At 43.6% G+C, this 268,103-nt stretch overlaps 2 protein-coding genes across 3 annotated transcripts in view; one reads left to right on the top strand and one right to left on the bottom strand.

Moving 5' to 3' along the window:
* LOC140064054 (sulfotransferase 2B1-like) overlaps window positions 1–26,884 on the bottom strand; it is a 158,810-nt gene extending 131,926 nt beyond the window's left edge. Inside the window, exon 1 of the mRNA XM_072110496.1 lies at window positions 26,799–26,884. The gene's annotated coding sequence lies outside the window, so the exon portion shown is untranslated. The remainder of the gene's footprint in view (window positions 1–26,798) is intronic.
* A 56,866-nt stretch (window positions 26,885–83,750) lies between these two features.
* Window positions 83,751–235,652, top strand: LOC140064053 (sulfotransferase 2B1-like). 2 transcript variants are annotated; one of them, XM_072110494.1, is made up of 8 exons: window positions 83,751–83,946; window positions 120,478–120,617; window positions 132,836–133,047; window positions 143,683–143,736; window positions 179,618–179,744; window positions 182,625–182,719; window positions 192,336–192,516; window positions 235,386–235,652. In XM_072110494.1, exons 2-8 carry the CDS (start codon window positions 120,482–120,484, stop codon window positions 235,508–235,510), a joined length of 930 nt encoding a protein of 309 aa, XP_071966595.1. In that variant the 5' UTR covers window positions 83,751–83,946; window positions 120,478–120,481; the 3' UTR covers window positions 235,511–235,652. The 2 variants fall into 2 exon arrangements, with proteins under 2 accessions (XP_071966595.1, XP_071966596.1); XM_072110495.1 differs by lacking the exon at window positions 143,683–143,736.
* Window positions 235,653–268,103: the final 32,451 nt, after the last annotated feature.

Here is a 268,103-nt window from a genome sequence, read left to right as displayed (position 1 = left end):
GGGACAGGGTAAGAAGGAAGGGAATGGGGGAAGTATGTGTGTGCGTGTGTGTCTATATGTGAGCTGAATGTGTATAGCTGAGCTGAGTGTGTATAGTATAGATGAGTGTGTATAGGTGAGCTGAGTGTGTATGCGGATGGATGATGTAGTGCTGAGTGTGTATGTGGATGGATGATGCAGAGCTGAGTGTGTATGTAGATGGATGATGCAGAGCTGAGTGTGGATGTGGATGGATGATGCAGAGCTGAGTGTGTATGTGGATGGATGATGCAGAGCTGAGTGTGTATGTGGATGGATGATGCAGTGCTGAGTGTGTATGTGGATGGATGATGCAGAGCTGAGTGTGTATGTGGATGGATGATGCAGAGCTGAGTGTCTATGAGATGCAGAGATGAGTGTGTAACTATGGATGATGCAGAGATGAGTGTGTAAATGTATGTCTGTGTGTGCTTTACTTTAGTGCGACCAATAGGGATATTTTAATTGGTGTAAAATATACTTTTCCTTTTTTTTTTTTTTAAAGAATTTTATTAGTTTTTACACGTTATAACCATAGTAACAATCCATACAATTTTTTTTTCTTTCTTTTTTCCTAAAATGACAATATTATTACATAGCCATCATTTATCATGGATGAAATAACATTTCCGTAACCCCCCCCCTTCCCTAACCCCAAAAAAACAAAAAAAACTAAGATTAATTTGTCTCCTCCCCTCTCCCTCCCCCTACCTTGATCCCCCTTTAACATCTATCTCATCTTAGTATTGCACTTTCCTCCCTGCTAAAGTTTTTATTAGTCCAAAAATACCAGGTGAATTTAAACTTTTCATATCCTCTTTTACTTACCTTCAATTTCACTAGGGCCTCTGCCAAGATCGTATTATTAACAACTCTTTTCCATAGCGTAAGATTAGGGGGGGTCTTTTGACATCCATTTTTTAATTATGCAGAATCTTGCCAAAGATAGCAATTTCTTTATAACGTATCCCTTGTTGTGTAGTTTTACACTTTCCAAAAGACCCAAGATACACCCGTGGAAAGAAAACGGTAGATCTACCTCTGCATACTTATTAATTTTTTTATTCAATAACAGAACCCCAGAACTTATATGTATATGCATACCATACTTATTGCAACTATACACCTTTGGACCAAACTTGAATAGTATTTTAGGGGTGAGGTAGAGTCTATGTAGTATAAATATGTGGGATAACCGTTGGGTGGGTATCTTGAGTAACTTGTTTGCATCCCCTATAATTACATTCCACTGAAATTCACTCAGTACCCCCACCACTGCTGTCCACTTATTCATAATTCTCTTTTTATTGTCTTTTTTTTCCGGTATTGGCCAAAACCGTAGTAGATTTTTACTCTTAAACTTAGTCCCCATCATTGGCTTCATCGCTATTAGTAGTAGTGGTGGAAGTGGCTGCATAGCTTTTTGCGACTTCTCCACTGTTTGCCACCAATAGAAAATTTGTAAATACGTATAAAGGCATGATTCATCTAACCCATATTGCTCCTGTATACTGATAAATGATTTTAATAAACCACTATCCAAAATCTGGTGCATATATTTAATACCTTTGTCTATCCATTTTGCGTAATTAACCACCGGAACCCGCCATTTCCTATTTTCCCACAAAGGAGTATACTGGTTATACCCCTTCATGTTTGTTATCTTCTGGAGCTCCCTCCAGACTTGAAGCATTAATTGAAAAGTTTACTTGGCAGGGCCCCTTTTAGGTAGTTCCCAATATTCCGCCTCTAGAATTTCCAAGATATCATAATTAAGGCAAGAATGGATCTTTTTACCCACTAAACTATGCGGGTTGGAATACCAGATAGAGAGATATTTGGCTTGAGCAATTATATAATGAGCCCGCATATCCGGAACTCCAAATCCCCCTTTTCCTATCGGTGTCATCATTCTTTCCATCTTTAAGCGTGGTTGCTTCCCCCTCCAAACCAGCTCTGCAAACAGACTTTCGGAAGTAATATCATGTTGATGAGAGCCATTCTCACCAGCATGTTAAACTGGACTTTTTTCCTCATCTCGCCTATAATCGGGATGATATTTTTATCTATAAATTCAGTAATGTCCTCTGAAATATTAATCCCGAGATACCTAGTACTTTCCCCCTTACTGATAACTACCAAATTCTTTGGAGCAAAAGAGCCTGGATGGTTAATAGGAAGCCAAGCGGATTTATGCCAGTTTATGCGCAGGACAGAAAATTGTTCAAACTCCTCAAATATCCTAAATACTCTATCAATTGAACGTTGAGGTAAAGAAGAACGTCATCTGCATACAAGGAAATTTTTTCTTGGATATCCCCCAACCTAAAGCCTATAATATTCTGATTCTGTCTGATCTTACAAGCTAACGGTTCCATAGCGATAGCAAATAAAAGGGGGGATAACGGGTACCCCTGCCTGGAACCTCTTCCAAGCTTAAATGTCCTGGAGATTTCCCCATTCACTAAAACCCGTGCCAATGGCTCCTCATGCAGAAGTTTTACCCATGAAATGAATTGGGCCCCACAGCCCATTTTCTCCAATGTGTACCAGAAAAAGGACCATTCAAGGGTATCAAAAGCACGGGAAGCATCTAAGAGCAACAGGGACCTATTACCAGGGTTGGATGGTTCCATCTGCATGTTTAGGAATAACCTCCGTATATTATCGAATGTTGAACCCCCGGGCATAAAGCCTTTTTGGTCCGGGTGAATAATCTTATTATTAATTATTTTTTTAAGTCTTTCTGCCAACACCTTAGCAAGCAGTTTGTTATCTACATTAATTAACGAGATGGGACAATATGAGTCCACTTTCTGCTTATCTTTATCTGTTTTTTTTAATTAAAACTATCAATGCCTCTTTCATAGATGGAAGAAGAGATCCACTTTGAAGAGAATGATTCCAAATCTCAATCAAGTGATCTAACAATTCGTCCTTGTACAACATGTAGAACTCAAACGGTATCCCATCCAACCCTGGTACATTGCCCCCTGCCGCTCGGGATAATACCTTCAATACCTCTGACCGCGATATTTCCTGGTTCAATAGGTCTTTACCTGTCTCTGAGATCTTGGGAATTATAGTATCCCCAAAATAACTCTCCAATTCCACTCTTGAATTACTGTTTTTTGAGGCGTGCAATTCTTCATAATATTTAGTAAAATTTTCCAGGATCTGTGCTGGGTCATCCATCATACTCCCATCAGATCTTTCAATGATGGTAGTAAGTTCTTTTTTCTTATCCGCTTTGACTAATTTAGCCAACATTTTACCCGAGACATTAGCTTCCAAGTACCCTCTTCTGACCTGGGCAGAAACCCTTCAATCCGCCTGTAGCCTAGTCAGGTCCACATAGCACATCTGGGCTTATTCCCAAGCCCGCCTATTCTCATCAGAGGGGTTACTAATAAATGAATTTTCCAATCTTTCAACCTGGGCTTCCAACTCCCGCATCCCTTTGTTCTCCTTCATTTTATAGTAGCACACATGGGATTTATATTCTCCTCTTAAAAAAGCTTAGCCGAATCCCATATCATTTCCTCCGCAGCTGTACCCTTGTTAGAGCTAAAAAACCTATTTATTTTGTTCACAAACTGGTCCTGTTTCCCTAGTAAATTTAACCAAAAGGGTGATATCCTAATAGCCCTAGAACTTTGTGGTTTATTTCTCTCTAGTGTAATAACTAGGGGTGAATGGTCTGAGACCCCACTTTTCCCATACGCCACCTTCTTAACTAGCTGTGCAGCCTTACTATTTAAAAAAGCCATATCCAATCGTGAATAAACCATGTGTGATCCCGAGAAACAAGAATATACACGTTTCTTAGGATTATGTGCCCTCCAAACCTCAATCCATTTGAAATGATCTACCATCCCAGCCAGTGTTGAATTCCTATGTGAAGACTTGGGTCCTTGTGTGACCTGAAATGTATCTAAGTGATAATCCAAAACAGTATTGAAATCAAAATAAGTGGATCCTCCCATGCAGTGCAAAAAGTGTAAAATGTGGTTATTATATTTGACGAATATGGTGGGGGGGGGATATATATATTTGCTATAGTCTATTTTCTCCATTCCAAATTCCCATAAATAAAAATATATCTACCTTCTGTGTCTATTATAACCTTTTCTTCTTCAAAGTGACAATCCCTGTGAAATAAAAGTGATACCCCTCTAGTGTTAACAGAGCAAAAGGAATGGTAACCTTTCCCTATGCAACTTATATCGGGGCGATGACAATTTATTAAGTCCCAGACTGCTACCCGTTTTTCTGGGGATCCCAGTCCCCTAACATTCCAAGACAAGATTTTCATAAACTTATGCGTTTCCTCGTCCGTGGATCATACCAGATTAAAGCAGGAGAATTAGGTAAATGGCTAGCCAGGTTATACCGGCAATAAAAGCCCTAAAGAAAAATATGGCCATCCCGCACAGGAGAATGAATGAGGACTCGCCAGCGAGAGGGAGGAGAGAGAGACAACAACAAAAAAAAAAGAAAATAACCCCTTAATACACCTACCCCCACCCCCCATACCCTACAATCCGTCTCCCCTACCTTCTGTTCCCTAAGGACCAGGGCAAAGCTGAGACTCTCAACCTAAGCATCCCTTAGCCCCTCCCCACCCCATCGCCAAAGAACAACGTCTTCTCTTTCCATATGATTCGGAGTCTAGCTGGAAATAACACTGAGTATACTATGTTCTTCTGTCTTAGTTTGTTTTTTTACCTCCATGAAGCCCTTTCTCATTTTTTGGGTCTCACTAGTGTAATCCGGAAAGATTTTTACCAGGTGAACCTTAAACTCCAATTTCTCTATCTTCCTTAATTTTCGCAAAATGAGGTCCCTGTCTTTTGAGACTATCAACTTCAATAGTATTGGACGGGGGTAACCCCCCATCCCTGGGACTTTCCCGGGTACCCTGTGGGCCCTTTCAATAAAGGAGGGGAAGGTGGCAAAACCCTCTCCTAATACCTCGTTAAACCAATGTTGCATAAATTTAATAGGGTCTTCCCCTTCTACCCCTTCCGTGAATCCCAGACATCTAAGATTTGCTCGACGAGAGCAATACTCCAAATCAATAATTTTCTTTTTTTGCTCTTCGCACCTAGTTTTTAATGTTCGCATTACCGTTTCTACCTGGTCAAATCTTGCCTCATGCTTACGTAAGTCCGAACCAATCCGGACCAGCTCTTCTTGGAACTAGCCCACATCCTTTGTTAGGACCCTTATTGCCCTATTGCATTGCATAATTGCCTCATAAATTTCAGTCTGAGATGGGGGTAGTGGATCCCCACTGACCCCCACAATTTCTCGACCCCCCGGCTGTTGCCCCGTAATCTTCTCCTCTAGTACTTTCTGAGTATGGGGTTTTTCCTTTCCCGGGGTGTCTTCCTCCACCAAAACTGGAGCTTTCTCCTGTAAGGTGGTCTCTGTTAAGACAATATTATCTGTGTCACACCTCTCTTCGCCGCTCCCTTCCCCCTCCTTATTGCTCTTTTTTGAAGCTGACAACGCACTCCCAGCACTTTTTGGGGATAGAGCGAATTTATCTAGTTTCCTTAAGGCATTTTCCCTTACTTTTTCTACTCTGTTCTGTGCTTTGGGGGTTTTTATTGGGGAGAACACCGGCGTAATGCCCGCACCCTTTTTTTGCATTCGGTCGCGTCATCTTAGCTAGAAAGGTACACTAATCTTACAAGAGAGGGTGTATTTCTCTGGTCAGTGACTTAAAGCATATTCCCCAAGCAATATAACATATATTTCCACAAAACCCTATTTATAAACCCAAAACTCTTATATGTCCCGAAAAAAAAGAAATGAAATAAAGAGACCTGGGTTAGTAAGTGTTAACCCACAATAGGGCTTAAATGATTACACAGGAGGGTATTTCCACACGAACAAGGATTAGGAAGGGTCTCAACCACAGTTATTCAATAACTGAACCATTAAAAACTGGTATTCACCCCAGGCAGACCTAGTTAACACAAGATCATAATACTGAACAATATTTTAACAGAAAAATAGTAATCTACACTAGACAGTTAGTCAGGAAAAATACAGTAAACAATCAAATAGTTACTATGACTTTCTTCTTAGGCGATAGTGAAAATGCGAAGCAGTCAGTACATTGCTATGTTAGTAGGTACAGAAGCAGGTTGTTAGACACTGTTTCAGTTCTAATAAGTCTTCAAATAGATGCACAAAAATATTTTTTCCACACGTGCGAGGGTTGAAAACAATATCAATTAAAGATCAGCTAGCCAATGTCTGAATTATTCAGCCTGAGCAGATGAGAAAATCAGCAATATGCTGACATACGGATTTTTATCAACCTGGCTTAATAATATACAACAGGGTCTTCACTTCCACCTCCCTGTTCCCTACCCGAAAATAGCAGTCCCAGCCATCACGATCTAGAATTCGCTACAGGCAACAGGCTGTGTCACAGATAATAAGTCCAGAAAAATACAGTGAATTGAGAGGCGAACACTTTCTTCTTAAGCGATAGTGCAAATACAAAGCAGTTTCCCCCGAAGCAGTTTTTGGTTAGTACATTGCTATGTTAGTAAGCGCAAAAGCAGACTAGCAAGCTACCACAATTCCAGTAAATCGTATGCCACAGAGGTGAGGGAGTCTTCACTTTAACCTCCTCACTCTCTGCCCAAAAGAGGAGCTTGCACCCTCCCCAAAGACCAAAGGTCGCCACAGGCAAATCCGTGCAAACACAGAGCGGTGTATTTCAAAAGAGCGATAGCTTGCAGGGAATGCTTAATCAAAGAAAATGCTGTAAACAATTAGACAGTTGCTGTGGCTTTCTCCTTGAACATAAATGCAGCCGCGTGGCAAGTTGGAATTAGAGCGATGTTATATTAGTAGAGCCAGGAGCAAGTTAGTAACTGCAATTATAATCCCGGTAGATAGCATGCCATAGAAGCAAGAAAGTAAGGGTTCAAACGACCTGTTTAGGAGCGATGATAACCCCCAGTAAGCCTCAATGACCCCAACGGATCGGGTACAACCCTCGGGATGAAGCCCTCGAACCTCCTCTTCAGGAAGATGACGGCTGACCTGCCAGGTATCCACCGTTCCCCCGGAGCCTCCCTGTGGTAACTTGCATGAGGGACAATCCTCTCAAAGCTTCTTCTCTGCTAAGTTTGCAGATGTTCCATCCAGGTCGTTTGCTCCCTCTGGCTCCCAAAGCTCCTGCCGCCACAGTGTTCCACTTTTTCCTGCGCTGCTTAGCATTGTAGCTCCTCTCTCCTAGTGCGACCTTGGGACCACATCACTAGCACTTTAGTTTCCGGACCTCCATCAGCGGAGGGTGTTTAACCAAGCCGGAATGCCGGCATCGGCGCGCTCTGGATGCAGCGGGAGCAGCGGGGCGGCGTGAGATCACTCCTCCTCCTTACTTTTCCTTTTTTTTAGAAGCCTAAATCTGTGGTGCGTCCTTTAGTAAGAAGCGTCTTATAGTTCGAAAAATACGGGTATGTTTATACTATTCATGTATTAGGTCTCTAAAATATCCATATTAATTTTCTATGAAATATCCATATTAATTTTCTATGTCTATATGGATTTTTTAAAATAAATTTTATGTATTTTATGAAATATTTGCTAATCCCATATGAATGTATGCATCATTTATATATTTATAGACTTTTAATGCATTCTCTTATACATTTTATATGTTTGAATAAAATTATAAATATTATTTTATTTGGACCTGATGAAGGAAGCGGTACGCTCCATCCATCATTTTACACTATTGTGAATGCAGAGCAGCGCAATGTCAGCCTATTTTTTATTCTCCTCCTGCACGTCCTCTTTAAGGTGGCCATTAACCCCTTCACGCTCCGTGGCGGATATATCCGCCACGGAGCGCAGTGACTTAGCGCTCAGTGGCGGATATATCCGCCACGGCGCTTATTCCGGCTCGGCTCTGTATCAGAGCCGAACCGGCATCGGGAAACATGGGGTGCCGGCTATTAGTTGTCTCCGATCGCGGGTGCTTAACCCGTTAAATGCCGCGGTCAGCGCGACCGCGGCATCTAACATGCATCTGGGGGGTCTTTCCCCCACGATCGCCCCCCCCCGAACCGTTTTCGTGGGGCGCCGATCGTTGCTATAGCAACTCTGGGGTCCGATCTGGACCCCAGAGTTACTTGCAAGAATTGCCGGTAAGATGGCGTCTGTGACGTCATCTTACTGGCACAGTGCCAGCCTATGCAAGTGTATAGGCTGACACTGATAATACTCTGCAATACATCAGTATTGCAGAATATTATCATGAAGAAGCAATCAGAAGATTGCTTGTTCATGTCCCATGGTATAAAAGTGAAAAAGTTAAAAAAAAAAAAAAGTTATTCAATAAAAAAATAAAGTCATAAATCACTAAAAATGCCCCAAACTCCCAAAACATATAAAGAGACATATAACTCAAACAAAGTCTAAATCATAACACAAACCCCACATATATATAGTATCACCGCGTCCGTAACAACCCGTAGAATAAAAGTAATTCATTATTGAACCCCCACGATAAACGCCGTAAAAAAAAACTGTTAGAAACCCTCCAAAAATTATGATTTTTACCTTTTCAATCCCACAAAAAATCCGTAGCCAAAAAAGTAACAATGTTATGCCACTTGGAAGACGGCAATACATAAATGATAGATTTTTCCCCACATTAGGGTTTTGTTTGACAAATTTAGTAAAATGTAAGAAAATATATTCATGTCTGGTATCCCCGTAATCGCATCAACCCATAGAATAAAGATAACATGATTTTTAGTCTATACGGTGAACACCAAAAAAAAAAAAAGTAAAAAATCCAGTACAGAATTGATGCTTCTCTACTCCTGCCCTCAAAAAAAGTTCCTAAATTTTCAACAATAGGTGATACCAACCCCAAAATGGTAACAATTAGAGATGAGCGAGCACTAAAATGCTCGGGTACTTGTTATTCGAGACGAACTTTTCCCGATGCTTGAGTGCTCGTCTCGAATAACGAGCCCCATTGAAGTCAACGGGAGACTCGAGCATTTTTCAAGGGGACCAAGGCTCTGCACAGGGAAGCTTGGCCAAACACCTGGGAACCTCAGAAAAGGATGGAAACACCACGGAAATGGACAGGAAACAGCATGCATGGATGCCTCTGAGGCTGCTTAAATGCACCATTATGCCAAAATTATGGGCAACAGCATGGCCATGACAGAGTGACAGAATGAAGCTAGATAGCATCTAAAACATCCAATAATTGACCCTGACACTATAGGGGACGGCATGCAGAGGCAGCGGCAGCAGCGGCAGGCTAGAGAGTGGCATGGCGACATACCGTAAATGGACTCAGGCTTCAAACCAATGGGTGGCAGAGAGGAACCAAAGGTGAGCAAGAAGCGCTCAAATAATATCGGTACATGATAAAAGTTTGCCAGTATATTTTGTGGATTACACAGCAGGGTGGCGACAAAGTTAACAAGTTTGTTGTGGAAGCCATGAAAACAACCCAAAATTCTGCCTGACACAGCTCGTTTGATAAGGGGACCATGTATGCCTACAGTTCATGCCAGTCGCTGCACTGGCTGCCAGTCTCCTTTCGAATACAGTTTAAAATAATAACCCTCATCCATAAAGCTCTGTATAATGCTGCACCCCCCTACCTCTCCTCTCTTATCTCAGTCTATCGCCCAACCCGTGCTCTTAGATTCGCCAGTGATCTTAGATTAACCTCTACCCTAGTGCGGACCTCCCACTCGCGTCTCCAAGACTTCTCTAGAGCTGCACCAATTCTATGGAATGCTCTGCCCCGGACTATCAGACTAATACCTAACCTCCAAAGTTTCAAACGTGCTCTTAAAACCCATTTCTTTAGGCAAGCCTATAACACTCATTCACTGCATGAAGTTTTAACTCTTCTACTAACCCGTCCTGTGTCGTCCTCCCATCTGTTATCCAGCAACCAACAGGCACCAGACTTCTCTGCAGTCCCATTCACCCTGGACCTGGTATATAAGATGACGGCTGAGTGGTTCAAGCGACAGCAATTCCATTTATTATATTTTGTTCTATTCCCTAAGAAGAATGGCTTGACCATTAAATATTCTTTTACCTCGTGTTACCCCATCATCTTCATAAACCGTAAGCTCTGGCGAGCAGGGACCTCACTCCTGTTGTTCCATACAAATGTTGTGCTCTGTTACATTACATTTTGTATTTGTTTCCTATGATTTGTAAAGCGCTACGGAATATGATGGCGCTATATAAATAAAGATTATTATTATTATTATTATGGAGGCAGTGAACTAGTAGTAGATTAAAGGTGCTGCAGTTAAAACTATGTTAGTTGGATCTTGGGATGGAGCTGGCGCTCCGCTTCCAGGCGAGCTTTCGCCAATCCAAGCCCCTGTCTCTAGGCTACTCCCCAAACAGCACTTCTAAGAACCTTTTGTACAAGATCAAGTGTAGTAGCGTTCTTATAAGTTTGGGATATGGCGGGTGAGGGGAATGTAAACAGATGCGCAAGAAGCGCTGAAATAATATCCGTAAATGATAAGAGTTTGCCAGTATATTTTGTGGATTACACAGCAGGGTGGCGACAAAGTTAACAAGTTTGATGTGGAATGCCCTGTAATAGCTCTTGGGCGGTGTGCCTTTTATCGCCTAGGCTCAGCAGTTTGAGCACCGCCTGCTGTTGCTTAGCGACGGCACTGCTGCTGTGCCTAGAGCTACCGACTGATGGCGCCATGCCCACGGATGGTAATTCGGAGGAGGAGGTGGAGGAGGGGTGGGAGGAGGAGGAGGTATAGTAGGCCTTTGAGACCTGGACCGAGGTAGGCCCCGCAATCCTCTGCGTCGGCAGTATATGACCAGCCCCAGGGTCAGACTCGGTCCCAGCCTGCACCAAGTTAAGTGTAGTAGCGTTCTTATAAGTTTGGGATATGGCGGGTGAGGGGAATGTAAACAGATGCGCAAGAAGCGCTGAAATAATATCCGTAAATGGTAAAAGTTTGCCAGTATATTTTGTGGATAACACAGCAGGGTGGCGACAAAGTTAACAACTTTGATGTGGAGTCCATGAAAACAACCCAAATTTCTGCCTGACACACCTCGTTTGATAAGGGGACGATGTATGGAGGCAGCTATATGGACGACTTTTGGAGGTAGCAATGGAGACAACGTGTGGAGGCTGCTATGGAGACAATTTAATTTGGATAGTGCCTGTATGTGGCAGTCCAAAAAAGTTTTCAAACCAGAGGAGCAGGTAGGTGGCCCTCCAGAAAAATGAAATAGATTGAGTGCCTGTATGTGGCAGTCCAAAAAAGTTTTCAAACCAGAGGAGCAGGTAGGTGGCCCTCCAGAAAAATGAAATAGATTGAGTGCCTGTATGTGGCAGTCCAAAAAAGTTTTCAAACCAGAGGAGCAGGTAGGTGGCCCTCCAGAAAAATGAAATAGATTGAGTGCCTGTATGTGGCAGTCCAAAAAAGTTTTCAAACCAGAGGAGCAGGTAGGTGGCCCTCCAGAAAAATTGAATAGATTGAGTGCCTGTATGTGGCAGTCCAAAAAAGTTTTCAAACCAGAGGAGCAGGTAGGTGGCCCTCCAGAAAAATGAAATAGATTGAGTGCCTGTATGTGGCAGTCCAAAAAAGTTTTCAAACCAGAGGAGCAGGTAGGTGGCCCTCCAGAAAAATGAAATAGATTGAGTGCCTGTATGTGGCAGTCCAAAAAAGTTTTCAAACCAGAGGAGCAGGTAGGTGGCCCTCCAGAAAAATGAAATAGATTGAGTGCCTGTATGTGGCAGTCCAAAAAAGTTTTCAAACCAGAGGAGCAGGTAGGTGGCCCTCCAGAAAAATTGAATAGATTGAGTGCCTGTATGTGGCACTCCCAAAAATTGTTTAAAACAGAGGACCGGGTAGGTGGCCCTCCAGAAAAATTAAATGCATAAAGTACTATAGCTAGAGCCAGTGGGCCCTGTCAAAAAATAGCCAGTTTCCTCTGCTTTAGTGTACAAAGAGGAGGAGAAGGAGGAAAATGAGGAGGAGGAGGATTGCATAAATTATTCAGGTTGAGCTTCCTTCACCTGGTGGAGATTGGAAATTATGAGAAATCCAGGCTTTATTCATCTTAATAAGCGTCAGCCTGTCAGCGCTGTCAGTCGACAGGCGTGTACGCTTATCGGTGATGATGCCACCAGCTGCACTGAAAACCCGCTCGGACAACACGCTAGCGGCAGGGCAGGCAAGAACCTCCAAGGCGTACAGCGCCAGTTCGTGCCACATGTCCAGCTTTGAAACCCAGTAGTTGTAGGGAGCTGTGTGATCATTTAGGACGATGGTATGGTCAGCTACGTACTCCCTCACCATCTTTCTGTAAAGATCAGCCCTACTCTGCCGAGACTGGGGACAGGTGACAGTGTCTTGCTGGGGTGACATAAAGCTGGCAAAAGCCTTGTAAAGCGTACCCTTGCCAGTGCTGGACAAGCTGCCTGCTCGCCTACTCTCCCTCGCTACTTGTCCCGCAGAACTACGCACTCTGCCGCTAGCGCTGTCAGAAGGGAAATACTGTTTCAGCTTATGCACCAGGGCCTGCTGGTATTCATGCATTCTCACACTCCTTTCCTCTCCAGGGATGAGAGTGGAAAGATTTTGCTTGTACCGTGGGTCCAGGAGAGTGAATACCCAGTAATCGGTGCTGGAATAAATTCTTTGAACGCGAGGGTCACGGGATAGGCAGCCTAGCATGAAATCTGCCATATGCGCCAGAGTACCAACGCGTAAGAATTCACTCCCCTCACTGGCCTGACTGTCCATTTCTTCCTCCTCCAACTCCTCCAACTCCTCTTCTTCTGCCCATACACGCTGAACAGTGAAGGACTCAACAATGGTCCCCTCTTGTGTCTCGCCAACATTCTCCTCCTCTTCCTCCTCATCCTCCTCCACCTCCACCTTCTCCGATATGCGCTGAGAAACAGACCTAAGGGTGCTTTGGCTATCAACAAGGGAATCTTCTTCCCCCGTCTCTTGTGACGAGCGCAAAGCTTCCGACTTCATGCTGATCAGAGAGTTTTTCAACAGGCCAAGCAGCGGGATGGTGAGGCTGATGATGGCGGCATCGCCACTGACCATCTGTGTTGACTCCTCGAAGTTACTCAGCACCTGACAGATATCAGACATCCACGTCCACTCCTCATTGTAGACTTGAGGAAGCTGACTGACCTGACTACCAGTTCTGGTGGAAGTTGACATCTGGCAGTCTACAATCACTCTGCGCTGCTGGTAAACTCTGGATAACATGGTTAATGTTGAATTCCACCTCGTGGGCACGTCGCACAACAGTCGGTGAGCGGGCAGTTGGAGGCGGCGCTGCGCTGCCCTGAGAGTGGCAGCATCTGTGCTGGACTTCCTGAAATGCGCACAGATGCGGCGCACCTTCGTGAGCAAATCAGACAGATTGGGGTATGTCTTGAGGAAACGCTGAACTATCAGATTTAACACATGGGCCAGGCATGGCACATGTGTCAGTCTGCCGAGTTGCAGAGCCGCCACCAGGTTACGGCCGTTGTCACACACAACCATGCCTGGCTTCAGGTTCAGCGGTGCCAGCCACAGATCAGTCTGCGCCGTGATGCCCTGTAATAGTTCTTGGGCGGTGTGCCTTTTATCGCCTAGGCTCAGCAGTTTGAGCACCGCCTGCTGTCGCTTAGCGACGGCACTGCAGCTGTGCCTAGAGCTACCGACTGATGGCGCCATGCCCACGGATGGTAGTTCGGAGGAGGAGGTGGGGTGGGAGGAGGCATAGTATGCCTGAAAGACCTGGACCGAGGTAGGCCCTGCAATCCTCGGCGTCGGCAGTATATGACCAGCCGCAGGGTCAGACTCGGTCCCAGCCTCCACCAAGTTAACCCAATGTGCCGTCAGCGATATATAGTGGCCCTGCCCGGCAGCACTCGTCCACGTGTCCGTGGTCAGGTGGACCTTGTCAGAAATGGCGTTGGTCAGGGCACGGATGATGTTGTCTGACACGTGCTGGTGCAGGGCTGGGACGGCACATCGGGAAAAGTAGTGGCGGCTGGGGACCGAATACCGAGGGGCGGCCGCCGCCATGAGGTTGCGAAAGGACTCGGTCTCTACTAGCCTATAGGGCAGCATCTCCAGGCTAAGCAATCTGGAGATGTGGACATTAAGGGCTTGGGCGTGCGGGTGGGTTGCACTATATTTCCGTTTCCGCTCCAGCGTCTGGGGTATGGATAGCTGAACGCTGGTGGATGCTGTGGAGGATCGTGGAGGCGACGATGGGGTGTTTGTGCCAGGGTCCTGGGCAGGGGGCTGAGTATCAGCTGACACAGGGGAAGGAGCAGTGGTGTGCACGGCCGGAGGTGAACGGGCTTGGTGCCACTCAGTGGGGTGTTTAGCATTCATATGCCTGCGCATACTGGTGGTAGTTAAGCTAGTAGTGGTGGAACCCCTGCTGATCCTGGTTTGGCAAAGGTTGCACACCACAGTCCGTCGGTCATCCGGTGTTTCTTTAAAGAACCTCCAGACTTCTGAAAATCTAGCCCTCGCCACGGGAGCTTGACTACGGGCAACATTTGGCGCTGATGCACCTGCTCTGGCCCTGCCTCTCCGTCTGGCCCCACCACTGCCTCTTCCAACCTGTTCTGGTCGAGGACTCTCCTCCGTCTCAGAAGCACTGTGTTCACCCGGCCTCTCAACCCAGCTTGGGTCTGTCACCTCATCATCCTCCGATCCCTCAGTCTGCTCCCCCCTCGGACTTCCTGCCCTGACAACAACTTCACCACTGTCTGACAACCGTGTCTCCTCATCGTCGGACACCTCTTTACACACTTCTTCCACTACGTCAAGAAGGTCATCATCACCCACAGACTGCGACTGGTGGAAAACCTGGGCATCGGAAAATTGCTCAGCAGCAACCGGACAAGTGGTTTGTGACTGTGGGAAGGGTCGAGAAAACAGTTCCTCAGAGTATGCCGGTTCAAATGCCAAATTTTCCTGGGAGGGGGCAGACTGGGGGGGGGGGAGGCTGAGGTGCAGGAGCTGGAGGAGTGCCGATTTCGGTGACATGGGTGGACTGCGTGGAAGACTGACTGGTGAACAAATTGCTCGAAGCATTGTCGGCTATCCACGACATCACCTGTTCGCACTGTTCTGGCCTCAACAGTGCTCTACCACGAGTCCTAGTAACTTCAGACATGAACCTAGGGAGTGTAGCTCTGCGGCGTTCCCCTGCTCCCTCATCAGCAGGTGGTGTCTCACCCCGCCCAGGACCACGGCCTCTGACCCCTGCAGTAGTTGGACGCCCACGTCCCCGCCCTCGTTCTCTACCCCTAGCCCTCGGGTTAAACATTTTGAAAATGAAAGTTATAACTTTAATTATTTTTTTTTTTTGTGTTTTTTAGTTTTTAAAACCAAACGATGCTATCCTATTGCTATGGCTATTTTCTAGCCAAGTATGAAAGCACACTGCTATGCCAGATGAGATGACGCTGAGTTATCAAAAAATAAACGTAAAATAAAAAGGAAATGGCAGACTGTGCCTAATTGAAATCCAACCCCTAATAAATTTTCCCACTTCGGTCTTTGCGATGGATATGTGCGTCACTAAGCGCTAAACACAACGGTCGCAAGTCTCACTACAAATTCCTCACAATATGGTAGTAGATGCACTGCAGCAAGGACAGCCACCAGCAGATCAACCAGAAATAAAATATATATAACGCTATTGTAGGCGTAAGTAAGCCGTTTGGATTCTCCTATGGCTATTTTCTAGCCAAGTATGAAAGCACACTGCTATGCCAGATGAGATGACGCTGAGTTATGAAAAAATAAACGTAAAATAAAAAGTAAATGGCAGACTGTGCCTAATTGAAATCAAACCCCTAATAAATTTTCCCACTTTGGTGTTTGAGGTGGATATGTGTGTCACTAAGAGCTAAACACAACGGTAGCAAGTCCCCCTGCAAATTCTTCACAATATGGTACTAGCTGCAAATAAAAAAAAAAAAAAGTATAACGTTATTGTAGCCCTAAGAAGGGCTGTTGGGTTCTTGTAGAATCACTCCTGCCTAACACTATTCTAATTGAACAGCCTAACGCTTTCCCTGACCAGCAGCAGCTCTCTCCCTAGCGGCATCCAGACACAGAATGATCCGAGCAGCGCAGGCAGGGGCTAGTCTATTCCAGGGTCACCTGATCTGGCCAGCCAACCACTGCTATCGACGTGTAAGGGTACCACGTCATGCTGGGTGGAGTGCAGAGTCTCCTGGCTTGTGATTGGCTCTGTTTCTGGCCGCCAAAAAGCAAAACGGCGGGAGCTGCCATTTTCTCGAGCGGGCGAAGTATTCGTCCGAGCAACGAGCAGTTTCGAGTACGCTAATGCTCGAACGAGCATCAAGCTCGGACGAGTATGTTCGCTCATCTCTAGTAACAATGGAAAAAGCATCTCATCCCGCAAAAAAAATGCCATCACATGGCCCCAAAAACGAAAAAGCGAAAATTTTATAGCCTTCAAAAGGGGCCAATGAGGAAACTAAAATCCTGGCAGCTGCAGCGCCCTCCTTCCCTTCTGCACCTCGCTGTGCCCCCATAAAACAAGTAACGGCCACATGTGGGGGGTCTTTGTACTCAGGAGAAATTGCAGAACAAATTGTATGGTGGGTTTTCTCTTTTTATATTTTGGAAATGTGTAAATTTTAGTGCTAAATGAACGTATAAGGGAACAATATGACCATTCTAAATTTCACCTCCATTTTGATTCAATTACTATGAAGATCTCAAGGGGTTAACAATCTTCGTAAAAGCTGTTTCTGATAGCTTGAGGGGTGCAGATTTGAAAATGGGTAGATTATATAGGGGGTTTTGATGCTAAATATGTAAAATTTCATTCAAAACTGTATTTATCCCCAAAATAGTCAGTTCTGAAAATCCGGAAAAGCGATATTCTATTTGTAAGCCGCGTGACATCAAAATAAATTATCCAGACATTTCAGAAATTATGAAAATGTAAAGTAGACAAATGGGAAATGTTATTCAGCAACTTATTTAGGTGGTAAATCTATCTGCCTGAAAACGCAATGATTTAGAATTTCGAAAATGGCACATTTTTCAAAAAATTTATCATATTTTCTTTTTTTTTGTAAATAAACGCAAAACTTATCAGTCAAAGTTTACCACTAAAATGAAGTACAATATGTGGGGAAAAAACAATCTCAGAATCGTTTTGATAAGTAACAGTGTTCAAAAGTTATAACCATATAAAGCGAAGCAAGTCCGAATCCAAAAAATCGGGCTGAGCCTTAAAGGAAACCTACCACTTGAAGTGGCAGGTTTCCGATGGCAATACCGAGCTTATTTTAGTTAGTGTTTTAAACTGCGGTATCGCGGTTTAAAACACTTTTTAAACTGTATAGCCGGCGCAGGGAGGTACGCGCTCGGCGCTTACCATGCGCGCGGCTCTCATTCACTTCCTATGTAGCCGCGCGCACGGTAAGCGCCGAGCGCGTACCTGCCTGCGCCGGCTCTAAAGTTTAAAAAGTGTTTTAAACCGCGATACCGCGGTTTAAAACACTAACTAAAATAAGCTCCGGCACCAGCTCACCCTGAGCTGGTGCTCGGTATTGCCATCGGAAACCTGCCACTACAAGTGGTAGGTTTCCTTTAAGCTACAAAATGGCTGCGTCCTTATGGGGTTAAGTGGGCCCTAGATTCTTTCCAGTACTAGCTCTTGGGTCGGAAATTCAGATTCAGATCATGCCCCTCTGAAATGGCCCAGGAAAGAAAAGTTGTCTAGGGTTTATTACATGTTGGCTGAAGGTGCCCACACCCCCTGTGTTTGGCATCGGGGGGGGGGAGGGGGCGGGGTAATGATGATGATATTTGTTATTTTAGCATAGCTGCATTTCAGCTTTTCTGGGAAAGGTTTATCTGGAGCAGTCAAAGTACTGGGTGGGATGGCTACTCCCATGTTCCAGGCCAGAGCTTACAAGCCCTATGTGAAGCCAGCAGTGTTAGGTGAGGGGCTGTGGTTCCCTAAGTGAGAGTGTAGCTCAGTGAATATAATAATGATATATAATAAGTAATAAGCCTACAACAAATAGAAAATGATCATTCCCTTTTCACAATTAATTATGAAAATCCCAAAAATAATTCTTAAACCTTTAATATATTATTCAACCTATCAGTGCAGAGCATCAGCACAACCCTTAAAAATAGTTCAAAAGAATACTGTGATATCTTTTCATCTTTATTTATCTTCAAAAAGGTACATTATTATCCAAAATATGATTATAAAATCATATACACACTTTAAAGGCACTGGACAAAATTATTAAAGATGTAGGTGACTGATCTATGTCCCCTCCCCTTGCAGACTCCAAAGTGCATTTGAGAGGGATATTTGATGTATATATGTTTTTTATATGCATTTTGGACAGTTATTTACCATTAACAAAAGAGTAACAAAAGATTAGAATTGCTTTATTGACTCCATGGGGCACATTTACTAAGGGCTTTGCCCTGCACTTCTGTTGGACTTTTCATGTTCTTGTAGGGGAAATCGGCTAGCACAGGTATTTAAAGGAAACCTTGAAGTGGCAGGTTTCCGATGGCAATACCGGGCACCAGCTCAGGGTGAGCTGGTGCCGGAGCTTATTTTAGTTAGTGTTTTAAACCGCGGTATGGAGGTACGCGCTCGGCGCTTACCATGCGCGCGGCTCTCATTCACTTCCTATGTAGCCGCGCGCACGGTAAGCGCCGAGCGCGTACCTCCATGCGCCGGCTATAAAGTTTAAAAAGTGTTTTAAACCGCGATACCGCGGTTTAAAACACTAACTAAAATAAGCTCCGGCACCAGCTCAACCTGAGCCCTATGTTAAAGCTCTGTCGGGCCAATGTAGGGAGGCGCCAAAAGTCCTGATTTCTTCCCCTGATGAAGCCCATCTAATGGACGATACGCGTGGGGCTTCCTCACTCCCAGACCCAGACTACTTCTGGTAATGTAACCCATTTGTCTTTGTATATTGTACGCATACTATTTGGGACTGTATATATGACCTTGTGTTATTGGATGCATATATAGGGCAGTGCCCGTGTAACCATTTCTTCAGTCCTTTTATACCTTGTTGCAATACCGTACCTCTACCATTCCTCACTGGAAGTGCATGGACACATTTGGGAATTCATCATATTCATGATATTCATATCCTCTATGGGAGTTTTTGTTGTGCACCTAAATGAACTTCGTTCTTTGGGTTTTTAAATGATTTTAATTGTTCTTTTTGTTTATTTTCAATAAAGATTGTTACCCCTTTACATCTGCTTTCTTCTCTTTACAGTTAAAAGTCCTGATTTCTGGCGCACGTTCTTCATGAATCAGTCACACCCAGCATTATACACAGAGCACTTTTAGTGAAGTTTCCTTCTTTCATAGTAAATGTTCGCCTATATATTATATAGTAGTACATTTTGATAGTTTGTATACAAAAGAGATGAATCTCAATACCTTGCCCATATTGAGGTATATTAACAAGCCTTGTATGTAGAGTAATACAACTGGCAGGAGGTTCAGTGCTATACTGGAATCTTTGTACATGTTGTTGATTTTAACCCTTAATGGCTGCCATACAGATCTATATATCATATTTGCACATTCCCCATGCAGAAAGTATGTTTATAAACATAATGACAGGGGCCAACTTCAAACAGCTACATGTCCTAAAACCTGGAACCTAAAAACACAATTCTGGTGTCATATCAAACAGAAGAATATGATATCTGTAATGTACATGGATGCTTCAAAGAACCAGAAATATCCACTCTTAAAGTTGTAGTAAAAAATGTTTATATAGATTTTTATATACAGCGTTCTATTTCTGTAACTTTAACCCCTTAAGGACGCAGCTTGTTTGCAGGTTAAGGCTCGCAACTTTTTTTTGAAATTTGACCAGTGTCTCTTCCTGTGGTAATAACTTTTCAACGCTTTAAGATATCTCTGTGATTTTCAGAATGTTTTCTCGTAAGACATTGTAGTTTATGTTAGTAGTGTCATTTCGGTGATCCGTTCCTTTTTTGGGGGGTAAAAATTAAAAAATTTAGGAAAAATTTGAAAAAAATGACTATTTTCAAAGTTTCAAATGTTATACTTTTTAGACAAAAAGTGATACCACAAATTTTTTTTGATAGAAACCTTTTGCCATTGGTCTTCTTTTTATATCCATTATTTGTTTTAAGTTTCCATTTTTTTTATGGATGTGAGAAGGTTTGAAGTTTTAGTAGCAACTTCTCAGATTTTCTTGAAATTTGAAAAATGCGAACTTTTTGGTGATCAATTCAGTTTGGAAGTCCCCTATAAAGGCTTCTGTACTATATACCCCCACAAGTAACACCATTTTATGAACCTAACATCTCAACCTATTCAAATCAGCATTTAAGAAGTCTGTTAACCCTTTAGTTATTTTTCCGGAAGCATATGAAAATGGAGTGGAAATTTTGAAATTTCAATTTTTGATTTCAATCTTTCCAATTGAGCCCTAAAATGGATACATTCAGAAGGAATTTGAGGTAAATATATATTCCTAATTTCTTGCCCTGCTTCTTCCGAGTACGGTAATACCAGACATGTGGATGTCAGCTGCTGTTTCCCCGCACAGTGATGTCCAGAACAGAGTTAGCGATACTGGTAATTTGGAAGGCCAATTTGGCTGCAAATATTTTGTGGTGCCACAGTGTAATTGAAGAGCCCCTGAAGTAAAAGTACAATAGAAAACCCCCCAAAATGTCACCATTTCGGAAACTAGACCCCTCAAAGAATTTATCGGTGGTTGTGGTGAGCATTTTAACCCCCAACACGCTGGTCAAAATTGAATGCAAAGTAAATGGTGCAGAGTAAAAATTGCGTTTTTATCTCAAAAATGTCATTTTAGTGCCTCATATACTGTGCCCAACCCATGCTACTTTAGACAAACACCCCAAAAATCATTCTGCTGGTTGTCCCGAGTACAGCAATACCACACATGTGCCAATAATTTACAGACTGGGCACACAGTAGGGATGAGAACGGAAGGAGTGAAATTTTGATTTTCCAGCTCCGTTTTCACACGTTTGGATTTGGAGTGCCATGTCATGTTGGCAGGGCCCGTGAGGTGCCAGTGCAATAGAAACCCCCAATAAATGACACCATTACGGAAACTAGACCCCTCAAAGAATTTATCGGTGGTTGTGGTGAGCATTTTATCCCCCGACACGCTGGTCAAAATTGAATGCAGAGTAAATGGTGCAGAGTAAAAATTGCGTTTTTATCTCAAAAATGTCATTTTAGTGCCTCATATACTGTGCCCAACCCATGCCACTTTAGACAAACACCCCAAAAATCATTCTGCGGGTTGTCCCGAGTACGGCAATACCACACATGTGCCAATAATCTACAGGCTGGGCACACGGCAGGGGTCAGGAAGAAAGAAGCACAATTTAGGTTTTCAAGCTTCGTTTTCACTAGATTGGTAATGGGGGGTACCCCCGAGGTACCAGTACAATAGAAACCCCCAAGTAGTGAACCCATTTTGGAAAAGGCACCCCTAAAAGAATGTATGTAGGCTTGTATGAGCATTTTAACCCCCAACACGCTGGCCAAAATTGAATGCAAAGTAAAGGGTGCAGAGTAAAAATTGTGTTTTTATCTCAAAAATGTCATTTTAGTGCCTCGTGTACTGTGCCCAACCCATGCCACTTTAGACAAACACCCCAAAAATCATTCTGCGGGTTGTCCCAAATACAGCAATACCACACATGTGCCAATAATTTACAGGCTGGGCACACGGCAGGGGTCAGGAAGAAAGAAGCACAATTTAGGTTTTCAAGCTTCGTTTTCACTAGATTGGTAATGGGGGGTACCCCCGAGGTACCAGTACAATAGAAACCCCCAAGTAGTGAACCCATTTTGGAAAGGGCACCCCTCAAAGAATGTATGTAGGCTTGTATGAGCATTTTAACCCCCAACACGCTGGCCAAAATTGAATGCAAAGTAAAGGGTGCAGAGTAAAAATTGTGTTTTTATCTCAAAAATGTCATTTTAGTGCCTCGTGTACTGTGCCCAACCCATGCCACTTTAGAAAAACACCCCAAAAATCATTCTACGGGTTGTCCCAAATACAGCAATACCACACATGTGCCAATAATTTACAGGCTGGGCACACGGCAGGGGTCAGGAAGAAAGAAGCACAATTTAGGTTTTCAAGCTTCGTTTTCACTAGATTGGTAATGGGGGGTACCCCCGAGGTACCAGTACAATAGAAACCCCCAAGTAGTGAACTCATTTTGGAAAGAGCACCCCTCAAAGAATGTATGTAGGCTTGTATGAGCATTTTAACCCCTAAGGTGCTGGCTAAAATTTAATACAAAGTGAGTAGTGCAGAGAAACAATTGTATTGCAATTTATCAAATATGCCATTGACGTGACAAAAGTATTTTGCCCAACTCATGCCACTGGGGAAAAACACATCAAAAATCATTCTGCGGGTTACCCCGGTTAGGGCAATACCCCATAGGAGGCAATAATCTGTAGGATGGAGACACGACAGGGCTCAAAAGGGAATAACTTGTTGGAGCACAGACATTGTACATTTTTTTTTTCTTTTTGGCATCATGAAAGATTTGTAGATGCCAATAGGGGCCAGTACAGTAGAAACCCCTAAGAACTGACCCTATTTTGGAAACTAAACCCCTCCATGAATTAATCTAGGGGTATAGTTAGCATTTTAACCCCACAGGTGGACCCATGAAAAAGTGCAAAATGGATAGTGCATAGTAAAAAATATCTATTATGTCATTTTGTGCCCAGCTGCTGCCATGGGAGACAAACACCCTAAAAATCATGATGCATGTTTTCCCGGGTAAAGCATACGGGACAGTAATCTACAGGCTGGGCACATGGCAGGGCTTAGAAGGGAAGGTGCGGCATGCGGCATAATGTATAAGCTGTGCGTCAGGGTAACAACAGGGTACTCTAAAAATCCAGGGATGTATGATAAATTCGGAAGCAATCTTTCATACATAACCCTGGTTTTTCTGGGCATGTCTCACAGTGATGAATGGTGTCCTTCCGAATGCCATTTTTGGAGCACACCCTGCACCTCTTCTGTGTCCTTCCCTTGCTGGCTGTTTGGGGAACTACTCCTGGAAAGTGCTGCCCTGGTACAATACGTGATGGGGCCTCACTTCCAGATGTGCTAGCACTCCCCCCTTCCTGGTCTCCAAAAAGAAAGTACTTTATTACCACCTCTTGAAATTCCAGGAAAGTTCCCCTCTGGCCGGCATATCGATGCAGCACATAAGCATTATACAATGCCCTCTGCATCATGTGCACGGCCAGCTTCTTGTACCACACCCTCGACTTCCGCATGGCATTGTACGGCTGAAGCACCTGGTCAGACAAGTCCACCCCTCCCATGTATTTGTTATAATCTAAAATACAGTCTGGCTTGGGGGTTTCTGTACTGGCACCTCGTACTGGTACAGGGGTGGTGGTGTGCTCATGTATTGTGGTTAATACAAGGACTTCTCTCTTGTCTTTGTACTTAACACACAATACAGAGTCGCTGCATAGTGCCCTGCTTTCGTGCCTTTTAAGTTTTTGCCCAAGCAGCGACTTAGGGAGACCTCTCTGATTTCTGCGTACAGTGCCGCATGCCGCAGTATTTCTGGAAGTGAGGCACTTGAACAGGGTGGTGCTGGTGTAGAAATTGTCCAGGTAGAGGTGGTAGCCCTGGTCCAGCAGTGGGTGCACTAAATCCCACACTATCTTCCCTGTAACACCCAGGAAGGGGGGGCATTCTGGGGGCACTATAGTGGAGTCCTTCCCTTCATATATCCTGAACTTGTATGTGTACCCTGATGAACTTTCGCACAGCTTATACATCTTCACACCATACCTTGCCCTCTTATTGGGCAGGTACTGGCGGAAGTGAAGTCTCCCTTTGAATTGTACTAGGGACTCGTCTATGCTCACATGTTTGGCGGGGGTATATGCCTGGGCAAACTTGGCACTAAAATGATCTAATATGGGCCTGACCTTAAATAACCGATCATAACTGGGGTCACCTCTGGGTGGGCACTGTGTGTTGTCAGTGTAGTGCAAAAACTTATGGATGGCTTCAAAGCGCATCCTGCTCATTGCCATGCGGAACATGGGGGTGTGGTACAGTATGTCTGTGCTCCAGTAGTCCCTGATTGAAGGCTTCTTTACTATCCCCATAAGGAGTATTATGCCCCAATACTTGTGCATCTCTGCTGCAGTGACAGGGGTCCACCTGTAGGATTGTGCATAAAAGGACGTGGGGTTTTGGGCAATATGTTGTGCAGCGTAGAGATTTGTCTGAAATATAATAATATTCAGCAGCGCCTCATCAAAAAAAAACTTAAAAAAGTCCACAGCTCTGAGCCCTGTCGTGTCAAAGTTAATTCCAGGATGGCCCGAAAAGTCAGGGACCTGAGGGGTATAATTATCTGGGGCTACCCATGTGGGGTCAGTGGAAGCCCCAGAAACTTCTCCTGCAGAAGTCCCAGAAACTTCTCCTGCAGAAGTCCCAGAAACTTCTCCTGCAGAAGTCCCAGGCACTTCTCCTGCAGAAGTCCCAGGCACTTCTCCTGCAGAAGTCCCAGGCACTTCTCCTGCAGAAGTCCCTGGAACCCTACGGCGCCTTCTTGGGGGTCCTTCCAGGTCACTGGAAGATGAGCAGGAGGATGATGATAGGTAAAAGGGACCATCATCCCCACTAGCTGACTCGGTGTCAGAGGCAAGCATGTTATATGCCTCCAACACGGTGTACGTCTTCTGAGACATTGCACACAAAAAAAATAGAGAACTAGAAAAATTAGATAATGTGCACCAAACTACACGGATAAACCGTCTAGCAGGCACACAAAAAAAAAATATAATGCACACCAAACTACACGGACAAGCCGCACAGATGGCACACACAAAAAATAATGTGCACTAAACTACACGGACAAGCCGCACAGATAGCACACAAAAAAAAAAAGATAATGCGCACCAAACTACACGGACAAGCCGCACAGATGGCACACACAAAAAATAATGTGCACTAAACTACACGGACAAGCCGCACAGATAGCACACAAAAAAAAAAAGATAATGCGCACCAAACTACACGGACAAGCCGCACAGATGGCACACACAAAAAATAATGTGCACTAAACTACACGGACAAGCCGCACAGATAGCACACAAAAAAAAAAAAGATAATGCGCACCAAACTACACGGACAAGCCGCACAGATGGCACACACCAAAAATAATGCGCACTAAACTACACGGACAAGCCGCACAGATAGCACACAAAAAAAAAGATAATGCACACCAAACCACACGGACCAGCCGCACAAATGGCACACACAAAAAGTAGCTACGTATGGGTACATCTACGGCGCTCTGGAAAAAAATATTACCAGGCACCGAAAAAAACCTATGTGCACCGCGCAAAAAGGCGCTACAAATGCACCTAGCTTGCCCTAAGACAAACTAACTACCGCTAAGACTGCTAAAGATTCTGTGCAGCGCTATTCCCACGGCGCACTGAAAAGTGCGTCCAGTGCAGAACAACGCTAACACAGCGCACTGAAAAGTGCGTTTGGGTTCAGAAGGGACAGACAGGGAAAAACGGAAGACACGTGGGATCACACAAGGCGATCACACAGGGAACACACAGGACACAGGAAAAAACAGATAGGGATGGGAATTTGTAGGGAACAATAGGGATCAGATAAGGATCAGAACACTATTTATAGTGTAAAAGTGTATTTTGGTGCACACAGTAACGCTCTCTCCTCTCTCCAGCGATACCAAACCAAAATGGTGCCGCTGGAGGAAGAGGAAGGGGCTAAAACCCAAGTTTTTTAGCCCAAAATCGCTGTAATTGGCCAGTCAGGTTTGACTGGCCAATCACGGCGATCGGCGGGCGGGACCGATTTGATTGGTCGGGTGACGGAGACAGGAACTCCTCCTGCCTCTGTCACCCAAGTCTCGTCCCGATGTCACCACGTCGCGAGACGTGGTGACAATTCTAAAATCCTATGCGCTCGCGCCGTAGTTGTACTGCGCTGAGCGCTAATCGTCGTAAGCTGCGCAGTACAGCTACGGCGCGGAGCGCTAAGGGGTTAAGAGTGGTTATCTCTGGTTCTGTGAAGCACCCATACACAATCCATATATCATATTAAGATATTCCTGTTTAAAATGACACCAAATTGTGTTTCTGTGTGTTTCTAGGTGCAGGAGATATAGCGTTTTGAAATGTGCCCCCCTCCAGCCTGTCAGCTAAAGGCAGAATGTAGGAAAAGCTGCTGGAAGGGATTAGCTTACAGTTTGCAGACAAATTACTAAAAAGCTTTTTTTACATTTGTAATCATTTATGAGCTAATTTAATAAAGAAAAAAATATGTAATCAGTAAAACCATCATATGACGTTAAAGTCTCACATGTCATTTAAAGAAGCGTATAGCAGAACTGCAAAAATGGACCTAGACAATCAGACATTAAAGACCCTGAGTCATGAAGGGGTTCATGTAATGTATAAATGAAGTTTTTAAATCTTTTTAACTTCAGAGGAACAGTTGACTCTAATTCTCCTATGGTTTTGATACCCAGTGAGATAAAATAGCTTTTAGTTGCTAGATTAATTATTTCAATATAAATCTGAGCACAATTGTATTGCACTTTGTAATTTCATTGAAAAGATTTAAAGGTTCCTTTAAATACCTTTATATCCAGACTCTCCTCCTGGTACCAGATCCTGGAAAAGCTGCAGGTTTGGCAGTGTAAGACCTTAAGCCTTGTGAACTTAGATTTATTATTAACAGAGTTGCATTGCACAATACAGCTAATAAAGTACTTAAACTCCACCCCATTCTGAAACTAAAGGCAGTATTATTTGGCAGATAAACTTTGGAATTAATATGGAAGAATAATGTAAAAAAGTGAGTTTTCTAATTTTCTATTTGGTTTAGACAATTGGCTTTCGCTAGATGTTGAATGTGGTGCAGATTTATTGTAGACTATGTTGATAAACATCTATTGGCTCTTTTGCTATGTGTGCCTGCTCCAACATTTGAAAACATTTCTAATAGACTTGATGTCAGTGTATTGTATGAATGATCATGGTATCACAGTTATAAGTATCCTATTGGGGAAACTTTTCCCCATAAGTATTCATATATTATTTAAATCAAATATATAAAATTGAGTGTGTGTGGGTGTGTCCCCGCTTTAGTAATCTCCACCTTTGCCTTTACAGTCACCAAATTTTGCACAGCTACTCCCTGTGAGTCAAACTTATAAACCATCATATACAGGAACTGTTGCCTGCTGGCTGCCGGGGCAGTTAGCAAACAATCACAGCTCAGCATCTATATTGCCACAGGTCATTAATATGAGCTCTGGGGTTTGATTGTTTACTATAGGCAAAGAGTCTAAGACAGCTTACGTGTGAGGTAATATGAATATAAAGGCAAGAAACAAAAAGTATACGTTAATTCAAAACTTCTTTGATTTTCTAACTATAAGTCAGCTACATCTGAATTTAAACTAATGGAATATTTATTCATCATCACATCATATTATCACAACACCATGATACCATGACAAGGGAGCAGAAGAAGCTCTTAAGGGTTGTGACCCAGGAATGCTGTGACCCAAAAGGAGTCAGTGCCTATCCCAGTTTGTAGTTTGTATTCAGAGTGAAAGGACAAAAATGAGATGTTAATAACCCTTATGCTAGAAGACCTCAAACACAAATGACTGCCGTAAGTTATAACACACAGGGAGAAATGGGACAGTATGAGCGAGATGAGTCTCCTAGAACTACATGGATACCATTTAATGTGATCAAACATGAAAAGGATAAACTGTGGAAATAGTTGCATAAATTAAAAAATGAAAGAGATTAATTGCAGGAAGAGTTAAATATACTATAGAGGGAGCTGAATCTAACAGTGGAAGAGACTCCTTTCTTATTAAATTGTTTTCTTTCATTTCATTCCATTGTTATGCTTTGTAAGGTACTTGCAACTTTCTATTGCAAGTCACTCAAGTTTGTCTACATGGAGTGGAAATGAAAGGAGTGGAATAAAGTGTGAATAATACTTTTACTTAGTGCAAACAATGAAAGTTGATGTTTATGAATTTCGGCTAAAATATTCTGCAATTGTTGTTTTTCAGCGTGTGTGTGTGTGTGGGGGGGGGGTTATGAAGTTGTGAATTAATGTCAACTTTTTAACCACATATGAACTTAACTTAATGAATATTTATTGCTTTTCTCATTATATTATAACTATTGCCAATTTACATAATTGTTAATTTTGTTTGTCAATTTATGGGTATTAACTATAATCTGCCCAGAGACACCGATCATTAAGTTTAAATATGTTTATGTATCTGAATCTGTTTTGTTTGCTACACAAGGGCTCAAATTTGGAAAGCTATCAAAAAGGGATCTGGGAACTGACATATCAGGTCTCAATTTTGGGTAAATACTATATTTAGTAGGTCTGACTACTAGAGGTAAGTGGATTGGAGCAGGTATTGCTTAACGGAAACCTACCACTACGGATCTACATATTAAGGTAGATCTGATGGTAGGTGTATCTAACGAATGTAAGGATAGCCCTTTTTAGGGCTAATCCTTTACTCCCCTCTAACTTTTTTAATCTTTAATCAGGTTAATATGCACATTTTCTAAAATGGCTACTAGGATGTGGAGTAGCCGGAGCTGAGGCTACATGGCACGGCTACTCCACGCCCCAGTAGTCTCCTTGATCCTCCTACCCAGACATCTTCAGAGCGCTGCTACAAGGAGCTGTGCACACTCGTCTATGACGCTGGAGTTCTGCAGAACTCCAGCTTCACGGATGAGTGCACGCAGCTCCTCGAAGCTGTGAGCTGAAGTTGTCTGGGAAGGAGGATCAAAGAGGCTACTGGGGCGTGGAGTAGCCGTGCCATGTAGATCTGTGTGATTCCTGCGGGAGCTCAGCTATATGTGAAAACCGGGCTCCTGCAGTAACAGCTGGAATCGGGATACTCACGATCACAGCTGTTTTAATCATGGTAAAAGCTGTGTCTATGGGGCAGTTCTGTGTACTTTCCCGGTGAGAGGTGCCGACCACTTCCATGGCAACCCTGAGGTCCTATGAAGTGACTATAAATCATTTATAAAATGACTTTTTTTGTCATTTTTCCAATTTAAGTTTTTAGATGTATAGTCATTTTTACCGAAATCTAATACCTGGAATATGCTGTCCAGTTCTGGGCACCGGTCTATAAAAAGGATGCTCTGGAGCTCAAGATGGTTCAACGTAGAGCCACAAATATGATAAGGGGTATGGAGGGTCTTAGTTATGAGGAAAGATTAAAACAACTAGATTTATTTATTCTGGAAAAGAGACGACTTCGAGGGGACAGGATTAATTTATTTAAATATATGAATGGTCCATACAAAAAATATGGTGGTAAGTTGTTTCAGATTACCGTATATGCCGGCGTATAAGATGACTGGGCGTATAAGACGACCCCCAACTTCTGCCCTAAAAATATAGAATTTGGTATATACTCACTGTATAAGACTACCCCTCTCCCAAATGAAAAAAAGTCTGCTTAAAACTTTGCAAAACAAACAAGAGAGCAAGTGCCTGGTGATCATAACTGTAAGCTGCGATATTAATGAAGATCCGACATGCTTCTGTAAGTGCCGCCTGTGACCCCCAGCTCTGTGACGCCGACCGCTGTGACAGGGCGGCTGCATTAGCATACAGCGCGCCGCCCCGTCAGCACGTACTAAGCCTCTTCTAATGACTGTGAGAGGTGGACTGCCGCGCATGCGCGGCGGTCCCAGGAAGCGGCTCTCTGCGTGCTGACGGGGAAAAAAAACACCTCACACAGTGCGGCCCCCGTATATCCGGTGTATAAGACGACCCCCCACTGTAGCCATTATTTTAAGGGGTTAAAAAGTAGTCTTATATGCCAGTATATACAGTAAATCAAATCAAAGGGGGCACTGTCTCCGTTTGGGGAAATCGAGGTCTAATCACCGGAGGCGACAGCGCTTTTTTACTATGAGAACTGTCAATCTGTGGTATAGCTTGCCTAAGGCGCTGGTCACAGCAGGGACAGCAGAGAGCTTCAAGAAGGGTCTAGATTAGAGATGAGCAAGCACTAAAATGCTCGGGTACTCGTTATTCGAGACGAACTTTTCCCGATGCTCGAGTGCTCGTCTCGAATAACGAGCCCCATTGAAGTCAATGGGAGACTCGAGCATTTTTCAAGGGGACCAAGGCTCTGCACAGGGAAGCTTGGCCAAACACCTGGAAACCTCAGAAAAGGATGGAAACACCACGGAAATGGACAGGAAACAGCAGGGGCAGCATGCATGGATGCCTCTGAGGCTGCTTAAACGCACCATTATGCCAAAATTATGGGCAACAGCATGGCCATGACAGAGTGACAGAATGAAGCTAGATAGCATCTAAAACATCCAATAATTGACCCAGACACTATAGGGGACGGCATGCAGAGGCAGCGGCAGCAGCGGCAGGCTAGAGAGTGTCTTGGCAACATACCCCAAATGGACTCAGGCTTAAAACCAATGGGTGGCAGAGAGGAACCAAAGGAGGTGAGCAAGAAGCGCTCAAATAATATCGGTAAATGATAAAAGTTTTCCAGTATATTTTGTGGATTACACAGCAGGGTGGCGACAAAGTTAACAAGTTTGATGTGGAAGCCATGAAAACAACCCAAAATTCTGCCTGACACAGCTCGTTTGATAAGGGGACCATGTATGGAGGCAGTGAACTAGATTAAAGGTGCTGCAGTTAAAACTATGTTAGTTGGATCTTGGGATGGAGCTGGCGCTCCGCTGCCAGGCGAGCTTTCGCCAATCCAAGCCCCTGTCTCTAGGCTACTCCCCAAACAGCACTTCTAAGAACCTTTTGTATAAGATCAAGTGTAGTAGCGTTCTTATAAGTTTAGGATATGGCGGGTGAGGGGAATGTAAACAGATGCGCAAGAAGCGCTGAAATAATATTGGTAAATGATAAAAGTTTGCCAGTATATTTTGTGGATTACACGGCAGGGTGGCGACAAAGTTAACAAGTTTGTTGTGGAAGCCATGAAAACAACCCAAAATTCTGCCTGACACAGCTCGTTTGATAAGGGGACCATGTATGCCTACAGTTCATGCCAGTCGCTGCACTGGCTGCCAGTCTCCTTTCGAATACAGTTTAAAATAATAACCCTCATCCATAAACCTCTGTATAATGCTGCACCCCCCTACCTCTCCTCTCTTATCTCAGTCTATCGCCCAACCCGTGCTCTTAGATTCGCCAGTGATCTTAGATTAACCTCTACCCTAGTGTGGACCTCCCACTCGCGTCTCCAAGACTTCTCTAGAGCTGCACCAATTCTATGGAATGCTCTGCCACGGACTATCAGACTAATACCTAACCTCCAAAGTTTCAAACGTGCTCTTAAAACCCATTTCTTTAGGCAAGCCTATAACACTCATTAACTGCATGAAGTTTTAACTCTTCTACTAACCCGTCCTGTGTCGTCCTCCCATCTGTTATCCAGCAACCAACAGGCACCAGACTTCTCTGCAGTCCCATTCACCCTGGACCTGGTATATAAGATGATGGCTGAGTGGTTCAAGCGACAGCAATTCCATTTATTATATTTTGTTCTATTCCCTAAGAAGAATGGCTTGACCATTAAATATTCTTTTACCTCGTGTTACCCCATCATTTTCATAAACCGTAAGCTCTGGCGAGCAGGGACCTCACACCTGTTGTTCCATACAAATGTTGTGCTCTGTTACATTACATTTGTATTTGTTTCCTATGAATTGTAAAGCGCTCCGGAATATGATGGCGCTATATAAATAAAGATTAATATTATTATTATTATGGAGGCAGTGAACTAGTAGTAGATTAAAGGTGCTGCAGTTAAAACTATGTTAGTTGGATCTTGGGATGGAGCTGGCGCTCCGCTTCCAGGCGAGCTTTCGCCAATCCAAGCCCCTGTCTCTAGGCTACTCCCCAAACAGCACTTCTGAGAACCTTTTGTATAAGATCAAGTGTAGTAGCGTTCTTATAAGTTTGGGATATGGCGGGTGAGGGGAATGTAAACAGATGCGCAAGAAGCGCTGAAATAATATCCGTAAATGGTAAAAGTTTGCCAGTATATTTTGTGGATAACATAGCAGGGTGGCGACAAAGTTAACAACTTTGATGTGGAATCCATGAAAACAACCCAAATTTCTGCCTGACACACCTCGTTTGATAAGGGGACGATGTATGGAGGCAGCTATATGGACGACTTTTGGAGGTAGCAATGGAGACAACGTGTGGAGGCTGCTATGGAGACAATTTAATTTGGATAGTGCCTGTATGTGGCAGTCCAAAAAAGTTTTCAAACCAGAGGAGCAGGTAGGTGGCCCTCCAGAAAAATGAAATAGATTGAGTGCCTGTATGTGGCAGTCCAAAAAAGTTTTCAAACCAGAGGAGCAGGTAGGTGGCCCTCCAGAAAAATTGAATAGATTGAGTGCCTGTAAGTGGCAGTCCAAAAAAGTTTTCAAACCAGAGGAGCAGGTAGGTGGCCCTCCAGAAAAATGAAATAGATTGAGTGCCTGTATGTGGCAGTCCAAAAAAGTTTTCAAACCAGAGGAGCAGGTAGGTGGCCCTCCAGAAAAATTGAATAGATTGAGTGCCTGTATGTGGCACTCCCAAAAATTGTTTAAAACAGAGGACCGGGTAGGTGGCCCTCCAGAAAAATTAAATGCATAAAGTACTATAGCTAGAGCCAGTGGGCCCTGTCAAAAAATAGCCAGTTTCCTCTGCTTTAGTGTACAAAGAGGAGGAGAAGGAGGAAAATGAGGAGGAGGAGTGCATAAATTATTCAGGTTGAGCTTCCTTCACCTGGTGGAGATTGGAAATTATGAGAAATCCAGGCTTTATTCATCTTAATAAGCGTCAGCCTGTCAGCGCTGTCAGTCGACAGGCGTGTACGCTTATCGGTGATGATGCCACCAGCTGCACTGAAAACCCGCTCGGACAACACGCTAGCGGCAGGGCAGGCAAGAACCTCCAAGGCGTACAGCGCCAGTTCGTGCCACATGTCCAGCTTTGAAACCCAGTAGTTGTAGGGAGCTGTGTGATCATTTAGGACGATGGTATGGTCAGCTACGTACTCCCTCACCATCTTTCTGTAAAGATCAGCCCTACTCTGCCGAGACTGGGGACAGGTGACAGTGTCTTGCTGGGGTGACATAAAGCTGGCAAAAGCCTTGTAAAGCATACCCTTCCAGTGCTGGACAAGCTGCCTGCTCGCCTACTCTCCCTCGCTACTTGTCCCGCAGAACTACGCACTCTGCCGCTGGCGCTGTCAGAAGGGAAATAGTGTTTCAGCTTGTGCACCAGGGCCTGCTGGTATTCATGCATTCTCACACTCCTTTCCTCTCCAGGGATGAGAGTGGAAAGATTTTGCTTGTACCGTGGGTCCAGGAGAGTGAATACCCAGTAATCGGTGCTGGAATAAATTCTTTGAACGCGAGGGTCATGGGATAGGCAGCCTAGCATGAAATCTGCCATATGCGCCAGAGTACCAACGCGCAAGAATTCACTCCCCTCACTGGCCTGACTGTCCATTTCCTCCTCCTCCAACTCCTCCAACTCCTCTTCTTCTGCCCATACACGCTGAACAGTGAAGGACTTAACAATGGTCCCTTCTTGTGTCTCGCCAACATTCTCCTCCTCTTCCTCCTCATCCTCCTCCACCTCCACCTCCTCCGATATGCGCTGAGAAACAGACCTAAGGGTGCTTTGGCTATCAACAAGGGAATCTTCTTCCCCCGTCTCTTGTGACGAGCGCAGAGCTTCCGACTTCATGCTGATCAGAGAGTTTTTCAACAGGCCAAGCAGCGGGATGGTGAGGCTGATGATGGCGGCATCGCCACTGACCATCTGTGTTGACTCCTCGAAGTTACTCAGCACCTGACAGATATCAGACATCCACGTCCACTCCTCATTGTAGACTTGAGGAAGCTGACTGACCTGACTACCAGTTCTGGTGGAAGTTGACATCTGGCAGTCTACAATCGCTCTGCGCTGCTGGTAAACTCTGGATAACATGGTTAATGTTGAATTCCACCTCGTGGGCACGTCGCACAACAGTCGGTGAGCAGGCAGTTGGAGGCGGCGCTGCGCTGCCCTGAGAGTGGCAGCATCTGTGCTGGACTTCCTGAAATGCGCACAGATGCGGTGCACCTTCGTGAGCAAATCAGACAGATTGGGGTATGTCTTGAGGAAAAGCTGAACTATGAGATTTAACACATGGGCCAGGCATGGCACATTTGTCAGTCTGCCGAGTTGCAGAGCCGCCACCAGGTTACGGCCGTTGTCACACACAACCATGCCTGGCTTCAGGTTCAGCGGTGCCAGCCACAGATCAGTCTGCGCCATGATGCCCTGTAATAGTTCTTGGGCGGTGTGCCTTTTATCGCCTAGGCTCAGCAGTTTGAGCACCGCCTGCTGTCGCTTAGCGACGACACTGCTGCTGTGCCTAGAGCTAGCGACTGATGGCGCCATGCCCACGGATGGTAGTTCGGAGGAGGAGGTGGAGGAGGGGTGGGAGGAGGAGGAGGCATAGTAGGCCTGAAAGACCTGGACCGAGGTAGGCCCCGCAATCCTCGGCGTCGGCAGTATATGACCAGCCGCAGGGTCAGACTCGGTCCCAGCCTCCACCAAGTTAACCCAATGTGCCGTCAGCGATATATAGTGGCCCTGCCCGGCAGCACTCGTCCACGTGTCCGTGGTCAGGTGGACCTTGTCAGAAACGGCGTTGGTCAGGGCACGGATGATGTTGTCTGACACGTGCTGGTGCAGGGCTGGGACGGCACATCGGGAAAAGTAGTGGCTGCTGGGGACCGAATACCGAGGGGCGGCCGCCGCCATGAGGTTGCGAAAGGCCTCGGTCTCTACTAGCCTATAGGGCAGCATCTCCAGGCTAAGCAATCTGGAGATGTGGACATTAAGGGCTTGGGCGTGCGGGTGGGTTGCACTATATTTCCGTTTCCGCTCCAGCGTCTGGGGTATGGAGAGCTGAACGCTGGTGGATGCTGTGGAGGATCGTGGAGGCGACGATGGGGTTTTTGTGCCAGGGTCCTGGGCAGGGGGCTGACTATTAGCTGACACAGGGGAAGGAGCAGTGGTGTGCACGGCCGGAGGTGAACGGGCTTGGTGCCACTGAGTGGGGTGTTTAGCATTCATATGCCTGCGCATACTGGTGGTAGTTAAGCTAGTAGTGGTGGAACCCCTGCTGATCCTGGTTTGGCAAAGGTTGCACACCACAGTCCGTCGGTCATCCGGTGTTTCCTTAAAGAACCTCCAGACTTCTGAAAATCTAGCCCTCGCCGCGGGAGCCCTCGCCACGGGAGCTTCACTACGTGACACATTTGGCGCTGATGCACCAGCTCTGGCCCTGCCTCTCCGTCTGGCCCCACCACTGCCTCTTCCAACCTGTTCTGGTCGAGGACTCTCCTCCGTCTCAGAAGCACTGTGTTCACCCGGCCTCTCAACCCAGCTTGGGTCTGTCACCTCATCATCCTCCGATACCTCAGTCTGCTCCCCCCTCGGACTTCCTGCCCTGACAACAACTTCACCACTGTCTGACAACCGTGTCTCCTCATCGTCGGACACCTCTTTACACACTTCTTCCACTACGTCAAGAAGGTCATCATCACCCACAGACTGCGACTGGTGGAAAACCTGGGCATCGGAAAATTGCTCAGCAGCAACCGGACAAGTGGTTTGTGACTGTGGGAAGGGTCCAGAAAACAGTTCCTCAGAGTATGCCGGTTCAAATGCCAAATTTTCCTGGGAGGGGGCAGACTGGGGGGGAGGAGGCTGAGGTGCAGGAGCTGGAGGAGTGCCGATTTCGGTGACATGGGTGGACTGCGTGGAAGACTGGTGGACAAATTGCTCGAAGCATTGTCGGCAATCCACGACATCACCTGTTCGCACTGTTCTGGCCTCAACAGTGCTCTACCACGAGTCCCAGTAACTTCAGACATGAACCTAGGGAGTGTAGCTCTGCGGCGTTCCCCTGCTCCCTCATCAGCAGGTGGTGTCTCACCCCGCCCAGGACCACGGCCTCTGACCCCTGCAGTAGTTGGACGCCCACGTCCCCGCCCTCGTCCTCTACCCCTAGCCCTCGGGTTAAACATTTTGAAAATGAAAGTTATAACTTTAATTTTTTTTTAACTTTTTTTTGTGTTTTTTTGTGTTTTTTTTTTTGTGTTTTTTAGCTTTTAAAACCAAACGATGCTATCCTATTGCTTTGGCTATTTTCTAGCCAAGTATGAAAGCACACTGCTATGCCAGATGAGATGACGCTGAGTTATCAAAAAATAAACGTAAAATAAAAAGGAAATGGCAGACTGTGCCTAATTGAAATCCAACCCTTAATAAATTTTCCCACTTCGGTCTTTGCGATGGATATGCGCGTCACTAAGCGCTAAACACAACGGTCGCAAGTCTCACTACAAATTCCTCACAATATGGTAGTAGATGCACTACAGCAAGGACAGCCACCAGCAGATCAACCAGAAATAAAATATATAACGCTATTGTAGGCCTAAGTAAGCCGTTTGGATTCTCCTATGGCTATTTTCTAGCCAAGTATGAAAGCACACTGCTATGCCAGATGAGATGACGCTGAGTTATGAAAAAATAAACGTAAAATAAAAAGTAAATGGCAGACTGTGCCTAATTGAAATCAAACCCCTAATAAATTTTCCCACTTCGGTCTTTGCGATGGATATGTGCGTCACTAAGCGCTAAACACAACGGTCGCAAGTCTCACTACAAATTCCTCACAATATGGTAGTAGATGCACTACAGCAAGGACAGCCACCAGCAGATCAACCAGAAATAAAATATGTAACGCTATTGTAGGCCTAAGTAAGCCGTTTGGATTCTCCTATGGCTATTTTCTAGCCAAGTATGAAAGCACACTGCTATGCCAGATGAGATGACGCTGAGTTATGAAAAAATAAACGTAAAATAAAAAGTAAATGGCAGACTGTGCCTAATTGAAATCAAACCCCTAATAAATTTTCCCACTTCGGTCTTTGCGATGGATATGTGCGTCACTAAGCGCTAAACACAACGGTCGCAAGTCTCACTACAAATTCCTCACAATATGGTAGTAGATGCACTACAGCAAGGACAGCCACCAGCAGATCAACCAGAAATAAAATATATATAACGCTATTGTAGGCCTAAGTAAGCCGTTTGGATTCTCCTATGGCTATTTTCTAGCCAAGTATGAAAGCACACTGCTATGCCAGATGAGATGACGCTGAGTTATTAAAAAAATAAACGTAAAATAAAAAGAAACTGGCAGACTGTGCCTAATTGAAATCAAACCCCTAATAAATTTTCCCACTTCGGTCTTTGCGATGGATATGTGCGTCACTAAGCGCTAAACACAACGGTCACAAGTCTCACTACAAATTCCTCACAATATGGTAGTAGATGCACTACAGCAAGGACAGCCACCAGCAGATCAACCAGAAATAAAATATATAACGCTATTGTAGGCCTAAGAAAGCCGTTTGGATTCTCCTATGGCTATTTTCTAGCCAAGTATGAAAGCACACTGCTATGCCAGATGAGATGACGCTGAGTTATGAAAAAATAAACGTAAAATAAAAAGTAAATGGCAGACTGTGCCTAATTGAAATCAAACCCCTAATAAATTTTCCCACTTTGGTGTTTGAGGTGGATATGTGTGTCACTAAGAGCTAAACACAACGGTAGCAAGTCCCCCTGCAAATTCCTCACAATATGGTACTAGCTGCAAATAAAAAAAAAAAATGTATAACGTTATTGTAGCCCTAAGAAGGGCTGTTGGGTTCTTGTAGAATCACTCCTGCCTAACACTATTCTAATAGAACAGCCTAACGCTTTCCCTGACCAGCAGCAGCTCTCTCCCTAGCGGCATCCAGACACAGAATGATCCGAGCAGCGCAGGCAGGGGCTAGTCTATTCCAGGGTCACCTGATCTGGCCAGCCAACCACTACTATCGACGTGTAAGGGTACCACGTCATGCTGGGTGGAGTGCAGAGTCTCCTGGCTTGTGATTGGCTCTGTTTCTGGCTGCCAAAAAGCAAAACGGCGGGAGATGCCATTTTCTCGAGCGGGCGAAGTATTCGTCCGAGCAACGCGCAGTTTCGAGTACGCTAATGCTCGAACGAGCATCAAGCTCGGACGAGTATGTTCGCTCATCTCTAATTAGCTCCCAACAAGCACACACACTTTTGACACTGTTTGTCTAACCAGCTTAGTCCCAGACTGCTGCTTATAGCTGTCTATATGAAATATAGGTAAATGGTCCCTTTTACTTTCAACCCTGACTCCTCTCTGATTTGATTGGATTTCCTAGTGCTATATATCGCTGCAGTCAGATATATGCCTAGGTCGAGTATCCCTACTCCTTATCACCACTATTTAAATTTTTTTTAAACGCTCAAACAGCCCCCCTAACATGTTTCGCCATATTTATGGCATCCTCAGGGGGTATCGGGGCTGAACTAGTGCGTTCGGTGTGTTCCCATCACCTTTTAAAACCTTTGTACAATGACATCATCATGGGTGGGTGTGCGTGACGAGGACCAATCCGCCACAAGGGGCCCCCTCCAAGAGTCAGCTGTTCGCCAGGACTTTTGGATTCCGCTTCTGATTGAACTAGATGTAAGGAGGTTCGTCACTGTTGTGGGGCCGCTTGCAATTGGTTCGTCTGAATGTTTACTGATATGTCATCATTATGGGACCTTCATTGCTATGGTTGCATATATCTTTGATAATACTTCGCGCTTCCTACTTAGTGTGCCCGGCTTCAAGACACTCGATCGCTGAAGTGTCAAAAGATGGTAAGTATGTGCTTTTTTATTTTGTTTGCCTGTGCCATTGACTGACTTTTGGGAAGTGTGTATCTTCATTTTGTTCTTCCTTGTCTTTGGCCACTTTTTATCTGATCCATATGGTGATGGAATTGCTTGGTCACTAGAATTTTTTATTATTAGTATGCTAATGTTAGACCCAATATGTCTTTACTATAGTAAGACGCAAATTTTAATGCAAGAAGTAAAATCGGTGATGAGAAAAGAAGTGATTTGGTCTTGTACACTGTTTTACTTCTCCGATCAGGGGTAAGTACATTAAAGTACTATCTTGGACTCTCTACTTGGATTCTCTGATAGTGTAGAAAAAACGAAAGTTGCATGTTTTAGCCTTAAATGAAAGGTGTGAAGGTGAAACCTTCATTAAGTTCATGTGGACTTAGACTTTTCAAACAGTAAATCCATTTAGCTTCTAACTGCATAAGCTGATGGTCAATATTGCCCTTTCTGGGGCCCATTTTGAGAGTGTCGATCCCCCAGAATCTGAGCTGCTCCATATCACCATTGTGTTTAAGACGTATATGTCTTGCCAATGTTGTGTCCTAACCAGTACGAGTAGCACTAAGATGTGAGGAGATCCGTCTTCTAAATTCTTGAATTGTCTTACCTATATATAGTTTGGGACAATTGCATTTGGCCACATAAACTACATTTGTGGTTTTGCAGTTGATAAATTTGCGAATCGTATGTTTTGTTGTCCACAGGATTCGTGAAGGTTTTAGTTTTGTGAATGTTTTTACAGAACACACATGTGCCACATGAGAAAGATCCCTTCAGAGAGCTTTGTAACCAATCATTTCCTTTTGACACTTTATCAGTTAAATGACTATGTACCAACAAGTCTCTTAAAGTCTTGCCTCTACAATAGTTAATCATCGGACGAGATGGTAGAATGTCTTTTAAGTCTTTATCATTACTGAGAATGGGCCAAAGTGATCTCATAATATCCATTACTTCATGTGAGTAGGCATCATATGTACCAATGCATCTCACTTGGTGCCCCTCCTTCTGTTCTATTAGACAGGAGATCCTCTCTCTTTATGGATTTGGCTACATGATAGGCTTTGTGTAGTGTCTTATTCGAGTAGCCTCTTTCTCTAAATCTGTTATATAGATTTTAGTATTCACTTTCAAAATCCTCTACCGTGGAACAATTACGCCTTGCTCTAATATACTGGTGAACCAATATTCCTCTTTTGAGGGGTTGTGGGTGCCAGCTATCCCAGTTCAAAAGGTTATTTGTGGCGGTATCTTTCCGATAGATCCTCGTATGTAAGTGACCTGTGTGATCCTTAGTGATGGTGAGGTCAAGAAAATGAATTTTATTTTGATCAATTTCTGAGGTGAATTTCATGGAGATAGTGTTTTGATTTAATTTGTGAACAAATCTTTGGAAGGTGGGGATGTCTCCCTCCAAGAGGACCAGCACGTCATCTATGTATCTACCCCAGAACAATACATGCTTTGTATAGGGGCAAGTTGTTCTTCAGGTATTCTGTGCCATTATTATGGTCAGCTTGAAATGAACAACAACACATCTGTGATTAAATAACTCCTGCAGAATAAATTTCTCATCGGGAGGACAAAGTAAGGAATTCTAGTGACCCCAAGTGACCCCAAGTGGGGTCTTTTATATATGTGCTTGCATATGAATAAAGGGGGAGATATTTACAGTCAATAAGAGACTGATGTGTCTTAGGTTTTGTGCTCTCGTTCCCGGTACTGGGCAGCCATGAAAGAGTTAATTTGAGAGTCACCTTTACAACTGAAGTAAGGGCGGTTTAAGCCCTAGATAAAAATCTCTATCAATTTGCGTCCCTGGGTGGCCATACTATAATGGACATTTGATCATCAAGGTGACCTCCGCAGGAGTCCAGGCGGCTAGTGACCAGAACTGACAATGAGCACTCGGGTTAAGTCTACTTTATTGTCTGCCTTGACTGTCACTTCTGTTTCACTGGCTGAAAGGACTGGGTAATGTCACCTCCTCTCGTGATATTATGTACTTTGCCTTTAAAGGACACCTGTCATCAGGTCTCTGTCACTAGTCCTGTCACTACTACCTGTTGGAGCAGCTCACAAGGATCCCATCACAGCCTTTATCTAGTTATTTCATACATTAATCATTATAAAATCTATTTTTTATTATGTAAATGTGGCGGGTCACATGGTCAGAGGCAGTGATGTCACCACTGTTACCCCTCCCATCTCCTCCCCCTGCTCATGTCTGTGTGTAATGTATAATAAAACGTTGCTAGTGTGTGTGCTGCATCTGATGACATGCTGCATCCTCCTAATACACATGTGAGAGACACAGACATCAGCTACACTAGTACCTGAAATGTTCTGCTGTAACATGGCTGCCTGGAACTGTTGTATCTCTCCTATACACATACACACACAGGCTGCAGGGGGTGTGGCCACCAGCAAGCACATGGAGCAGCCATCACATCATTATACAGCCTCACATCATTAAACAGGCTGTCAGTCAAGCACATGGGGTGTGGCTGTGCCTCCCACTCATGAATAAGCTGGAAAGCTTGAATATGCTAATGACTCATTGGACATTTCACAGGTCATTTGCATACAGCTTTAGGATCTCATTAGGTTTACAGGCATGTAGAGGGACAATGAAGGGATAGAGGCAATGTACTCTAATGGCAGTTTATAAAATATATTTAGATTAGGGGGGTTATTTTGCATGACGGGTTCTCTTTAAATGTCCATTATGCTCACTGTAATTATGGCAAAGAACCACTTGTAAGGTGACTGACAGTGACTGGACAATGACAGACTGTCAGACAGTCTGTGATGTTAGCTGAAGCTGTGAGATAGGAAGGAGTAACCCTTAGATGTCCGCATTGCTAGAGTGGGAGTTATTCTGTTGTGATTGTCAGATTATCATAGTGTCTGGGATTCTGTTTGTTTAGGACTGTTTTTTTCCATTGATTGTGACAGAGTTCAGATTGCGAAGACCTGCCCTGGCCAAGTGTGCCTGCCACTCCCTTCGGGGAGTCTGAGCGGTCTTGTGTGACTGTGAGAACTAGTGAAGGACTGGCAACATGTATTAGTCAGTCTAGTCAGGTAGTGGCTTGCTGTAGCATCCTTTGTGAGAAATTCTCTGGTATCTAACTTCTTTGTTTGTCAATAAATCGAGTTGTCGGCATCCGCTGAATCTTTGGGGATGTGTCCCTGTAACGGTATTGCAGTTGTAGACACAGGTATTGAGCAGAGTGAATTGGAATTGAGCCAAGTGCATTGCGGACAAGAGACTCAGATTGTTTTTTTATATGAGGGGAAAGATGCACAGACAGAAGGTTGGTTGTTGAGAGGATCTGATGATTGTACAAGTGAGAAAACTTGATCAGATTTGCAAACAAACACTTAGAGCCTCTGGCTTTTACAGATGGACCAGGACAGAGTTACAGGAATCCTTTGAAGAAAGAGACAGGCGATAAGGGATATTTCAAAGCTTTGACGTGGAAAGAATTTGAGAAAAAAAAAAGATTTTATTATACTGTCCTTCCTGGAAAAAAGAATAAGACATCTGGAATGCAGAAGATGACACGCCCTGTCATCTATCAGTGGCTGCCATCTTAGAACAGTTTATTTTTCAGTAGCGGCCATCTTAGGACAGTTTATATTCCCTGAAAGTTAATTGTCTATGACTGTACTCTGTTGACAGCCATAAAGGCTTGTTGAGGATAATAGTTGTAGAAAACTGTTTTTTGTTGTAGTTTAGCAGCTGAGCACCATTGGAGTCTCTTGACAGATGTCTGGATTAAAGGCCGGCTGAAGTGAATATTTTCACTAATTCCAGATCTCTGCTTGGATTATTTTTGGCGTGGGAAGTTAGTTGGATTATTATGGTCCAGTTCAAACTTATTTGATCCTGATCATTAGAGAAAAATTACTAAAAAATAGTCTTGCAATGTCTTTGGTACCTGCTTTCTGGAGTTTGTAGCGTTAACAAGGGAGATCAAGGGGGCTTTTTAGCTGCGTTTTCTGTGTCTGTGTTATTCTTAGACCTGACAGGCTACTGACCTTGAAGTGCACAGAAAGCAGAATTTCCACACTGAGCAGCTTGGATTGATGGTTTTTTTTATCACGTAGCTCACAAGCAGTGGTAATACAGTATGGCCATGTAATGTGCTGGTGATGTCCCCCTGTGTACTCCACGAACAGACTAAGTGAGGACAAGCCAACCCAGTAATATGACAGAAACTTTGACATATGTCTTGATGAGCGACAGCCGTTTTCTGGCCAAACACGTGTCGGGATTTCTGTACAGTACCGACGGTCTGTTTGTTATTTATATGCATTTAATGTGGTTTCCCTTCACTTATTATAGTATTCTCTGCATACTAATGCTATAGTAATGCTCTGAACATTTTCAGTGTCATTAGCTAGATGCCTTACCTTGGGCTGCCTACTATTTTTGCTCTTTCATATATATAACTTGTTATATCTTTTCTGGCATTAGTTCGCTACTCTAGGGAACCCCTGCTGCTATACTTTTGAGTTTACATTGGGTACTGTGCAATTTGTTCTGTGTGTTGCTCCATTTTGTTTGTCATTTAATATGTATAAAATAAAAAAATGAAATAGATTTTTTAACCACAAGGTTGTTTACATCAATTATTGGCCTTTTTCTGTTTGTTGTAGGTGTAGTAATATGTCTTGATGAGATAAAGCGGAGACGTAAACAGTAATGGAAGAGTTCAACGGGAACTGTTTACAGCTATTGGACACATGGGTGTGGACGGGATAACAGCCAGACCTAAGTGGGTGTGCTTCAACTTGCGGGGAGGAGACATGACTGAAGTGACTTAAGTGAGTGGCCACATTCTAGGAAACTGAGACGCCCCTGAAAGGACGGGACTAGGGGGATGGTAACGGACGAGGGCGTCAGTGAGTACATTTCCCCCCAGACAAAGTTAGCTCCTTTCATTTTCTCCCCTGCTAGCCCGATGATGATTTAACCCATTCCTGGTTAAGAAAAAGACACAGAAAGAACAGCCAGATACATGTAGAATGGTCCATGACCTCCAAGCTGCCAATGAGTGTACTGAAGTCCAGTGGGGGAGGGACAAGGGGTAGAACTCACCCAGCCAGTACTCCACGGCCCTACAGGGAGTAGACTGGCAGACTAGCCCCTAATTGGATGGTCTCTTGTTTTTATGCCTCCATTTTTCAGGTTTGCCAGGATGCATCTATTGTGTTTTCTGTTCCAGAAGGGTTGCAAAGCTTCCAGAGACAAACTCCAATACTGTCAGGAAAAGGTGGTCTTCCCAGGTCACTGCTTCTCAGCCACAGGAAGATACCTGACAGAGGAAAGAAAGTTGGCAGTCCAGAATATGCCCCTGTCCCGAGCCTCTTCACATGTTTCTATGACTGGCCAGCTACTGCAGGCCTAGGATAAGGTCTGATTCCTCCAGCCTGATGCTGCCCCTTTGATGACTGAATTGCCTCTTCAAAAAAAGAGAGAAGAATACAGCATCCAATATGATGAAAAAGGTTATACCTTTATTCACACAGGCATAGCAAAAACTGCAACGTTTCGATTCACCATGAATCTTTGTCAAGCATAATTGCATGGGTTGCTGTCTTTTTTTTTTTTTTGGGAAGAATTGCCTCTCCCCTTTTGCTATTAGTTAGGAGGCAATTGATACATTCCACAGCCTTAAGCTGGCAAATTCTGTCTGCCCCAGTCCTAGGGACACCCCACTGAACGGCCCCCTCTTTTGTATAGCCTGCCTGCTCTCCCCCCAGTATGTAGCCAGCACCCCCTCTCCCCAATAAAATTACTCTAGGAAAAAAACAAAAAGTGTACTCACCTTCCAACGCCTCCCCGGCAGGTCTTCTTCTATCCATCGGCTCCGTGTCCCCACTTGGTCCGCTCGCTGACATCATAATGTGTGCCGATGCTGGCGCACACATTAGAATGTCAGCGTGGGGCTGATGTCATGATGCCTGCGATGGACTGCGCAGTGACACGGAGCTGATGGATAGAAAAGGACCTACCGGAGCCGATGCCGGAAATACTTTTAACTGGATGTGTAAATACCCAATAATTACTATAGACGGGCTTGCCGCTCTCGGTCCAAGTGTGAATTCAGGCCGAGAAGCAAGTGCCCTAGGTGTCACCACTTTGTCAGATATAACCTAAGGTGTGATCTGACAAAGTGGTGACACCTAGGGCACTTGCTTCTCGGCCTGAATTCACACTTGGACCGAGAGCGGCAAGCCCGTCTATAGTAATTATTGGGTATTTACACATCCAGTTAAAAGTATTTCCATTGGAATCTTGTGTCAGCAATTAAAGGGATAGGCCAGGACATCAAACAGTCTAACGTTGCCTTCCCGATTGACACTTGATATCCATACATCCTGGAGTGAACGATGCCCAGCCTATATCTGAGCTTAATCATTGTTCAATAAGCTCATGTACCCCGCATTTTTAATAAATACCTTAATAAAAATTGGTTTTAAATGTCCTATTATACAGGCAAAAACTTGGCTTATACTCAAGTATATACGGTAATTCTTTTGGTTTTACAGGTTTTCCCTTGTAACTGAGGCATCTATAAGAGCCCGAATTACAGAGGAAAACCACCACCTGTGACTAGGGATTTTGATCAGAACTGTACTGGGTCTAAATACACCCGGCAATTACGGTACTGCCGAGTATATGGAGCCAGCAGCAGCGCCAGCTCTGCTCCTCCATACTAACGGTGTTAAAGAACCGCATCTTGCTTCCCCTTGGATCTACGGGTGTCTCCGACTCCGGACATGTGCCTGCTGACGTCTAAAGTCAGCGGAAGGTCCTATAGGAGTTAATGTTGTGCAACATCCCTCATCAGGCCTAGCCTTTTCTTGGGACCTGGAGGCAGCCAGGGCCTAGAATACCGGAGTGGCTGGCGGTTGCGGCCTAGGCACGCTAGTGTCGCGGTGCTTGGTATGAGGACCGGAGGACTGTCCTTCAGCCTGGCAGGTCTCCAGCAGGTGGTGTATGCAAGAAATGATATGGAGGGAGAGGCTGTTGTACTGATTCACCCCGGGGCAGCCCGTAGAGTCTGTAGTATGTGTCCCTGGTAGATGGATGGGGCGCCTTTGGTGTTACAGCCATAGCAGGGACCAGACGGAGGCAACGTTGTGCAAAAATAACTTACAGTTCTTTATTCGAACCAACAGCAACAGCAGGCAACGAGCCCAACGATTCTTTACAGAGGTAGGATACTGGGAGTGCTCTTTGAGAGGGAACCACAGGAGTTGGATCACCAGCCTGGATGCAGGGGCAGGCTGGGATGGAGCTGTGTCCAATGTAGGAAGCTTCAGCTTTTATCCTGGAATGGTTCAGTGTTAGTCCTGAAGGTGGACTGACACTCTGTAGAGCTGCTGAGGCCTAGGAGGCCTGTGGTCAGAGCACGAGCTCTGAGGTCTCTCTGGTAAGAGAGCTTACTGGGAAGACCTCTGCTCACTAGCATAGCTGGGCCTGAAGACCCAAACTCCTCTGCTGACTAAGGGTTTAGTTAATCCCTGGTCATGTGATCTCCTTCTCCAATCACACTCCAGTTAACATTGTCATGTATCAGAACATGTAATTGCCTGATCACACTAAATACGTTTTAACCCTTGCCTATCCAGGCAGTATCTAGCGCTGCGCAATTACCTCTATATGTACTGGGTGGTAAAAGGGGCTTATTCGCAACTACTCCTCTGCCATGCGCATTGGCAGGGACGTTGCAGTTGCATTATGTTGCAATGTTTTGTTTTTATTGTTGTTGAAGAAAATAGATCAGAAGGATATAGTAACAAGAGAAGCATACATCGTAAAACCGTAAAGTGTAAACCGTATGAGTGTATTGTGTTTTGAATCGACTCTGATTAGAACGGATACAAGTGGGGGAGTGTAGGCATATATTTTATATTATTTTTATATGTGCACATTTACATGCATTGATCTAACATGGAAGGATGTTTTAGCATTATTACAAACACCTTAACTGGTGTAACATCCTTGATTTGGTTTACAAGGCAAAGTTATTTATGACACCTTACAAGTAGTGTTTGATGTTGATGGGAACAGGAAAAGACAACATCTTCTGGAGGGGATGAGGTGGCAGATGAATTCTGCCATTAAATTTTGCAAGGAAGTGACCCTATCTAGGTGGCCAGCTTATTGCTATCTCTTGTGTTGTTTCCATTTGCCAACTAACTAGTCAACTGCAGCTGTAGGAACCTGAGATTGAAACTTTGTTTCAACAAGTAAGATATCTTCCACATGCTAATCAAAGGGAAATAATCTGTATAAGAAGAGTTGGAAGGATATAGATGAGTGAAAGAGATCCAGGACTGAAGTGGCGCTGAATAGACAATATATACACTCACCGGCCACTTTATTAGGTACACCTGTCCAACTGCTCGTTAACACTTAATTTCTAATCAGCCAATCACATGGCGGCAACTCAGTGCATTTAGGCATGTAGACATGGTCAAGACAATCTCCTGCAGTTCAAACCGAGCATCAGTATGGGGAAGAAAGGGGATTTGAGTGCCTTTGAACGTGGCATGGTTGTTGGTGCCAGAAGGGCTGGTCTGAGTATTTCAGAAACTGCTGATCTACTGGGATTTTCATGCACAACCATCTCTAGGGTTTACAGAGAATGGTCCTAAAAAGAAAAAACATCCAGTGAGCGGCAGTTCTGTGGGCAGAAATGCCTTGTTGATGCCAGAGGTCAGAGGAGAATGGGCAGACTGGTTCGAGCTGATAGAAAGGCAACAGTTACTCAAATCGCCACCCGTTACAACCAAGGTAGGCAGAAGAGCATCTCTGAACGTACAGTACGTCGAACTTTGAGGCAGATGGGCTACAGCAGCAGAAGACCACACCGGGTGCCACTCCTTTCAGCTAAGAACAGGAAACTGAGGCTACAATTTGCACAAGCTCATCGAAATTGGACAGTAGAAGATTGGAAAAACATTGCCTGGTCTGATGCATCTCGATTTCTGCTGCAACATTCGGATGGAAGGGTCAGAATTTGGCGTCAACAACATGAAAGCATGGATCCATCCTGCCTTGTATCAACGGTTCAGGCTGGTGGTGGTGGTGTCATGGTGTGGGGAATATTTTCTTGGCACTCTTTGGGCCCCTTGGTACCAATTGAGCATTGTTGCAACGCCACAGCCTACCTGAGTATTGTTGCTGACCATGTCCATCCCTTTATGACCACAATGTACCCAACATCTGATGGCTACTTTCAGCAGGATAATGCGCCATGTCATAAAGCTGGAATCATCTCAGACTGGTTTCTTGAACATGACAATGAGTTCACTGTACTCAAATGGCCTCCACAGTCACCAGATCTCAATCCAATAGAGCATCTTTGGATGTGGTGGAACGGGAGATTCGCATCATGGATGTGCAGCCGACAAATCTGCGGCAACTGTGTGATGCCATCATGTCAATATGGACCAAAATCTCTGAGGAATGCTTCCAGCACCTTGTTGAATCTATGCCACAAAGAATTGAGGCAGTTCTGAAGGCAAAAGGGGGTCCAACCCATTACTAGCATGGTGTACCTAATAAAGTGGCCGGTGAGTGTAGATCAGTGATGGCGAACCTTTTAGCGGCCGAGTACCCAAACTTCAACCCAAAACCCCCCTTATTTATCGTGAGGTGCCAACCAAAGATTAAAGCAGTAACTTATTGCTCCCTGTTCAACAACTTTTAATCGTACTGGCCTCCTGAGGACAGCAACACAGTAGAAAGATGGAACATTTTCATCATTTTAGCTTCTTTCCAGTTTCCCTCTGTACACAGAGAATCGTGGAGCCAGCAGGAGGTCCTCTATAGATATTTTAGCCCTGTCTACTCATTCTCCCTCTTACTACAGTCCCAAGTAGCGAAGTAAGTATCAAAATATGACTGAAAGCAGAAACTTTTAAGTTGCTTGGAGCTGCAGGAAGATTCTTTGAGTTCTGTCTGGTGTGCTGGGGCGATGGCCCGGGTGCCCACAGAAAGGGTTCTGAGTGCCACCTCGGGCACCCGTGCCATAGGTTCGCCGCCACTGATATAGATGAATGGAGTTATGACATCTGGATTGCAAGCCAGAGCTATTACCATTGCTTCTTTCATCACTGTTATTGTCTTGTTTCTGGGCCTGAAATCCAATAAAGTACACTGTCTCTGGGGAAACAAGGTTGTCTATCGTGGATTATTACCTGGCTGAATGGTATAAAGTGGACTGGAAATTCATTGACATAAGTCATATCCTATCAAAACATGATAGGGAAGGAGAGAAAAAGACACAGAGAGTTACAGTCAAAGAAAGAGACAGATAATGAGAGAGAAAGACAGAGAGAGATAGGGAGAGAGTGAGATAAACAGAGAGACAAACAGAAAGAGACAAACTAACAGGGAGAGAGAGAGATGGAGAGAGATATAGAAAGAGAGATAGACAAGCAGAGACAGATAGAGACAAAAATAGAGACAGAGAGACATAGTAATAAAGACAGAGAGACAGAAAAAAAACAAAGAGTCAGAGACAGACAGCGATCTCTGGCACGTGCTCCGGGCAGCTGCTGCTAAGACCTTGCGCTGTTTAGGGCTTGTGTTCTGGACTGCTGGGACTTGTTGGGCTTTGTTGTTCTGCAAGGGTTAATTCTCAGAAGTTGTCTAGCTCCAATCAGTTTCTGGAGGTGGAGTTCTGGCTGCATAAATTGCATCTTCACTAGTCATCTGTGCCAGTGTTTGAAATCCCTTTCATCGCTTGCTCTCTGCATTAGGTTTCACTTGCTCTGTGTCAGAATTGTTGTGATCTCTGCTCGTTTTTGACGTTGACTCTTTGCTTACTGATTTTTCTCTTGACGTACCCTCTCGTTGTGACTCCGGTTAGTTTAATACTCTTTTGTGTCAGTCTGTTTGTGTTTTCCCTTCCCACAATTATCCAGTGTATTTCGAGTCTTCAAGTAGTCGCCCCACAGTTTAGCGTGGGGGGGCTATAGGAAGGGACAGAGGTTGGGGCAAGCTCAGGGCACACTATCCCCTGTCTGTGTTACCCAACCCTAACACGAATACTCATAAATAATATAAAGTTCTAATAAGTTCTAAATATAGAAAGAAAATATTATACGTAAAAATATCTCAAGTTTATATGTTGTTTGATTTTAAAGCATTCATCTGTTGAATACGTTTCTCCCACAAAAATCTTTTTCTCATTTGCAACAGATGAATGCTTTAAAATCCAAATATATATAAACTGCAATACTCCTTATGTAGTCTATTTAATTTATGTAATACATGTAGAGTCCAATATGTAGGATGTACTATGAATTCCTTGAAGGTGAGAATTAGGTGCCACATATCAGAGGTGGGTCATTTCAGATCAGCTAGTTGTGATACACACCAAGCCATGATGAAGATATTTCTATTGAAACACATAGGCTAGCAGTGGCCTTGCATACCTGTTTCCTCATTTTTTTTTCATATTTCTGTTATACAATGTATGCATTTAACTAAAGAATAAAGCTGGAAGATTTGTATTTTTACCCATTGTGAGAGCCAGAGTTTACTTCTTTTCCTGTTATATGCCTGAAACCCAGGTTATCCTTTGCAAACTGCAAAAGAGGTTTTGATTAAGCCAATATTTTCAGGTGAGCTGACTCTCTGTAGTTGTTGTGTGTCTTTAAAAACATAAGTATATCACCCCCAAATGTACAAGCACAACAGGCTTCCAATGTAATAATCCTAGCTATTGTAAGGTTTGTCCATTAGGGGGGACCCAAGGACTGCAATAAGTTTGTATTTCAAATTCTGTACAGCTTTTAATTCCGTTCTGAATACTATTAGGCAGCTGCTTCACCCCATTCGAGGACACACCACTGCCGCCAGGTAACTTTGGATTTAATAATTCTCCTAGTTTTTATCTCTTTATCTCTTGTTAGCTGAAGATTTTACTTGTTTAATAAATACCAGATATTGCAAGTCTTCTGGCTCATAACTCTTTCCTAGAGCTGGAGTGTTGGTACTTCATAAACACTAACGTGTTTCATCCTTTTTATCACAGATTACAAAATTTGGGATTATTCAGTTTAGGGAAAAAAAAGACATCTGAGGGGAGACCTCATTACAATATACAAATACCTGAACGGGCAGTACACGGATCTCTCCAAAGATCTTTTTATACCTAGGCCTGTGACCAGGACAAGGGGCCATTCTAAATGAGAGGTGTTTCTACCATTGTCATAGACAGGGATTCTTTTACTGTAAGAGCAGTGAGAACATGGAACTCTCTGTCACAGGAGGTTGTTATGGCGGATTCTTTGTACATGTTCAAGAGAGACCTGAATCCCGTTCTGGAGAGCAAAAATATCACAGCTTATGGGGAAAAACATGTGTTTCTTAACCCCTTCAAGTCAAAGTATTTTTTTTTTGTTCTCCATGTTTCAAAATATATATACTCCAGTATAAGCCTAGTTTTTTAGCACAAAATTTGTGCTCAAAAACCCTAACTCACCTTTCTGACGTCACCCGTAGGTCCTCTTCTGTCTGAGACAGAAGAGGACCTACGGGGGATGTCGGAAAGGTGAGTACAGTGTTATTTTTTTTCCTACTACAGGGACTGGCAGACTATATACTGGAAGGCTGTGACCAATGCATTTCCCACCCTCGTCTTATACTCGAGTCAATAGGTTTTCCCAGTTTTTTGTGTTGAAAATAGGGGGTCTCGGCTTATACACAACAGACTGACAAACATAAAACACAAAAGAGTATTAAACTAGCCGGAGTCACAACGAGTATATATAACTTTTAATTTTCTAGGGCTTATTTCCTTTGTAACAGTGACATTATTTATTAGCCCAAGGCCTTGGAAGCTGTAAAAAATGTGGTGAAATCAGCGAAAAAACATATTTCTGTCACTTTCTTGTGGGCTCAGTTTTTTCGACTTTCACTGTGCGCTCCTCTGCTTTATTTTTTGGTTCGTTATTATCACAGTAAAACCAAATTTATACAGGTTTCATTGTGTTTTAATACATTTTCAAAAATTAAGACAATGGGACACATTTACTTACCCGGTCCTGTCGCGATCCCCAAGGTGTGTTGTCCGACGATGAAGTCCGGTGCGATTCACTGAGATCGTGTGCCTGATATCCTGCATGTGTTGCTTCCCCGCTGAGGTCCGTCGAAATTCACCTTCTTCTTCCCGGTGTATGTGAGTGCATGTCTTGAGACACAATTAGAATTTTAAATCCCGCACTTACCGTATATACTCGTGTATAAGCCAAGTTTTTCAGCACAAAAAATGTGCTGAAAAACCTCATCTCGGCTTATACACGAGTCAATAATAATAAAAAAAAAAAATTAATACTCACCCTCCGGCTCCCGGTCCTCGGCGGCGGCTCCCGGTCCTCGGCGGCAGCTCCCGATCCTCTGCGGCGGCTTCTCTCTTCTATCTTCACGCGCTGGCAGTCGCGTCCATGCTACTTTCCGGCGGGCGCACAATATGATGTAGCAGTGTCGCCGCTGATGACATCATCAGCGGCGACACCGCCGCATCGCACTGTGCGCCCGCCCGGCACGTGAAGATAGAAGAGAGAAGCCGCCGCAGAGGATCGGGAGCTGCCGCCAAGGACCGGGAGCCTGCGCCGAGGACCGGGAGCCTGCGCCGAGGACCGGGAGCCCCCACTAAGCATCAAAGGTGAGTATCGTCAGAGGGTGAGTATTAAGTTTATTTTTTTATTATTCGCTAGGCATACTGAGGGCAGGCTGTATACTTTTTGGGGCAGGCTGTATACTTTTTGGGGGCAGGCTGTATACTTTTTGGGGGCAGGCTGTATACTTTTTGGGGGCAGGCTGTATACTTCATGGGGGCAGGCTGATTGTATACTACTTGGGACAGGCTGTATACTACAGGGGCTGGCTGGTTGTATACTACAGAGGGCTAGCTGGCTGTATACTACACCCTCGGCACATAATTTTGTCAGAGCGCTATTTCTGCTTGTCCGTACCCACTGTCCAGGGCCGGTTCTAGACAAAGTGGGACCCTGGGCAAAACTAAAAGTGGGGCCCTAAAATAAAACTATTTTATGACCAGTCACACTCAGTAAGAGGCTCCCTTTAATATAGCAAAACTAACTGTTATATGGGAGAATTTTATAGAAGATAGATGATAGGAAGATTAATGGGCAGAACGGTGGCTCAGGGGTTAGCACTACAGCCTTGCAGCGCTAGTCAACATCTGCAAAGAGTTTGTATGTTCTCTCTGTGTTTTGCGTGGGTTTCCTCCGGTTTCCTCCCACACAAAAAATTACTGCTAGGTTGAATAGATTATGAGCCCCATGGGGACAGGGGCTGATCTGGCAAGCTCTGTGCAGCACTGCGTAATCTGTGTGCGGTATATAAATAAAGAATTATGAATTATAATGATTATTATAGAAGATAAATATGAAAGATGATAGAGATTTCTAGATGCAGAACTATAAAGTAGTTGATATATACAGATGGATATGAGAGATAAATACAGTAAGATTGATTAACCCCTTAATGCCCAGACGTTGTGTGGAGGAGGAGGCGTTGTGTGGAGGAGAAGCCGTTGTGTGGAGGAGAAGCCATTGTGTGGAGGAGTAGGCGTTGTGTGGAAGAGCAGTCGTTGTTTGGAGGAGAAGGTGTGGGGTGGAGTGGAGTAGTGGAGTGGAGTAGGCGTAGTGTAGTGTAGTGAAGTAGGAGTTGTTCTGTGTTGTTCTGCAGAGGAGTAGGCGTTGTTATGTTGTTCTGCAGAGGAGTAGGCGTTGTTCTATGTAGTTCTGTGTTGTTCTGCGGAGGAGTAAGTGTAGTGTAGGTTCTGTACTATCCCCCCCCATCATGTCACAGAAATCATACACTGACTTAGAGGTGTATAAATATACTGTATGGCCTCCGATACGGAGTCAGCTAGTGGGGACGAGTGTCCATTTTATTTGTCCACCTCGTCCTCTGAGGAACCCCCGAGAAGGCACTTACGTAGTAGTGCCGAACTGCCCAGGACTTCTGCTGTAGTGCCCTGGACTTCTCCTGAAGTGCCTGGGACTTCTGACCCCACATGGGTGACCCCCAGTTGTTATGCCCCTGAGGCAGTGGACTACTTTAAGTGTTTTTTTTAGTGAGGAGCTAATTGGTTTGATGGTGTCCCAGGCCAATCTATACACTGCACAATATTGCCCAAAACCCCACTTCTTTTTATTCGCAACCCCACAGGTGGACCCCGGTTAGTGCAGAAGAGATGGAGAAGTATTGGGGCATAGTACTTCTTATGGGACTCGTCAAAAAGCCCTCTATTGGAGCACAGACATTCTGTACCACACCCCGATGTTCCGTGATGAGTAGGATGCGCTTTAAAGCCATCAATAGGTTTTTGCATTTTGCCGACAATTCTCAGTGCCCACCCAGAGATTACCCCAGTTATGATAGGTTATATAAGGTCTGGCCCATATTAGACTATCTGAGTGTCTGAGTTATGGAAGTGTATACTCCAAAGAGGCACTGGTGAATTTCAAATGGAGACTTCAATTCCGCCAGTACCTGCCCAATAAGAGGGCAAGGTATTGCGTAAAGATAAATAAGCTGTGTGAGAGTGCATCAGGGTACACTTTTAGGTTCAGAGTATATGAAGGGAAGGACTCTAGGATAATGCAGCTGAATGCTCCCCCTTCCTGGGAATAGCTGGAAAGATAATTTGGGATTTGGTGCACCCACTATTGGACCAGGGCTACCACCTCTACCTGGATAATTTTTATACTAGTACTACCCTGTTCAAGTGCCTCGCTTCCAGACAAACTGCGGCATGCGGCACTGTTAGGAAAAATCAGAGAGGTCTCCCGAAGTCGCTGCTAAGGGAAAAGCTCAGAATGCACGAGAGCCGAGCACTAAGCAGCAACTCAGTATTTTCAGATATTGTTAGGTACAAGGACAAGAGGGACGTCCTTGTACTAACAACAATACATGGGCACACCACCACCCCTCCCACTGTACGAGATACGAGTGCAGAAGCCCCCAAGCCGGACTGTATTTTGGATTATAATAGGTACATGGGAGGGGTAGATTTGTTGGACCAGGTACTTCAGCCATACAATGCCATGCGGAAGTCGAGGGTGTGGTACAAGAAGCTGGCCGTGCACATCATGCAGATGGCATTGTATAATGCTTACGTGCTACATCAATGTCCTGGCCAGAGGGGAACTTTCCTGGAATTTCAAGAGGTGGTAGTAAAGAAGATGATTTTTAGAGACCGAGAAGCGAAGGGCACAGAAGAGATGCAGGGTGTGCTCCAAAAGGGGCATAAAAAACAAACCATCTACCAGTGTTTCACGTGCCCCGAGAAACCAGGGTTATGCATGAAGGAGTGTTTCCGGAAATATCACTCATCCCTGGATATATAATTGTACCCCGATGCACACAGCTCACACAGCTTATACATCATGCCACATGCCGCACCCTCCCTGCTGAACTCTGCTGTGTGCCCAGCCTGCAGATTATTGCCACATATGGGGTATTGCCGTACCCGGTAGAATCTGCATCATGATTTTTGGGGTGTTTATCTCCTGTGGCAGCAGTTGGGCACAAGATGACATAATGGATAATTTGTACTATGCGTTATCCATTATGCATCATCCTTGGGGTCCACCTGTGGGGTTAAAATGCTCATTAAACCCCTAGATTTATTCATGGAGGGGTGTATTTTTCAAATAGAATCAGTTCTCAGTGGTTTCTACTGTACTGATCCCTATGGGCATCTACAAATGTTTTATGATGCCAAAATAAATTTAAATGGCTGTGCTCCACATACCATTCTCTTCCAAGCCCTGCCGTGTCCCCAGCCTGTAGACTATTGCCACAAATGGGGTATTGCCATACCCGTAATCACCCAGAGAATGATTTTTGAGGTGTTTATCCACAGTGGCATGAGTTGGGCTGATTTCATTTGTCGCTACAATGACACATTTGAGAAAACAATTCAATTTTTACACTGACCCATTCACTTTGTATTACATTTGGGCCAGCATCTCAGGTTAAAATGCTCATACAACCCTATATCAATTTTTTGAGGTGTGCCCTTTCCAAATATGGGGTCACTGCTTGGGGGTTTCTATTGCACTGGTACCTCAGGGGCACCCCAACATCCGTCTAGTGCTCCAAAAGCAAAATCTTACTCCATCGCTTCACAGCCCTGCTGTGTGCCCAGCCTGAAAATTATTGACACATGTGTGGTATTGCCGTACTCGGGACAACCCGCAGAATGATTTTTGGGGTGCTTGTCTAAAGTGGCATGGGTTGGGCACAGTATATTAGGCACTAAAATGACATTTTTCAGATAAAAACACATTTTTTCTCTGCACCATTTGCTTTACATTAGATTTTGGCCAGCATGTTCGGGGTTAAAATGCTCACCACAACCTCAGATAAATTCTTTGAGGGGTCTGGTTTCCAAATTGCTGACATCTTTGGAAGTTTTCTATTGTAATGTTACTTCAGGGGCTCCTCAATTACACTGTGGCACCACAAAACATTGGCAGCCAAATTGGCCTTCTAAAAACGCAATAGCACAAACTCTAGTATTGCCGTACTCAGAAGAAGCAGGGCATACATTTTGGGATGTATATTTACCATTTTAGAGATAAATGAAAAAAAAAATTGCAATAAAAAATTGAAATTTCAGAATTTCAAATCCATTTTTCTTTGCTTCTGGAAAAATAATAAAACGGTTAACAGACTTCTTAAGTGGCACAGAAACCAGTTGTTCGTGGTGCAGAATTTGCCCCTTATGGAGCTACTCACGGTATAAGAACAGTCCACACAGTCTTAAATGTTGATTTGAATAGTTTGAGATGTGAGGTTCATAAAATGGTGTTACTTGTGGGGGTATATAGTATATAAGCCTTTATAGGGCACTTCCAAATTGAATTGATCACCAAAAATTTCGCATTTTTTAAATTTCAAGAAAATCTGAGAAGTTGATACTAAAACTTTGAACCTTTTCACATCCGTAAAAAAAATGGAAACGTAAAACAAATAATAGAAATAAAAAGAAGACCAATGGCAAAAGGTTTCTACCAAAAAAAAAAATTGTGGTGTGACTTTTTAAGTATAACATTTAAAAAGTGAAACTTTGAAAATTGTCATTCTTTTTCTAATTTTTCCTAAATTTGTGAATTTTTACACCCTGAAAAAGGAACAGATCACGGAAATGACACTACTAATATAAACTACAATGTCTCACGAGAAAACAGTCTCAAAATCACAGGAATATCTTAAAGCGTTGAAAAGTTATTACCACAGGAAGAGACACTGTTCAAATTTCTAAAAAAAGGAATGGCCTTAACCTACAAACAGGCTGCGTCCTTAAGGGGTTAAAAAAGTGAGATATATAAATGGTTAGATTATAGGAAATAGATAACTAGACAGATGATATAAAATAAAATCAAAATTACAGCAAAAAGAATTAAAGTAAACCTAACAAACCATATATTTTCTGAAAACAGACACTTGCCCCATTTTCAAAATTGCTTTAAAGAGTTTATAGCCACAGGCACCTTCATGCAATTTTGATTCAAACCAAACACATTTTATAAAAAATACTTAAAATTTGACTTTGATGCCAAAAAATGTGTTCCAAACAGAAAATATTTACCTTCACATCTCCTAAATGTAATAGATGCACATGTGTAGAGTTCACAAATGTGCATAATATCACTAAAACTGTAATAACTAGATATCTGCTTTTCAGCTAGAAATTTTAAGACAGTCACGACCTGCAAAATATAGAAATAAAACAGAATAAAAAGTAAAGGCGCCACAAAACCTATGTAATTTTGAAAGCAGACAACCAGGCAGACAACATTAAAAATTTCCTTTAAAATATGTACAAATCCAGAATACTCACATGAAGAAAATATACTTTCCTAAAACAGCAGGATGTGAGGAGATCATACAGACCCCACACCAATATATTCACCAAAATATGCAGCAAAAGGAACGTTAAATCCACATGGGACACCAAACAATTTTTGCAGAAAATTGCACTGAGCTTCACACAGATCTATCATTGTATACTCCATTACACAATGGTAATCCAAATAACATACGTATAGTACAAATAATAGAGGATGGTGTGAAATAAAAACTTTATTCCAGAACGTGTGTGTTTTTGGTGTTACATATAGCTTTATGGACATGTTCTGGGTTGCGGTGTTAATATATAATAGTGACATTAGGCAAAGAGGATCGAATGTTCATAGTATCAGTCAATTTATCACAAAATAAAAGGCAATAAGAGAGAAAGTGTGTTCTTAGTGTGACAGGACCAGGGGAAAAGTGTTAAATGGTGTGTATGTTTCCCCTAGGTTTCTGTCCTACACTATCTAGGGCGCCAAAACCTGGTCTGAAAGACCTGGCTGCTGCAGTTCGGATTGTAGGGCTTGGTCCCTACTCTGCTCAGCCACTCCAGGTGTTTGAGGTGATTGGGGCTAATCACCAGCAGCTCTGAGATGTTGCTTTAAAAAGTCAGAAGCTGCACAAGAGGAGCGCTCTCTCTGCAACCTGGGAAAAACCTTATGTGAGTTGCCAATTGCTGTATGCTGTGGTTGGGAAGCTGTATGCGCAGAGGCCCTGAAATAATTGCAAATGCTAGCTTATTGCTAGCTTTTGCAATTATTTCCCCCAATCCGCCACTTTGAAGGGGCGTGAAGGGGGGGCGCGGCCGGACGGGAGTGGGCCGGCGCGTTACTGCGCACTTGCTGCTGCCGGCGACTTTTCATACTTGAAAAGTCGCCGGCCTGGCATAGCATGAACGCTGCGCTGCTTGCAGCCCGATACATCAAGAGGCAGAAGCCTCTTGATTAGAGATGTAGCGAACATACTCGTCCGAGCTTGATGCTCGTTCGAGCATTAGCGTACTCGAAACTGCTCGTTGCTCGGACGAATACTTCGCCCGCTCGAGAAAATGGCATCTCCCGCCGTTTTGCTTTTTGGCGGCCAGAAACAGAGCCAATCACAAGCCAGGAGACTCTGCACTCCACCCAGCATGACGTGGTACCCTTACACGTCGATAGCAGTGGTTGGCTGGCCAGATCAGGTGACCCTGGAATAGACTAGCCCCTGCCTGCGCTGCTCAGATCATTCTCTGTCTGGATGCCGCTAGGGAGAGAGCTGCTGCTGGTCAGGGAAAGCGTTAGGCTGTTCTATTAGAATAGTGTTAGGCAGGAGTGATTCTACAAAAACCCAACAGCCCTTCTTAGGGCTACAATAACGTTATACATTTTTTTTTTTTATTTGCAGCTAGTACCATATTGTGAGGAATTTGCAGGGGGACTTGCTACCGTTGTGTTTAGCTCTTAGTGACACACATATCCACCTCAAACACCAAAGAGGGAAAATTTATTAGGGGTTTGATTTCAATTAGGCACAGTCTGCCATTTACTTTTTATTTTACGTTTATTTTTTCATAACTCGGCGTCATCTCATCTGGCATAGCAGTGTGCTTTCATATTTGGCTAGAAAATAGCCATAGGAGAATCCAAACGGCTTACTTAGGCCTACAATAGCGTTATATATTTTATTTCTGGTTGATCTGCTGGTGGCTGTCCTTGCTGTAGTGCATCTACTACCATATTGTGAGGAATTTGTAGTGAGACTTGCGACCGTTGTGTTTAGCGCTTAGTGACGCACATATCCATCGCAAAGACCGAAGTGGGAAAATTTATTAGGGGTTTGATTTCAATTAGGCACAGTATGCCATTTACTTTTTATTTTACGTTTATTTTTTCATAACTCAGCGTCATCTCATCTGGCATAGCAGTGTGCTTTCATACTTGGCTAGAAAATAGCCATAGGAGAATCCAAACGGCTTACTTAGGCCTACAATAGCGTTATATATTTTATTTCTGGTTGATCTGCTGGTGGCTGTCCTTGCTGTAGTGCATCTACTACCATATTGTGAGGAATTTGTAGTGAGACTTGCGACCGTTGTGTTTAGCGCTTAGTGACGCACATATCCATCGCAAAGACCGAAGTGGGAAAATTTATTAGGGGTTTGATTTCAATTAGGCACAGTCTGCCATTTACTTTTTATTTTACGTTTATTTTTTCATAACTCAGCGTCATCTCATCTGGCATAGCAGTGTGCTTTCATACTTGGCTAGAAAATAGCCATAGCAATAAGATAGCATCGTTTGGTTTTAAAAACTAAAAAACACAAAAAAAAGTTAAAAAAAAATTAAAGTTATAACTTTCATTTTCAAAATGTTTAACCCGAGGGCTAGGGGTAGAGGACGAGGGCGGGGACGTGGGCGTCCAACTACTGCAGGGGTCAGAGGCCGTGGTCCTGGGCGGGGTGAGACACCACCTGCTGATGAGGGAGCAGGGGAACGCCGCAGAGCTACACTCCCTAGGTTCATGTTTGAAGTTACTGGGACTCGTGGTAGAGCACTGTTGAGGCCAGAACAGTGCGAACAGGTGATGTCGTGGATTGCCGACAATGCTTCAAGCAATTTGTCCACCAGTCAGTCTTCCACGCAGTCCACCCATGTCACCGAAATCGGCACTCCTCCAGCTCCTGCACCTCAGCCTCCTCCCCCCCAGTCTGCCCCCTCCCAGGAAAATTTGGCATTTGAACCGGCATACTCTGAGGAACTGTTTTCTGGACCCTTCCCACAGTCACAAACCACTTGTCCGGTTGCTGCTGAGCAATTTTCCGATGCCCAGGTTTTCCACCAGTCGCAGTCTGTGGGTGATGATGACCTTCTTGACGTAGTGGAAGAAGTGTGTAAAGAGGTGTCCGACGATGAGGAGACACGGTTGTCAGACAGTGGTGAAGTTGTTGTCAGGGCAGGAAGTCCGAGGGGGGAGCAGACTGAGGGATCGGAGGATGATGAGGTGACAGACCCAAGCTGGGTTGAGAGGCCGGGTGAACAAAGTGCTTCTGAGACGGAGGAGAGTCCTCGACCAGAACAGGTTGGAAGAGGCAGTGGTGGGGCCAGACGGAGAGGCAGGGCCAGAGCAGGTGCATCAGCGCCAAATGTGTCACGTAGTGAAGCTCCCGTGGCGAGGGCTCCCGCGGCGAGGGCTAGATTTTCAGAAGTCTGGAGGTTCTTTAAGGAAACACCGGATGACCGACGGACTGTGGTGTGCAACCTTTGCCAAACCAGGATCAGCAGGGGTTCCACCACTACTAGCTTAACTACCACCAGTATGCGCAGGCATATGAATGCTAAACACCCCACTCAGTGGCACCAAGCCCGTTCACCTCCGGCCGTGCACACCACTGCTCCTTCCCCTGTGTCAGCTGATAGTCAGCCCCCTGCCCAGGACCCTGGCACAAAAACCCCATCGTCGCCTCCACGATCCTCCACAGCATTCACCAGCGTTCAGCTCTCCATACCCCAGACGCTGGAGCGGAAAAGGAAATATAGTGCAACCCACCCGCACACCCAAGCCCTTAATGTCCACATCTCTAGATTGCTAAGCCTGGAGATGCTGCGCTATAGGCTAGTAGAGACCGAGGCCTTTCGCAACCTCATGGCGGCGGCCGCCCCTCGGTATTCGGTCCCCAGCAGCCACTACTTTTCCCGATGTGCCGTCCCAGCCCTGCACCAGCACGTGTCAGACAACATCATCCGTGCCCTGACCAACGCCGTTTCTGACAAGGTCCACCTGACCACGGACACGTGGACGAGTGCTGCTGGGCAGGGCCACTATATATCGCTGACGGCACATTGGGTTAACTTGGTGGAGGCTGGGACCGAGTCTGACCCTGCGGCTGGTCATATACTGCCGACGCCGAGGATTGCGGGGCCTACCTCGGTCCAGATCTTTCAGGCCTACTATGCCTCCTCCTCCTCCCACCCCTCCTCCACCTCCTCCTCCGAACTACCATCCGTGGGCATGGCACCATCAGTCGCTAGCTCTAGGCACAGCAGCAGTGCCGTCGCTAAGCGACAGCAGGCGGTGCTCAAACTGCTGAGCCTAGGCGATAAAAGGCACACCGCCCAAGAGCTATTACAGGGCATCACGGCGCAGACTAATCTGTGGCTGGCACCGCTGAACCTGAAGCCAGGCATGGTTGTGTGTGACAACGGCCGTAACCTGGTGGCGGCTCTGCAACTCGGCAGACTGACACATGTGCCATGCCTGGCCCATGTGTTAAATCTGATAGTTCAGCGTTTCCTCAAGACATACCCCAATCTGTCTGATTTGCTCACGAAGGTGCGCCGCATCTGTGCGCATTTCAGGAAGTCCAGCACAGATGCTGCCACTCTCAGGGCAGCGCAGCGCCGCCTCCAACTGCCCGCTCACCGACTGTTGTGCGACGTGCCCACGAGGTGGAATTCAACATTAACTATGTTATCCAGAGTTTACCAGCAGCGCAGAGCGATTGTAGACTGCCAGATGTCAACTTCTACCAGAACTGGTAGTCAGGTCAGTCAGCTTCCTCAAGTCTACAATGAGGAGTGGACGTGGATGTCTGATATCTGTCAGGTGCTGAGTAACTTCGAGGAGTCAACACAGATGGTCAGTGGCGATGCCGCCATCATCAGCCTCACCATCCCGCTGCTTGGCCTGTTGAAAAACTCTCTGATCAGCATGAAGTCGGAAGCTTTGCGCTCGTCACAAGAGACGGGGGAAGAAGATTCCCTTGTTGATAGCCAAAGCACCCTCAGGTCTGTTTCTCAGCGCATATCGGAGGAGGTGGAGGAGGATGAGGAGAATGTTGGCGAGACACAAGAGGGGACCATTGTTCAGTCCTTCACTGTTCAGCGTGTATGGGCAGAACTAGAGGAGTTGGAGGAGGAGGAAATGGGCAGTCAGGCCAGTGAGGGGAGTGAATTCTTGCGCGTTGGGACTCTGGCGCATATTGCAGATTTCATGCTAGGCTGCCTATCCCGTGACCCTCGCGTTCAAAGAATTTATTCCAGCACTGAAAGCAAAATCTTTCCACTCTCATCCCTGGAGAGGAAAGGAGTGTGAGAATGCATGAATACCAGCAGGCCCTGGTGCACAAGCTGAAACACTATTTCCCTTCTGACAGCGCTAGCGGCAGAGTGCGTAGTTCTGCGGGACAAGTAGCGAGGGAGAGTAGGCGAGCAGGCAGCTTGTCCAGCACTGGCAAGGGTACGCTTTACAAGGCTTTTGCCAGCTTTATGTCACCCCAGCAAGACACTGTCACCTGTCCCCAGTCTCGGCAGAGTAGGGCTGATCTTTACAGAAAGATGGTGAGGGAGTACGTAGTTGACCATACCATCGTCCTAAATGATCACACAGCTCCCTACAACTACTGGGTTTCAAAGCTGGACATGTGGCACGAACTGGCGCTGTACCCCTTGGAGGTTCTTGCCTGCCCTGCCGCTAGCGTGTTGTCCGAGCGGGTTTTCAGTGCAGCTGGTGGCATAATCACCGATAAGCGTACACGCCTGTCGACTGACAGCGCTGACAGGCTGACGCTTGTTAAGATGAATAAAGCCTGGATTTCTCATAATTTCCAATCTCCACCAAGTGAAGGAAGCTCAACCTGAATAATTTATGCACTCCTCCTCCTCATTTTCCTCCTTCTCCTCCTCCTCTTTGTACACTAAAGCAGAGGAAACTGGCTATTTTTTGACAGGGCCCACTGGCTCTAGCTATAGTACTTTATGCATTTAATTTTTCTGGAGGGCCACCTACCCGGTCCTTTGTTTTAAACAATTTTTGGGAGTGCCACATACAGGCACTCAATCTATTCAATTTTTCTGGAGGGCCACCTACCTGCTCCTCTGGTTTGAAAACTTTTTTGGACTGCCACATACAGGCACTCAATCTATTTCATTTTTCTGGAGGGCCACCTACCTGCTCCTCTGGTTTGAAAACTTTTTTGGACTGCCACATACAGGCACTCAATCTATTTCATTTTTCTGGAGGGCCACCTACCTGCTCCTCTGGTTTGAAAACTTTTTTGGACTGCCACATACAGGCACTCAATCTATTTCATTTTTCTGGAGGGCCACCTACCTGCTCCTCTGGTTTGAAAACTTTTTTGGACTGTCACATACAGGCACTCAATCTATTCAATTTTTCTGGAGGGCCACCTACCTGCTCCTCTGGTTTGAAAACTTTTTTGAACTGCCACATACAGGCACTCAATCTATTTCATTTTTCTGGAGGGCCACCTACCTGCTCCTCTGGTTTGAAAACTTTTTTGGACTGCCACATACAGGCACTATCCAAATTAAATTGTCTCCATAGCAGCCTCCACACGTTATCTCCATTGCTACCTCCAAAAGTCGTCCATATAGCTGCCTCCATACATCGTCCCCTTATCAAACGAGGTGTGTCAGGCAGAAATTTGGGTTGTTTTCATGGATTCCACATCAAAGTTGTTAACTTTGTCGCCACCCTGCTGTGTTATCCACAAAATATACTGGCAAACTTTTACCATTTACGGATATTATTTCAGCGCTTCTTGCGCATCTGTTTACATTCCCCTCACCCGCCATATCCCAAACTTATAAGAACGCTACTACACTTAACTTGGTGGAGGCTGGGACTGAGTCTGACCCTGGGGCTGGTCATATACTGCCGACGCAGAGGATTGCGGGGCCTACCTCGGTCCAGGTCTCAAAGGCCTACTATACCTCCTCCTCCTCCCACCCCTCCTCCACCTCCTCCGAATTACCATCCGTGGGCATGGTGCCATCAGTCGCTAGCTCTAGGCACAGCAGCAGTGCCGTCGCTAAGCGACAGCAGGCGGTGCTCAAACTGCTGAGCCTAGGCGATAAAAGGCACACCGCCCAAGAGCTATTACAGGGCATTCCACATCAAACTTGTTAACTTTGTCGCCACCCTGCTGTGTAATCCACAAAATATACTGGCAAACTTTTATCATTTACCGATATTATTTCAGCGCTTCTTGCGCTACTACACTTGATCTTATACAAAAGGTTCTTAGAAGTGCTGTTTGGGGAGTAGCCTAGAGACAGGGGCTTGGATTGGCGAAAGCTCGCCTGGAAGCGGAGCGCCAGCTCCATCCCAAGATCCAACTAACATAGTTTTAACTGCAGCACCTTTAATCTACTACTAGTTCACTGCCTCCATAATAATAATAATCATAATCTTTATTTATATAGCGCCATCATATTCCGTAGCGCTTTACAAATCATAGGAAACAAATACAAATGTAATGTAACAGAGCACAACATTTGTATGGAACAACAGGAGTGAGGTCCCTGCTTGCCAGAGCTTACGGTTTATGAAGATGATGGGGTAACACGAGGTAAAAGAATATTTAATGGTCAAGCCATTCTTCTTAGGGAATAGAACAAAATATAATAAATGGAATTGCTGTCGCTTGAACCACTCAGCCGTCATATTATATACCAGGTCCAGGGTGAATGGGACTGCAGAGAAGTCTGGTGCCTGGATAACAGATGGGAGGACGACACAGGACGGGTTAGTAGAAGAGTTAAAACTTCATGCAGTTAATGAGTGTTATAGGCTTGCCTAAAGAAATGGGTTTTAGGAGCACGTTTGAAACTTTGGAGGGCAGAGCATTCCATAGAATTGGTGCAGCTCTAGAGAAGTCTTGGAGACGCGAGTGGGAGGTCCGCACTAGGGTAGAGGTTAATCTAAGATCACTGGCGGATCTAAGAGCACGGGTTGGGCGATAGACTGAGATAAGAGAGGAGAGGTAGGGGGGTGCAGCATTATACAGAGCTTTATGGATGAGGGTTATTATTTTAAACTGTATTCGAAAGGAGACTGGCAGCCAGTGCAGCGACTGGCATGAACTGTAGGCATACATGGTCCCCTTATCAAACGAGCTGTGTCAGGCAGAATTTTGGGTTGTTTTCATGGCTTCCACCAAACTTGTTAACTTTGTCGCCACCCTGCTGTGTAATCCACAAAATATACTGGCAAACTTTTATCATTTACCGATATTATTTGAGCGCTTCTTGCTCACCTCCTTTGGTTCCTCTCTGCCACCCATTGGTTTTAAGCCTGAGTCCATTTGGGGTATGTTGCCAAGACACTCTCTAGCCTGCCGCTGCTGCCGCTGCCTCTGCATGCCGTCCCCTATAGTGTCAGGGTTAATTATTGGATGTTTTAGATGCTATCTAGCTTCATTCTGTCACTCTGTCATGGCCATGCTGTTGCCCATAATTTTGGCATAATGGTGCGTTTAAGCAGCCTCAGAGGCATCCATGCATGCTGCCCCTGCTGTTTCCTGTCCATTTCCGTGGTGTTTCCATCCTTTTCTGAGGTTTCCAGGTGTTTGGCCAAGCTTCCCTGTGCAGAGCCTTGGTCCCCTTGAAAAATGCTCGAGTCTCCCATTGACTTCAATGGGGCTCGTTATTCGAGACGAGCACTCGAGCATCGGGAAAAGTTCGTCTCGAATAACGAGTACCCGAGCATTTTAGTGCTCGCTCATCTCTACTCTTGATGTATCGGGCTGCGAATTTGCAGCTGCGGGGCTATCATACGCTGGCGCACGAGCGCCAGCGTATGATAAATATCCCCCAATGTTTCCATTATCTGTGAGGTGCAGCAGCTCCTGTGTGCAGCATTCTCAGAATTCTCCCTGCAGCCTGATGCTAAGAATCTCGAAGGGGGTGCGACCTTCAGGGGGCTATATCTCTGACTCTGTGACACATAGAACCTCACTTCTTTTTTTAAATGAATGAAGAGTGTCTCTTCTTTTATATCAATCTGTGTTTCTAAGTGTCAGGAAAATGGAGATATTAACTGTTAATCTGCTGTCGGGAGTGATTTTTATGTATAAAAATCGCACCTGATATTCTCACTTTAAACCTGAATATCTTTGGATCCATGACACCTAGAAACACAATTCAAGATTCAAGAATGAATTACCCACTTTGCTTACCCATAGCGCCGGCCCTGCCACTGGCATACACCTCATTGTTCTAGCTAGCACATACTTACTAGTCTCAAGCATTTAATCGTTAGCTATCTGACTATCTGCCATAGTCTTACAACGGTAGTGTAACATCCGTGCATAATGCTTCCAGGTGCCAGATTTTTATGCCCAGATCTTCCAATCAGCATTAGTTTCAAACCTGGACACTCCCCACTTGCAATGGTAGGGGGATCACCACCAAAATGGTCATCAACTCCTACTCAATGACTCCGACTCCCAGTGCTTTATTCCTCTAACCTATAGCAGAGAAGTACAACACACATTCTTCTCATCTAAAACTAAGTATGAATACCACCGAAAAATCATTTAAGGAGAAAGAGTAAACACCGAAGGTCTTTTTACGTAAGCGAGTCAAACCTCCTCTGTGTACTAGAAGTTACCCATAGATAAAGGGTCATCTATTCTATATGTTTCCCTGATTATGTGGCCTAATAATGGTACTAGACTGCTGGGCATAAGTGGAGAGGGGCTGTCAAGTAGTAGAGGGGTGCCTTTCGGAGATTGTATTGTCTGGAAGACGCCCTCAGTAAGTCATATGTTACACGTACTCACATTATCAAGCATCTAAAGTTTGTCTCTGTCATTTATACTGAGAGGCTATTTCTATTTTAGACCCTAGATGTGATATTTTAGGATTATTCAATTGAACCCTACGTTACAACTGAATAGCCTTGTACTAGGAGTGAGCGTCAGGTAAACCAAATCCTCCTTTTTCCTTTTTCTTGATTAAAGTAGTGTATGCTAATCTAGCTCTTGCCACTCCATATAAAGGAGATAAAAAGATATTTAACTCCAGGGCGCCCAAGAAGGACCAGCAGGCACCAGGACCATCTCTTAAAAGTTTTTCAGCTTCGGGATCGGGCTACCAGCAGTGCAGAGCTTGCTCAGGAATGGCAGCAGGTAGGTGTGAGTGCATCTGCACGCACTGTGAGGTGGAGACTCTTGGAGCAAGGCCTGGTGTCAAGGAGGGCAGCAAAGAAGCCACTTCTCTCCAGAAAAAAACATCAGGGACAGACTGACATTCTGCAAAAGGTACAGGGAGTGGACTGCTGAGGACTGGGGTAAAGTAATTTTCTCTGATGAATCCCCTTTCCGATTGTTTGGAACATCTGGAAAACAGCTTGTTCGGAGAAGACAAGGTGACCACCAGTCTTGTCTCATGCCAACTGTAAAGCATCCTGCAATCATTCATGTGTGGGGTTGCTTCTCAGCCAAGGGAATCGGCTCTCTCACAGTCTTGCCTAAAACACATCCATGAATAAAGAATGGTACCAGAATGACGTCCAAGAGCAACTTATACTAACTGCCCAAGAGCAGTTTGGTGATCAACAATGCCTTTTCCAGCATGATGGCGCACCTTGCCTTAAAGCAAAGGTGATAAGGTCCATGGCCTGGAAACTCCCCAGATCTTAATCCCATTGAGAACTTGTGGTCAATCATCAAGAGACGGGTAGACAAACAAAAACCAACAAATTGTGACAAAATACAAGCACTGATTGTGCAAGAATGGACATCTAACAGTCAGGATTTGGTCCAGAAGTTGATTGAGAGCATACAAGGGAGAAATGCAGAGGTCCTGAAGAAGGGTCAACATTGCAAATATTGACTTGGTGCATTTACTCATTGTAACTGTCAATAAAAGCTTTTGTTACTCATAATATGATTCCACTTGTATTTCTGTATGTGATAAAAACATCTGACATTGTTTTTGTTTTGCCATTTTTCCTGCTTGAAGTTAATAAAACTGTTTGAGGCCAGTTGCACCCAACACACATAAAAACCAGAGGGCAACAGATCATGAGAAAATATCGTATTTGTGTCATTCTCAAAACTTATGGCCATGACTGTACAACTTCCATTGGAATATGGGTAGTTTTTTTAGGTGGTGATTGTGGTATGTGGTAATGATATTTTCATAGCCTCATATTTTATGTAATTAATGTTAAAATTTGATAGCCTTACAAAGGTATCAAATAGTTGAATTAGTTGTTGGAATGTTTGTACAGGGTTAGATGAAAGAAGTTATAAGACGTCTGCGAAAACAGCACAAGTATGAGTCTCTCCTGCCACTTTGAAGCCTTGAATAAATGGATGCTGCTGGATCATTTGCAACAGGAATTCCATCACTAAAATGAACAATGCAGGGGACAGTAGGCAGCCTTGTCTGCTGTCCTTTTGAATGCCCAATGACCCAGATAGCACTTCATTTACCTCTACCCTGGCGCTAGGTGTACTGTATAGTGTCATACTGGCATCTTTAAACCTAGAACGCATGACGTTAAAAATCTACATATTAACGTAATGCGGGCCTTTTAGGCCCCCGTGCACATAATGTAAAAAAACACACTTAAATAACTTTCACAAGTTATCACAAGTGCATAGAAATCTATAGCAAACTAGCTGCAGCTACATTTTTATTCTACCTTTCTTTTCTATTATATTAGTCTTCCAAACAATTCTGACATGTTCTTTTTTCAGAAGAGTGTTCTTTGCAACCGCTTTTGTTTTCTTTCTCCTGGCTCTGGAATAATCTGAAACTGTTTCATTGCTTCTTTAGTTTGCTTTGGCAAGCATTTCAAGCCGCCTTGCTCTATCATGTGAGGCATTACAGTACCACCAAGTGTAATAGCTTTTGCAAGTAGAAAATTGCCTAGTTAAACATTGGTGAAATAATTGTCCATGGTGATGTTTCTACATGAATTGAATATTGGAACAGCAAGAGTTTTGACTATTTCAGACCCCAGATCCTTCTGTGTATACTGTGTATTCAGTGTATACTGTCAGTGTATACTATATATTCAATGTATACTGTCCTCAGTACTCTATACATAGCTCATTGCTGTGTTCAGAGGACCTGAGGTGATCTCATGGCCTTATCACTCCCTCCAAAAATTACATGACATCTTCACATGTTATTATCCACACCCTGGCCCCTCCACCAGCATTACTGGTATCAGCAATTCGTACAGATGTAGTTTTCAATAAACAAGAATTGTTACACCATAATGCCTGTGAAAAAAAATTATATGAACAACTGGATATTATCAACAATGACATACTTGAGGAATACTTGGAGTTTCAAAATTCTAACTAAAGTAATTTTGCAGATAATAGCAAAAATGTAAGCATGGGGGCCTAAAAGGCCCCCAATATGCATTCTAGGGTTAAATTGCGCCAGCAACTTGAATTTTTGGGGACTGCTGTCAAGAATCTACACTCACCAGCCACTTTATTAGGTACACCTGTCCAACTGCTCGTTAACTCAGTGCATTTAGGCATGTAGACATGGTCAAGACAATCTCCTGCAGTTCAAACCGAGCATCAGAATGGGGAAGAAAGGTGATTTGAGTGCCTTTGAACGTGGCATGGTTGTTGGTGCCAGAAGGGCTGGTCTGAGTATTTCAGAAACTGCTGATCTACAAGGATTTTCACGCACAACCATCTCTAGGGTTTACAGAAAATTGTCTAAAAAAGAAAAAACATCCAGTGAGCGGAAGTTCTGTGGACGGAAATGCCTTGTTGATGCCAGAGGTCAGAGGAGAATGGGCAGACTGGTTCGAGCTGATAGAAAGGCAACAGTGACTCAAATCGCCACCCGTTACAACCAAGGTAGGCAGAAGAGCATCTCTGAACACACAGTACGTTGAACTATGAGGCAGATGGGCTACAGCAGCAGAAGACCACACCAGGTGCCACTCCTTTCAGCTAAGAACAGGAAACTGAGGCTACAATTTGCACAAGCTCATCGAAATTGGACAGTAGAAGATTGGAAAAATGTTGTCTGGTCTGATGAGTCTCGATTTCTGCTGCGACATTCGCATGGTAGGGTCAGAATTTGGCAAAAACAAGATGAAAGCATGGATTCATCCTGCCTTGTATCAACGGTTCAGGCTGGTGATGGTGTCATGGTGTGGGGAATATTTTCTTGGCACTCTTTGGGCCCCTTGGAACCAATTGAGCATCGTTGCAACGCCACAGCCTACCTGAGTATTGTTGCTGACCATATCCATCCCTTTATGACCACAATGTACCCAACATCTGATGGCTACTTTCAGCAGGATAATGCGCCATGTCATAAAGCTGGAATCATCTCAGACTGGTTTCTTGAACATGACAATGAGTTCACTGTACTCAAATGGCCTCCACAGTCACTAGATCTCAATCCAATAGAGCATCTTTGGGATGTGGTGGAACGGGAGATTCGCATCATGGATGTGCAGCCGACAAATCTGCGGCAACTGTGTGGAGGCTGCTATGGAGACGATTTAATTTGGATAGTGCCTGTATGTGGCAGTCCAAAAAAGTTTTCAAACCAGAGGAGCAGGTAGGTGGTCCTCCAGAAAAATTAAATAGAATGAGTGCCTGTATGTGGCAGTCCAAAAAAGTTTTCAAACCAGAGGAGCAGGTAGAAGGTTCTCCAGAAAAATTTAATAAATTGAGTGCCTGTATGTGGCAGTCCCAAAAATAGTTTAAAACAGAGGACCGGGTAGGTGGCCCTCCAGAAAAATTAAATACATAGAGTACTATAGCTAGAGCCAGTTGGCCCTGGCAAAAAATAGCCAGTTTCCTCTGCTTTAGTGTACAAAGAGGAGGAGAAGGAGGACAATGAGGAGGAGGAGTGCATACATTATTCAGGTTGAGCTTCTTTCACCTGGTGGAGAATGGAAATCCTGAGAAATCCAGGGTTTATTCATCTTGATAGGCGTCAGCCTGTCAGCGCTGTCAGTCGACAGGCGTGTACGCTTATTGGTGATGATGCCACCAGCTGCACTGAAAACCCGCTTGGACAACACGCTAGCGGCAGGGCAGGAAAGAACCTCCAAGGCGTACAGCGCCAGTTCGTGCCACATGTCCAGCTTTGAAACCCAGTAGTTGTGTGATCATTTAGGACGATGGTATGGTCAGCTACATACTCCCTCACCATCTTTCTGTAAAGATCAGCCCATCTCTGCCGAGACTGGGGACAGGTGACAGTGTCTTGCTGGGGTGACATAAAACTGGCAAAGGCCTTGTAAAGCGTACCCCTGCCAGTGCTGGACAAGCTGCCTGCTCGCCTACTCTCCCTCGCTACTTGTCCCGCAGAAGTACGCTCTCTGCCGCTAGCGCTGTCAGAAGGGAAATACTGTTTCAGCTTGTGCACCAGGGCCTGCTGGTATTCATGCATTCTCACACTCCTTTCCTCTCCAGGGATGAGAGTGGAAAGATTTTGCTTGTACCGTGGGTCCAGGAGAGTGAATACCCAGTAATCGGTGCTGGAATAAATTCTTTGAACGCGAGGGTCACGGGATAGACAGCCTAGCATGAAATCTGCCATATGCGCCAGAGTACCAACGCGCAAGAATTCACTCCCCTAACTGGCCTGACTCTCCATTTCCTCCTCCTCCAACTCCTCTCCTTCTGCCCATACACGCTGAACAGTGAAGGACTGAACAATGGTCCCCTCTTCTTCTCTCGCCAACATTCTCCTCCTCTTCCTCCTCATCCTCCTCCACCTCCTCCGATATGCGCTGAGAAACAGACCTGAGGGTGCTTTGGCTATCAACAAGGGAATCTTCTTCCCCCATCTCTTGTGACGAGCGCAAAGCTTCCGACTTCATGCTGACCAGAGAGTTTTTCAACAGGCCAAGCAGCGGGATGGTGAGGCTGATGATGGCGGCATCGCCACTGACCATCTGTGTTGACTCCTCAAAGTTACTCAGCACCTGACAGATATCAGACATCCACGTCCACTCCTCATTGTAGACTTGAGGAAGCTGAATGACCTGACTACCAGTTCTGGTAGAAGTTGACATCTGGCAGTCTACAATCGCTCTGTGCTGCTGGTAAACTCTGGATAACATGGTTAATGTTGAATTCCACCTCGTGGGCACGTCGCACAACAGTCGGTGAGCGGGCAGTTGGAGGCGGCGCTGCGCTGCCCTGAGAGTGGCAGCATCTGTGTTGGACTTCCTGAAATGCGCACAGATGCGGCGCACCTTCGTGAGCAAATCAGACAGATTGGGGTATGTCTTGAGGAAACGCTGAACTATGAGATTTAACACATGGGCCAGGCATGGCTCATGTGTCAATCTGCCAAGTTGCAGAGCCGCCACCAGGTTACGGCCGTTGTCACACACAACCATGCCTAGCTTCAGGTTCAGCTATGCCAGCCACAGATCAGTCTGCACCGTGATGCCCTGTAATAGCTCTTGGGCGGTGTGCCTTTTATCGCCTAGGCTCAGCGGTTTGAGCAACGCCTGCTGTCGCTTAGCGATGGCACTGCTGCTGTGCCTAGAGCTACCGACTGATGGCGCCATGCCCACGGATGGTAATTCGGAGGAGGAGGTGGAGGAGGGGTGGGAGGAGGAGGAGGCATAGTAGGCCTTTGAGACCTGGACCGAGGTAGGCCCCGCAAGCCTCGGCGTCGGCAGTATATGACCAGCCCTAGGGTCAGACTCGGTCCCAGCCTCCACCAAGTTAACCCAATGTGCCGTCAGCGATATATAGTGGCCCTGCCCGGCAGCACTCATCCACGTGTCCTTGGTCAGGTGGACCTTGTCAGAAACGGTGTTGGTCAGGGCACGGATGATGTTGTCTGACACGTGCTTGTGCGGGGCTGGGACGGCACATCGGGAAAAGTAGTGGCAGCTGGGGACCGAATACCGAGGGGCGGCCGCCACCATGAGGTTTCGAAAGGCCTCGGTCTCTACCAGCCTATAGGGCAGCATTTCCAGGCTAAGCAGTTTGGAGATGTGGACGTTGAGGGCTTGGGCGTGTGGGTGGGTTGCACTATACTTCCTTTTGCGCTCCAACGTCTGGGGTATGGAGAGCTGAACGCTGGTAGAGGATCATGGAGGCGAAGATGGGGTTTTCGCATGGGAGGTGTTTGGGCCGGGGTCCTGGGCAGGGGGCTGACTAGCAGATGACACAGGGGAAGGAGCAGTGGTGTGCCCGGCCGGAGGTGAACGGGCTTGGTGCCATTGAGTGGGGTGTTTATCATTCATATGCCTGCGCATACTGGTGGTAGTTAAGCAAGTAGTGGTGGAACCCCTGCTGATCCTGGTTTGGCAAAGGTTGCACACCACAGTCCGTCGGTCATCAGGTGTTTCTTTAAAGAACCTCCAGACTTCTGAAAATCTAGCCCTTGCCACGAGAGCTTGACTACATGAAACATTTGGCGCTGATGCACCAGCTCTGGCCCTGCCTCTCCGTCTTGCCCCACCACTGCCTCTTCCAACCTGTTCTGCTATAGGACTCGCCTCCGTCTCAGAAGCACTGTGTTTACCCGGCCTATCAACCCAGCTTGGGTCTGTCACCTCATCATCCTCCGATCCCTCAGTCTGCTCCCCTCTCGGACTTCCTGCCCTGACAACAACTTCACCACTGTCTGACAACTGTGTCTCCTTATCGTCCGACACCTCTTTACACACTTCTTCCACTACGTCAATAATGTCATCATCACCCACAGACTGCGACCGGTGGAAAACCTGGGCATCGGAAAATAGCTCAGCAGCAACCGGACAAGTGGTTTGTGACTGTGGAAAGGGTCCAGAAAACAGTTCCTCAGAGTATGCCGGTTCAAATGCCAAATTTTGCTGGGAGGGGGCAGACTGGGGGGAAGGAGGCTGAGGTGGAGGAGTGCTGATTTCGGTGACATGGGTGGACTGCGTGGAAGACTGACTGGTGGACAAATGGCTAGAAGCATTGTCCACAATCCACGACATCACCTGTTCGCACTGTTCTGGCCTCAACAGTGCTCTACCACGAATCCCAGTAACTTGAGACATGATGAACCTAGGGAGTGTAGCTCTGTGGCGTTCCCCTGCTCCCTCATCAGCAGGTGGTGTCTCACCCCGCCCAGGACCACGGCCTCTGACCCCTGCAGTAGTTGGATGCCAACGTCCATGCCCTCGTCCTCTACCCCTAGCCCTCGGGTTAAACATTTTCAAAATGAAAGTGTAAACTTTAATTTTTTTTTTTTTTTAAACAAAACGATGCTATCCTATTGATATGGCTAGTTTCTAACCTACACTGACAGCACACAACTGGATTTTGCGCTGTGCCTAATGACTTTGAGTTATAATCAATCAAACCCCTAAATCAAAACCCCTAATAAATTGTCCCACTTCGGTGTTTGAGGTGGATATGTGTGTCACTAAGGGCTAAACACAACGGTTGCAAGTCTCCCTGCAAATTCCTCACAATATGGTACTAGCTGCACTACTAGTGGCAGCAAGCCCAGCCACAAGCAAACCAAAAAAAAAGTAAAATATAACGCTATTGTAGGCCTAAGTAAGCCGTTGGGGTTCTCCTATGGCTATTTTCTAGCCTACACTGAAAGCACACTGCTTTGCCAGATTACTTTGAGTTATAAAAAGAAATAAAGTAAAAAAAAAAAAATCAGCAGACTGTGCCTAATTAAAATCAAACCCCTAATAAATTGTCCCACTTCGGTGTTTGAGGTGGATATGTGTGTCAATAAGAGCTAAACACAACGGTCGCAAGTCTCCCTGCAAATTCCTCACAATATGGTACTAGCTGCACTACTAGTGGCAGCAAGCCCAGCTACAAGCAAACCAAAAAAATGTAAATATATAACGTTATTGTAGCCCTAAGAAGGGATGTTGGGTTCTTGTAGAATCACTCCTGCCTAACACTATTCTAATAGAACAACCTAACGCATTCCCTGACCAGCAGCAGCTCTCTCCCTAGCGGCATCCAGACAGAGAATGATCCGAGCAGCGCAGGCAGGGGCTAGTCTATTCCAGGGTCACCTGATCAGGCCAGCCAACCACTGCTATCGACGTGTAAGGGTACCACGTCATGCTGGGTGGAGTGCAGAGTCTCCTGACTTGTGATTGGCTCTGTTTCTGGCCGCAAAAATCACAACGGAGGGAGATGCCATTTTTTCGAGCTGGCAAGATACTCGTCCGAGCAACGAGCAGTTTCGAGTACGCTAATGCTCGAACGAGCATCAAGCTCGGGCGAGTATGTTCGCTCATCTCTAGTCATAACCAAGTACCTGCCCATTTTAGAGCAAAGCAAAGAACTTAAGCATTGCTTGTCAGAAGGTGTTAGATTCATCTCCAAAAAAACCTACTGTAGGCTCCATGGTGTCCTCCAGTATGTTTAAAAGCTGCACTACAGAGGACAAAGACAGAAAATACACTTGGCTGTATCATCCTGGTAACCACAAATGTGGTCACCTTAAGTGTATAGCCTGTGAACATCTTTTGATCACTGACAGTTTTTCTTCAAGTGTCACCAATAACAAATACAAAATTACCACATACTTAAATTGCAATATTACTTTTGTAATTTACCTAATATCCTGCATCATGTGCAACATACAGTATGTGGGATATACCACGAATTCTTTGAAAGTGCGCATTAGAAAACACCTGTCAGATATTAAGAATTCTAATCTAACAAACATGTCAGCAGCCTCTAGGCATTTTCGAGACATCCATAATGGCAACCGTAGCAGTTTTAGGTGGCAGGGCATTGAAAAAGTAAAGAGACCAGAAAGTGGGGGAGATCATAGGAGAAAGCTCATGAACAGAGAAACATACTGGATGTTTATATTAAAAACAACTCGACCCCAGGGAATGAACCTGAGGCAGGATTTGATATTATGTTATCATTAGTTGCGTGTATGTGATCGTCTGTTTGTTATTGCTATTAAGTGTTGCCATATTTTTTGGGTCATGTAGGATTCGAGTGGAGGATACCGCAAATGTGAGTTACACCGATCCATCGTTAATTAGATTCATTCCTATAACTCTGTAAACAAGACTATAGCATGTTTAAACTCCGTATATCAAGGATTATTGATTTCTTACTTACATGTTTCTCATTGCATATACCAGTAATTTAGAACCATTCCCTTTGCCTTTTAGTATGGTTGTTTTTACTTCCAATTACAGTTCTTAATTAATTTGGATACCACGCTGTATCGGGGTGGGTGTGGCATAATCCAGTCATGTGAATCTCGTCACCTGGCCGTGACGTCACACGCCATCACTGGAGCGGGGTTTATAAATTGATGTGCTGTTTGTTGTACAACAGAGACCATGATTAACCCCTTAAGGACGCAGCCTGTTTGCAGGTTAAGGCTCGCTACTTTTTTTGAAATTTGACCAGTTTCTCTTCCTGTGGTAATAACTTTTCAATGCTTTAAGATATCTCTGTGATTTTGAAATTGTTTTCTCGTGAGACATTGTAGTTTATGTTAGTAGTGTCATTTCGGTGATCCGTTCCTTTTTTGGGGGATAAAAATTCAAAAATTTATGAAAAAATTGAAAAAAGTTTTCAAAGTTTCAAATGTTATACTTTTTAGAAAAAAAGTGATACCACAAATTTTTTTTGATAGAAACCTTTTTCCATTGGTCTTCTTTTTATATCCATTATTTGTTTTAAGTTTCCATTTTTTTATGGATGTGAGAAGGTTTGAAGTTTTAGTAGCAACTTCTCAGATTTTCTTAAAATTTGAAAAATGCGAACTTTTTGGTGATCAATTCAGTTTGGAAGTGCTCTATAAAGGCTTATGTACTATATACCCCCACAAGTAACACCATTTTATGAACCTAACATCTCAACCTATTCAAATCAGCATTTAAGAAGTCTGTTAACCCTTTAATTAATTTTCCGGAAGTATATGAAAATGGAGTGGAAATTTTGAAATTTCAATTTTTGATTTCAATCTTTCCAATTTAGCCCTAAAATGGATACATTCAGAAGGAATTTGAGGTAAATATATATTCCTAATTTCTTGCCCTGCTTCTTCTGAGTACGGCAATACCAGACATGTGGATGTCAGCTGCTGTTTCCCCGCACAGTGATGTCCAGAACAGAGTTAGCGATACTGGTAATTTGGAAGGCCAATTTGGCTGCAAATATTTTGTGGTGCCACAGTGTAATTGAAGAGCCCCTGAAGTAAAAGTACAATAGAAAACCCCCTCAAAGAAACTAGACCCCTCAAAGAATTTATCGGTGGTTGTGGTGAGCATTTTAACCCCCAACACGCTGGTCAAAATTGAATGCAAAGTAAATGGTGCAGAGTAAAAATTGTGTTTTTATCTCAAAAAAGTCATTTTAGTGCCTCATATACTGTGCCCAACCCATGCCACTTTAGACAAACACCCCAAAAATCATTCTGCGGGTTGTCCCGAGTACAGCAATACCACACATGTGCCAATAATTTACAGACTGGGTACACAGAAGGGATGAGAACGGAAGGAGTGATATTTTGATTTTCCAGCTCCGTTTTCACATGTTTGGATTTGGAGTGCCATGTCATGTTGGCAGGGCCCGTGAGGTGCCAGTGCAATAGAAACCCCCAATAAATGATACCATTACGGAAACTAGACCCCTCAAAGAATTTATCGGTGGTTGTGGTGAGCATTTTAACCCCCAAAACGCTGGTCAAAATTGAATGCAGAGTAAATGGTGCAGAGTAAAAATTGCGTTTTTATCTCAAAAATTTCATTTTAGTGCCTCATATACTGTGCCCAACCCATGCCACTTTAGACAAACACCCCAAAAATCATTCTGCGGGTTGTCCCAAATACAGCAATACCACACATGTGCCAATAATTTACAGGCTGGGCACACGGCAGGGGTCAGGAAGAAAGAAGCACAATTTAGGTTTTCAAGCTTCGTTTTCACTAGATTGGTAATGGGGGGTACCCCCGAGGTACCAGTACAATAGAAACCCCCAAGTAGTGAACCCATTTTGGAAAGGGCACCCCTCAAAGAATGTATGTAGGCTTGTATGAGCATTTTAACCCCCAACACGCTGGTCAAAATTGAATGCAAAGTAAATGGTGCAGAGTAAAAATTGCGTTTTTATCTCAAAAATTTCATTTTAGAGCCTCATATACTGTGCCCAACCCATGCCACTTTAGACAAACACCCCAAAAATCATTCTGCGGGTTGTCCCGAGTTCGGCAATACCACACATGTGCCAATAATTTACAGGCTGGGCACACGGCAGGGGTCAGGAAGAAAGAAGCACAATTTAGGTTTTCAAGCTTCGTTTTCACTAGATTGGTAATGGGGGGTACCCCCGAGGTACCAGTACAATAGAAACCCCCAAGTAGTGAACCCATTTTGGAAAGGGCACCCCTCAAAGAATGTATGTAGGCTCGTATGAGCATTTTAACCCCCAACACGCTGGTCAAAATTGAATGCAAAGTAAATGGTGCAGAGTAAAAATTGCGTTTTTATCTCAAAAATTTCATTTTAGTGCCTCATATACTGTGCCCAACCCATGCCACTTTAGACAAACACCCCAAAAATCATTCTGCGCGTTGTCCCGAGTTCGGCAATACCACACATGTGCCAATAATTTACAGGCTGGGCACACGACAGGGGTCAGGAAGAAAGAAGCACAATTTAGGTTTTCAAGCTTCGTTTTCACTAGATTGGTAATGGGGGGGTACCCCCGAGGTACCAGTACAATAGAAACCCCCAAGTAGTGAACCCATTTTGGAAAGGGCACCCCTCAAAGAATGTATGTAGGCTTGTATGAGCATTTTAACCCCCAACACGCTGGTCAAAATTGAATGCAAAGTAAATGGTGCAGAGTAAAAATTGCGTTTTTATCTCAAAAATTTCATTTTAGTGCCTCATATACTGTGCCCAACCCATGCCACTTTAGACAAACACCCCAAAAATCATTCTGCGGGTTGTCCCGAGTACGGCAATACCACACATGTGCCAATAATTTACAGGCTGGGCACACGGCAGGGGTCAGGAAGAAAGAAGCACAATTTAGGTTTTCAAGCTTCGTTTTCACTAGATTGGTAATGGGGGGTACCCCCGAGGTACCAGTACAATAGAAACCCCCAAGTAGTGAACCCATTTTGGAAAGGGCACCCCTCAAAGAATGTATGTAGGCTTGTATGAGTATTTTAACCCCTAAGGTGCTGGCTCAAATGTAATACAAAGTGAGTAGTGCAGAGAAACAATTGTATCGCAATTTATCAAATATGCCATTGAAGTGACAAAAGTATTTTGCCCAACTCATGCCACTGAGGAGAAACACATCAAAAATCATTCTGCGGGTTACCCCGGTTAGGGCAATACCCCATAGGAGGCAATAATCTGTAGGATGGAGTCACGGCAGGGCTCAAAAGGGAATAACTTGTTGGAGCACAGACATTGTACATTTTGTACATTTTTCGTTTTGGCATCATGAAAGATTTGTAGATGGCAATAGAGGCCAGTACAGTAGAAACCCCTAAGAACTGACCCTATTTTGAAAACTACACCCCTCCGAGAATTAATCTAGGGGTATAGTTAGCATTTTAACCACACAGGTGGACCCCTGAAAAAGTGCAAAATGGATAGTGCATAGTAAAAAATATTCATTATGTCATTTTGTGCCCAGCTGCTGCCATGGGAGACAAACACCCTAAAAATCATGATGCATGTTTTCCCGGGTAAAGCATACGGGACAGTAATCTACAGGCTGGGCACATGGCAGGGCTTAGAAGGGAAGGTGCGGCATGCGGCATGATGTATAAGCTGTGCGTCAGGGTAACAACAGGGTACTCTAAAAATCCAGGGATGTATGATAAATTCGGAAGCAATCTTTCATACATAACCCTGGTTTTTCTGGGCATGTCTCACAGTGATGAATGGTGTCCTTCCGAATGCCATTTTTGGAGCACACCCTGCACCTCTTTTGTGACCTTCCCTTGCTGGCTGTTTGGGGAACTACTCCTGGAAAGTGCTGCCCTGGTACAATACGTGATGTGGCCTCACTTCCAGATGTGCTAGCACTCCCCCCTTCCTGGTCTCCAAAAAGAAAGTACTTTATTACCACCTCTTGAAATTCCAGGAAAGTTCCCCTCTGGCCGGCATATCGATGCAGCACATAAGCATTATACAATGCCATCTGCATGATGTGCACGGCCAGCTTCTTATACCACACCCTCGACTTCGCATGGCATTGTACGGCTGAAGCACCTGGTCAGACAAGTCCACCCCTCCCATGTATTTGTTATAATCTAAAATACAGTCTGGCTTGGGGGTTTCTGTACTAGCACCTCGTACTGGGACAGGGGTGGTGGTATGCTCATGTATTGTGGTTAATACAAGGACCTCTCTCTTGTCCTTGTACTTAACACACAATACAGAGTCGCTGCATAGTGCCCTGCTCTCGTGCCTTTTAAGTTTTTGCCCAAGCAGCGACTTAGGGAGACCTCTCTGATTTCTGCATACAGTGCCGCATGCCGCAGTATTTCTGGAAGTGAGGCACTTGAACAGGGTGGTGCTGGTGTAGAAATTGTCCAGGTAGAGGTGGTAGCCCTGGTCCAGCAGTGGGTGCACTAAATCCCACACTATCTTCCCTGTAACACCCAGGAAGGGGGGACATTCTGGGGGCACTATAGTGGAGTCCTTTCCTTCATATACCCTGAACTTGTATGTGTACCCTGATGAACTTTCGCACAGCTTATACATTTTCACACCATACCATGCCCTCTTATTGGGCAGGTACTGGCGGAATTGAAGTCTCCCTTTGAATTGTACCAGGGACTCGTCTATGCTCACATGTTTGGCGGGGGTATATGCCTGGGCAAACTTGGCACTAAAATGATCTAATATGGGCCTGACCTTAAATAACCGATCATAACTGGGGTCACCTCTGGGTAGTGAAAAAACTTATGGATGGCTTCAAAGCGCATCCTGCTCATTGCCATGCGGAACATGGGGGTGTGGTACAGTATATCTATGCTCCAGTAGTCCCTGATTGAAGGCTTCTTTACTATCCCCATGAGGAGTATTATGCCCCAATACTTGTGCATCTCTGCTGCAGTGACAGGGGTCCACCTGTAGGGTTGTGCATAAAAGGACGTGGGGTTTTGGGCAATATGTTGTGCAGCGTAGAGATTTGTCTGAAATATAATAATATTCAGCAGCTCCTCATCAAAAAAAAACTTAAAAAAGTCCACAGCTCTGAGCCCTGTCGTGTCAAAGTTAATGCCAGGATGGCCCAAAAAGTCAGGGACCTGAGGGGTATAATTATCTGGGGCTACCCATGTGGGGTCAGTGGAAGCCCCAGAAACTTCTCCTGCAGAAGTCCCAGAAACTTCTCCTGCAGAAGTCCCAGGCACTTCTCCTGCAGAAGTCCCAGGCACTTCTCCTGCAGAAGTCCCAGGCACTTCTCCTGCAGAAGTCCCAGGCACTTCTCCTGCAGAAGTCCCAGGCACTTCAATCGCAGAAGTCCCTGGAACCCTATGGCGCCTTCTTGGGGGTCCTTCCAGGTCACTGGAAGATGAGCAGGAGGATGATGATAGGTAAAAGGGACCATCATCCCCACTAGCTGACTCGGTGTCAGAGGCAAGCATGTTATATGCCTCCAACATGGTGTACCTCTTCTGAGACATTGCACACAAAAAAAATAGAGAACTATAAAAATTAGATAATGTGCACCAAACTACATGGATAAACCGTCTAGCAGGCACACACAAAAAAAAATATATAATGCACACCAAACTACACGGACAAGCCGCACAGATGGCACACACAAAAAATAATGTGCACTAAACTACACGGACAAGCCGCACAGATATACACACAAAAAAAAAGATAATGCGCACCAAACTACACGTACAAGCCGCACAGATGGCACACACAAAAAATAATGCGCACTAAACTACACGGACAAGCCGCACAGATAGCACACAAAAAAAAAAGATAATGCACACCAAACCACACGGACCAGCCGCACAGATGGCACAGACAAAAAATAGCTAAGTACGGGTACACCTACGGCGCTCTGGAAAAAAATATTACCAGGCACCGAAAAAAAACCTATGTGCACCGCGCAAAAAAGCGCTACAAATGCACCTAGCTTGCCCTAAGACAAACTAACTACTGCTAAGACTGCTAAAGATTCTGTGCAGCGCTATTCACACGGCGCACTGAAATGTGTGTCCAGTGCAGAACAACGCTAACACAGCGCACTGAAAAGTGCGTTTGGGTTCAGAAGGGACAGACAGGGAAAAACGGAAGACACGTGGGATCACACAAGGCGATCACACAGGGAAAACACAGGACACAGGAAAAAACAGATAGGGATAGGGATTTGTAGGGAACAATAGGGATCAGATAAGGATCAGAACACTATTTATAGTGTAAAAGTGTATTTTGGTGCACACAGTAACGCTCTTTCCTCTCTCCAGCGATACCAAACCAAAATGGTGCTGCTGGAGGAAGAGGAAAGGGCTAAAACCACGTTTTTTAGCCCAAAATCGCTGTAATTGGCCAGTCAAACCTGGTCGGCGGGCGGGACTGATTTGATTGGTCGGGTGACGGAGACAGGAACTCCTCCTGCCTCTGTCACCCAAATCTCATCCCGATGTCACCACGTCTCGCGACGTGGTGACAATTCTAAAATAGTATGCGCTCGTGCAGTAGCTGTACTGCGCTGAGCGCCAATAGTGGGAAGCTGCGCAGTACAGCTACAGCGCGGAGCGCTAAGGGGTTAAGCCCTGAGAGAGGGAGAAACGCGTAGGTCACCATACCTGGGCCATCACACTATTGTATTTGCCAGTCTTGGATTTTATATGGATACAAAATAAAGGAACCTTGTTTTACCTGCATATCCCCTGAAGCGCGGACATCATTTCTTCTTTTGTGCTTCTTATGAGAAAAGCACATTAGAAACAGGCAGTTCTGTATCTGATTACAAAGTGTTGGGCAGAGATTCAGGAAGAATTCAGAAAGTATTCAGTCCTGACGTGTACCCACCCTTTTTACAGTTTTTTTATGGGCTGGTTTAGGCTAGAGTTACACAATGATCTTCTGTAGAATTACTCAGTAATTTCACCTATTAAGTGTAAGCTGAGATAAGGAGGAACACTTTGGGTTGAATTCACTTATGTTTACAGAAGCAGTCACTTAGTAGTTACATATATCCTGGGATAGAAAAGTAATATAAAGACCTTTACAAGATATTCATCTGCAGAAAAAGTAAGTGAATGTGTATGTAATGGGTGTGTGTACATGTCTTCATATACATTATGTGTGTATATATTGTTTTATAGTACTGTAATTTTTAGGAATCTAAGATTTCATTTTTCATGAGTGCTGTAATTAGTCTTATTTTATTTATGTGAAAAGGGTGGAGGCATTATTAATGTTGTGTGAATAAAGTTCTATTTTCCTGTATGCATGGATACTTAAAATTCTGTATTTTGTATAGACTGATAAAGAAATGGTATAACTGTTATTCTTCTGCTTAGGCTCCTTTCACATGTCTGCGTGTGAAACCTGGCTGCATACCTAGCCTGAGGAGAGGGGGTGACATTATGATATAGCTGAACTATGCTTTAAACTGTTAACCTCTCAACCAATGTATTGGAAAAGATTTAGCAATTTCCAACTTTATGTAGGCAAAACGGTTGGTGAGAAAGTAGGAAACCCTATTAATATTTTTAACCCCTTGGGACAATTTTTATTCTTGTGTTTCTGTTTTTTTACTCCGCTCCTTTCAAAAGCTTTAACTTTTTTTTTATTTTTCTATTTCCATATATTTCTGAGAGCTTTTTATTTGCAGGGCAAATTCTACTTTTTAGTAGTACATTTCATGTTTTGCACTAATAAGCTGGACAAGAAATTTAGGTGAAATTGACCATTTTCATTTTCTTGTGGGCTCTGTTTTTACGGCTTTCACTGAGAGCTCCAAATAATGACTCCCTTTATTCTTTGTGTCAGTATGATCATGAAGATACAAAATGTATGTAGGTCTTATGTTTTAGTAGGTTTTCGCCATATTCTGACACCAATAATCATAATTTGATGTACCGACTTGTGTAAGGTCACAATGCAGCTGACACCAGGCATGTATAGAGAAAACTTAGGCTGTGACCTCTATCCATATGGCCCCTACTACAACACAATGAACTATAATGTTATGGTAAAGTTAATAAAAGGAACACACATACTTAAATGAACTGGAATATCCCAGACACAGAACATGACTGAGAAATTCTCTGAAAAAGAGAAATGGATCATTATAGTAAGTTTTATAGATATCAGGGTTGAAAATTGACATGTGTCCCTCAAGGAAGGCATTTGTATTTTATTCTTAAAATATAAATCAGCAGCAATTTTCTACATACACAAGGATGGTATAATATGATGTGGTGAGGTACTTTAGGGTACTACAACAATACTATACTGTTGTGGTGCTTGCACAGCTGAGAACATGTGATCACCACAGGAGCGCAAGCTCCAATGGCATCAGCTGCGATCAGTGTCCCCAGGCCTAGTTAACCCCCGACCCAGGACCACATTTGCACCCCTTCATCTCACAATAGGAGGATGCTGATGCATTGCCATACCGAAGACCAGGCCTGCCATAATTGGTTCCTTATTATGTACTGCCAAAGCCAGGACTTAACATATTGGCTGTATGTTGACAACCATATTACATTGTAATACCATTGCCATGCCATACTGGAACAAAGTAAAAAGTAAGAAAAAAAAAGAGAAAATGTTTACAAATATTTAAATACATGAAACAATACCAAACATGTTTGGTATTGTTGCATTAATAATGCTCTGATCTACAAATTAAATATTCCTAACAAATTATTTGTCACAAAAAGTGATCAAAAAGGTCCCCACTAATAGAATCACATCATAAAAAAGCTCTAAACTAGCTTGTTAAAAAGGTATGACTTTAAATATTTGGCAGTGCTAAAGAGTAATGTTTCTTTGAGAAAGAAGTGTTTTCATATATGTACAGTACAGTTCAAAAGCTTGGACACGTTCTCATTCAAAGAGTTTTCTGTATTTTCGTGACTATAAAAATTGTAGATTCACACTGAAGGCACCTATGAAGTAACATATGTGGAATTATAAACTTAACAAAAAAGTGTGAAACAACTAAAAATATGTCTATATATATTCTAGGTTCGTCAAAGATGCCACTTTTTTTTATTACTTCACACTCTTGGTATCCTCTTGATGAACTTCAAAAGGTAGTCACCTGAAATGGTCTTCCAACAGTCTTGAAAAGTTCCCAGATATACTTAGGAATTGTTGGCCCTTTTGCCTTCACTCTGCGGTCCAGCTCACATTAAACCATCTTGATTGGGTTCAGGTCTGGTGACTGTGGAGGCCAGGTCATTTGGCATAGCACCCCATCACTCCCCTTCTTGGTCAAATAGCTCTTACACAGTCTGAAGGTGTGTATAGGGTCATTTTCCTGTTGAAAAATAAATGATGGTCCAACTAAATGCAAAATGGATGGAATAGCATGCCGCTGCAAGATGCTGTGGTAGCCACGCTGGTTCAGTATACCTTCAATTTTGATGATTTCAGAGTGAATCTACAATTTTAGTAGTCATGAAAATAGAGAAAACTCTTTGAATGAGAACATGTGTCCAAACTTTGGGTCTGTACTGTATATTTATAATTTGACTGGGAAAAAAAGGAAAAAGTTCCAGAGTCTTGTAAGATTTGTTAGGGGCATCCTATTAATGTAAAAATGGTCGGCTCCAGGTTTTAGTGGGCCCCTGGGCGACAGAGCCTTAGTGGGCCCCTCCGTGGACCGCCCTCCAGTGGCCACACTGCGCCCCCTCCCCCTGCGGACACACTGACCCTGCGGACACACTGATCCCCCCCCACCCCCCCGGGGACACACTGACCCCCCCCTGCGCACACACTGAACCCCCCCTCCCCTGCGGACACACTGAACCCCCCCCCCTTCCCTGTGGACACACTGAACCCCCCGCTCCCCTGCGGACACACTGAACCCCCCCCCCCCTGCTGACACAATGACCCCCCTCCAGACACATTGAACCCCCCCTCCCCCTGTGGACACAATGACCCCCCCTGCTGACACACTAACACCCCCCCTCTCCCCCTGTATACACACTGAACCCCCCCCCCCCCCAGCCGCCCCACGCGGACACCCTGACTCCCCTCCAGAAAAGAAAAAAGAAAAAAAATCACCTTTCCTGGTTCCCACGGAGCAGCGCTTGCAGCTGTCTTCGGCCAAGGCCTCCCGTACGCGCCGGCTCTGAAGCCGGCACACGTGATCCGATGATGTCATCATGTGCGCCGGCTTCAAAACTGTCGCATACCCTGCGGAGCGCTGCATCGTGGGAACCGGGACAGGTGAGTTTTAGATTCTGCCTCTATGCTGCGCTCCCGACCAGCGCAGCATAAAGGCAGAAAAGCGATCGATCCGGATGTTGATCAATTGTACCAGTGTCTTATAGCGACACTGGTACAATTGATCCGGGGGCCCGAGTGGGCCCCTCCAGTACCCTCCAGGCCCCTCAAGTGCCCCGGCACTTGCCCGGGTTGGCTGGGTGCTGGCGCCGGGCCTGAATGTAAATGTGCCTGACTGATTCTTATCACAATGTTTATTCCCAGCTGTGCTGTATTTAGCACAGAAACTTTCATGACTTTGCCTTTTCATTGTTAGCAATTCCATGTCTGTTGTAATAAATGAACTTTGCAATTACTGATCTTTGATTTGTATGTTCCTGCTTCTATTTATCCTTTATAAAACCACATTTTTCAAATTGTGCTTTAGTTTAAAAACTGTTCCAGAATTACATCCAGGGATTCTCTTCATAAAGTATATAACTCATTAACGAGCATTTTGTAAAGATAAAAATTACTTTTTTTTGCGGTACTGATACTGCAGTGTCTTTATATTCAGGCATACTTCAGTATATACTATTCTCTGCATGCATTATTATCTTATTATGCATTATTTTATTGGGACGACAAAGAAACAATGGCGATCTAGGTAGCATTGGGGCAGTATTGCCCCCTTCACGCCCCTTTTGTGTGGAGCTGGCGTAAAGAGAATAATTACTGCAGTGCCTAGCACTTTCCAAGATTGGCTTTGTCCCTCTGTTTATGGGACTTTTCTTGGGGGTTCATTTATCTTTATTTTTCTTCTTTTTATTTCTGTCTTTTTTTCCCCGTTTTTTGGCGCATTGCTATTTTTACGCCTTTTTTTGGGCAGTCTTTGAAATGTGCGCTCAAGTCTGCCATATAGTTGTTTATCGTCAGACACATTTATCTTCTATTCCAGATTTGTTAAATGTCACAAATGACATTTATCTTTTCAAAGTGTCTAAAATTTGTCTAACATGTTTTGGTGTAAAAAACTTTAGACAAAACTATGCTTATGCAAAACTTAAAAGATGGAAAGAAGTGACTTCAGATATTTGTGCAACATTTTGAGACATTTGTAACAAATGTGGCAAAAAGAGATGTAAAAATAAACATTTAACATAACGAAAAGTGATATTGATAAATGACCAAAGAAGCAGATGGAAAAAAGACAGGTGAGCGCTCCTATGTACTATCTTTTCCCTGGTTACGGAACGGTATGGTGCTACACTAGTGTTATCTGAAAAAATCTCCAACAGGCTATTTCCTACCCACCCCAGGTATCCTAGTTGGTAATTCCTCCACAAAATTCATAAGTCACTTGCTAACCCTATCGCCCAATTGTGGCAGGCATTGGTTCAGTTACAGAGCCCATTTCCCAGTATCAAGCTTGGCTTCTTCATCCCTTATTGGAAAGTATTCCCTCATATCTCAAAGACACCAATGCATTCTTATCCAACATCAAAGATTTTGATTGGAAAGAAGATCATCATCTCACATCTATTCACGTTGAGTGTTTATATACTTGTATACCACAAGATCTAGGAGTGGAATGTGTACATGGTGTTTTGACGAATGCACAGCATGAGGTGAACATCACAATGCATTTTTGTTTGATGATCAATGGTATGTCAAGGGTACAGGTACCTGCATGGGCACCCCAGATGCCTGCACCTTGGCCAATATATGCTTGGTCTGTTTTTACTCTGGACAACTATTTTGCCAGACACATAAAATTGTATTTGAGATACGTGAAAGATATCCTCATAGTGTGCGCCAGGTTTGAACACAAATGTCAATTTTGTTTAAATTCAAGTAACCACATGAATATGTCTTATTTGACATGTCTCAAATATTGATTACGTGAAAGAGGATATCCCTCAGCACTAATTAATGTGATACTTCGAAAAAAGTGGAATGAAAACAACAAAGAACAACTTTGTGCTCTCCTTTGGGTTCACTCCAAACTAAAAAGCCATTCATTTTGCCATTTATAACAACTGGAAGATTCTAAAGGATGATACCCAAATAAAAGATGTTACCTTTCAGACATAGAACTACCTTAAAAAGCTTACTTGTATTTAGCAGATTTTACACGCCAAAACAGAACTGGCTTTAAAAATATGTACATAAAAGCAAATTTAAATGTGACAACTGCAATTATTGTGCTTTACACAGGCGAAGTGTATACACCTAGGAGTAGTCACACAAAGAATAAATACGTTAATTATGTGTAGATCATCATTTGTAGTATACATGATCATACCGTTTTCCCAATGTAAAACTTATTACAGGGACAAAAGAAATGTATTTACTCGTGTCAGAGAACATCAGAACTCCATTACATCTGGCTCTGGATGTCCAAGGTTAATTCAACATGTAAAAGAATACCATGCCATTATGAAATTTGATGGGCTGGGCCCAATGGGGTTAAATTAATTGTACACTTATGTAATTTTCTTACCTCCCATATTCGCTTGTTGTGCCATATCTACTCCATATTTATTTCTTTATGTATTAGTTTAATTGTTTTTTATTTAGGGAACTCTTAGTGTCTATGTCCAGATCAGTTTTAACATTTACGCTGACTTGCATTATTACTGCCATGATGACGACGGCCCATTGGGGATGGATGTCGTCACTAGCTTGAGAAACGCCAAGCTGTGCCATATCTTCTCCATATTTATTTCTTTATGTATTAGTTTAATTGTTTTTTATTTAGGGAACTCTTAGTGTCTATGTCCAGATCAGTTTTAACATTTACGCTGACTTGCATTATTACTGCCATGATGACGACGGCCCATTGGGGATGGATGTCGTCACTAGCTTGAGAAACGCCAAGGTATCGTGAAACACCTGTCACGGGCACCCCAGCAACCCATGTCTTGGGTCGCAGATGCACCAGTGTGTCTCAGTATGCCCCTTCGTGCCAGCTGCAGCCTCAGTTACATCTTCGCACTCCAGCAACATCTCCCACGTCTCAGCACCCACGTTCCCGCGTCCTAGAGCGCGCACATGCAGGCTCTGTAAAATTTAAAGGGCTGTTAAATAGCCTGCCTCTTCCTGTGACCCTGCCGGATCGTTGTGCCCTTATGTCATTGAGAAAGCGTTCCCTGACAGTGTAGTATCCGTTGTGACCTCCTGATAGATTCCTGACTTCGATTCTCTGCCGCCTATCCTGACCTTCCGCTACATCCCTGACTCCGATCCAGAGCCATCTGTCCTGATCTTCTGCCAGACTACAACTGATTTTGCCTGTTGACTATATACTTTGCCTTGGTCACCACCACAAGCAAGTCACACCTGTGGAGCCACCTGGTGGTATCCCACAGCAGCAAGTCCAACCCGCTTTGTGGCAGGCTCTGGTGAACACCGGTTGCCACTTAGACTCCTTCCCCAGGTGTCGGCTTACATCATTGATTGTAGTGGTACAGTGTGTCCACTACCCCTGATCCTGACAACGCCCCATAGTATTGCTGTGATTAGTGTCCATCTACTGTTCATCAGTGGTGAGTGCTGCCTCATCTGTTTGCTTGCATAGTACACGTGGATAGCCTGAACAAAGGCAGTGCATCACCAAAGGCATTTTCTTCAAAGATGACTGCCACCGCCTTCTTTACAGTCCACAGATTCCAGTCCATGTTCCATGGGAAGAATGTTACGTCACAATGCCAGCAAAATACCTCTTATGTATCTGAATGGTTATTCCAGGCGTTTAATCCCTTAACTGACAATAGCGCTCAAAGTCGAAAATGCCACTTTTTCGCCATTTTGCAAAATATAAAAATGTTAATAAGTGAACAAAATTCCATACAGTCCTCAAAATGGAAGCATTGAAAACTTCATTAAAAGTCGCAAAAAATGACATCACAAATAGCTCTGTGCACTGAAGAATGAAAAAGTTATTAGCCCCAGAATTTATTTTGTACAGAAGATTTTATTTTTTGAAAACATTATAAAAGGCAATACGAGAGAAAGTGTGTTCATAGATAGTTCTGGATAGGAGAGGTTTAAAAACATGAATATTAGTTGATATTATCCCATATCAAAATGTAGTAACATATAAAGTGAATATTTCTATTATCTGTGAGGTGCAGCAAATTCTCCCTGTAGCCTGATGGCTAAGAATCTGGAGGGGGTTAGGAGGAGAGTCTTCTCTTTTATATGAAATTTGTGTTTCTAAGTGTCAGGAAAACGGAGATATTAACTGTTAAAATGCCGTTGGGAGTGATTTTTATATATAAAAATCGCACCTGATATTCTGAATAAACCTGAATATCTCTGGATCCATGGCACCCAGAAACACAAATACTTACCCGTCACGACTGATGGCCTAGCTGAGGGTTGGTGATGTCACTAACGGGGCGGGCTAGCGGGACTCTCCATCGTCACCTGACTGAGCTGCTTCGTCACATGACTCAGCTGCTCCGTCACCTGACTCCGCTGCTCCGTCACCTGACTCCTCCCACAGCCCTGACGCATCTCTCCAGTCATGCACTAGGGGCGGGCTGTGGGAAGGCCAATCTCAGCCTATTTTAGGCGCATGCGCAATGAATTTGGCGCCGATGCCGTCCTGAACCCAATGTTTGGGTCTATGCTTACAGAGGAAGGACAAGCCACTGCTCGTCCCCCACTATGATACTGAACCAACGTTCTTTATCTTTCGCAATTCTGATTTGCACTTTATTCCCCTGAGGAGTGTACCTTGATCGGTACATGAAACGCGTAGGGAAGCGTGTCTTTAGTACACCACTTAGTTTATAGGGCGTAGTAGCCACACTCAGGGACAGACTGGGACCGCCCTTGTAAGGGCTGGGAGCTAATCCATGGGCTCAGGGTTACAATTACAGTAGGGATTAATAGGATAGTGCTGCAGCACAAATCCCTACTCCCGTTCCCCTGGATGAAGACAGGTGAGAGCTCATATCATTGGTTGCTGCACCTGGAATGAAGACTGGTGAGATTTAACCTTTTCTTCATTCTTCATGATTCTTGTATAAATATCTCCTCTCCCATCTGTAAAACTGTATATCTGAGGTGAACCAATGCCGTTTAACTTCGTGGATGTTATTTGTGTCCAGGGCAGTTAGCCCTGTAAATTGTTGATTGTCCCCGACCCGGTGTGACAATACTTTTATGTCTGTTTGTCATTTTTTCACAGCGCTGAGATTAAGTTTTATCAACTGAGTAATTAAATGTTAAGTTTTATATAAATATTTAGGGCATTTGCTTATAAGTCTAGATTCATTTGAAAGAAGGGATTCTCCTTACCCATAGCACCAGCCCAACTCTGGTCACCCGAGTTGATTGCCGCCTAAGATCCAGGCGATCACCTCAGGTGTCCCCTGACTGTCTCCGGGCCGTCAAGAATTGGAATCCATGGAGCTGGATAGCATCTCTCCTGCACAGCGGAAGCAACATCGAATAAGACCTCATCTTTGTTTCTACTGTGGAATCCTGATCATCAGATACACACCTGTTCCAAGAGGCAGAAGCAGGAAAACTTCCGCTCCTAAGCAGTACCGTTAAGTTTCAATCTGTTTCCTGTACAGGTCAGGCCTTTTTGGATTCAGGTGCAGCAGCTAATTTCATAGATTATAATTTTGTCTCTCAGTTGACTATGTCTTGATTCCATTGTCCACTCCTATCCAGATGTCGGGTGCGGATTTGACCCCTCTGCTGGCGGGATTGATTAAATTCTGAACCACGCAGATAAAGCTTATGGTAGGAGCTATGCATGAAGAATGTCATAATCCAGTAATAAATTGGGAAACTCTGGAGCTGGTTCTTTGGTCCTCACTGTAAGGATCATCTGACCAGAGTTTCAATATGTACAGTAGTGGCAGAAGGTCAAAGTCTTCCAGCTTTCTCTCTGATTACTCAGTTGTGTTTTTAAAACCATTGTCCCAAGTCCTTCCTCCTCACAGGGACTTTGATTGTAAAATTGACCTTCTTCCTGATGTTAGATTGCCAAAGGGTCGTATATATAACCTGTCAGTACCAGAACGGGTGCCGGTGAAGAGTTATATTGACATATCCGTCCCACTGGGACGGGGTTCTTTTTTATTGAAAAGAAGGATGGTGGTTTTCGGCCGTGCATTGATTATTGAGAGTTAAATAAGATAACGGTAAAAAACTCAGGTCCTCTTCCCTTGATCCCGGATCTCTTAAATCAGGTTTCTGGGGTCCAAGTTTTCTGTAAATTAGATCTTTTAGGGGCTTATAACCTGATTCACATCCGGGAGGGGGATGAGTGGAAGATCGCATTTAATACACCCTTGGGACACTTTGAATACCTGGTTATGCCTTTTGGTTTGAGTAATGCTCCAGTGGTTTTTCAAAGGTTAATGAACTCCATCTTTCATGATTACATTGGTGTGTTTATGGTGGTGTATCTTGATGATATTTTGATTTTCTCTCCTGATTTGGTTTCACACCAGCAGCATCTCTGCCAGGTACTTACCAGGTTACGCAAAAACGACCTCTTCGATAAGCTGGAAAAGTGTGTTTTTTGTGTCCGGAAGATTGTTGTTACTCCCTCTAATGCAAGGATGGTTCCGAGTAAGGTTCAGGCGTTCACAGACTGGGTTCGGCCTACCAATCTTAAGGCCTTACAATGTTTTTTGAGTTTCATTATTATCATTGGAACTTTATTAAGAACTTTTCTGTGATCGCCAAACGCCTCACGGTTCTAACCTATAAGGGTGCTGATCTGAGTGGATTGGAAAGCGGCTTTCTCTTCAGCTCCAGTTTTGGTTCAACCTGACCTCTCTCAACAATTTGTTGTGGAGCTAGATGCCTCCGAGGTTGGAGTAGGTGCAGTGTTGTCTCAGAGGTCCTCCACTATCACCAGACTCAGACCCTGTGCATGTTTCTCTAGAAAGTTTTGGTGAGCGTTTTGCTCTAGACTGGAAGTGAATTTGTCATTCTCATTGGCGTTTCACCCTGAGACTAATGGTCATTCCGAGAGAATGAATCAGGAGATGATTCAATATCTGCAACTCTTTGTCTCGGACAGTCAGGACCAGTGGATGAAATTCCTTCCATTGGCATTTGCTATTTGCTATTAATAACCACTGTATTTCTTCCACTTAGGTTTCTCCTTTTTTCTGCAACAATGGTTTTCATCCTCATTTCTCCTTTTCATCTGTGCCTGTCCCTAATATTCCTCTGGGTGAATCTAATACGTCCAAGTTGTGCACGCTCTGGTCACAAGTTCAGCAGAATATTTGAAGGGCACAAAATTCTATGGTCCAACAGACTCAAAGAAGGTGCACTAACTCCGATACATTTGTAGTAGGGGATAAAGTATGTTTATCCACAAAAAAACTTAAATTGAAGGTCCCCTCTTTGAAGTTTGCACCCAGGTTCTTAGGTCCTTTTATTATTTCTCATATTGTTAACCCGGTTCTCTTCAAGGTTACTCTTCCAGCAGGGTGGCGGGTTCATAACACCTTTCATTAGAGTCTTCTTAAGTGGTATGCTGTGCCAGTTTTGCCTCTTCCTGATCCTCCTTCTCCATCTACTGTGGAGGGGAATCTGGAGTTTGAGGTGGAAAGGGTTGTGAATTCCAGATTTGTAGGTAACTGCCTGCAGTACCTGGTCCATTGGAAAGGTTTTGGTCCTGAGGATAGGTCTTGGGTTCCGGCTAGAGATGTTCATGCTCCGCGGTTACTCAGGTTATTTCATCAGGCCTATCCTCGGAAGCCATCTTTCTAATCTAGGGGACTTCTGGTCCTTCCTCCAATGCTTCTGGTGGTTCTAACAGCGTTCTCCGACCTCCTGCGTGTCTCCGCGCAAACTCTGCCTCTCGTCCGCTTCTGGTGCACGCTTCGGGCAGCGGCTGCAGAGACCCCACGCTGTTTAGGGGTTGTGTTCTGGACTGCTGGGAGTTATGGTACCTCTGCATGGTCTGCGATTGTGCTTGGCTATTATCCACCATGAGGGGTTAATTCCCAGAAGTTGTCCAGATCCAATGAGGTGCTGGAGGTGGGGTTCTGGCTGCATAAATTGCTGTTTCACTAGTCACCAGTGTTTGAAATCCCTTTCATCACTTTCTCCTTGCTATAGGTTTCACTTGCTCTGTGATCTGAATTGTTGTGATCTCGGCTAGTTTTGACGTTGACCCTTTCGCTTACTGATTTTGCTCTGGACGTACCCTCTCGTTGTGACTTCGGCTTATGTTTGTCAATCTTCTTGTTTTCCCTTCCTGCACTTATCTAGTGTATTCCGAGTCTTCAAGTAGTCGCCTAACGGTTTAGCGTGGGGGGGGGGGGGGTATAGGAAGGGACAGAGGTTTGGGCAAGCTCAGGGCACAATATCCCCTGTCTTCTTATTACCCAAACCTAACAATTCTAATTTGGGTCTGAATATCGACTGGAGAGTTGATCAAGATCAACACGACTACAGCAACACGGTCAATGAGATACAAATGTTATACGAATAAGATACGAACGTAGAGTAAGTGTGACATATAAATAAGTGTAATCAAAACCATAAATGGTTCATACTTGTGTTGTATGTACATTCTTGAAGAAAATAGCCCCTACCACATCCATATGGCAAAGAGTTAGGGAGAGAAAGAATTAGGCTTGCAATTTAATGCAATAGGAGTTCAGACTTTATAAAAGGAACTTCTTCGTTGGGGCTGTAACGGCAAGAGTGCCGCTGCCTCGTCATGTGACTTTGGCTGCAACTGTACAGGCTAATTTAGACCACTTACCTTTCACTCAGGACAAAAATTGAGCATAAATCACACCGCATACAGCTCCAGCACTTCCGATCCGCTGCCACCACTTATTGCATTTATACAGGGACCAATAAATATCCTACTCAACATCCACTCTTGCTTCTCAAGCTGTCACCTTCTTACACGACTAGACATGCACGCTCAGCACTCTAGCAGTCACACAGCTAACCACACTTTACAAGGCTATGAGTTCGCAGAGCATACTGGGAACAAAATTAAATTGAAGTTTTTAATACAAAAAAAAAGTTGTTCAGTGCGTAAAAAAGATGTTAAAAACAAAAGAAATATAAAATAAAATGACACACAGCAAACAAGTTATAAAAGCTTGTCTTATAAGCCCCCATAGAGTGAACACTATGTCCTGTATCTCATACTGTTTTATAAGATCTCTGTTGAGTTCAGGTTACAGAACCTTCCATTGATTAATTAGTCCACAGGGTCATTCAGGATTGGACAAAGTGTTAGTGAGAGGAAGAGTCCAGGAATATTTAAATAGTTTGTTGTTTCCAAGTCCTGATGCAGGAGGGGGTGAGGTGACCACATGTCCTTTGGAGTCTTCTGGTCAGACTTTATCAGGCTGTAAAAACTCCAGAATGTCATAAACAGCTGCCTGGACACTTCAAAAGATGTCAATTGTCATATATTTCAACAAAGTTTGTAATTGCCCTATAGTTACAGACACATGCCAACACATATGGAGGAGACTTAAGGATACACTACATTTGAATGCAGACATGGAAGAACATACTCTCAACAAGGAATGACTACTTTAACACATGACTGATAAGCTATACAAGTATTCTGTATTCTGCAGCCTGGACAACAACAATAAACTTACCTTTTTATAAAAACTACCCTTCTGGTGTCACCCAAATACGGTATTTTGGGAAGAATATATTAAAGGAAATGGAAAAGTTTACTTTTGGTCTCCAAGAAGCGTTGTACTGCCTTGCACCCCTGATCATGGGGGATTGAGAAGTACAAAGCTTCAACATTGAGGCTGGCCAGTAATGTGTCTGATTCTAAGGTAATCCTCTCTAAGCTTCTCAAGATGTCAGTAGTGTCCCTCACGTATGACAGGAGGCTTAACACAAACGGTTTCAAGATTTGGTCGAGGTAGGTACTCATATTCTGTGTAAGGTTATCAATTCCTGACACAATCGGATGACCCTTTAATGGTGGAAACTTCTTTGGTAGTCCATAAAATGTGGCAAGGACTGGGACCTAAGCCATGAGAAAGTCAAACTCCGCTTTATCAATGAGGGACGCACTTAGTCCCTCTGTCAGTATCCCATGAAGTTATATCCGGAATTTCTCCAAAGGATTAACATATAGGGGGAGGTAGCATTGTGTTTCCAGTGGAATAGCCTGGCACATCGTTTATAATCACTCTGGTTCATCACAGCAATATTACCCCCTTATCGGAGGGCTTGATTACGATCTTCTTGTTATGCTCCAGCCTTACCAGGGTGGTAATATGAGTGGTTTCACAACTGCTGGTAATTTGGTACTTTTGGGCCTCAAATTTGCCATTGGGGTTTGTGCAGGTGGTCACTCTATCTTTTCCCACAGCCCTGTTAGAGCATCAAAACTGGTGAGATCAGATTCCTCAAGCCTGAATTCCAAACATCTCCTATCATTAAGTTAGAAGAATTTCCTCCACTTAAGCTTTCTAGCGAACAAATTAATATCCTTACTCCACATACAGGGATCAAAACTGATTGTTGTAATATACCCATATCAGTGTTACTCAATTGATAATCAAACATATTAATCATGTGTAGACTATCAGAGGAAGCAGTTTGAGATTCTCTCTGCTGCTTCTCAGGAGGTATTTTGAGATGGGGATTGTCAAAAAAAGGTGTCTGAGTGTTTCCTCTTCCTCTGCCGCCTCTTGTTCCTTGTCCTACAGATTATCCCTGTCCCCTTCCTCTCTTTTTGGGTTTCGTGCCTCCCTCTCTTTAGAGATAGTTTTCTCTCAGAGTCCGTTGTTTCTCCCTCCAATGTTGAAGGTTCCCTATCTCTCTCTGCATTCTTATCAGAGCTATATTGTAGCACAGTATATTCTCTATGGTCCTTAAATTCCTTTAAATCTCTCTGGAATTTAAAGTGTTTTACGTATTTTAAAACTCTCAGTAAGCTTTTCTAATGTCTGTTGCAGGGCCTTATCTTTCTTCTCAAACCCTGGATGTTCTTTTAGTGCCCTCACTCATTTAATCTCACTCTTCAGTTGCTTATCAAGTCTCTCAAACTGTCTTCCTTAAGTAAGATTTGCACAAGGCTGAGATAGCTTGCTGTAAGTTCCTCTTCCCACCTCTTCCTGATATCTTTGTTTTTTACTCTAGTGGCAGGGGTGAGCGGGATTCTTAACCTTCTGGGAAAAATCCCATTTTTGATATATACTTCAAGGTTTTGTAACCAACCCCCGCCCCCCCGCTCTGGGTGTAATTCTTATAGCTCTTAGTCAATGGGGTACATCACTGCGTGATCCCTGAGGTGCGTTGTCCAACGAGGATGAAGTTTGCCGGGATTCATCAAGATCGTGCGCCCGAGATCCTGCATGTGTCACTTCCCAGCTCAGGTCTGCCGGAGTTCACCATCTTCCTCCCGGTGTATGTGAGTGCATGTCTTGTGACACAATTTGACAATTTGTTAAATCCTGCGCGTAGTCCGAATCCGTAGCATCGTCTGACGGGCCACCCCACGAATTGTGGCACACAATCCCCGATGCGATCCCTGAAAAGTCGGGAAACCCGACGAAAATGCAGCCGCAGGACCCTTAGTAAATAAGCCCCACTGTCTTGAAAGCAGTTTTTATGGATATTTCACAAGATGTACATGAAAGCTCAGCTTCTGAAAAAACATTCTGTGCCTCATCGGACCAGACCTCTGTCGATGGATCAGTGAACACAAAAGTCGCCATTTCCTAATTGCTATTATCACTTCAATTGGGGCTCATTTGAAAATCACTTCACTGAATAACTGAAATGCTTCTTGTTAGTTCTCCACACTAAAATGAGATCATTCACTGCTCAAAATACCCTAATGCCTGACCATGAAATAGGTGACATAAGGTAGAGGGCAGTTCTGGTCACCTGTATTAAAAGACTATTACACTAGCCACACCACCCACAATACCCCCATGCGTTTCTATCCTTGAGGATTATCATCAGGGGTCACATTTGACTAATAACATGTATGTGCTGCTGATGTTGTATGCACACACTCAAGGCCCTGCATTGATGTCAGCAGTGAACCCGAGCCATGGGTTCTATGAGAATATAAACCTGCAGTACCTCCCCTAAAGTAGGGCACTGCTGTCCACTGCTCAATCCGCTAGCTTCACCCGGGACCCCTCCTACCATGACTTTGCCCCCCTCATAGTCCAGACAGCCCAATCATAAAGCTAGTACCAGACACACCTCACCTAGCCGCATCATTGGCTTATATGATGTAAAGATGCACATGCCTGTAATGTGCAGATGCCTGCACATTAAGCCACGGCCCGTCAGCTGCACCCAGCATACTCTACAGACCAATCAGGTCCAAGACCTGAGCATGGTAGTTTTATAGGAATTTCACAGCACTCCTTGTAGTACTTGATGGTGCCAAACTACGATCCCAACCCCATATGTACATGAAAGTATAGAAGATGGCAATCCAATGTGGAAATAAATGCTTTTATTCTTATTACAATCCACTTCAATACATGGTGTTTTTGTCAAAATGACCTTCCTCAGATGCTGTGGATAATATATACAGTATGATTAACAGATGCACAAGAAATAGAAAATGTAAGCAAAAAATAGATAATACACAAATATAATCCATGTATATACATGAAGAAAAGGTTCACAGTGCAAATCTCAGATGGCTTTGTTGTAACATTGTGCATGGTTTATCTTTACTGTGTCACAGATGAAAGAGAAAGCTGTAATAAAAATGTATGTATGGGTATAATAGTACAACTTGCTTTGTTAAATGAACAGTATATGTGTGCCAATGGTATATTAATCATATAGTGGGGACCGGTCTTTGATCACATAAGCAGTTATCTGAGTCTCATAAAGCAATGAAAAACAGTATTGATCCAACATAGACCTGCAGACAAAACTTATAGTAACATGGGGTCAGACTCACCGGATTGCTCTGAATAGCGACTATATATGCGAATGGGGGAAGCAGTATCCACCTCTTTACACCTTGGCTGGTTGTCAGCCGTATTATAGTCTGTTTGTGAGGCATAGTAATGGCGTCTCGGTTATATCCGGTTTGGTCTGGTCATGTGACCAGAAGTCTATTGCGTTCCATGCAGTAGAACGCATGGATCGTATCATACTTCCTGGATCGCCATGGGGGAAATGAGTATAGTAATAATAAAGTAAAAATAAATTCTGTACAGTCACAGGGGGGGGCGATCTTAGGTTTTAAAGCAAGGAATGAGAGACTGCCACAATATACAGCCAACTGAGGTAGCCACCAGAACAGGGGTTAAACACGAAGCAAGTTGCTGAGAGGGAGGACTAGGAATAGTTAACAAGCACCAGAGACTACAGGACGGTAGCGAGTAAGTGATCTATACCCAAATACTCGAATAGAGTGGATGCTATGTGTTATACATGGGATAGAAGAGAATAGGGGTTAATAATCACTTATAGAGAAAAGAGAGAAAAAGCTATTTATCTAGACGCCCTGAACAGGCACTGAATGAACTACTGAACACTGGGCTAATAGCGATACACAGACCTGTGTGCTCCTACCTCTCCACCCTACCCCAATCCTAAAAATTCCCCCTCCCTTGTTGTCTTCCCTTGTCTGTTTGAGAATCAGAGTGAATGGCTGAACAGACACTGCACCCATGTATAGGAAATAGTCTCATAAGGAGATAAAGAGGTAAAAATTTCAAGTGGCACGGTCCCTCCTCCTTGATATATTTTAAAGCAAAAATACTGAGCCATAATACTAATGTAATATCCTCTCACAAATATTTTAAACTTAGAAAATAGTTAAAAGTTAAATTTTAGTTAGCACCAAAAGGGTTAAATTGTCCTTTTGGCATTTTTTGTTATGCTTTATCTATCTCAACTCCATTTGGGTTGAGCTTCAGTTTACCATGCATCACAGTACAGGAAAAGTCAGCTTTTTAGATACTATGGTCAAAAAACCATGGACCGACCTCTACACAAAAGAAACAGATAGAAACAGTCTTTTACATTATACAAATTGCCATTCTCCGTCAACAAAAAACTCACATAACATCTCGATACTATGCAAAAGAAATTTAAACAGAGAGGATATCCAGATAATATCTTAGACCACAGTAGAACCTACTCTCCCAGACCCAAAACACTTGGACCCAAAGCACCATGAATGCCTTTTGTACAACAGTTCCATCCATTCATATATAGGACTCACAAATCAATTAGGAAACATTGGCCCTTACTGCGGAGTTCCACAATTCATTTCTTCAATGTTTTAAACGGCCATCCAACCTCAAGGATAGATTAGTTAGGGCAGACTTAGGCTCAGCCTCCAGGGTACCTAGACAGACCTTCCTTAATACATGTGTACAATGCAAGAACGTCCAGAAAGGGGACTCTTTTATACACTGGCAAGCCACTGGGATACCAAATCAAAGGCTACCACACATGTGATTCCACCTAAGCAATTTATCTTATTAAATGTCCCTGCGACCTTTCTTATGTTGGGTAAAAAACTCAGCATGTGCGCGACCATATTTCAAAACATAAATCCACTATACGGACATCTAACCTTGTTGCCCATTCCTGCCCAATTCACCAAAGCTGATCATTCCTTCAATCAGCTGAAATTTCAAGTGAGTGACCCTATTGAAGAAGTAAGAATCTTATTGGATTATTCACTATTCATACCTTACAGACGCTGGCTCCATATGGTATGAACAGAGACTATAATATCCATTTAGAAAGAATGGTGATATACAACATCTGAAATAAATATATCAAAATTGAAAGGACAGAAAAGCAGATGTGATGAAATAAATATGAAACTTTATTTCATTCAATGTCAAAGATAATGTTAAAAACAATTAAAATGTCCCTAAACAGGGAAAGCGACATGAAGATCCCCCAGAAACCAGCTTACAATAAATCTTCACCTAATATACAATGTGCCATGATACAATGCTATTGAGAGGAAGTAATGCAAATAAAGTGCAAATTTCAGCAATAAATAAGTCCCATAGTGGGAATACAGAGATAAAACAAATTACATTACCCAAAAGTATAAGGTGCAAGGCTGGAGGAACCGGGAGATCACATGTGTCCCACAGGGGATAATGGGTGAGAACAACTCACCTCCTTAAATGTAAAACTGCTCTGTCAGGGCATGGACGCTGAATAAGGGATACACCCTCTTCCAGTTTGAAAACCGGAAGTGATGTAAGTGTAGCGTGTCATGCGTTCCACAGAAATAAGGAAGAGAGAAAAGACTTCCGAGTATAAGTACAATATGTAACAATTAGATGTTGAAACAAATGAGTGTAAACAGGTACTGTAGCACATAGGGTGGGATGATTGTGTTGCACAATATAAGTAGTGAATTACACTTTTGCGCCATTATTGCGATAGTGAAATTCAACAAATTTACACCTGATAACTAACATATATCAGAATGCAATTTAAAGGATACACAAATGCCTTATAAGTGCAGTCTAAAAAAAGAAATAAAAAAGGTATACATATACATAACAGCACAAATGATGTGTCCAAGCACATATGGTGCGATGTAGGTACTAAACGCGATAAATACCGAAAATGCTAATATATCACATAAAATAAATACATCAGATATGGTAGTAACGTCATCTAAGATGACAAGAAAAACGGAGGGAACCCCTAACACCATGCAAAGAAAAGTGCTGATAAAAGTGTATACCAAGTGAAATAATGGTATAACCCTGAGACAACGACGAGAATAAGAATATTGACATCGGTATTGTGCACTTGGAAATATGCCCAAAGCAAGATGTATGTAATAAATGACAGTATGTCCCTAATCATGTGACGATTGATGAAAATATAACATATTCACCCATGGTAAGTATCTAAAATCAAAAATCAGAATAACAATTAGATTGTAAAACAAACACATAAGCACTGTGAGTGCGATCAGTAACTAATTTAAAAACTGTGACTCATTATTGAAAAGACGCCCACTTGTGCATAAAAGATTGAACATGATATCAAGATGGCAGTGTTTGAACTTGGTATTGTACGAAAGAATTCATACAGTGCAACTGTTGCCTACAGAAGTTTTATTCTCATATGATTAAAGCAATACCTATAACGGCACAATTAATAGATGTGCAAAAACAGCAGTTTTCGAACCGGAAGTGGGCATATCCCTTATTCAGCATCCGTGCCCTGACAGAGCGGTTTTACATTTAAGGAGGTGAGTTGTTCTCACCCATTATCCCCTGAGGAAGCCCGCTTGGCGGTTCCTCCAGCCTTGCACCTTATACTTTTGGGTAATGTAATTTGTTTTATCTCGGTCTGTATTCCCACTATGGGACTTATTTATTGCTGAACTTTGCACTTTATTTGCATTACTACGTCTCAATAGCATTGTATCATGGCACATTGTATATTAGGTGAAGATTTATTGTAAGCTGGTTTCTGGGGGATCTTGGTCTCGCTTTCCCTGTTTAGGGACATTTTAATTGTTTTTAACATTATCTTTGACATTGAATTAACCCTTTCAGGACCTTGCCCTTTTTTGTTTTTTCATTTTCATTTTTTACTCCCCATGATCAAAAATCCATAACTTTTTTATTTTTCCATGTACAGAGCTGTGTGATGGCTTATTTTCTGCGTAACAAATTGCACTTCATAGAGATGGTATTGAATATTCCATGCCGTGTACTAGGAAGCGGGAAAAAAATTCCAAATGCAGTGAAATTGGTAAAAAAAACGCATTTGTGCCGTCTTCTTGTGGGCTTGGATCTTACGGATTTCACTGTGCGCCCCAAATGACTACTTTATTCTTTGGGTCTGTGCGATTACGGGGATACCAAATTTGTATAGGTTTTATAATGTTTTCATACATTTAAAAAAATTAAAACCTCCTGTACAAAATTTTTTTGGGGGATTTTGCCATCTTCTGGCGCTAATAACTTTTTTATACTTTGGTGTACTGAGCTGTGGGTGGTGTCGTTTTTTGCGGATTTTGATGACATTTACAATGTTATCAATTTTAGGACTGTTCGATCTTGTGATCACTTTTTATAGAATTTTTTAATTTTTTTAAATGACAAAAAAAGTGCCATTTTCGACTTTGAGCGCGATTTTCCGTTACAGGATTAAACGCAGTGAAAAAACGTTATCATATTTTGATAGATCGGGCATTTTCGGACGCGGCGATACCTAATGTGTTTATGATTTTTACTGTTTAATTATATTTATATCAGTTCTAGGGAAAGGGGGGTGATTTGAGTTTTTAGGGTTTTTTATTATAATTTTTTTTTTTTTAACTTTTTTTTATTTTTATTTTCAGTACTTTTCAGACTCCCTAGGGTACTTTAACCCTAGGGTGTCTGCACGATCCTATCATATACTGCCATACTACAGTATGGCAGTATATGGGGATTTTACTACTCATACATTACAATGTGCTGATAGCACATTGTAATGCATGGGTTAACCCGAAGTAGCCTCGGGTCTTCGTGAGACCCGAGGTTACCATGGCGACGGATCGCCACTCCCCGATGAAGTCACGGGGAGCGGCGATCCTCGAAAAGATGGCGGCGCCCACGCGCCGCCATCCTTTTGAAGCCGCCGGCAGCATTGCCGGCGGCGATCGAGGTGAAAACACCCGCGATCGGTGCTAGCACCGATCGCGGGTGTTACCGGTAAGCCTTTGCTGCAATATGCAGCAAAGACTTACCGGCTATGGAGAGGGCTCAGCGCGTGAGCCCTCTCCATGCACCCGCGGCCGACCCGTGACGTGCTATTACGTCACGGGTCGTGAAAGGGTTAAATAAAGTTTCATATTTATTTCATCACATCTGCTTCTCTGTCCTTTCAATTTTGAGACTATAATATTCTGAGCGTCACATGAATTAAGTGATCCTCGCCTGACCAACATAAACTCTATCTCTCCTTATGTTCAATCTGTATATGTATAAATATTTGTTGATATAAATTTTGAAGTCTTTCATATCTTAAAATTTCTAACCAGATGTTTGCCTTACAGAAACTAGCAAGCACGAATCTGTGGGTGAGCCATAGTATGCTAGATGTAATTGTAGCTGATTTGTTTATTTTTATTTCATCCAAATTGTATAATTTCCCATTGTAACTGGTCCTACAATATCCATAATTGTGCCAAAAAAGGTGATCTATAGTTCACTGTTTATTCCTGTGACTGTACAGAGTTTTATGTTGAGGGGCATGTCATATTACTATAATCATTTCCCCCACGGCAATGAAGAAAATGTGATACAATCCATGCATTCGACTGCGTGGAACGCAATATACTTCCGTTGACATGACCGGACCAAAACGACTATAACACAGATGCCATTACTTTACCTCACATACATACTAAAGAGGTGGCTACTGTCTCCACCATGCGCATTTATACTCTTTATTCAAAGCATTCCAGTGAGTCTGACCCCATGTTACTATAATTGTTGTCTTCAGGTTTTGCATCGCTATATGAGACCCAGATGACTGTTGATATGATCAAACACAGGTCACCACTATATAATTAATATACCATTATTGCAAGTTGTACTATTATACCCATAGATTTTTTACTACAGCTTCCTATTTCATCTGTGACACCGAAAAGATAAACTATACACAATGTTACAACAATACCATCTGAGATTTCTACTGTGAACCTTTTCTACATGCGTACACATGGATTAAATTTGTGTATTCTCTATATACTGTATAGCATTTGAAAAGGTAATTTTGACCAAAATGTCATGTATTGAAGTGGATTGTTATAAGAATAAAAGTATTTATTGCCACATTGGATTGAGAGCTATCTTCTATACTTACATGACCTGAGCATGGCATGCCCGCCTCCGGACCAGCCGCGCAGTGATTGGTCCAGGCCGGTAGGAATTGGCCTGCCCCTAGACACGGCTAGTTGGTGTAGCTCCTCATAGATGTGATATAAGTCCCTGCCCATCACCTTTCGGTCAAAGACCGGGTGGGGACTAGGGACACTTGAGGGGGTGCCCTCATTACCGATTACATTGGGATAAAACCCGGCAAAATATGGGTCAACAGTGCCGTATGTATTGTGGCACTAACACATCAGCACCACTGTGCTTTTTCCAAGGGGAACTGGAATTTGCCCTCAGGGTAAGGTGAACTGAAGTTAGAAAACAGGTCTACAAATCTGATCCTAGCTCAGAACTTCCTTCGGGGGCATTAAACATGAGAGGAGAGAGAACCCAGGCAACGACATTGTCATTTATTTTATCTTGGGCATTGTAACGAGTGAGCTTGACCCTGACAGGAACCAGTCTGGTACATAGTTCCCCTATTTGTATTTCCGAGTGCCCCCTTGATCAACCCCCTTGATATTGATTGGGGTTTTTCCATTGTAAGAAAGAACCCTACAAGGATCCCATGGTCTCTGGGGAATGTCATTATGGGTGAAATACAAGCTAACTATGAAGTTTCCCAATGCCATGATGGTGGAAGGGGTTAATAATGCGTTAAAAAAAAAAAAGAAAATAATGACTTAGTGTCAGTGCATCAGTCCAAATGCATATCTATTGGCACAGCCGTTTCTACCAACGGGCGGTACAAGTGACTGCCTAGGGCGATAACCATGTGGAGCAGGTGGGAGCCACCAGCCTCCTTCCTCTATTTGCTCCATATTACACAAAAATTGAAGCAACAGAATCTTAAAGATGTCGATGCAATTGATTATCAGAACGCTTCTCTCTGTGACACTGCAGCGTGATGATGACATCATCTGCAGCCGGGAGAAGCAGGAGGAAGCTGTGGGAATGTGGATAAGGTGAGTGAATTTATTATTTCAAAAAAGGACAGTTGGGTGTGTGTATATTGTCATGGTTTATGGACATCAGTGCTTCTATGCCAGTTTTCTGCCATGAAAGCACTGAAATAACCAAAATTTCCTGTGCAGTGCAAGAAATTGAAATTATTTTGTTATTATGCCACCCCCACACCAGGTCAGGCCTGGCACAGTTTTGCAGAGGGGAAGGGGGTGACATGGCCACCAATGGAGACAGTAAAAATCTTGATGTATCCTTCTGGTGACTGCTCTGCTGGGCAAAACTTTGGCAGGTGCAACCTGGTGGCACAGGTTTTTAGAAAGTTTGCAGGATCTATTTGTAGGAGATTTGTCGGATTGTCTGGCCCCCTGGCAGCCCATTTCACTGGAGGCCATAAAAATAATCTCAATTTGTTGCAGTGCACAGAAACTGGTGTAGAAACATTGATAAATGCCCCCATAATGTCTGTGTTGGGCCACTGCACTATATATAGTACACAATACCAAATATAGTAAATTATCACTTGGTAAAGAGCTAGATGGGCAGTATGCCCCCTTAATACCTGATTTCAGTGTTACAGAGCCTATGCTTTGTTAAATGTACTTTACCTCCAGGCTTTGACTCCCTTATTTGTGTGTTGCGGGTGCTCCTGCGATCCAGTACCTGTTGTCCGCCGTGCGCGTCCCCACCCCCGTGTTCCTGACCCCAATTCTCTACCACCTGTCTTGACCTTCTGCTACGTCCCCGACTCTGATCCTGTGCCTTTTGTCTTGACCTTCTGCCTGACCATGACTCTGATTCTGCCAGCCAATTCTGTACCTTGCCTTGGCCACCACCGCAGGCCAAGCCGCACCTGTGGAGCTACCTGGAGGTATCCCACCACACCAACCCACTTTGCTGCGGGCTCTGGTGAATACCAGGTGCCACTTAGATTCCGCTCCCAGGTGATGGCTTACGTAATCGCTCATGGTGGTTCAGTGGGTCCACCACCACCAACCCTGACAGCAACTTAGATATGGTACAGAAAAAGACTTTACTGTACCTTTTTGTCTCATAAATGTCAAATATACTCTCGCATAGACATGTTTCTGGTATCCGAATCTCTTCTATATGAAGTAAAACAATGTAAAATTGACAATATAAATTGGTTGGATCATGCAGAAAATACTTTATCTCATCCTCCAACAAAATATGGAATCCATCCTGCTCTCACTCCAGCAATCAGCACCAGAGCTCTGCCTTATTGAGTCAGGGGTGATTGCAGCAGGCAGTCCCCTCACTGGCTTCACCGACAAACCTCAGTCACCAGGACAGGGAGACCTCACTCCAATCTACCCCTCTTTCAGAAGCCCAGCTAAGCAGAGGCAGTGGATACACCACAAGGCAGAGGGGGATAGGAGTGACACAGTGGCTAGCACAGTGTCAGAAGCTTTCTCCGGCTTCCATAAGACTGAGGAGATAGTTTCGGGCAACCTTATTAGGGACAGGTTTCTGACCTTGGGAACCACGTTACAAAACAATTTTGTCGGTCTCCTGGCCCCAATCCAGGCGAATGTCCACGAACTGGACTCCCGAATCTTTCATGTAGAGAACAAAATGGGGGAGTTTGCCTCTATTTTTAATAAGCCTGCTGATTGCCACAATAACCTAATGGAGGACTTTGACCAACTAAAGGCAAAGCTTATAGACCTAGAAGATCGCTCTAGGTGAAATAACATTAAAGTCAGTCGGTTGCTAAAGGACATTTTTAACCAAGATCTAGAGATGAGCAAAGGCTCAAACATCCAAGATTCCCGTATATATACCACTCTCATGATGACAAAAAAAAAAAGAGGAGTGCTCGGCATTAAAAATTCACTGACTTTCTCAGAGATTTCCCGTGAAATAGACTACACTCGTAAGTAGAGATGAGCGAACATACTCGTCCGAGCTTGATGCTCGATCGAGCATTAGCGTACTCGTAACTGCTCGTTGCTCGGACGAGTATTTCGCCCGCTCGAGAAAATGGCAGCTCCCGCCGTTTTGCTTTTTGGCGGCCAGAAACAGAGCCAATCACAAGCCAGGAGACTCTGCACTCCACCCAGCATGACGTGGTACCCTTACACGTCGATAGCAGTGGTTGGCTGGCCAGATCAGGTGACCCTGGGATAGACTAGCCGCTGCCCGCGCTGCTCGGATCATTCTCTGTCTGGATGCCGCTAGGGAGAGAGCTGCTGCTGGTCAGGGAAAGCGTTAGGGTGCTCTATTAGCTTACTGTTAGGCAGGAGTGATTCTACAACAGCCCTTCTTAGGGCTACAATAACGTTATCCTTTTTTTTTTATTTGCTTGTGGCTGGGTTTGCTGGCACTAGTAGTGCAGCCAGTACCATATTGTGAGGAATTAGCAGGGGGACTTGCTACCGTTGTGTTTAGCTCTTAGTGACACACATATCCACCTCAAACACCAAAGTGGGAAAATTTATTAGGGGTTTGATTTCAATTAGGCACAGTCTGCCAATTTCTTTTTATTTTACGTTTATTTTTTTCATAACTCAGCGTCATCTCATCTGGCATAGTAGTGTGCTTTAATACTTGGCTAGAAAATAGCCATAGGAGAATCCAAACGGCTTACTTACGCCTACAGTAGCGTTATATATATTTGATTTCTGGTTGATCTGCTGGTGGCTGTAGTTGTTGCAGTGCATCTACTAGCAAATTGTGAGCAATTTGGAGTGAGACTTGCGACCACTGTGTTTTGCGCTTAGTGACGCACATATCCATCGCAAAGACCGAAGTGGGAAAATTTATTAGGGCCCGGGGTTGGATTTCAATTAGGCACAGTCTGCCATTTCCTTTTTTATTTTACGTTTATTTTTTTCATAACTCAGCGTCATCTCATCTGGCATAGTAGTGTGCTTTAATACTTGGCTAGAAAATAGCCATAGGAGAATCCAAACGGCTTACTTACGCCTACAGTAGCGTTATATATATTTGATTTCTGGTTGATCTGCTGGTGGCTGTAGTTGTTGCAGTGCATCTACTAGCAAATTGTGAGCAATTTGGAGTGAGACTTGCGACCACTGTGTTTTGCGCTTAGTGACGCACATATCCATCGCAAAGACCGAAGTGGGAAAATTTATTAGGGCCCGGGGTTGGATTTCAATTAGGCACAGTCTGCCATTTCCTTTTTTATTTTACGTTTATTTTTTTCATAACTCAGCGTCATCTCATCTGGCATAGTAGTGTGCTTTAATACTTGGCTAGAAAATAGCCATAGGAGAATCCAAACGGCTTACTTACGCCTACAGTAGCGTTATATATATTTGATTTCTGGTTGATCTGCTGGTGGCTGTAGTTGTTACAGTGCATCTACTAGCAAATTGTGAGCAATTTGGAGTGAGACTTGCGACCACTGTGTTTTGTGCTTAGTGACGCACATATCCATCGCAAAGACCGAAGTGGGAAAATTTATTAGGGCCCGGGGTTGGATTTCAATTAGGCACAGTCTGCCATTTCCTTTTTTATTTTACGTTTATTTTTTTCATAACTCAGCGTCATCTCATCTGGCATAGCAGTGTGCTTTCATACTTGGCTAGAAAATAGCCATAGCAATAGGATAGCATCGTTTGGTTTTAAAAACTAAAAAACACACAAAAAAAAAAAAAACACAAAAAAAAGGTAAAAAAAAAATTAAAGTTATAACTCTCATTTTCAAAATGTTTAACCCGAGGGCTAGGGGTAGAGGACGAGGGCGAGGACGTGGGCGTCCAACTACTGCAGGGGTCAGAGGCCGTGGTCCTGGGCGGGGTGAGACACCACCTGCTGATGAGGGAGCACGGGAACACCGCAGAGCTACACTCCCTAGGTTCATGTCTGAAGTTACTGGGACTCGTGGTAGAGCACTGTTGAGGCCAGAACAGTGCGAACAGGTGATGTTGTGGATTGCCGACAATGCTTCGAGCAATTTGTCCACCAGTCAGTCTTCCACGCAGTCCACCCATGTCACCGAAATCGGCACTCCTCCAGCTCCTGCACCTCAGCCTCCTCCCCCCCAGTCTGCCCCCTCCCAGCAAAATTTGCCATTTGAACCGGCATACTCTGAGGAACTGTTTTCTGGACCCTTCCCACAGTCACAAACCACTTGTCCGGTTGCTGATGAGCAATTTTCCGATGCCCAGGTTTTCCACCAGTCGCACTCTGTGGGTGATGATGACCTTCTTGACGTAGTGGAAGAAGTGTGTAAAGAGGTGTCCGACGATGAGGAGACACGGTTGTCAGACAGTGGTGAAGTTGTTGTCAGGGCAGGAAGTCCGAGGGGGGAGCAGACTGAGGGATCGGAGGATGATGAGGTGACAGACCCAAGCTGGGTTGAGAGGCCGGGTGAACACAGTGCTTCTGAGACGGAGGAGAGTCCTCGACCAGAACAGGTTGGAAGAGGCAGTGGTGGGGCCAGACGGAGAGGCAGGGCCAGAGCTGGTGCATCAGCACCAAATGTGTCAACTAGTGAAGCTCCCGTGGCGAGGGCTCCTGCGGCGAGGGCTAGATTTTCAGAAGTCTGGAGGTTCTTTAAGGAAACACCGGATGACCGACGGACTGTGGTGTGCCACATTTGCCAAACCAGGATCAGCAGGGGTTCCACCACTACTAGCTTAACTACCACCAGTATGCGCAGGCATATGAATGCTAAACACCCCACTCAGTGGCAACAAGCGCGTTCACCTCCGGCCGTGCACACCACTGCTCCTTCCCCTGTGTCAGCTGATAGTCAGCCCCCTGCCCAGGACCCTGCCACAAAAACCCCATCGTCGCCTCCACGATCCTCTACAGCATCCACCAGCGTTCAGCTCTCCATACCCCAGACGCTGGAGCGGAAACGCAAATATAGTGCAACCCACCCGCACGCCCAAGCCCTTAATGTGCACATCTCCAGATTGCTAAGCCTGGAGATGCTGCCCTATAGGCTAGTAGAGACCGAGGCCTTTCGCAGCCTCATGGCGGCGGCCGCCCCTCGGTATTCGGTCCCCAGCCGCCACTACTTTTCCCGATGTGCCGTCCCAGCCCTGCACCAGCACGTGTCAGACAACATAATCCGTGCTCTGACCAACGCCGTTTCTGACAAGGTCCACCTGACCACGGACACGTGGACGAGTGCTGCCGGGCAGGGCCACTATATATCGCTGACGGCACATTGGGTTAACTTGGTGGAGGCTGGGACCGAGTCTAACCCTGCGGCTGGTCATATACTGCCGACGCCGAGGATTGCGGGGCCTACCTCGGTCCAGGTGTTTCAGGCCTACTATGCCTCCTCCTCCTCCCACCCCTCCTCCACCTCCTCCTCCGAACGACCATCCGTGGGCATGGCGCCATCAGTCGGTAGCTCTAGGCACAGCAGCAGTGCCGTCGCTAAGCGACAGCAGGCGGTGCTCAAACTGCTGAGCCTAGGCGATAAAAGGCACACCGCCCAAGAGCTATTACAGGGCATCACGGCGCAGACTGATCTGTGGCTGGCACTGCTGAACCTGAAGCCAGGCATGGTTGTGTGTGACAACGGCCGTAACCTGGTGGCGGCTCTGCAACTCGGCAGACTGACACATGTGCCATGCCTGGCCCATGTGTTAAATCTGATAGTTCAGCGTTTCCTCAAGACATACCCCAATCTGTCTGATTTGCTCACGAAGGGGGGTTCCGCATCTGTGCGCATTTCAGGAAGTCCAGCACAGATGCTGCCACTCTCAGGGCAGCGCAGCGCCGCCTCCAACTGCCCGCTCACCGACTGTTGTGCGACGTGCCCACGAGGTGGAATTCAACACTGACCATGTTATCCAGAGTTTACCAGCAGCGCCGAGCGATTGTAGACTGCCAGATGTCAACTTCCACCAGAACTGGTAGTCAGGTCAGTCAGCTTCCTCAAGTCTACAATGAGGAGTGGACGTGGATGTCTGATATCTGTCAGGTGCTGAGTAACTTTGAGGAGTCAACACAGATGGTCAGTGGCGATGCCGCCATCATCAGCCTCACCATCCCGCTGCTTGGCCTGTTGAAAAACTCTCTAGTCAGCATGAAGTCGGAAGCTTTGCGCTCCTCACAAGAGACGGGGGAAGAAGATTCCCTTGTTGATAGCCAAAGCACCCTTAGGTCTGTTTCTCAGCGCATATCGGAGGAGGTGGAGGTGGAGGAGGATGAGGAGGAAGAGGAGGAGAATGTTGGCGAGACAAAAGAGGGGACCATTGTTGAGTCCTTCACTGTTGAGCGTGTATGGGCAGAAGAAGAGGAGTTGGAGGAGTTGGAGGAGGAGGAAATGGACAGTCAGGCCAGTGAGGGGAGTGAATTCTTACGCGTTGGTACTCTGGCGCATATGGCAGATTTCATGCTAGGCTGCCTATCCCGTGACCCTCGCGTTCAAAGAATTTATTCCAGCACCGATTACTGGGTGTTCACTCTCCTGGACCCACGGTACAAGCAAAATCTTTCCACTCTCATCCCTGGAGAGGAAAGGAGTGTGAGAATGCATGAATACCAGCAGGCCCTGGTGCACAAGCTGAAACAGTATTTCCCTTCTGACAGCGCTAGCGGCAGAGTGCGTAGTTCTGCGGGACAAGTAGCGAGGGAGAGTAGGCGAGCAGGCAGCTTGTCCAGCACTGGCAAGGGTACGCTTTACAAGGCTTTTGCCAGCTTTATGTCACCCCAGCAAGACACTGTCACCTGTCCCCAGTCTCGGCAGAGTAGGGCTGATTTTTACAGAAAGATGGTGAGGGAGTACGTAGCTGACCATACCATCGTCCTAAATGATCACACAGCTCCCTACAACTACTGGGTTTCAAAGCTGGACATGTGGCACGAACTGGCGCTGTACGCCTTGGAGGTTCTTGCCTGCCCTGCCGCTAGCGTCTTGTCCGAGCGGGTTTTCAGTGCAGCTGGTGGCATCATCACCGATAAGCGTACACGCCTGTCGACTGACAGCGCTGACAGGCTGACGCTTATCAAGATGAATAAAGCCTGGATTTCTCCTAATTTCCAATCTCCACCAGGTGAAGGAAGCTCAACCTGAATAATTTATCCACTCCTCCTCCTCCTCATTTTCCTCCTTCTCCTCCTCTTTGTACAGTAAAGCAGAGGAAACTGGCTATTTTTTGACAGGGCCCACTGGCTCTAGCTATAGTACTTTATGCATTTACTTTTTATGGAGGGCCACCGACCCGGTCCTCTGTTTTAAACAATTTTTGGGAGTGCCACATACAGGCACTCAATCTATTCAATTTTTCTGGAGGGCCACCTACCTGCTCCTCTGGTTTGAAAACTTTTTTGGACTGCCACATACAGGCACTCAATCTATTCCATTTTTCTGGAGGGCCACCTACCTGCTCCTCTGGTTTGAAAACTTTTTTGGACTGCCACATACAGGCACTCAATCTATTCCATTTTTCTGGAGGGCCACCTACCTGCTCCTCTGGTTTGAAAACTTTTTTGGACTGCCACATACAGGCACTCAATCTATTCCATTTTTCTGGAGGGCCACCTACCTGCTCCTCTGGTTTGAAAACTTTTTTGGACTGCCACATACAGGCACTCAATCTATTCCATTTTTCTGGAGGGCCACCTACCTGCTCCTCTGGTTTGAAAACTTTTTTGGACTGCCACATACAGGCACTCAATCTATTCCATTTTTCTGGAGGGCCACCTACCTGCTCCTCTGGTTTGAAAACTTTTTTGGACTGCCACATACAGGCACTCAATCTATTCCATTTTTCTGGAGGGCCACCTACCTGCTCCTCTGGTTTGAAAACTTTTTTGGACTGCCACATACAGGCACTCAATCTATTCAATTTTTCTGGAGGGCCACCTACCTGCTCCTCTGGTTTGAAAACTTTTTTGGACTGCCACATACAGGCACTCAATCTATTCAATTTTTCTGGAGGGCCACCTACCTGCTCCTCTGGTTTGAAAACTTTTTTGGACTGCCACATACAGGCACTCAATCTATTCAATTTTTCTGGAGGGCCACCTACCTGCTCCTCTGGTTTGAAAACTTTTTTGGACTGCCACATACAGGCACTCAATCTCTTCAATTTTTCTGGAGGGCCACCTACCTGCTCCTCTGGTTTGAAAACTTTTTTGGACTGCCACATACAGGCACTCAATCTATTCCATTTTTCTGGAGGGCCACCTACCTGCTCCTCTGGTTTGAAAACTTTTTTGGACTGCCACATACAGGCACTCAATCTATTCCATTTTTCTGGAGGGCCACCTACCTGCTCCTCTGGTTTGAAAACTTTTTTGGACTGCCACATACAGGCACTCAATCTGTTCCATTTTTCTGGAGGGCCACCTACCTGCTCCTCTGGTTTGAAAACTTTTTTGGACTGCCACATACAGGCACTCAATCTATTAAATTTTTCTGGAGGGCCACCTACCTGCTCCTCTGGTTTGAAAACTTTTTTGGACTGCCACATACAGGCACTCAATCTATTCCATTTTTCTGGAGGGCCACCTACCTGCTCCTCTGGTTTGAAAACTTTTTTGGACTGCCACATACAGGCACTCAATCTATTCCATTTTTCTGGAGGGCCACCTACCTGCTCCTCTGGTTTGAAAACTTTTTTGGACTGCCACATACAGGCACTCAATCTATTCAATTTTTCTGGAGGGCCACCTACCTGCTCCTCTGGTTTGAAAACTTTTTTGGACTGCCACATACAGGCACTCAATCTATTCCATTTTTCTGGAGGGCCACCTACCTGCTCCTCTGGTTTGAAAACTTTTTTGGACTGCCACATACAGGCACTCAATCTATTCCATTTTTCTGGAGGGCCACCTACCTGCTCCTCTGGTTTGAAAACTTTTTTGGACTGCCACATACAGGCACTCAATCTATTCCATTTTTCTGGAGGGCCACCTACCTGCTCCTCTGGTTTGAAAACTTTTTTGGACTGCCACATACAGGCACTATCCAAATTGAATTGTCTCCATAGCAGCCTCCACACGTTGTCTCCATTGCTACCTCCAAAAGTCGTCCATATAGCTGCCTCCATACATCGTCCCTTTATCAAACGAGGTGTGTCAGGCCGAAATTTGGGTTGTTTTCATGGATTCCACATCAAAGTTGTTAACTTTGTCGCCACCCTGCTGTGTTATCCACAAAATACACTGGCAAACTTTTACCATTTACGGATATTATTTCAGCGCTTCTTGCGCATCTGTTTACATTCCCCTCACCCGCCATATCCTAAACTTATAAGAACGCTACTACACTTGATCTTATACAAAAGGTTCTTAGAAGTGCTGTTTGGGGAGTAGCCTAGAGACAGGGGCTTGGATTGGCGAAAGCTCGCCTGGCAGCGGAGCGCCAGCTCCATGCCAAGAACCAACTAACATAGTTTTAACTGCAGCACCTTTAATCTACTACTAGTTCACTGCCTCCATACATGGCCGCCTTATCAAACGTGCTGTGTCAGGCAGAATTTTGGGTTGTTTTCATGGCTTCCACAACAAACTTGTTAACTTTGTCGCCACCCTGCTGTGTAATCCTCAAAATATACTGGCAAACTTTTACCATTTACGGATATTATTTCAGCGCTTCTTGCGTATCTGTTTACATTCCCCTCACCCGCCATATTCCAAACTTATAAGAACGCTACTACACTTAACTTGGTGCAGGCTGGGACCGAGTCTGACCCTGGGGCTGGTCATATACTGCCGACGCAGAGGATTGCGGGGCCTACCTCGGTCCAGGTGTTTCAGGCCTACTATGCCTCCTCCTCCTCCCACCCCTCCTCCACCTCCTCCTCCTCCGAATTACCATCCGTGGGCATGGCGCCATCAGTCGGTAGCTCTAGGCACAGCAGCAGTGCCGTCGCTAAGCGACAGCAGGCGGTGCTCAAACTGCTGAGCCTAGGTGATAAAAGGCACACCGCGCAAGAGCTATTACAGGGCATTCCACATCAAACTTGTTAACTTTGTCGCCACCTTGCTGTGTAAGCCACAAAATATACTGGCAAACTTTTTTCATTTACGGATATTATTTCAGCGCTTCTTGCGCAGATGTTTACATTCCCCTCACCCGCCATATCCCAAACTTATAAGAACGCTACTACACTTGATCTTATACAAAAGGTTCTTAGAAGTGCTGTTTGGGGAGTAGCCTAGAGACAGGGGCTTGGATTGGCGAAAGCTCGCCTGGCAGCGGAGCGCCAGCTCCATGCCAAGATCCAACTAACATAGTTTTAACTGCAGCACCTTTAATCTACTACTAGTTCACTGCCTCCATACATGGTCCCCTTATCAAACGAGCTGTGTCAGGCAGAATTTTGGGTTGTTTTCATGGCTTCCATGTTAACTTTGTCGCCACCCTGCTGTGTAATCCACAAAATATACTGGCAAACTTTTATCATGTACCGATATTATTTGAGCGCTTCTTGCTCACCTCCTTTGGTTCCTCTCTGCCACCCATTGGTTTGAAGCCTGAGTCCATTTAGGGTATGTCGCCATGCCACTCTCTAGCCTGCCGCTGCTGCCGCTGCCTCTGCATGCCGTCCCCTATAGTGTCAGGGTCAATTATTGGATGTTTTACATGCTATCTAGCTTCATTCTGTCACTCTGTCATGGCCATGCTGTTGCCCATAATTTTGGCATAATGGTGCGATTAAGCAGCCTCAGAGGCATCCATGCATGCTGCCCCTGCTGTTTCCTGTCCATTTCCGTGGTGTTTCCATCCTTTTCTGAGGTTCCCAGGTGTTTGGCCAAGCTTCCCTGTGCAGAGCCTTGGTCCCCTTGAAAAATGCTCGAGTCTCCCATTGACTTCAATGGGGCTCGTTACTCGAAACGAGCACTCGAGCATCGGGAAAAGTTCGTCTCGAATAACGAGTACCCGAGCATTTTAGTGCTCGCTCATCTCTAGATATGAGATAAACTACTTTTAGCTAAAAGCAGGGTGTCAAATAGATACTAAGGCTTTATAGGAACTTGCCACTACCTGTATTTGTGCAAAATGTGGTGATGGGTTCCCTTTAACTTCCATTGTGAAGAAATATTGAAAGGGTTAGTACAAGACTACATACTGGAGTATGTAACATAAAATAGTGTAATAAGTGACAGCCATCATAGGATTACTAAGGATAGAAGTTGTCAGACTAACCTAATCTGCATCAATGAAGAGGTGAGAAGATGCCTGGACAAAGGAACTGCTGTGAATATTGTGTTCTTGGACTTTGCAAAGGCATTTGACACTGTCCCTCATAGACGCCTGATGGGTAAAATTAGGTCTAGTGGTTTGGCAGGACTAATTTTCAATTAGATTGAAAACTGGCTGAAGAATCGTATCTAGAGAATTGTGGTCAATGATTCCTACTCAGAATGGTCACCAGTTATAAGAGGTATACACCCGGGCTTCTGTGCTTGGCCCACTATTATTTAATATATTTATTAATGATATAGAGGTAGGAATTAATAGAACTGTGTCTATTTTTGCAGATGGCACCAAGCTGTGTAGTACAATACAGTCTATGGAGGATGTTCATAGGCTTCCGGGTGACTTGGACAAACTGAGTTTTTGGTCATCCACTTAGAAAATTAGGTTTAATGTGGATAAATGTAAGGTTATGCACCTGGGGCTAATAATCCACAGACAATATATGTCCTTGGGAGAGTCCCTTGTTAAGAAGGACCTGGGGGTACTAGTAGATCATAAATTAAATAACAGCCTGCAATGTCAATCAGCTGCCTCTTAAGCCATCAAGATCTTGTTATGTATCAAAAGTAGTATGGACTCTCGCTATAGGTATGTAATATTACCACTGTACAAGGCATTGGTTCAGCCTCACCTGGAATATGCTGTCCAGTTTGGGGTCCGCTCCATAAAAAGGATGCCCTGGAGCTGGAGAGGGTTCAACGAAGAGCCACAAAAATAAGCAGTATTGAGGGTCTCAGTTATGAGGAAAGATTAAAAAACTAGATATATTTAGTCTGGAAAAGAGACGTCTACGAGGGGACATGATTAATTTATATAAATATATGAATGGTCCATGCAAAAAATATGGTAGTAAATTGTTCCAGATTAAATCAAATCAAAAGATGAGGGGGCACTGTTTCTGTCTGGAGAAAACAAGGTTTAATCACCAGGTGCTGGTCAAAGCAGGGACAGTAGAGAGCTTCAAGAAGGACTTAGATGCCTTTTTACATCTACATAACATTGATGGTTATGTTATATAGAATTGTTTCCTTTAAATCCCTTCCTCATCCAATCCCTTCCCTTCCTTGGTTGAACTTGGACATGTGTCTTTTTTCAACTGTATAAACTATGATACTATTAAACCATGAATGTAAAAAAAATGCACTAAAAAGTGATCAAAAAAAGTATCAATACAAAAATGGTACCATTGTAAAGCACAACATGTCCCGCAAAAGCTCTTATGCAGCTATGTGGACCAAAAATTAAAAGCATTATGCTACTTTAAAAATTGCAAAAATTATAGATTTTTTACCACATGAAATTTGGTATCATGGTAATCGTACTGAACTGTTGAATACACTTAACATATAACTTAGGGTATGTGCTGAAAGCCAAAAAAAAATTGAGAATCAATTACAGCATTATTTCTACAACCCCCCCCCCCCCCCCCACACACACAAATTGAGTTTCAGCATAAGAGCATAGTCACCCCAAAAAAGGACCACTGAAAAATACGTCTTATTCTACAAATAATAAGTCTATTCATCAACATTTGTGGAAAAACAAATATTTTATACCTCAAAAAACTAAATTCTATAAGGCAAAACTGGCTTATTTATGGCCCTCCTTCCTTTCTGTGCCTCGCTGTACACCCCTACAACAAGTACCTTCCACATGTGGCGTATCTCTGCACAAGGGAGAAATTGCATAATAAATTTTAAGATGGGTTTTCTCTTTTAATCTTTTGTGAACTTGTACATTTCAGGGCTAAATTCTACCATTCTAAATTTCAGCTCTATTTCGATTTAATTACTTTGAAGGGATTAACAATTTTCATAAAAGCTGTTTCTGATAGTTTGAAGGGTGCAGATTTAAAAATGGTTTGATATGAAGGGGTTTTTATTATTATTTATTTCATATTTCAAACGGTAATGATCCCCAAAAATGTCAATTCTGAAATCTCCTTGAAATACAGAAATCAGATGTTCGATTTGGAGGCCGTGGGACATCAAAATAAATTATCCACACCTTTCAAAAATGATGAAAATGTAAAGTAGACATATGAAAAATGTTATTCAGCAACTAATATAGGTGGTAAAACTTTCTGCCAGAAAACTAGATCATTTTGAATTTTGAAAACGGTAATTTTTTTTTATCATCATTTTAAAAAAAAAATATTATTAAATGAAAAACTTTTCAGTCAAAATTTCACAATAAAATGAAGTATAACACAGGCAAAAAAAAAACTTAAAATCTCTTTGATAATAAAGTGTTCAGAAATTAACATAAAAGTGTTCAAAAATTATAACCATTTAAAGCAACACATCTCAGAATACAAAAAATGTGACTGAACCGTAATAAAATTAGGGGGTTAAACTTTCTTGTTGTGCTTGTATGTGTATATATATCCCTGATTATACAGTCTCAGTTTTGTTTCTTTGTTTAAAGGAAAATGTCTGATCTTTACCTTAATTACAAGGGAACGCTTTTCCCTAACATGTCAACCTCGGTGGAAGATTTGGCATTTGTGGAGAATGAATTTCAAGTCTTGGATGATGATATCTTCAATGTTACATATCCTAAATCAGGTAAAGAATAACTATATGAATACTGTTAACATTCACATTGTTTACTCAAATATTCAAACCTTTAGGAGATTATGGGGAATATTTATCATACGCCAGCGCAGTAACACCCCGCGCAGTTCCACTCCTGGAGACCGCGCCCTTCACCTGGCTGGCCGCGCTCGCCCCCTATCATGCCCCTTAACACCACAATAGCCTGAAGGTGGCGGATTGGGCTAAATTATTGCAAGTGCTAGCAGTAAGCTAGCATTTGTGATTATTTCAGGGCTTCTATACCACTGACGTGGCGCAGTGGCCCTGATAATTTTCCCCTATATATTTATGAAAAATGTGGCAGAAATATTGTTGTCATACAGGATATAACATTAAACAAGTCCTGTAGATCCTATTTCAATCTTTAGTGGTTTCCTGTTTTTGAAAGGGGGACATGTCAAATATCTGTCCACTGGAAGTAAACATAAAAGCTTTCTATAGAAGGACAGCAAGCGGAGATTTATTAAACCATGAGGAATTGATAAAGTATATTGGAAACTTGTATAACTTTTTATAATATAAACAATAACATTAATTTGCTGAAATCTGCACCTGTTTGACAATGGTCAGATTTCTGTCCACTGGAAGTAAACATAGAAGCTTTCTATGGAAGGACAGCAAGCAGAGATCTAGAAAACCATGAGGAATTGATACAGAAATAAATTGGAAACTTGTAAATCATTTTTATAATACAAAAAATAACATTAATATTAACATTAATATTAACATTAATATCGTAGCAGACACCTCAACAGACGCTCTGAGATGTTTGGCTAGATCTGCTGGTGTGTCTAATTCTGCTTTAAGGGCCTTAAGGCTAAAGTATTGGTATGGGGATATCATTTCCAGAAATAGACTTTGCAGTTTCCACAGTGAAAGAATTTTTTTGGACTCATCTTATTAGAGAAAGTAGGGGATAGGCGTAAAGGGTTCCCTACCACATATAAGCAATTTAAAGGAAATCTACCATCAAAATGAAGTATAATAAACTGTGACTGTGGTAATTATCGTATAGTCGTTATCCATGGCATCCTATCTAAAATAAACTTTTAAAATTATACCAATGAGCTTGAGGGCTTATCCTAGCCCCTCTGTGATCTGACTTTACAGGTTGTTACACTGTCTCATCCTCCATCCTGCTTCCTCTGCACTTGTGCAGTGGGTACTTCCTGCTCGCTGCACATGTGCTGAGGGAGCAGGGGGAAGGATAAGACAGTGTAACATTCTGTAAAGCCAGATGAAAGTGGGGCTAGGGTAGCTCCTTAGGCTCATTAGCATACTTTTGAAAGTTCATTTTACAAGAAAGAAGGATAACAAATATAAGAAGATTACCACAGTTACTGTTCTTAGAGTTATAAGTGTCCTTGGCTGGTTTATCATGCTTTATTTAGACTGAAAATTTTCTTTAAGTCCTTTCGGAGAACAAGGGTTCAGAAGAAAGGCCTAGTAGCCAGTCTTTGAAACCTCCCCTGAGGAATAGGGATACTTGTTCAGTTATCTCTCTGACCAGCCAAGACATGCCAACCCTGGACCACAATGATGGCAGGCCCCAGGTAGCTGGAAGATTATTTCTCTTCTTCCATGCCTGAAAACAGATCTCATGAAGCGATTGGATTTTCAGCTCCATTCATCAGGGGGTAACTCTGGACTTTGTTTCTCCTCCTCCTGTAAGATTCAAGATATCAAAAATTCTGCCTAGAAGCAACCATGTAGCCATGATCTCAGATATTTCAACACTCATCAACAAGAAAGGTCTGTATTGTGCCAGGTCCCCCCAACCTTATTCAACCTTATATGGGTAAAGAAACCCAATTTGTCCTTAAGAACCATCATAGATCTAGAATCCCTAAACAAACAACTACATGTTCTGCAATTCAAATGGAAACACTAAAGTCTACAGTGAACCTTCCTTCTCCCGAATGCTACATGACTTCGATAGATGTGCATACACATGCATTAGATAGTTATCCATCCAAAATATCAAAAGTATCTAAGAATAGCTATTCAAATAGGTTCAGGTGTCTTCCATTTCAGTACACGGCCCCACTCTTCAGCATCTCTATACCCCCAAAGGTTTTCACCAAAATAATTTCAGAAATGGTGACACATGGTGACACACAGCCAAGACATGACAACCCTGGACTACAATTATGTCAGGCTCAGGTGGCAGGAAGATTTTCTCTATTCTTCCATGCCTGAAAACAGATCTGGGTTGCTAGATGAGGATGGGAAGATCATGGATTATTCATGCCATATTTGGACAATTTCCTTTTAGTTGGTACCTCAGAGCAAGCAGTAAGAGATCAGATTTCCAGAGTTTGCCCAATCTTAGAACACCTAAGTTGGCTAATAAATCCAGGAAAATCCTATATGACTCCCACCCTACAAAAACTTTTTCTAGGTATCCATCTGGATTCCCTTTGTCAGACATTTTGCTTCCCCAGGAAAGATGGAAAAGATAAGAACCAGTATTTTAGATTTAAAAATATCCCCTTAAGTTGCCATAATATCAGCAATTTTCCTAAAGGTCTTTTGACAGCAGCCATTTCACCAGTTCCCTGGGCCCAACTTTCTGCTTCTGTCCTGGGACAGACACCTCTCTTCCCTAGAGAGTACCCTTCAAATAAAAAAAGAAGTCCTGGTGGTTGGTTCCAGGAAACTTAGAAGCAAGTCTTCCTTGGGTTCCCTGTTAAAACAGAATTATTACCAAAGACACCAGTCCAAGAGGGTGGGGGCTCATATCTTAGACCATGTGTTCCAAGGCTCTTTGGGCCAGCCAGAACTATCCCTCTGTTCAACTGTTAGCAATTTTAAGAGGTGTCTAAGCTTCACTCCCTCTTCTTTTAAAGCAGGGCGTAAATTGTCAAACAGCGTAACACCTTCTAGTTTTTGTGTCTTTCATCATCCAGTGTGATGAAAACATCCAGAAAATCAACTTTGAAGTCAATTTTCTAAATTGGTAAATTGGTTGCATAAAGTCAAGGAGGTGGTGTTTACCACTGAAGTCAAGGTGGGGAGCTCCGAATACCTTTTCCTTTGTAATTTAGATGATACATCGGACTTCAGGAGATCTGTTTAGTGATGTCTCTGGATTCTATGAAGGGGGCTATTTGAGGAAAAGAGAGCTTGACTTTGGTGTTAAAAATCTCTACATTCTTGATTTTGTACAACCAATTTTCTCATCATGTATCCAAATGTTCTACTTTTTGGAAAGTTAGTCATATCAACAAAATAACTTCATAACTAACATTTTCCATATTTCTGATTTAACATACTTTTAGGATTTTAGGAGGCTTATAATTTAAAGGAAACCTACCATTTGATTAGATGCTTTATGAAGCAAATATACATTGAGAATGCTGTAGCTACACTGATGCAGGATAATATCTTGGTTAATCCCTGTGTGGAGTGGTTTTGCTGATAAAACAGATATAACATTTTGATAATGAAGCGCTGTAGCTTCTATGCCTCCTTCAGCACTTGTCCTAGCACGTGAGGTATTCTCTGCAGGAGAGGATTATATAATCTAGCTTTGTGTCTGAATGCAGAATAATCAATTGCTCCACCATCCCTCAGTTGCTGTGTATGAGTGACCCCCACTTTTAATTACAAGCTCAGTGTCTAAGGTGTTGATCTTGGGATCTGGCCTAACCCAGCTTTTCCAAGGTCCTGAATGCTATAATTGTTTTTTCAGCAAAACCACTCAGCTCAGGGATTAACCAAGATATATGCCTGCATCAGTGTAGCTATTCAATCTATTCAAATTTAGTTAGAAGTGACTTTATGAGGTCTATATTATAGAAAACTCCCAAAAAACAACACCATTTTAGAAATTACAACCCTCAAAATATAATATTCAAAACAACCTTAGGGCAGTTTGTTAACCCTTTGAGTGTTTCATGAGCGTGAAAAATGAATGGACATGTATATTATTTAACAATATAGTTAAATAATATAATAAATAATATGAGGATGCCAATACCTATTTTGTCTCTGTACACTGCTGTACAGGCACACAGTGGCTCTTGGAAGAGAAAGATAGCTGTTCAGTTTTTGGAGGACAAATGTAACTTGGTTAGAATGCATTTGGAGAGCTCTAGTGGTACCAAGACAGAGGAGAACCCCAACTTACACCATTTTGGAAATTACACCATTTGGAGAATTTAGCAAGGTGTAATATGTGCATTTGCCCCTATAGGTGTATGATTCAATTAGGCTCCAAAAATAAAAAAGGTGAAAATTTCCCCCAAAAAGTCACTTTTACCCCTAATTTGTCAAAGCCACAAGGGATAAAAGATGTAAAAACCCCCCAAAATGTGTAAAACTATTTCTCCTGAGCGTATAATTTCCCAACATGTTTTTTTAAAATGTTGTATAGGTACACAGTAGGTCTTAGAAGGGAAAGAAGGATGTTTGCCTCTTAGAAGCCAAATTTGACAGAAATCCTTTACCTGTGTCAGGATGCATTTGGAGAGCCCTAGTGGTACCAACGCAGAGGAGAACACCAACAAGTAACAGAAAAATGTTGTATGGGTGCACAGTAGATGGAAAGATGATTTTGGCCTTGTGTATTATCAAGCAGTGTAGAGGGCATGAGAACATGCTGGTGGTTTCCAAATTTGATGTGCAATGAATGTCCAAGATGGAAATTGCAATTATTTCTGGAATGTTTGGTTCCTAGTTTTGCAGTTTGTGCCACTGTGAAATGTCAGCTCTCTGCCTAGGAAGCCATGTTTCCTGATGTATGAATCCTAAAGGCTAGCCAGAAAATACAGCAGGGATGCAGAATGATAAAGCACCATGTGTATTGGAGGCAGAACTGGATGTGCTAACAAATCCAGTGGCCTGGAGGGGAAATAGAAAACCTAAAAAAAATAAAACCTACAAATGACAATACAGTGTGAATGTATTGCATATAAGTGGTATATCATACCAGGGGACCAACCAAAATTTTGTTACTCTGGAGTTATATGGTATATGCTGAAGCACTCTTTCATGCAGAGGGTAGGTTGGTCAGGGCAGGTTTTGCAGTGGTATATAGTGTCCTTTCTAACCCCCATTTTGAAACAGACTCTGCATCTTTTCATTCCTTTGGAAGCAGTCTGGAGGAATCCACTGGGAAAATGTTGCCTTGGCACAACACGGGGGACACCTAATCCAGAGGTATGGGGGCCCCATCTTTCTTGTCCAAATATTGGGATAAGCAACATTAGAACAGCTCGTAAGAGTTGTACAATGCCATCTGTACAATGTACACATTGCCAGCGTTTTGTACCATATCTTGATTTTCCGTAGGGGACCAGCTTTGTGTACTGTACCCCCCATTGTCCGGTTTCCCTTTGTCAGGTCAGGGAAAATCATGGTCTGGAAAATATACACAGTTATATTGCCTCCGATACCAAGTCTGTTAGTGGGGACGAGTGTCCATTTTATTTCTCCACCACCGAAAAGGTGGCGTTGGGCTTCTGCTGAAGTGCCTGGGACCTCTGAGCCCACATGGGTGACCCCCAGTAACTATGCCCCTCAGGTCCTTGAAGTTATTGGCCATCCTGGGATACATAGCGACATTGAGGGCTCAGACCAGTGTACTTTTTTAAAACTTTTTCTTAGTGAGGACCTAATTGGTCTGATTGTATCCCAGACCAATTTCATAAGCTGCACAGTATATTGCCCAAAACCCCTCTTCTTTTTACCTACAACCCCACAGGTGGACCCCTGTCAGTGCAGCAGAGATTGAGAAATATTGGGGCATAGTACTTCTTATTGAACTTCTTAAAAAAGCCCTAAATCAGGGACTATTGTAGCACAGACATATTGTACCACACCCCGATGTTCCACATGGCGATGAGCAGGATGAACTTTGAAGCCATTAATAAGTTTTTGCATTATGCTGACAATGCAAAGTGCCCACCCTGAGATGACATCAGATATGATAGTGTAATAGAGGCCTGACCTTATATAATCTATCTGAGTGTCAAATTTATGGAAGTGTTTAGTCCAAAGAGGCATATATCTAATGACGAGTCCCTGGTACATTTCAAAGGGAGACTTCATTTCCGCCAGTAACTGACAAATAAGAGGGCAAGGTATGGCGTGAAGATGTAAAAGCTGTGGGAGAGTGCATCAGGGTACACATATAAGTTCAGGGTATATGAAGGGAAGGACTCCACAATAGTGCCCCGAGAATGCCCCCCTTCCTGGGACTTACTGGAAAATTAATCTGGGATTTGGTGCACCCACTAGTGAACCAGGGCTACCACCTCTATGTAGCAAATTTTTACACCAGCACTACCCTGTTCAAGAGCCTCGATTTCAGAAAAACTGCGGCATGCGGCACTGTTAGAAGAGACTTTAGGATGGCAGGTCCCTCAAGTGGTGGTCACTCTTAGGGTGACTTGCTAGCCCTACAATGGCTAGCAGGTTAATCCCACTAATCTATGTATTCTGCTGGCTGATGTGGGGCTCACTGTTGTGTAACCACTCTGGGCCACCACCTGGCTTATAATCTCCTGTCTTATAGGTGGTGAATGGGTGTGCCCTTCATGTTAAAATAAGAACCCGGAGGCAAGAGCTGTTATCCAACAGGCCAGCTCAGTTTACTTCAAACTCACAAATGTCCATAAAATGGAGGCACATTTACACTTATTGAAATACAGTCCTGTATCGTTAAGATCCAAACCCAAAAACTGTCACTTTGCTGCAATCCCTTATATCTGGGTCTAAGCTACTCTGGCTTCTCCTTACAGGCCTTGGCCTCTATACTGGGACATTCATCCAGCTGCTCCTGGCGACTGTGGGGGGTTCCTTAGTCTCTGAACTTTGTTATGTGGTTATTTTTCTCCACCTCTTTGAACTGCAGCTGATGGGATTTTGCCTTTGTAAGCTCCAGCTGCTGTGTCAGGCTGAAACGTTCCTCACTGCCATACTAACGGAGCACATGCCTAGGAGATGCCTAGCAGATATACTCTGCTCTGACACTCATAATATTAGGTAACTCCTACATATACAGATTCTACCTCCCAACCTAGCAGGGCTTGAACCTTAAAGTGGTACAAGCAATTTATTTAGCATACATGGATACTGACATGGGAACATTGTTATCACATAACATCACCCCGGCAACGTCTTCCTCTCTGGGACTCCTGTGAAAGAGAACAAAAGGCCAACATGCATAGGAAAACTATACTGAGATACATCATACTTGTTTGAGTGCAACATGGAAACATTTCTAATGTGCGGTGGCACATCTTATGCAAATAATTGTTCTTTCATAAGAACCATATAAATGTCATTAGAGTCCTTCTTAAATAGTCTCACAATGAGCATAAACTTTGTGGTCCATCAACGTCCTGCACATAATGCTACAACATTAACAGGTCTCCTTAATGGTTCATCTGCGGCTGTGGACAACAGCAGGCAGGTAGACTGGCACACATGGTGCACATGGTGCATAGGGCCAGTCTGGAGGAATAAGGCTATTCATCAGGATCTGCTGTATTAACAGGCTCTTCAGATGGGATACACTTCACAACAGGAACAGTTAATACTTTCAGGCAGGGCTTTAAGCGATTATGGTGGACAACTTGGGTACTTTCGCCTTCTCTACCGATCTCATATATCTCAATACCAGGACGTTGGATGGTCTTGACAATGTAGGGATCTCTATCCCACTTCAAGTTTACTGGTGCGGTGGTTATTTTTCAACCAAACTTTATCACCAACCTTAAACGGTTCAGCATTAGCATACTGGTTGGAGTCCTCTTGTATCTTTTTCTAGCACTTTCAATACAACTTTCCACAATCTCGTTAGCTTCATTCAGGGGATGCTGATGATCGTACACCCAAACTGCCTGTGCAATGGATTGGTTGCATCTGATATCTGTACATCCATGGCAACGTCTGATGGTAGCTTGTCCTGATGACCGAACATGAATCAGCATGTGCTTCATCTTCTCACATAATCCATTTAATTGTGGGTGGTAAGATGTAGTTCTCAGCTTCTTACAACCATAGAGATTGCACATCTCTTGAAGATCTCTGCTGTAGAAATCTTTTACAGGAACAGCCACTGTGAATTTCGTATAGTGGTCAATCATGGTCATATGCATAGCCTGTTATACTTGGCTATAGCTTCACATGATCAATGGCAACTAGCTCCAGTGGTCTGTGACTTACAAAGCAATGCAGGGGAATGCAGGAGGGATATTCACGACACCATCTTTCTATGTTGTCTCTCATTCGAATCCTATAAAATCTTCTTATTGTGGCCTCTGTTTACTGAACACTGAAGTGACCTGATTTATCATGATATACTTCTAACACAACTCCTGCATCTCAATGTGGGATTTCTATCTGATGGATACGCTCACCAGTAATGGGATCTTGGGTCTCCGTAGCAATCATCCCTCTCTATAGAAGTATGCAAGACTTAACTCCATTGCTTGATTAATTCAGGGATGCTTTTCGCACTGTTTTCCAAGGCTGTGTTTTCCAAGGCTCTTGACATGGGCTACAAGGTCTTGTAGAACTCTACTTTCTTGCTGGATGTGAATATAATTAGCATGCAGTGCAGATGGTTCAGGCAAGTTGGATTTTGGTGGGAACCTCTTCTGGATCCTAGTCAAGATGGCTGCTTGCTGTGAAAACCTTTCATAAAATGCTGACATTTCAACTTATTCCCATTCAGATTCATTCTGGGTAGGCTCAACTCCTGTAGACCGGGATAAGGCATCAACATTCACATTTGACTTTCCAGAACGGTATTTTACAGTGAACTGGAAGCTTGCTAGTCTTGAGGCCCATCTCTGTTCAAGGGCTCCTACTACTAATGCAGTTTAAGTTGATATAGTACACATAGAATCTTATAATTTTGTCTTTCTTCTTGACTACCACTAAAGGTGCTGCCCACGGACTGTGGCTTTCTTTGATAACTTTTACATCTTTCGTTACAACATTCTCTTTACAAGTTGGTACATGGTGGGTGGTATAGGTTAATGCCTCTCTTTAATGGGAGGATGGTCCACTGTAGGAATGTCATGTCGATACTGGGCTGAAGGATTGCTCATGCTCATGGGCAACTTTCAAGACTCCTTGGATCTCCAACCACCAGGGCTTCTCTGGGGTTTTCTCTGCGCTGGCTTGAGCCTTGACTCCATGATGAATTGCTGTATTTTTAGGAACCATAATGTCTTGAATGGAGACTTGCATTAGCTAGACAACAGGATAGAATTTGCACCATTGTCTCACCCTAGTTTCACTGAGGTTCAGGAGTCGCATAGGCAGTCTTCCTCTGGAGTTGGTTACAAGACTTCTTGCAGGGATAATAGCAACATGCAGACTTTGCAGAAGAGGCTCCACAAGGGCCTGGTAATCTTGACCTCGCACTCCCACATGGGCTCTGCACCACACCATAGTTTCTGTGCCTGCTTGTAGAATTACTGGCTCTGAATCAATTGTATGAGCTTTTACAATATCTCCACTTTTATTAACAAATCTTTGCTGTGCAGATATCAGACAAATGGCTTGCTGTATCACTCAATTGTCAGAAGGTGAGGCTATCGGCAGCTGGTTCTGTAAGGCATTCAGCTTTTCAGTATAACAGTTTCTCAAGATATTTGTCCCCAGAATTATGGTCTGAAAGCCATCATCTCTAACATCTACAATGATAATCCTTTGTTGGGGAAGTTCAGCTGCTCCCACCTTGACGATTGGCTTCCAGTAGCCACAATTTGGTATTGACTCACTATTGTTGGCAAGGACATTCACCCAAGAATCAGGGGGTTGTTACAATGCTTCCAATACTTCTTACAGTGGTCTCTTTGGATGGTAGTCACTTGTGAACCAGTATCTAGCAGTGCTGTGAAGGTTACTCCTTCAATTTAATGCTTACACAGGGCAGGATCCAATATACTGGGAAAACCACTCTTGCTGCTTTGGACCTATGCATCGTCCTCCTGATGGGTGGTCCTTGGCATCTGGGATTCCTGTTTAACTGACGGCACTCTCTTTCAACATGGCTCTTTTTACTGCATCTTCTGCATATAGGCCTTCCACCAGCATTAAACTCATCTAAATGTTGTCTACCTGAAGAATAATAGCTTCCTCTATTGGTCCTATCATTTGTTCCATTTCTGTAATACCAGCTGCTCTCCTCATGGGCGCAATTGCACTTGCATAGGGGAACACTGGACCATAACTTCCCCTGGACTAGTAGTCACTTCAGCTCTTATTCTCATCTGCGTGGAGTACACAGGCTTTGCACTTGGATAGTTTTCCGCAGGATACACTATAGTTTGCACTTGGTAATTTCCAGACTTTTTTCCTAGAATGTGGAAGGCTGTTTCTTTAAAATCCAGAAAGGAGGAATTTGGGTGCTGCACAGATAACATCATCAGTTGTGTCTTTAAATACACTCTTTTAGCTCTCTCTATGAACTGATCTTGCAGGATCTTAACTGCATCATTTGTCTCATCTTCCTGCTTTAATACATTAAAGGCTTTGTGCAAAGCTTAGGAAACTCATGAGGGGTGTATTCATCAGGGGGCCGTCCAAGGTGCTGCCTCCTCCCCACACCACCCCACTCGCTCCAGAGACCGGCGGTGACTGCCCCACATCATGCGGCACCGCCCCTAAATCCGCCTGCAAATCTGCCCCTTCATGAAGACACCGGACAGCTTTGAGAGCGTTCTGGCGTTTAGATTGTAATCCACCGCATTGTTAGATAGCGTTGTTGGAGGTTTCTGATAACGCTATCATTCTAACACTGCTGCGTTTTGTTTTAGCACTAGGAGCTGCTTACTCTAGTAAGCAGCTCCTAGTGCCAAATTTCTGGGTGACAGGTCCTCTTTAAAGGTACCTGCATCTCCCTTGTAATGTGGGAGCCAGGGTGCTCCAAAATAGTTAGGCAAGGCAAATGGCATTGCATTCGTATATGGGGATGATCCTCTAGGTCTGAGCATCTCCGGGTCCCTATCATTACACATCTTCTATAACTTTAACTTGCCGGTTGCCCGTAGCAACGGTTCAGTACCTACACTCTGCAGCAGCTAAACTTGCAGGCATCACTATCTTTGGGTCCTCTACCTGGAACTTGCTCTGTTACACAATCTCTTTTTATTTCTTTAATTCAATGTACCTTGTTTTCTGTCCAGTGGACAATAGCCACAATCGGTCTAAGGATGCAGCATTGCAGATGAACGGTTAAGTCCACTCTTTGCAGCTCAGCTGGACAATTGTCTCTATGAAGCTAACTGCCCTTTTTCATGCTCTTTTCATTAGGCTTACTCGCTGGTGTAGCTAACTTCTGGTGGTTAACTCTTTCACCACTGGTCATGCAACTTCAATGCTGTATGCGATGCTCTGCAGTACACACTACTCTTTTCCAACCTCTCAGGCTCAGAGGCGGTGGTCCTGTTTTGCCCGTGGGCAACAGTCAGCAGACCGAATGCAGGAACCCCTCTTATATGAGGTGGCAGCTGAGGGGTTAATGCGGGCACCGTATTGGTCCACGCAGAGATTTAAGGATCATACTTGTGGGGGTTTATAGTACATAGTACATAATTCCAAACATTAGCATTTTTTAAATCTCTTAAAAATCTGAGAACTTACTACTAAAACTTTTAAGCCTTTTCACATTCATAAAAAAAGAAACATAAAATTCAAATTATGGAAATACAAAGAACAATGGGAAAAGGTTTCTACAAAAAATTATTTATGCTATGACTTTTTGTCTAAACAGTAGAACATTTGAAACTTTGAAAATTATATATATATAAATATATATATATATATATATATATATATATATATATATATATCTGTATATATCTATATACAGATATCCCCGTGTACATATCTTATATATACATATAAGATATATACTTATACTTATATATATATATATATATATATATATATATATAACATTATTACAACTAACAAACTACAATCTTTCACAAGAAACAATCTCAAAATCAGGGGGATATGTTTGAAGAGTTACTACTACAATAAGAGACACTGGTCAGATTGAAAAAAAAGGGCTGAGCCTTAATGTTCAAACTGGCTACACCCTTAAGAGGTTAATGTTGGCTGATGATTACACTGTATTTCAATGGTTAACTGTAAATTATCTACATAGAGGCATTTGATTTATGAGAATTCATTCTTTTACCTTTAATGATGATTGTTAGGTACTACGTGGATGATTGATATTTTAAGCCTTATCTTAAAGAATGGAGACCCAACATGGAACAAGACTGTACCAAACTGGGACAGAGCACCTTGGGTTGAAACATTAGGTTTTGCTCAAAAGCTGAAACTGTGCAAGGAACACCCACGTCTTTTCACCAGCCACTTGCCCAGACACATTTTTATGAAAACATTTGAAGATTCTAAGGCAAAGGTAAATAATTTAGACATTTTAGACAATAACATTCTGTAATCCTATAGTATAATGAAATATGTATTATAATAATGTTCATACTATCATATTGTGTAATTACCACTTTAAGGAAACAAGACGATATAAATTGTGCCCATCAGCGCGTCGTTGCCCCGATTTATTTATATATACATATATATATATTTAGATTGCTCCATGCCGGGCAGTTTAACTCCTTAATTGCCAGGGCTCTGACAAAGACCTCCGTGTCTGTCATGTATGGTGGCCTATCACCAAGGCTCAAGTACAAGACTGGATCTAATAGGCAGACTGTCTGTAAATTACTGACAGATGCAATAGATTGCAGTACAGAGGTACTGCAATGTATGGAATAAGGGATCAAGGTATCTCCAGTGTCCCCTAGTGGGACACTAACAAAAAAGTTAAATAAAGTAAAAAAAAAATGTAAATACATAAATAAAATAATTTTTGAAAACACCTCCCATTTCCCTCTATATACTTATAAATATAAAACAAAAAAATGGCGTTGTCGCATCCGTAGCCACCTTGGCCAAGCATCTATTACATTATTATACCAGTATGGTCAGGTGTATAAAAAAACTAGCTAAAAATTAAAATTTTAGTGCTTCCTACCTCCAAAAAACATGTAAAAGAAAGCAATAAAAAAGTCATATGTACCCTATAATAGTACCAATCTAACCTCTACTTTTTCCAGCAATAAAGAAGCCCTAATAACCCTCTTTTGATTAACCCCTACGGGACACAGCATCTTTTGGCCTAAAGGACGCGGCCCCATTTTTCAAATCTGGCCTGTGTCACTATAAGTGGTTATAGCGTGGGAACGCTGTGAGATATCCAGGGGATTTTGAGATTGTTTTCTCGTGACACATTGTACTTCAAATTAGTTTAAAAATTTGGATGAAATCTTTTGCGTTTAGTTATGAAAAAAAACAAAATTTGGCAAAAATTTAGAAAAATTCTTTATTTTCAACGTTCTAAATTCTCTACTTTTGATTCAGAAAGTCATAGCACCCAAATAAATTCATAACTTACATTTCCCAAATGTCTGCTTTATGTTGGCATGGGTTTTTAAGATTCCACATATTTTACTAGAATGTTATGAGGCTCAGAATTTGGGTGCCATTTTTCACATTTTTTGTAAAATCGCCAAAACCTGTATTTAGATGGACCTGCTCAGTTTCTAATTGACACTGAGAGGCCTAAATAATAGCGAGACTCGTAAATTACCCCATTGTGGAAACTACACCCCTCAACGTATGAAAAACCACTTTTAAGAAGTTTGTTAACCCTTTACGTGTTTTATAGGGGTTAAAACAAAATGGAGGTGGAGTCTGCAAATTGTAATATTTTTTCACAATACACTCATTTTGGGTGGAAAATTAAACATTTGTAATGGATAAAATGAAAAAAGGCTCCACAAAGTTTGATACGCAATTTCTCCCGAGTACACCGATACCCTATATGTGGTGGTAACCTGCTGTATGGGCGCACGGCCGGGCATAGAAGGGAAGGAGGCGCCATTCAAATCAGATTTGCTATGTCACATTGTACAGGCTATAATTTTTTTCTTTTTTTTATTGAGGACCTATAGGGGCTTATTTCTTTTGCCACATGAGATGCACTTTTCTAATACATAATTTTGGGGCATCTATAGCTAATTGGTGAGATTTAATTAACTCTTTGTTGGTGGAGGAAATGAAAATCATCAATTTTTAGGAAAATTTTTATGTGTTTTTTTTTTTGGCCGTTAACCATACCATGAAAATAGTATATTATTTTTATTCTATGGGTCGCCACGTTTATGAAAATACTTCATTTATATATATTTTTTTTATTTTTTCCCATTTTTACTGAATAAAAAGTAATTTGGCAAAATTGTTGTTAATTTTAGCATCACCGTCTTTCATATGCATAACTTTTTTATTTTTCACCTAACAAATCTGTTTAAGGGCTTATTTTTTGCAAGAATGATAGCTCTTTTTAGTGGTCTTATTTTAGATTGCGTAACTTTTTAAAATCACTTTTTTAGAGCATTTTTAAAGGGCATTAATAAAAAATCATCTTTATCAGAGAGAGTTTTTTTAGGTTGTTTTTTACGGGGTTAACTTTGCGGATCTAATAACGATTCTGTTTTATTATACAGATTGTTACGGACGCAGGGATAACAAATATGTGGGGGTTTTGTGTATTTTATTCAATTGTACTGAATAAAAACTAATTTGGAGAAAATCTTATTCATTTTAGCATCACCATCTTTTTATATGCATAACTTTTTTATTTTTTGGCAGATAAATCTTGTTAGAGGCTTATTTTTTGCGAGAACAGCTGTTCTTTTTAGTGGGCTTATTTTGGAAAGCATAACATTTTTTAAATCACTTTTTAGAGCATTTTTTATAGGGTATTAATTAAAATTATCTTTTTTCGGAATGTTTTTTGCGTTTTTTTCCTCCGGCGTTTACCGTGCGGGTCCAGTAACATTCTGTTTTATTATGCAGATTGTTACGGACGCGGCAATACCAAATATGCGGGGTTTTTTTGTGTTTTTATGTTTTTTATACTTTATTAAGTTTTTTTATGGGAAAGTGACATTTTAGGGGCTTATATTTTTATGTGTTTATTTTTTATTTATTCTAATGTGTTAACTTTAGTGTTTTTGACTTTTTTTTAATTATACATACTTGAACTTAAACCAGTGATGCTCTGATCACTGGTTTAAGTTCAATACACTGCTCTACAATACTATTTTATTGTAGAGCAGTGTAAACTGTCTGAGCAAGCTTGCGCATGCTCAGACAGTTTACAGCCAGACCCGGAAGGGGTCTGGCTGCCATGGAGACCGGGCAGCTCCGGGGCACATGCCAGTCCTCGGAGCTGCCCAGAAGTGGATCGGATCCCCCGGTAAGCGGCACGGGGGATCTGATCCACAGCTCAAACACACTTACACGCCGCGGTCATGTTTGACCGCGGCGTGTAAGGGGTTAACACCCGCGATCGGAGCCGGCTCCGATCGCGGGTGTTAGCGCAGGCTGTCAGCTGTACTAGACAGCTGACAGCCGCTGCTTCTGGTACCGGCTCCGTTCGTGAGCCGGTGCCAGAAGCAGGACGTTATAGAACGTCCCCGTGCGCTAAGCATCTAGCCCCGGGGACGTACTATAACGTCCTGGTGCGCCTAGGGGTTAAGGAATTAAAAAGTTATAGCTGTCAGAATATGGGAACACTTAGGCCCCTTCCACACTAGCGAGTGTGATGCGATGAACTCGCATCACACTCGCAACGCAAGCTGCCGGGAACGCACGGCCCGAACGCTGCACCGCGGGAGTGAACTGACATGCTGAGTTCACTCCCGCGGTGCAGCGTTCGGGCCGTGCGTTCCCGGCAGCTTGCGTTGCGAGTGTGATGCGAGTTCATCGCATCACACTCGCTAGTGTGGAAGGGGCCTTAGGCAAATGCAGTTTCCATAAAAAGGAGTTTTTATAGTTTTTTGCTAAAGTAGTAAAATATTAGAAAACCTGTACCTTGGTATCTATACGAACCTATGGAATAATTATATTATGTTTATTATACTGTGCAGTGCACGAGTAAATGTTTAACCCCTTAACACCGCAGCCCTTTTTCGTTTTTGCGTTTTCATTTTTCACTCCCCACCTTTAAAAAATCTATAACTTTTTATTTTTCCATGTACAGAGCTGTGATATGGCTTATTCTATCTCCGTAACAAATTACACTTCAAAATGGTGGTATTTAATATTCCATGCTGTGTACTGGGAAGCGGGGAAAAAAAATCCAAATGCAGTGAAATTGGTAAAAAAAAAAGAATTTGTGCCGTATTCTTGTGGACTTGGATTTCACTGTATGCCCCAAATGACATGTCTACTTTATTCTTTGGGTCGGTAAGATTACTGGGAAACCAAACTTGTATGTTTTATAATGTTTTCATGCATTTACAAAAATGAAAACCTCCTGTACAAAAAAAATTTTTTTTTGTATTTTGCCGTCTAGGCGCTAATAACTTTTTTATAGTTTGGTGTACGGAGCTTTGGGAGGTGTCGTTTCTTTTGGCTTTTCATTACGTTAACAATGTTATCATTTTTAGGACTGTACGACCTTTCGATCAGTTTTATAGAATTTTACATTTTTTTAAAAATGGCAAAAAAGTGTCATTTTTTACTTTGGGCAAGATTTTTCCGTTAAGAGGTTAAACGCAGTGAAAAACTGTTTATTTTGATAGAGTGGGCGATACCTAATTTGTTTATGATTTTTACTGTTTATTTATATTTATATCAGTTCTAGGGAAAGGGGGGTGATTTGAGTTTTTAGGGTTTTTTATTCTAATTTTTTTTTAACTTTTTAAAATTTTAATATTTTTCAGACTCCCTTGGGTACTTTAACCCTACGTTGTCTGTACGATCCAATCATATACTACCATACTTCAGTATGTCAGTATATGGGGATTTTACTCTTCATTCATTACAATGTGTTCCGAAGACCTGAGGCTGCCATGGCGACTGATTGCTGCTCCCCGATGATGTCACGGGGAGCAACGATCCTCAGAAAGATGGCGGCGCCCATGCGCCATCTTTTTAAAGCCGACGGCAGCTTTGGTGGTGGCAATCAGCAGGAAAACACCTGCGATCGGTGCTGGTGTTGCCAGTAAGCCTTTGCTGCAATATGCAGCAAAGCCTTACCGGCTATAGAGAGGGCTCAACCCGTGAGCCCTCTCCAAGCACCCACACCTGGCATGTGAAGTAGTATTACATTACATGTCGATAAGGGGTTAAAAAAAAGCATCCATGCTAACCTATAGAACCATAATATTATATTTATTATACTGTGCGGTGAACTGAGTAAATGTTTAAAAAACAAGTGGAAAAACAGTTGTTTTATTCTGTACAGTTGCAGGAAAGGGTTAATAAATTTGAATACTCATGCTATTTTACCATGAAAATAAATCCATTGGAAAATACAAATCTTCCCGCAAAAAACAAGTCCTTATATGCCCACGTCGGATAAAAAATAAAAAAGTTATATCTTTTGGAATTTGAGCAGGAAAAAAATGTAAAAAGATCTGTGTCCTAAAGCCCATTTTAGTCCTTAACCCCATAGCGCAATAAGACGTACCCTTACGTCTTACTGCGCATGGGGGAGTATGAAGAGGGCTCACGGGCTGAGCCCTCTTCATACTCACCGGGCATTTGCTTCATAATGAAGCAAACGCCCGTCGCTAACACCCGCGATCGGTGCTTGCACCGATCGCGGGTGTTAAGCCTTTGATCGCCGCCGGCAAAGCTGCCGGCGGCATTAAAGAGCCGGCGGCGCGTGGGCGCCGCCATCTTGGCTCGGATCGTCACTCCCCGTGACGTCACCGGGGAGCGGCGATCCGTTGCCATGACAGCCTGGGATCACACAAAGATCCGAGGCTGTCATGATCGAGGCTATCTATTACACTGTGCGATCTGCACATTGGAATAGATGGTATGCAAAATCCCCATATACTGCCATACTGTAGTATGGCAGTATATGGTAGGATCAATCAGACAACCTAGGGTTAAAGTACCCTAGGGAGTCTGAAAAATAGTTAAAAAAAAAAATAAAAAAAAGTAAAAAAAAAAAAATTATATTAAAAAAACATAAAAATTCAAATCACCCCCCTTTCCCTAGAACTGATATAAATATAAATAAACCATAAAAATCATAAACACATTAGGTATCGCCGCGTCCGAAAATGCCCGATCTATCAAAATATAATAACCGTTTTTCACTGCGTTAAACCCTGTAGCGGAAAATAGCGCCCGAAGTCGCAAATGGCATTTTTTTGCTATTTTGAAAAATAGAAAAAATTCTATAAAAAGTGATCAAAAGGTCGCACAGTCCTAAAAATAGAAGCATTGAAAACGTAATCAGAAGCCGCAAAAAATGACACCACTCACAGCTCCATACACCAAAGTATGAAAAAGTTATTAGCACAAGAACACGGCAAAATGAAGAATTTTTTTTCTGTACAGGAGGTTTTAATTTTTGTAAATGTATGAAAACATTATAAAACCTATACAAATTTGGTATCCACGTGATCGTATTGACCCAATGAATGAAATAGACCTGTCATTTGGCGCGCACAGTGAAAGCTGTAAAAACCAAGCCCACAAGAAATGGCGCAAATGTGTTTTTCCATCATTTTCACTGCATTTAGAATTTTTTTCCCGCTTCCCAGTACACGGCATGGAATATTTAATACCATCACTACGAAGTGCAATTTGTTACGCAGAAAATAAGCCATCATATAGCTCTGTACACGGAAAAATAAAAAAGTTATAGATTTTTGAAGGTGGGGAGTGAAAAATAAAAACGCAAAAACGAAAAAGGGCCTGGTCCTTAAGGGGTTAAAGAGAACCCGTCATGCAAAATAACCCCCCTAAACTAAATATATTTTCATAAACTGCCATTAGAGAGCATTGCCTCTATCCCTTCATTGTCCCTCTACATGCCTGTAAACCTAACCAATGAGGTCCTAAAGCTGTATGCAAATGACCTGTGAAATGTCCAATGAAGCATTAGTATATTCAAGCTGTCCACTCTATTCATGAGTGGGAGGCACAGCCACACCCCCAGTACATGACTGACAGCCTGTATAATGATGTGAGGTATAATGATGTGCTTCCTGGTGCTGGTGGCCACACCCCCTGCAGCCTGTGTGTGCATGTGTGTGTGTGTTTAGGAGAGATACAACAGCTCCAGGCAGCCATGTTACAGCAGAACATGTCAGGTACATGTGTAGCTGATGTCTGTGTCTCTCACCTGTATATTAGGAGGATGCAGCATGTCAGCAGGTACAGCACTCACACTAGCCATGCTTTACTATACATTACACACAGACATGAGCAGGGGGAGGAGAGGGGAGGGGTAACAGGGGTGACATCACTGCCTCTGACCATGTGACCAGCCTCATTTACTTGATAAAAAATATGTGATTTTATAATGATTAATGTATGAAATAACTAGATAAAGGCTGGGATGGGATCCTTGTGAGCTGCTCCAACAGGTAGAGGTGACAGGACAAGTGACACAGACCTGATGACAGGTGTCCTTTAAAGTTTTTTTGGCCACAAAATAAACTTCTCACATTTCTATCCTCTAGTGATATTAACACAGTAAATATAATTCTAACCCTTTACTTTACAATTATACTCAGTTTTTTTGATGTTTTAGCTTTACCTCGGCTGCTCAATACAAAATCCCAGGGTGTGGGCGGGGCCTTTCTAAGCAGACACTTTATCACGCATCTAGTTTTGTGGGGTGACAATGTGGTTAGATTATCAGGATACAAGGTGTATATGCACTTTCATCTGGCTTCTGATATTGTACTAACACACTGACACATAGAAAGGGAAATGAGACAGATGCATGAGATGATTACACCAAGGTTGATAGACCATTACACTGTTACACTGTGAGCTCTGCTAGAGCTCACAGATATGTGCCTGCCTCCCCCTTCCCCTGGATCACATATCTCCTTGTAGCTTGTAGTATGCATCCTCTCTCTCTGCTCACCATGTGTGATCAGTGAGTGTCTCCTGAGCTCCATGCAGGGTGTGTGGCTACAGTGCACACAGCAGAGAGACACAGAAATCTCATCTGCATGATCTCATCCAATATGGCCTTCGACCATAGGTTTTATTATGTTATCCTGAGTACAGAGCGTTGTCTTCGTGGTAATACCCCTTTAAGGTGTTAATGTTATAATTATCATTCTCCTCCGTGGGATCTCTTTGCCAATCTACTTAGTAGAAGGTCTGTTTTTCTTTTTTTATCCTTTTTTATTTTATTTCACTGCTTTGCCTTTTTGCATGTTTGTTTATTTCATCTTGTGTAGGTCATTTTGTGACCTAAAAACATTGTGCCTTCGCAAATTAAACTGTCATTTAATAAATTTCCTTGTTCCTATATACATTATCATATCTTCTGTCCTCCATCCCTCTCATATTGTGGCCTCCTGTCCTCCATCCTCCTCATATTGTGGCCTCCTGTCCTCTATCCTACTCATATTGTGACCCCCTGTCCTCAATCCCTCTCATATTGTGTCATTATGTCCTCCATCCTTCTCATAATAATATAATTATTATTAATTGTTCCAAACCCCCAAATTGTAGGACTGATGGGTCTCCTTTACGATATGTACAAACATGATCAATTAATTTAGGGGCCCCTTCCCCAGTCCTCATGGAATAGCAATGTTCTCTGAATCTTACATACATATACTGTATTATCTTTGCTATAAAGAATAGTTCGCATGGACACAAAATTATGTACACAACATAGTATCATAGTATATGAGGCCGGAAAAAGACGCAAGTCCAACCTTTAAGAATTAAATAAATGGTTTATCCTCATAACCTGTGATATTTTTTCTCTCCAGAAAGGCATCCAGGCCCCTCTTGAACATATACATAGAGTCTGCCATAACAACCTCCTGCGGCAGAGATTTCCATAGTCTCACTGCTCTTACAGTAAAGAACCTTTGTCTATGGCGATGGTGGAACTGCCTCTCCTCTAGGCGTAGAGGTTGTCCCGTTGTCCTGGTCACAGGCCTAGGTATAAAAAGATCTTTGGAGAGATCATTGTACTGTCCATTCAGGTATTTGTACATTGTAACGAGGTCTCCCCTCAGTCATCTTTCTTCTAAATAATAATAATCCCAAATTTTGTAATCTTTCATTGTATTCTAGTCCCCCCATTTCACTAATAATCATGTGTGCTCTCCTCTGCACCCGTTCCTGTTCTACTATGTTGATAAAACTATGCTCCAGTTTTACCAACATAATTGTACTTTGTTTCCATAGCCCAAGTGCATAACTTTACATTTATCTACATTAAACCTCATCAACCATTTCTCTGCCCACACCTCAAGCTTCCACAAATCTCACTGTAATGCTAAACTATCGACCTCAGTATTAATTACTTTACATAGCTTAGTATCATCTGCAAATATTGAAACTTGACTGTGTAAACCCTCTACAAGGTAATAAATAAAAATATTAAAAAGAAGTGGCCCCAATACTGACCATTGTGGCACTCCATTGGTAACGTCAACCCAATCTGGGAATGTGCCATTAATAATGACCCTCTATCACTAACCCAAATACACATATTTTCCCCTAGTCCCAGCAGTCTCATTTTATGCACCAACCTTTTATGCAGCACGGTGTCAAATGCCCTTGAAAATTCCAGATATACAGATATTTACCGTATATTCCGGCGTATAAGACGACTTTTGAAGACTGAAAAATCTTCTGTCTGGTCTGGGGTCGTTTTATACGCCGGTAATGTTTCTCACCTTTCCCGCGATCCACCGAAGCTCCGCTGCTACACTCCGGCCGCCGGTGACAGCTCCGTGGGTGCCGGCGTCGCAGAGAATATGAAGTCGGCACGCAGCTGACGTCATATTCTGTGAGCCGCCAGCGCTCAATGAGCTGTCACCGCCGGCAGGAGTGTAGCAGCGGAGATTCGGTGGATCTTGCCATGCGGCCATCAATAAAGCAATGAAAACAGATATAATTCATCAGAATACTTTAATATTAAAAGGGCCTATGAGTCTGCACCCCATAGATTAGTCAGTGGTTATGGGGGACAGCCTCAGGTACTACAACTATATACGATGGAGGGGTGGAAGCAGATGGCTCTGTCCAATGTGTAGTAGGCATATTGAGGTATTACAGCTCCATTTACCTTTACTTCAATGGGATAAAGTGAAATAATTGGGGGTAGAAATCCTTTTTACGCAATGGATACCATTAGTTCATATTACAACAGTAGTATGCCATCGAATCTACAGCGAATGCAAATTGTCCCAAAACACAGTGTCCTTCATTTATGCAATAAGGCCTCTACTTGCTCCATTAAATGGATACCAGTTTGGATGTTTGGAAATTAATTTAATGTGCCAAGCAGGCTGGCTATATAGAGGGGGAGGCGGCAGGATGTATACTGGGGGGCCGCCAGGCCGGACACTTGGGGGGCCGCCAGGCTGTATAATTGGGGGTGGGAGAGCTTTCTTACTATATACTGGGGGTGTGTGTGTGTGGGGGGGAGTTGTCTGGCTATGTACATGGGGGTCTGGCTGTATACTGGGGGTACAGGCTGGCAGTATACTTCGGGGGGCAGTTTGGCTATATACAGGGGGCTGGCTGTATACTGGGGGGACTGGCTGGCAAAATACAGGGGGAGCTGGCTGAATACTGGGGGGACTGGCTGGCAACATATAGGGGGGGCTGACTGTATACTGGGGTGGTTGTTTGGCTATATACAGGGGAGGGCTAGATATATACTGGGGGGGCTGGCGGTGGTATATGGCATAGTAGTTATATTCCTGTACATAAGGGGCAGTATTATAGTACAGTATGGTAACATTTACAGTAAAATGGTAATGTTGTTGTTGTATGCCTTATGTTTATGAGCAACAGTTTTCCTGCTATATACCTGCATGTCATAAGAATTTAAATTAAAAAAGGACCATGTTAAATTCAAATCAGTTTTTTTTTTAATTTTTACCGGTGTTTTGTATGCGTTGGAAAAGGGGTAGTCTTATACGGCGAATATATCTTAAACTCTATATTTTAACAGGAAAGTAGGGGGGTCGTCTTATACACCAGGTTGTCTTATACGCCGGAATATACGGTAAGTTGTTTTACAATTTATGAACCCTGTCTTATTTTCACGGGGACTCCTCCTACTCTAAGTTCATTAGTTGTTATAATATTGGTACAACAATAACAATCTCTACACCTATGAATTATCCTCTCTTAACATGTGCCAATTGTTACGAATCGCCGATTTTATAACCACTGCCATTGGGCTATAATCAAAAGGGAAAATAAATATTCTATTTTGCTGTCTTTTTTATTGTTACTCTTCTTCTTTAATAAATCTGATCTTTTCAAAATGTCAGTCTTGTCAAAAACTTCTTTTATTAATGTCTGCAGGTAACCTCTTTTGAATCTACCTCTCCCTCAATTCTTTTGCTTGTTGATTATACTGGGCACATTTACTTACCCGGTCCCTCGGAGTTCCCGAAAGTGCATTGTCCGTTGACAATGCACTGTGCCGCGATTCACTAAGATTGTGCGCCCGATATCCTACATCTGTCGCTTCCCAGCTCAGGTCACCTTCTTCTTCCTGGTGAATATAAGAGCATTGGATGCGACACAATTTGAATGTTAAATCCTGCGCTCGGTCCAAATCAGTCGGACCGTCCAATGGCCTGCCCTGCGATCCGCGGATCCTTAGTAAATAAGCCCCACTGTGTTTCATCACTATTGATTTGTTTCAGTCTAACCAATTGCCCATATGGGACTGCTCTATTCACGCATTCAGGGTGGTAGCTCTCATGGTACAAAAGGCTAGTGATGCTGGACCAGTCTCCATGTGCCGTTGGCTCAACACCATAGCTACAGCGCCCGATGCTTCCTATTCAGGTGCGGATGACATGGCATTTGAGCCAGCTGTTGCATGCCTGCCAGCATTGGCAGCATTTAAAGCAGCGTTGGCAGCATTGGCAATTGCATTGCATTGGCAGCATTGCCAGCATTTAAAGAAATAAAATAATGGTATGAAATTTAGTAGTGAGGTTTTACTTTCTGTTAAAGCTTGCCATATGATTTAGCTGAACATGGCGGGTTCGGTACCCACAACCCCAGAACTAAATGGTAGGCTGTTCTTTTGTCAGACAGGCAGTGACTTAGCAAAAACCAACGATTGCCTGTAGGGCAGTTGCGTGTGAAGAAGAGGCTGCTATGATTAGGGAGGGTTGGAAATATAAAATAATTGCCCTTAGTTTGGGCACTCTAAAGAATTGCATGCTGCTATGCATAGACTCCTGTAGTGAAGGGTTAATGTTAGTAAGATCTGAAATCACCTCCTTCCCAAGCAGCACAAACTGCTGCAAGGACAGTCAATAATCCTGAAAAATCATGTTTTGAGTCCAGCAAACAGCAAAAACGTAATTTGAAAAAATATATAAAAACAATATTTATTTTAAAAAAACCTGCTGTACCAAAAATATGCAAAAAATGATGCCTTTCAGGTGCAACCTTTCTCTGTTAAGTGTATACATTTCATAGTGAGATTTAAATAACACTGAAGGAGGCTTGTGTGTGATAAACTTCTTCTATTTGGGTCATGTGACTAGCTATTAGAAATTTTGTCAGGTTAAAAACGAAGGATTGACAGGAGTATACACAGCTATGATAGAAACTACAACCTCATATGTGCATCCATACTTTTAAAAAATGATACACCAAAAAATTTACAAGCATAGCTATACTAAACCCGTTAAAGGAAATCTACCATTTGTTTTTATGTTTTGTAAATCAAACATACCTTAAGAATTCTGTAGCTACACTGATGCAGAAACATATCTTGTTTCATCCCTGAGCCGAGTGGTTACGATTATAATTATACAACAATTAAACAATTATAAAATTCAGGAGCTTGGGAAATCTGGGTTGCATTCAGATTGCCATACATAAACACATTACATGGAGCTTCCTGAACAGTCCAGGAAGGACTAATCAATCTGAGCTGGATGACTGATACAGAGCAGCTTGGGGATGGTGCAGTGATTGAGTACTTCTGCCTGTCAGGGAGAACACAGTGATTACGTATTCTTGGTTATGCTGGGCAGGAGAAGGCTGAAGCTCTGCATTATTAGGGTAAGAGGAGAAGAACTGAGGCAGCCACAGGAGCGACCGAGCGACAGATATTTTTCTGCATCAGTGTAGCTACAGCATTCTCAAGGTATGTTTGGTTCATAATACATAAAAGCAGATGGTAGATTTCCTTCTATTTTTACTCCCCACCTTCAAAAATCTATAACTTTTTTATGTTTCTATGTAAAGAGCTGTTTGAGGGCTTGTTTTCTTGCTTGCTTTGCGACAGGCTGTGTAGAAAAATGGGTACCAATTAGACTCTGCTCCCGGGTGTCAGCTTACGTCATCGTCCGCGGTGGTTCAGTGGGTCCATGGTGGGACAATTATAAGGGGGTGTGTACAGAAATGGCTTTTGAGGAGTATATTATAAGGAATGGGGGTACAAAAATGGCTCATGGGTATATTATATGCTGGGGGGGGGAGGCAAACATGGCTCCCAGGAAGTATATTATGAGGGTGCCCCCTGGACATTATTTTATAAGGGGGTGGCTCTTGCACAGTATATTATAAGGGAGACCCTCCTGGACAGTATAGTATAGTGAGTGGGCTCCTGGACAGTATAATATAGGGGGTACTTCTGCACAGTATATTGTCAATTAGGTAGTATTTTATAAAATGGAGTGGCTCCTGTACAATATTTTATATAGAGCTGGCTTCTGGATAGTATATTATAGGGAGCGGACTCCTGGTCAGTATATTTTATGGAGAGGGGCTCTTGGACAGCATATTATCTGGGGCCGACTACACAGTATAATATACAGAGGGGGCTTATGGACAGTATATTTTAAGGTGGGGCTCCTGGGCAGCATAATAATAGAAGACTGTTGGGCAATTGGAGGCTGCTAGACAGTATATTAATAACTGCAGGCTGCTGAACAGTGTATTAACTAGTAAAAGGGACATATTAATTGCTGGGGATGCTGCTGACTACATATAGATTGGTCATAGGGCTACTTTAATGATGGGGTGCAGGGTTACATGTAAATCAATGGGGTACTGCTTTTCTAAATATTAATTAATGGGAATAAACATACACTAATAAGAGGATATCAATGATGTATAACTATTAGTGGATGCTGTATATAAATTAGGACATTTTTTCTCATCTATGTGACATTATACTGTAAGTGACTGTGGTATTTTTAGTGGCACAGTTTGTGCTGAATGTGGCTGAAGACATCTTGTGGTGAATTCTGTAGCTTTAAGTAACTACTGGAGAGGAATTAAAGTTCTGTAACTGATAGGGAAAATTGTCATCTGTCAGGAGCCACCAAGATGACAATAGGGCAAATCAGATTTAGAAGGCCGGAGCTATGACTGAGTTATAAAGTAAGTGATGTCTATATCTGCCTTATAACAGACCAGGAGTGCAGTTTTTGGCGTTTTATAGTAATATGCACTATATTCCTAGATGGCATATATTTATGTATGTGCTGCATTCATTACTGCAATATTATTAGTATTGTACAGGTATGTGGGTGTTGGTGTGGGGATATATATTTATGTGCACCTTTACTTGAATGTTTCTTATATTGTTTTTGTATTTGTATGTGTAGCATAAATATTGTGTGTGCAGAGTATATATGGTGCTGATTTTATATATGCGTATATATAGTGTAAGTGTGCTAATGCCTGTGTAGTGTATGTATGGTATATGTGTATTCTGAAGTATAACATGTGGAATGGGGACAGTATTTAGGGTTCAGGTACATGGGGGCCACGATTTTAAGTTCACACTGGGGCCCACTGGAATTTGTTACGCCACTGCCGCAATCGGTGCCAGCACCCTCTGGGTTACTGGTGGGTGATTGCTACAATATGCAGCAGACACCCACCTTGAATGAAGAGGGCACAGCGCATTTTTTTTAGTTTCCTCACTGTACTGCCAATGTATTGTAAATAGCATTGTGCGCAGGTAATTAGATATACTGGAGCACATTTACAACGGCCCTTGCACTAGTTTTCTGTTGGACTTTCCACATTTTTTAGGTGCAAACTGCTTGCACCACAATTGTGTTGCATTCAAACTTTTGATGGCGCAGCTGCACTAGTCTTCATGCGACACAAATTAGGGGGAGTTGCGGTGCTCAGTTGGACTGTGCTCCAGATTTAACATGCAAGGTTTTGGTGCAATGTTAAAGCTGCACCAAAAAAAAGTTGGTGCACTCTTCCAGGGCAGTACAAGGAGCACCATATTAATGAAAAACCAAAAATCCTCCATCTGGCGCACCTTGCACACTACACAGGCAAACTGCATTTAGTGTAGTTTTCACTGTTCTTAGTAATTGTGCCCCATTATGTGATCATTTTTACAAATCATATATTATTTGATGTTATATGTAATATTTGTTGTTGTAACAGTGTATTGATTAGTCCTTGTGATATATTTACATAAATGCCACCGTGCACTGCCACATGTGTGGCTATCTTGAGCATACAACCAGGTATCCATTCCATTTGGTTGTGAATATAATATGGTGGCAAAATTTGACCCAATGTAGCAGAGTTTTTTGAAACAAATCGGCAACCTGTTTTTAAAATTTGTGAGACAGTATAGGTAAGTGTTTTTTGACAATGTTCTCAATCTGACTATATTGTCGATTAAACATAGCACTGAACACTTATTCTTTATCTGTTTTCTTTAAGACTCAGCATGTAATATGCTGGATCTACTTTGTTGTGCATTTACTGTCCTTATGCTATTTTGTCTATGGTTCCCTCCGATCTGTAATCTCTCTGTGATTTGTTTTGCAGCTGTAATGTACATATCATCAGTAGAGCAGACACATCTCACCAGTTGGAAGATTTGTCTTCACATGACTACTGCATGCTTTGGCATGTAGTAACTTATAAGGGTTTTCTGTACAAAATTGTGTACATTTTTCTGGTATACATGTTACCCATTAACATGAGGTCTAAAAAAAATGTGTTGATCAGGATATGCCAATGTGAATTTTAGTTTATAAGCATTGTCCTTCAGGTTATTCACAAACTGAGAGATGTTAGATTTTAAACCTGTCCATATAATCAGTTGTCACAGATGACCCTGTGATCCATGTCTCGGGTTGCAGACGCACCCGTGTACCTCCTTGTGGCACACTGCGCCCGTTGCGCCACTCACCTCACCGGGTTCCAGAGGTGTCTCCTAGTAGGCAGAGAGGTGCGCGTGTCTGGCTCTGTTAAATTTAAAGGGCCAGTGCACCAATATTTGGCACTGGCCAGCCGCCTTTCCTGATAAGTTCCTAGCCCCTTCATATGTTCCTTGCCGGATCTTTGTGCCTCACAGCCTTAGAAACAGCTTGTTCCCATGTCCTTTGCTTTTAAAGGGATTTCCTGTTGTCACCTTGATTCTGTTCCTGACCACTCTCCTTTGCTGCCTGCCTTGACCTGCCTTTTCCCGATCCTGGGTGTTAGTGCCGGGTCTGGGCTGTAACAACACAACCCGATGTCCCGAAATCTTCTTCTGACGGGCCGCTGTAGAAAAGCGTCGAAGTACCCTTAACGACCGACGTAGAAACCCGATAGGGCAGTCATTAAGGGGTTAAGATATTCTCCACACAAGTGTCCCATGTTTTATGCTCTACCAAAATCTCATAAAAATGACTTTCATCCACAATTAAGATCTATAATTTCTGGAGAGGCATCCCTTGTTGAAAGACTCCAACGCATGGTTTGACAACCTGTTATAAACATAGTTTTGAGGTTCTAAAGATACTCGATCAAGTTAAACACCAACAGGGTTATACACTCACCGGCCACTTTATTAGGTACACCTGTCCAACTGCTCGTTAACACTTAATTTCTAATCAGCCAATCACATGGCGGCAACTCAGTGCATTTAGGCATGTAGACATGGTCAAGACAATCTCCTGCTGTTCAAACCGAGCATCAGTATGGGGTAGAAAGGTGATTTGAGTGCCTTTGAACGTGTCATGGTTGTTGGTGCCAGAAGGGCTGGTCTGAGTATTTCAGAAACTGCTGATCTACTGGTATTTTCACGCACAACCATCTCTAGGGTTTATAGAGAATGGTCCGAAAAAGAAAAAACATCCAGTGAGCGGCAGTTCTGTGGGCGGAAATGCCTTGTTGATGCCAGAGGTCAGAGGAGAATGGGCAGACTGGTTCGAGCTGATAGAAAGGCAACAGTGACTCAAATCGCCACCCGTTACAACCAAGGTAGGCAGAAGAGCATCACAGTACGTCGAACTTTGAGGCAGATGGGCTACAGCAGCAGAAGATCACACCGGGTGCCACTCCTCTCAGCTAAGAACAGGAAACTGAGGCTACAATTTGCACAAGCTCATCGAAATTGGACAGTAGAAGATTGGAAAAACGTTGCCTGGTCTGATGAGTCTCGATTTCTGCTGCGACATTCGGATAGGGTTAGAATTTGGCGTCAACAACATGAAAGCATGGATCCATCCTGCCTTGTATCAACGGTTCAGGCTGGTGGTGGTGGTGTCATGGTGTGGGGAATATTTTCTTGGCACTCTTTGGGCCCCTTGGTACCAATTGAGCATCGTTGCAACGCCACAGCCTACCTGAGTATTGTTGCTGACCATATCCATCCCTTTATGACCACAATGTACCCAACATCTGATGGCTAGGCTACTTTCAGCAGGATAATGCGCCATGTCATAAAGCTGGAATCATCTCAGACTGGTTTCTTGAACATGACAATGAGTTCACTGTACTCAAATGGCCTCCACAGTCACCAGATCTCAATCCAATAGAGCATCTTTGGGATGTGGTGGAACGGGAGATTCGCATCATGGATGTGCTGCCGACAAATCTGCGGCAACTGTGTGATGCCATCATGTCAATATGGACCAAAATCTCTGAGGAATGCTTCCAGCACCATGTTGAATCTATGCCACAAAGAATTGAGGCAGTTGTGAAGGCGAAAGGGGGTCCAACCCGTTACTAGCATGGTGTACCTAATAAAGTGGCCGGTGAGTGTATATGGTTAATGTGTGACGTTGTTGCATTATATACATCCATTCCCCAGTCTCTAGCTATACAAGCAGTCAAACACCTCTTGGAAAAATTTTGTAACTATACTGAAGAATTAATTGAATAAGCATTGGATATATTATTGTTCTTGCTCACTTATAATTTTTTATCTTCGCAGAGTCATATTATTTACAATGGCAAGGTTTCTTCATGGGCTCCAAATTTTCATCATCCTTGGTCAATTTATATATGGCTTTGTTTGAGGAGACTCACGTCTTCCTTGAAAGCAACGCATATGTAGACCAAATTAAAACATACAGTTGTTTCATTGATGTCTGTTTGATTATATGGACAACTTTGCAGTGTAATCTAATCCAATCCCTCTGTTTGTGAATAATCTGAAAGACAATGCTTTTACATATTCTGTATCTCATGTTAATGGGTAACACTTATATTGGAAAAATTTACACAAATATGTACAGAAATCCCTCATCAGGTAATGCTTTACTGCATGCCAAATTATGTTACATTCCTCATGTGAAGGCAAATCTTGCAAAGGGTAAAATGATAAGGGCGAGACACATCTGCTCTACTGATTACGGTATATGTATATTACAGCTGCAACAAAAATCACAGAGAGATTACAGATCAGAGACACTTATGAATCAGAGTAGATCCAGCATACTACATGCCAACAGTATTAAGTACTACATTTAATCAACAATTTAATTAGATTGAGAAGATGAAAAAAAAACACTTAACTACATTATATCAAGATGATATTGTCTCACAATAACAAACAGGTTGTCGTTTTGTTTCTAAAAACACTGCTACATTGCCACTGAATTATTTTCCCCTAAACAACACATAAGACCTAGTTATTTGCTCGAGGTAGCCACAGATGTGTAGGCACATAGTGTGGTTATGTATGGGCGGCACGGTGGCTGAGAGAGTAGCACTTCTGCCTTGCAGCGCTGGGATCCAGGTTTCAATTCCCACCCAGGTCAACATCTACAAAGAGTTTGTATGTGCTTGCGTGGGTTTCCTCCTGGTCCTCTGGTTTCCTCCCCACTCCAAAAGATACTGGTATATTTTTTAGATTGTAAGCCCCTTTGGACAGGGACCAATTTGGCATGCTTTGTGCAGCGCTGTGTAATCTGTAGGTCCTATATAAATAAAGAATTATTATTGTTTTTATAATATATGACACATGCTAATCAATATACTGCTGCAACAACAGATATTACATATAACATCAAATAATGTATGAATTGTGAAACCAATCAAGAACAAGTCCACCGCACCCAAAGAGGGGAGGTGATTGGACCAGACTATTAATTACTGAGTATCGGTTTTGAAAAGTATGGATACACAGAGGAAGTTGTAGATTCTATAATTCTTTAACATATCCAAGTGATTTTAAAATTGTTTTCTCGTGACACATCGTACTTCAGGTTATTTGAAAAATTTTGCTGGTATGTTTTGCATTTATTTATGAGAAAATCAGATATTTGGTGAAAATTTGGAAAAATTTTTGATTTTTGAACTTCAAAATGTTCTACTTTTTCCATACATAGTCATAACCGCAAAAAAACGTAATAACTAACATTCACTAAATGTCTAATTTATGTGGACATGGTTTTTTATGCATACTCTTATTTTTGTAGGATGCTATGGGCCTTTGAACGTTAGGTGCGATTTTTCACATTTTAATAAAAAACACAAAATCCTGCTATTGAGGGACCTGCTCAGGTTTCAAATCACTTTGAGAGACCTAAATAAAAGTAAACCCCATAAATTACCCCATTATAGAAACTACGCCCCTCAACGTACGTGAAACAACTTTTATGAAGTTTGTTAACCCTTTAATTGTTTTACAGGGGTTAAAACAAAATTGGATGCAATTTTGAAAGTAAAATTTTTTTGGCTAAATTAATATGTTTTTCAAAAAATGTACAAATTCTCAGTGGATAAAATACCAAAACGCTCCACAAAATTTGATACCCAATCTCTTCCGTGTATAATAATACCCCATATGTGGCGGTAACCTGCTGTATGGGCACACGCCAGGGCATCGAAGGGAGCTGCGCCATTCAGAGCAGATTATGCATTGTCAATTTTTATTGGCTATACAATCTTTATTTTTTTGGAAATTTGGACATATAAGGGCTTATTTTCTGCCACATGAGGTGCACTTTACAAATACTTCATTTTAGTGGGTCATTAGCTTATTGATGAGATTTTATTAACTCTTGAATGTATGGGTGAAAAGAAAATTGTCAATTTTGTTTTTCTTTGCTTTCGTATTTTTTGGGGGTCGTACACCGTACACTAAAAATATTATATTATCTTCATTCTATAGGTCACTACGATTACGGTGATACCTCATTTATATAGTTTTTCATTTATTTTTACAATTTTACTGGATAAAAACTAATATAGAGGAAATCTCATTTGTTTTTGCATCGCCATCTTTTCGAAGACGTAACTTTAATATTTTTTGGTTGACAGAGCTAGTTTAGGGCTTATTTTTTACGTGCTGAGTTGTTCTTTTCAGTGGTGCCATTTTTGCACACAACTTTTTTTGATCACTTTTTAGAACATTTTTGTGTAGAGATTTTATGAAAAATTTACATTTTTGGCGTGTTTTTCGGGTTTTGTTTTTACGGCGTTCACCGAGCGGGTCCAATAATGTTTCTGAGTTATTGTACGGATTGTTACGGACGCGGTGATACCAAATATGTGGGGTTTTTTGGCGATTTTGTGTTTTTTTCACTTTATTGCATGTGTATAGGGAATATTTGTGTTTAGGGGACTCTAATTTTATTTAATGAATTATTTTTATTAAAAAATTATTTTATGTAATGTTTTTAACATTTTTATTAACTTTTACAGGTTAGCTTGAACAAGTGATCCACTGATCACTTGTTCAATCTCTTCTTCACATTACACAGTGTAATACAGTGTGTTACAGCCGGGTCCTGTCAGAAGGCAGGACCCGGCTACAGGAAGGAGGATCGCGCAGCCCCGGGCACCGGCAGTCCCGGGGCTGCAATCGGAGCAGCGGACCCCCCCGGTAAGCGCCGCGGGGGGGTCCGATTCTTCTGAAATGCCCCTTGCACACCACGGTCAGCGCGACCGCGGCGTGTCAGTGCAGGTGTCGGCTATAATATATAGCTGACACCTGCAGCTTCTGGCGCCGGCTCCGTTCAGGAGCCGGTGCCAGAAGCATGACGTAATAGTACTGCATTTTGCGGGAACGCACCTCCCGCGATGCAGTACTATTACGTCAAATGTCGGGAAGGGGTTAAAGGACACCTGTCATCAGGTCTGTGTCACTTGTCCTGTCACTACTACCTGTTGGAGCAGCTCACAAGGATCCCATCACAGCCTTTATCTAGTTATTTCATACATTATTCATTGTAAAATCATCTATTTTTTATCATGTAAAAGAGGCTATTCACATGGTCAGAGGCAGCGATGTCACCCCTGTTACCCCTCCCCTCTCCCTGCTCATGTCTGTGTGTAATGTATAATAAAGCATTGCTAGTGTGTGTGCTGCATCTGCTGACATGCTGCATCCTCCTAATATACAGGTGAGAGATACAGACATCAGCTACACATGAATCTGACATGTTCTGCTATAACATGGCGGCCTGGAGCTGCTGTATCTCTCCTAAACACACACACATACACACAGGCTGCAGGGGGTGTGGCCACCAGCACCAGGAAGCACATCATTATACAGCCTCACATCATTATACATGCGGTCAGTCATGCACTGGGGGTGTGGCTGTGCCTCCCACTCATGAATAAGGTGGACAGCTTGAATATGCTAATGCTTCATTGGGCATTTCACAGGTCATTTGCATACAGCTTTAGGACCTCATTGCTTAGGTTTACAGGCATGTAGAGGGACAATGAAGGGATAGAGGCAATGCACTCTAATGGCAGTTTATGAAAATATATTTAGTTTAGGGGGGTTATTTTGCATGACGGGTTCTCTTTAAGTCAACCCCTCAAGCTTCTCAGGTGGTACTGGAGGGGTTCATGGTTCTGTGAGAGCGGAACACCCCGATGTTGCTAATACCAACTGTCTTCTGGTTAGGTCTTATTGGTGGCCTACTTGGTCATAGAATGTCTGTGATCTTGCAGCTACATGTACGATTTGTCAACTTAATTATTTCAAACTTTCGAGGAATAATGGGGGTCCAGTGGCCCCTCATAAATTACGAGGTTATACTGTAACATCCATGCTAAGTGCAGAATAGGTGTTGTGTGTGTTACTAGAGGGATAGATGGCCAGTCCAGTCAGCTGCTGGGAATGGAGCCCATGAACTCCATTATATACCTTCCCAGTTCCATTAATGTTCTACTAGTCTCCTCATACCTTTTCCCTATTACTGCATGTTATTATTTTGCTATTCTGTGTATCCCAGCCTCTGTGCCTTTGCCATCATCTTGGTTTTTACCCAGTTCTGTCTGACTGTTGTTTGTCTCTTTGTGTCCTTGTATGTATGCTGGTTTTTCTCTGGCTTCATCTTACCCATCCTATTTCACCATCTAGCAGCTGCCGGACCAAGTAAGTTCTCCCTTTCCACTCACAGGATCTCTCAGGATATGTTAGCAAGCTCCTGATAGTGGATTCACCCTTATCAGGGTGGTATATCTACTTTAGGTAGAACTGTAGCTTGCAGGGACATCGCAAGGTGAGAGTCGCCACTGCTTACCCAATCTCAGAGTTTGTGCCAAGTCTGGTTGTGTTTGCACTGTTTGCTTGACATGTATATGACGCAATGATATAACCTTGACATAAGATCATTTTTTAAAATAGTCATCCACATGATCTTAGAAATCCTCCCTCTTCTTTTAGCAGATTGCCTCTCTAAGCTAATTGCTTCTCTAAGCTTAACAGTCAAATAATTCTCCCTTGTTTATATTGAAATCCTCCATCAAAACAGTAAAAGCATTATAAATGTGCTTAGCATACTAACAAACAAGAAGGGTGGATTAAGGCTAAATAAAACATAACTTTTAATTATGCAAAATATTAAAATACTACAGACCTAGACCACATTTCCATGCACCGTCCAGATGGAAAATAATAGAACAAATAAAATGCATAATGCACAACAGGGAAGATCACATAAATATGGAATAATAAAATGGAAATAGTAGTAGTAGTAGTAGTAGTAGTAGTAGTAGTAGTAATGAGCAGGTACATAGAGTTACTATTGCCCAGACCAGGAGTAGATGAAGGCACTGCATCTAAGTCTCCCTGTAACTGCTCTGTCCCTGCTCCCCAGAAAAGCTCCGGTCCTGACAAGGTCAGTCCCAAGAGGTCCCTATACACTCAGAAATTCCTAGGTCTGCCTGCAAATGCCTTCCCATCGCATTTCCAGACCAACCAGAAAGGAGAATCTTTCATCATGGGAAAATCAAACAGAGTGCAGTGGTCCACAGTGTTTTAAAATAAGCAAATTATGAGGTGAGCAAATGAATACCAATAATCGACCCTATGCAAAAAATGGAAACAAGTCAAAGGGACCAATTAGTTAATAGCACCCTCCATGAACAACTGTGTATAAAAACACTCAAAATAACAAAACTTGGCTTAAGGCTATGAGGCAAGAACAACACTGATAAAATACAAATACTCATATCGGCAATAATTAAAGGGGTATTCTCGTCTGGGCACTCACATTTAGTTTCATTAATCTGCCATATATAAACATTTCTTCAATTAGATGTTATAAAAAAAAATGTTCCTGTGTGAAGATAATTTCTCATAAATGTAGTCTTATGTTCCCTTAGAAACGAGATGGCTTCCTCGGATACGGCCACGTCTGCTGGAGGGATTGCACAAGGAAACAAGAAGTTTCTAAAAGTGTCCGAGAGTTAGGCTACATTCACACTAACGTATGGGGGACGTATATATACGGCCGACGTATATACGGCCGATATACGTCCCCCATACACTTCTATGGGCGCACGGCACCCCACGGGAGCGGTACGGTGTCGCACACGTGCGGCACTATACCGTTCCGTACCCGGGAAAAAGATAGGACCTGTCCTATCTTTTCCCGTAATACGGCGCCGTGCGCCATAGGTTGCTATGGAGAGGGGCGGGGGTGAGCTGCGCTCACCTCCTCCTCCTCTCCCCGTACACTGCCGTTGCCCGCTACGGTACGGTACGGGCGGGCAACGGCAGTGTGAATATAGCCTTACTGTATATCATACAGCCATCCTCTGGTAATGAACGCTGAATTCAGGAGGTCAGGAAGGACTAAATACAGGCAGTCCCCGGGTTACATACAAGATAGGGTCTGTAGGTTTGTTCTTAAGTTGAATTTGTATGTAAGTCGGAACTGTATATTTTATCATTGTAATCCCAGCCAGAACTTTTTTGGTCTTTGTGACAATTGGATTTTAAAAATGTTGGGTTGTCATAAGAACCAGGATTAACAAAAAGCTTCATTACAGACACCTGTGATAACTGTTATAGCTGTTTATTGTAGCCTATGGATAAAGTACAGTAAATTACCAACATCCAGAGGTCCGTTTGTAACTAGGGGTCGTATGTAAGTCGAGTGTTCTTAAGTAGGGGACCGCCTGTAGTGCATATCTGGCCACCGCTGCCAAAATGTGAGGTGGTCGTATCCGAGGAAGATATCTCATTTCTAATGGACAACATGGCGACATTTATGAGAAATTATCTTCATACAGGAACATTTTTTAAATAACATTCAATTGAAGAAATGTTTAAATATGGCAAATAAATTAAATTAAATGTGAATGCCCAGTACTCATTCACATCCTCATGCAGATACTACTGGAAGATTAAATAATCATCCTTTCAAGACTTGAAGCAAGACTTAATGAATAGATAGAGGTTACCAAAAAATATGCGACAGAACCAGAGATTAACCCCTTCCAGACGAGTGCTGTTATAGTACGGCTCGAGTCAGGTGCGGGTACATGAAGAGGGTTCACAGGATGAGCCCCCTCTATAGCCAGTAAGTCTTTTCTGCATATTGCAGCAAAGACTTACCAGTAACACCTGCGATCGCTGCTAGCTTCAAAAAGATGGTGGCAAATGGGTGCTTACATCTTGGTGGCAATCGTCATTCCCCGTGATGTCATCGTGAGCAGCAATTGGTCATGATGACAGCCTTGGGTCTTCTGAGGACACAAGGCTGTCTCATTTTAACCAATTCATTATAATGTGCGATTTGCATGAAGTGGAAAATCCCCATATACTACCATACTGTAGTATGGCGGTATATGGTAGGATCGATCAGATAACCTAGGGTTAAAGTACCCTAGGGGGGTCTGAAAAATAGTGAAAGTAAAAAAGTTTAAAAAAAATTATTATAATTAAAAAAACGAAAAATTCAACCCCCTTTCCCTAGAACTGATATAAATATAAATAAATGCCCGATCTATCAAAATATAATAATAGTTTTTTTTAATGCTTCTAACACCGTAACGGAATATAGCGCCCAAAGTGAAAAATGCCACTTTTTTGCCATTTTGAAAAATATTAAAAATTCAATAAAAAGTGATAAAAAGGTAGTACAGTCCTAAAAATGGTATAATTAAAACATCATCAAAGGTCACACAAAAGGACACCACCCACAGCTCTATACACGAAGTATGAAAAAGTTATTAGCGCCAGAAGATATAGCAAAATTTAAAAAAATTTCTACAGAAGGTTTTAATTTCTGTAAATGTATGAAAACATTATAAATCCTATACAAATTTGGTATCCATGTAATCATAACAACCCAAAGAATAAACTTGTCATTTGGAGTGCAAGTTGAAAGTCGTAAAATCCGAGCCCACAAGAAAACGGAAAGGCGCAAATGCCTTTTTTACCCTTTTATCCCACTCCCCGGTACACAGCATGGAATATTTAATACCACCCCTATGAAGTGCAATTTGTTACGCAAAAAACAAGGCATAAGCTTTTTACGTGGAAAAATAAAAAAGTTTGAGATTTTTTACGGTGGGGAGTGAAAAATGGAAATGAAAAAACAAAAAAAAAGGTCTTTAAGGGGTTAAAAATAAAGAAACACAACTTCAAAACTTCATTGAACAGTTCCAATACCATCTCAAGGACAGTAAGAATGAACAATTTTTGAGGGTCCTACAAAATTTTAAAGAAAATACAGCTTAATCCCCTAACTATCAGATACGTGAGGCTGAGCCCGTGGGATCCTAGACTGTGACACTGACACAGATACAGGGAGAATAACACCAAAACATCAGAAAAAACTCCTGTTAAAGCTGCATATAAATATGGTGGAATATAGGTCCAACACTAAACCAAAAATAATTGATTCCACACACTATGAATAATGATTATAGAAAAATCAATATTTATTGAAATAACCTAAGTGCACATTAAAAATGCAGATGTATTGGAAAACAATGCCCAGGTGAAATTTATTTGGCAAAATACAGTGAGGGTGAATATAAGATTGAAGTGACATATATAACATACAGATGCAAGGTAGAAAAATTGTCTATAAAACCTAGGCAGCAAGAAATGCACAGGATGAATTAGTCCTCATAAAATGCTTATTACATAATATTGTCCTCCGGGATGTATGTTGCACTAAAATATAGCAGTATCACCAAAGTGATGTCAAAACAAAACATTCCTTACACGTCACACACTGGCCACGATGCATGTCTTAACTGTTAAGCTTTCACCTGGGGGTGATGAGTGGATGACCTGAAAGAGATATAAATACAAATTATAAACCAATCGGAAAATACACCAGGTGGTTCCTACTACAGTCTAAAAGAAGCATGATGCTGAATAGCAGCACATGCGAACTGGGACAAGCTCTGAGAATCAGAAGTGATGTACTCGTCCAGCATCTCGCAAGCATGAATCAGTACCATGGTTAAGAGATGGTATCTCCAATTGTTCGCCCGCTCCCCCTGCGCATAAGCACCCAGGGCTCAATTACTATAAGGAAACACACCTTCCAGGTAGGTAAGTATAAAAAGCAAAAGTGCCATGTGTTTTCTACAGGTGCCATGCGTCAATCCCCTGTATGTACATAAAAAAATAAATAACTACAGATAAACAAGATGAACAAAAGCTGATAGAAAAGTATAAAAACCTTAAAAATGTGTTCAGAAAATAAGTGAATGAATGCAAGTGAATAAATTTTGAATGTAACTGAAAATAAAAATTGGTTTCCAAAAAACTTTTTATACAAGCATGTTGAAAGCGCAAATATGATGAGGTGAGGTTACCGTGATAAGAAACATATTTATTAACTGTGATATGTGAAAAAAGGAAAATAATGACCCCAAAGGACCCACCAAAGAATCATAGTAATATGATTTAGTTCAAAAAAATAATTAAGAAAAGATAACTGTTATCCTTCATCCTAGTGCTTGCACACCAAATAAAAGGTATTGGTAACCACGCTCAATAATATGACACAAGAACTGAAAGAAGTAAAAGAAACACAATACAATAAACATACAGAACAATTACAACTAGGTCAAGGGGATAATTTTGTCCCCCATGCGAAACATCATGGGGACATACTGGAATTCACAGGAATGACGCGAACAACAGACACTCATTGAGTCGAAGGGGTTGCATGGTTATCAGGCGACAGATGCATCTAGTTTACAGTTATGTAGTTTCTTCATGAGAGAGCCTTAACGTTAATTTATTTCCATAGGAATGATTCCCTGAAAGCGTAAAAGGCTGGAATCACAGGAATGATATTGAAAAAAATGTTGATGAATCGTTTTCAGATTCACAACCTGATCCTCTGTGACATTAATTGCAACTGAGACCCATTAATATGCTCATGCACCCTTTAAATTCCCTGGTCGTAAGCTTGATATGAATTTTAGGGCATGGGCACACTGCATAGCATACCACTCCTATTGGTCAGGTGATATCAAAAATTCACTTTACTGCAGTGATTAAAGGTTGTTCAACTCTTAATATTAGTGCATACTATGAAACTACCACAATTAAAGCAGCCCCATTTGGGTTTTGTTGCCCCAAAAATTGGTTGAGTCGGATTAGGAGGATAAAAGCTATGTACCAAGTGTTCGCATATCTTTTTGGATCTCCTTATTGAGAGTGAGGGGTGGGAAGGTACAATCTGCGATATGACTGGATCGGATAATAAAATAGACCAGTACTCCTGTAAACATTGATAAGGGCGGCATGGTGGCTGAGTGAGTAGCACTTCTGCCTTGCAGCGTTGGGGTCCTGGGTTTGAATCACACCCAGGTCAACATCTGCAAAGAGTTTGTATGTTCTCTCCGTGTTTGCGTGGGTTTCCTCTAGGTACTCCGGTTTCCTCCTACACTCCAAAACATACTGTAAGGTTGTTTAGATTGTGAGCCCCATGGGGACAGGGACCAATTTGAAATGCTTTGTGCAGCACTGTGTAATCTTTGTTCGCTATATAAATAAAGAATTATTATTATCAGACCACTTGCTATGGTATGATAATTCCATGCAGAACGCAGGCCTACGGGTGCACAGCCATATCTCCGAGGCCGGCGCTACTGCGCATGCGCAGAATGCCGGGTACTCGGATGAGGGCGCGCAACTACGAGGAGCTGCGCAATGAAGATTACCTGGTAGGTGGAGGAACGAGGCTACTGGGGCGTGGAGTAGCCGCGACTAGTAGCCTCATGTCCTTCTACTCCACGCCCCAGTAGCCGCTTAAAAAATTAGCATATAAAGATATTAAAGTTTACAAAAGGAAAGCCGGGACGTAAGGATTAGCCTTATTTTATATGACTAACCCACATACACTTACAGGGGGTCAGCAGTAACTGGTCTTCTAACCTTTATACATGAATACTAGTGAGACGTCCATTAGGATCTATGTAGTATGACTTCTTGTAAGGATTGAGGACAGGCAAATATATGTCACAATACCCCAGACCAAGCTACCCAAAAGCAACTCCTTATGCTGGAGATCCAGCGGAGTCTGCCACCTTGTTCATCACGCCACAGCTATGCCCAAGAGATCTTAGATCGCATGCATGACGTTAATGTGATACATTAGTAGTAAGTGAATACTCCTCATTGACCCATTGAGCCTACATTCTGGAGTAATGCTTCCACACACATTTTTTTTTAATTTGACGTTTAATAAAAGTGACGTTTTACAACAAGACATTACATTTTTTTGTCCGGATATGGGTATTTTCTCCGCTGTCAAAATAAACGCAGACGAGACCTGTTTTGGACTGTACCTTGGTGTCACTGTCTTGAACTGCATCACAAATCACCGTTACCACGGTCTCTACTGGGCAAAATCTCCCACATATGGCGCTTCAGATGCGGGCAGTTCAAAGGACACACACCTGAAAGGCTCGCTACATCCTGCAACATTGCATGGCCTGGATAAAAGCAGCAGGCAAATTACAGGATAAAGCCAAGATGGAGGACTTTTTTAAATACCTGCAGTAGGAGTCCCAAGCTAATCGACAGCTGCAGCAGGAGGAGTCCCAAGCTAATCGACAGCTGCAGCTGCCAACTGTCCCCTGTCAGTGGAGCCAATGGGCTGCAACCAGCCCCAGTGAATGTCGCTGTTTGCCAGACCAGTTCTGGCAGCCGAGTCGTCACGGATGCAGAACCCCAAGTGTGTATGGTCACAATCGGTGGTCACACGGTGGAAGCTTTGCTAAACTCAGGGAGCCTGGTCACCCTGGTGCGGTTGGTTGATCCTGGTCTATACAGTGGGCGTAAAGTGGGAGTGTTATGTATAGTGTTATGTATACACGGGGATACTCGGGAATATCCCATCATCAACCTACATACACCTTGTGGTACTATCACCCATGAAGTGGGGGTGGTGGGGACCCTGTTTCATTAGGCTATCATCGGCAGAGATTTACCGGAGTTCTGGGAGCTCTGAAGACGAAGACCCACCTCAGGTGCTATGACAGATAATGGACATGGTGTAAGTTCGGCCCTGGCCCCCGAACCCTTTGAAGCCAAAGTACCCACAACAGCAGCAGGGTTGACCCCAGGTGATGAATTCTCTCCCCTAGAGGTCCTAGCTGGTGAGGTCGAGGGTCAAGAAGAGGTGGCCGACATGCCGGACATTGAGATTTCCCTGAAAAATTTTGGGGCTGCATAGCTCCAGGACCCTACCTTGTTTAAAGCACGAGAATATAAATGGTGAATAAAATATAACTTTTAATGGGTATTTATTAAAATACAGATAAACTAAGTGTCAGTGTGGACTGATGAGAAACACTCCTAAACAAATAAGCAGTTTTGTGCGAGGGTCCGGTACTAATCACAACCTTACTTCACCAAGACCTATATTGTGCAGACTGACGCTTCTGACGTGGGTTTAGGGGCTGTCCTGTCCCAAGTAGGAGAGGGTGAGGAAAATCTCGTGACATTCCTGAGCTGCAAGCTCACACCCCCTGAGAAGAACTATAGTATAGTTGAGAGGGAGTGCTGGGGGGCCTGGAATACCTGAGATATTACTTATTAGGGTGACAGTTTGCGTTAGAAACTGATCACTCTCCCCTCACCTGGATGAGTCAGGCTAAAGAGAGGAGCGCCAGGGTCCCAAAGTGGTTCCTAATGTTACAAAATTTCAAGTTCACGGTAGAACATCGAACAGGAAAGCTGCATGGGAATGCCGATGCCCTGTCTCGTCCCCACTGTCTGATGGCCAAAGGTGTCCGCCCCCAATGGGTCAGGGTATGGGGGAGGGTATGTGAGACACTGAAGGTGTTGACTGTGGCGGTATGTTTCCCCTGGTTTTCCTACTATGCAAGGTCTTAGTGCTGAGGTTGTGTTGTCCAGTACCTTGGACACAGGTGGTGGGAGCAGCCTAATCAGGCTGCATAAAGCTGCTGAGCAGAGCTGAGAGCGTTGGCTCTGAAAGGAGGCTAGAGAGCACACACAGCCCTGACTCCTGTGCTGGGGGCAGTGACATCCTTTATGTTCTAGTGGTGAGTTAGAGGAACTCTGTATAGCTAGCACCCAGACGGGTAGGATTTTGTTTGTTTTGATGCCTGTATGTGAAGGCTGTTTTATTTTGTTCCTGCTGTCAAAATAAACGCAGACGAGACCTGTTTTGAACTGTACCTTGGTGTCACTGTCTTGAACTGCATCACAAATCACCGCTACCACCGTCTCTACTGGGCCAAATCTCCCACAGATCTTACATGGTCGTCTATGAACATCGATGTGAATTCTTTGGACCAATCCCTCAAGCGGCTTTGCAGGAAACTTTTCATTTGACAGTGTGCTATGTAGTGCCCTGACTTTACGTTATACTTATCCTTAAATTCCTCAAATATCATAAATATAGGTTTGGTGTCATGAAATAAGTGCCCTGCTCTTTGGACCACTTTAGATATCCATGTTTTAAACATTGTGTTTTCCTTACTTAGGGGGAATTCCAAGTGGTCCCATAAAGGAGATATCTGCTTGCTAAATACGATAATCCCACTCCTTCCTACATGCTTTCCAAGTGGCTACCGTGTCAGTGAGAAGTAGGTTTTGGTGTACAGTCCTAGGAAGAGCTCCAATATGCGTATGTAGTAAGGCACACAGTGATGTTGGGCACATTAGTTTTTCCTCTGATTGTGAATTAGTGGGATCTAAAGCTTAGCCAGTCTAGCATATGTCTGAGTAGGCAGGCCAGGTGGTACTTCCATATATCAGGGAGATTCACCCCACCCATATCCCTGGGGTGTTGGAGCTACTATAGTGCTATTCTAGGGTGTTTCAATTTCCAGATACAGGAGGAGAAAGCCAAGTGTTGGGCATTAATGTCAACATGTTTAATTAGTAGGGGGATGTTTACATAGGGTAACGGAGTTTGGGAAAGGACATCAGTTGTATGAGGTGGCATCTAGCGGGCAATGACAGTGGGAGGTGTTCCCGTTTTTTTAAGTTCTGTTGCTATTTTGCGAAATAGGGTAGGGTGGTTGTTATTAAGTTTATAGATGGATTCTGGTGTTCTATCTGGATCCCTAGGTATTTAATAGATGACTTTGTGATCGAAATAGGAATCTCTGGGGCAGAGGTAGGTTTTAAGTGGGCCTAGGCTTTCACAAAATTTCACATTTTGAGATTTTTACCTGGAATCCTGAATAGGATCCAAATTTTCCCTAGAGGTTCATGACTGAGGAGAGATCTCTCCCCGGGTGGGCCAGATATATCAACAGGTCATCTGCAAAAATCATTGCTTTTACTTGATGACCTACTGTGAAACCTTTAAACTAATTTGTTGGGAGGAGCAGGCGTGACAGGGTTTCAATTGCCAAGTTAAAAAGTAAGGGGTGTCACGGGTGCCCCTGTGACCCATATCCCGAGTCGGGGGTGCACCCGTGTACATCAGTGTGCCCCCAGACCTTATTCGCAGGAGAACTCACCTCTCCTGGCTCCTGCTGTTCGGCACGTGCCTTCTAGGGCGTGCACGCACCAGCTCGCAAAGATTTAAAGGGCCATAGTGCCGATAATTGGCGCTGGCCTGCTGCCTTCCCAGATAAATTCCCAGCCCCTTCCTCTGTCCCCTGCTGGATCTTTGTGCCTCACAGCCTTAGAAAAAGCTCCCTAGCAATTATCCTGTGACTCCTGCGTTCCTGTGTATTCCTGCTTTCCAGTGTGTTCCTGCCCCTGAGTCCTATGTGGACGTGTCCCTGTGTTGCCAGAGGCCCTCCGTGTTCCTGTGTTGCCAGAGGCCCTCCGTGTTCTTGAGTTGCCAGAGGCCCTCCGTGTTCCTGTGTTGCCAGAGGCCCTCCGTGTTCCTGTAAACGAACTTGTCCAAACGTAATGTGAAATTTCCTCTAGCATTAAACTCTGAGAGTTTGGGCGGTTTAGCATCCTACCGATAAAAAGCTATTAATTTTTTAGCCAGCTTATGACTTTCCAAAACATTAAGATCAGATACATGGCCTAGAAGGCTAGTACACGCCTCAGTAGTCTTTATTTTCATGACACATTGTACTTCATGATAGTTGAAAAAGTTTGGATAATATGAATATTTGGTCTGCTTATTTTGGCTTGTGCTGGTCACAATTTAAATAGCATTTTTTTCTTCTTTGCTTGGTCTGCTAATTTGGAAGAGGGATACGTTTGCACAGGTGATAAATTAAGGGATAGCAACTCAGTTTTGATCTCGTTCATTTTGGCTTGTGCTTCTAAGTGGCTTGTGAACATAAGTGGAGTTTAAACAAGCAGAGTTTGTGTGTGCTTTGGGTGATTGTGGATTGTGCACTTTTCTGAGTGTCACAATTTAAATTGTTTTTTTTTTCCTTTCTTTGCTTGGATTGTGGATTGTGGATTGTGCACTTTTCTGAGTGTCACAATTTAAATAGTTTTTTTTCCTTTCTTTACTTGGTCTGCTAATTTGGCGGAGGGATTAGTTTGTACATGTGATAAATTAAAGGGATATTTCCACAAAGACAAGTTTCTTATATGTACTTAGGATATCAAAATAACACATTCTCTAATTCACTGTTATTAACAAAAAGGCAGCATTTCACAGATATAAGTCCAAACTCTCTCTTGCAGTCCTGGTGTACAAAATTTCAGTTGCCCCTAGACACGACCCTGCAACTTCTAAATCAGGGTCAGGCCGCCATCTTGGGTTTCTGTGTGAGATTGTGGAGATGAGATTTCTGTCTATCTCTGGTGTGTGCCTGTAGCCACACCCCCTGCATGGAGCTCAGAGACACTCACATCCTGCCAGGAGATCATGAGCAGGGAGATAGGCTGCAAACTACAAGGAGATAAGTGATCCAGGGAAAGGGGGAGGCAGGCACATATCTGTGAGATGTAGAAGAGCAAGCGTCGGACTGGCACACCGGAGCACAGTGGGCCCCAAGTCCCGACACTAAGCTACACACACATTCGGGCCCCGAGCTGACAACAGCCATAGCAGCGGGGCCCGGGCGCAGGCACAGTATAATCTAAGTTGCTTCCTGTCTAGGGCGGAGAGGTGGGGCACATCATTAACAAAGTATAATTCGGCTTCCCATTCACTCCCGGTCCGTCCCTCTACTCAGTAGCAGAGTCTACTGACTGCTGCTAATGGAGCTTGGCTGGCCCCGCCCTGCTCCGCCCCGCCCACCTCGCCCTGCCCTGCTCTGCTCAGCTCAGCTCAGCTCAGCTCATATGTGACCCGGCCCGCGTGCCTCACGTTTATCCTGGTCCGCGCTCTTTACAGGCCTGGCCGTCGTCACCTACCCTGTCTCTGTCCTGACCTACCACCTCAACACTTCCCGACCGAGGCAACATCCAGCTGAAGGTGGGTAAGTATAAATACTACTTATGTAAATTCATGTCAGTGTATATTTGTGTATATATATGTATATGTGCTGTGTATATGTGCTGTGTATATCTGTGCATATGTGCTGTGTATATCTGTGTATATGTGCTCTGTATATGTGCTGTGTATCTGTATATATTTGTATATATGCTGTGTGTATGTATATGTGCTGTGTTTAACTGTGTATATATTCTGTATATTCTGTATATATTCTGTATATTATGCTGTGTATATGTATACATATGCTGTAAATATGTTTGCATATATGCTGTAAATATGTTTGTATATATGCTGTGTATATGCTGTATATTTGTGTATATATGCTGTGTATCTGTGTGTATGGGTTCATTCACACGCGGTATGATCCTCCTCCCTCCATAGAGAACAGCGACGCGCGGCCGCACAATCGGGAAAATATAGAGCAGGCTCTATCTTTTCCCAGTGTACCGCCGCCGGGCCACCATTGCTATCTACGGGGACGTATATGCGGCCGCAAATTTGCAGCCGCATGTCCTTCCACCCAGGGGGCCGTGTGAATGAACCCTAAATCTGTGTGTATATGCTATGTATATATGCTGTATATCTGTGTGTATATACTGTATATATACTGTATATTTAGTGCATATCTGTGTGTATATCTGTGTATATATGCTGTATATCTATCTATCTATATCTATCTATATCTATCTATATCTATGTGTATGTTGTCTATACTGGATGCTTGTGTATATATGCTGTGTGGATCTGTGTATATATACTGCATATCTGTGTGTATGTGTTGTGTGTGTGTGTATAATACTGTGTATCTGTGTTGTAATTTGTTGTTGTATATGTTGTAAATTTGTGTATATACTTATGTAGGTATAAATGTAGGAATGTGTATACATGTAAAAATGATTGTGATTGTGTACATTGCATGTATTTTTAAGGGGAAGGGGACCTCATTACACAAATACAGTACCAAATTATGCTTCATACTATACAACATAAATGCATAAATGCTGGGAGATTGGTTCTGGCACTGTATTTATATAGTACAATGCACTGTCTAATGTTAGGTGCTTTTAATAAATCTGCCTAAATGGTTTAATACTGTTGAAGGTCATTTATGATTTTAGACTTCAATTAGGAGTAGTCAAGTATTCTCTCATTACAAAAAAGGGTGGGCCCCCAAAAAATTTTCTCTGGTGGGCCCAACGTACTCCAGTCCGACACTGAGCAGAGCTCACAGTGTAACAGTGTAAAAGTCTGTCAGCCTCTGTCAGTAACGTGTAATCTCATTTTCTCTGATACGTCTCATTTCTCTCTCTATGTGTCAGTGTGTTAGTACAATATCAGAAGCCAGATGAAAGTGTTTATAAACCTGTACCCTAATAATGTAACCACATTGTCACCTCACAGATCTTGATGGGTGATAATGTGTCTGCTTAGAGAGGCCCCGTCCACACCCTGGGATTTTACACTGAGCAGCCTAGAGAGTGATAGGAGCAATAACACTGTGTAAAATTGTAAAGTAAGGGGTTAAAATGATCTTTATTGTGTTAACATCAATAGGGGATTGGAATGTGAGAATTTCTTTTGTGGGAAAACCCCTTTAGTTTTGAGCTTGCTCATTTTGGCTTGTGCTTCGAAGTGGCTTGTGAACGTAAATGGAGTTTAAACAAGCAGAGTTCAAAAAAGAGGAGTCTACAGAACTGTAAGTAATCATTTTCCATCGCTTGATTTATACACTCTTCCCTGTTACAATCGACAATCTTGATAAGAGTACTCTGCTCACTGAGCAGGCAATAAGCAGGATAGAAGCTGAGGGTGGAGAGGAAAGCCAGGGGGACCAGGTAGGTTAGCTGGGTTACTGTAAATAGAAGGTGTAGACAGGGGTCCAAGAAAAAGGAAGGCCAATTCTGGCCAACAACTGAGGAAACTTGCTAAATTGTGCAATGATGTAAGGATGTCAGTGTCATTAATAGCAGCCCTAGCTGATCCTGCTTTCCCTGACAGCCTGGGGGAGCAGAGCAGCTAGTAATAGGGTGGATGGGAGTACAGGTTAGCCAAGGCAGATAGTGGTAGTAGGGGACTCTATAATCAGAAAGACAGAATAATTTGCCGCCAAGACCGCCTCAACTGAATGGATTGCTGTCTCCCTGGGCTCAGCATGTGGAGGAAAGGGTGGATAAATTACTGGGAGGGGCAGGGGATGACCCAACTATCGTGGTCAATGTTGGTACCAATGACAGAATAGATGGTAGGTGGAGGAGCCTGAGGAATAGTTTTAAAGAATTAGGTTCAAAGCTTAAGTGAAGGACCTCCAAGGTAGTATTCTCTGTAATACGACCTGTGCCATGCACCAATAAAATTGCTATAAATCATATAAATAACTGTGGAAAATGAAAGTATATGTTCACAAATGACAGAAGTATTGCAAGCAAAATGGGTGAGCTTGAGGCTCTGGTATAATAGGAACAGTTAGATGACTGGTTTTACACTGTTTTGGAAAGACAGGGCAAATAGACTTTCTATGCCAGATAAGCATGACGGCGACCCCAAATTGTGCAGGGGCTTTATCACCGAGTGCTCTCTGCCTATAGAATTGATGCCATCCCAGTTTGTCACCAAACACTAGTTTTTGGCTGAATTCCGGTCCGTGTTTGAGGAACCTGCACGAGCCTCCTCAGCTGAAATGGCGCTGCTGAACCTGTGCTAAGGAGACTCATCAGTGGGCAAATATGCTGTCAAGTTCCGCATCCTGGCTTCCGAGCTCTCCTGGAACGACGCAGCCTTGTCAGCAACTTTCAAAAAAAGTACTGCCTCCCCGGGTTAAAGACGCACTGGCTGCCCATGATGTGCCAGCTACTCTGAGTGGTCTCATCATCCTGCCCACTCGGATAGATGGCGGTTCATGGAGCGTGCTGGAGAACTTCATCACAAGCAACCACAGGCTACGCTTCCCCAACTACCTTGCTTGGCTCTGGTTTTCCAAAAGCCGCTCCAGCCTTCAGCTGCACAATCTGAAGCGGAGCCTATGCACGTTGACAGAGTCCGTCTCACTGCGGAGGAACATTCCAGGCGTTGGCGGGAAAAACTTTGCTTGTACTGTGCTAGTCCTGAACACTCCAGTGGGGCAATGTGTGGCTAATGTCACCCATAACAATTATTCTTGTGCCAAGATTATACCTGCAATAATTACACTGGCCACAGTGTAAAATTGCCATGAGCAATAAAATGATCTTACCATGTATCTTGACCTGTGGAAAACCTACAATGTACTAATAAGAAAAAACTGTATTTATATTAAAGTTATATCTTTTATTAATGTTAACACACAAATCAAATTCAGACATATATATCCCACAATGGGAAAATCAGGAAATAAATTCACATAGGGGAAACAGTTAGTCCCAGATGGAAAATGGGACATCCACGGAGTACTTGTGGCCCCCTCCTTTTTACTGACTGTCCTGCGTTCAAACACATGCCCTGTTACAAAAAGTATACCAATACGACCAACAATGGGACTAATAAAGGTAAGGTGACAATGATAAAGTGAAACCAGTAAATAAAGTAGACCGGAGGTACCTTCCAGTATTACGGGTTCAAAAAAGTAATTTCAAAACACACTTACCCATAGGCATAATGACATACATCCTGTCTTGCTCTTTTGCTCTATAATTTATGCCCCAGGATGGCTACCAAGTCTGTGCCTTTTGGCCTATACTTTTTGTGGACCCTCTTTTTCTTGTAAAACCATAGGCATAATGACAGGCGGACCGGGGACAGTCAGACGAGAAGGCCAGATTGATTACCCCGACGCACAATGCTTCGTCAAGAGGTAAAGCATTGATGTTGTGCCAAACATTAAGTACTCACTGTCGGTGTATCCGCTTCAAGGCACCTACCACGTAACATACCCGAACGCTGAGGTCGCGCACCAGAAACGTGTCACCAAAAGTGCGTCCGCCCGAGTCACATTACTGGATGAGCGCTACCATGGAGACGCGTCCCGAGATCTTGCACTTCCCCATGCGTGGGTTCGGCACACGCACATAGGCACGTCAGCAGAATGCCGCAGTATGGAATAGTAGATACGTGTATAGTACAACTTTAACAATAATACAAGACAGAATTACAAATGGATTAAAATCGAGCCAACCCCGTCTATTAAGTGCGCAAAAGTTGGCAAATTGGATAATATTTAATTATAAACAACCAAGTATGCTTAAAAAACCCCTCATCCTACCAAAGTGCATCCATGATTTCTTTCAGCATCACAAATTCTCATGTGCTGTCTATAGGATGTAAAACTAATACCCATTAAAATTGCACCAACCCCTCTAATAAATAAAAAATAATAAAACATGGGTATGAATGTTCCAATATCACTTCATACATAAATACCAACAGCCCATGCGTGTCTACCCATGAACCCCTATGACCCGTGAAAACATAATAGCCCTAAAGTGAATTAAAAATGTACAAAATTATCTAAAGTGTAAATATATATAGTAAGGTGCATGATGTGCAACATAACAAGGTTATCCTACATGTTAGTAGAAAAGTGCATATATTAAAACTCAAGTTAAAGTGCATAATAGACCTTAAATATCCTATACTAGTGTCCCCCTCTATTGAGGATATAGGTAAAGTGCAAATTATATGAATCAACTTGCTGACACTTAGGTCATTTATGATTTTAGACTTCAATTAGGAGTAGTCAAGTATTCTCTCATTACAAAAAAGGGTGGGCCCCCAAAAAATTTTCTCTGGTGGGCCCAACGTACTCCAGTCCGACACTGAGCAGAGCTCACAGTGTAACAGTGTAAAAGTCTGTCAGCCTCTGTCAGTAACGTGTAATCTCATTTTCTCTGATACGTCTCATTTCTCTCTCTATGTGTCAGTGTGTTAGTACAATATCAGAAGCCAGATGAAAGTGTTTATAAACCTGTACCCTAATAATGTAACCACATTGTCACCTCACAGATCTTGATGGGTGATAATGTGTCTGCTTAGAGAGGCCCCGTCCACACCCTGGGATTTTACACTGAGCAGCCTAGAGAGTGATAGGAGCAATAACACTGTGTAAAATTGTAAAGTAAGGGGTTAAAATGATCTTTATTGTGTTAACATCAATAGGGGATTGGAATGTGAGAATTTCTTTTGTGGGAAAACCCCTTTAGTTTTGAGCTTGCTCATTTTGGCTTGTGCTTCGAAGTGGCTTGTGAACGTAAATGGAGTTTAAACAAGCAGAGTTCAAAAAAGAGGAGTCTACAGAACTGTAAGTAATCATTTTCCATCGCTTGATTTATACACTCTTCCCTGTTACAATCGACAATCTTGATAAGAGTACTCTGCTCACTGAGCAGGCAATAAGCAGGATAGAAGCTGAGGGTGGAGAGGAAAGCCAGGGGGACCAGGTAGGTTAGCTGGGTTACTGTAAATAGAAGGTGTAGACAGGGGTCCAAGAAAAAGGAAGGCCAATTCTGGCCAACAACTGAGGAAACTTGCTAAATTGTGCAATGATGTAAGGATGTCAGTGTCATTAATAGCAGCCCTAGCTGATCCTGCTTTCCCTGACAGCCTGGGGGAGCAGAGCAGCTAGTAATAGGGTGGATGGGAGTACAGGTTAGCCAAGGCAGATAGTGGTAGTAGGGGACTCTATAATCAGAAAGACAGAATAATTTGCCGCCAAGACCGCCTCAACTGAATGGATTGCTGTCTCCCTGGGCTCAGCATGTGGAGGAAAGGGTGGATAAATTACTGGGAGGGGCAGGGGATGACCCAACTATCGTGGTCAATGTTGGTACCAATGACAGAATAGATGGTAGGTGGAGGAGCCTGAGGAATAGTTTTAAAGAATTAGGTTCAAAGCTTAAGTGAAGGACCTCCAAGGTAGTATTCTCTGTAATACGACCTGTGCCATGCACCAATAAAATTGCTATAAATCATATAAATAACTGTGGAAAATGAAAGTATATGTTCACAAATGACAGAAGTATTGCAAGCAAAATGGGTGAGCTTGAGGCTCTGGTATAATAGGAACAGTTAGATGACTGGTTTTACACTGTTTTGGAAAGACAGGGCAAATAGACTTTCTATGCCAGATAAGCATGACGGCGACCCCAAATTGTGCAGGGGCTTTATCACCGAGTGCTCTCTGCCTATAGAATTGATGCCATCCCAGTTTGTCACCAAACACTAGTTTTTGGCTGAATTCCGGTCCGTGTTTGAGGAACCTGCACGAGCCTCCTCAGCTGAAATGGCGCTGCTGAACCTGTGCTAAGGAGACTCATCAGTGGGCAAATATGCTGTCAAGTTCCGCATCCTGGCTTCCGAGCTCTCCTGGAACGACGCAGCCTTGTCAGCAACTTTCAAAAAAAGTACTGCCTCCCCGGGTTAAAGACGCACTGGCTGCCCATGATGTGCCAGCTACTCTGAGTGGTCTCATCATCCTGCCCACTCGGATAGATGGCGGTTCATGGAGCGTGCTGGAGAACTTCATCACAAGCAACCACAGGCTACGCTTCCCCAACTACCTTGCTTGGCTCTGGTTTTCCAAAAGCCGCTCCAGCCTTCAGCTGCACAATCTGAAGCGGAGCCTATGCACGTTGACAGAGTCCGTCTCACTGCGGAGGAACATTCCAGGCGTTGGCGGGAAAAACTTTGCTTGTACTGTGCTAGTCCTGAACACTCCAGTGGGGCAATGTGTGGCTAATGTCACCCATAACAATTATTCTTGTGCCAAGATTATACCTGCAATAATTACACTGGCCACAGTGTAAAATTGCCATGAGCAATAAAATGATCTTACCATGTATCTTGACCTGTGGAAAACCTACAATGTACTAATAAGAAAAAACTGTATTTATATTAAAGTTATATCTTTTATTAATGTTAACACACAAATCAAATTCAGACATATATATCCCACAATGGGAAAATCAGGAAATAAATTCACATAGGGGAAACAGTTAGTCCCAGATGGAAAATGGGACATCCACGGAGTACTTGTGGCCCCCTCCTTTTTACTGACTGTCCTGCGTTCAAACACATGCCCTGTTACAAAAAGTATACCAATACGACCAACAATGGGACTAATAAAGGTAAGGTGACAATGATAAAGTGAAACCAGTAAATAAAGTAGACCGGAGGTACCTTCCAGTATTACGGGTTCAAAAAAGTAATTTCAAAACACACTTACCCATAGGCATAATGACATACATCCTGTCTTGCTCTTTTGCTCTATAATTTATGCCCCAGGATGGCTACCAAGTCTGTGCCTTTTGGCCTATACTTTTTGTGGACCCTCTTTTTCTTGTAAAACCATAGGCATAATGACAGGCGGACCGGGGACAGTCAGACGAGAAGGCCAGATTGATTACCCCGACGCACAATGCTTCGTCAAGAGGTAAAGCATTGATGTTGTGCCAAACATTAAGTACTCACTGTCGGTGTATCCGCTTCAAGGCACCTACCACGTAACATACCCGAACGCTGAGGTCGCGCACCAGAAACGTGTCACCAAAAGTGCGTCCGCCCGAGTCACATTACTGGATGAGCGCTACCATGGAGACGCGTCCCGAGATCTTGCACTTCCCCATGCGTGGGTTCGGCACACGCACATAGGCACGTCAGCAGAATGCCGCAGTATGGAATAGTAGATACGTGTATAGTACAACTTTAACAATAATACAAGACAGAATTACAAATGGATTAAAATCGAGCCAACCCCGTCTATTAAGTGCGCAAAAGTTGGCAAATTGGATAATATTTAATTATAAACAACCAAGTATGCTTAAAAAACCCCTCATCCTACCAAAGTGCATCCATGATTTCTTTCAGCATCACAAATTCTCATGTGCTGTCTATAGGATGTAAAACTAATACCCATTAAAATTGCACCAACCCCTCTAATAAATAAAAAATAATAAAACATGGGTATGAATGTTCCAATATCACTTCATACATAAATACCAACAGCCCATGCGTGTCTACCCATGAACCCCTATGACCCGTGAAAACATAATAGCCCTAAAGTGAATTAAAAATGTACAAAATTATCTAAAGTGTAAATATATATAGTAAGGTGCATGATGTGCAACATAACAAGGTTATCCTACATGTTAGTAGAAAAGTGCATATATTAAAACTCAAGTTAAAGTGCATAATAGACCTTAAATATCCTATACTAGTGTCCCCCTCTATTGAGGATATAGGTAAAGTGCAAATTATATGAATCAACTTGCTGACACTTAATAGAAGGGTTTGGCTCGATTTTAATCCATTTGTAATTCTGTCTTGTATTAATGTTTAAGTTGTACTATACACGTACCTACTATTCCATACTGCGGCGTTCTGCTGGCGCGCCTATGTGCGTGCACCGTGCCCGTGCATGGGTGTTAAGGAGATCGCACTGGTTTCGGGCGCCATCTTGACTACTGTCCGCCATCTTAGATACAGCGGCCATGTTCCCTGACCATTATCAAGTTAATGCCATGATTCAAACTTCATTTTATGTAACCTGGTTGCTGGCCTGTCAGCTAATACCCTTTGACATTTAATGAGAAGCCAGTCTGTCCTCGAAGCTGCATAATAATATGATTCTGGAGCCACTTATCATCTCCTTCTCAGCATTAGTATAAACAATATTTGGCGTCCCTGGGTGGGCTTAGAAGTAAACAACAACAACACCGAGACAGCCTCCTTGAAGAGTCCCCGCCGGCTTGGTGAACAGAACTGACCAGAGAGCTCTCAGGGTAAGCTGTTTTTTATTATCTACCTTGATATGTCACTTCTGGTTCACTGGTTGGACGGACCGGGTAAGACTGTCTCTGTGTTATGTATTTGCCACTGTTGTTCACTGTAACCTAAGCTCATAGTTTTTGGCAAAGAACCACTTTGTAAGGTGATGGACAGAGACTGAACAGAGACTGGACAGTGAGGGATGGTCAGACAGTCTGTGGTGTTAGCTGAAGCAGTGAGACGGGAAGTAGTAACCCTTAGATGTCTGCAATGCTAGAGTGGGAGAGTGGGAGATATTCTGTTGTGATTATCATAGTGTCTATAGTACTGTTTGACTAGTGTCAATAGGGTTGCCCACAGAGGTATAGAGCTCAATTTGTGCACGTGCAGCGGAGACCCACTCTGATCAAGTGTGCGTTTAGCTTAATTTTGGAGTCTGAACGACTTTGTGGATGACTGTAAGAACTAGTAGTGACTTGGTAAAGAGTCAGTAAGAGAGTTGACTTGGTAAAGAGTCAAGGAGAGAGTAGTTCAGTAAAGAGAGTTGATTTGGTTAAGAGTCAATAAGGGAGACTTGGTAAAGAGTCCTCTGTGGAAGTCTGGTATCTAGTTTCTTTGGGGTCGGTCACACAAGGTGTCGGATTCGTTGTATCTGTGGGGGACAGGTTTGGCAGTGTTGCAGTTGTAGACATTTGTGATGGGAAGTAAGCAAAGTAAAGTAAGCCAAGGGTGCGGACCTAGAAAAGCTACTCAGATTGTGTCCCACATGAGGGGAAAGATGCACAGAGACAGGTTGTTGAGTTAAGTAGGACTGATGGAAAAGTGTAAGTTGACATGATCGGACATAAGGGCTGGTAGTTTTGTGTTTGATTTGAGTGCATCGGAAGACCGACTGTGTCTTTTCATTTACTCTGTCAGCTCGCTGCCGGCAGCTATCTCATCCTCCCTCAAAGGGTTAATTAGGATTCACCTTACAAAAGTCAAGAGGGCTGTTGGGGCCCTGCATAAAAATCCCTAACAATGGGGAAGTGCACAATCTCCATGGTAGCGCTCGTCCGGTCATGTGACTTGGGCGGACGCACTTTTGGCAACGCGTTTCCGGTGCGCGACCTCAGTGTGCGGGTGTGTCACGTGGTAGGCACCCCTTGAAGCGGATACGCCGACAGTGAGTACTTAATATTTGGCATAACACCAATGCTTTACCTCTTGACGAAGCATTGTGCGAAACGCGCATTGGGGTAATCCATCTGGCCTTCTCGTCTGACTGTCCCTGGTCCGCCCGTTATTATGCCTATTAGTGTGTCTTGAAAAGACTTTTTTGAACCCGGATTACCAGAAGGTACCTCCGGTCTACTTTAATTACTGCTTTCACTTTATCATTGTCACCTTACTTTTATTTGTCCCATTGTTGGTCGTATTGGAATACTTTTTGTAACAGGGCATGTGTTTGACCGCAGGACAGTCAGTAAAAAGGAGGGGGCCACAAGTACTTTGTGGATGTCCCATTTTCCACCTGGGACTAACTGTTTCCCCTATGTGAATTTATTTACTGATTTTCCAATTGTGGGATATATAAATATGTCTGAATTTGATTTGTGTGTAACATTAATAAAAGATATACCTTTAATATAAATACTGTTTGGCAGCTCTTTTCTTTGGTATTTTTGATATTTTTGGTTAGAGAGCTGTTTGGCTTTGGTTGTGCCATAATATGTAGGGGCACATTTATTTTTTGTTGTATATCTATTAATAAGACTCCTGTCACGGGTGCCGACGCGATCCTTGTTTTAGATCCCGGGCACACCACTGCGCTTCTGTGTGGCGCTGCCCCGTCCCCAGGCCCTTACCTTTCAAGGATCCGGCTTCCGTCCGCATTTGGCCGCGCGGGTGTCCCCGCTCCCTAGGGCTCGCGCGCCAGCTCTCCAGAATTTAAGAGGCCAGCGTCCTGGTGATTGGGGCTGGTCGAATCCGGCTCTGCTATATAATCCAGCGGCTCCCATCATTCCTCGTCGGATCTTCAGCCATTTTCATTGAAGATAAAGCCCTCATGTGTTCCCGTTTCTCCTGAGTGTTCCTGGGTTCCAGTCTGTTCCTGCATTCCTGTTCCGTTTCCTGCCATGTATTTCCAGTGTTCCTTCCAGCGCTGTTCTCCTGCTGTCATGCCTGGGCTCAGACTGTCTCCTGCATTACTACTTGGCTGCCACGAGGACTAGTCGCACCTGTGGAACGCCCTGGTGGCATGAAGCCAACTGTGAGTTACTGGATAAAGTTACATATACAGTACTTGAAAAAAGCCCCATACAGAAATTCAAAGAAAGACTACAGACCCACCTCATTAAATATGTCGAGATAGGGGTTCTGTCAGAACAATTTGTGGCAAAATTATTACCTAATTTTCCCCGTTAGCCAAATTGGTATTTTTTGCCGAACATCCACAAATCAATAATGGATCCTCCTGGTCGACTAATTGTGGCAGGTATTGGTTCTCTAACAGAGCCCCTCTCAAAATATATTGATTGGTTGCTCCATCCATTGCTCAGAGATATTCCTTCACATTTGAAAGATACTAATTCCTTCTTGAAAAATCTTGAGGATATAGAGTGGTCAGTTAGCTATAGAATATTGACGTAGAAAGTCTATATACTCGTATTCCTCAGGATCTTGGTGTTGGCAGTTAGAGAATTATTACATGGTACTAATAAGAGTGAATTGTTTGTTACTCCCTTAGATTTGTAACATAATGTTTTTCAAGTTAACGAAGTAAAATTAGTAGGAATGGCAATGTGGTCCCTCATTGCCTGTACCCTGGCAAACATCTTCCTACACACTAAATGTTTTATGGTTAATGATCCACACACTACATTTATAAAATTCTTTTCAGGTATGTGGATGACAAATGGGCAGGTTCCAAGTTAGAACTTGATGATTTTGTTGCATATTCAAACAAGAATAACATGAACATGAAGTTTACATCCAAATGTAGTCAAAACTCCCTGGAATTCCTAGATGTGATGGTGGTTATTGGGAAGGTATATAAACTAAAGGGTATAGAAAAGAGACAGCTACCAATTTCATCTTACGCTACAAAAGTTTTCACCCCTCACACACAAAGGATGGAATTCCAACTAGTCAATTACTACGACTTCGAAGAATAAATAGTGGAGAGGATACCTTTGGCTCCCAGGCAGATGAGTTAGAGACCTGCTTGAGCTAGGGGTTACTCCACACATGTCATAAAAAAGCTTGTTCAAAGGTAACTAAGGTAAAGCGATCAGAATTGCGAAATAGACAATAAACAAATATACTTTAAGTAGATAAAGATACTCAGGAATGGAGATTCACATTCACATTCGGGTATAGTCCGCAAGAAAACATCATCCATTCTGCAATATTAAATAACTGGCACTTACTAGCCATGGATCCACAATTACAAAACGCAGTAAGCCATAGACCACTTATATCATTTAGAAGTAGTAAAACACTTAGGAGTGTATTAGTACATAATTGTTTTTCCAGAGGTCAAAATACATGGTCAGATCGTTTTATTCCTCATGGCAATTTTAAGAGTGGCCAGGGTAATTATTGCAGGTATAATCTCGGCCCAAGGACAATTGTTATGGGTGACATTAGCCACACAGTAAGGCAATTTTTTAATTGCAAATCGCAATACAGGTGGTCTCCTACTTAAGGACACCCAACTTACAGACAACCCATAGTTATAGACATAAAAGAAAATCATATTTACAGTTTTCTACACTTTATTTCTAATGTATGCAATGGACCATATAGTGTGTTTTTGTTTTTGTCTTTTATACAAAAATATTAATAAATGTTTCTCATTTTTGATTTGTTTAGGTCATATACACAATCAGAGATCCTAAAGATACTGCTGTCTCCTTGTATTACTTTTCTAAAATGAGTGCATTCTACAAAGATATGGAAAGTATAGATGATTGTCTTAAAGATTACTTATTTGGAAACAGTAAGTAGTTAAAACAAATAAAACTGTTCCATGTATCTTAACCCCTTCTGGTCTAAGCCATTTTAGCGCCTTAGGACCAAGCATAATTTTTTAAATTTGAATCACAAAAGAGAAAAAAGAGTCTTTTTTCAGCTCACCGACATAGGAGAAAGCCATATGAGGATCTGGCGCACGGAGCAGGAGGGTCGGGCCGTACCAAGGCAAAATGGAAACCAAACGTGGAAAAACTCCAGCGAAGATCCAAAAAATTGAGGTCAAAAAAGTAAAAATAGAGAAAAATCAAAAGAAAAAAGGGAAGCATAAGAACTAACTTTTAGTCCATAAGGTTAAAAAATCATGTGCACATGGGATAGGGGAGAGCCATGACGCGTTTCGGAAGTTAATCCTTAGTCATACTGGCCAGTGAGTATGAGGATGCCCCATATGTGTTGGTAACGCTGTGAATTTCCCCACTCTGGGACTAATAAAGGATTATCTTATCTTATCTTATCTTAAACTGCTGTATGGTTAAATGGCCAGGCATAGAATGGAAGGAGCACCATTTAGAGCAGATCTGCATTGTCACATTTTACAGGCTGTTTTTGTAATTTGGACATTTGGGGGATTATTTTTTTTGTGGATTAGATCCACTTTTTGGGTATATCATTTACGGGGGGTTCAAAAACTAATATTCAGATTTTATTAATTCTTTCTTGGTGGTGGTTAAAAAAATAATTCATTCTTGTTTATGGTTTTTAGCATTTTTTTCCCCGAAAGTTAACTGTACTATAAAAAATAAGGTGTTATCTTTATTCTACGGGTCATAACGATTAAGGCGATAGCTCATTTATATAGCTTTTTTATGCTTAACTTGTTTTGAAGAATCTAGAACTCATTTTGTGAGAAATTCACTTGTTTTTGCATCACCATGCAACAATTTTTTTTTTTTGTTTACAGAGCTGTTTTAGAGCTTATTTTTTGTAGGGGAACAGCACTTTTCCTTGGTATCATGTCGGGGTAAATGTTACTTTTTTATCACTTTTTATGCTTTTTTTTGCATTTTTTTTATGCTGTTCACCGTACCGGTCCAGTGACAATTTTATTGTATTGTACGGGTTGTTATGGATGTGGTTATACCCAATATGTTGTGGATTTTTTTGGTGATTTTCACTTTTTTATGTTGTATTTGATTTTTATATGGGATGGGGCTTCAGGGGATTTTTATTCTTTTTTTAATAATTTTTTTAAATTGCACTTTTTTTTGTAAACTTTTTACTGTTTTATTTTGTCCCAGTGATCACTTGATCAATTGTAATATACTGCATTACTGATGTATTGCAGCATATTACATTGTAAGCCTATGCATTCTTCATAGGCTGACAGCTGCAGTGTTGAAGGCAGCCCTGGTGTCAATATCGGACCTCAGGGCTGACACAGCAACAATCGGCACCTCCGTGCTCTGCTTGGAAGGCCCCAATTGTTGCAGCGATGCACTATAGACGCCGTGGTCACTATGACCACGGCGTCTATAGATTTAAACAGGCGGGATCGCGATAGTCAGCTGTAGTTGCAGGATCCCATCTATCGCATCCAGGCGATCACCATAATGTAACTTTACATCAAGGTGCGGGAAGGGGTTAAGATTAGAGATGAGCGAGCACTAAAATGCTCGGGTGCTCGTTATTCGATACGAGCTTTTCCCGATGCTCGGGTGCTCGTATCGAATAACGAACCCCATTAAAGTCAATGGGAGACCCGAGCATTTTTTTAGTAAAAGAGAACATTAAAAGAACAGTGCATAATAAAATATCCCAGATGTTACTGATGTTTTGCTTGTAAGAACACATTCAAGTAACACTATTCTTCACTTTCCAGGTGTTCGCGCGTGTCTCCCGCTAAGTTAGGAGATGTTCAGAACATCTGGAATGTGAAGAATAGTGTTCTTTCAATGTGTTCTGCACTTAAATGGTCCTGTATTCACAGTTTTTAATGTTTTAATTCTATTCTTCACTTTGCAGATGTTAGCGCGTGTCTTCCGATAATGTCGGAGATGTGTGCGCACATCAGCAATGTGAAGAATAGTGTTATGTAAATGTGTTCTGCACTTAAATGTTCGTGTTTTCACTGTTTTTAATGTTTTAATTCTATTCTTCACATTGCAGGTGTGCGCGCGTGTCTCCCGATAGGTTCGGAGATACGCGCGCACAGCTGCAAAGTAAAGAATAGTGTTATTTAAATGTGTTCTGCCCTTAAATGTTCGTGTTTTCACTGTTTTTAATGTTTTAATTCTATTCTTCACATTGCAGGTGTGCGCGCGTGTCTCCCGATAGGTTCGGAGATACGCGCGCACAGTTGCAAAGTGAAGAATAGTGTTATTTAAATGTGTTCTGCCCTTAAATGTTCGTGTTTTCACTGTTTTTAATGTTTTAATTCTATTCTTCACATTGCAGGTGTGCGTGCGTGTCTCCCGATAGGTTCGGAGATATACGCGCACAGCTGCAAAGTGAAGAATAGAATTAAAACATTAAAAACAGTGAAAACACGAACATTTAAGTGCAGGACACATTGAAAGAACACTATTCTTCACATTCCAGATGTTCCGAACATCTCCTAACTTAGCGGGAGACACGCGCGAACACCTGGAAAGTGAAGAATAGTGTTATTTCAATGTGTTCTTACAAGCAAAACATCAGTAAACATCTGGGATATTTTATTATGTAATAACAATACTGTTCTTCACTTAATTTAATGCTCGATCTCGAGCCGCCGAGATACTCGTCCGAGTAACGAGCCGGTCCGAGTATGCTAATACTCGACCGAGCAGTATACTCGGACGAGTATACTCGCTCATCTCTAGTTAAGATTATATGGAATCAATTTTTCATCCTTCATCTATTTCAGTACCATATGGATCTTGGTTTAATCATGTCAAGGGATGGATGAAGATGATGGGAAAAGACAACTTTATGTTTCACACATATGAGGATCTTCAAAGGGTAAACCTTTCATTTAAACACTTAACATAAAGGGGAAACACTCAATATATAAACCTCCCCCTCCTCTTTTATTGTATTTGTGATTGTAATTAAAGCAGTGGATTTTCAGCTCCATGTACTGCCTGTCAGGGCCGGTTCTAGACAAAGTGGGGCCCTGGGCAAAACTAAAAGTGGGGCCCCAAAATAAAGCTATTTTATGACCAGTCACTGTCAGTAAGCGGCTCCCTTTAGTATGGTAAAACAAACTGTAATATGGGAGAATTTTATAGGAGATAGATGATAGGGAGATCAATGGGGAGCACGGAAATCACAATACATAAAACAGTAGATTACAATCCTCAATCTTTATTTCCACAAGGCAACAAAAAAGACAAAACAATTTAAAATCATCACCTAAAATACACAACAACAAACTCAATGAATCACAAGTCCACCTCAATAAGTATAAAGTAAATATAGAGAGCACAATATATGTATATGAGTATATACCAGAACCCAATGGTAAATTTTGCTTAAATAGAAAAGAGGGCGTTACATGTATAGGTGCCTACCAATCATACACAAGGCTCTCGAGACCACCACCGCAGCACCGCAGGTGCATTGCAATGTGAAATTCTGCAGTTTTTGGGGTATTCTGCACTAGTGACTGCTGAATTGTATTTACTTCTTGATACGGTTATAGTTCTCAATTTCACTATTAATGTCTCTTCTTGTATTCAATCATTACTGCTTTTATGCGGGTTAATTTTCTGTGAGATATTTTTATATGAGTAAAAAGTTATGTCTCTCCTTGTATCTGTGCATCTTAGTGGATGAACTTTTAGTGATACTATATTTGTATTTGAGAAAAAAACTTATATCTGCCTTTTCCTCATGAAATGTTTTTAAGGGTGTATCTCCTAAAAATTCTATATGGCAGTGATCCAAACTGGATACCTGCGAATGCCAGGAATATCATCCTAATGTACCAGTTTAATATACACTGTTGGGCCGAGTTTGCTGAAACGCATATTTTTCTCAATGCACTGATCAAGGTTTGAAGATACTGCAAATATGTATCAGCGCATGGTTTATATTGCTGATTGTACGATATATTAAAGTTTCGGCACATAGAACTACGGTAATGGCGAATTAAATATGCAATACAAGTGGTACATGAAGCGCTTTGATCTGGTGGGCATGTTTTTACACGGCCCTTCGGACGTTATGGCTCACGGAGCCGCCCCTCAGATGTCAGGTGATTGAGCCAGCCTTGTTTAAAAAAGCTGGACATGCGCAGTGTACTCCAGCACACACCAGCTGCAGGTTTGGTTTTCACTATACAGGACATGTGTGAGAAACAGAGCCACTGTTTTGATCTAACTACAGCAAGCAACTTCTAACTTCTTATGACCGTATGATTACATCTTTATTTACTTGGGCTTTTTTCCAAGCACAGAGTTTCCCAGACATGGCATCTTTCTGCAGTCTGCTTTTTTTTAAAGAGACCGATCTTAGGCTGCCTGGGACTGTAGAAATATTGAGAAGGTGTGAATAGGATCAGTTTAGATCTATTATAGAACTTGATTCAGGCCCCCATGATTCTTCCTGTGCATGTGGCCTTACCCACAGTTTTGGGTCACTCAGGAAGTTATGTTACTGCCATGTTGATACTTTGGGAAAAGATAGTGAGTTTTGGGTCACATTTTGGCCACTTGATCTCAAAAAGTTTCACTATCACTGCCATATACTGACCCTTATAAGCCCTAAAGACAGGATACTGTATTACTCTATAGACTCAATTCGGGAATGCTGCTCTAAACAGCTTCCACCCCGAATGGGACCTGTCCATGGGATAACAATTTCCTATTTTCCCCTAATTTATGGGATCAGTGTATGAAACACACACGGAATTTAAAAGTGTGTGATATAGGAGGAAAGGAAGTCAAAAAATTAATGAAGTCTCATGAAGTCTCATTCATGAAATCCTGAAATCATGCCATGTTTCGCCCCAATGAATTATTTAAGTCGCTCATCAGGGGAGACAGTTTTAACCTGCCAAAGAAAATGTATACTTTAGTACAATGCCCACAAAACTCAACTACTGTAGCGTGATGCTATGAGGAGCAGAGAAGGGAGAAGCAGTAATAAATTGCATCTACCTTCTCCCTAAGGTCTCCGGGTTTATCTGACACACGGAGACCCCCTCCTGCTCCTGTGCTAAACTCCAGACCTGCGCCCGCTGACATCTAAAGTCAGCAGGCCAGCATAGAGGAGTTAAAGCAAAGTGTTTAAAGTGTGGGGGGTCTAACAGAAAAACAAGCATTATAAACATGTGGGTTATAAGTGTGTAGGGCACGGGCATACAGAAAATGGGGCAATTTAAATGTTGACCAACAAAAAAGAGGCCATGATAAGTGGGCAGATGCTAGAGGGGGGTTAATATGTGGGCTAAAGGAAAGGAAAAATATATGTAAGGAGCTACAGGAATATCATAGTAAATCATAGTATATAAAACGCAAGTCCATCAAGCCCAACCTTTGAGTATTTAATAAGAGGCCTCTCTTGAACATGTACATAGAGTACGCCATAACAACCTCCTGCGGCAGAGATTTCAATAGTCTTTGCTCTTATATTAAAGAATCCCTGTCTATGGCGATGGTAAAATCGCCTCTCCTCTAGGCGCAGAGGATGCCCCCTTGTCCTGGTCACAGGATCTTTGGAGAGATCCTTTTACTGCCCATTCAGATATTTGTACATTGTGATGAGGTCTCCCCTCAGTCATATTTTTTATAAACTGAATAATAATAATGAATTTTGTGATCTATCATTGTATTCTAGTTTCCTCATTCCTCTAATAATCTTGATTGCTCTCCTCTGCACCTTGTTCAACTATGTCAACTAGATGTGGTCTGACCAGTGATTTCAATAAGGGCAAAACTATGTACTTATTCCTTAGGCCAAGGCTCTGCACAGGGAAGCTTGGCCAAACACCTGGAAACCTCAGAAAAGGATGGAAACACCACGGAAATGGACAGGAAACAGATGGGGCAGCATGCATGGATGCCTCTGAGGCTGCTTAATCGTACCATTATGCCAAAATTAAGGGCAACAGCATGGCCATGACAGAGTGACCGAATGAGGCTAGATAGCATCTAAAACATGCAATAATTGACCCTGACACTATAGGGGATGGCATGCAGAGGCAGCGGCAGCAGCGGCAGGCTAGAGAGTGTCATGGCGACATACCCTAAATGGACTCAGGCTTCACCAAAGGAGGTGAGCAAGAAGCGCTGAAATGATTTCCTATGTGAACAAAAGGTTGACGGTATATTTAGTCGATAACACAGCATGGTGGCGACATAGTGACCAAGTTCCATAACGTATCTGGTGAAACACCCGAAAAATGAGCCTGACACAGCTCTTTTGATAAGGGGACGACATGTGGAGGCAGCCATGGAGACGACTTCCATGATTAAGAGCGACAGTATGGGGCATTCATATTGCGCTGCTATGATTGCAACTTCAGGTCTCCAGCATGGCGGCGACAGATGGGCCGAGTTCCACTCTGTATCTGGTGAAACACCTGAAAATTCTGCCTGACACAGCTCGTTTGATAAGGGGACGATGTATGGAGGCAGTGAACTAGTAGTAGATTAAAGGTGCTGCAGTTAAAACTATGTTAGTTGGATCTTGGGATAGAGCTGGCGCTCCGCTGCCAGGCGAGCTTTCGCCTATCCAAGCCCCTGTCTCTCGGCTACTCCCCAAACAGCACTTCTAAGAACATTTTGTATAAGATCAAGTGTAGTAGCGTTCTTATAAGTTTGGGATATGGCGGGTGAGGGGAATGTAAACAGATGCGCAAGAAGCACTGAAATAATATCGGTAAATGATAAAAGTTTGCCAGTATATTTTGAGGATTACACAGCAGGGTGGCGACAAAGTTAACGAGTTTGATGTGGAAGCCATGAAAACAACCCAAAATTCTGCCTGACACAGCTCGTTTGATAAGGGGACCATGTATGGAGGCAGTGAACTAGTAGTAGATTAAAGGTGCTGCAGTTAAAACTATGTTAGTTGGATCTTGGGATGGAGCTGGCGCTCCGCTGCCAGGCGAGCTTTCGCCAATCCAAGCCCCTGTCTCTAGTCTACTCCCCAAACAGCACTTCTAAGAACCTTTTGTATAAGATCAAGTGTAGTAGTGTTCTTATAAGTTTGGGTTATGGTGGGTGAGGGGAATGTAAACAGATGCGCAAGAAGCGCTGAAATAATATTGGTAAATGATAAAAGTTTGCCAGTATAATTTGTGGATTACACAGCAGGGTGGCGACAAAGTTAACAAGTTTGATGTGGAAGCCATGAAAACAACCCAAAATTCTGCCTGACACAGTTCGTTTGATAAGGAGACCATGTATGGAGGCAGCTATATGGACGACTTTTGGAGGCAGCTATGGCGATGACGTGTGGAGGTAGCAATGGAGACAACGTGTGGAGGCGGCTAAAAAGACGACATGTGGAGGCTGCTATGGAGACAATTTAATTTGGATAGTGCCTGTATGTGGCAGTCCAAAAAAGTTTTCAAACCATAGGAGCAGGTAGGTGGTCCTCCAGAAAACTTAATAAATTGAGTGCCTGTATGTGGCAGTCCAAAAAAGTTTTCAAACCAGAGGAGCAGGTAGGTGGTCCTCCAGAAAAATTAAATAGATTGAGTGCCTGTATGTGGCACTCCCAAAAATTGTTTAAAACAGAGGACCGGGTAGGTGGCCCACCAGAAAAATTAAACACATAGAGTACTATAGCTAGAGCCAGTTGGCCCTGGAAAAAAATAGCCAGTTTCCTCTGCTTTAGTGTACAAAGAGAATGAGAAGGAGGACAATGAGGAGGAGGAGTACATACATTATCAAGGTTGAGCTTCTTTCACCTGGTGGAGAATGAAAATCCGGAGAAATCCAGGCATTATTCATCTTGATAAGCGTCAGCCTGTCAGCGCTGTCAGTCGACAGGCGTGTACGCTTATCGGTGATGATGCCACCAGCTGCACTGAAAACCCGTACGGACAACACGCTAGCGCCAGGGCAGGCAGGCAAGAATTTCCAAGGCGTACAGCGCCAGTTCGTGCCACATGTCCAGCTTTGAAACCCAGTAGTTGTAGGGAGCTGTGTGATCATTTAGGACGATGGTATGGTCAGCTACGTACTCCCTCACCATCTTTCTGTAAAGATCAGCCCTACTCTGCCGAGACTTGGGACAGGTGACAGTATCTTGCTGGGGTGACATAAAACTGGCAAAGGCCTTGTAAAGCGTACCCCTGCCAGTGCTGGACAAGCTGCCTGCTCGCCTACTCTCCCTCGCTACTTGTCCCGCAGAAGTACGCCCTCTGCTGCTAGCGCTGTCAGAAGGGAAATACTGTTTCAGCTTGTGCACCAGGGCCTGCTGGTATTCATGCATTCTCACACTCCTTTCCTCTCCAGGGATGAGAGTGGAAAGATTTTGCTTGTACCGTGGGTCCAGGAGAGTGAATGCCCAGAAATCGGTGCTGGAATAAATTCTTTGAACGCGAGGGTCACGGGATAGGCAGCCTAGCATGAAATCTGCCATATGCGCCAGAGTCCCAACGCGCAAGAATTCACTCCCCTATGTTTTACAACCCTTGACTGTTTGTAGCTCCATGAGAGAAGTGTGCAGCACATAGCTGTTATTGCTGTATTTTTTACTCCCCTCACTGGCCTGACTCTCCATTTCCTCCTCCTCCAACTCCTCCAACTCCTCTTCTGCCCTTACACGCTGAACAGTGAAGGACTGAACAATGGTCCCCTCTTCTGTCTCGCCAACATTCTCCTCCTCTTCCTCCTCATCCTCCTCCACCTCCTCCGATATGCGCTGAGAAACAGACCTAAGGGTGCTTTGGCTATCAACAAGGGAATCTTCTTCCCCCGTCTCTTGTGACGAGCGCAAAGTTTCCGACTTCATGCTGACCAGAGAGTTTTTCAACATGCCAAGCAGCGGGATGGTGAGGCTGATGATGGCGGCATCGCCACTGACCATCTGCGTTGACTCCTCAAAGTTACTCAGCACCTGACAGATATCAGACATCCACGTCCACTCCTGATTGTAGACTTGAGGAAGCTGACTGACCTGACTACCAGTTCTGGTGGAAGTTGACATCTGGCAGTCTACAATCGCTCTGCGCTGCTGGTAAACTCTGGATAACATGGTTAATGTTGAATTCCACCTCGTGGGCACGTCGCACAACAGTCGGTGAGCGGGCAGTTGGAGGCGGCGCTGCGCTGCCCTGAGAGTGGCAGCATCTGTGCTGGACTTCCGGAAATGCGGCGCACCTTCGTGAGCAAATCAGACAGATTGGGGTATGTCTTGAGGAAACGCTGAACTATGAGATTTAACACATGGGCCAGGCATGGCACATGTGTCAGTCTGCCGAGTTGCAGAGCAGCCACCAGGTTACGACCGTTGTCACATACAACCATGCCTGGCTTCAGGTTCAGCGGTGCCATCCACAGATCAGTCTGCGCCGTGATGCCCTGTAATAGCTCTTGGGCGGTGTGCCTTTTATCGCCTAGGCTCAGCAGTTTGAGCAATGCCTGCTGTGGCTTAGCGATGGCACTGCTGCTGTGCCTAGAGCTACCGACTGATGGCGCCATGCCCGCGGATGGTAATTCAGAGGAGGAGGTGGAGGAGGGGTGGGAGGAGGAAGAGGCATAGTAGGCCTTTGAGACCTGGACCGAGGTAGACCCCGCAATCCTCGGCGTCGGCAGTATATGACCAGCCCCAGGGTCAGACTCGGTCCCAGCCTCCACCAAGTTAACCCAATGTGCCGTCAGCGATATATAGTGGCCCTGCCCGGCAGCACTCGTCCACGTTTCCGTGGTCAGGTGGACCTTGTCAGAAAAAACTTTGGTCAGGGCACGGATGATGTTGTCTGACACGTGCTTGTGCAGGGCTGGGACAGCACATCGGGAAAAGTAGTGGCGGCTGGGGACCGAATACCGAGGGTCGGCCGCCGCCATGAGGTTTCGAAAGGCCTCGGTCTCTACCAGCCTATAGGGCAGCATCTACCGGCTAAGCAGTTTGGAGATGTGGACGTTGAGGGCTTGGGCGTGTGGGTGGGTTGCACTATAATTCCTTTTTGCGCTCCAGCGTCTGGGGTATGGAGAGCTGATGCTGGATGCTGTGGAGGATCGTGGAGGCGAAGATGGGGTCACCCGGAGGTGAACGGGCTTGGTGCCATTGAGTGGGGTGTTTAGCATTCATATGCCTGCGCATACTGGTGGTAGTTAAGCTAGTAGTTGTGGAACCCCTGCTGATCCTGGTTTGGCAAAGGTTGCACACCACAGTCCGTCGGTCATCAGGTGTTTCTTTAAAGAACCTCCAGACTTCTGAAAATCTAGCCCTCGCCACGGGAGCTTGACTACGTGAAACATTTGGCGCTGATGCACCAGCTCTGGCCCTGCCTCTCCGTCTGGCCCCACCAATGTTCTCTTCCAACCTGTTCTGCTCGCCTCTGTCTCAGAAGCACTGTGTTCACCCGGCCTATCAACCCAGCTTGGGTCTGTCACCTCATCATCCTCCGATCCCTCAGTCTGCTCGCCCCTCGGACTTCCTGCCCTGACAACAACTTCACCACTGTCTGACAACCATGTCTCCTCATCGTCCGACACCTCTTTACAAACTTCTTCCACTACGTCAATAATGTCATTATCACCCACAGACTGCGACCGGTGGAAAACCTGGGCATCGGTAAATAGCTCAGCAGCAACCGGACAAGTGGTTTGTGACTGTGGGAAGGGTCCAGAAAACAGTTCCTCAGAGTATGCCGGTTCAAATGCCAAATTTTGCTGGGAGGGGGCAGACTGGGGGGAAGGAGGCAGAGGTGGAGGAGCTGGAGGAGTGCTGATTTCGGTGACATGGGTGGACTGGGTGGAAGACTGACTGGTGGACAAATGGCTAGAAGCATTGTGCGCAATCCACGACTTCACCTCTTCGCACTGTTCTGGCCTCAACAGTGCTCTACCACGAGTCCCAGTAACTTGAGACATGATGAACCTAGGGAGTGTAGCTCTGCGGCGTTCCCCTGCTCCCTCATCAGCAGGTGGTGTCTCATCCCGCCCAGGACCACGGCCTCTGACCCCTGCAGTAGTTGGATGCCCACGTCCACGCCTTCGTCCTCTACCCCTAGCCCTCGGGTTAAACATTTTCCAAATTAAAGTGTAAACTTAAATTTTATTTTTTTTTTGTGTTTATTTTTTTTTTTTATTTATTTATTTTTTTAAACAAAACGATGCTATCCTATTGCTATGGCTAGTTTCTAACCTACACTGCCAGCACACAAATGGATTTTGTGCTGTGCCTGATGACTTTGAGTTCAAATCAAACCCCTAATAAATTGTCCCACTTCGGTGTTTGAGGTGGATATGTGTGTCACTAAGAGCTAAACACAACGGTCGCAAGTCTCCCAGCAAATTCCTCACAATATGGTACTAGCTGCACTACTAGTGGCAGGAAGCTCAGCCACAAGCAAACAGAAAAAAAGTAAAATATAACGCTATTGTAGGCCTAAGTAAGCCGTTGGGGTTCTCCTATGGCTATTTTCTAGCCTACCCTGAAAGCACACTGCTTTGCCAGATTACTTTAAGTTATAAAAAAAAATAAACGTAAAAAAAAAAAAATCAGAAGACTGTGCCTAATTCAAATCAAACCCCTAATAAATTGTCCCACTTCGGTGTTTAAGGTGGATATGTGTGTCACTAAGAGCTAAACACAACGGTAGCAAGTCTCCCTGCAAATTACTCACAATATGGTACTCGCTGCACTACTAATGGCAGCAAGCCCAGCCACAGGCAAACCAAAAAAAGGTAAAATAAAACGTTATTGTAGCCCTTGTAGAATCACTCCTGCCTAACACTATTCTAATAGAACACCCTAACGCTTTCTCTGATCTGGCCAGCCAACCACTGCTATCGACGTGTAAGGGTACCACGTCATGCTGGGTGGAGCGCAGAGTCTCCTGGCTTGTGATTGGCTCTGTTTCTGGCCGCCAAAAATCACAACGGCGGGAGATGCCATTTTCTCGAGCGGGCGAAGTATTCGTCCGAGCAACGAGCAGTTTCGAGTACGCTAATGCTCGAACGAGCATCAAGCTCGGACGAGTATGTTCGCTCATCTCTAATTAGGAAGCATTATACTTTGTGCATGAAAGGGGTATACAATGTGGTGTCCACTTAGGGGGTGCTGAATAATATGAGGGACAGTAAGGGAGGGCTTATTATACTTTGTGGCTTCACAAGAAGGTGGGGATAGAAATGCAGCAATGTCAGAGTTCTTGTTCCTTTTTCTGCATTACAAAAGTTAAAGGAAGGTTTATGCATATACAAAGTAGGCAAGAAGAGCTGCAATGCAAAAAAATAAAAAACTATACAACATTGTAAAAGAGATATGTAATCCCATAAAAATCTATAGATAAATGGAGCAACTGTTGTATTCTATCATGGCTTGCTGCATCAAAGTAAAGCTATAGTAGGTAGAGGATACTGACGCTATATATGCTATAACGTGAATGTAGGTACAATCCAAAAGTAAAGCTAAATCATGCCTTTTAACTATCTGTCTGGATCTTTTACAGGACCTACGAGGAAGTGTGATAAAAATATGCACATTTCTTGGAAAGGAGTTAGATGATAAAGAAATAGATTCTGTGGTTGGAAATGTCTCTTTTAAGAACATGAAAGAGAACAATATGTCTAATTTCACTCTTCTCCCAACTGGCTACATGGACCATGAGAAAAGTCCATTCATGAGAAAAGGTAAACAAAATGGAGTTTTCTGAAAACTTTTGTCTAACTTCATACCACCTTTGGTTAGCGACCTAATTATACACTAAAAACTTTAAAATCTGGCAATTTGCTCTTCAATCTATGCCATCCGAATTAAACCATCCTCACAAATGTAGACATATTTAAGATTTTAGTTTGTCAGAAACATTTCTTTTTGGTGCTGTTAAATATACCTAAATTAACCAGAAATTAAATTAAAGTGTAAAATTCCCCAGATTTTGCATCACAATTAGCCAGAATTAAGGTGAAGCCATAGTAACTTAACTCCAACAACATTTAAAAAGCATCTTTCACATAGTGGACTCCAAAGGATGTTTACTTACTGACAAAGGAAATAATGCCCTTCGAAGGTGTTGGAAACAATTAAAAACTTATATTTATGAAAAATGTAGAATAAAAGGGTTTGTTTATTGAAATAAAAATTATATACAATTGAATGAAATCTCTAGTGAACTTTACCTTTCCACCTGGATACAAGATGAAATACAGTTGGCTATAAAGACATACAGGTCAGGTCCATGGTACATTTATCCTACAATGTTGCAGCTGGTCCTGTAGATCCTGCAAATCAAGAAGGTAATGCAATCTTGCTAAAAAAAAATCCTGAGAACTCCTTTTTAACATCGAAGCCATGAGAGGCAATGTACAGTATGTTATGCAGGATGTCCTGAAGGTAGAGAGCTCTTAGCGTCTCTTGTATAACTACTAGGGGCAACTGACTCCACAGTTAAAATCAGTGGGCAGTGTGCTGCTCACCACCAAAGATAGAACCTCTCCCCTCAAGGCTTTCATCCAGACTGCTGCTGAATCAAAAATCACAACTAAAGACAATATAGTCCCATTTTAGGAACAGCGGTGTGTAAAAAAGGCACTTCACATGTCAGGGTGGCATATTAAACTATTATATGTACTGGTGGAAGTCTGGGCTGATTGGAGCCTGTCTGTAGTGTACATTTTCCCTCATGTAACAACTGATCGACCTAATAACAGAGGGGTCAGAGCAAAATAGATAACAGGCAAATAGCTAAACTAACCATCTTACCTTCTATTTTTCAAAATGTCTCCAAGTTAATCAATGAGCCATGTCCAGCAGTCAATAATCTCTCGCAATAAAGTACAAATGCAGTCTGTGAGATTTAATTATATAGGGCAGCAGTGGAACTACTGTTTTAACTCACTTTTTATTAAGACCCAGAATCTAACAGACCACCTATGTAATCATTTACTGTACATACACTTAGTAAATAATCCCTTAGTAAATAATAATAATTTCCGTGGCGTCCCCCGTGACAGCCTCACCTATAGAATTACTCCTTTGTAGGGGCAGGAAGTAGAGGTTAAAAGTCCCTCCCCTACTTGCCAGTGTTCTTCCTGTCCTTACACAGGGTAGGGAGAAAGAGGGGTTTTCTCTTTACTTCCAGGGGGAGGTCTGTGGGGGAGACCTTTAACAAAATCCTATTGCGCAGCTATATACCTTTAGCAGGGTCATTCCTGGCCTTGATCAGGTTAACTTCCTGGCTGCCTCCACACTGTTTTCCAGCTCTGCCTGCAGCTCCTCTGAGTGGATGGCACTCGGGTCTTCATCTCTAATTCAAGGGCCGTCTGATGCAAATACCATATATACTTGAAAAAAAGATATGCAAAAAATAGGAGCAAGCTATATACTGGGAGCAGGCACTGGGTATATACACTCACCGGCCACTTTATTAGGTACACCTGTCCAACTGCTCGTTAGCACTTAATTTCTAATCAGCCAATCACATGGCAGAAACTCAGTGCATTTAGGCATGTAGACATGGTCAAGACAATCTCCTGCAGTTCAAACCGAGCATCAGTATGGGTAAGAAAGGTGATTTGAGTGCCTTTGAACGTGGCATGGTTGTTGGTGCCAGAAGGGCTGGTCTGAGTATTTCAGAAACTGCTGATCTACTGGGATTTTCACGCACAACCATCTCTAGGGTTTACAGAGAATGGTCTGAAAAAGCAAAAACATCCAGTGAGCGGCAGTTCTGTGGGTGGAAATGCCTTGTTGATGCCAGAGGTCAGAGGAGAATGGGCAGACTGGTTTGAGCTGATAGAAAGGCAACAGTGACTCAAATCGCCACCCGTTACAACCAAGGTAGGCAGAAGAGCATCTCTGAACGCACAGTACGTCGAACTTTGAGGCAGATGGGCTACAGCAGCAGAAGACCACACCGGGTGCCACTGCTTTCAGCTAAGAACAGGAAACTGAGGCTACAATTTGCACATGCTCATCAAAATTGGACAGTAGAAGATTGGAAAAAATGTTGCCTGGTCTGATGAGTCTCGATTTCTGCTGCGACATTCGGATGGTAGGGTCAGAATTTGGCATCAACAACATGAAAGCATGGATCCATCCTGCCTTGTATCAATGGTTCAGGCTGGTGGTGGTGTTGTCATGGTGTGGGGAATATTTTCTTGGCACTCTTTGGGCCTCTTGGTACCAATTGAGCATCGTTGCAATGCCACAGCCTACCTGAGTATTGTTGCTGACCATGTCCATCCCTTTATGACCACAATGTACCCAACATCTGATGGCTACTTTCAGCAGGATAATGCGCCATGTCATAAAGCTGGAATCATCTCAGACTGGTTTCTTGAACATGACAATGAGTTCACTGTACTCAAATGGCCTCCACAGTCACCAGATCTCAATCCAATAGAGCATCTTTGGGATGTGGTGGAACGGGAGATTCGCATCATGGATGTGCAGCCGACAAATCTGCGGCAACTGTGTGATGCCATCATGTCAGTATGGACCAAAATCTCTGAGGAATTCTTCCAGCACCTTGTTGAATCTATGCCACGAAGAATTGAGGCAGTTCTGAAGGCAAAAGGGGGTCCAACCCGTTACTAGGATGGTGTACCTAATAAAATGGCCGGTGAGTGTAGAGGGGACTGGCTGTATATATACAAGGAGGCTGTTGGCTGTATACTAGGGAACTGCTGGCTATATACTAGGCCCATTTTCAGGTTTCTGATTTCCTGGATTCTGGTTCTGCAGGGAACTTGGTGGATGCTGTTATGGTCTCCCCGTATCACATCCCAGTGGTCCGCCTCGAGAAGCCTCTGGTCATCTCCTGAGTCAGCGGTCAAGTTCTCCAATCCGGTACCGCACAGAGCCTATTTCTCTGCAAGTTGGAGCTCTACATAAATAGATACTGTCCTTTTATGTGCTGCCTTGTTTCACATCGTCCCTTCCGTGGTTGCTGCTACACGCACCTGTTCTTAACTGGAAGACAGGGAATATTCTTTGTTGGGGACCAGATTGCCAGCCTCACTGCATGGTGGTTCCTCATCCAGTACCCGTGTCAGGACTTGAACCAGCGAACTTCGCTGTCCAAGGCTTCAGCTCTACCAACTGAGCTATGCAGTTATCTGGGTAGCTCCAGTGCTGATCCTTGGCCTAGTTTTATCTTCCAGTTCCTATTTCCTGTTTCCCTGTCTTTGCTCCACCCTTTCCTTGATTGGAATTCCTATTTAAACCCAGCCTTGCTTACACTTCTTTGCAAGCTTCCCGCCTTTAGTCTAGCTTGTCTCCTCTCATGCGACTGACTCCTATATTGTGCAACGACCACCAGCTTCCTCCTGACTACGATACCTCCCTGCTTCTTCAAAACTGACACTGATCTTCTCTGCTAATACCACTGGCTTCCTCCTGACTACGCTACCTGCCTCCTCCTCTGTAATGCTAAGCTTCTCCTGTGTTCCGACCTCTGGCTTCACCAACTACGATTCCTGCCTGCAATAGCCAAGTAAGTTGCAACACTTATACTCCAAAACCAAACCCAGAGCGTTACAGAATAATATTGACTAACATGGAGTCTATTGTGAACTCTTTGAGACAACAGGTGGCTGATCTACAAGATTTTGGTGCTACTTATCAGGTAAATTTCTCTAAGTTGCAAACTGTGGTATAGGATCAACAAAAAAAAAAAAAAAATCTCCTGATGGATAAAGCTCTTGCATGGGCCTCACCTTGTGTGGAAAAGAACAGTGACCTCCTTGAAAACCTTTACCAAAGCTATGGATGAAGTCTTTGATGACGCTGCTGAAAACAAATTACTTAATCTGCGTCAAGGACGATGCTCTGTTACTGAATAAATGGCAGAATATCGTCGCTGGGTAGCTGACACCAAATGGGATTTACCAGTCCAGAGGAGTCAATTTTGATGAGGGTTATCAGAACAAGTGAAAGTTGAGCTTGCCAGAGTGGAGGCCTCTGATAGTTTTGGGGACTTTGTTAAACTGTGCATCTGAATTGATCAGAGACTTACAGAACGCAGAAATGAAAAGTTGTGAATATTTTGAAACAATCCGACCTACTCTTTCAGCCAATCTAAATTTAATACACAACAAAAGACTGAAACAGCACCTGATCTTATGCAGGTTGATGTAATCCAAGAAAAAGTAAATCCTTCTCATTTTGTCATTCCTATACAAATCACCATTGGGAGCCATACATTACAATGTTCTGCTATGTTGGATTCTGGTGTAGGAGGTAATTTTATGGATTTACAGTTTGCACTTGACAATAATATTGCAAGTAGGACTAAATCCATCCCAATTGAAATGGAAACATCACTTGTATCATCTGGGCCTGTAACTGAGGAGACAATTGATCTTGGAATCTGTATTGAACCTGATCATCATGTAACTATTACTTTTCATCTGATTTCTTCTCCAAGGAATTCCATGGTTTGCTATATATAATCCTTTTATCATTATCTGAATACTGCAAGGACAATTGTCATATGAATTTATCTATCCAAAAAAAAATGCAAGTCTCTGAGATTTCTCTTCAAAAAGACAAGTTGCCACCTCAGTACCAACAATTCAATGATGTCTGCAGCAAGAAAAAAATCGCCCTTATGAATCTCCTATTGAGTTGCTTCCCAGAGCGGCTATTTCTTTTAGGCGAATTTACAATCTCTCTGAACCAGAATTAAAAGTACTCAGCGAATACATTGATGAAAATTTCAAGAAAGGCTTCATTCGTCCATCTTCATCCCCAGCTGGGGCACCCTTATTCTTTGTAGAAAAGAAAGACTCATCCTTGTGGCCATGTATTGACTACAGAGAACTAAATAAGATTACTATTAAAATTTGGTACCCTCTCCCCCTGATTCCTGAGTTACTGGAAAGACTATGCTGTGCCAAGATATTTACCAAACTTGATTTAAGAGGGACAGGCTTCTTCTTTGTGACCAAGAAGGATAGGTCACTCCGTCCATGCATTGATTATCGTGGTCTTAATAAGGTCAGGGTTAAGAACCGCTATCATTGCCATTGATCACTGAGCTCTTTGACCACCTGCATGGCTCCATGGTCTTCTCCAAACAGGACCTGTGTGGGGCCTACAACTTCATCCAGATTCACAATGGTGATGAGTGGAAGACCGCCTTTAACACTCGTGTTGGACATTCGAGTATCTGGTAATGCCTTTCGCAATGTGCAATGCACTAGCTGTATTTTGAAAATTCGTCAACAACATCTTCAGGGATTTGCTATATGCCTGTGTCGTGGTCTATCTTGATGAAATTCTGGTGTTCTCTCCAGACCTTGAGCCCCACCAGTCCCACATATGGCAAGTCCTTATTTGTCTCAGGACCAATCGCCTTTACAACAAACTTAAAAAATGCCAATTTCACCAGCCGTGTCTATCCGCGGCTATATTATTTCGACAGAGGTCTCCAGATGGATCCTGCCAAGTTTTCTGCTGTTATTCAATGGCTGCGTCTGGTAGGACTACGTGCAATACAGAAATTCCTGAGGTTTGCGAACTATTACCGGCAGTTTATCCTGTACTTCTCCTCTCTTGTATCTCCTATTGTGGCACTCACCAAGAAGGGCGCCAATCCCTGTCTCGGGCCTTCAGCAATAAAGTCTGCCTTTGCCAAAGCCCCTGTTCTCACTCGGCCTGATACAGAGAAGCCTTTTCATCTGGTAGTTCATGCCTTCTTAGTAGGAGCAGGGGTGGTGCTTACTCAGAAAGGGACCAAAGGCCGAACTCTCATGTGTGGTTTCTTTTCTAAGACTTTTTCCTCTGCAGAGAGGAATTACTCCATAGGAGATCATGAACTATTGGCGATTAAACTTGCCTTAGAAGAGTGACATTACCTTCTGGAGGGAGCTCATTTCCCAGTCTGGATCTTCACAGATCTGTCACAAGCCTGTTGGTCACTCTTCTTTTCCCATTTCAATTTTCTTATCCATTTCCGTCTGGCTGAGAAGAACATTAAGGCTGACGCCCTCTCTCGTGCCTCGGATGTCATTGGGGAGGAAACGGTTCCTCGGCATGTCATCCCTCCTGAGCGACTGGTTCTGGCTGCTCCTGTGTACCTTTGTAAACTACCTCCTGCCAAGATCTATGTCAGACCGGCTCTATGGAAGAAAATTCTGACTTGGGGACATTGCTCACGTGTGGCTGGGCACGCTGGGGTGCAGCGCTCTGTCGCCCTCATTTCCCGATTCTACAGGTGGTCATATCTGGTCACACGTGCCTATGGACTTCATCACGGACCTTTTGCCTTCCTCCAGCAATAACATCATCTGGGTGGTAACTGAACGTATTTCCAAAATGTCCCATTTTATTCCTCTGCTAGGTCTGCCGTCTTCTCCAAGTCTTGCCAGTCTGTTCTTTTATCATAACTTCACGCACCACGGACTTTCCCAGCACGTCATTTCGGATTGGGGGGTTCAGTTAATCTCTAAATTCTGGCGATCCTTGTGTAACCAACTTCAAGTAAAGGTGGAATTTTCTTCCGCCTATCACCTACAGTCTAATGGTCAGGTGGAAAGAGTTAACCAGACTCTGGGCTGCTTTCTCTGCCATTTTGTGTTGGCCCTTCAGGATGACTGATCCACACTGTTGCCATGGGCTGAGGTTTCCTATAACTCCCTGGATTCTGCATCTGCCAGCTCAGCACTTTTCTTCATCAACTATGGACTGCATCGTGCCCTCCTCTTCCTCTACGTATGCCCTCAGACGCTCCCGCAGTTGAAGAATTGGTACTGGATCTGAAGTATGTTTTTAAGCTCCAGGCTGATAGGAAACGCAGGCCTCCTCCCATCTCCTCTCCAGGTGACAAAGTCTGCTTGCCCTTCAGGTATGTCCGGCTAAAGATCCCTAGCAATTAACTTAATCCTCATTTCCTAGGTCCCTTCGAGGTACTGAAGGGCATCAATCCAGTGGCCTACAAGCTGCGCCTTCCTCCCACCATGCACATCCAGAACTCCTTCCATGTCTTGTTACTCAAGCCTGTCATCCTGAACCGCTTCTCCCAGCAAGTACCTCCTCCTGCTCCTGAGGCTGACTCCACTGACATCTTTGAGGTGAAGGAGATATGAGCTATGTAGATGGTGAGAGGTAAGTGGTTCTTCTTGGTTGACTAGAAGGCGTTTAGGCCAGAGGAGAAATCCTGGAAACCCAAGTATAATATTTGGGACCACTACAGAAATTTCCCAGGGGAGGCTGAAGGGGGGGGGGATACTGTCACAGGTGCCATGACCCCGGTCTCTGGTCGCGTGCTCACCCGTGATCCTCCATGTGCCCTAGCACACTGATGCACTTGCTTACCTGTCCCTGTTCCTTACTCCTGTCAGGTGGCCGCCAGCTTCACAAGATTTAAAGGGCCAGCTAATTGCTGCTGGCCCTTTTCAGAAAATGGTTAAAAGCTGGCGTCTCACAGCATTCCCTGCTGCTTTGAGAAAGCCTCTGTCCCTGGCTTGCGCTTGTGTTTGGATTTCCCGTTGTGACCCCAGTTCTGCATTTGGCCCTGACCTCCTGCTTTGTTCCTGACGTTGATCCTGTACTGCTTGTCTCCACCTCCTGCCTGTCCCTGACCACAAATTTACGTTCCGTTTCTGTACCAGGCCTTGGCTGCCACCGCAGACAAAGTTGCACCTGTGGAATGACCTGGTTGTACCGCGCCGCAGTAAGTTCAACCCACTTTTGCGGCGTGATATGGTGAAAACTGGGTACCACTTAGACTTTAAAATCAAATACCAAACGTGGATGTGCTATATGACTGGGTCCACATACACAAATTGTTTATTTACAAAAAAGGTCCCTAGGGACCTCACTGAGACCATTGGTCTAAAACTTAACTTTTAATAGGTTTGTACATTAAAAAGTAATAATTAACTTGCTGAGACCTATTGAAGACATACAATTAAAAGTTCTACAAATCAATGGTGTTGGGGTATATTATTATCTGTGATCAAGTCCTAGTAGAAGTGGAACGGAGTTAACTCCTGTGTGAATCTAAAGCAGGGAGAACCACTAGAGGTCGCTAAAGTACGGTTCTAATAAACCTATGTTTTGAGTCAGTAGTGTTTTGACATAATTTTTTAATTAATTCTGCAACTTTGGGGGGGCGTGGCTAGCAGCCAACATGGCCGAACACGTTTGAGGAGAGCTCCGTGCGGACCCCTAATTATCCGGACAATATCCTGCGGCACCAGCAACCCAGAGGTGACACAAGCCTCCTGCGTACCCCAGAGCACACGACATCGCGGCCCGAGACACGCGCGCAAGCCGGGCCGGAAGTGTCGCTCCGGACATAGCAGCTCCTGCGCACAGAATCTCCTGGACAGCGGGCGACACAAAATCTCACGGAGGCACCGCACCTCAAGGGCAAGAGGCTTCAAGCAACCAACCCTAGGTAAGCTGAGGAGCGGGGACCGCGATACCTATAGGCCTGGCCCAATATACTGAGGAGTCGGAGAGCTGCGTCAGCGCACCCACACAGTGCTGACAGGTGCAGAAGCAAGGCCACGGCTCAGGCCAGAATATTGATAGCAACAGGAAGACCCTGAGCTCACTCAGAGCACCACAGGACATTATACCTCCAGGGTGCATCTAACAACCCAAAGGGCTGTAGCCCTTAGCATCCCTCAGAATGGGCACCACCAAGGCAAATGCAGCTGAGAGGCTGCGAGAATATGCTCGCACGGAACAGGGAGAAACGTCCCGCACCTCACAGCCCCAACGGTCATCTCAGACCAGGGCAAAGCAAAGTTCCAGCGGCCCTGCGGCATCTGAGGAGGAAACAGAAGAACCCACCCTGAAGCAGGTTACCTCTCAAGTACTAGCTGCGATAGACGCATGCAAAAGTTCTCTGACTGGGAAGCTGGATGAGGTTAGGGTGGACGTCAGCTTGCTCAGGCAAGACCTTCAGAGCCTGAGAGACAGAGTGCACAATGCAGAGGAGAGGATATCACAAATAGAAGACAGAAATGCCAATATACCTAGAACAGTCACCATCTTGAAATCAGACTCTGAGGCACTGAAACAAAAGGCGGATGACATGGAGAATCGCCTGAGGCGAAATAACATAAGAATCATCGGCCTCCCTGAACGTACTGAAGGCCGTTCGCCAGAGGATTATGTAGAGGGATGGATAAAAGGCTTATTTCCAGAAGCGCACTTCTCTGCAGCATATGCAGTTGAAAGGGCTCAAAGGGTGCCAGCCAGAGCACCACCTCCAGGAGCCCCTCCAAGACCGCTGCTAGCCAGATTTTTGAACAGCAGAGATTGGGACATTATCCTGCAGCAAGCCCGCAGAAAGGCGGACATCAGAGTAGACAACGCAAGGGTGTCCATCTTCCCAGACTTCTCGCTGGAACTGCAGAAGAAAAGAGCAACATTCCTGGACGTCAAAAAGAGGCTTTGTGATAAGAACCTCCCGTACTCCGTGGCCTATCCTGCGCGCCTCAGAGTCGTGGACGGCGACAGAGTCCTGTTCTTCGTGACCCCGAGCGAAGCCAACGACTGGTTGGCACAACATAGAAGATCTCCTCCTCGCCAGGAGAGCTGATTTACATATGAGACTTCTGGTATCCTTTACATTTTACCAATTTATCACGTGGGCATATTCGAAGCCCTGGGGGTTTGTTATATGTTATACAAGAACTGGGACTAGATTGTGCGGGGACTTAAGGGTGTCTTATTTCCTGCAAGATGTTGGTCAGTTGTATTGCCCGGGTACTGGGGTCATGGTTATATGACAGGGGTCCAGGGAAAGGAGTATATACTACATGCCTATGTTACATCCCACGAGGCATGAGTATCCCACAACGCTAGCCAGTTATGCCCTGATCCGCCCCGCGCAGAGGGACCAGCAGTTTCACTGTTGCCAAAGCGGTGGGGGATTAGGAGCATTCACGTTACAACGTTGTTGTTATTACAGTTTTTTTGTTACAGTATATAAGTATCGTGTCAGACCCACACAAGCTCAGGGTGTAGAAAAGGTGGAGACAAATATCCAACCCCTAAAAACAATTTATCTTTGCACATACATGTCAAAAAATCTTTGTCGGAGCTTAGATTCCTTACATGGAACGTCCGCGGCCTTGGTAGCCCTAATAAACGCTTGATGGTAACTACACACTTGAAACAATTGAACCCGCACATAATATGTTTGCAGGAGACACATCTTATCCCCTCCAAGGTACAGTCCTTGCACAAACCCTGGATCCAATGGGGAGCACACTCCTGTTATAACACCTCATCAAGAGGGGTCTCGGTGCTAGTACATAAAGCGGTTCGGTGGGAGGTGAAAACGCAACTAGCCGACCCAGAGGGTAGGTTTGTGTTTGTACATGCTCATATAGATGGCATCCCTTATAATTTGATGGCGATATATATTCCACCACCTGCATCTATGCAGGTTCTGCGCCAAGCAACTTTGTTCGCAACGTCTCACCCACAAGCGACGAATATTTGCCTGGGTGATTTCAATATGTTTTTAAACCAATCACTAGATCAGTTCCACAACATGCAGACTCTTCCAACAAGAACGCAAGATAGTAGCCTATCACGGTTCTTAATAGAAATGGGATGGTCGGACTTCTGGAGGCAAAGAAACCTGGTAGCCAAGACCTATTCATGCTACAGTGCCTCCCACAAGTCTTTGTCCTGTATAGACTACATTGTAGGGTCTACAAACATAATCCCACACATACAAAACATACAATATCATCCCAGAGGCATATCCGACCATTCACCGGTGACCTGTGTCATAGGGAAACGCTCTGCCTCTTCCATGCATAAGCTTATGATCCACCCCTTTTGGTTACAACTAATAGGACCATCAGACAGGGTGCCTGAACAGTTGAACGCATTCTTCCAGGCCCACAATCCAGAGACTGCCTACACATCTCTCTGGGAAGCAACAAAGGCCTATATGCGTACTTGCTTACAATCTGCAATCTCCTTCATTAAGAGGGAATCTGTAAAGAAAGAGGCAGAATTAGCAATACAATGTCAATCCTTAGAGCAACAGTACATCGCAGATCCCACTGAGGCAAACAGAGTCAAATGGTTGCACACAGGTTGCCTGTACCTTCACGCTCTAAAGGAGAAAGCCGATAACAAGTTGTTTTTTTACAAGCAGACCACCTTTGAATTGGGCAATCAGTCAGCAAAGTTGTTGGCCCATTTAGCACAACAGCACACTATGTCCCCGCCTATCTTAGAGATTAGAGAGGAACATGGAACTATTTTAAAAACACACAAGGAAATACTGAATAGATTCACGGAATTCTACACAGACCTATATAATACCAAATTAGAAAAGACAGATAATGACAATAACGCATATCTAGAGAATGTACAATTCCCATCACTAACCCTGGAACAGCGTAACCAATAGGATGGCCCCATAACTTCAGAGGAGATAGAAGATGCGATAGATAGCTTAAACAACAACAAAGCATCAGGTCCTGACGGGCTCCCCAAGGAAGTGTATGCCAGATACAAAGACCTTCTTGTTCCCCGTTTACAAAAAATGTACTCCGCCACTTTTGAGGCCAGGGCTTTGCCCCCCTCTCTTTATGAAGCCACGGTAGTACTAATTCTTAAGCAAGGAAAGGATCCCACAGACTGTGGGTCCTACCGCCTCATAGCATTACTCAATATTGACTACAAAATCCTTACTAGGATTTTTGCGACTAGACTAAATACCGTAATCCTCTCCTTGGTCCATTTGAATCAATGTGGTTTCATGCCAGGCAAATCCACGTCTGATAACATAAGAAGGGTGCAAGTGGCGGCACAGATAGGACAGGTGACGGGGAGAGGGCAAGCCCTGGCTTCCCTAGACACGGCCAAGGCATTTGACTCTATCGAGTGGGCCTTCCTCAAACAATGTATACGGAAGTTTATACTTGGATTTATATCTTGGATTTGGGCCAAGATTCTCCACTTGGATTGATATCCTGTATGCGGCGCCAGTTAGTAAACTCTTAATTAATGGGGAGCTGTCGGATCAATTTGTATTACATAGGGGTACCCGGCAGGAATGTCCGCTTTCCCCGCTCCTCTTTGCCTTGGCAATAGAAGCCTTAGCGCTGAGACTTGGGCAAGACGAAGTCTATCGTGGTATAAAAGTGGGAGAGAGAGAAGACCGGGTCGGCTTGTACGCCGATGACATGGTGCTGTTCATGTCTGATGCAGAGACCACCTTACCGCATGCAATCTCCCTCATTAGCGAGTTTGGGAAATACTCGGGACTATTGGTGAATTGGTCCAAGTCTGTGTTCATGCCGCTGGGTTCATCCCCATGGACGGGACCTGAGGTTGTAGAAAGGCTAAAAGTGGTAACTGAATTTGTTTATTTGGGGATCACCATTTTTAAGACATATCACAACACAAGTAAAAGAATAACGGACCCACTGTTGTCTTTTGCTAGAAGCAAGAGTAAGGCGTGGAAAACTCTTCCGCTTTCAACAGCTGGTAGAATAAATTTAGTGAAATTAATTATTCTGCCTAAATGCCTATACGTATTACAGCATGCAGCAGTGCCGATCCCGAAAAGGTTCTTTAAAACACTACACTCCCTTATAGGTACCTTCATATGGAATACATCTAGAGCTAAATTAAGTCTAGCAACCTTGCAACACCCCAAAGACGAGGCGGAAATGGCCCTACCAGACTTTTATCTCTACTATGTAGCAGGCCAGCTCAAATATCTTAGACACTGGGTCATAGAACAACCACTGCCGAACGTAGAACACCATCTCCTGCCACTTTGGAACAATCCAGTTTTACCACAGCTACAGCAGTTAGAGGGGGGCCCCCTATGGGAAAGCAAAGGTGTACGCACGCTCCCGGATGTGTATAATGTGAACGTTCTTCATTCCTTTCAGAAACTACAGCAAAAGTTTGCACTGGAGAGAAATTTCTTTTATAGATTCCTACAACTGCGACATGCCCTGGAGTCTCAGTTCCCTCCCCCCAGGATGCCCATCTCCTCCTACCCGTTAATTGGAATATGCAAAACACAGGGCTCTAGGGGTATCATCTCTGCACTATATACCCACCTCACTCAGGGAAAGCTCGCAAACAACAAACTTTCAGTGTTAGACAAATGGAGGACACTCATCCCTGCATTAGAGGATGAGTCGATTGATGAACTACTTGCTGCCCATACCAAGGTATCCCCCTCAATAAATAAAAGAATGACTCAATTCTTTGTTGCTACAGTTGTGTTCACTGATGCTGTGTTGTACTACTGTTGATCGACTTCCAAGCCCCTATTAGCTGATATGTGGAACCGCTAGAGATTACTATCACTTCCTCCTCACTTTCCTGCTATTGACGGACACTATAATAGTTCCCCAACACCATTTCATTGCTATCTAAAAAAGATTACAAGATAGCCCCCCTGACATGTTTCGCCAAAATGATGGCGTCCTAAGGGGTGCCGGGGCTATATGTGAGTGTTGGAAAAAAATAGTCAGGCTATAAAGACTCCGTTTGTGATGTCAAGATCGCCCGACCAGTACTGGATTGGTCATCCATGGGGTTTCTAGGATTTTAACCAATAATTGATTCCTGTCAATGATGTGAAGAATTCCAATTGGAGCTTAGCTTTTCTTATCTTCGCCAGTAGTGAGTGGTACCGCGCCTGCGCTAACACTTAAATTCTAGGTCCGTACGAGATGTACTAGGACTTGATCACAGATAATAATATACCCCAAAGCCATTGATTTGTAGAACTTTTAATTGTATGTCTTCAATAGGTCTCAGCAAGTTAATTATTACTTTTTAATGTACAAACTTATTAAAAGTTAAGTTTTAGACCAATGGGTCTCAGTGAGGTCCCTAGGGACCTTTTGTGTAAATAACCACTTAGACTTTAGTCCCAGGTGTCATCTTACGTCATCATCCGCGGTGGACCAGTGGGTCCACTACCCCGGGAGCCTGACAAGGGACTCCTGCCCAAAGGTAGACATGCAAGTTAAAAAAATGGTCATAAACACTGACTATCCATTTGAAGATTTTATTCAGCTAAAGGACCCCATGAAATGAGAATATGATTACTTTAATTACCTTACTGATCCAATTACTTTGAGAGACATCAGGCTTCCAGTTAAACACTTACCAAGGTATTAACAGAGATAGTGACCCTTCTAAGGCAGAAGACATAACGGTAATTCCATATCTTGATGATCTTCTCCTGCTAGCCTCAACAAACAAGATCTTATGCGGGACAGATGTCTACGAGACCCTAATTTAGACCCTACAAGATCTGGGATAAGTCAGAACTCTTACCAGAAGCAAAGGAGAACTTTCTGGGAAAGATTGCTCTTTTTCTTTACAGAAGAAAAGAGCAATTGTAGTTAAACAAATGTTGTCCTTTCAGTTCTGCACAATTCAGGAGGTCATGAAGATTCTGGTCTTTATGACATCTTGAATCCAGAATGTACATTTCAGAAAGTGAAGAGATTGTTAAAATGATGGAAAGATTTAAAAAAAAACCCTAACGAAAGCAGTTATTTTTTCATCCGGAATCTTTGGCCTCTGAAACATTCAAGGCGACTTTCCACAGGGATCCTGGAATGCAAACATAAATGTAAAATCCTCGAACTACTGAGAATTACTGAGCGATATGGGAGACTCTGAGAATCTATTCAGACCATTCCAGAAAGAAATGTGAAGATCTATTCAGACAACATCACAGTGCTAGCCTATTTAAGACAAGGGGCGACAAAATTCCGAGAACTTCTAAAATTATCGATGAGGATCTTTTCATTGGCAGAAGAGAATGCTGTATCTCTATCCATAGTTCATCTAAAAGGGGTAGAGAACAGAGAAGCTAATTATTTAAGAGTGGACATAGTCCATCCAAATGATTTGTGTCATAAAATGACTAAATAACTAGGTTTTTTCCACCTAACCAGAAAGTGGGGATGCAAGACGGACTTGTTCGCCACCAGAAATATTATGCCGTGGTACAATTCTTCTCTCTCAGCAAGTAAAGTTCTATAAAACAACTAGCCCCCAGTAAGGGTTGAGAGATGCTGCTGGTATATGCATGCATTCACTCCTATTCCTATCTTTGCAAAGGTAATCCAGAAGGTTCAGATAGACAAGACAAAGATCTTGGTTTTCAACCTTTAGAAACTTTCTCTAGACAATCCAGTCATTCTTCCAACAAGGGAAGATCTACATTATCAAGGTCCAATATATATTCCAAAACCAGAAACCTTAAAACTCTCAGCCTGGATCCTAAAGCGGAGTAAATATGATCTTGTAAAGTCAAATCCACCTTCCAAGCAAATAGAAAACCAGTAACGTCAGCTATCTATTTAAAAATGTGACATTGGTTAGGAGGGAAGGAAACAAATCAATCTAAATCCAAATATTTTGCAGATATTAGAATATTAGAATTTCTCAATAAGGGACTCAAAACCAAGACCCTGAAGGTGCAGATTACAGAGCAGAAATGGATATAATGTTTTGTTGAAGCTTCTGATAGATTAAGACCTAATATTAGACAGAATATAATCCTGGGACTTGTCTTGACCATCTCGCAAAGTATACATTAAGTACATAAATATAAGAAATGGAACATTCTAAACTACATTCTTGATTGCTATCAACACAAGGATATATCTCAGGGTCTCAGAGGATACAATTACTCTAATGCTTGATCCTAACTTTATCTCAAAAGCCTCTTCAGACTTTCAATAACCCAGGCTCCCTGAAAATGAGAGAATAGAATGCTCTTGATGTAAGACATAGTCCTAGAATATATTGATTCCGCTAAGGGCGAAAGGAATCTAACTTACTTGCAGGGTCAAAATAGAAGCAAAAAAGCTTCTAAAGCTTCAAATGCTAGATGGATTAGAACAGTTATTGGACTGCTTCAAATCCCAAGAAATGGATACTCCAGGAAAGTTCAAAACCCACTCTACCTGTGCAATGGCAGCATCCTGGGCTGAAAGAAGGAGGAGTCACAGTTGTACAGATTTGCAAGGCTGCTTCGTGGTTTACTGTAATGACTTTCGTTAAAAATTACAAATTACAAAAATGACTGAATGTATAAAATACTTCTAGAGAAAACTTCTACAAGCTGTTGTCCTTCCCCGGTAGTTCTCAGATGTGGACATCATGGGGAACGCCATGGAATAAAGGATTTATTCCTACCATTACATTCATTTCAATTAGTCCACCCATGATGGCCCATATATAATTTCTCTCCCTTTTTCTTGTTTCTAGGTATGTGAATATAACATGCTAATTAGTCTGGTTGCATCTTCAGCAATTGTAGTTATTTAGAAGACATTGGGAAGTGGATGTAGGGGAGGAACTTTTTTTTTATCGGTTAACACATATTTATTATTGAACGGTCATCAATAAACAAAATATAGGTTTAGTGGTCATACAGATTTTACAGTTAATTTGATGAATATAGCAGTACATATACTATCATCAATATTGCCTAAACATGTAAAATGTCAACAAAATGCATTAGGAGAGAAAAATCTCCCCTTAGGGTACTTCCCCAGATACTCCAGCTAATATGGTACTATAGATAAATAATAAGAAGAAAAAGGAGAAAAAGAAAGAAAGTAGAAAAAAAAAAAAAGAAACGAAAAGTAAAAGTAAGTGACAAAATAAATCTAATATTCTAGAGGGAAACTGTTGTATGGACAAAGTCATACAACCGGCAAAAGGAGGCTTATTTAATTCCCGTATTTATGTAGTTGGTTTCAGCAGGTAAGTGGACTCCTCATAATTGGGGCAAGATGTACGATGAGTGATCCATACTTAGCCACGCCTCCCAGTTTCCCTTAAACTTATTATTTCTTATTAAGCCTTGTTCCCACTATGTCTTTCATAATTGTAGTATTTATTCAGATTTCCTATTATTGAACCTGGGTCAACATGGCTCAGAGATTTCCATTGTTTGGCAATCATGACTCTTACCACTGCACATAGTCTACTGATTATCCATTTCTCTTTCTCAGAAAACTCCTTCATGTATATATCTAACAGGGCAATTACAGGGCACGGTGGAGTATGGATATTCCGCATTCATTGGAATTTTTATTGAATTTTGCGTGTTTTGCGTGAAATAGATGTTAAATACCATCTATTTCGAGTCTTAAACAGATTATCTATATGGTTTGTACATAGCAGATTTCTGTTTGAGTCACCTATTGCCTTCCTCCACTGTTCTTCTGAAACAGACAATCCCATTTCTTCCTCCCAGCTCAACATGTATGGGAGCTTACCCCTATTATATCGATAGGCAAGGTCCCTATATGCTACCGAAGTGCCTCCTTTTGAACTGGAAGCCTTCATATATGTGATGAATCCAAGCCTGTTACATACTGGATCCTCTCGGAGGTCTTTTACTAACTGCAATAGGGATCTCAATCTAGCGTATTTAACCCCTTAAGGACGCAGGGTTTTTCAGCTCATTTCTCGCCCTGTGGAAAAATTGAAAAAAAAAAACGCACATGCGTCACGTTCTTGTGGGCTCAGTTTTTACGACTTTCACTCTTCGCTCCAAATAACATGCATACTTTATTCTTTGGTTCAGTGCGATCGCGGTGATACCAAATTTATATAGGTTTTATAGTGTTTTAATACATTTTCAAAAATTAAACGAATGTGTACAAAAAAGAAAAACATTTTTTTGCCATCTTCTGACGCTAATAACTTTTTCATACTTTGGCGCACGGAGCTGTGTGAGGGGTCATTTTTTGCGAAATGAGGCGACGTTTTCATTGCTACCATTTTGAGGTCTGTGCGACATTTTGATAATTTTTATTTCATTTTTTATGTTATGTAAAAAGGTTTAAAAGTCACATTTCGGACATTTGGGCGCCATTTCCCGCCTCAGAGGTCACCGCCGCCCGTAACCGTTTTTATATTTTGATAGATCGGGCATTTTGGGACGCAGCGATACCTAATATGTTTGTGATTTTTACTGTTTATTATGTTTTATATCCGTTCTAGGGAAAGGGGGGTGATTTGAACTTTTAATATTTTATTAATTTTTCTTATTTTTTAAACTTTTTTTTTCTTTTTTTTCCACAATTTTTTAGACCATCTAGGGTACATTAACCCTAGATGGTCAGATCGCTCCTACCATATACTGCAATACTTCTGTATTGCAATATATGGCATTTTTGCAGGTCATACATTACAATGAGCCACTGGCTCATTGTAACGAACCTGCATAAGCCATGTAACCTCGTGTCAAAAGAAGACCCGAGGCTACCATGGTAACACGATGACGTTCGGGGGCGCGGCGATCGTAATAAAGATGGCGGCGCCCGCGCTCTGTCTTTTAAGCGCCTCCGGCGACTTTGCAAGCATCGACCGCGGTTATTAGCGGTGGGGGTTTTCTGCAAAATGCAAAAACCCCCACCTTTGTATTAAGAGGACTCAGCCCGTGAGCCCTCTTCATACATCCCTTATACCTCTGTGCCATAGAGCTAGGGCGCAGAGCGTTAAGGGGTTAAACCAGTCTGCTGCCGGTAAGCTATATTCCTGTCTCAGTTTGATATAGGGGATATAACTTCCATTTTTCTTTAAGGCCCTAAGGTTTTGGTATCCATATTGACAGATCTTGTATGGATATTAGGTCTATTTCGAGTAGGGAAAATTTTATTCTATCTTTGAAGAGCTTACAGTATCTATTCCATATTTGTAGCATTGCTCGTGTCGTTTCTAAGATATTCCTGTCTATGGTCCCTAATATTTTTTTTCCCTTTTAATTCCAGAAATTGGCCCAGCTACAGAGCCTTTAATGAGCGAATATTTGCTACTTCTAATTCTATCGTCATCCACCTATCCTGTACTTCCCCTGCTGTCCACCATTTTCTAATAGGCTCCAGTAGCACTGCCTCTTGATAGTGTGTTATACTAGGGAATCCTGCTCCACCCAAACATTTTGGGCAATCCTTGATTTTTTATAGGCCCAGATCCATAGATATTTCTCTATTTCCTTAATAACTTGTTTGGTTAGGGGAACGGGAATACACCTAAGGTTGTACAAGATTACCGGTAGGATATTTTGCTTTACATAGAAAATACTGTCTAATAGAGATGTCACTATCGGTGAACCATTTCTGCACAGTAGTTTTACCCTCTCTAACAAAAGCTGACTGTTTTTGTATGTTCTATAGTCTTTCCTATTTTTATGCCCAGGTATGCAAAGGTTTCCTTTGACACAATGGGGCAGATTTATCAAGCAGTCTGAAAGTCAGAATATTTCCAGTTGCCCATGGCAACCAATCACAGCTCAGCTTTCATTTCACCAGTGCTCATGAATATTTTAAAGGGGAGCTGTGATTGGTTGCCATGGGCAATTGGAAATATTCTGACTTTCAGACTGCTTGATAAATCTGCCCCAATATATTTAAATCTATCTATAATTTCTTGCTCTAATCTGGGACTCCCATTAAGGACCAGAGTACATTTACTTTATAGTACGAAACTTTGGAAAACTCCGGAAGGGTAGTACTTAAAGCCTTAAGTGAGTCTAGTGGGTCAAAGCATGATATCACAATGTCATCGGCGTACAGGCTAATTTTATATTCTGATAAACTGGTTTTAATACCCCTTATTTCATTATTATGCCGTATTGAGCATGCCAACGGTTCAATAAACAGATTAAAGAGCAGGGGTGACAATGGGCACCGCTGTCTTGTACCATTGCTCAGCTAAAATTTCTCACTAGTAAATCCCATACCAGAAACAAAGGCAGAGGGTCCACTATAGAGGCTCATGACCAGCAGAATGAAGGTTTCCGTTAGGCCAACCATAACAGCCCTCATGAAATCCCAGTGTACTCTGTCAAATGCTTTTTCAGCATCAATTGACAGTAGTACACTGGGAGTCCCTGATCTATTTGCAATCTGCATTAGATTAATAATGCGTCTGATAGAGTCTCTTGCTTGCTTACATGGCATAAAGCCTACCTGGTCGGGATGGATTATAGATTCAATTACCGTTTTTAATCTTGACGCTAAGACTGCTGAGAATATTTTTATATCTGAATTAAGGAGTGATATAGGGTGATAGTTTTCACATACTATTTTGTCCTTTCCTACTTTGGGGATTGTAATTATTGACACTTGTAGCATTTCTTTCAAACATTTTCCTCCTTCCCTGAGATTGTTGAAGAGATTAGTTAGGGGACGAACAAGGATATCTGTGAATTCTGAGTAAAATTCATTTATTATGCCGTTGGGGCCCGGGGCTGTTGCTTTTTTTAGGGCTATTATATTGAAAGAAAAAGGAGATGTGTATTTTTGACAAACAATAAACTTTATAAGTATCAGCATTAAAACACAATTAAAAACCTGAAATGGGTATGTATCACATAACCTCCCCAAAATACGTCCTGAATGTGCGGCAAAAAAAATGCCAAAACTGATGTTACATGAATGAATAGGGAATGAGTGATCTAAAGTAATGCACATACACCCTGGAACACAAAGTCAAAGAAATCCCTGCAAGAAATATGCATATCATCAAATAGCAGAGTCCAAGGAAAACAAGGTACATTCAAAGGGATGCTGTTTACATTACCATAGAAATAGACAAAAACCAAAAAGATGCAAAACAGGGGGTGTGGGCATAGATTTTTAGAAAGACCCCCCGTTGTAGAAAGTCGCAACACCAAAATGTTTGAAAAACACCAAAAAATAGTAGATTACTAGACAAAAAGTCCTTTTATTATAGAAAATAGGCAAGAATAAACAGCAATGCAACAACAGCAATACAAGTTAAAAAACAGAGAGTGCCAAATAGTTACAGAATCATAGATCAGTTGAAAGAGTAAAAACTGGTATGTGCCACATGGTATCAATCACAGGACCTGAATAAGAAGTCACAAGAATATAGAACCTATATACCTCATATGGAGCCAATATAGTTACCTAAACCAGTAAAGAGGCACACGCTGTACACGCCGACAGGTGTTTCGCAGTAAGCGTTCTCAAGGGGAGTGTCTAGAATAGGACTAGGTAAGCTTATAAATGGGTGTTTACCAATAGGAAGAAACAACACTTAGGAGAGGATTACCTGCACATGTGTATCTGCAGGAGGGGTAGGGATTTGGACGACAGAGGGCCGCGAAACGTCATCATATATCCCAGGGGGCCGAGATATCGCGATATTGCGGGCAGAGCAGTGTGCGTGTACTGCGCATGCGCGGTGACATCGGCAGGCGACAAAAATGCGAAAGAACAGGCATAGCGCATGCGCAGTACCTAGAATCAGCGGCAGAATAGAAAGTTAGGCGCAGCCGCAGATTGGACGCACGGAGAAGACACCAAGTCTCTATGTAAGTATTAAGGGTAAATGAAATAACACTAGCCGGTGCAGTAGGGAAAGGGGAACAAGACAACCTAGGTAATAAAGTGGATAATCTGTAAAAATATTAAAAGCAGCATATGGGGCATCATAGCCACAATGAATTAATAAGTGCATTGGTCACAATGATGCAAAGTAGAAGATGGAACACAAAGTGTTCAATATAAAGTGATAGGTGCTTAGGTTGCAATTAAAAACACATTGGGGCACATTTACTTACCCGGTCCAGTCGCAATCCAGCGGCGGGTTCTCCGACGCTGATTCGGGTTCTGCCGGGATTCACTTAGGTCCGTGCGCCGATATTCACCAGGTGTCGCTGCTGCGCCGAGGTCCGCCGAAGTTCACGTGCTTTTTTCTGGTGTATGTGAGTGCTTGATCTTGCGACACAAATGGCTTTTTAAATTCTGCAGTTTTTCCGAATCCTTCGGGTTGTCCGGTGGCCACGCCCCCCGATTTCTGTCGCGCGAAAGTCGGCGCGATTGCGCCAAAAATTTATCGCGTGCGCCACAATCCCGTGAAATACAGCGCAAAGCGGAAATATTCGGGAAAAACCCGACGGATTCGCGGCTGCGGACCCTTAGTAAATGTGCCCCATTATCTATACAATATACACTAAAATGATACATATGCACAATATAAAATGGATATACAGATATATACATTATAAGGTAAGTATAAAGTGATAGGTGCTGTAAACACCAAAGGACGAGCATATATAAGAAAACACAACTCTAAAAATATACATATACAGGTGTACATACACCTAAGACCGTAAATGTACAGTGCGAAGCAACACATCTGACCATAGTAAATATATATGAAGACATAAATGCAACATCATGAGTGACACGAAAAATGTAAAAAACACCACAACATGCAAAGTGTATAACTGCAAAGTGAAGGTGCAAGTGCAACACAGTGACATGCAAAAAGTGCAATAAATATGGGAAGGGGGAGGGGGGGGAAGAAGCAAAGGGGGTATTCAGTAGAATTAAGCCAAGGAGGTCGTAAAGTTGTCCATAATATATCTCTCCATGTGGGTATCTAATTGGTGAAAAGAAAATGAAAAAAAGGAAGAACAACAAAAAAAATAATGAAATGAGGAAAAAAAAAAATTGAAAAATGTAAGTAACAATGCATAATCAATTACCACAGTTAAAACCTAAACACTAAACTGATATAAAAGAGGAACACAGCTAAGAGGATACACCAGATCCTCATAAATAGGGGACAAAACTCATGTTCTCATTAAGGCCCCTCTTGGGGATACTGTATCCAAAAGGAAGATCCATTTCGTCTCTTTCTGGGCTAGAACACGTTTCCAGTTACCCCCTCTGGAATCTACAATGACCCTGTCGATCCCCCTTACCTTAAAATGGGAACTGTCGCAATGATGGTGTTCCTTGAAGTGGCGTGGTATCGTTTTCAGATTCCCTACATCAGGTTCGTCCTTTGCTGCGTCTATACCCAGAACTTGTTCGCGAATCCTACGCCGAAGTTGTCTTGAAGTCAATTCAATGTAGATCAATCCACATGGACAAATTGCAAAATAAATAACTCCAGTGGTCGTGCATGTAATGGAGTGTGTAATTTTGTACTCTTTATGCCTATGTGAATCGAAAAAGACCGAGGTGGTTTCAACATTAGTACATGCCACACATTTGCTGCAAGGGCGACTACCCCATTTAGGGCCTTTGGATCCAAAGATCCTATTCGTTGGTTCCCTTTATGTACTACTCACCAGGTGGTCACGGAGGTTTTTCGCTCAGCGGTATGTAATGGACGAATGCGAAGATGTAAATTTCTGTAACGTTTCATCGATCCTGAGTAGATGCCAATACTTGGAAAGAATCTCTTGCATTCTTTTCCATTCTGAGTTGTGAGTGGTTATAAATCTAATGGTATCCTCATTGGTGCGTTTTTCAGGTTTCGTCATGATGAGGTCCTCTCTTTTCGCCTTTTTGGCTCTCATGTAACCTCTTCTTATGGAACGTTCCGAATACCCGCGTTCTTCAAAGCGATGTCGTAAGTCTGTAGCCTGAAGCTCAAACGTTGAATCATTCGAACAAATGCGTCGTATTCGTAGGAATTGTCCAATCGGAATGTTGTCAATTAGTTTTCTGGGGTGAGACGACTGAGCATGTAGAAGAGCGTTACTAGAAGTTTCCTTCCTGTAGACATTGGAAGAAATGAGTCCATCATCATCAACATTGAAAAGCACATCAAGGAATTCCATATTAATATTTGATCTTTGTATTCATCTATACTTACTGTTGTCCTTAATGTATGCTCAGGTCGCTCCAGGGTGGCACAGCCCCTCAAGTATTTCCGTCCATGCCCACCCTTGCGTTCTTCATCAGAGACTAAGCATATTCTACAGTTGTCTTGGCACTACGCACTTTAAGCACATTTTATAAGATGGTTTTTCTCGTCTTTTTCTACGTTTTAGTCTTTTAATGTGGAATTCAGACATTTATACTCACCTCCTATTTTCGAGAGGTCCATAGAAGGGCTTCAAGCCTCCTTTTTGTATGAATCTAGTGATTTACTTAAGCACTTTCTCTTTTTAGTCACTTATAATTTTTTAGCTACACTCAAATGTATTTAGATAAAAATAATTTTTTGGTATTGCTGATATGTATACGTCTTTGCCAATCGGTGAATCTTGGTCTTCTTTTTTATTCTGCAATCTTATATATTTGTACTCGCCATCACTGCTTCGTTACGGTGAATTCTGCTGTCTTGATTTGCAGAATAACCCCTTATCTATGTTGCTGTATTTATTTATTTACATACTGGCAATTTGCCAACACTATGGTCTCGGCGTTTTTATGTAAATATAGTATATACTCTGTACTTACCTTGTTCGGCGTTCCTTAAGATTATGTTCCGCCGTATCCTTAGTGGATGCTCCTTTCTCTAAAGTTATATGCCTTCGTTGACAATGATAGCCTGATTCTCCTATTCACCTTGTATATTGTTTTCTATCTATATGTGTACATTACATGCTCTAACTATTAGGTCTTTTCAACCAGCCTTAGTATCGGCTTATAGTGATATATTTTGGGCTATAGTCTATAACGACATTACACACATTATTTTTTATGCTTATTTCTTTATTCATCTATTACCGATATCGCCAAATATAGGCAACTGTATGAATATGTTTAAGTTCCGTGTGGTCCCGACGTCAGTCTTCCAACTTCCGGCATGCTGAAACGCATAACTTACACATTGTCCCTTTCACTTCCGGCTCGGTGGAATGCACGGCCATTTTCTTAAGGTGTGGGGGCGGAAGTGGGTGGGCTGGGCTACATTGGAGCGACTGAGGTATTTAAATGTATTACTCTCTGTGTGACGGTATCCCCTGATGAAGCCCGTGAGCCGGGCATTACGCTCCTCCCCAGACTGGACCTATTTCTATGCTAATGTAAACTGCATCCCTTTGAATGTACCTTTTTTTCACTGGACTCTGCTATTTGATAATATGCATATTTCTTGCAGGGATTTCTTTCACTTTGTGTTCTAGGGTGTATGTGAATTACTTTAGATCACTCAGATCATTACCTAGTCATTCATGTAACATCAGTTTTGGCATTTTTTTTGCCGCACATTCAGGCCGTATTTTGGGGAGGTTATATGATACATACTCATTTCGGGTTTTTAATTGTGTTTTAATGCTGATACTTATAAAGTTTATTGTTTGTCAAAAATACACATCTCCTTTTTCTTTCAATATAATAGTATTTTTTAGATGTGTGACGAATCCATTATTTTGTATTGTTACCCAACGCTAGAAGTATTTTTTTAGGGCTTTCATAACTCTGGATACTTCTTCATTACAAAACCTCGCGTTTTGGGTCTCAGCCTTCTCCTTATCTAGTTTTGGAATATGTAGCGTGTCGAGGTATTTATTGATACCACTCAAATCCGGTTTCTGAGAGCCCTCCTCTTTTTCCAAGTTATAGAGACTAGAATAGTAGTCTGCAAACACCGCAAGGATTTTTTGTGGGTCTCTTATCACCTCCCCGCTTTATTTTTAATTGCATCGATCCTATAGTCCCCTGATTTCTTTGCTCTTCATTTGGTTAGTTTCTTTGCTTTCTGTCCCAATGTATACCTTTTAACATTAAGTTTATACAGCTCTTCCGTATACTCCCTCAAAAATGTGGTTTGCAGTTGATTACGGGCTTTAATTAGGTTGTCTAATGTATTGGCATCATTGGTCTCTTTACGTGTACTTTCTAAAGGGAGGGACTTTTAACTTCTCTGCTTCCTGTCCCTACAGAGGTCAAGGGGTCATCCGACAGTTGGGACTGTCATGGTAGACTAATGGAAACTGAATTAATGGTAGAAATAATTCCTAGCCCTCCACACAAAGGGATGTCATAAGAAGCAGGAAAATGCTATATGTTCATTCAGCCCATCGTGCTGAAAAGTCCCAATATTAAAAATCCATCTGGATTCACGTTGGGACAATTTTCTCTCGTAGTCCCCACCCCTAGGTGAAAGCTCCACTACCTCAATAATTTGGAGTGCAGGGTTTTATGATCCCCCTGGTATTATACCATGCAGATGCACGTAAGTAAATAGATCACTCCCGTTGTCTTACAATTGGAAAAATGTCTCATGTTAAAAATCCTTCCCGTGTTTGAACTTCTAAAGGTGTTTCCAGTTCTAATATATTTATACGACTTGCATCCACCACATCTAAAGGTCCCAGTTGGTTTATTGGAAAGCCAAGTGCCTCCTCCCGCATTGGTGTCAAATGGCTATGGACAATACTGTCCCCAATATTTTGACCTCTCCTATAAGTAATTGATGGATATGGATCAATAACATCAACAATATCTTTGTCCATTTTTAGGATATTCCAATTGTCCCAAAGTATTTTTGTACCTCGGATTGACATCTATCATAGGTCCCTATGATCCTCATCGGTAAAAAAAAGGCCCAAGTCATTGATGTTTAAAAGGGCCACAAATTCCACAAAAAGATCCACAGATTCTGTCAGAAGGATGAACACATCATCTATGAACCTCAGCCATAAAACTATGGCCGAGGTCCATTTTTCAAGTTGCTCCTGGAAGACAACTTCTCTCTCCCACCAGCCCAGGTAGAGGTTTGCGAACGTGGGAGCACATGGGCTCCCCATCGCAACCCCCCTGAGCTGGTGGAAGAATTTCCCCTCAAAAAGGAAATAGTTCCTGGTTAGGACAAAGTCCAGCACACTCATTACGAACTCATTATGAACTCTACAGTGCAGCCCTCAAGTTCTCAGGAAGTCCCTCACAGCATCCATCCCTTTTGGTGGGGGATCAATCTGTACAGGGCCTCCACGTCGCAGAATGTGGCCGTGCTGGATTTGAGAGGACACATAAACCTGTATTTATTTTCTGAGATCAATTTATTCTCCAATGCTTGATCCAACAAGAATACTAGCTCTTTCTTGAACCTCTTCACGGGATTGGATGTTAGTTTCCTCTAACATTGTTGGTCATTGAGCTATAAATTTCTCAATTGCCTGCTGTAAAATCAATTCTTTTTGCCAAAGTCAGTATGACTGGATAATTTCTTGATATTCTCTATCCCCTCATTCAAGAGCTTTGTATTTTCAACTAAGAGGCTTTTCTCCTCCTCCAGCAGTAGTCTCATCAACCTAAGGGATGCTTCTATGGATTCTTTTTCCCACTTTCCCATAAATGTTGGAGATCTAATCCTCACTGCTGGAAGTAGGCTGATTCTCAACCCCCGTGGCACTATCTTGTGCTGCAAATAAGTCTCCAGAGTCTGTACTTCCCAAAATGAACGTATTTGGTTTTTGTATGTTTTTGTTAAGTTCCGATGGGCTGAACGAACATATAGCATATTTCTGCTTCTTATGACATCCCTTTGTGTGGGGGACTATTTTATTATCCACCTCATTTAGCGTTCTTCTATTCTTGAGTTGTATGAAAAAACCTTCTAACCTTTGATGCTATTATGGTATATGACATAAGTCCATTATGATAACCAGATGTGATACATGAATCAGCTTCAACACGAATAGTGACATCAGACATTCTGACTTGGACCAGCATCATATGATCTGACGTCACACTGACAACGTTGGAATAACCTGATATACATAAAAAACTGTGTGATAGGCATTCGCCAATCGTGAACATCCTCATGTCCACTCAAATTCATGAAGACAGTGTATCGTATGTTTTTTGTTGACAGCAGCAAGTATGACCCTTTGTTTACCGTTTTCGCTAAGTAGCGATACTGTATGGGAGGCATTGTCCAATACAATGCGGAGACAGCTTCATGGTCAAGCCCCCTGAGTTTGATTGGTACTCGGTGCGGTGATGCATCAGGGATCGTCAGCTGATTAGGGAGTATCCCTAATCCGCCCCCATTACACACCCCTTGGGGCGGTGCTTAATCTTTAAATAGGCTCGGACGCCAGCAACACACGCGGCTGCCATCAATGCCAGCATGTGCTTATCACGATAGGGTGGACGTCCTCTGAATCATATAGCTAGCTGACTGGGAACAAATCCCAATGAAAATAGCTAAGTGAGATAGCTTAATGACATTATGGGGAGATCCCCTGAGTTAGCTAGCTGTAGATAGAAATGAGATGAGGCAGAAATAGTCTATATAGTTAGACGTCCTCCTTCGTGAATTGTTGTACACACACTAACGAGGTTGATATCTACTGGGTTGCAGGCACCAACACCCCTTATAGTTTATCCCCTCGTGTTTTTGTCATAATGATACCTCTGATGAACCGCTGGACGAACTCCAGTGGGGAAATGCGTCAGGTGTCTATCTGTCTGAGTGGCTATATTCTAGTGAATGATTCTCCCGTCTGAATGATATCACTAATCAAGACTGAGAAATCACTGGTGTACATACATGTGGGTAAAATATAAAAATTCTGGGGAAGGATGTGCATGATTAGGAGAGTACCCTGTATAATGTGAACAGAAGGGAAAGTAAAAGCATAAAAATCTAGGTACCACTATTCCCTATACACCCTCTGGCTCATTTGCATCATTTTAAAACCTTTTTTTCTATAAAACAAAGGCATAAGAAGCAAAAAGAAGAGAATATCCTGCCAGATGGGGCAACCACCAGTATGCCAGTGTTCTTGGTTTACAATCCTTCACCCTGGTGGTAGATGTTCTTTAATATTCCTATTTTTAATACATAAAGAGAATTTGTCACTAGCTCCTCCCACAAACCACCCATAGTACCTTTTAGATGTCTTTATACATGTTCCACTGATGCCTCTACCCACGAGATTAGAGCCACCATTGTTCAAGAAATGTCTTGAAATCCTTAGCGGGGAGCTGCAATATACAGTCTGTATACCTCACCCTGTATAGCACACTGCTAATCCATCACCCCTTATGAGAGAGACATTTGAATTTTTGAAGAAAATTTCTGACGGCAGTGTGAGGTCGATTTCTATTCATAAACTCAGATCCCCACCTTCCTGAGGAAGTGGTTAATGATAAAGCAGAGTCAAGTCACACACAACCACTCTCTGCTTCTCTCTCTCTCTCTCTCTCTCTCTCTCTTTCTCTCTCATTACAGCAAGGCACTGTGTAGTATTTCATGTAGCTTCTGCAGGACAAAATAAACATAGCTTCATATGTCTGTAGTTTAATATTGGCATGTTGGTAGCAGTGAGACCTGTCAATCAGGAACAGGGAGGCAGGGCAATGCAGAGAACAATGAAAATAAAGGACTCACTATGATTGGACTCACATCATGTGAGTTGCAGATAAGTTTACAATTGGAGGTCACTTGGGTAATAGTGAGCACATCATTTGTTTTGAATGAACTTTTAATCAGATGGTTAGTAGAGGGGCATCTCTGTAAAGTTCAGGAGAATCTTAATGGTATCAACTGGAGCAATTTCCTAACCCCTTAACCCCTTAGCTTAAGGCTCAGCCCCATTTTTTGGATTCTGACTTGCATCTCTTTATATGGTTATAACTTTAGTTATAACGTTTATTTACAAAAAAAAAAAGAAAAAAATGATGAATCTTTTCAAATCTTTCAATCTTTACCGCCTAAATAAATTGCTGAATAACATTTCCCATATGTCTACTTTACATTTTCATAATTTTTGAAATGTCTGGATAATTTGGCTAACAAATCGAATATTGCTTTTCCGGATTTTCATAATTGACTATTTTGGGGATAAATACAGTTTTGAATGTAGTTTTACATATTTAGCATCAAAAACCCCCTATATAATCAACCCATTTTCAAATCTGCACCCTCAAGCTTTCAGAAACAGCTTTTAGGAAGATTGTTAGCCCCTTGAGATCTTCATAGTAATTGAATTAAAATGGAGGGAAATTTGAATGGTAAAATTTTGTCGGTTATACGTTCATTTAGCCCTAAAATGTACACATTTCTATAAGATAAAAAGAGAAAACCCACCATACAGTTTGTTCTACAATTTCTCTTGAGTACAGAGACCCCCCTCATGTGGCCGTTAATTGTTTTATGGACCACAGCGAGACGCAGAAGGGAAGAAGCGCACTGCAGCTGCCAGGATTTTAGTTTACTCATTGGCCCATTTGGTAGGCTATAAAATTTTCGCTTTTTCGTTATTGGGGCCTTGTGATGCTTTTTCCAATTTTACCATTTTGGGGTTGGTATACCCTATTGTTGAAATAGGTGTTCACCGTATAGCTCAATAATCATGTTATCTTTATTCTATGGGTCGATACGATTACGGGGATACCATACAGGAATATTTTTTTATAAATTTGTCAAATAAAATCCTAATGTGGGAAAAATCAATCAAATTTGCATTGCCGTCTTCCAAGTGGCAAAACATTGTTACTTTTTTAGCTACGGAGCTGGTTGATAACTTATTTTTTGCAGGACATGTTGTACTTTGCAACGGTATCATTCAGAAGTACATATGTTTTTTGATATCTTTTTATAGTATTTTTGTGGGATTGAATAGGTAAAAATCATAATTTTTTCTTATATGTCTCTTTATACGTTATGGAGCTTATGGGCATTTTTATTGATTTCTTACTTTATTTTTTATTGAATAACCTTTTTTTAAAAATTTTTTTTTACAGTTTCCACCATGGGACATGAAAAAGCAATCATCTGATTGAACTTGCATTAGCTCTGCGTCCGATATATCCCATCCCATGCAATAATCAAATTAAACATAAAAAAGTGAAAATCACGCAAAAAAACACAACATATTGGTGATCACAACGTCTGTAACCACCCCTACAATAGAAGAAAATTGTCACTGAACCCGTACGGTGAACACCGTAAAAAAAAAAAACACCAAAAAACTTCACAAAAATGATTCAATTTTCACATCTGACCTCCTAAATAGCGCATAAAAAGTGATCAAAAAGTAACATTTACGCTGACTTGATACCATGAAAAAGTACAGCTTGTCCTGCAAAAAAATAAGCTCTAAAACAGCTCTGTAAACAAAAAAATCATGCCCATTGTTACATGGCAATGCAGAAACGAGCAAATTTCTCACAAAATGAGTTCCATAATCTGCAAAACAAGTTAACCATAAAAAAGCTATATAAATAATCGTTATATAATAGAATAAAGAAAACTCCTTATTTTTAAGGTATGGGGAAAAATGCTAAAAACTATAAACGAGAATGAATGATTTTTTTAACAACTACTAAGAAAGAGTTAATAAAATCTCTTTATTTGCTATTGCACCCCTGTAAATGATGTACCTGAAAAGTGTATCTCATCCACAAAAAAATAATCCCCCAGATGTCCAAACTACAAAAAAATAAACATTTAATAGCCTGTAAAATGTGACAATGCAGATCTTTTGTAATTGGCGCTACAGGTGGTCCCCTACTTTAGAACACCCGACTTACAGCCGAACCCCTAGTTACAAACAGACCTCTGGTAATTGGTAATTTGCTGTACTTTAGCCTTAGGCTGCAATAAGCAGCTATAACAGTTTTCAAAGGTGTCTGTAATGAAGCTTTATTGTTAATCCAAGTTCTTATGACAATCCAACATTTTTAAAATCCAATTGTCACAAGGACCAAAAAAATTTTGGCTGGGGTTACAATTATAAAATATATTGTTCCAACTTACATACAAATTCTACTTAAGAACAAATGTACATCTTGTACGTAACCCATGGATTGCCTGTACTTCCGTTCTACGCCCATCCGTGTGGCCATACAGCAGTTACCACCACAAATGCGGCGTCTTCATACTCGGGAGAAATTGGATATCAAACTTTGTGGAGCTTTTGTAATTTAATACTTTGTGATGGTTTAATTTTTGCCCAAAATTAATATACTGTCTAAAAAATTGCAGCTTGTAAATACACCACCATTTTGTTTTAACCCCTGTGAAGCATCTAAAGGGTTAACACAATGTCATGATTTATGGGGTTTTATTGCTATGTAGACCTCTCAAAGCACCTCTCTGAATAAGGGTTTTGTCGATTTTCATAAAAATGAGAAAAATTCTGAACCACCTAACAACCTAAAAAAGAGAGAGGATGCATAAAACCCTATGCCGCTATAAATCAGACATTCTGGAAATGTTAGTCATAGCACCCAAGTAACTTTATAACTATCTACCTGAAAAGCAGAACATTTTGTACTTTGAAAATAAATAAATAATTTTTAGAAATATTTGCCAAATTTAAATGTTTTTCTTAATTAAACAGAAAGATATCATCAACATTTTTCTTTTACAATGTGTGATGAGAAAACAATCTCAAAATCCCCTGGATATGATAAAGCATTACAAAGTTATAACCTCTTATAATGACACAGGTCAAATTTGAAAAATCAGGCCGGTTCCTAAGGCTTTAAAATGGTTTAGACGCAAAGGGGTTAAAGGTCCACCAAAAAAAAGTGGTGTACTGTATTGGAGCTGTGGCACCAGATTCATGGAGAATGTGCACCAGAAATCCTGAATCTGGCACACCCTGCACACTACACAGGCAATCTGCATTTAGTGCAGTTTGCAATGTTGTTAGTAAATGTGCCACAATGTGTTAAAAAATAACTCCTAACTAGAGATGAGCGAACATGCTCGTCCGAGCTTGATGCTCGTTCGAGCATTAGCGTACTCGAAACTGCTCGTTGCTCGGACGAATACTTCGCCCGCTCGAGAAAATGGCAGCTCCCGCCGTTTTGCTTTTTGGCGGCCAGAAACAGAGCCAATCACAAGCCAGGAGACTCTGCACTCCACCCAGCATGACGTGGTACCCTTACACGTCGATAGCAGTGGTTGGCTGGCCAGATCAGGTGACCCTGGGATAGACTAGCCGCTGCCCGCGCTGCTCGGATCATTCTGTGTCTGGATGCCGCTAGGGAGAGAGCTGCTGCTGGTCAGGGAAAGCGTTAGGGTGTTCTATTAGCTTACTGTTAGGCAGGAGTGATTCTCCAAGAACCCAACAGCCCTTCTTAGGGCTACAATAACGTTCTACTTTTTTTTTTTTTTATTTGCATCTAGTACCATTTTGTGAGGAATTAGCAGGGGGACTTGCTACCGTTGTGTTTAGCTCTTAGTGGCACACATATCCACCTCAAACACCAAAGTGGGAAAATTTAGTAGGGGTTGGATTTCAATTAGGCACAGTCTGCCATTTTTCCTTTTTTATTTTACGTTTATTTTGTTTAATAACTCAGTGTCATCTCATCTGGCATAGTAGTGTGCTTTCATACTTGGCTAGAAAATAGCCATAGGAGAATCCAAACGGCTTACGCCTACAGTAGCGTTATATATTTGATTTCTGGTTGATCTGCTGGTGGCTGTACTTGCTGCAGTGCATCTACTAGCCAATTGTGAGCAATTTGTAGTGAGACTTGCGACCGCTGTGTTTTGCGCTTAGTGACGCACATATCCATTGCAAAGACCGAAGTGGGAAAATTTAGTAGGGGTTGGATTTCAATTAGGCACAGTCTGCCATTTGTCCTTTTTTATTTTACGTTTATTTTGTTTAATAACTCAGCGTCATCTCATCTGGCATAGTAGTGTGCTTTCATACTTGGCTAGAAAATAGCCATAGGAGAATCCAAACGGCTTACGCCTACAGTAGCGTTATATATTTGATTTCTGGTTGATCTGCTGGTGGCTGTACTTGCTGCAGTGCATCTACTAGCCAATTGTCAGCAATTTGTAGTGAGACTTGCGACCGCTGTGTTTTGCGCTTAGTGACGCACATATCCATTGCAAAGACCGAAGTGGGAAAATTTAGTAGGGGTTGGATTTCAATTAGGCACAGTCTGCCATTTGTCCTTTTTTATTTTACGTTTATTTTGTTTAATAACTCAGCGTCATCTCATCTGGCATAGTAGTGTGCTTTCATACTTGGCTAGAAAATAGCCATAGGAGAATCCAAACGGCTTACGCCTACAGTAGCGTTATATATTTGATTTCTGGTTGATCTGCTGGTGGCTGTACTTGCTGCAGTGCATCTACTAGCCAATTGTCAGCAATTTGTAGTGAGACTTGCGACCGCTGTGTTTTGCGCTTAGTGACGCACATATCCATTGCAAAGACCGAAGTGGGAAAATTTAGTAGGGGTTGGATTTCAATTAAGCACAGTCTGCCATTTGTCCTTTTTTATTTTACGTTTATTTTGTTTAATAACTCAGCGTCATCTCATCTGGCATAGTAGTGTGCTTTCATACTTGGCTAGAAAATAGCCATAGGAGAATCCAAACGGCTTACGCCTACAGTAGCGTTATATATTTGATTTCTGGTTGATCTGCTGGTGGCTGTACTTGCTGCAGTGCATCTACTAGCCAATTGTCAGCAATTTGTAGTGAAACTTGCGACCGCTGTGTTTTGCGCTTAGTGACGCACATATCCATTGCAAAGACCGAAGTGGGAAAATTTAGTAGGGGTTGGATTTCAATTAGGCACAGTCTGCCATTTGTCCTTTTTTATTTTACGTTTATTTTGTTTAATAACTCAGCGTCATCTCATCTGGCATAGTAGTGTGCTTTCATACTTGGCTAGAAAATAGCCATAGGAGAATCCAAACGGCTTACGCCTACAGTAGCGTTATATATTTGATTTCTGGTTGATCTGCTGGTGGCTGTACTTGCTGCAGTGCATCTACTAGCCAATTGTCAGCAATTTGTAGTGAGACTTGCGACCGCTGTGTTTTGCGCTTAGTGACGCACATATCCATTGCAAAGACCGAAGTGGGAAAATTTAGTAGGGGTTGGATTTCAATTAGGCACAGTCTGCCATTTGTCCTTTTTTATTTTACGTTTATTTTGTTTAATAACTCAGCGTCATCTCATCTGGCATAGTAGTGTGCTTTCATACTTGGCTAGAAAATAGCCATAGGAGAATCCAAACGGCTTACGCCTACAGTAGCGTTATATATTTGATTTCTGGTTGATCTGCTGGTGGCTGTACTTGCTGCAGTGCATCTACTAGCCAATTGTCAGCAATTTGTAGTGAGACTTGCGACCGCTGTGTTTTGCGCTTAGTGACGCACATATCCATTGCAAAGACCGAAGTGGGAAAATTTAGTAGGGGTTGGATTTCAATTAGGCACAGTCTGCCATTTGTCCTTTTTTATTTTACGTTTATTTTGTTTAATAACTCAGCGTCATCTCATCTGGCATAGTAGTGTGCTTTCATACTTGGCTAGAAAATAGCCATAGGAGAATCCAAACGGCTTACGCCTACAGTAGCGTTATATATTTGATTTCTGGTTGATCTGCTGGTGGCTGTACTTGCTGCAGTGCATCTACTAGCCAATTGTCAGCAATTTGTAGTGAGACTTGCGACCGCTGTGTTTTGCGCTTAGTGACGCACATATCCATTGCAAAGACCGAAGTGGGAAAATTTAGTAGGGGTTGGATTTCAATTAGGCACAGTCTGCCATTTGTCCTTTTTTATTTTACGTTTATTTTGTTTAATAACTCAGCGTCATCTCATCTGGCATAGTAGTGTGCTTTCATACTTGGCTAGAAAATAGCCATAGGAGAATCCAAACGGCTTACGCCTACAGTAGCGTTATATATTTGATTTCTGGTTGATCTGCTGGTGGCTGTACTTGCTGCAGTGCATCTACTAGCCAATTGTCAGCAATTTGTAGTGAGACTTGCGACCGCTGTGTTTTGCGCTTAGTGACGCACATATCCATTGCAAAGACCGAAGTGGGAAAATTTAGTAGGGGTTGGATTTCAATTAGGCACAGTCTGCCATTTGTCCTTTTTTATTTTACGTTTATTTTGTTTAATAACTCAGCGTCATCTCATCTGGCATAGTAGTGTGCTTTCATACTTGGCTAGAAAATAGCCATAGGAGAATCCAAACGGCTTACGCCTACAGTAGCGTTATATATTTGATTTCTGGTTGATCTGCTGGTGGCTGTACTTGCTGCAGTGCATCTACTAGCCAATTGTCAGCAATTTGTAGTGAGACTTGCGACCGCTGTGTTTTGCGCTTAGTGACGCACATATCCATTGCAAAGACCGAAGTGGGAAAATTTAGTAGGGGTTGGATTTCAATTAGGCACAGTCTGCCATTTGTCCTTTTTTATTTTACGTTTATTTTGTTTAATAACTCAGCGTCATCTCATCTGGCATAGTAGTGTGCTTTCATACTTGGCTAGAAAATAGCCATAGGAGAATCCAAACGGCTTACGCCTACAGTAGCGTTATATATTTGATTTCTGGTTGATCTGCTGGTGGCTGTACTTGCTGCAGTGCATCTACTAGCCAATTGTCAGCAATTTGTAGTGAGACTTGCGACCGCTGTGTTTTGCGCTTAGTGACGCACATATCCATTGCAAAGACCGAAGTGGGAAAATTTAGTAGGGGTTGGATTTCAATTAGGCACAGTCTGCCATTTGTCCTTTTTTATTTTACGTTTATTTTGTTTAATAACTCGGTGTCATCTCATCTGGCATAGTAGTGTGCTTTCATACTTGGCTAGAAAATAGCCATAGCAATAGGATAGCATTGTTTGGTTTTAAAAACTCAAAAACACAAAAAAAAAAAAAAACACAAAAAAAAGTTAAAAAAAAATTAAAGCTATAACTCTCATTTTAAAAATGTTTAACCCGAGGGCTAGGGGTAGAGGACGAGGACGAGGGCGGGGACGTGGGCGTCCAACTACTGCAGGGGTCAGAGGCCGTGGTCCTGGCCGGGGTGAGACACCACCTGCTTATGAGGGAGCAGGGGAACGCCGCAGAGCTACACTCCCTAGGTTCATGTCTGAAGTTACTGGGACTCGTGGTAGAGCACTGTTGAGGCCAGAACAGTGCGAACAGGTGATGTCGTGGATTGCTGACAATGCTTCGAGCAATTTGTCCACCAGTCAGTCTTCCACGCAGTCCACCCATGTCACCGAAATCGGCACTCCTCCAGCTCCTGCACCTCAGCCTCCTCCCCCCCAGTCTGCCCCCTCCCAGGAAAATTTGAACCGGCATACTCTGAGGAACTGTTTTCTGGACCCTTCCCACAGTCACAAACCACTTGTCCGGTTGCTGCTGAGCAATTTTCCGATGCCCAGGTTTTCCACCAGTCACAGTCTGTGGGTGATGATGACCTTCTTGACGTAGTGGAAGTGTGTAAAGAGGTGTCCGACGATGAGGAGACACGGTTGTCAGACAGTGGGGAAGTTGTTGTCAGGGCAGGAAGTCCGAGGGGGGAGCAGACTGAGGGATCGGAGGATGATGAGGTGACAGACCCAAGCTGGGTTGAGAGGCCGGGTGAACACAGTGCTTCTGAGACGGAGGAGAGTCCTCGACCAGAACAGGTTGGAAGAGGCAGTGGTGGGGCCAGACGGAGAGGCAGGGCCAGAGCTGGTGCATCAGCGCCAAATGTGTCAACTAGTGAAGCTCCAGTGGCGAGGGCTCTTGCGGCGAGGGCTAGATCTTCAGAAGTCTGGAGGTTCTTTAAGGAAACACCGGATGACCGACGGACTGTGGTGTGCAACATTTGCCAAACCAGGCTCAGCAGGGGTTCCACCACTACTAGCTTAACTACCACCAGTATGCGCAGGCATATGAATGCTAAACACCCCACTCAGTGGCAACAAGCCCGTTCACCTCCGGCCGTGCACACCACTGCTCCTTCCCCTGTGTCAGCTGATAGTCAGCCCCCTGCCCAGGACCCTGCCACAAAAACCCCATCGTCGCCTCCACGATCCTCCACAGCATCCACCAGCGTTCAGCTCTCCATACCCCAGACGCTGGAGCGGAAACGCAAATATAGTGCAACCCACCCGCACGCCCAAGCCCTTAATGTGCACATCTCCAGATTGCTTAGCCTGGAGATGCTGCCCTATAGGCTAGTAGAGACCGAGGCCTTTCGCAACCTCATGGCGGCGGCCGCCCCTCGGTATTCGGTCCCCAGCCGCCACTACTTTTCCCGATGTGCCGTCCCAGCCCTGCACCAGCACGTGTCAGACAACATCACCCGTGCCCTGACCAACGCCGTTTCTGACAAGGTCCACCTGACCACGGACACGTGGACGAGTGCTGCCGGGCAGGGCCACTATATATCGCTGACGGCACATTGGGCTAACTTGGTGGAGGCTGGGACCGAGTCTGACCCTGGGGCTGGTCATATACTGCCGACGCCGAGGATTGCGGGGCCTACCTCGGTCCAGGTGTTTCAGGCCTACTATGCCTCCTCCTCCTCCCACCCCTCCTCCACCTCCTCCTCCGAACTACCATCCGTGGGCACGGCGCCATCAGTCGGTAGCTCTAGGCACAGCAGCAGTGCCGTTGCTAAGCGACAGCAGGCGGTGCTCAAACTGCTGAGCCTAGGCGATAAAAGGCACACCGCCCAAGAGCTATTACAGGGCATCACGGCGCAGACTGATCTGTGGCTGGCACCGCTGAACCTGAAGCCAGGCATGGTTGTGTGTGACAACGGCCGTAACCTGGTGGCGGCTCTGCAACTCGGCAGACTGACACATGTGCCATGTCTGGCCCATGTGTTAAATCTGATAGTTCAGCGTTTCCTCAAGACATACCCCAATCTGTCAGATTTGCTCACGAAGGTGCGCCGCATCTGTGCGCATTTCAGGAAGTCCAGCACAGATGCTGCCACTCTCAGGGCAGCGCAGCGCCACCTCCAACTGCCCGCTCACCGACTGTTGTGCGACGTGCCCACGAGGTGGAATTCAACACTGACCATGTTATCCAGAGTTTACCAGCAGCGCCGAGCCATTGTAGACTGCCAGATGTCAACTTCCACCAGAACTGGTAGTCAGGTCAGTCAGCTTCCTCAAGTCTACAATGAGGAGTGGACGTGGATGTCTGATATCTGTCAGGTGCTGAGTAACTTTGAGGAGTCAACACAGATGGTCAGTGGCGATGCCGCCATCATCAGCCTCACCATCCCGCTGCTTGGCCTGTTGAAAAACTCTCTGATCAGCATGAAGTCGGAAGCTTTGCGCTCGTCACAAGAGACGGGGGAAGAAGATTCCCTTGTTGATAGCCAAAGCACCCTTAGGTCTGTTTCTCAGCGCATATCGGAGGAGGTGGAGGTGGAGGAGGATGAGGAGGAAGAGGAGGAGAATGTTGGCGAGACACAAGAGGGGACCATTGTTGAGTCCTTTACTGTTCAGCGTGTATGGGCAGAAGAAGAGGAGTTGGAGGAGTTGGAGGAGGAGGAAATGGACAGTCAGGCCAGTGAGGGGAGTGAATTCTTACGCGTTGGTACTCTGGCGCATATGGCAGATTTCATGCTAGGCTGCCTATCCTGTGACCCTCGCGTTCAAAGAATTTATTCCAGCACCGATTACTGGGCGTTCACTCTCCTGGACCCACGGTACAAGCAAAATCTTTCCACTCTCATCCCTGCAGAGGAAAGGAGTGTGAGAATGCATGAATACCAGCAGGCCCTGGTGCACAAGCTGAAACAGTATTTCCCTTCTGACAGCGCTAGCGGCAGAGTGCGTAGTTCTGCGGGACAAGTAGCGAGGGAGAGTAGGCGAGCAGGCAGCTTGTCCAGCACTGGCAAGGGTACGCTTTACAAGGCTTTTGCCAGCTTTATGTCACCCCAGCAAGACACTGTCACCTGTCCCCACTCTCGGCAGAGTAGGGCTGATCTTTACAGAAAGATGGTGAGGGAGTACGTAGCTGACCATACCATCGTCCTAAATGATCACACAGCTCCCTACAACTACTGGGTTTCAAAGCTGGACATGTGGCACGAACTGGCGCTGTACGCCTTGGAGGTTCTTGCCTGCCCTGCCGCTAGCGTCTTGTCCGAGCGGGTTTTCAGTGCAGCTGGTGGCATCATCACCGATAAGCGTACACGCCTGTCGACTGACAGCGCTGACAGGCTGACGCTTATTAAGATGAATAAAGCCTGGATTTCTCATAATTTCCAATCTCCACCAGGTGAAGGAAGCTCAACCTGAATAATTGATCCACTCCTCCTCCTCTTCATTTTCCTCCTTCTCCTCCTCTTTGTACAGTAAAGCAGAGGAAACTGGCTATTTTTTGACAGGGCCCACTGGCTCTTGCTATAGTACTTTATGCATTTAATTTTTCTGGAGGGCCACCGACCCGGTCCTCTGTTTTAAACAATTTTTGGGAGTGCCACATACAGGCACTCAATCTATTCAATTTTTCTGGAGGGCCACCGACCCGTTCCTCTGTTTTAAACAATTTTTGGGAGTGCCACATACAGGCACTCAATCTATTCTATTTTTCTGGAGGGCCACCTACCTGCTCCTCTGGTTTGAAAACTTTTTGGGACTGCCACATACAGGCACTCAATCGATTCCATTTTTCTGGAGGGCCACCTACCTGCTCCTCTGGTTTGAAAACTTTTTGGGACTGCCACATACAGGCACTCAATCTATTCTATTTTTCTGGAGGGCCACCTACCTGCTCCTCTGATTTGAAAACTTTTTGGGACTGCCACATACAGGCACTCAATCTATTCAATTTTTCTGGAGGGCCACCTACCTGCTCCTCTGGTTTGAAAACTTTTTGGGACTGCCACATACAGGCACTCAATCTATTCAATTTTTCTGGAGGGCCACCTACCTGCTCCTCTGGTTTGAAAACTTTTTGGGACTGCCACATACAGGCACTCAATCTATTCAATTTTTCTGGAGGGCCACCTACCTGCTCCTCTGGTTTGAAAACTTTTTGGGACTGCCACATACAGGCACTCAATCTATTCAATTTTTCTGGAGGGCCACCTACCTGCTCCTCTGGTTTGAAAACTTTTTGGGACTGCCACATACAGGCACTCAATCTATTCAATTTTTCTGGAGGGCCACCTACCTGCTCCTCTGGTTTGAAAACTTTTTGGGACTGCCACATACAGGCACTCAATCTATTCTATTTTTCTGGAGGGCCACCTACCTGCTCCTCTGGTTTGAAAAATTTTTGGGACTGCCACATACAGGCACTATCCAAATTAAATTGTCTCCATAGCAGCCTCCACACGTTGTCTCCATTGCTACCTCCAAAAGTCGTCCATATAGCTGCCTCCATACATCGTCCCTTTATCAAACGAGGTGTGTCAGGCAGAAATTTGGGTTGTTTTCATGGATTCCACATCAAAGTTGTTAACTTTGTCGCCACCCAGCTGTGTTATCCACAAAATATACTAATAAACTTTTATCATTTACCAATATTATTTCAGCGCTTCTTGCGCATCTGTTTACATTCCCCTCACCCGCCATATCCTAAACTTATAAGAACGCTACTACACTTGATCTTATACAAAAGGTTCTTAGAAGTGCTGTTTGGGGAGTAGCCTAGAGACAGGGGCTTGGATTGGCGAAAGCTCGCCTGGCAGCGGAGCGCCAACTCCATGCCAAGATCCAACTAACATAGTTTTAACTGCAGAAACTTTAATCTACTACTAGTTCACTGCCTCCATACATGGTCCCCTTATCAAACGAGCTGTGTCAGGCAGAATTTTGGGTTGTTTTCATGGCTTCCATGTTAACTTTGTCGCCACCTTGCTGTGTAATCCACAAAATATACTGGCAAACTTTTATCATGTACCGATATTATTTGAGAGCTTCTTGCTCACCTCCTTTGGTTCCTCTCTGCCACCCATTGGTTTGAAGCCTGAGTCCATTTAGGGTATGTCGCCATGCCACTCTCTAGCCTGCTGCCGCTGCCTCTGCATGCCGTCCCCTATAGTGTCAGGGTCAATTATTGCATGTTTTAGATGCTATCTAGCTTCATTCTGTCACTCTGTCATGGCCATGCTGTTGCCCATAATTTTGGCATAATGGTGCGATTAAGCAGCCTCAGAGGCATCCATGCATGCTGCCCCTGCTGTTTCCTGTCCATTTCCGTGGTGTTTCCATCCTTTTCTGAGGTTCCCAGGTGTTTGGCCAAGCTTCCCTGTGCAGAGCCTTGGTCCCCTTGAAAAATGCTCGAGTCTCCCATTGACTTCAATGGGGTTCGTTATTCGAGACGAGCACTCGAGCATCGGGAAAAGTTCGTCTCGAATAACGAGTACCCGAGCATTTTAGTGCTCGCTCATCTCTACTCCTAACTACTTAATAAACCGCATACAGTATAGAAGACTATAAAACTGCACTGATTTGGTTCTTTTACATTGCTGCTGTGCTGTAAAAATAGTTTTTATTCCTTGCCCTTTCTCAGATATCAAGTAAAGGAGGTGCAAGAGCTCTTGGATCACATCAAGCCCAATCAACCTCCTTACAGCCGCTCTGTCTCATAAACCCACCACTCCAAATTGCACCCCAGCTAATCACTGTACAGCAGTTTAAAATTCCTGTGCATGTTTGCCTGTTAGTTCGGTGCTAACCTGTGTGTCCATGGCAGCTGTAGAGTAATGTGCGCACCAGTAATGTGCATGACATGAACTTTGAAGCATGGCCAGCTAGCTACCACCCACAACGGCACATGCATGGTGCATCTGTAGAGCCAGCCATTGACGTGTAGGCCATTGTTGAACCTACAGGCACACCATGCATACGCAGTAGTTTATGTATACGCAGTAGTTTATGTGCATACGCAAATTTACAAGACAAAACTAGAACTCTCCCGGCTCCTTAAGTGGATATCTAAGAGAAGATAAGGGGATTAAAGAGATTTTTACAGCACAGCAGTTATGTAGAGGAACCCAATTAGAAACATTACCGTGTGTTTTATTTGGAAGGGAGCAGGTGACAGGTTCTGTTTAAAGATATGTTACAGTACCACTTTTTTTCCCCACAGGAATAGTTGGAGATTGGAAAAATCATTTCACTGTGACTCAAAATGAATATTTCGACAAGATCTACAAAGCGGAAATGCAAGACTTTTCTGTGAAGTTTCCTTGGGATACAAGCATAAATCAATAATAAGGCTCAATGGATTTGACCTTTGGCATTGTACCAATCACAAAATTGTAAAAAGAATGTCTAAACTGTGATGATAATTATTTCTACAGTTTCATTAAAGTACATGATCACACATTAAATAAAGAAATATAGCTTGAATTGACAGCTCATATCTTTATTTTTTTTAAAACTAGTAGAATGATATATTTATATAAATACCAATGATGATATCATTTAAAAATTAATATTTAAAATAAATATTAGCACAGCTATCAAGTTGTTTGGCATCTACAGATGGTGGCTACTGGTGGCAAGTATATATTACTGTATTTATTTTACTCGTTGGCCACTGTTTATTATGGCAGGACTAGATGTATTGTGACAAAAGAGTTGTGCCTATATGCAAATTGTTGAGTGGAAGCAATCTGTAGCATTATGTTATTTATATTCACTCTTGTCTTTATATGCATGCATGATTAGGTGGTAGAAAGCAAGCTTTAGAGCCATTAAATGTATTACATGCACACTTTTTAACCCCTATAGGACACAGCCAGTTTATAGCTCGAGGCTCAGCCCCATTTTTTGTAATCTGACATGTGTCGCTTTATATGGTTATAACTTTTGAAAACCTTAACTTACCAAAGTGAAATCGAACAGTAGTTTTTCGTATTTTCTGTCAAGGAGATTTCCAAACTTACCATTTCGGGGATCATTATTGCTTTTAATGAGATTTGAAAGATGTAATATTAGAAAAAAAGCCTATATATCACTCCATTTTTGCAACCCTCTGTAAAAGGCAAAGGCTTTGTGTGCCAGGCCACCCGCAACTTGTCGTGGCACGGCTCCACCGCTGACCACAGCCTTGGGCACTTGGAGTGAATAAAGGATGTAGAGGATGTGAGTAAAGGTTTTTTTTTTTTTTTTTAAAAGCCCTACTCAGGCCAGTTCCTAAATTTTTACAACACTCAGAGAACCCCTTTAAAACAAAAATGGAAGTGAAATTTAGAATGGTCTAATTTTTTCAGTAATGCATTTATTCAGCCTTAAAATGTACACATTCAGAAAAGATAAAAAGACAAAACACATCTAAAACATCTTAACATATTATATTTATTATATGGGTCAGTACGACTACTATAATAATATATAATAATAATAATAATAATAATATAATAATTGCTATATTTTTGCTTATGTCGTTTTTTTTTTAAAATGTTTTCCTCGTGTGGGTTTAATAATGATTGTGTTTTATTCTGTAGGTCACTACAGACAAGTTAGGGACAGAGCGGCACACAGGGGCACCCGTGAATTTATATCATTATAACACTCTGCAATACATAAGTATTATCACTGTCAGCCTATGCATGGGCTCTTTCATTGCTTGTAAAGTCCTGTCTGTGACATTTACTATGGAGTTTGTTCTGACTGAGGTTGTTACAGGGGGATGTCAGCAGTAAATTACAGCTCAAAACCCCAGAAATTCATTGGTTCCAGCAGGGCCGATTCTAGCACATTTGCTGCCTGAGGAGAAAATTAAAATGCCGCCCCTCCCTTAATAGCCTAACTATTTTACCCAATTTATATGTGGCAGGGGAATGGGAACAAATCTGACAAATCTTTTAAAGGGGTCCACATCCTGTTCAGAAAATGTTGAAAACTGTAAAACAATTGTTAACATTCCGAACAGGCAGGCGGTGTTAATATGTAGCGACATTCGGTCGCGTGACGGGATGACGTAGCTGACGTTGCTCCGCCTTCCCATCGCTACTTGCGAACTACTGAACACTGGAAGCCGACTCCATGAAGCAAGCCCGAACGCAATGAAGACTGGCAGCGCGAACCCTCGGCACACCCCGCACGGCACGAAAGCTGGCCGGTAACAGAGCAGTAACACAGAGAGCGTCAGGAGGTACTCAGCATTCCTAGAAAACCCCTAGAGAGCCCGGTCCAGTGGTTCCAGGAGAGACACAGGACAGGCACAATATAGGCACCACATCAGAATATACGGGGTGAGAGGTAGGCTCTCAGAGGGCAGGGCCATTCCATGTGTGATGTGGGGGGTGCAGCCCATTGCCCCCAGCTTGTGACCTACCGCTGCCGCCTGGTGTGAGCAGAGCGACCGTGGTGGGAAGCAAGCTGCGGGGGTGGGGTTGTGCCGGGCACATCTGGTCTTTCCCCTGGCCCTGCTGATCGACACCATTGTTTTTTCTGGTAGCCTGACCATAGCCTGTCTGCAGAACCGGTCTATATTTGGATGCTTTAGAAGCACAACTTGCTATGCCGTTCAGTTTCCTTCACTAGATGTTTTTCTAGTTGGATATGCTCACCCGTTTATTTGCTGAACAATTTGTTGGAGGGAGCTTGTGACGACATTTTCTTTGCTGCTAAACCAACTAACTCTTGCCTGCTTATGGGACAGAGCGCTTAAGTTTGCTACACTAACAATATACTAACAAATAGAGATGAGCGAGCACTAAAATGCTTGGGTACTCGTTATTCGAGACAAACTTTTCCCGATGCTCGAGTGCTCGTCTCGAATAACGAGCCCCATTGAAGTCAATGGGAGACCCGAGCATTTTTTTAATAAAACTGAACAGTAAAAGAACAGTGCAAAAAAAAAAAAAAATCCAGATGTTTGCAGATGTTTTACTTGTAAGAACACATTGAAATAACACTATTCTTCACTTTGCAGGTGTTCGCGCGTGTCTCCCGCTAAGTTAGGAGATGTGCACGAACATCTGGAATGTGAAGAATAGTGTTATTTTAATGTGTTCTGCACTTAAATGTTCCTGTGTTCACTGTTTTTAATGTTTTAATTCTATTCTTCACATTGCAGGTGTGCGCGCGTGTCTCCCGATAGGTTCGGAGATACGCGCGCACAGCTGCAAAGTGAAGAATAGAATTAAAACATTAAAAACAGTGAATACAGGACCATTTAAGTGCAGAACACATTGAAAGAACACTATTCTTCACATTCCAGATGTTCCGAACATCTCCTAACTTAGCGGGAGACACGCGCGAACACCTGGAAAGTGAAGGATAGTGTTATTTCAATGTGTTCTTACAAGTAAAACATCTGCAAACATGTGTAATATTTTTTTTTACAATAAAAATACTTTTATTCAATTTATTTTATTAATTTACTGCTCGATCTCGAGCCGGTGAGATACTCGTCCGAGTAACGAGCCGGTCCGAGTATGCTAATACTCGACCGAGCAGTATACTCGGACGAGTATACTTGCTCATCTCTAATGGTGACCCATATATTTTTTGTAGAATCGATTTGCACTTTAGTCGCTTATAGCCCATTTTTTGGTGATTACATAGTTATCCTTTGTGCCCTTTATTTTGGTCACAGCGACTTAATTAAGATGCTGGTTGTATATTCTCATGTGCTGCCATATATACCACCAGTATGATCCGCTATCCTATTTATCTACCGAGCTAGATACTCATTATGCTTACCAGTATACCTAATTTCGGATGGTCTTTGTTCAACAAGGGTTTACCACACTTAGGATGGCGTCCTCCGTAACATAGGTATTCGTGCACATGCGCCACTTTTGTATTGCAACCCAGACCCAAGATGGCGCGTTTTGACACATTTGAGTTTCTACGCATGCGCCACAGACTGAAATGTTGCATAGGATGGAATAAAACACAGTTTTTTTCACTTGCCATTTTCTTCTTTATATATATATTTTGCACCCCAATAACATATATATATATATATATATATATATATATATATATATATTGCACACCTAATGTATTTTAAACTAATGCATCCCACCATGTTGTTATTAATTTATATACAGCCCCTAAACATATTGTATATCGTACCACCCTGAACAATCAATATATACAGCACCACTTAATAAATATATACATGTATATTCTCGAGTATAAGCCAACCTAAGTATAAGCCGACCCGAGAATAAGCCAAGACCCCTAATTTTAACACAAAAAAACTGGAAAAACCTATTGATTTGAGTATAAGCCAAGGGTGGGGAATGCATTGGTCACAGCCCCAGTATATAGCCAGCCAGCCCCCTGTAGTATATAGCCTGCCCCCTGTAGCATATATCCTGCCAGCTCCCTGTAGCATATAGCCTACCTGCCCCCCTGTAGTATATAGCCTGCCAGCCCCCTGTAGTACATAGCTTGCCTGCCTCCCTGTAGTATATAACCTGTCTGCCCCCTTTATTACATAGCCTGCGATTCATTTATCGGGTGGGCCGCTCACCAAAGGGCTCTGCATTCAGCTGCCTGAGGCGAGATTTTCATCTTGCCTCATGGCAAAAGCAGCAATGGGTACCAGGATGGAGCGTAATCTACCATGATCCATGCAGTAAAAGGATGTCCTAGAGAGGCAACAGAGTAATGAGACATATTCATGCAAGTGTATACATACAAAACATTAGTATTTACTAAGCCGCTTTTCTCTCTCTCTAGCATATCCATATCTCTGTTACGTATGCAGCACAGGTGTTCCTGGAATATGCTTATTACATGTGCGGGACATTCTCCATTCAGTCTGAGAAGTGGGTTGTGAGTAGAGATGGGTCGAAGGGTCGATAGGTCGTGATTAATCTAATCATTTTGTCCTCCCTGGGTTTATCTTGCTTCTTAAGGAGGTCGCTTCGATTCCTATGTAGGGCATCTTGATTCTAACGTAGTGGAATTCATTTAGAATTTCAAGAAAAGTTTGGTTCAGCACAAATCCAAAGTTTACGGTGATTCGTGAGAGCAAATTGTTTTTTCCCCTTTATTAGCAAAATGGCCACAAGCACAACGTGTAACATGGGGCAGAGAACTCAGGGAAAAAGAAAAGAACACCCTCATGTGCAGACATGTAAGCCAATCAGCGACCGGCAGGATTATGTGATGTCACAGCCCTATGAAAACAGACACAAATCCTGGTGTGGAGCAGCACCGTGTAGAGGATAGAACCGGGTGCAAAAATCTTCCAAACGGGTTCAGACATAACCCACCATAGTATCAAAGAAAGCGATGAAGCAGCACTCCGTGTAGTGAAAAGTATTCGGCTTTATTCCACCATGAAAAACATGCTATGAAAACTATGTTTGGTTTTCCCCTTCATTTCATCTGTCAGAAGGAATGAAAAGCTTCAGCATTGATAGCCAAAAGCAGGAGTCGATACAGAACACAGAGGACATGCAAATATCCCATTTACTGGTCATCTCTGTTTTCAGTCAACTCCTGTTGAATCGAAGCGACCTCCTTAAGAAGCAAAATAAACCCAGGGAGGACAAAATGATTAGATCAATCACAACCTTTGATAATGGGGAAGGGAGAGTAAGAAGGGTGTTGGAAAAACACTGGGATATCCTCTGTATGGACCCGGATATAAGAGGGTTGATCAGTACAGGCCCAACGATACCATATAAAAAGGGTCGTTCCCTAAAAGACAGACTCGTCCGCAGCCACTTTACTGATACACATGACTTTACATGGCTTGAAAAAATAAAAATCACTGGTAGTTTCTGCTGTAGTGGCTGTGTGGCTTGCCCGTACATAAAAAGGTGCAAATCCTTCACCTCGACAGTGACAGGGAAGACCTATAAGATCAGACAATTTATCGTACGGAAGGAGTGATCTACAGGGCGATTTGTGAAAGTAAAATTCATACCTCCCAACTTTTGTGGAGGAGAAAGAGGGACAAAATGGCCACGTCACTGCTCATACCTTCAACGCATCCACTGGCACCAATGTATATTTATGTATATAATTGGGGGGCATATTCCACTCCCCCTAGACAACGAGCATGTCCCCCCCCGAGACAACGAGCATGCCCTCCTAGACAACGAGCATGTCCTCCCCTAGACAACGAACATGCCCCCCCCAGACAACGAGCATGCCCTCCTAGACAACGAGCATGTCCTCCCCTAGACAACGAACATGCCCCCCCCAGACAACGAGCATGCCCTCCTAGACAACGAGCATGTCCCCCCCAGACAACGAGCATGCCCCCCCTAGACAACGAGCATGCCCCCCCTAGACAACGAGCATGTCCCCCCCTAGACAACGAGCATGTCCCCCCCCTAGACAACGAGCATGTCCCCCCCCCTAGACAACGAGCATGTCCTCCCCTGTGGCTGCGTGCCCTTTTTGTGTGTTTGTGTTATTTTTGTCTTCCAGGACCGTGCCTGCTGTGGACTGCTTCGGATTCAAAGGATTACGTCGATGACCGACATTTCTAACAAATAAAATGGTCAACGAGGGTGTGTCTGCGTTTTTTGTCAAATAAAATTTTCTGAAAACGGTGTGATTATTTATTTTTTTGCGACACTCTTCATAGTTTGCCATAGTAGTGGTGCCGGCTAGGTGACGGTGCTCATTACTAAGGGCTGGCCTTAGTGTTTGCCTTAATTTTTTTGGCAAATTCACACTAACGCCCATACCATTACCCCGGTACCCACCGCCACCAAGGGTGCCGGGAAGAGCCGGGTACAAACCAGTACCTGACCGTCTATAGACGGTCATGTAGTGGGGCGGCTGCAGGCTGTTATTGTTGCGCTGGAATAGCCCCCTAACAGTGGCCTATCCCAGCGCAGTAATGGCAGGTTGCTGCTGCTTTTTTGTATCTGGCTGATTTGAAAAATAGGGGCACCCCATGTCGTTTTTTCTTCAAATTTTTGACAAAAATATGCGTGGGGTTCCCCCTTTAAAGGGGGCTCCCAGGCTGTTTCCCCCATTTTTACAAAAAAATGGGGTGAAAAACGGCATGGGGTGCCCCCTATTGTTCAAATCAGCCTGATACAAAAAAGCAGCAGCAGCCTGCCATTACTGCGCTGGGATAGGCCACTGTTAGGGGGCTATCCCAGCGCAACAATAACAGCCTGCAGCCGCCCCAACACCTGACCATCTATAGACGGTCAGGTACTGGTTTGTACCTGGCTCTTCCCGGCACCCCTGGTGGCGGTGGGTACCGGGGTAATGGTATGGGCGTTAGTGTGAATTTGCCAAAAAAATTAAGGCAAACACTAAGGCCAGCCCTTAGTAATGAGCACCGTCATCTAGCCGGCACCACTACTATGGCAAACTATGAAGAGTGTCGCAAAAAAATAAATAATCACACCGTTTTCAGAAAATTTTATTGAACAAAAAACGCAGACACACCCTCGTTGACCATTTTATTTGTTAGAAATGTCGGTCATCGACGTAATCCTTCGAATCCGAAGCAGTCCACAGCAGGCACGGTCCTGGAAGACAAAAATAACACAAACACACAAAAAAGGGCACGCAGCCACAGGGGAGGACATGCTCGTTGTCTAGGGGTCAGGGGTAGACATGCTCGTTGTCTAGGGGGGGGGGGGGAAATGCTCGTTGTCTAGGGGGGGGGGCATGCTCGTTGTCTAGGAGTCGGGGGGAGACATGCTCGTTGTCTAGGGGGGGGGGGAAATGCTCGTTGTCTGGGGGGGGGCATGCTCGTTGTCTAGGGGGGGGGCACATGCTCGTTGTCCAGGGGGGGAGAAATGCTCGTTGTCTAGGGGGGGAAATGCTTGTTGTCTAGGGGGGGGGACATGCTTGTTGTCTAGGGGGGGGGAGACATGCTCGTTGTCGCAGTAAAGGGGAGGGGTCCTATGGAGCGCAGTAAAGGGGAGGGGTCCTATGGAGCGCAGTAAAGGGGAGGGGTCCTATGGAGCGCAGTAAAGGGGAGGGGTCCTATGGAGCGCGCAGTGAAAGCCATAAAAACCACATTTGATATTTTCCTTCCCGCTTCCCAGTACAGGGCCTGGAATATTTAATACTGTCACTAGGAAGTATAATTTGTTACGCAGAAACAGGCCTCACACAGCTCTGTACATGGAAAAATAAAAAAGTTATTGATTTTTGAAAGTGGGGAGTGAAATATGGAAACGCAAAAATCGTTCCGTCAGAGTAATGGAGCAGACGGCCGTGTATGACCATTCTGCTCCATTACTGTCACAGAGCGATGACCTTATGTGGACCCCAACAGACCCCTCGTTTTCATGATCTATGGGGGTCACATCACTGAAACCCCCACACATCAGCAGGTTAAGCCCTGTCCTATGGATAGGGCCTAACTTGTATTTGTGGGAAAACCCTTTTAACCCCATAACGCTCTGCGCTGTAGCTCTACGGCGCAGAGAGTATAAGGAGTGTATGAAGAGGGCTCACGGGCTGAGTCCTCTTCATACAAGGTGGGGGGTTTTGCATGTTGCAGAAAACCCCCACCGCTAATAACCGCGGTCGGTCATTGTCGCCGGCAAAGTCTTTTTTAGAATCGCTGTGCCCCCGAACGTCATCGGGGGGCGGCGATCGTTTGCTGTGGTAGCCTCGGGTCTTCTTTTGACATGAGGCTACATGGCTTCTGCAGATTCGTTACAATGAGCCAGAAGTATTGCTGTATATGGTAGGAGCGATCTGACCATCTAGGGTTAATGTACCCTAGAGGGTCTAAGAAATAGTGGAAATAAAAAAGAAAAAAAAAGTTTTAAAAATAAAAAAAATTTATAAAATATTAAAAATTCTAATCACCCCCCTTTCCCTAGAACTGATATAAAACATAATAAACAGTAAAAATCACAAACATATTAGGTATCGCCGCGTCCCAAAATGCCCGATCTATCAAAATATAAAAACAGTTACGGGCGGCGGTGACCTCCGAGGCGGGAAATGGCGCCCAAATGTCCGAAATGCGACTTTTACACCTTTTTACATCACATAAAAAATGAAATTAAAAATGATCAAAATGTCGCACAGACCTCAAAATGGTAGCAATGAAAACGTCGGCTCATTTCGCCAACAATGACACCTCACACATCTCCGTGCGCCAAAGTATGAAAAAGTTATTAGCGTCAGAAGATGGCAAAATTTTTTTTTGCACACATTCGTTTAATTTTTGAAAATGTATTAAAACACAATAAAACCTATAAATCCGGTATCACCGCGATCGCACCGAACCAAAGAATAAAGCTGAGGTGTTATTTTGAGTGCACAGTCAAAGTCGAAAAAACTGAGCCCACAAGAACGTGACACGTGCGGTTTTTTTTTTAAAAAATTCCACATTTGGAATTTTTTGCAGCTTCGCAGTACACGGCATGTTAAAATAAATAACATTACGGGAAAGTAAAATTTGTTACGCACAAAATAAGCCCTCACACAGGTCTGTACACGGAAACATGAAAAAGTTATGAATTTTTGAAGTTGGAGAGCGAGAAATGAGAGGAAAAACCCTGCGTCCTTAAGGGGTTAAGGGATTAAGTATATGGTACAATAAAAGCAGAATAGAAGGGCACTGGGGGGGATTAGGGATGGGGGCAGGGGGTCTATGGAGGAAAGTGTTTAACCATACCTCCCAACCGTCCCGTTTTGGGCGGGACAGTCCCGTTTTTTAACCCTTGTCCCGCCTGCACGGACTGTTAAGTGAAAGTCCCGGTTTTTTTGCGGTTTCACGGATTTTTCCGTTTTGTCCCGCCCCCCCCCGAGTCCCGCCCCCGAGTCCCGCCCCCGAGTCCCGCCCCCGTCCTGCTCAGGATACAGAGAAGCCAGGGGGCGGGGTACAGCGTCCTCCTCCTCTCCAGCTCCCGGGCTGTCTGCTGCAGAGCCGGCACCTCCCCCCATCCCCTCCCCTGGGAGGCAGAGCCCTCCCTGTCCTCAGGCTGCCACTTGCAGGCACATGGATGGATGGATGGATGGAGCAGTGCAGAGTGTCATGTTCTCTGCACTGCCGCTGCACAGCAGCCCCAGGGGATCATCCTCCGTGCAGGCAGGAACTCTCCAGCTCTGCTACATCAATGGCTCCCTGCCCCCACCTCCTCCTGCTCCTCACTGAAGTTCCTCTGATGAAGCAGAGCCGAGTGTGTGCAGCTGCTGCAGTGTGATAACAGGTACTCTACAGTGACTGCAGGCAGCAGCTAAAGGGTTAAACACTTTCCTCCATAGACCCCCTGCCCCCATCCCTAACCCCCCCAGTGCCCTTCTATTCTGCTTTTATTGTACCATATACTTAATCCCTTAACCCCTTAAGGACACAGGGTTTTTCCTCTCATTTCTCGCTCTCCAACTTCAAAAATCCATAACTTTTTCATGTTTCCGTGTACAGACCTGTGTGAGGGCTTATTTTGTGCGTAACAAATTTTACTTTCCCGTAATGTTATTTATTTTAACATGCCGTGTACTGCGAAGCTGCAAAAAATTCCAAATGTGGAAATTTTTTTTTAAAAAAACCGCACGTGTCACGTTCTTGTGGGCTCAGTTTTTTCGACTTTGACTGTGCACTCAAAATAACACGTCAGCTTTATTCTTTGGTTCGGTGCGATCGCGGTGATACCGGATTTATAGGTTTTATTGTGTTTTAATACATTTTCAAAAATTAAACGAATGTGTGCAAAAAAAAAAAATAAAAAAATTTTGCCATCTTCTGACGCTAATAACTTTTTCATATTTCGGTGCACGGAGCTGGGGGTGGGGTCATTTTTGGCGAAATGAGCCGACGTTTTCATTGCTACCATTTTGAGGTCTGTGCAACATTTTGATCATTTTTAATTTCATTTTTTATGTGATGTAAAAAGGTGTAAAAGTCGCATTTCGGACATTTGGGCGCCATTTCCCGCCTCGGAGGTCACCGCCGCCCGTAACCGTTTTTATATTTTGATAGATCGGGCATTTTGGGACGCGGCGATACCTAATGTGTTTGTGATTTTTACTGTTCATTATGTTTTATATCCGTTCTAGGGAAAGGGAGGTGATTAGAATTTTTAATATTTTATAAATTTTTTTTATTTTTAAAACCTGTTTTTTCTTTTTTTTCCACTATTTCTTAGACCATCTACGGTACATTAACCCTAGATGGTCAGATCGCTCCTACCATATACTGCAATACTTCTGGCTCATTGTAACGAACCTGCAGAAGCCATGTAGCCTCGTGTCAAAAGAAGACCCGAGGCTACCACGGCAAACGATCGCCGCCCCCGATGACGTTCGGGGGCACAGCGATCGTAAAAAAGACTTTGCCGGCGACAATGACCGACTGCGGTTATTAGCGGTGGGGGTTTTCTGCAACATGCAAAACCCCCCACCTTGTATGAAGAGGACTCAGCCCGTGAGCCCTCTTCATACACTCCTTATACTCTCTGCGCCGTAGAGCTACGGCGCAGAGCGTTAAGGGGTTAAAGGGGTTTTCCCACAAATACAAGTTAGGCTCTATCCATAGGACAGGGCTTAACCTGCTGATGTGTGGGGGTTTCAGTGATGTGACCCCCATAGATCATGAAAACAAGGGGTCTGTTGGGGTCCACATAAGGTCCATGTCATCGCTCTATGACGGTAATGGAGCAGAATGGTCATACACGGCCGCCTGCTCCATTACTCTGACGGAACGATTTTTGCGTTTCCATATTTCACTCCCCACTTTCAAAAATCAATAACTTTTTTATTTTTCCATGTACAGAGCTGTGTGCGGCCTGTTTCTGCGTAACAAATTATACTTCCTAGTGACAGTATTAAATATTCCAGGCCCTGTACTGGGAAGCGGGAAGGAAAATATCAAATGTGTTTTTTATGGCTTTCACTGCGCGCTCAATAGGACTCCTCCCCTTTACTGCGCTCCATAGGACCCCTCCCCTTTACTGCGCTCCATAGGACCCCTCCCCTTTACTGCGCTCCATAGGACCCCTCCCCTTTACTGCGCTCCATAGGACCCCTCCCCTTTACTGCGCTCCATAGGACCCCTCCCCTTTACTGCGCTCCATAGGACCCCTACCCTTTACTGCGACAACGAGCATGTCTCCCCCCCCTAGACAACAAGCATGTCCCCCCCCTAGACAACGAGGATTTCCCCCCCTAGACAACGAGCATTTCCCCCTGCTAGACAACGAGCATGTCTCCCCCTGACCCCTAGACAACGAGCATGTCCCCCCCCAAGACAACGAGCATGCCCCCCCCTAGACAACGAGCATGTCCCCCCCCCCAGACAACGAGCATTCCCCCCCCCCTAGACAACGAGCATGTCTCCCCCCGACTCCTAGACAACGAGCATGTCCCCCCCCTAGACAACTAGCATTTCCCCCCCCCCCCTAGACAACGAGCATGTCTACCCCTGACCCCTAGACAACGAGCATGTCCTCCCCTGTGGCTGCGTGCCCTTTTTTGTGTGTTTGTGTTATTTTTGTCTTCCAGGACCGTGCCTGCTGTGGACTGCTTCGGATTCGAAGGATTACGTCTATGACCGACATTTCTAACAAATAAAATGGTCAACGAGGGTGTGTCTGCGTCTTTTGTTCAATAAAATTTTCTGAAAACGGTGTGATTATTTATTTTTTTGCGACACTCTTCATAGTTTGCCGTAGTAGTGGTGCCGGCTAGGTGACGGTGCTCATTACTAAGGGCTGGCCTTAGTGTTTGCCTTAATTTTTTTGGCAAATTTACACTAACGCCCATACCATTACCCTGGTACCCACCGCCACCAGGGGTGCCGGGAAGAGCCGGGTACAAACCAGTACCTGACCGTCTATAGATGGTCAGGTGTTGGGGCGGCTGCAGGCTGTTATTGTTGCGCTGGGATAGCCCCCTAACAGTGGCCTATCCCAGCTCAGTAATGGCAGGCTGCTGCTGCTTTTTTGTATCAGGCTGATTTGAACAATAGGGGCACCCCATGCCGTTTTTCCCCCCCATTTTTTTGTAAAAATGGGGGAAACAGCCTGGGAGCCCCCTTTAAAGGGGGGACCCCACGCATATTTTTGTCAAAAATTTGAAGAAAAAACGGCATGGGGTGCCCCCTATTTTTCAAATCAGCCTGATACAAAAAAGCAGCAGCAGCCTGCCATTACTGAGCTGGGATAGGCCACTGTTAGGGGGCTATTCCAGCGCAACAATAACAGCCTGCAGCCGCCCCAGCACCTGACCATCTATAGACGGTCAGGTACTGGTTTGTACCCGGCTCTTCCCGGCACCCCTGGTGGCGGTGGGTACCGGGGTAATGGTATGGGCGTTAGTGTGAATTTGCCAAAAAAATTAAGGCAAACACTAAGGCCAGCCCTTAGTAATGAGCACCGTCACCTAGCCGGCACCACCACTACGGCAAACTATGAAGAGTGTCGCAAAAAAATAAATAATCACACCGTTTTCAGAAAATTTTATTGAACAAAAAACGCAGACACACCCTCGTTGACCATTTTATTTGTTAGAACTGTCGGTCATCGATGTAATCCTTCGAATCCGAAGCAGTCCACAGCAGGCACGGTCCTGGAAGACAAAAATAACACAAACACACAAAAAAGGGCACGCAGGGGGGGACAGGCTTGTTGTCTAGGTGGGGGACATGCTCGTTGTCTAGGGGGGGGGACATGCTCGTTGTCTAGGGGGGGACATGGTCGTTGTCTAGGTGGGGGTACATTCTCGTTGTCTAGGTGGGGGTACATGCTCGTTGTCTAGGGGGGGTACATGCTCGTTGTCTAGGGGGGGTACATGCTCGTTGTCTAGGGGGGGGCATGCTCGTTGTCTAGGGGACATGCTCGTTGTCTAGGGGGGGCATGCTTGTTGTCTAGGGGGGGCATGCTTGTTGTCTAGGGGGGGCATGCTCGTTGTCTGGGGGGGGCATGCTCGTTGTCTGGGGGCGGACATGCCCGTTGTCTGGGGGCGGACATGCCCGTTGTCTGGGGGGGACATGCTCGTTGTCTAGGGGGGGACATGCTCGTTGTCTAGGGGGGGACATGCTCGTTGTCTGGGGGGGCATGCTCGTTGTCTAGGGGAGGACATGCTCGTTGTCTAGGAGGGCATGCTCGTTGTCTGGGGGGGGCATGCTCGTTGTCTAGGGGGAGTGGAATATGCCCCCCAATTATATACATAAATATACATTGGTGCCAGTGGATGCGTTGAAGGTATGAGCAGTGGCGTGGCCAGGGGGTGTGGTTAGGGGGCGTGGCTAGGGTGTGGCTTCTGTGGGTAAAAAAATCGCCGCGGCGCGCTTCGCGCGCCGCCATTTTGTCCCTCTTTCTCCTCCACAAAAGTTGGGAGGTATGGTTTAACCCTTTAGCTGCTGCCTGCAGTCCCTGTAGAGTACCTGTTATCACACTGCAGCAGCTGCACACACTCGGCTCTGCTTCATCAGACGAACTTCAGTGAAGAGCAGGAGGAGGTGGGGGCAGGGAGCTATTGATGTAGCAGTGCTGGAGAGTTCCTGCCTGCACGGAGGCTGATCCCCTGGGGCTGCTGTGCAGGGGCAGTGCAGAGAATAGGACACTCTGCACTGCTCCATCCATCCATCCATCCATGTGCTTGCAAGTGGCAGCTTGAGGACAGGGAGGGCTCTGCCTCCCAGGGGAGGGGATGGGGGGAGGTGCCGGCTCTGCAGCAGACAGCCGGGAGCTGGAGAGGAGGAGGACGCTGCACCCCGCCCCCTGGCTTCTCTGTATCCTGAGCAGGACGGGGGCGGGACTCGGGGGCGGGACAAGACGGAAAAATCCATGAAAACGCAAAAAAAACGGGACTTTCACTTAACGATCCGTGCAGGCGGGACAAGGGTTAAAAAACGGGACTGTCCCGCCCAAAACGGGACGGTTGGGAGGTATGAAATTGAATATATTGGCAAAACCATCTACCAATTAAGAAGAAGGATAGGAGCACATCTGGGAGACATTGCTCACCAGGGGCGTCGCTAGGTCAAAAGATCCGGGGCTCGTGCCCCGGATCTTTTGGCCAGTGCCCCGAATCTCCTCGGGTCAGCAGATCATCTGCCCCGCTGCCCGGGAGATCCCTTCCCTCTCGTTCTCATCACGATCTGTGTCCTCAGATCGTGATGAGAACGAGTGCAGGCGCTGCTTTCCCCTGCAAGGACCTAGCCTCCATAGGACCTGTGATGATGTCATGATCACATGACCTGCAGGGGAAAGCAGCGCACAGAAAGAGAGAGAGATCTGCATCTGTGAGGTGAGAAACATGATAGGACTAGGGAAGGGGGGGAACATTGTGGGGCACATTATTTACTGGGGGATTGTGTGAGGCACATTATTTACTGGGGGCTGTGTGGGGCACATTATTTACTGGGGGGCTGTGTGGGGCACATTATTTACTGGGGGGCTATGTGGGGCACATTACTTACTGGGGGATTGTGTGAGGCACATTATTTACTGGGGGGATTGTGTGAGGCACATTACTTACTGGGGGGCTGTGTGAGGCACATTATTTACTGGGGGGACTGTGTGAGGCACATTATTTACTGGGGGGCTGTGTGGGGCACATTATTTACTGGGGGGATTGTGTAAGGCACATTATTTACTGGGGGGCTGTGTGAGGCACATTATTTACTGGGGGACTGTGTGAGGCACATTATTTACTGGGGGGCTGTGTGAGGCACATTATTTACTGGGGGGACTGTGTGAGGCACATTATTTCCTGGGGAGCTGTGTGTGAGGCACATTATTTACTGGGGGGACTGTGTGAGGCACATTACTTAGTGGAGGGCTGTGTGAGGCACATTATTTACTGAGGGGCTGTGTGAGGCACGTTATTTACTGGGGGGACTGTGTGAGGCACATTATTTCCTGGGGAGCTGTGTGTGAGGCACATTATTTACTGGGGGGACTGTGTGAGGACATTACTTAGTGGAGGGCTGTGTGAGGCACATTATTTACTGGGGGCTGTGTGAGGCACATTATTTACTGGGGGGCTGTGTGAGGCACATTATTTCCTGGGGAGCTGTGTGAGGCACATTATTTACTGGGGGGACTGTGTGAGGCACATTATTTCCTGGGGGGACTGTGTGAGGCACATTATTTACTGGGGGGCTGTGTGAGGCACATTATTTCCTGGGGGGCTGTGTGAGGCACATTATTTCCTGGGGGGCTGTGTGAGGCACATTATTTACTGGGGAGCTGTGTGAGGCACATTATTTCCTGGGGGGCTGTGTGAGGCACATTATTTACTGGGAAGCTGTGTGAGGCACATTATTTACTGGAGGGGACTGTGTGAGGCACATTATTTACGGGGGGCTGTGTGGGGCACATTACTTACTGGGGGGCTGTGTGTGAGGCACATTACTTACTGGGGGGCTGTGTGGTCACATTATTTACTGGGGGGCTGTGTGAGGCACATTATTTCCTCGGGGGCTGTGTGAGGCACATTACTTACTGTGGGGGCTGTGTGAGGCACATTATTTACTGGGGGGCTGTGTGAGGCACATTATTTACTGGGGGGCTGTGTGAGGCACATTACTTACTGGGGGGGCTGTGTGAGGCACATTATTTACTGGGGGGCTGTGTGAGGCACATTACTTACTGGGGGGGCTGTGTGAGGCACATTATTTACTGGGGGGACTGTGTGAGGCACATTACTTACTGGGGGGCTGTGTGTGAGGCACATTATTTACTGGGGGACTGTGTGAGGCACATTACTTACTGGGGGGCTGTGTGAGGCACATTACTTAGTGGTGGGCTGTGTGAGGCACATTATTTCCTGGGGAGCTGTGGGAGGCACATTATTTACTTGGGGGGCTGTGTGTGAGGCACATTACTTACTGGGGGGCTGTGTGAGGACATTACTTATAGGGGGGCTGTGTGAGGCACATTACTTACTGGGGGGCTGTGTGAGGCACATTACTTACTGGGGGGCTGTGTGAGGCACATTACTTACTGGGGGGCTGTGTGAGGCACATTATTTACTGGGGGGCTGTGTGAGGCACATTACTTACTGGGGGGCTGTGTGTGAGGCACATTACTTACTGGGGGGCTGTGTGAGGACATTACTTACTGGGGGGCTGTGTGAGGACATTACTTACTGGGGGGCTGTGTGAGGCACATTACTTACTGGGGGGCTGTGTGAGGCACATTACTTACTGGGGGACTGTGTGAGGCACATTACTTACTGGGGGGCTGTGTGTGAGGCACATTACTTACTGGGGGGCTGTGTGGGGCACATTACTTACTGGGGGGCTGTGTGAGGCACATTACTTACTGGGGGTCTGTGTGTGAGGCACATTACTTACTGGGGGTCTGTGTGTGAGGCACATTACTTACTGGGGGGACTGTTTGAGGCACATTACTTACTGGGGGGCTGTGTGAGGCACATTACTTACTGGGGGACTGTGTGAGGCACATTACTTACTGGGGGGCTGTGTGAGGCACATTACTTACTGGGGGTCTGTGTGTGAGGCACATTACTTACTGGGGGGCTGTGTGAGGACATTACTTATGGGGGGGCTGTGTGGGGGACATTTCTTGGAGCGTGTTCACACCTGGCACTAGGACGGGCCTTGGTTTGATCACATATATTTTCCAGTAATACACATGTGATGGGTAACAAGCACCTGGTTTTGTTTAAATGCAAGACAAAGTGTGAGCGCTGCCTTACAGTATTTGGGGAGATTGTTAGGGGCGGCAGCAGGATAACACTGCCAGGGAACCAAGATGTAGGGACAATGAGGAACATAAGATGTGGTGATGGGGATTTCTCCTTTGTTCTCTGTAGCTGTATATACCAGAAGTAACCTTGTTATTGGCACAGCCACATGTGAGGGGGTTATGTACAGAAGGGGGCATTACTGAAAGTGCAATACACATGCATTGGGGCCCGTGCCCCGGATCTTTTACCACCCTAGCAACGCCCCTGTTGCTCACAACAGAGATACACCTCTGGCTCGCCACATTAATACAGTTCATAATGGAGATGCCAAAAAGATCAGCTTCCATGGTATTGAAGCTGTCCCCAGACCCACAAGGGGAGGTAATTGGGACAGATCCATCCTACAGAAGGAAGCTAGATGGATTTTCTCCTTAGACACAGTGGCCCCACAGGGACTGAATGAAACTTTAAGTCATGCCTGCTTTCTCTAATACCCCCATTAGTTGACCTTAGCTCAGTGAGTAGTGGGCAACCAAATCCAAATCATGTCTGTAACTTACGCCACGGTTTTTACCGTTAACTACCTGTTGTTTCACCCTTTCCCTCTTTACAAATTCTGCCTCTCCTTATGCATTTGTAACAATTGCATACTAAACTGTTGAATAAGAGCTGCCACCTAACTTCACCAACCAAAAACCAGATTAATTTAGGACCAATTCAGAATGCCTCTTCTAGTGCACCTAAATTCAGAGATAATTAACTGAGTTTAATCAGGATGTAATATTTGAACCCCATCATACATACTAATCTCTATGGGATTCCTTTCAACTATGAGGCACAACCCCTTCCTGCCGCCACATTTTTAAATAGTGATATTTTCACTTAATTGAATGTGAGGCAATAAGGTGATATTACTTGCTGCAACATCAGGTTATGAACTCCCCGCATGCCTCCGATTGTTACGTTCAGTACGAGGGGAGGATGGGGGAATGACAGGATATACCTCCCATTGATTGGTCTTCTGTCTCCTGTTCATACCCGATCGCAGCCTCCTCCCAGGTCATGACGTGAAGGTTCCCTGGCCAATGAGACAGAGCGGGGGACGTGGCCTGGGCGGTGCCGTAACCGGCTTTTTTTTGGTGCATGTACAGTATTCTGGCGCCAACGACGAGCCACTGCCCGGTTTCCAGTATGTAGTGAGAGCTAGTACATATAGCCCACTCAGAAATAGCAAGTATATCAGTACCTATTTTATTGTTTGCATCCCCTGATGAGTGTAAGTTAACCCTTGTGCGAAATGCGTAGGGATTAGATGTAAATATTTGTCTTAGCAGTAGTTGTAGTTAGGGGCAGATTTGGGACCGCCCTTGTAAGGGCTGGGAGAAATTAAAGGGGTCCAGGAAACCAGAGTTAATAGGGTTTACTAGGCCAAAACTGGATCCAACATCCCGTAATCCTGAGATCCCTGAATGAAGACTGGTGAGATCTAACCTTTTCATACTCTCCCCCTATTGTCCCTGCATTTACATACTGTTCATGGTTGGCTTATTGTTGCCCATTTATGCTCTAAGATTTGGATTTATACTGACGGATAGGACACATTGGTGCCCGCTTTGGTGATCATTTCACTAGGTTTTGACATATCCATGTTCTTTTACTATAGCTGTTTATAAGTTTATATGTGGCTTTTTATCGTATACCAATTAAAGGTTAACTTTTATTTAATATTAGACACCCTGCTTTTGTTGTTATAAAAAATAATCAATTAAAATATCTGAAAATAGTTTCTCAAGGAGACGTGGGTCCATCCGATGGGGTTTCACAATCAAGTGAAAAGTCTAGAAAGAGAGAAAAATATGAATTTAGTAAAAAATATCCCCTAACAAATTATACTTGATTGTCTACAACAGAGTACCTGGTTGGCTATGCGGTTATGCAGAGTGTACCATTATACCCCATCCTCAAGTGTCAATTATATTACATTGGCCAGATTAAATTCAATGTTTAGTCCCTTGTGTTGTAAAGTTTTTAAGGTGTAAATCCAACAAAGTTCACATATCCTTAAAATTAACTCCCTTTCTCAACCTCTATGTAAGGGTGGGATATGGTCAGTTATGATAAATTTAAGATCAGTTTCCTTCTGACCCATTTCAATGGCAATCAGTTACCACCCTCTGATTATATCACATGGGTGGGGGCGCCGATCGTCCATCCAAGGTGGTGGTGCCCATGCGATGCTAAATTAGGTACCGCACACTTAACAGATTGACTGCCGTGATCTGTGCCAGCATTGACTGTGCCAGTAACAGGCAGGCGTCAACTGTATAGCCGACACCTGCTGTGTATGGAGAGTGTGCGGCCTGTAAGCTCTCTCAATACATCCCCGCAGCACCAGAACGTTATAGTACTCTGTCTGCAAGCTCCCACACACTTCTTTTCTATCTTTCTCTAAGCTGTTGCTTTTGCAGATTATTTGTAAATAGAAGCTCTTGAACTATAAATAGTGTAAACACTGGCTCTGCAGCTGTAACATACAGGTTATCAGGGCCGGATTATAGGGAGGGCTGTATATATAGTTATTATAGAGGGTCGGTATATAGTTATAGGGGGGATGCATATAGTTGTTTTAGGGGACTAAATAGTTAAAGGGAGGCTGTATATAGTTATTATAGAGGACTGTATATAGTTATGGTGGGATGTAAATAGTTATTATGGGGGGTTGTATATAGTTATAGGGAGGCTGTATATAGTTATTATAGGGGACAGTATACAGTTATTATAGGGAGGCTGTATATAGTTATTATAGGGACTGTATATAGGTATAGGGAGGCTGTATATATAGTTATTATAGGGGGCTGTACATAGTTATAGAGGGGTGTATATAGTTATTATAGGGGACTATATAGTTATAGGGAGGCTGTATTTATTTATTACAGGGGACTGTATATAGTTAGAGGTAGGCGAAAATTCAATTCACCCCGGTGCCCCAAATTTTCAGAGAAAATTCTAAGTCGAATCGGAAAAAATCATGGCATGTAACGTAACAGTATGTCACATGCCGGGTGCGGGTGCATGGAGAGGGAGTACGGGCAGAGCCCTCTCCATAGCTGGTAGGTCTTTGCTACATTTTGCAGCAAAGACTCATCGGTAACACCCGTGGTTGGTGCTAGCACTGATAGGGGGTGCTAACCCACAGAACGCTGCTGGCAAAGCTGCCACCGGCTTCAAAAAGATTTACGAGGATCGTCGCTCCCCTTGACGTCGTTGTAGAGCAGCGATCCATCGCCATGACAGGAACGCTACCCCCATACAGTGAGGAACACTACCACTATATAGTGAGGAACAATACCGACATACAGTGAGGAATACTACCTCCATACAGTGTGGAACACTACCGCCACACAGTGAGGAACACTACCACCATCCAGTGAGGAACACTGGCACCATACAGTGAGGAATACTACCCCCATTCATGGAGGAACGCTACCTCCATACAGTGAAGAATACAGCCATACAATGAGTAACACTACTGCCATACAGTAAGGGACACTACCGCCATACAGTGAGGAACACTACCCCCATACAGTGAGGAACACTACCTCCATACAGTGACAAATACAGCCATAGATTGAGGAACACTAACTACATACATTGAGGAATACTACCGTCATACAGTGAGAAACAATATCACCATACAATGAGGAACACTACCGCCACACAGTGAGAAATACAGCCATACAGTGAGGAACACAACACCCATACAGTGAGGATCATTGCCTTCAGTCAGTGAGGAACACTACCACCATACAATGAGGGACACCACCGACATACAGTGAGGAACACTACCACCAAATAGTGAGGAAAACTACCGCCATACAGTGAGGAACACTACTGCCATACAGTGTGGAATACATCCATATAGTGAGGAACACTTTCGCCATACAGTGAGGGACACCACCGACATAAAGAGAGGAACTCTATCGCCATACAGTGAGGAAGACCAACGTCATATAGTGAGGAACATTACCTGCCATACAGTAAGGAATACTACTGCTATACCGTGAGGAACACTACCGTCATACAGTGAGGAACACTAACCTATTACAGTGAGGAATACTACCACCATACATGGAGGAACACTACTGTCATACAGTGAGGAACAATACGCCCATACAGTGAGGAACACTACCGCCACACTGTAAAGAATACAGCCATACTGTGAGGAACACTACCATCATACACTTCCCCCATACAGTATTGAACACTACCACCATACAGTGAGGAATACTACCGCCATACAGTAAGGAACACTACCATCATACAGTGAGGAACACTGGGGGCCTGTATAAAGTAATTGCTGGGGACTGTATACAGTGATTTCTGGGGGAGCTTTATATAGTGATTTCTTTGAGCCGTAAATAGTGATTGCTGGGGGGCTGTACATAGTGATTGCAGGGGGCTGTTTATTGTGATTACTGCGAACACTTCCTACATACATTGAGGGACACTACCACCATACAGTGTGGAACACTACCACCATACAGTGAGGAACACTACCCCTTACAGTGAAGAATACTACCACCATACAGTGAAGAACACTACCATCATACAGTGAGGAACACTACCGCCACACAGTGAGGAATACAGCCTGTGATAAATGTGACCAGGGGGAGGGAAGCCTTTACCTACACCACCTTCCCCCAGCCTCAGCTTGTGTACATTGACACAGCATTTGTCTGTACTTCAATAGAACTCTGCAGACAGATCGACTCCAGGCATCCCCCCCCCCACTATATACAGACAAAGGGCCATAAACTCAAACCAGCATTAAGTTGAATAGGGACAGTTATGAAGTTATGGTCCATCTCACCAGAAGAACAAATACATTTTTTGATTTGTTATTTTCAGAGAATCATAATAATCTATTTTTTGGCGATCTAGAATACTCTGTTCCAGAGATATCAGTATCTCTGGATAGGGACACAGCAAATGTCTAATGTGCCCTAAAGGCAATTAAATATAAAATTTAACCTCTGTTGCTCTTTTATCTCAATCACAAATTCCCACGTCTGAGTCTTTCATATAAACATGCTACCAGTTGGTTCCTCAGCCTATATAATCCCGTTACTTTCTTGCTGGCTTTTGAAAAAGCTTGTCAACAGTACCATATACCTGCGGACCAATGGGTTCGGTACCTTACCCCCCCCCCTCTCAGAGGGAAGGCCCTGGTCCATCAGTACAACCTGACCCCTGAGACCTACCGGAAGAAGCTCCGGAGTTTACAGCATGGGTCTGCTGACAGCTGGACTAACCTCATGAGGGCTCTTCTCTGAGCAGTGGACCAGTGGACCTCACTACTGGGACTTACCACCTTCCAGCAGCTAAAGGAGCAAATTGCCATCGAGCAGTTTTGTGGAATTGCCTGGAGAAATTACAGTAGCACATTCATGACCAGAAACCCAAAGAGGCTTTGGAGACTGCCAGATGAGTACAATCGGACTCTGGAAGCCAGGAGACCTGCGGGCTGGAGAGGTGGTAATACGAAAACCATCCCTACCAGGGAGACCATCCCTGCTATCCCTGCCCCTAAGCCCAAGGGGGCATCTTTCCATACTTTCCTCTCCATGCCGATTGGTAAACCCCAACGTATGTCATCTGTCATCGGCCGGGACACTTCAAAGCCATTTGTACCCAGCGCCACAAGGGCCCATTAACATCCCTAAAACTTTCCACTGTTTTGTGTGTGGGTGGGGGTGGTGGGACGTCCCATGATAATTTGCAGTCCATCACCATAGGCCGGCCATGGCCATGGGACTGGGACATTACAATTTAAAACTAACGATGAGAAAACAAATTTGATAAAAACATTTATTAACTGTGACACGAAATATGTGGTTTACAACATTTCATGTACATACTGCCAAGTCACATATATAGGATGTACAATACAAAAGTTAAAAACAAGAATTGCTCAACATCTCACCAGCATTAAAAATGGTGATCTTAATGCCTCAGGAGCTGCCAGACACTTCATTGAGATGCACAATAAAGATCTGTCGTGCTTTCGTTTCTTTGGCGTTGAACGAGTTAATCGTCCCGCCAGAGGAGGTAATTGGAGAAAAGTCCTTCTGAGAAGAGAGGCTTTTTGGATACTAGCGTTCAATTTTAGATATCCAAACGGAATGAATTCCAAAAATGATCTATCATATATATACTAACCTCTCTTTATGTACCATATGTGTATTCTTTACATTATTTAATAATTATTGTCTATGAATTCTAATTAATGTAATATCTGTTGACGCCGTAGACCGGATATGATGATACCTATAATGAAGTATTCAGGTGTGTAATGGTGCCATAAGTGTTGTTTTTAGTATGCTTTCGTTAGACCATGATTAAGGCTTTGTTTTAAGCTGAAACGCGTAGGTTGTTTACCTGCACCTTGTTAGCACGTGCCTAGTGCAACATTTTTTAATGGATATCCAATAAACCATTTGAATTTTATCCTGAAATGTGCTCCGGCTTTTTTGAACACTTTTCCTGGGACTGAGAGACAATTGGGCTGAGCTTACCCTTGGCGACCAGAACTGGTGTCCCCACAGGATTTTAGACACGGGAAAACCCTCACTGTATCCGGAATTGGAGGAACAAAACTGGCACTGCCCATTTCCAAGGTGTATTTGGACTGAGGTGTGAGGAGGGACAGGTGGTGGGGGTATCCTCTGATATTCCTGTAAGTGTCCTGCTGGGAAAAGACTTGGGCCAGCTAGTGTCTGCCCCATGTAACATGTTGTGCTCGCAGCCATTTTGCCAATAAAGGGGGAAAAAAATTAAAATGATAAAAAATAAATAAATAAAAATAAAAAAATATAAAATATTTGAAATTCGTTCCCACGAATCACTGTAAACTTCTCCTCAGAGATTTTGGTCCATATTGACATGATGGCATCACACAGTTGCCGCAGATTTGTCGGCTGCACATCCATGATGCGAATCTCCCGTTCCACCACATCCCAAAGATGCTCTATTGGATTGAGATCTGGTGACTGTGGAGGCCATTTAAGTACAGTGAACTCATTGTCATGCTCAAGAAACCAGTCTGAGATGATTCCAGCTTTATTACATGGCGCATTATCCTGCTGAAAGTAGCCATCAGATGTTGGGTACATTGTGGTCATAAAGGGATGGACATGGTCAGCAACAATACTCAGGTAGGCTGTGGCGTTGCAACGATGCTCAATTGGTACCAAGGGGCCCAAAGAGTGCCAAGAAAATATTCCCCACACCATGACACCACCCCCACCAGTCTGAACCGTTGATACAAGGCAGGATGGATCCATGCTTTCATGTTGTTGATGCCAAATTCTGGCCCTACCATCCGAATGTCGCAGCAGAAATCGAGACTCATGAGACCAGGCAACGTTTTTTCCAATCTTCTACTGTCCAATTTCGATGAGCTTGTGCAAATTGTAGCCTCAGGTTCCTCTTCTTAGCTGAAAGGAGTGGCACCCGGTGTGGTCTTCTGCTGCTGTAGCCCATCTGCCTCAAAGTTCGACGTACTGTGCGTTCAGAGATGCTCTTCTGCCTACCTTGGTTGTAACGGTTGGCAATTTGAGTCAATGTTGCCTTTCTATCAGCTCGAACCATTCTGCCCATTCTCCTCTGACCTCTGGCATCAACAAGACATTTCCGCCCACAGAACTGCCGCTCACTGGATGTTTTTTCTTTTTCGGACCATTCTCTGTAAACCCTAGAGATGGTTGTGCGTGAAAATCCCAGTAGATCAGCAGTTTCTGAAATACTCAGGCCAGCCCTTCTGGCACCAACAACCATGCCACATTCAAAGGCACTCAAATCACCTTTCTTCCCCATACTGATGCTCGGTTTGAACTGCAGGAGATTGTCTTGACCATGTCTACATGCCTAAATGCACTGAGTTTCCGCCATGTGATTGGCTGATTAGAAATTAAGTGTTAACGAGCAGTTGGACAGGTGTACCTAATAAAGTGGCTGGTGAGTGTATATAGATATAGGTATAGACATTTGTACCGTGTTATCCATGGAGAGTAGAATAAGAGTGAAGAAATCAGGCAATACCTTTTTGAGGCTAACTGAGTATATTTGATGGTGAGCTTTAGAGAATACGAGTTCTCTTCGTCAGACATGATGTATTACATCAGCTTTTGAAAATATGAGTTCTCTTTGTCAGATATGATGTATTACATCGTGTCTGATGAAGAAAACCTGTATTCTCAAAAGCTCACCATCAAATATACTCAGTTTGCCTCAAAGAGGTATCGCCTGATTTCTTCACTCTTCTTCTATAGATATAGGGAGGCTGTATATACTCATTAGAGGGGGCTGTATATAGTGATTGGGGGAGCTGTATCTAGTGATTGGGGGAGCTGTATATAGTGAATTCTGGGGGGCTGTTCACAGTGATTTCTAGGGGGCTGTTTAGAGTTATTGCTGGGAGAGAGGTATATAGTGATTGCTAGGGGAGCTGGATATTTTGATTGCTGGGGTAATGTATATAGTGATTGCTGGTGTAGCTGTATACTGTGATTACTGGAGGCCTGTATATAGTGATTGGTAGCTAGCAGTATATAGTGAATGCTGGGGGAGCGGTATATAGTGATTTCCTGGGGAACTTTATATTGTTATTACTGGGAACTGTATATACTGGGGGCTGTATATAGTGATTTCTGGGGGAGCTGTATATAGTGATTACTGGGAGCTGTATATACTGATTACTGGGGAGTCTGTATATAGTGATTGCTGGGGGGCTGTATATAGAGATTGCTGGGTGCTATGTTTAGTGATTACTGGGGAGTCTGTATATAGTGATTGCTGGGGGGTGGTATATAGTGATTGCTGGGGGGCTGTATATAGTGATTACTGGGGAGTCTGTATATAGTGATTGCTGGGGGAGCTGTATATATTGATTTCGGGGGCAGCTGTATATAGCGATTACTGGGGGCTGTATGCAGTGATTTCTGGGGGCTGTATATAGAGATTGCTGGGTGCTATATATAGTGATTACTGGGGAGTCTGTATATAGTGATTGCTGGGGGGCTGTATATAGTGATTACTGGGGAGTCTGTATATAGTGATTGCTGGGGGAGCTGTATATAGTGATTTCTGGGGCAGCTGTATTTAGCGATTACTGGGGGCTGTATGCAGTGATTTCTGGGGGATGCTGTATATATTGATTACTGGGGAGGCTGTATATAGTGACTGCTGGGAGAGCTGTATAAAGTGATTGCTGGGGGAGCTGTATATAGTGGTTGCTTGGAGAGCTGTATATAGTGGTTGCTGGAAGTCAGTATATATTGATTGCTGGGAGAGCTGTATATAGTTTATTGCTGGGAGAGCTGTATGCAGTGGTTGCTTGGGGCCAGTATATAGTGATTGGTGGCTAGCAGTATATAATGAATGCTGGGGAAGATGTATATAGTGATTACCTGGGGAACTTTATGTAGTGATTACTGGGAACTGTATATACTGGAGGGTTGTATATAGTGATTGCTGGGGGAGCTGTATATAGTGATTGCTGGGGGCTGTATATAGTGATTACTGGGGGAGGTATACAGTGATTAACGGGGGGCTGTATATAGTGATTGCTGGGGGGCTGTATACAGTGATTTCTGGGGGAGCTGTATATAGTGATTACTGGGAAGCTGTATATAATGATTACTGGGGAGTCTGTATATAGTGATTGCTGGGGGGCTGTATATAGTGATTACTGGGGAGTCTGTATATAGTGATTGCTGGGGAAGCTGTATATGGTGATTTCTGGGACAGCTGTCTATAGCGATTACTGGGGGCTGTATGAAGTGATTTCTGGGGGAGGTGTATATAGTGATTACTGTGGAGTCTGTAAATAGTGATTGCTGGGGGGGCTGTATATAGTGATTGCTGGGGGAGCAGTATAAAGTGATTGCTGGGGGAGCTGTATATAGTGGTTGCTTGGAGAGCTGTATATAGTGTTCGCTGGGGGAGCTTTATGTAGTGGTTGCTGGGGGGCAGTATATAGTGATTGCTAGGGAGCAGTGTCTGGACTACATTCAATGCGTACTCTCACCAGATTTTGCGCCCAGAGGCCCCCACCAACCTTAATCCGTCCCTGCAGGTTATACAATGCTCTGCAGAAAAGCTCAGTGCCTGCTTTTCAGTCTAAGCCACCTTTTGGCTGGAGCAACAGAAAAGTTGCTATTGATCAATCATTACTGGTTGCAGAAAAACAACTGGAATTATACAATAAATGATGAAAACATGGTTATTTTTGATGTGCGGCTAGTTTGATATCTCGTCGCAAAACTGACGCAAAATGACTGTGACAATATGAAAAGTTGCAGAAAAAAACGTGAAAACATCTGGCCCATTATCTGCTAGCTGCGATGACAGTAAGCAACCAATCATAGAATAGCTTCAATTTTGCTACAGGTCATTAAAGGAAACCTACCATTTGATTTGATGCATTTTGAAGAAAACATACCTTGAAAAAAGCTGGGTGAGGCTGGCTGCCTACATAAACACATTACGCAGAGCTTGTAATTACACATGGAGCTAATTTAAGACATGATTAATCAACCTGAGCTGGATCACTCACACACAGCATCTGGGGGATTGTGCAACAATTGATTATTCTGCTTTCAGGCACAACCCAGGGATTACATCATCCTGTGAAGCCGTGAATGACTAAGAGCTGAGCCAGCCACAGTAGCGAGACAGCTTTATTATCATAATGTTATCATTGTTTTATCAGAAAAAGCACTCAGCAAAGGGATTAACCAAGAAATGATCCAGCATCAGTGTAGCTACAGCATTCTCAAGGTATGTTTGCTTCATAATGCATCAAATCAAATGGTAGGGTTCCTTTGATATAGGAGTAAAGGCAGCTTAGGTGTGAGGTAAGATGTAAAATCATATGTGAGGTAATATGATAGATACAGGGCCACATCTGCAATGAGGTGGAGTGAAGTTCCCGCCTCAGAGGGAAAAATCGCGGACCCTTTTAAAGGTGGCATTTAGAGGCGGCATAGAGCCGCCAGTAGTACGGACTCACCAATTTTGATAAAAAATTATTATTAAGTCCTAAAATTTAAACGTTCATGCAGGATAAAAGGATAAAAACTTATCTTGTTTTGCAGTTTCTTACAAGTAGGGCAATACTGCACATGTGAATGTAAACTCCTTTATGGGTGTACAGCAGAGCGCACAATGGAAGGAGCCATTGAACTTTTAGAGGGCAGATTTTGATGACATTGGGGCACATTTACCAATAAATGTGAAAACTGCACAGTTTCCTGTGTATAGTGCAGAGTCGGACAGTGTGCACGATTTAACATGCAAAGTCTGACAGAATTGGGTTGCACGCCCTATGTTAAAGATGTACCAAAAAAAGTGGTGAACATGTGTCAGAGCAGTGCAGAGGGCACAAGATTCATACAGAACATTCCCCTAGAAATCCTGAATCTGCACTGCTCTGACAAACGTTCACCACTTATTTTTGGTACACCTTTAACATAGGGCGTGCAATCCAATTCTGTCTGACTTTGCATGTTAAATCTGTCGCACCGTCCGACTGAGCACTGGAACGCCCCCTTCAGTTCAGAAATTTGTTTTGCCTGAAGACTAGTACAGAGGTGCCACAAAAGGGTTGCGTGTGTAACAAATGGGGCGCAGACACTTCTTAAATACCTGTTTGCACTAGAATGAACATGCAAAGTCTGACCCAATGGGCCACATTTATTAAAGAATCTCCGACACTTTTGTGTCGCAGCTGCACTGTGTCCAATAAGACAGAGAAAATTTTCACCAAAGATGACCTATTAGTGCTTAGTTGGACCATGCAACACAATTCTGTCCCACGTGTGCCCTAGGCCGATTCTAGCATATTTGCTGCCTGAGGCGAATATTAAAATGCTGCACCCAATCCCCCCCCCCCCCCCCACAGCTGTTCAGTAAATGCTGAAAACTTTACTAACAATTAACATCCCTGCAGGGAGTCATTAGTGGCATCTAGTACCTTATGGATGACAATCTCTTCCATCAGGAGGACTTTATTCCAGGTTCTCCAACCCATGACGTATCGCTTCTGAGTTCACGGCCGGATATCTTCAGCTCCGTGCAGCATCTCCACCCGGCGTCCCTAAAAATACCACAGTCACAGTATAAAGTCTCCTGGATAACAACACTGTGCTCCTAAATAATATATACCCCTCACAACACAACTGACCTCACTCTGCCCACATATAAAACATCCCTTCATTATATATATATTCTACTGGAATTATAGCATGTACAGCACCAATCAATAAACAACACCCCTAATTTATTAATACAGAGCCCCCCCAACATTTGTTTTACATTATGCAAAGTAATCTATTGTTTCTTATAACTAATATATCCTACCCTGTTATTATGTTACATGTGATTTTATATAGAGTGCTACCCTGATTAATGTAAATATATAGCACCCCCTAATGAAATATATATACATATAATTTATTTTCATAGGCCCCCCAGTATAAACAGTATCCTGCCCCATATAAATCTATACAGCCCCCCCCAGAATAAACAGAATCTGGCCCCCCATATAAATATATACAGCCCCCCCCATATAAATATATACAGCCCCCCAGAATAAACAGAGTATGGTCCCCCATATAAATATATACAGCCCCCCAGAATAAACAGAATACGGCCCCCCCATATAAATATATGCAGCCCCCCCCCCCAGTGAAATAAGGATTTGGCCCCTCATATAAATATATACAGCCCCCCAGGAAAAATGGGATCTGGCCTCTTATAAATGTACACAGCCTCCCCAGTAAAAAAAGGAATCTGCCCACATATCTCCCCCCCCCCCCCGGTACAGCAGTAATTGCCCCCTAATGTATATATATGGCCACATTTAATTAATTAAATTTGTACTTACCTCGCGGCAGGGTGCTCCCACGGCGCGCGGCTCCCGTATTCACGTGGCTCTTCTGGCAGCCGCGGCTCCGCTGAGTGACACAGGCGGCGTGACGTCATCATCCGCCGTCTGTGTCACTGCACTGAGCGACGCCAGCAGCCGGAAAGGCGCTGCACTGTTCCGCATGTAAGTCGCACCTGTTTCTTAAAGAGACAGGTGCGATTTATCTGGAGGGCGCCTGAATCGCCCACATTGGAGCAGCAAAATGCTGCTTACCTCGCAACGCTCCAGCAACATTCTCCCCGCTTCAGTGTGCAGCCAGCACACCAATGTTGGTGATGACGACTGCCTTCCCAGTTAAATTCCCAGCCCCATCCTGTGTCCCCTACCGGATCTTTGTGCCTCATGCCTCAGAGGAAGCTGTGTTCCTTATGCCTAGTGCTAGTATTGAGAATTCCCATTGTGACCCTGATTCCATCCCTGAATATGCTCCTTTGCTGCATGCCCTGACCTCTTGCTCTGCCTTTGATATTGATCCTGCGCTGTCAATCTTGACTTCCTGCTGTCCTCGACCACGGTTCTGCCTCATGACTCTGTAGCTCACCTTGGTCGCCAACGCGGACCTGTAGCCTGTGGAGCAACCCGGTGGTACCACACCGCAGCAAGTCCAACCCGCTTTGCGGCAGGCTGTGGTGAAAACTGGGTGCCACTTAGACTCCGCTCCCAGGTGTTAGCTTATGTCACCGTCTGCCGTAGTACAGTGGGTCCACTACCCCTGATACTGACATCTCTGAAGACTGTCAGATATCAACCTCAGAGACCATTTGAGAATGAAAGCTAGGAAGGAAGTAGGTGCAGTGTATGTAATAAACATACTCTGATCTCGGAAGACAGTCAGATATGAAACTCAGATGACAGGGTCAGGGGTCAGAGTCAGGTATCAAATAAACTATTATGTGATCTTTGATTCTGACTTTTGACCATGTCTTGACACAGTATTAGAAATATTTGTAAACAAATATTTGATAGTAAAAGTAATGGATGTATAAATTCAGCGAATGAAAAATAGTAGCAAAATCAAACGGTCCTGTCAATCATGGGGGGAAATCCGCTGACAGTTTCCCTTTAACATGAATATCACTGGTGGTCTTTGGCAGTAATGAGTTAATATTTCTGTCATCCAAACACTGGCCTACTAAGACCATAACACAAGAAGTAAAGTCACCTGAAAAACATAAGTGTTGGCTCACATCCGAGAAAGACACTAAATAGAGAAAGGGGGTCCCATAAACGGGTGGAACTTGTGGTTGGACACAGAGACTAGAAGTACCAGAGTGTTGTAGAAAAAAGGATTCAGAACTGGGTAAGTATATGTTCTTTTTTTCATGACCCAGACTTGTTGAAAACATAATCATCGCAATACTAGCGATTTAGCAGCAGTTGAGTTTATTGAATCCTAGTAGTTCACCCCTCTCCCTTATCCACCCGGCAATGTGTAACACCCAGCCGTGTGAATGTGGCCAAAGGCTACATGCACACTATGTTTTTTCACAAACATATTTAACAGTAGATTTAAATGGGCATTCCCACAAAAAAAAAAAACATTCTCTAATTCACTGTTATTAATAAAAATACAGTAATTCCAACCAGTCTTTATCAGTCCTGGTGTTTACAATTTTGGTTGTCCCTTCTGACTTTGGTCAGATTCTTCTCATAAATAGCTTCTTCTGTGTGCACACTGCACAGAGCTATTAGAATCTTTGGGGCTCATTTACTAAAGGTCTGCGGACCGCACTATCGTCAGAATATCCAACGATTTCCGATGTGCAGCGCATTAAGAAGGGCCTTTTGTTGCACACGATCGGATTTTGCCCCATCGGCGCCAGCTTTCACGTGACACAAATTGGGGGGGGGGGCGGTCGGATGATCCGATGTATTCGCACAACGCGTGGGATTTAACTTGTCAAATTGTGTTGCAAGACTTGCACTCACATACACCATGAAGAAGAAGGTGAACTCTGGCGAACTCTGGCGACACATGCAGGGTCTCGGGCGCCGATCTTGGTGAATCACGCCGGACTTCATCCTCGTCGGACAGTCCGGATCAGGGATCACAACAGGACCGGGTAAGTAAATGAGCCCCATTGTGTTTGGTATCCATTGCATGGATTTCATCATCTCTCATGTCTGATATGTCTCATCTCTCTTTTTCTATGTGTCAGATGCTAGTATAATGTTCGGAAGCTAAACAAAAGTGCAGATTAACACTGAACCATGATAATGTCAGCACACAGCATCTTATAGCACAGAGGAATCAAGAAGTGAAGTCTATGCTTAGAGAGTGCGACCCATACTCTGGAATTT

Source organism: Engystomops pustulosus, chromosome 6 (genome assembly GCF_040894005.1).
Source record: "Engystomops pustulosus chromosome 6, aEngPut4.maternal, whole genome shotgun sequence".
NCBI classification, from domain to species: Eukaryota; Metazoa; Chordata; class Amphibia; order Anura; family Leptodactylidae; genus Engystomops; species Engystomops pustulosus.
This window is presented reverse-complemented; position numbering and strand designations above follow the sequence as displayed.

Bases quoted from the DNA above. Each gene is read 5' to 3' on its own strand.
- LOC140064053 (XM_072110494.1), top strand. From the start codon at position 120,482: ATGTCTGATCTTTACCTTAATTACAAGGGAACGCTTTTCCCTAACATG. The intron at 143,737-179,617 runs GTAAGTTGTTTT...TGATTTGTTTAG, and splicing joins CTTATACGCCGGAATATACG to GTCATATACACAATCAGAGA. The intron at 192,517-235,385 runs GTAAACAAAATG...TTTTCCCCACAG, and splicing joins AAGTCCATTCATGAGAAAAG to GAATAGTTGGAGATTGGAAA.